The 251,407-nt window shown below is 37.4% G+C and overlaps 1 protein-coding gene, 1 long non-coding RNA gene, 1 other non-coding gene and 1 pseudogene across 9 annotated transcripts; 2 read left to right on the top strand and 2 right to left on the bottom strand.

Annotated features, from left to right (window-relative positions):
• Window positions 1–26,701: 26,701 nt before the first annotated feature.
• Window positions 26,702–41,385, bottom strand: LOC132428596 (uncharacterized). The gene is made up of 3 exons (XR_009520158.1): window positions 41,365–41,385; window positions 27,521–27,620; window positions 26,702–27,225 (listed from the first exon to the last, which is right to left on the bottom strand). It is a non-coding gene; the product is annotated as an uncharacterized lncRNA (long non-coding RNA).
• Window positions 41,386–63,163: 21,778 nt separating this feature from the next.
• On the bottom strand, window positions 63,164–224,754 carry COBLL1 (cordon-bleu WH2 repeat protein like 1). Of its 7 annotated transcripts, none has more exons than XM_060016660.1 (16): window positions 224,653–224,754; window positions 223,869–223,983; window positions 126,813–127,001; window positions 113,031–113,232; window positions 110,886–111,114; window positions 110,047–110,085; window positions 105,095–105,192; window positions 104,747–104,983; window positions 85,808–85,961; window positions 85,286–85,360; window positions 83,999–84,118; window positions 78,898–79,132; window positions 77,776–77,870; window positions 72,328–73,907; window positions 70,273–70,449; window positions 63,164–64,351 (listed from the first exon to the last, which is right to left on the bottom strand). In XM_060016660.1, exons 1-16 carry the CDS (start codon window positions 224,660–224,662, stop codon window positions 64,265–64,267), a joined length of 3,642 nt encoding a protein of 1,213 aa, XP_059872643.1. In that variant the 5' UTR covers window positions 224,663–224,754; the 3' UTR covers window positions 63,164–64,264. The 7 variants fall into 7 exon arrangements, with proteins under 7 accessions (XP_059872643.1, XP_059872644.1, XP_059872645.1 ...); XM_060016661.1 differs by having other exon boundaries at window positions 72,328–73,904; XM_060016665.1 differs by lacking the exon at window positions 224,653–224,754 and adding an exon at window positions 163,455–163,505 and having other exon boundaries at window positions 63,165–64,351; window positions 223,869–223,912.
• Window positions 138,687–139,780, top strand: LOC132428149 (hypoxanthine-guanine phosphoribosyltransferase pseudogene; annotated as a pseudogene).
• LOC132428800 (small nucleolar RNA SNORA42/SNORA80 family) lies at window positions 170,863–170,994 on the top strand. Its single transcript, XR_009520196.1, has one exon. It is a non-coding gene; the product is annotated as a small nucleolar RNA SNORA42/SNORA80 family (small nucleolar RNA).
• Window positions 224,755–251,407: the final 26,653 nt, after the last annotated feature.

Genomic DNA, 251,407 nt, shown 5'->3' with positions numbered 1-251,407 from the left:
TTATCTTCTGTTAAGTGGCCCTTTGCCATGAATGGCCATTTTGAATAATCTTTGTGCCTAATTAAAAATGAAACTTCTAGGAGCAATAATTGACTTAATATGCAAAGCTACCTTCACTTCTTATTAATGTATTCATTTATCTCTTACCAGAGCCTTCAAATGCTCAACCTGATTCATGTAAAATTTTTGGCATGCTTATAAGTTCCTATAATGCTCCAGTTAAGTCCCATTACTAAAAATGTTTCAGCAAATTTGTAATATTCCTGCCTGTGTTGCTCTTGCTTTGCAGAAAGAAATTTGGGGCTGCAAAACTACCAGTCTGACACTTTTATGTGCTACATTCCATACAGTATCATTTTTTTTTAATTTTTATTTATTTTATTATTTATTTGGTTGAGCTGGGTCTTAGTTGCAGCAAGCCAGCTCCTTAGTTGCAGCACATGAGCTCCTTAGTTGTGGCATGCAAACTGTTAGTTGCTGCATGCATGTGGGATCTAGTTCCCTGACCAGGAATCGAACCCAGGCCCCCTGCATTGGGAGCGTGGAGTCTTAACCACTGCACCACAAGGGAAGTCCCACAATATCATTTTTTTAAGTGGAAAAGAAAACCACAACAATACTCCAGGGAGCATACTTTTTTTTCCAGTCCTGGAAGCATGACGTTTAGTGAGTGCCTACCAGCACACCTGTGCGTGCCTGCCTTCATTAGATCAAAAATATGCATGCTCTCAAACTCCTGAGCTCCAGATGGCTCACAGAGATTCTGCCAACTTTTTCTATGAACGTATAAAGTATTTTATATTTCGATTTTTATTACTTTCAGTGGCTCAGTATAGTTCCCTTGTCATTAATTTTTTTAAAAATATAAACAAATTAGGTATCTCTTATTTAAATAGCAATGCCAGCAAAGTGAAAGACTAGCCTCTGAATGAATGTCTTAAGCGAATACCAAGATTAGATTTTTAAAGGGGGGAAGGAAGGAAGGAAGGAAGGAGGGAGGGAGGGAGGGAGAAGGGAAGGAGGGAAAGAAGGAAGAAAGGGCAAAAAGATTGAGATAGTGGCAAGATAAAGTAGAAATGAAAATTCACTTCAGGAGCATTTTACAGGAATTGAAATCTCACGTAGTGGTTTTTAAACCAGCAGTGCACTGTGGGTTTAGACCTAATGAAATCTGACAGTATACCCTGAAGAAAGGCTGATATACTCTTCTTTCCCTAAAGATTCTTTTTGCTCATGTTCTAGAGAACTTGGATTTTCCAAGAAAATCAGAATATACCTGTGACATTCAAATGCTTGTGTAAGAAAGCTCAGTGTCACTATTATAGTCCATTTATAGCAGGTATACAGATCCCAAAGCCTGCATTCTCTGTATGAGCACTACCCATGGTTGTAGCTTATTTTCCTTTCCTTATGTTCAGCATTGACTTTGACTTCCTTCTGTATATTTTGGTTATTGCTGTTATATTTATTGTTATCTTGCTGTGTGTGTGCTAGCCACCTCAAATACCAATAGTTTTTGGAATGAACCTGGTGATGGGTAGATAGATAAATAATAATAATAATAATTAACAGTTTATTATGATTACTATGCACTCCACAGTTTGGTGAGGGGCTAAAAGGCCTGCAGAATGGGTATAGACAAACCTCAGAAAAATGTTTTTTTGTTAAGGCTGTTTTGACTCTATATTTTCCATTTTATCATGCCCAGCCAATATGTCTTGGGGATCTCTCTTTTAACAGACACTCAAATATCAGAGGGATACAGGGAAGCTAGAGATAAGATTTCAACCTCCCTTCTGGTGCCAACCTAGTACTACTTAAGTCTCATGCCTTCTAAAGCCTACTTCAATGTCCTCTTCCAATCACCAAAGATCTCTCTCATGAGCGGGTTTACCCAATGTGCAGATGATGCCTAGATTATATGTATGCCCTTTGTTTAAGGATAAGATGGGTCATTCATTCCTTTCTTAAGTATTGATGCAGAGCATATTATCTGTTGGGTATGGTGTTCTAATAGAAAGCCAAACCAGGCCTTGTATCAGCCTTCAAGAAATTGAGATAATATATTACCAAACACATAATTTTATAGGAGTACAATAATGACTTTTTTTGGCTTGAGACTGAAATCTAATCTTTGACCCTGAGCTGCTATTTTGCCTAATGGCAGATACTCAGTTGAGTTCATCCTTTTTTATCCAGTGATTTCTCTTTGCCTTGTCCTCACATTCATAAGTTCTGCTCAGAATTTAGTTCAGAGTTCTATCCACTTCTCTCAGCATAACCCCCAGCTTCACCATAAGATAATATTTTTGCAGAGATCTATGGCGAGCATTTTCATCCCTACCTTTAAGATCCATAGGAATATTTGGGAACCTTTTCTGCAAATTCTTTAGGAAATGAGGAAGGTAGGAGAGGTGTATTGTTTTGTAGCCTCTCTTGGACTTGATATGCCAGGTGTCATCTCTTAATACACATGTATTAAGAAAGAAAGTCCATCTTCCTGTTTTAGAGATTGGCCCATCTGGCCATCAGAACCCAAGTCCATGAAATATTTGAATCTTTTCCCCTTCTCATTCTGATTCCATAGCTAACTGGTTAGACCACGTTGAGGGGTCAGTTTGTTTGACAGTTACATATTCAGTATAAATAAGAAATTGTTTATTCTGGTTTCACATATCAGTGTTAAGCAAGTATCATATGCATTAATCTAATCAATTCCAGGTCATTTCTGAGTCTGAAAAGTAGAGGACTAGACTCTGGGCTGAGGTGAATTCAGACTATTAGCTCTGTGAAGGCGAGACTGTGTTTATCTTCATCATCACCCTTTATTTTAAAGTGCCTAGTTCTTAGTTGGTATTTGATATATCTTTTATACATATATTAATTAATTAATTAATGTATTTTTTTTGGCTGTGTTGGGTCTTTGTTGCTGCGCGTGGGCTTTCGCTAGTTGCCGCGCGTGGGGGCTACTCTTCGTTGCGGTGCGCAGGCTTCTCTTGTTGCAGAGCATGGGCTCTAGGCGCACAGGCTTCAGTAGTTGTGGCTCGGGGGCTCTAGAGCGCAGGCTCAGTAGTTGTGGTGCACGGAATTAGTTGCTCCGCGGCATGTGGGATCTTCCCGGACCAGGGCTCGAACCCGTTCCCCTGCATTGGCAGGCGGATTCTTAACCACGGAGCCACCAGGGAAATCCCAAGTATTTGATATATCTTAATGAAGAAAAAATTTACCTTCTTAGGCTTACTGGTAGCCAGCTACTCAACTGGACTCCTTCTGGTGACATCAATCATACCACACAGGATTTCTTTTGAACTTCTTGCTAAGTTGTATTATTCTCATTTTATATATATGTTAAAACCAAGACTTAGTTAGATGACTTTCCTGTTGTCACAAAGCTAACAGAATGACTTTGGAACCTAGATGTAGAGAATTCCAAAACCCATACCCTTTCCATTGCATCATGGTGCCTGTAGGAACAAATCAACAGAGATCCCAGCTAGCTAGAGTTATCAGGTAAAGCATCTTGGAAAATATTTAATTTGAACTAGGTTTTGAAGGTTGTGCAGCAGCACAACATCAGCCAAGGTGAAAGGGCAAGGTATTGCATGTTATATTGAGAAAATATTAAGCAATAAAGTTCAACTTAAGTGTATAAGCTGTAAGTTATATGATCATGGACAATGAACCTAGAAAGGTAGAACAGATCATTAAATTCTTGAATGGCAGACTGAGGAATTTGAACATTCTTTTATAAGTAAATAGGAAGCAAACACAGGTTTTTAAAGAAGATATGAAACACAATTAAACACACAAACACAATCATCAATTAGAATGATGATTCAAGTTGACATGTTGCTCAGAAGTAAGGAGACTAGTTAAGATGTTATTGAAAATAGTGCAAGTAATGATAGTAAGGATGGAACAGTAAGGGAGAAGGCAAATAATTTAAAGAGCTTCGAGTCTCAAGGCAACATGGGTAGGGGAATGAAGCACTAACAGAAACAGAGGAGTTAAATTGATGATGTAGGAAGATCATGCTTTTAGTTTTGTAGACATTAAGTTTGTACTGCTTGTAGTATATCCAAATGTAGATGACCAGCAGGAAGTTGGGATATGAGACTATAGCTTGAAAATTTTCTGCTGGAGTCACCTTTTTGGGATTCTTCTGCCGGGAGGCAATAATTGAAATCATGGGGTAAATGAGATTATCAGAGGCAAGGGTCTGAAAAGCAAAAAGTAAAAACTTGAACAAACCTCAGGCAGGAACATTTAGGGGACAGAAGGAGGAAGAAGAAGCCTCAAAGTAGACAGAGAAGGTGCGGTCAAAGAGGTAGGTAGTTATTACTTCCCTCAGGAGGTTATTTCTGCTAGTTTCAAGACTGAGAACTACTGTCTTAGTTTAATGATAGAAAATGATGGAAATAGCTAGGAGGAAGTAAGTTGGTAAATATGGATTAGACCAAGGCAAATTTGATGAGCTGAATAGAATTTTTTTTTGCGGCCATTTACTTTTAAAGTTTTTTTTTTACAATGCTACTTCAAAACTGGCTTATTTTCCCAGGCATTCCCTCCCCACCACCACCATTTTGAATAAAAGTAATAGGCAATACTAATGGATAAAGGATTCCTGGTAAATTCTTAAAACATTCAGGAATATTCTTCTAAGCCAAGTTTTCGACTTGATTTAAATATGAATTGAATTACTAGCAATTGATGTTATAGTCGGCTTTGAATTGAAAATAGTCAATTAATTGAATGACTTTATCCCAGCTATTAATGTACTCTTTTCTATTTCTAATATTTTGTCTCTGAAATACTAATCCCTGTTTGCCCTCTGGTTTCCAATCTTTGGTAAGTTAGATAATGTCATTTTACTTTTTTAAAAATTCCAACTTGACATAAGTAACATTTGCTTCTCTAACCTTTAATAATGCTGAAGCCACAGAAATACTGTTCTATATTTAGATTTTTGGGGGGGGTTGATAAACACACAGCATATTTCTATTGTATAAGTATGTGATACTCGTACAGAAAGCAGACAAAATGTGAAAAAATAACTATTGCTCAAGATCAAAATTTGTTTGCTCAGTCTTTTTTTTTGAAGTATACTTGATTTACAATATTACACTAGTTTCATGTGTACAACATAGTGACTCTATATTTTTATAGATTATATACCATACAAAGTTATTATAAAGTATTGATTATATTCCCTGTGTTTGCTCAGTCATAATAAGAATATGCATATTTCATAGCTTTCTGAATATTTTTTGCTGATGTAAGCTTTTTCTTTCTGAATAATGAACAGAGGCTTTGGAAAATTGCTTTTTAATCGGAGAAAGGAGTTTTTTCTTCAATTAATCTCTATTATTAATTTCAGCTGATATGAGAAACCCCAAAAAGAATCCTAGTAAATGCACGGACTGTTTAGAAATTGTCAGTAATCTCTATATTTATTTGTTATTGTTACTTTTAAAGAACATTTTGATTGGCAAAAATTACAAAAAGGAACTGATGTCATAGTAAATATGTTAGGAGAAGACAACTAGAATAAAAAATTTTTTAAAGATGAGAAACACCCAATGGCAATTTTACAGAATGTTCTTCAAAGACAAATAATCCATTATAGTGCAAGATGAAAACATCAAATATATTTATTTCTTGCCTAAGAAAAAGTAGAAAAGAAATTCAGCTGTACTAATCATTAATATAGATATTGACACTGGCACCTCACTTGCTGTATGTATCAGGAGGTCATGGATCATACAATGAGGGCAAGGTACATGGAAAGCACACTGACAGCCAGCACTGCTCCACCACTCCTGGGTTCCCTTTCAGCATTTTGCCATGGATTGCAATTTCCTTGTCCCACCAAGTGAATTTGAAAATGTATTATTTTAAGTATTACAACCTTTAAATACTTTGTAATGAGAAAGACAGTGACCACAAAATTGTGTACTACAAAGACATTCACTAGTTATCTTGTTGAAGTACTTGAAGTGGTGGTTGAAATAAAAATTGAGTCATACATTTTTCTTTTACAAATTAGATAAGTGCTTCAAAGTTGCTGCACTTTTCTGCACTGGTAGGTGGGTCTCAACAGAATGCTACCTTGTAGATATTTTTTTGAAAAAAGACATGTTTTCATCCAGCGCATCAAAATAAAGTGGGTGTTTTAACAATGAGTGATTAGTAATTGTTTTTGAAACTCATTGATATAGAGAAAATATTTTTGAAAATATATGATTTTGCTTCATTTTAACAGCAGATGTAAATATGCCAACTATAAATACTCTCATGACTGCTCTTTATTTTAAAAAATAATTTTACAATCTGTTTAACAATCTTCTGAAGATTTCAGTGGATCTTGCTAAAAGTGTAACAATGCAACAACTTCTGATTAGGTGTCAGAAACAAGTGGCTTTTACTCAAGAAGACACCAAGTTGCTGAATTTCAAAAACTGTTTGTGTAATTGGTAGATGGAATTGAAAAATGGGTATCATGATTTCCTAAGTATTTCCCTTGATGTACTCATTTCATTGGAATATAACATTTTTTGTAAGTATCTTCTTCAGTTTTGTTAGCCTTTAAAACCAAGTTTAAAAAGTTGAACCTTTAACTTGACTTTCATATTACTAAATGTTAAAATAAAACTTTCATAGAATTTCAGCATGTTCAATTATATGGTTTTCATTAAAAATAATTATCAATAACTTTAAGAGCAAAGATTTTATGTATCATTAGTAACTTGAAAATTATTTAAACATTATTTCACCTTTAATCTAGACTTTAAAATCTTCTATTTATATACTTATAACTATATGTTATATTTCATACAATATAACAGTACAGTAGTAGATAATATATATATTATAAATAAATGTACACCTATGGGATATACAAAATTTTTTCACTGTTACGGGTTTACTATTCAAAGAGTTTAGAGTCTATTAAATGATTAAACTAGAATGAACAAAATAAAATGTTTTTCTGTGCAAACAATAATTGTATTGAAGACTAAACAGTACGTTGGTATTTATTATCACATAAGCACCAACAAGGGCTGCATTGGACCCTAGACACTTTGCCTTCATGGGCCTCTTCTTCCATAAAAATATTTTAAATTATATTTTATGACTGCATTGGCATAAAAATAAATATATTAATATTACTTGTATTCTCTAAGGTAAAAGTTCATTTATTTCTTCTGATTTTTAAAATATATTGAAACATTTTTATGTTTTAAATAGAGTATTGTGGGCCTTAGGCACTGCGCCACATGGATAAGTTGGCCCTGGCACCAACACCATAAGAGATGAAATGCAGCTTCTCACATTCAGATTTTTGTGCCATAACTAGTACACCATTTGTTGCAGAATAACCACACATGAGGACCAAGTATACTTTGTAAGGAAAGACTCATGCAAAACACAGGGTATGTGTTTTCTCCAAATAATCAGTCAAAGACATTAAGTCTTTCTGTTTGAAAGATGATGGAGTCCTTGGAACAGCAGCTAGGACAAGAGAAAGGAGAGAACACGGACCTGAAACTACAACGTAGGAGCAGGTGGAATATGTTCAGGTACTACCAGCATCAGTAAAACAGTAGTGAGGGGTCCGATCTTTAATTAAACTAAAGCCCAACTCTTCCCCATGGCCTACAGGTCTGACCCATCCGCTTCATTCCTGTGTCCTTCACCAGGCTCCTATCACACTGGCCTGCCTTCTGTTCCTCAGACAAAAACATACTAAGCTCAGTGCAGCCTAAAGGGCTTTGCTGGGACACTCTTCCCCCACATTAAGGCAGCGCAGCTCCCCTGTGTCATTTAGGCCTCTGCTTACATGTCACCTCTCCAGACAGTCTTTCTTCGTCAACACTTCCCTCACTCTATTACAACACCCTGTTTTATTTTCTTCATAGCATCAATCACTGTCTGAATCTGTCTTTATCATTAATTCATTTATTGATTGTCTATCACCCCAAATGGAACATAAGCACCATGGTTGCAGAGGGTGTCTGTCTTGTTCACCTGTAGCTCCTCAGTGTGTGGAACAGTACCTGGCATATAAGAGATACTTTTCAAATGAATAAACTGAGGTCAATGTAACAGCTACTTCAATCCTTCCTTCCTCTGCTTCTACTCAAACCCCTCAGTTCATGGCTCTGTCTACCGTGTGACCTTTCCTTTTTAGGAATGTGAAATCTAGCTCAACACCTGGTTTAACATAATATACCTGAAAACTACTTTCATAACAGGATACAGGATATTACAGTACAACTAGGCAGCTGAGAAAAACCTGCCCAAACATCTTAAATATTTATTACTATTTATTGGTGCTAATACACTTCACATGAGTATGTATCACAACATTATTAACTAACTGACACTCCATTGTTACATAAAACATCTTTGTGCTGTATCCATAACTTAGATGACAGTTTGGGTAGTAAAATGAAATAGCACATACAGTATAGCCACAGATCATGTATCTACTTCCCAAAAGTGGAGATGACAGCGGAGAATGCAATGTCTAATGTTTAACATGGGAACAGTATCATTTTCAGGGCCTCTTTCGCTAGCCACCAGAGCTATTCCAAAGCAGGAAAGTTTTTGAAGTGCTTTATCGCCTGCTTTCATTTTCTGTGAGGCAGTTATCCTACTGCCCACTGTCCAATGGTCACTAATTGTTAATACTCAGCTTTAAACGACTGCGGAGGATGATGTTCAAGCCCTCCACACACCCCTAGACACTAATTCTGACTTCTGTCACAAGTCCTTCTGTTGGAACCTCTTCAATTTTCTATCATTCTTCCTCAAACTGCATTACCCAACCATCTCCACATGCACTTACAAACCAATCAAGCAAGAAGTATTTATTTACTGCTGATGGTGTGCTCAGTACTGTACCAGAGCTTTGAGGAGGTGGAGGTGAACTGTAAAAGACCATTCCTGTTCTTGAGAACCCATAGTTCGGATAAGAGACAAAATTACTAGCCATACAAAGTATTGATGAATGTTAACTAAACTTATCATGGTGATCATTTTGCAATATGTACATATATTGTGTTGTACACCTGACACTAATATAATGTTATATTTCAATTATATCTCAATTTTTTTAAAAGGTAAAATAAAAGCAAATCAATAATTTTTTTAAAAGCATTGAATCTTAGAGGACAGAATACAATTACAGGAAGCGGACCTAGAGCCCATTCTCCAAGTAAGAGAAAAGAGCATTTCAGGCAAATGGATAAAGGCATAAAGAAAGCATGAATATGGCTTGTTTGTGGACTCTGAGGAGACGATGAAAATGGAGTCTATGCTGGAAAAAAAAAGTGGGAAATGCGGTTAGTTAGCAAATGAGAACATATCATCAAGACGTTGAATGCTAGGCAGGAGCATTTAGATTTGTTTGAGTGGAAAACTTGGAATTATATTTACTCTCATCTTTCTCCCCATGTCCCAGATTTGTAGAGAAAATAAAAGACTTCTTTTTGTTGAATAATGCCTTCCTGGAAGTCTTCTATTTGTAGTAATGACAGTCAAACCCTCTGAAGGTATGTTAAGAATAGTTGCCGAAACCTCAAGCTGGGATTTTTAGCATTTATATGTTTTTTCATAAGGTTCTTTTGCTATTTTTGACCTTAAATAATTTGGTTTGGAAGAATGAAAGAAATGATCTTTAACGAGAGGTGACTTTTTTCTGACAGCGAATGGATTTTTCATTTCAGCTGGTCTTAGGGCATAGTGACTTTCTCAACTATCATAAGCTGCTTTTGGTTTGTCTCAGAACCTGGAATAAGAATATATTACATGCAGCTGGGAAATTCATGCCCTAAATTTTAAATTTTTTTTAATTTAAAGCTTATTTCTATCACCCTGTGCTCTATATTATTGTCAAAGGAGAGAAGAAAATTTGTGGAGCATGTATTATGGACCAGTGTATTAGTCAGGATAGACTAAGATCCAGGACAGGTAAAAGAACCAGAGTCTGGTGGACATTAGTAAGGTCTGCCAGGACCAGGCATCAGTCCAGTGTGCTTCATAAGTTTTATTTAATCTTCACAAAAGCTTTAAGGAGTAATATTATCTTCATTTTTGCACATGAAGAAACCAAAGTGGTGTGGTGATGTAGAAAGACGTTTGGGTAAGAGATCCTGGGTTGGGATCTCAGTTCTGTTACATACTTAGTTGTGAGACAAATCAGCTGATATGTCACTCCTATACAATTAAATTGTGCACATCACAACTGGATGATTTTCCTGATCTCTCATTGGTTTTAGGTGCCCCTCCTCTGTCTTCCCATAGCAATCTGTGCTACTTTCCCATCATCACCATTATTGTATTATAACTATTGTGATAATGGTAAGTTTCTTAAGGAAAGAGCTGTTCTTATTCATAGTTTTATCCCTTGTACCTAGTCTGATATCTGGTACCTGGTAAGCGTTTAATATTTACTGAGGGAATCAATTCAAATACTTAACTTTCTAGTCATCTATTTGGCTGAAACATCAGATGAAAATAGAGATGCTGATAATGGTATGAAATAACTTGCCATATTCCAGAAAAGCATAGCCAAAAATATGTATTTTTACAAGTTCCTAGGGTTTTGTATCTGTAAGAAAATCACTTGATATTACAGAGTGGCAAATTATATATAAAACTCACAGTGCGTTTATTTACTATTCTATTAGGTTCCTAGGGCTGTTGTAACAAAGCAACACAAATTATGTGGCTTAATACAACAGAAATTTACTATCTTGTGCTTCTGGAGGCTAGAAGTCAACAAGATTGGTTCCTCTGAGGGCTGTGAGGGAAAATCTGTCCCATGCCTCCCATCCTGGCTTCTGGTGACAACCAGCAATCCTTGCTTTTCCTTGGTTTGTAGATGCATCATTACAATAACTGCCTTCTTCATATGACCTTTTCCCTGTGTATTTCTCCCGTCTCTTTTTTTTTTTTTCTTTTTTTCATTGAGGAATAGTTGTTTTACAATGTTGTGTTAGTTTCTACTGTACAGCGAAGTGGAGTTCCGTGTGCTATACAGCAGCTTCTTATTAGTTATCTACTTTATACATATTAGTGTATATATGTCAGTCCCAATCTCCCAATTCATCCCACCACCACCCCCCACCCCCCACTGCTTTCCCACTTGGTGTCCATGCATTTGTTCTCCACATCTGTGTCTCTATTTCTGCCTAGCAAACCGGTTCATCCGTACCATTTTTCTAGGTTGCACATGTATGCGTTAATATACAATATTTGTTTTTCTCTTTCTGACTTACTCTCTATGACAGTCTCTAGGTCCATCCACGTCTCTACAAATGACCAAATTTCGTTCCTTTTTATGGCTGAGTAATATTCCATTGTATATATATACCACATCATCTTTATCTATTCATTTGTCAATGGGCATTTAGGTTGCTTCCATGACCTGGCTATTGTAAATAGTGCTGCAATGAACATTGGGGTGCATGTATCTTTTTGAATTATGGTTTTCTCTGGGTATATGCCCAGTAGTGGGATTGCTGGGTCATATGGTAATTCTATTTTTAGTTTCTTAAGGAAACTCCAAACTGTTCTCCATAGTGGCTGTATCAGTTTATATTCCCACCACAGTGCAAGAGAGTTCCCTTTTCTCCACACCCTCTCCAGCATTTTTTGTTTGTAGATTTTCTGATGATGCCCATTCTAACTGGTGTGAGGTGATACCTCATTGTAGTTTTGATCTGCATTTCTCTAATAATTAGTGATATTGAGCATCTTTTCATGTGCCTCTTGGTCATCTGTATGTCTTCTTTGGAAAAATGTCTATTTAGGTCTTCTGCCCATTTTTGGATTGGGTTGTTTTTTTGATATTGAGCTGCATGAGCAGCTCATATATTTATGAGCAGTTTATATATTTATGAGCAGTTTATATATTTTGGAGATTAATCCTTTGTCAGTCAATTGCAAATATTTTCTCCTATTCTGAGGGTTGTCTTTTCATCTTGTTTATGGTTTCCTTTGCTGTGCAAAAGCTTTTAAGTTTCATGAGGTCCAATTTGTTTATTTTTGTTTTTATCTCTATTACTCTAGGAGGTGGATCAAAAAAGATCTTGCTGTGATTTATGTCATAGAGTGTTCTGCCTATGTTTTCCTCTAAGAGTTTTAAAGTGTCCAGTCTTACATTTAGGTCTTTAATCCATTTTGAGTTTATTTTTCTGTATGCTGTTAGGGAGTGTTCTAATTTCATTCTTTTACATGTAGCTGTCCAGTTTTCCCAGCACCACTTATTGAAGAGACTGTCTTTTCTCCATTGTATATCCTTGCCTCCTTTGTCATAGATTAGTTGACCATAGGTGCGTGGGTTTATCTCTGGGCTTTCTATCTTGTTCCTTTGATCTATATTTCTGTTTTTGTGCCAGTACCATAGTGTCTTGATTACTGTAGCTTTGTAGTATAGTCTGAAGTCAAGGAGTTTGATTCCTCCAGCTCTGTTTTTTTTCCCTCAAGACTGCTTTGGCTATTCGGGGTCTTTTGTATCTCCATACAAATTTTAAGATTTTTTGTTCTAGGTCTGTAAAAAATGCCATTGGTAATTTGATAGGGTTTGCATTGAATCTGTAGATTGCTTTGGGTAGTATAGTCGTTTTCACAGTATTGATTCTTCCAATCCAAGAACATGGTATATCTCTCCATCTGTTTGTGTCATCTTTGATTTCTTTCATTGGTGTCCCATACTTCTCTGAGTACAGGTCTTTTACCTCCTTTAGGTAGGTTTATTCCTAAGTATTTTATTCTTCTTGTTGCAATGGTTAATGGGATTGTTTCCTTAATTTCTCTTTCTGATCTTTTGTTTTTAGTGTATAGGAATGCAAGAGATTTCTGTGCATTAATTTTGTATCCCTCAACTTTACCAAATTCATTGATTAGCTCTAGTAGTTTTCTGGTGGCATCTTTAGGATTATCTATGTATAGTATCATGTCATCTGCAAACAGTGACAGTTTTACTTCTTCTTTTCCAATTTGGATTCCTTTTATTTCCTTTCATTCTCTGATTGCCATGGCTAGGACTTCCAAAACTATGTTGAATAATAGTGGCAAGAGTGGACATCCTTTTCTTGTTCCTGATCTTAGAGGACATGCTTTCAGTTTTTCACCATTGAGAATGATGTTTGCTGTGGGTTTGTTGTATATGGCCTTTATTATGTTGAGGTAGGTTCCCTCTATGCCCACTTTCTGGAGAGTTTTTATCATAAATTGGTGTTGAATTTTGTCAAAAGCTTTTTCTGCATCTATTGAGATGATCATATGGTTTTTGTTCTTCAGTTTGTTAATATGATGTATCACACTGATTGGTTTGTGTATATTGAAGAATCCTTGCATCCCTGGGATAAATCCCACTGATCATGGTGTATGATCCTTTTAATGTGTTGTTGGATTCTGTTTGCTAGTATTTTGTTGAGGACTTTTACCTCTGTGTTCATCAGTGTTATTGGTCTGTAATTTTCTTTTTTTGTAGTATCTTTGTCTGGTTTTGGTATCAGGGTGATGGTGGCCTCATAGAATGAGTTTGGGTGTGTTCCTTCCTCTGCAATTTTTTGGAAGAGTTTGAGAAGGATGGGTGTTAGCTCTTCTCTAAATGTTTGGTAGAATTCACCTGTGAAGCCTTCTGGTCCTAGACTTTTTTTTTTTTGGCAAAGAAAAGTTTATTAAAGCACACTTAAAGTCTCAGAGGGAGAGCGCGCTGTTTCTGCGAAGTGAAACCAGCCCTGGTCCTAGACTTTTGTTTGTTGGAAGATTTTTAATCCAGTTTCAACTTCATTACTTGTGATTGGTCTGTTCATATTTTCTATTTCTTCCTGGTTTGGTCTTGGAAGGTTATACCTTTCTAAGAATTTGTCCATTTCTTCCAGGTTGTCTATTTTATTGGCATAGATTTGCTTGTAGTAGTCTCTTAGGATGCTTTGTATTTCTGCAATGTCCATTGTAACTTCTCTGTTTTCATTTCTAATTTTATTGACTTGAGTTCTCTCCCTCTTTTTCTTGAAGAGTCTAGCTAAAGGTTTATCAATTTTGTTTATCTTCTCAAAGAACCAGCTTTTAGTTTTATTGATCTTTGTATTGTTTTGTTTCATTTTCATATATTTTTGCCCTGATCTTTATGATTTCTTTCCTTCTACTAACTTTGGGTTTTGTTTGTTCTTCTTTCTTTAGTTCCTTTATGTGTAAGGTTAGATTGTTTATTTGAGATTTTTCTTGTTTCTTAAGGTAGGATTGTATTGCTATAAGCTTTCCTCTTAGAACTGCTTTTGCTGCATCCCATAGGTTTTGGATCATTGTGTTTTTGTTGTCATTTGTCTCTAGGTATTTTTTGATTTCCTCTTTGATTTCTTCAGTGATCTCTTGGTTATTTAGTAGCGTATTGTTTAGCCTCCATGTGTTTGTATTTTTTACGTTTATTTTCCCCTGTAATTTATTTCTAATCTTATAGCATTGTGGTCAGAAAAGATCCCTGATATGATTTCAATTTTCTTAAATTTACCAAGGCTTGATTTGTGACTGAAGATGTGGTCTATCCTGCAGAATGTTCTGTATGCACTTGAGAAGAAAGTGTAATCTGCTGTTTTTGGATGGAATGTCCTAAAAATATCAATTAAATCTATCTGGTCTACTGTGTCATTTAAAGCTTGTGTTTCCTTATTAATTTTCTGTCTGGATGATCTGTCCATTGGTGTAAGTGAGGTGTTAAAGTCCCCCACTATTATTGTGTTACTGTCGATTTCCTCTTTTATAGCTGTTAGCATTTGCCTTATGTATTGAGGTGCTCCTATGTTGGGTGCATATATATTTATAATTGTTATATCTTCTTCTTGGATTGATCCCTTGATCATTATGTAATGTCCTTCTTTGTCTCTTGTAACATTCTTTATTTTAAAGTCTATTTTATCTGATGTGGATATTGCTACTCCAGCTTTCTTTTGATTTCCATTTGCATGGAATATCTTTTTCCATACCCTCACTTTCAGTCTCTATGTATCCCTAGGTCTGAAGTGGGTCTCTTGGAGACAGCATGTATATGGCTCTTGTTTTTGTATCTATTCAGCAAGCCTGTGTCTTTTGTTTGGAGCATTTAATCCATTCACATTTAAAGTAATTATTGATATGTATGTTCCTATTACCATTTTCTTAATTGTTTTGGGTTTGTTTTCATAGGTCCTTTTCTTTTCTTGTGTTTGCCACTTAGAGAAGTTCCTTTAGCATTTGTTGTAGAGCTGGTTTAGTGGTGCTGAATTCTCTTAGCTTTTGCTTGTCTGTAAAGCTTTTGATTTCTCTGTCAAATCTGAATGAGATCCTTGCCAGGTAGACTAATCTTGGTTGTATGTTCTTTCCTTTCAGCACTTTAAACATATCATGCCACTCCCTCTGGCTTGTAGAATTTCTGCTGAGAAATCAGCTGTTAACCTTACGTGAGTTCCCTTGTATGTTATTTGTTGTTTTTCCCTTGCTGCTTTTAATAATTTTTCTTTGTCTTTAATTTTTGTCAATTTGATTACTATGTGTCTTGGATTGTTTCTCCTGGGGTTTATCCTGCCTGGGACTCTCTGCACTTCCTGGACTTGGGTGACTATTTCCTTTCCTATGTTAAGGAAGTTTTCGACTATAATCTCTTCAAATATTTTCCCGGGTCCTTCCTCTCTCTCCTCTCCTTCTGAGACCCCTATAATGCAAATGTTGGTGCATTTAATGTTGTCCTAGAGGTCTCTTAGGCTGTCTTCATTTTTTTTCATTCTTCTTTCTTTTTTCTGTTCTGCAGCAGTGACTTCCACCATTCTGTCTTCCAGGTCACTTATCCGTTCTTCTGCCTCAGTTATTCTGCTATTGATTCCTTCTAGTGTATTTTTCATTTCAGTTATTGTATTGTTCATCTCTGTTTGTTTGTTCTTTAATTCTTCTAGGTCTTTGTTAAACATTTCTTGCATCTTCTCGATCCTTGCCTCCATTCTTTTTCTGAACTCCTGGATCATCTTCACTATCGTTATTCTCAATTCTTTCTCTGGACGGTTGCCTATCTCCACTTCATTTAGTTGTTTTTCTGGGGTTTTATCTTGTTCCTTCATCTGGTACATAGTCCTCTGCCTTTTAATTTTGTCTATCTTTCTGTGAATGTGGTTTTCATTCTGCAGGCTGCAGGATTGTAGTTCTTCTTCCCCCCCTTCTCTTCTTATAAGGACAGCAGTCATACAGCATTAGGGTTCACCCTAATGACCTTATCTTAACTGATTACATCTGTATAGACCCTATTTTGAAATAAGGTCACATCCACAGGCACTGGAGTGAAGAATTCAACATATCTTTTTAGTTGACAGATCAAACCATAACAACTATGAATAGTATTTTTTTAAATATTTGAGCCAATATCAATAAGGTCTGTAGACTTCAAATAAAAATCTAGATTTCTACTTCTCTTGAAAAATTTAAAGATCTTGAAAGAGAAAACTAGGTTTTGAAGGTTGTGCAGCAACACAATATTGGCAAAGGTGAAGGGGAAAGATATTTCATGCTATACTGGGGAAATATTAAGTAATAAATTTCAACTTTAGTATATAAGCTATGTTATAGGACTACCGAAGATAATTTACTCAGGACAGATTATTTCAGAATGACTTATTTTAAAAGTCTGAAGTATAATCAGATAAAGGCCATGAGAAATAAAAAGGTAATGTCAAAGGAGAAAATAAAGTCAATAATCACTTTTCAACAAAAACAGCTGAAACGATGCAGCAACAATTAAGAGGAAGAGACACAGACAATGAATTGTATTATATGACCCACCCATGGGCAAGATAAAAAAATGTTGTATTCAGAAAAAAAAAATAATACTATTAAAAGTCATAATAGTCAACTTCTAAGGATACACAAAGAGAATTTATAAGTGAGAAAAGAAAATCCCTAAAGGGACTCCTGAGATGAGTGTACAATGTTAATTCGTTCTCAAAGATGTTTTATTTATTGCTAAATAGAAAGTAGTAACTCTGTGCATCATTCAAGGACAATGGATTTAAGAAAAGGGAGCAACAGTGGATCTTTACAGCTAAATGGACATGAATTTCTGTCTCCCAATCATTAAATTTTATGTGTTCAAAACTCACTTCATCTTCACTTTTCACTTCCCCCACCAAATCCAAACCTGCTTCTTCTGTTAAATTCCTGAGTTAAAAATAACCCTGTTTTTCAGTCACCTGATGCAAACATCCCTGCAAACATCCCTGCATGCCTCATCCTTTACCCTCAACCACATTCAATCAGAAATCTGGTCCTGTTATTTTTTACCTCATAAATGTATTGGGAGAAATCTGTTTCATTTTCATCCTCACTATCCCCACCTTCATGAGGCCCTCTTCACCACACCCCATTTTCAAAACTGAGCTGTGAATAATCAGATGAAAGAATTAAGGTAATTTAGGTCCTCATCATCCCCCACGTGGACTATTGCACTTCCTGGAAATTGGTCTCCCTGCCACACTCCTCCACCAATTTGCTATCGTTTCTTCCACACCCACGTCATAGCCATTCACACTTCTGTGTCCTTTATAAAATATTCCCTCTACTCATATGCATATAATGCCTCCCTTTTCAGTGGAGCCTTCCTGGTTGAGTTAGTTTCCTTTCTTCTGTGCTCCTTTAGCATCTCTCTGTTTATATCCCAATGAACTTGCTCCTCAAACTGTGGTCCATTGGTCCACAGTCTCTGTGCCTGGGAACCTGTGAAAAATATAGAATCTCAGGCTCTACCCCAGACCTACTGAATCACAGTCTGCATTTTAAGGAAATCCACTGGTGATTCTTATGCACATAAATGTTTGGGATGTGTGACTAGAGATGATATTATCAGAGATCTGGATCTCTGTCTTTTACACTGAACTCTGAGCTACTCTAGATGAGAACCATGTATTTTATTTCTGAATCCCCTAACCAAGTGTCAGTATATGCTGAGCGCTTACAGTATGTAAATGAGTGAAAGAGAAAATGAAAACAGGTGGTTCAGTGGTCACCCGAGTATTAGTGGCAAAACCAGGACTCCCCAGGCATGTACCTATCAGAGACTTTCTACCACCCATGCTGTGCCACTTACAACATGTCTTTCTTTTCCATATCTAAACCTCAGAGATGTTGAATGACACACAGTCACAAGGCTATTTTAAGTGGCAAAGAGGGCACTAGAATACAAGGTTTTGTCTTGACACTTAGTTGAGGATCTTTCCACTGTGTCATTTGGCCTCTCTGTGTCAGAAGAACAAGTGAAAAACATATTAATTGAACTTCTGTTCTCACAATTCAAGTTTCAAAGAGCATCTGTCATGATGAATAAAAATATATTTGTATTTCCCCAGTGTGCTTCAACTCAGTCAGTCCTGGGTTACAGTCCAGTAAGCCAAGCTCAGTGAACATATAGATCTCAAAGTTAAAGGAGAAACCCTAACTGAAAAACAAAAAGAAGTAAGAAATAATTATAAATAGAAACATAATTGGCCAATTTGATTTTTTCTATCTGGTTCAGTAATTTACAGCTTGTAACATTAAGTGTATTTTTATAGTACATTTTTAAAGTGCTTGATATATAATGATTAGAAACTTTCACTTAAGACATATTTATATGCCGAATGCCACATTTACTTATGTATTTCCAGTGTGCTTGAATATTTTGGGAAGGAAACAAATAGGACTTTTATATAATTGCCCCCAATACGCTTTGCTTTGTTTCACTTTTGAAGTAACAACTGTATTATGCAATCCTATTCACTCATGAAGGCAGCAAATATTTATTATAGGTGCATTATGTGCCAGGCATGGTCATAGGCTCTGCCCTCAGAAAATTCTGCCTCCAAGAATCTTATGGATAAATGGGGAGAAAGCCAAAGAAGCAAGCAGTTACAGTGAATTTTTAGGAAGGCAGGTGAATACACAGGGCATCTAGGCAGAAAGAGCAGCTGGTCCAGGCATGGGAGACCAGAAAAGTCTTTGCAAAGATGACCATGAAGCTATGTTCTAAAAAAGAATAGAATTTAATTAGGCAAATTACGCAAGATGGGACTTTCCAGATAGAGCAGCTACATGTGCAAAGACCCTAATCCAAGAGAAAGAATGGAAGGTTCAAAATAGCTGCAAGTAGTTCAATATAGCTCAAGCAGAGCTTAGCTGGTGCAAAGGAGGGAATGGAGTGGAGAGTGAAGAGGGTTAATGCTGGACAGAAAAGCAAGGGCAAGATTGTGAGGGGTGCTGAATACCCTACAAAGGAATTTGGATGCCATTCTCAATAATAAGAGTAACACGTAATGCATTTCTGCAAGTTTCAATTACAGAAATGTGGACTCCTCATTGTTCTAAACTTATCTCACTTTGTCTTTGGAACTGGTATATGCTCTAGGTACTGTTACTACTCCTGATTTTATATTGATAGATAATGAAAGTGTGGCAAGGAAACGTAAAAGTATATTAGCAAACTTGTGCAGCTGGGTGTTAATTGGAGCTGGGCTTTTAAAAGTGATGGGAAGGGGCATGAGGTAATTTTTGTTTTGTAAAGATCATTCTGGCTCCAGAGTAAAGAGAGAATTTGTGAAGATATTTCAGTAATCCAAGTGAAATAAGACAAAGACCTGAACTAAGTTGAGGCAACAGGGAGGAAAGAAATAGATGCGTAGAGAGATGTTTCAGGGGCTAGGACAGGACTTAGTGTTGGGTCGTTAAGGTGTGAGGCCAAGTATGTGACCAGATGGACTTCTCCAAACAGGCGTGAGTACCGGATTTTAGGATGTACACAACCAAATATGCATTTTCCATGACCATATTTTTCATTAAAATGACTAAAATAAACATCAACTAATCTCTAATTGATGACACATAATTTGAATAGTGACATACTTTAAATGAATAAATTGAAAGACCTAGGTTTCACTTTATAAAAAGTATGTAATCTAACTACGGTGTCGCTTCATTCTTATCTTATGTTGTTTAGAGTACAGCTCTCTCTCTCTCTTCTTTTCCTGCCATTCTAATTCCTCTGCAGAAGAACCTCATCTGTGACTATTCTCCCAATGCTGGTAGGAACTCAAAATTCAGGTTGTTCCCTGCAAGTTTCAATCTATCTTTGATAGATGACTCAGATTCCAGGTTGTGAATATCTTCCTTGATCCCATTCCTCTTTCTACCTTGTCTCTAGTTTTCCTACTTCGTGTGCCAGTTTCTACACTTGGGCTTTTCACCATGCAATGCCTGCCATTCACATACATTTGAACCTTGGCCTCTCTAGCTAAGGATCCATATTACCAGCTGCCAAGCCAATGTTATCAGCTCATTAACTTGTTCATACTTAGTGATCTTTTCTCTTCTGCTCTGAGGGTTTTTTGTGTTTTTTTGTAATATTGATAATGTCATGAGAAAACAAACATTTTTCAGACACTATGTTGTTTATGAATCTTACCCATAATCTGTATTAAAATGTCAACTAATTAGTATTCTTTAGTTTTGACCAGTGGCCTAGTCCATTTCTAAAAAGACACCTTTGAACTTTTAGAACTTTTGTCACTTATTCTCGTGATGTGCCTGTCCTTTTTCCCTGGATGTATGGCCAACTTTGAACTCTCCTTCAATATCACATCTTCACCTCCTTATCATTAAAACAATTATCCTTGTGTGTTTCTATTTCAGGTCTTCACCCAGCTCTTAATCCTGCCTGTACTTTTGGTTCTGGTCTTCCATATTCTGACCAGTTCCACAAGGGCCAGTGTTCAGGGCCAATGTTATTAATAGCTATTAATCCCCATTTTAGATTACATCATTATTAAAATAGCCAAAATTATCATAGTACATCAGCATATTTTAAACTTATTCTATCAGTAAAGAGAAATCTATCAGTAAAAAAAAATTTATATTAATAAGACAGAGGAATACTTATTGCATTTATGAAAACCTAAAAACATACAAAATGACAACTTTCATCAGGACAAGGATAAAGAAGAAGCTAATATATTCTTTGTTATTAATTATCTCAATAATTGTTATCAATTATTATAAATTAGAAGAATATAGCAAATCAGTGCACGTTTTGAAGAATACAGGATCAAGGGTAAAATGGTTGACCGATAGTAAAAAGAAAAGATAGTGGATTTAGAAAACACTGTAAATTCAGAAAGGGTAACAAAGAAGATGAAAATTCCTAGCAGAGATTAAAAGCAAAAGGAAATATACTAATTAAAATGCCACTATCTTTGTATCTTTATCATTAACTTTTTTTTTTTAATTTTTGGCTGTGTTGGGTTTTTGTTGCTGCACACGGGCTTTCTCTAGTTGCGACGAGTGGGGGCTACTCTTTGTTGCGGTGCGTGGGCTTCTTATTGCAGTGGCTTCTCTTGTTGCAGAGCACGGGCTCTAGGTGCGCGGGCTCAGTAGTTGTGGCACACGGGCTTAGTTGCTCCACAGCATGTGGGATCTTCCCAGACCAGGGATAGAACCTGTGTACCCTGCATTGGCAGGCAGATTCTTATCCACTGCACCACCAGGGAAGCCCTTTATCATTAACATTTAAAAAATCATTTCATTGGGAGATTTTTGTTATTCACCTATGTCTGATTTCGCTGTTTATTGCAGGGGTTAGCAAACTACAGCCGGAGGGCCCACAAGCTAAGAATGCTTTTCACATTTTTAAATGGTTGAAGAAAATCAAAAGAATAATATTATTTTGTGATACGTAAAAATTAAATTCAAAATTCAGTGTCTGTAAAGCTTTATGGGAACACAGTCGCACTATTTGTATGCTTTTGCATTGCAGTGGCAGAGTTGAGGAGCTGCAGCAGAGACCATATGTCCAGGAAAGCCTAAAATATTTACTATCTGACCCTTTACAGAAAAGTTTGCCAACCCCTGATTTTGCAACTAAAATAAGTTTCATCTTACTTGACAAGACCTTTTAACTAACATTATTTTGTAAGTATTCATTCCCCAAAGCACTAGATGCCTGATAATTGTATAATATATAAATATGTAAGTGAATAAAACAACTCACTTCCTATACAGATTATCAGGTCAATTACCAGTCTATATAAAAACGGTGACTTTTTTGGCATATGTGACAGTTGAACAGTCTGTAAAACTTATCTAAAATATTCTATTGTTTGCTTATTAATTCCTGGATGCTTCTCTGGAAAGTTCTTTTTAAGGGACACAATAAGGTTGGTTTGGATATAGGAAATAGGAAATAAAATAGGAAATAAAAATCCTCAGAAATCCTAAAAAGAAACAGAGAATAGTGGCAAATGAATAAAGGGGTCTACATAAAAAGACTGTCATTTTTATAGCACATAAGAATGTCACTTCAGCAATAAATGTGACCCCTAAAAATGACATGTATTTTTGGAACAAGTTTACCATGTTTGGTTGAACTTGACGCCAGTATGTAAAGGCCACTGAAACAGTCCCTTCAGCAAATCTATTGTATTTACATAGGTCATCAATGTACTCTGTCACTTCATTTAACCTTTTAAAAAATACCAGAGATTTTGTTTTTGTTTACATATACTTGGGAATTGACAACTATACAGTATATACATCAAAGGTCAACACAGTTTCATGTATAAAAAGTTAACACAAAGCAAGCTATGTCTATATTAACCAACAGACTTTATTAAAGTTTAGGAAGAATATTTTTGCTAAACTGAATTTGAGACACTAATAAAATAAATTAACAAAATTATAGGAATATAATAGGAATGAAGAGGAGGTTTAAAAACTCATAATCCAAGGGCTTCCCTCGTGGCGCAGTGGTTGAGAATCTGCCTGCTAATGCAGGGGACACGGGTTCGAGCCCTCGTCTGGGAGGATCCCACATACCGCGGAGCGACTGGGCCCGTGAGCCACAACTACTGAGCCTGTGCGTCTGGAGCCTGTGCTCCGAAACAAGAGAGGCCGCGATAGTGAGAGGCCCGCACACCGCAATGAAGAGTGGCCCCCGCTTGCCACAACTAGAGAAAGCCCTCGCACAGAAACGAAGACCCAACACAGCAAAAATAAATTAATTAATTAATAAACTCCTACCCCCAACATCTAAAAAAACAAAAAACAAAAAAACGCTCTGAGTACAGAAAGAGCTTTAGGAAAAAAACCCCTCATAATCCAAGAAGGCGTTATGTATTCTATAATTTCTGTGCTTAGTGTATTTATTTATTTTAAAAATATATCTGTTCAGCCTGCATCCATCACAAGCAGAGTAGTGTGGCTAAGCCCATGGGCTGTGGTAAGAAAAGACCTGAGTTCAAACGTCAGCCCATCTCTAACTAACAGGATGTACTTAGGCAATGTAACTTTTTTTTGTACCTCAATTTTTCTCCCTAAAAATAGATGTAATAATATGCCCATGTCGTAAAGTTAACTAACACAAATGTTAGTTCACTGTCATGATCATTTTATGCCAGGCCCTGTGTGAAGAATTTTAACACAGTACAAGTGTGAACATTTACTCTCTTCTTGATTTTTCTATCAGCTCATGAAGTAGATCATTATTACTGGTCTCTTCAGCTGTGATTTTTTTTTTTTTTGGTAATGTTGGTGAGAAAATGAAAATGTTCCAAACAACACTGTGTCACTTGTGAAATTTACCCATCATCTGTTCGTATTAAATCTTCAACTAACCAGTAATCTTTGGTTACATCTATGTGATAAAATATAACAGCGATTGTCTGACATAATATGGGGATTTAATATAGCTGGTTGGAAGGCAACTTCTGAATGCATATTCCTGCTGTGCGAGCTTCCCTGTAGCCAGGGAGCCAGCGCCACAGCAAGATTGAGGGAGCCAGTCTGACTGTAAGCTTCACAGAATAAGATCCTGTTTTGACCTGGTGCTGGCTTGAGGAGACTGGAGCACACCCAGTGGTCACATCCAGGACCTCACTAGGAATTTCCCTTACACAGACATGACTCAAGTCGGGTAAATAAAACCAAAAGTCCCCAAGTATGGGAACTTCATGTTGCTAGATAAGCAGCCATTTCTGAATGCCTATTCCAATTGTCTGATTTTTCTGTCATAACCCTGTTTGGAACTTTGGATCTATCCTATGGTATAGCAAACTGCAGAATTTTGGCCAGTCATATTTTTGTCCAAAGTGCAAACATGCTTCTCTGAATTTACAAAACATTGCTCTGTTGTGAGGGATGGACTCTGGGAGCCACCACGAGTTAAGTCTTCAAAGATTTGGTCTTGGTTCAGTACAGGCTGCCAAAAGATGGATGAAGGGGGATTCCCTATAAGCTTGAGAGATTCCCTAATAGAATCACTGTGAAAGGGGAAGCCAGACAGTCCGGAGTGTCATCATCTTTTCCTCCGAAGCATATCTGTGATCTTCCCCAAAGAGGATAGAAAAGATTCCGTGTTGTCTTGAAAAGGTTGAATCATCCTCAGAGGTGACGTCTAGGCCGCTGAAGGAATGACTCAGATGAGAGAATTCAATGGGAAGCACCCAAATTTCCTCATGGAGAACCTTGGAACCAAGTCTCTCATGAAAAGATTTCTATACCAAGAACCCACACTCTTTTGGGAAGGATGTTTCTTGAATTTGCTGTTTTCCAGGCTATAGGCTATCTCCAGACGATGAAACTGTGTTGGAGTTCAGAAAACAACATGAGACCGTGTAAAAAAAAATTTTTTTTAATCCCCAAATTTCTGCACACACAATGGAAAATTGGATGCATAACCATTAAATTTCACCAAGCTTTGTTCAATAATCTTTCATTATATACACACATTAAAACAATCCATTTGTAACTTCAAAAAAATTAGCCAACTTGGTTTACTAAGAGTTTTCTTAATATTATAAAGCTAGTGCAGTGGGTACTGCCAAGTCCTAGTAGGCATATGGCTCCACCACGTGGATGAGCCTCTGCAAAGAACACTGACAATCATTTTTAAAAAGAAGTTAGTTCTAATGAAAATCAGAGATCAGAGGCCAAGCCCTCTTATTATAGATGAGAAAAAAGAACTCGAGAGGTTAAATGATTTACCCAGTTACACAGCAACATTAAGGCTAGAAGCTTGGGGCTCCTTTTATTAAAGTAGTTGCTTGAACTAATTAAGTCTTACTGTTAATTCATCCATTCATTCATTTTAATTATTAAATAATAATTATTATTAAATAATCAGATTAAGCATGTTCAATAGGTATATGCTTTATTTTTGCCTGCCCATAATCTAAGCCCCGTTTTTATTTGGTAGGATTCCTGTTGTGTAAGTGTGGTGAGGCAGAGTCCCACTTCCCTCTGGGGAACTAGAAGAAGCATTCATCCCCTCTTCTCACCCCAAGAGCTAAAAAGCAGACATGTCATTAAGTTTGGCCAGCAGGAAGCTCTATATGGGAATGTTGGATCTGTAGAAAGTGACAAAATCAGGGGTAGTTAGGGGTTGTTCTGGAGGTGATTGAACAGTTAAGTCAGTCACAGCGGTGGTAGGTCTTCATGTTAGCAGCAGCAGCCAGGATCCAGTGCGGGCACTGTTAGTGGAGATGTTCTCTCCAGGCTGATCCTGAGATATGAGCTTAGCTACATTCTCTGCTTCCCAGTCTCTAATTCAGGGCCCTTTTCTGAGCTTGGTTCTTTAGCCCTCTTATGGACTGTCTGAGCCAACCTTTTTTCTTCCAGTGAAGTCCTTTTCTGCTTAGTAGGATCAGAGTCAGTTTCTGCTGTGCAACCAGGACCCCGATTTAAACAGAAATTGTTACTAGTAGTGAGTTGCAGCACAGAATCTTGGTGAAATTGGCAGGATCCAGGGCTTTTATCTGGCTTTGTTGAGGGTGAAGGAATTTAAAATTCTAGGCATTTTAGAGATAGAATTTAGATCTGCCTTATTCTACTATGAAAAAGTGAAACTGCTAATTAACTTATTTCCTGTGGTCACTGGGAGTGAAATACTATCACCCTGTGGCTGTCATGCTATGTGGTTGCCAAGAGAGGCCACATGTAATTACTTCAGTCACCAGTCCTCGTCCTCGAGTCAGCCCAGTGTAGGTACCAGATATGTGAGTGAAGGAGCTTTCAGATGCTTCCAGCCCATAGTCATTGAGTCATCCCCAGACTCAAGACTTCCTAGCTGAGGCAGCAGACATCACAGAGCAAGGGAAAGCCATCCCCAGTGTTCCACCTGAATTCCTTACCTACAGAATCCATGATCATAATAGAATGATTGTTTTAAGCCACTAAATTGTAGGTTAATTTTATATGCAGTAAAGATAATCAGAACAAGAACCTATACCAACTCAGTGGCTAATGAACTAGCTGGACAGCCAGACAGTTGGGAAGAGTAGGGTTGGAGATTATGGAGGGAGTTTGGGGAAAGGGTATGTTGAACAGATAAGGTGACCCACTCAGTAAATATAGGTTAACCTCCTTTCTCAGCAATGCCAGCGGATTCATGAACCAAATGTTTATCATAGAGGGAATGAAGATTATCTGCAGTTACAACAACATGGAGTTCTCATCAGTGGCCATCCGGCTACCGTGAACACTCCATTTTCTAGTATCAGTAACTGATCATGGGCTTCTAAAAAGCATTATACCTAGAGAGACCGAAGAACAATTTGATATCAAGTTGTCTACAGGGAATACCTATCATCTTTATGGGATGGGGAGAAGTGAGCAGCAGTTTTTCCTTATTGCAGTAGGTATTTATTCTGAATTTGTTTTTGCTTTCCCTGATCATTCTTCTCTGTCATTATACCATCTGTAGATTAATTGGTTGCCTTATGCAAGGCGATGGTACCCCACACTAAATAGATTCAGTTTAAAGGAACTCATTTTTTTTTAAAGAAATAAGGAAGGCAATGGGTTAATATTCAAGGGATTCATTGATACTACTGCATACCCCATTACTAGAAGGAACTAGTCACTGAGTCAGATAAGCTTAACAGAGAGTCAACAGCGTGGGCGGTTGATGTGTTTTCTTGCAGGATACGGTTTACATTTTGAACAAACGATTGCCACATGGAGTTTTTTTTCCACTTGGTCAGAATATCCAAGTCTAGAATTGTAGGGTTTAAAACTGGAATGGAGGTTCTCAGGATTACATTTACTAACTCACTTGCCAACTGTTTGTTTTCTATCCTTTTGATTTTGGCTTCTGATGGAATAGTAACATGAAGGTTGGAATTCCATTGAATTGGAAGCTAAGGCTGCACCTGATCAGTTTGGGTTCTTCATGCCCTATGGAAGCAGGCAAAAACAAAAAGTAGAGAGAAAAGATTATTACTGTTGTTGCTGTGTTACTATGTTTGTCAGTTCCACTTAAGGGAAAGTAGACTTACTGCCACAGTTGTGGGTGGAAGAAAATGTCAGTGTACTGCAACCTGATTTAAGCAAGGCTACCAGGGGCTCAGATCCCTCACCATATTGGGTAAAGAATCATTGAGATTCAAACTGAAGGCAAGGAAAGTGGAGTGGAGGAAGGGAGTCACAAAATCCAGTTAAGGCCTCAGCTGAAGAACCCATGGTTGATTACCTTTGCTGTATCATGTTGCTTTGTTGGTGCTGCTGTTTGTTTGTTTGCAGCCAAGAATTCTGATTGGTACAGTCTCCAGATTTGCCGTTGACTCATTTTTCTGGAAAATGACAGAAAAATCATAGTCCAATTTAAGTTTATAACTATTAGAATAATATAAACTTACATCAATTTTAATTATATTACTTTAATTATAGTTCTAGGAAGAATTATTATATTTCAAGTAAACAGGTGTATAAAAATTTCAAAATAGAATTTATTCAATTTAAACATTTATTTGATTTAAACATTTCAGGTAATGAAGGGTAGTGACATGGGAAATTATTAATTTTTAGTATCATAGTATTTTTTATGATTAAAAATATTTATTTCTCAGCTTCATATAAAATCTTTTCTGTATTAACTATAATAATGACATTTCAACTAGTCTCCACCATGAAAATGAGCTCCTTTCTTAAATATTCTTTTCTTTAAATATTTTTAAAATTAATTTTTGGCTTCGTTGGGTCTTCATTGCTGCACGCAGGCTTTTTCTAGTTGTGGCGAGCAGGGGCTGCTCTTCGTTGAGGTACGCAGGCCTCTCATTGCAGTGGCTTCTCTTGTTACAGAGCACAGGCTCTAGGCATGCGGGCTTCAGTATTTTTGGCATGCGGGTTCAGTAGTTGTGGCTCACAGGCTCTAGAGTGCAGGCTCAGTAGTTGTGGCACACGGGCTTAGTTGCTCCGCGGCATGTAGGATCTTCCTGGACCAGGGCTCAAACTCGTGTCCCCTGCATTGTCAGGCAGATTCTTAACCATTGCACCACAGGGAAGTCCCTTAAATATTCTTAATAATAAAGTAATTGAGTATGAAATAGAGTATCACTACTTTAGTATATTAAATTAAGTAGCTTATTACTGGGGAAAAGAGTGTCAAATTTTTAATTCTAAGCATTTTTCATTACTGAAGAGACTATAGCTCACCATGATCTTTAGTATATTAAAATAACATAGATATTTTGAGTTTTAAAAAATGATAACCAAGCTATGGGATGGAAATAAGCATTTTATGAATGCTAAAATTATTTGCTACCAGAAAGGAAAATAAATTCCTGAAGGATACAAGCTTAGGATCATACAAAGAAAATAATGATTTGGGGTTGTTGGAGTCTTTCAAAATAAATTGGTAGTTATGTAAGAATATTATTTCAGTGTTTACAGAGTAATTTATCACAGAAAAATGTTCAATTAAGATCCCAGAATGATTTACCACAGACATTTTAGGCATATCCAAACATTTCCACATAAATTAAACATGATGTAATTGAGTGTTACATTAGCAATGCACCAGTGTTGATTCATGTGGAAATCCCAGACGTTTCACTGATTACTATCCTTTCACTGTGTATTAATGTAGATGTCATAGGTATTTTCATGAGGATCATGTGGTAAATCAACTTTAATGTACTATTTTAAAGATTGAAGCAGTTTTCAAGGTGTCATAGTCTATTTATGCAGATTTATATACTGTTTAGAATTTAATTTGCAAATAAGTACTATTAGGATTACTTCAAGTAAAACCATGTATTTAAATAAGTCATTTACCCATGCTAACTCTTTGTGTTTACTAACACGTGACTTATTGTCTGTTAAAAAGTGATGCTTTTTTATGGCTATTCATTTTGGATATTTTAGCATAAACATAACTAAAGCAGTAGGCTATTGCGTAATTCTGGTCTTTTGGGTTTCCTAATGATCACACAAATTATTTGGCCCCTCTTTACTTATTTATATCTAGATGTTCACCCAAAACAATTTAGGGTAGCTTATTGAGAGTTTTTTTCACATGTAAAATTTTTTTAACTTTTTAATTAATATGTGTTTTTAAACAAAGTAAATGAAAACTAAGAATGGAAAAGTTAGATGGAGCCAGGAGTGAGGTTAATATCTAAAAAGCAGGCACTTGCGAGTGATGAACAGCAAATTTGGCTCCAAGCTCTCCAGCAGCCAGATGTTCCTTAAATAGCTTGGGGCCGTCTTTACACAGAAGCCAAAACCAGTGTGAATGACCTTGAGGCTGCTCAGCCTAGCTTAGTACGGTATAAGGAGATTACAAGTGGACCATGCTTTACACAATAGATTTGTTACCGAGAAACTGTGCAGAAAGGGAAATTTTGTACATGGAATCATGTTATAAATATACTCGTGGAGGGATCATAAATGGTTCCTTTTAAAGAAAACCGACAAATGACTCCTTGTGTAATGTGGAACTAATACACTTAGTTCTCTTATGAGTTTAGGAATTTTAATATTGGATTTTCTGAAGAGTCAGTGTGTAATATCATAAGGCTATCCTCTCATCTCAGTATCATGGTAGTAGAAATATTTAATGTATGCCCTGAATTTTTCAGGGAATGGGTTTAGTCTATGTGTAAAACCCTCTAACTTCTGTTTTGTTGTGTTTTGTTGTATTTACCATGTTTCATTGCTTTTGTTCAATTTTCTGAGTGCATATGGCAACCTACAATTTAAATTCCTTTGTGCAATACACATATATTTGAAAATATAAACACACACATCTATAGTCATATTCAGAGATAACCCTAACATTCACCAGTTATTGTCTACCATGGTAAACTCTAGATATTGAACCAGGTATCACTTAAAATATCTTCATTTTTTTTTAAGTTTTGCTTTTAGTAAAATGGATAATCTTTTATGATCTTTGAAATAAAAACAATCAATTAGAGACTTTACTCCTAAAAGGAGCCTTAAAAAGTATCAGTTTCCTATTTTGCAGGTGAAGAGCACAGGATGCGAAGAGGATACAGTCTTGCTGCCTGTTGTATCCTAGGGCCCCACATTGAGCCTAATACATAGTAGCTTCTCGGTGAGTATTGTTAAGTGAAGGTGAAGGATTTGCATATTATTTCATAATGACACTGCTCAAGTGTCACCTATCATGGTTAAATTAAGCCTCAGAAGTACCCTTACACGTTACTTGTGAAAACAGAGAAACATGACTTACATGTCACCTACGAAAACAGAGAAACAGAAAATGTAACAGTGTTACATTCCCATTTGGAGAAGCGTAAGTTTTTGTAACGATATCTGGTATTTTTAAATGCTAAAAGAACTAAGTTAAGAAAAGAGTCAAATTAGAGTTTTTGCCTATAATAAAAACTTCATAACAAAATGAAAAGTCCAATTTCTACTTATATTTATTAAGTTGAAAAGTGCTTTAGGGCAATGATCCACTTGAACTGAAAATGTTTCAATATGGATAACACAGAAAATAAATCACTGGCAACACAAAATGATGATATAATCACTGCAAACAGACTAAGCAGCAGATACCTGGCTAGTTTACTCCACACAAATGAAAAATAGAAATACTATTCAACCATATGACAAACTATGTACACTAAGTGACCAAAACTATTTTAAAAACAGATGAAAAAGTATGGTTAATTTCCCCACAAGGCATTTATTTATACTGTATAAATATAAAGAAATTTAAAGCATTGACTCTGTTTACAACAGAATTTGAATAAAAGACAGGAATAATTAGAAGATGTTCTTAATGACGCAAAACCATTAACTTTTAGTTCTTCTGAGAAATTATTTAACCACAACCATAAACTTAGCCATAACCACTTAACCATAAAAGTGCTGTTTAAGAGCTGGAGTCAAGTTAACCTTCATTTATATCCACTACTGAAAATGCAATTATAGCTAGTCAGCCAGGGAATCTTTAAAAGAAACACAAAACAGGGTGAGAGTAGAAGTGCACTAGTGAATTAACTGTAAATAACATATAGAAATAAAGGGTAAAATAATTATATAAAGATGGAAGGTAAAGAAAAAAAAGTACTAAAAAGTATTGAAAAGGGGGCCTTAAAGCCCTATGATGATCAAGGAAAGAAATTTGTAAGAGGAAGGAGGAGAGGAGCAATATAAATGTCTGCTATATTTGAAGGAAGAAAAGGAAGAGAGGGAGGGAGGGAGGGAGGGAGGAAGGAAGGAAGAGAGGGAGGGAAGGAGGGAGGAAGGGAGGAAGGGAGGAAGGAAGGAAGAGAGGGAGGGAGGAAGGGAGGGAGGAAGGAAGAGAGGGAGGGAGGGAGAGAGGGAGGAAGGAAGAGAGGGAGGGAGGGAGGGATAGAGGGAGGGAGGAAGGAAGAGAGGGAGGGAGGGAGGGATAGAGGGAGGGAGGAAGGAAGGAAGAGAGGGAGGGAGGGAGGGAGGAAGAGAGGGAGGAAGGGAGGAAGAGAGGGAGGGAGGGAGAGAGGAAGGAGGCAAGAGAGAGGGAGGGAGGGAGGGAGGAAGGAAGGAAGAGAGGGAAGAAAGGAGGAAGGGAGGAAGAGAGGGAGGGAGGGAGAGAGGAAGGAGGCAAGAGAGAGGGAGGGAGGGAGGGAGGAAGGAAGAAAGAGAGGGAGGGAGGAAGGGAGGGAGGAAGGAAGGAAGAGAGGGAGGAAGGGAGGGAGGGAGAGAGGAAGGAAGGAAGAGAGGGAGGAAGAGAGGAAGGGAGGGAGGGAGGGAGAGAGGACGGAAGGAAGAGAGGGAAGAAGGGAGGGAGGAAGGGAAGAAGGGAGGGAGGAAGGGAGGAAGGGAGGGAGGGAGGGAGGAAGGAAGGAAGAGAGGGAGGAAGGGAGGGAGGGAGGAAGGAAGGAAGAGAGGGAGGGAGGGAGGAACGAAGCAAGGGAGGGAGGGAGGAAGGAAGGAAGAAAGGGAGGGAGGAAGGAAAGAAGAAAGAAAGGGAGGGAGGGAGGGAGGGAGGAAGGAAAGGAAAGGAGGGGAGAAGAGTATGATCTCTTGAAGTGAAATCTTATTGCAAATTGAAGACCCTACTCCAGAAGTTTGTTCTTAGTCTCTTTTCTCACCAGAGTGGCTATTTCAGAGATGTAAACTCTAAACATGGCAGCTCTCCTTAAAGGCAAATGGCAAGGAGTTTCGTTTTTGATGTATTTGTTTGGTTGGTTTCTGACACTGGGGGTGGGAAAAGGAAAATCTACCTGCTCTTCTAATGACAAAGAAAACTCTTCATCCATTTATTTATCTTATTTGTCAGTTCTTTTGCCTATCTCAAGCAATATTTAAAGAAATTTAAGAAGAAAAAAATCACCTAGTCCTTATTCCTATTTTAATTCCATTATTCAACATTACCTTCTAGTTTATTCACATCACATAGTATAATCAAAGTAAACAGATCATCTAGTGCCCTACTTTTTAACGTCTTGTTTTTCTATATTATACAGTTCATGATTATAATTACTTCAGGGAACAAAATATTCCATGGATGTTTTACTTATCTATTTGTCTCTTGTTGAACAATCAGTATGTTCCTTAGGTTTTATTTATAATTAACGCTATATTTGACTTCTCTCTCCATTTATGTTTTTTTTCTTTATAATTATTACCTTAGAATAAATTCGCAGGAATAGGGGGAACTGTGCCAAATATTATGAATATTTATAGTGCGCTTCGTAAATGTTGCCAAATTGTTCTCTAAAAGGAATATACAAATTTACGCTTCCATCAGCAATATCTGAACATATCAGTTTTCCCCAAAAGTTGACAGCAATTTCCCTTTATCATTTGACCACACCCATGCTTTGGGATGTTTCTCTCACTATCCAAAAGGGATGAGTAGATGAGCTTGGAAAGCATGGAACTTTTCATTTAACTCAGTTTGGAATGACTGAAGGATCTTGTTTTCATTCAATAGCCACATCCACTCAATGAAATATTATGCAGGAATAAATAAGGATAAACACAAATGCTACACAGTAACATAAAAAACACATTCTGGAATTCAGTTCAAAGGAAAAGGAAGACTTAAAGGGTTTGGCTTGTCCACTTATGTTTCCAAACCCACACCATCTGAGAGACGGCTGTGTATACTCAGCCTTGTTTCATGCCAAAGACTTTCTTGCAACACACTCTGTTTCCAAGGGTAACACGAATCTATTTTTCCAAGAACACTGCTTGCTGCCTAACCATTTCTAGCTACCTACAAAGTTCAGAAGAAATGGATCGAATATGAGGCCCTGTAATGTTGCTGGATGGGCATAATAAGCCACTTGGGAACATTCTTTCTGAAAGAATAGGGCATCTAATTCTTTCCCTGGTATTTATCTCTGTGGTCCTTTTCTAATTAATTGCATTTAAATTGTTAAAATTTAAGTGCTTTTTAGAATGTTTGACTTAAACTGTACTATTTGCAAAAATACCTGCTCAATATTAAACTCTTCTGTATTTGTTTATGTATGGTCAGGCCTTTCAAGATGGCTGTTCTCTTGCTCACTGATCAACTAGGCCCTGCTTCAACTAGGCCCTGATCAACTAGGCCCTGCTTCAACTAGGCCCTGATCAACTAGGCCCAGCTTCCCTCACATGACTCTCCAATCCTGTTAATTATAGGGCCTAATTAACTGCCTACCTGCTTGCACCATGCCCCAACTGCCGGTGCCCCTAGTAACTGAGCCAACCTGACGTCAATTCCCCTTCTAGATTGTGGCCTCCTCCTGGCTCCCCCCACCCGGGCCCCTCCTCCCGCCCTTGCTCCCGCCTCCAGGTAGCAAAGATGGCTGGCGTTTCCTGCTCAGTGTTTGCCGCGCACAGAACGCAGTGAGGTGTCGCTCCAGGACCTTGCTTCAGGCAGGTAAGATCCCCTCTCCAGTAAACCATTGGTGTCTCTGTCGCTGACTACGAACTTTTTCTTCCGTCTTGAGGCTGGCCGAGTGAGTACAAGGCTTGCAGCCTAACAATTAGTGAGCCAGCCAGGTGGCCGAGGAAACTCCCGTGAGCGCTGAGATGCCGGGAAATCAGGACGGGGAACAGAAAGTTGCGGGGTTAAGGTGGCTGGTCTCTAGCTTGTGGAGCCCCGTGGCAGCTGTTTACCGTGAGAGATGTCTTTCTCTCCCATTATGCTGATGAAATCCTGTTAACCTCAGAGCCTCTTTCCAGTTGAAAAGTAGCAGCCCCATGCTTGTGACTCATCTGAGTGCCCAGGGATGGCTGGTGAATACAGACAAAATGCAAGAACCTGGATTATCAGGTACCTGGCTGTTAGCTAGTTGGGTACGATGAGCATATCCCTGAGCCACCAGCCCTAAGCAAGACACAGGCTTTAGGGATGTTAACTCAGGGACAGGCTTGTGAATTGGACATGGCCAGTTACTCGGAAGTGTTTGTTAGGGGCCTGTGACAATAGCAAACTAATAAGAGTGCCCTTGGGCCTCAGGTCCCAGCCATGGAAGGGGACGGAACAATGATGTAGTGTGATGGAACACCAGCTAAATGCAGTCTACGATGCGCTACAACAGGTAAAAGACATTACAAGAGGTCTAGCCTAGTCGTGTAGCAACCCCAAAACCATTATTTGGGATCTAGAACAGCTGTGCATGCTATAAGACCCCCCCCCCCGCCCCCTCCGCCATGGACATTGATAAGAACCAAGGGATCCACCTTCCTGGCCATGAAGTTCAGGAATGGGCCAGTAAAAATGACATCCACTGGCATTTCCACCTGCCTTACAACCCCACTGCTGCCAGGCTACTTAAAACAACCATTAAGGTGGGAGCAAACATCCCAGTGCTTACACCACGTTAACCCAGAGGCAGCTGATCCAACACAATCCGAGTTCGACTGTTGACTACCAAAGGACTGAAGGCCCACTGCCAGTTATTGGCCAGGACCCTAACTTGCTTTTGCCCTTGCCACAGGATCTAGACCCAGAGGAACACCTTATAAAATGGGCCTGGGACTGGCAGGTAAGGCCCTGGTGGTTTGGGTTTACCACCCCGTGGTGAATAGGACTAGAAAGGGACTTAACAGAGCTCACCTGTCTCCTGCCGCGCCCCACCTAGGACTACTAGAGTAGTTAATCCGGGCTCCTTACTGGAGAAAGCCACAATTATATTAACCATGTGGCCTGTTATGCCGCTTCTTTATTATTTAGCACCGGCTATGGGCAGTGAGGATGGACAGGTGGGATCCTGCAGGCCAGGATGAAAACCGCAGGTAGAGACGGTATTATCTCAGAAGGCTGTTACTGCTTGTATTTTGCTTAGTGGTCATGATTTTCCCTGTATTGTGCCTGTTAAATGTCTTATATTTTGTCCTTAGTCTGAGTGGAGGGAATCTGTTTGCGGACTGGGTGACTGTGGTGGCGTCACTGTGCAGTGAGTTTGTTGGGTTGCTGTAGCTAGAGGAGTAAATCATCCTCCTTTGGACTTCCATGAAAAATTGACCTGATAAGCACATGGCCCCCAAAGATTGTCCCTCTCTTGGACTCTTGATTTTCTTTAGCTGCAGTTGTCTATTCGGTATGCGGGGTATTTGATTGTAGTGTACCTCTACCTACCTGACCCCAGGCATATCAGGGAAGAGGGGTGGACCCAGATGGTAAGGGTCGTGTAGGGGTGGAATGCATGGAGGCCATTCAAGATGGCTGTTATCTCTGTACGTCCCCTGCTCAACCAGGCCCTGTTTCTCTCACATGACTATCCAGTCCTCTTAATTGTAGGGCCTAATTAACAGCCTGCGTGCTTGCCCCATGCTCCAGGTGCTAGTCTCCCTGGTAACTGAACCAACCTGACATCAATTCCCCCTATAAACGGTAGCCTCCTTTCCCCCTGAGTAGTGAAGACTGTTGCCATGTCCCTCCCACCGTCTGCACACGGTGACGTGTATGACCTTGGATAAGATGGATAAGATCCCCCTGTCCACTAAACCGTTGATGTCTCTGTCGCTGACTCTGGGCTCTTTCTGAAGTCTTAAGGCTGGGTAAGTACAGGGCTTGCAGCCCAGCAGTTTACAAGAATGGACTCTGGAACTAGATTGATTGCATTCAAACCCCAGCTTTGTCACTTAGCTGTGAGACTTTGCATATTATTGATACTTAACCCGTCTTTGGCTCAGTTTACTCATCTGTAAAGTTAAGATAGTAATACCACCTGTTTCAGGACTGTTGTGAGGATTAAATCAGTTATAATATCCTAGTGTCTGGAATCACATAGTAAAGCATTCAATAAATTGTCTCTGAGGTTGTTGCATGAGAAACCTTTCTGTACTGTACTGGCTCCAAGAGCTCAAGACAAAACAGCTTGCTAGTGACCTTCATTTCCTCTCCTTGAATTGTCATTTTTCCATTTTAAATAATACCCAACAAAGAATAATCACAATGGCTGACATGACTGAATGCTTATTATGTACCATACACAGTACTGAGTGCTGCATGTGCATTATTTCACAAGTCATCACAATAACTCTATGAAGTTGATACCAGTTTTCAGATGCAGTGACAGATGCTTCAAGAAACTAATGCCCAACACCAACTAACTAGGAAGTGGCAGAACTTGAACTTAAAAGCAGTCCTGCTTGTCAGAATATGTGCAGGAAAAGAGAAAATGTACTCAAGTATCAGTGGTTTCTGGATCATAAAATTGGAGTGGTGATTTAAAATGTCTCTATAGCTATCTGTTATGTAATAAGAACATATTTCTCTGACAATAAGGCATTATTTAAATGTATTTCAAACCCTGTAGATATTAGCATTTCTACTTCACAATGAATAATAGTTCCTCTTATTGCTCACTCCTGTGAACTAAAAAGTAGTCTATCTTTGAATCAGTCTTTTTATCCTTTGCACAAAGCAGTTCTATTACGACTTTCTAAAAATGAATATAGTGTTTTAGAATCTGAATTCCAAATACTTGCTCTTAGCACAAACGTAACATGCATAGATTTTTTAAAAATCAAGTTAAAATCTAGCATCGCATTTAACTTGGCATCGTAAGGTCTCCTTGCTCTTACCCTTTATGTCCCTAAGGGAAATCCCCTGATAAGTTAGCATGGGGATCAGCAATAGACGACAGGCCAAATGGAAGCAGAAGCACAGCCTGGTGACAGAGGAGGCAGGTGTGTCCCACACTCAATCACCCTGTCTCGGAACTTTTACGGAATGGGGAAGAGGAAAGAAAGGCAGCATGTAGCAGATCAGATTCATGGTTAGTGGTCAACTAACAGTTGTGCTACTGCCTGCCAGGTCCTAGGTGCTTTTACCAATATTTTCCCATTTAATATTCCAAGATCAGCGTGAAATAGGTATTAGTAGTTCTTCTTACAGGTAAGGGCAATAAGCCTCAGATGGAGCAGCTTAACCATGCAGATGATAGGTAGCAGACAAGGGATTTGAACCCTGATCCACAAATGGCCTACACTTGTCGTTATATAACGCCACCAACCCATTCATGATTCCTAATGCCCAGAGGCATAAGAGGCGGTAATCTTATAGAAGCATTATATGTAAGAACGTAACCATAAATTGGAATGCTGTAACAAAATTAGTAAATAAAGAAGTATGGGGCTATTTGCACACCAGTCTGTACTTCCTTTGCCTTTTTATGTAAGAACCTATTCCTTGATTAAATGTTTTAGCTCAGATAGTGTTTGCTAAACCTATGATTCTTGCTATGGAGTGCAAGGCAAAATTTTATTTAGTAATGTATGATAAATAGTAGATCTGATTTATAATAAACAAATACTTGGACCCATAATATTACTGTAACTAGAACCAGAGTCCACAGATGTGCTAATTATTCCCTCCTCTGAGGTCTCTGGGAGGATGATAACCAAGTCTGTGACCCATCTCTAAGGCTCTCATCATCTTCCACATTTCTGTCAGTTTATTATTCTATATATCTGTCAACAGGGAGATTAAACAGAAGAAGAGTGTGGACTTATATTGCTTTCAGAACTTTATGAGGATAAGGACATTTTAGACAATGAAATGTTACCGAAGCGTGTTTTGAAGATTTTATTTTCCAAGAGGCTGAGCTGTCATTTGCCTGGAATGGTTCAGGACAGTTCTGCCTGGAGGCAGGACTATGGACTCATTAACCTTCTAGCCCTGCAACTCTGTCAGTCTCGATTCTCTCCACGGTTTCAATCAGATACAGCTGCCTCTAGCATCATTCTGGTTGGTTCAGTGTGGCTCTGTGCTCTTGCAGTTTTCCATATGGCAGGGGAAAAAAAAGCATCTTCAACATGTGTAGCTGTGCATGAAGCAGTGTGCATGGTGGAACTTTCCTTACTGAAAGGCTCAGCATAAAATATATTGATAGATGAGCACATTGGTATATAGAAGAGCACCGTGTGCCAAATATAGAAGATTCTTATTTCTCTTTGCGTATAGATGAATACACAGCTGCGGTGCTCTCAGGAGGCCTAGGAGTCAACTTGGTCCAAAGGAATGACTGTGCTATTTTTGCACTTTCCCTCACATTATTTCTCAAGGCTTGAGGGAATTTAAATGTGACTTACTTGGCAATGACAAGTCTCTGTCCCCTCGGTACCTCCCAAATGAGATCATTTACACAAGTCACCTCACCATAGCTCATTCTATCTCTTCATAGAGAAACAGTATCACTTAGGTGGAATCTAGATTTCAAGAAAGGATGGGTTTTTCCCCCTTAAAAATGACTACTTTAAAATGTTAAATTCATAGTACTTCTGTAATTTATTAAAATATATGTTCTCTGGAAGAGGCAAGGGTCATGTCATAGAACCTTAGCATTACTAATGAAGGAATTGAGGCTCTGAGAAATGACTTGGATAAGATCTCCCGGTAAGTTGGGAGCATCACCAGGACAAGAACCCAGCTCTCTGGTGTCCCGGTCCAGAATGCAACCCTTACTGCTTTCCTCAACACTCCTGAATGAAACTGATTTGAACAAAACCAATAAAATCTCTCCTTAGTTAAATATTACTGTACTTTTATCATGAAGTAGAGTTTTGAAACAAGCAAATGTATTTACTAGTACACATATGTTATTTCTTATGATTCTTAAAGAATTTTATTTATGAAACAATGAAATTCACCTATTCCCTTGGAAAAATCTATTCAAATGGAGACAGGTAATAATCATTACAACGAATTTGAATTTGGAGAAAGTGTCTGTTCGAAGTCCTTCTCTATAGAAGGAATAATTAAAGGCCTTGGAAGAGGTGGTGACTTGATTAGAGCCATAGTACTTTAGAGAGTGGGCACTTAACGAGGGTTTTAAAAATCAATTAACTCATTTATAGACATTTCTAAGTCTGTAAGCCACTTTACAAATACTGTGAAAGATTTCTGTACCTCCTAATGTATTTGTGTGTGTTTCTGGCAGAATATGTTTAAATGGAAATCAAGACAGGTTTAAGCAAATTTAACCTAAATGATCCACATTTTCTTGATGTCTCTTTAGAATTGGAGGGAATTCTACAATAGTTGTATCAGGATTGAAGTTTGGTCATTGTCATTATCATGCTATCAATACAGTTGGCTATAACTATTTTCTTACATTTGTAGGGAGGTGGATCAGTATTTCTAATGAGAGAGAAGAAAAATTTAAATGACCTGTTTCTCACCTAGTCAAGATTTTAAAAAGCAATTTACTGAATTGGTCATTCATTCTTTCAACAAATACTTACATCGCATGCTTAATATGACAGGTAGTATAGAAGAATGAGGACTCAGTGTCAGAGTACCTGGGTTTATGTTCTGGTTTTCTATTTACTAGATATGATCTTGGGTACTTTGTTCCTCAGTTTCTTCATTTGTAAGAATGGATGTAATAATACCTGTTGTTGTAGATTAAATGATTAATATCAGTAAAGCATTTAGAAGAGCGAATGGTAAGGGCAAAATGTTAACTGCTGCTGTTATTATGTATTATGGACTGTGCATGGAGGATAAACTAGGTATGGTTTTTCCCTCATGGAGAACAAAAGTTAGTAATGGGAAAATAATAAATAATTGGATAAGTAACTTTTAAGGGAAGTATAATGTGAATAATATCACATGGATATAACATCTCTCTAAATGTTCATGTGTCACTTTCTTCTATTGCAACCAAGAGAAACCACACTTCACTTTGCTATTCCACACACTCCCTGGTGACTGAGTCTCAAAATCTTTGATATTTTTATGGTAAATCGTACCCTTTCAAGCGAGTAGCAAATGGAATTTCACATTAGGACCATTGTGTTGGGCAGACATCCTCGGAATAATTTATTTTTCTACTTCTCTTTTCTTTATGACCACTTAAAGTTTCAAGAAAGCAATCTTGATTTCCAAATGGTTCACTGCATTTCTTAAGGCATAAATCTCTGTGATGCTCCAGAGACCTTTGTCCTAGTAAAGGCAAATTCTTCTGGGAGGAAATGAAAAGACCAACTGCCAGTGTTTGTTGAGGACAAGCCCAGTTGTTCCTCCCATTCTGCAGCAGATGGCATGGACAGCCTGAGTGCCAAAGAGGAAACGCACAACCCCATTCACCCAACCATCTTTGTCTCACTCCACAACTCCACGTCCTAATTACAGTCACTTCTTTTTCTGCTTGTACTCTCAGCCTTCTAGGAGTGAGCTGATTTGGATAACCTGCAACAATATTAACCAGATATCCCTAAATACACCTGGCATTTTGCCCCCACTGAGACATGTGAGGCAGATTTTAAATTCATATTTAAATGAAGGTCAGCTTGCTTCACAGACAGCTCATCTAGATAAGGGTTTAAAAAAGAAAAAGTTGTCAAAGATTCTGCAAGAAGTCAGGCTTTTGTTCAGCTTTTTTTCTTAAAGAATAAAACGATTCTCATAGTAGGATTCCCCAAATCAAGCCTGGACACAGTCAAAAGTCCTAGGATTACTAAAAATGATTTACTTGATCTTTGGCACTTGCATTAAATGTCTTATTTTTAGACAAGGTTTTTGAAGTCTCCTCTAAAATACAGGGTCATCAAAATATTTTACTGCTCTTTTTCTTCTTGCCACAAAATGGGTATTCTTTAAGATTGGTAAATAGGAGAATTTAGACTCACCCTTTAAGTTGGAAGACACAGATGACATAAGCACAGGTCGCCTGCTAGGAGGGAAGGTGCAGAACTGCCATGGTTATACAGTGAAGTGTTGAAGCATTTCTGCCCGTGGTACTTGAGTGCACTAAAAATAGGCAACCCTGAACTATATTGCAGTTGAAGGACAAGATAAAAATAGGAAATAAACTTGAAAATAATTGTATAAATAGAGTACTGGGATTAACAACTCAACCCACAGGATTGAATTCGCTAATAAGATTTATTATTTTTATTGAATGTAGGAAATAGGATACCATTTAAATATTTAAGAGAAATGTTGGTTATGAAATTGTGTTCAGGATTTAAGAATGATTGACATTCAAGCAGTGACAACTTATCATTTGGAATAAGGTTTCTTTCAGTTTTTCAGCTGAGAAGTCCCTGTATATCTTTTAATGGTACCCCTCCCATATAGAAACAAAAATACAAAAAAAAAAACCACCCAAATTTGGATAATATGCATCAGCTAGATAGACATAACTGATTGAACGGATGCAGCTAGAACCCAGCGGTGGTTTTGCGGTGTCCCAGCTTTACTCTTGAATTTAATTCCCAGTAAATAGGACTGGGAGAAGCCCAAGAAATGGAGGCATTCAGTTTATTTAGCATAAGTTTAGCCACTGTGGAGACAGCATCAAACAATTTAAAATTCTTCATATCTCCTTAAAAGACTGTATTTAAAATTCAGGCTTCAAAACCTGGAAAATTAACTCTTGGCCTCCTACTTCAGTCCTCTCTTGTTTTGGCCTTCTGTATTTCCACAAAGAATACTATCAATACTTATCCCTGTTTCTCTTCCTTCTGATGCCACTGCCATGACTCCAGGACCAGAATGCCATCAGTTCACAAAGGATCCTTCTGAATTTCTGCTTTTGCCCACTTCTGGCAAATTAACTTAAATGTATAGTTATTTCACTTTTCTGCTCAAAAACTTCAGAAGATTAGAGGATAAATATGAAACTCTTATCCTGGAATTCCAGGCTTCCTAAACCTGCTTTTATGTTTTAACATTAATCAATTATACATTTTTATTTAGCCAATTTATTAATTTTAACCTCTTAATCCACCATCTAATTCATAACATAGGATGATATTACCAATAACCTACCAATGTCCTCCTTGCCTACCCTAATCTTACCCTTTTCCTCCCTCTTAGAGGTAACCACAGTCTTAAATTTGTTTTTGTCATGCCTCACTTTTAAAAAGTTTTAGCACATATAAATAATCTTCAGTTTTATAAAAAGGTTATCATGCTTTCTATGGCTTGCTTCAAAAATTTTTCCTCAACTTTTGGTTACTGAGACTCATCTGTGTTGCTGCATGTGTTACGGTTAATTTTCACTTTTGTATGATATTAGCTTGTAAATATATCACAATTGGCTTTGAGCCCTTCCCCCGCTTGGTTTTTGGCTTTTTGCTATTACCAAACTGTGCCAAGTCTGTTGCAAACATTCTTGAACATGTCTCCTGGAAAGCATTCCTGCTTTGGTTTCTCTTGGGTATGTGCCTAAGAGTGAAACTGTTAAATTTTAGATGGTACCAGTGAGGGTCCTGGCAGGAACAAGGTCAAATTGTATAACTGAGGAAAGTTAAATAAAGGAACTATTACGGACTAATGAAGCACATTAGCACTAGCAAGGGCAGGGAGCCATAAGCATCCCCATCTCTGAAGAGGCAGGGAGAGGGAGGAATTACTGGAACCTGAAGAGGGCAGCTACAGCTGTAGGAGAGTATTACCCAACAGAGCTCTAGCTTTTAGTAGAACTCAGCCAATCAACAGCCTGGCACAGAGGGAGCTGATCTCACTAAAAACCCTGACCTCACACTCAGCCCTTCTCTCCATTGTTTTGCCGGGGTCTTTCATTAGTTCAACCCAACCCAACCAGAATGCCAGGGAACCCACTGATTAAAGTCTCTAAAGATCAGCTTCCAAAAACACAGAGCAAAGTGGGGAAAGCTAGAGACTGCATCTAGAGAGGTAAAAAGATACATGCAAATGTTAAATATTATGTAATTCCATCGTTTTTTTTCCCCCAAAGTGTGTGTACCAATTTCTACTCCCACCAGAGTATACAAGAGATTCTGTTGGTCCATATTCTCTCTTTAGTATTATTAAACTTCTGAATTTTTATCCGTAGGTTCAAATGATATCTCCTTGTGGTCATGATTTGCATTCCTTCAATTGCTGATGAAGCTGAGCTATTCTTCATGTTTATTAGCTGTCTGGCTAATTAATTAACATTAACTCTTCCGTAAAATTCCCATTCAAGTGTTGCAGAACTTAAGTTTATTCTAAAATTTATATAGAAAAGCAAAGAGCCAAAAATAGCCAAGATATTTCTGAAGGAGAAGAAAAAGGAGTGACTTCCTTTCAATATATAAAGGCTTCTTATAAAGCTGATGTAATGAAGACAGTGTGTTTTTGGTGCAGGAATATACATTTTGACCAATGGAACAGAAAAAATAGACCCAAAATAGACTTATTAATTTAGGAAACTTCAGAAATGGTGGAGATGGTATATTAGGTCATTGGGGGGAAAGTATGGTTATTTAGCAAATAGAGTTGCAAAAAATTGACTCTTCATATAGAGGGCAAAAGGAGAAATAGATTACTATCTCACACCATACAAAAAAATCAACTTCAAATGCATTCAGACCTTAAATTTAAGAAATGAAACTTTAAATTTTTCAAAATAAAATATCAGTGAATACCCCATTCTGACCTCAAGAGAGGGAAGGATTTCTTAAATATGATACAGAAAAGCTTAACTATAAAAGCAAATATTGATATACTCAATTACTTAACAAGAACTTTTCATTAAAAACACAAAGAATAGGAAACAACAAGCTACAGACATGAAGAGATTTTCAGTGTATGTAACCACCAATGGGCTAGTATCAAAAATATATAAAGAACTCGCAAAAATCAAAAATAAAATGACAAATGACCTGGTAGAAAATCAGGCAACTTAATTTTCTAGTATAGTTTTCTTTATGACCATGTTTCATGAACTCTCATTAGTTTATAATTCTTAGAGGATAAGAATTGTGTCTTAGTTGTCTTTGTTTCCTTATCACCCAGTACAGTGCCTGGTGGAAGGAAAATCATCAACATATACATGCTCATTGAGTAAAGGAACAAACTTGCCACTCTAGAATAATGTACACTCTGTTAACAAAACTCACCATAAGCCCACCACCCTCAGAGTCTTTGCTCCTCTTCTCGGTGTAAACATTGTTCCTCCTGAAACACCATTGGTACGAATTATGTCAGAGAATGTTTTGCCTATGATTTCTTCTAGGGGTTTTATGGTGTCATGTCTTAGGTTTAAATCTTTAAGCCATCTTGAGTTTATTTTGTGCATGGTGTGAGGTATGTTCTAACTTCATTGCTTTACATGCAGCTGTCCAACTTTCTCAGCACCACTTGATGAAGAGTCTTTTTCCCATTTTATATTCTTGCCTCCATTGTCAAAGATTAATTGACCATAGATGTGTGGGTTTATTTCTGGGCTCTCGATTCTGTTCCATTGATCCATACGTCTGTTTTTGTGCCAATATCACACTGTTTTGATTACTGTAACATTGTAGTATTGTCTGAAGTCTGGGAGGATTATGCCTCCTGCTTTGTTCTTTCTCCTCAGGATTGCTTTGGCAGTTCTGGGTCTTTAATGGTTCCACATAAATTTTAGGATTATTTGTTCTAGTTCTGTGAAAAATGTCATGGGTAATTTGATAGAGATCACGTTAAATCTCCTTTGGGTACTATTGCCATTTTGACAATATTCTTCCAATCCAAGAGCATGGGATATGTTTTCATTTCTTTGAATCATCTTTAATTTCCTTTATTAATATTTTCTAGTTCTCAGCATATAAGTCTTTCATCTCCTTGGTTAGGTTTATTCCTAAGGTTTGGGGGGTTTTTTTGGTGTAATTTTAAAAAGTTTTTTTTACATTCCCTTTCTGTTATTTCATTGTTAGTGTAAAGAAATGAAACTGATTTCTAATATGTTAATCTTGTATCCTGCTACCTTGCTGAATTCATTTATCACTTCTAGTAATTTTTGTGTGGAGTCTTTAGCATTTTCTATATATAGTATTATGTCATCTGCATATAATGACAGTTTTACCTCTTCTCTTCCAATTTGGATACCTTTTATTCCTTTTTCTTGTCTGATTGCTGTGGCTAAGACTTCCAATACTATGTTGAATAGAAGAATTGAGAGTGGGAATCCTTGTCTAGTTCCATATTTTTGTGGGAAGGCTTTCAGCTTTTCACTTGAGTATTATATTGCCTGTGGGTTTGTCATAAATAGCTTTTATTACGTTGAAATATATTCCCTCTATACCCACTTTGGTAACAGTTTTTATCATGAATGATGTTGAATTTTGTCAAATGCTTTTTCTGCATCTGTTGAGATGATCATGTGGTTTTTGTCTTTTCTTTTGTTGACGTGGTGTATCACATCGATTGATTTTGTGTATGTTGAACCATCCTTGTGAACTTGGGGTAAATCCCACTTGGTCATGGTGTATGATCTTTCTTATGTGTTGTTGGATTTGGCTTGCCAATATTTTGTTGAGAATTTTTACATCTATATTCATCAGAGATATTGGCCTGTAATTTTCTTTTTTTGGTGGTATCTTTGTCTGGCTTTGGTATCAGGGTGATGGTGGCTTTATGGAATGGCTTTGGGAGTGTTCCCTCCTCTTCAATCTTTCGGAGGAGTTTGAAAAGGATTGGTAAAATTTCTTCTTTGTATGTTTGGTAGAATTCACCTGTGAAGCCATCTGGTCCTGGACTTTTGTTTGTAGGGAGATTTTTTTGGTTTTTTGGTTTTTTGGTTTTTTTTACAGATTCTACTTCACTTCTGGTGATAGGTCTGTTCAAATTATCTATTTCTTCTTGATTCAGTTTTGGTGGGCTTTATGTTTCTAGAAATTTGTCCATTTCTTCTAGGTTGTCAAATTTGTTGGCATACAATTGTTCGTAGTATTCTCTTATGGTTTTTTGTATTTCTGTGGTATCAGTTGATATTTCTCCTTTTTCATTTCTTATTTTGCTTATGTGGGTTCTCTCTCTTTTCTTCTTGGTGAGCCTGGTGACTTGGTTTGTCAGTTGTGTTTACCCTTTCAAAGAACCAGCTCTTTGTTTTACTGATTTTTTTTCTATTTTTTTATCACTATTTTGTTTATTTCCTCTTTGATCTTTATTTCTTTCTTTCTGCTGATTTTAGGTTTTGTTTGGTCCTCTTTTTCTAATTCTTTTAGGTGGTAGGTTAGGTTGTTTATTTGAGATTTTTCTTGTTTTTTGAGGAAGGCCTGTATCACTATGAACTTCCTTCTCAGAACTGTTTTTGCTGCATTCCATAGATTTTGTTTGGTTGTGTTTTCATTGTTATTTGTCTCAAGATATTTTTTAATTTCCTTTTTGATTTCCTTGTTGACCCATTAGTTTTTTTAGTAGAATGTTTTTTCATTTCCATGTAATCATTTTTTTTTCTCATTTCTTTTTCTTTGGTTGATTTCTAGTTTCATGCTCTTGTGGTCAAGAGAAGATGCTTGAAATAATTTTTATACTCTTGAATTTGTTGAGGTTTGCTTTATGCCCTAGTATGTGGTCAGACCTAGAGAATGTTCCAAGTGCACTGTGAAAAGAATGTGTCTTCTGGATTTTTTGGTTGTAATGTCCTGAAAATAACAATTAAGTCTAACTGTTCTATTGTATCATTTAGAATCTCTGTTGCCTTAATGATTTTCTGTCTAGAAGATCTGTCCATTGATGTGAGTGGGGTGTAAAATCTCCTACTATGATTGTATTCCTGTCAGTTTCTCCCTTTATGTCTGTTAGTATTTGTTTTATGTATTTGGGTGCTCCTATATTGGGTGCATATACATTGATGAGCATAAAATCCTCTTCTTGTACTGATCCTTTTATCATTATATAGTGTCCTTCTTTATCTTTCTTTATGGCCTTTGTTGTAAAGTCTATGTTGTCTGATATGAGTATTGTGACCCCTGCTTCCTTGTCATTTCCATTTGCATGAAATATGTTTTTCCATACCCTCACTTTCAATCTTTGTGTGTCCTTTGCCCTAAAGTGGGTCTCTTATAGGCAGCATATTGTAGGCTCTTGTTTTTTTATCTAGTCTGCCACTCTATGTCTTCTGATTGAAGCATTTAGTCTGTTGACATTTAAGGTAATTATTGATAAATATGTATTTATTTCCATTTGAACCTTGTTTTCCAGTTGATTCTGTTTCATCTTTGTTACTTTTTCTTTTGTTTTTCTTTTTGTGGTTTGATGATTGACTTTTATGCTTGTGTTCTCTTGTTTTTTGTGAATCTATTGTATGTGTTTGATTTGTGGTTACACTGTTTTTCAAGTATGTTAACCCCTTCCTATGTCTGCTTGCTTTAGACTGATAGTCATATAGGCTCAAACACATTCTTTAAAAAAAAAAATCAACATTTTCTTACTCTCTTCCCCCACATTTTATGATTTTGATGTCCTTTTACATCTTTATTCTTTTGCTTGTGTTTGTTGCTTCACAAATAATTTTTTTTCTTTTTGTATTTGATCTGTATTTGATCTTTTGATCTGCTTATTTACGTGATTTACTTTCCAGTTGTGATAGTCTCTTTCCTATATCTTTTTGCTTCTTTTCTATTTAGAGGAGACCTTTCAATATTTCTTTTAGGATAGGTTTACTATTGCAGTATTCTTTTAGTTTTTGCTTGTCTGAGAAATTCTTTCTCTCTCCTTCTATTCTAAATGATAATTTGCTGGGTACAGTATTCTAGGTTGCAGATGTTTCCCTTTCAAGGCTTTGAATATATTTTGCCACTCCCTTCTGGCCTGAAATGTTTCTGTAGAGAAATCAGCTGATAGCCTTATGGGGGTTCCCTTGTAATTAACTCTTTGTTTTTCTTTTGCTGCCTTTAGAATCCTCTTTATTTTTAACTTTGGCATTTTGATTATGTCTTGGTGTAGGTCTGTTTGGGTTCATCTTGTTTGGCACCCTCTGTGCTTCCTGTATCTAGATATCTGTTTCCTTCTTTAGGTTTGGGAAGTTTTCAGCCATAATTTCTTCAAATACATTTTCAATCCCCTTTTCTCTTTCTTCTCCTTCCGGAATTCCTGTTAGGCATAGATTGGCTGCTTTATATTATCCTACAGTTCTCTTATATTGCTTTCATTTTTTTTCAGTTGGCTTTCTGTCTGCTGTTCTGATTGGGTAATTTCCATTATTCTTGTGTTTCAGTTCACTTATTCGTTCTGCATTATTCATTCTGCTATTCATTGCCTTTAGCTCAGCTTTCATCTTGGCAAACGAATTTCCTAATTTTTTTTGGCTCCTCATAGTTTCTAATTCCTTTTTACAGTAATCTGCATTTCTGTCAATAGCCTTTCTTAATTTCTTCAGTATTTTCATTACCTCCTTTTTGAACTCTGTATCTATTAGACTGAAGAAGTCTGTTTCATTGTTCCTTCGGTAGAATTCTCTTGGTCTTTTAACTGGGAGTGGTTCCTCTGATTCTTCATTTTACTTATATTTCTCTTACTCTGTGAGTTTAGGAGAAACAATTATCTACTGTAGTCTTGGAAGGCTATTTATATGCAGGAGCGTCCCTGTGTAGCTTGTGTGGGTTTAATATTTTTGGTGAGGGCTGTGTTTTAGTTTGGATGCCTTCCACATCTTTCTTCAGCATGTGCTGTTATCCCCTTGAAGGGCATGTACTGATGCAGTGGCCCACGTGCACTCCCAGGGCCTGTGCTTGTGGAGGCAGCGGCTGGCACCTGCTCATGGGTCTCTCAGCAGCAGTGGTGGCCCGCACCCGCCTCTAGAGCCCACGATGGCAGTGGCGGCTTGCAACTGCCCCTGGAGCTCATGTAGGTGGTGTCCTGTTGCCTGAGAGCACACACACAGGGAAAGAGGCACCTGTAGGTCCCACCCCTCTCCTCACTTGCCCACCAACAATGGTGCCTTGCCTCTCTGGCAGGCCCAGGCTTCTTCGCGTACATCCTCAGTTGTAGTTGCAACACACTCCAGCCCCTTCAGGCTGTCTCCACGCGGCCAACCCCAGTCCTCTCTCTGGGTCTGACCTCTGAAGCCCAAGCTTCCTCACCCAGCCCCTGCCCATACCAGCAGATGCACATCTCAGGCTGGGGAGTGCAGGGTGCCTGTACCAACTGTCTGTGTATGTCTCTCTCTGTTTTGCGTTCCACAAACCAGTTGCTGCACTCCCACCCCAACCCACCATCCCGGCTGATCTCCCTGACAGTGAGGGGACTTCCAAAGTGTGGGAACATTTTTCCTTTCACAGCTCCCTCCCAGGGGTGTATGTCCCCTCCCGATTCCTTTCTCTCTTTTTTTTTTTTTCTTTTTCCTTTTGTCCTACCTGACTATGTGGAAATCTTCTTGCACTTTCAGTAGTCTGAGGTCTTCTGCCAGGATTCAGTAGATGTTCTGTGAGAATCCTTTCAAATGTAGATTTTTTTGTTTCTTTGTTTGTGTGTTTGTTTTGCGGTACGCAGGCCTCTCACTGTTGTGGCCTCTCCTGTTGCGGAGCACAGGCTCTGGACGCGCAGGCTCAGCGGCATGGCTCACAGGCCCAGCTGCTCCGCAGCACGTGGGATCTTCCCGGACCGGGGCATGAACCCATGTCCCCTGCATCAGCAGCCGGACTCTCAACCACTGCGCCACCAGGGAAGCCCTGTAGATATATTTTTGATGTATTTGTGGGAGGAGGTGTGCTCCATGTCCTACTCCTCTACCATCTTCATCACTTTCCCTTTTAAATTTTATTTTTCTTATTTCTGTCCTTCCTGTTACAAATAATGATGAGTTCAGTCAGATCTTGAAGTGTATGTTTTTTAGTTGAGACCTAGCAATAAAACCCTTCGAGAAACTTTGCCAACAGCAAGTTGCTTTTGCCAAATTAATACTTGCATCACAACATCCCCCCTGACTTGCCTAAAATTCTTCATTGGTAGAAGGGAAACAAATGACCATAAATTAAATCTCTCCCTCCCCACACGTGTATAGTGCAGCTGGTCACTATAATAGGAGTGTCTTAATAACTTATTTCCCAACTATATTATGAATAATTTTAAACATGCAGGGAAGTTTAAAAAATCATGTGTAATTATAACCCACATACCTCCTACCTAGATTTAGCAATTGTTATAATAGTTATCATAAAAATGATACTGAGGTTAATGAGGACATTAGCAGAATTTCTTTGTTTAGTTTTTTTATTGAGTAAAAGATTCTTTAAATTCTATAGTGCTTTTAAGCAATTTTCAAAACAGTTTTTCAAAACAATTTTCAAAAGTATCACACACATGATTTCATATAATCCCATAATAACCCTTTTTCCCTCTATTGCCCTTCCCCCCTTCTCTCTCCCCATGGGTAAACACTAGTTTGTTCTCTATATCTGTGAGTCTGTTTCTTTTTTGTTATATTCACTAGGTTGTTGTATTTTTTAGATTCCACATATAAGTGATATCATACACTATTTGTCTTTCTCTGTCTGACTTATTTCACTTAACATATCCATGTTGCTACAAATGGCAAAATTTTATTCTTTTTTATGGATGAGTAATATTCCATTTTATATATATACACCACATCTTCTTTATCCATCATCAGTTGATGGATACAGGTTTTCTCCATGTCTCGGCAATTGTAAATACTGCTGTAAATGTTAACATGAACATCAGGGTGCATGTATCTTTTCAAATTAGTGTTTTTGTTTTTTTGGATACATACCAAGTAGTGAAATTACTGGATCATATGCTAGTTCTGTTTTTAGTTTTTTGAGAAACCTCCATACTGTTTTCCACAGTGGCTGCACAGATGTACATTCCCACCAACAGTGTACGAGTGTTCTCTTTTCTTTTTTCTTTTTACTTTAAGTTTTATTTTATGTTAGAGTATAGTTGATTTATAATATTGTGTTAGTTTCAGGTGTACAGCAAAGTGATTCAGTTATATATGTACATATATCCATTCTTTTCCAGATTCTTTTCCCATGTAGGTTATTACAGAATACTGAATAGAGTTCCCTGTGCTATACAGTATGTCCTTGTTGATTATCTGTATTATATATAGTAGTGTGTATATGTTCCAAACTCCTAATGTATCACTCCCCCACCTTTCCCCTTTGGTAACTATAAGTTTGTTTTCAAAGTCTGTGTGTCTGTTTCTTTTTTATAAATAAGTTCATTTGTTTCATTTTTTTAGATTCCACGTATAAGTGGTATCATATGATATTTGTATTTCTCTGACTTACTTCACTTACTGTGATAATCTCTGGATCCATTCATGTTGCTGCAAATGGCATTATTTCGTTCTTTTTTATGGCTGAGTAATATTCCATTGTATATATGTACCACATTTTCTTTATCTCTTCCTCTGTTGATGAACATTTATATTGTTTCCATGTTTTGGCTATTGTAAATAGTGCTTCAGTGAACATTGAGGTGCATGTTATCTTTTTGAATTATGGTTTTCTCTAGATATATGCCCAGGAGTGGGATTGCTGGATTATATGGTAGTTCTATTTGTAGTTTTTCAAGGAACCTCCATACTGTTCTCCATAGTGGCTGTAACAAGTTACATTCCCACCAACAGTGTAGGAAGACTCCCTTTTCTCCACACCCTCTCCAGCATTTATTGTCTGTAGACTTTTTAATGATGGCCATTCTGACCGGTGTGAGGTGATACCTCATTGTAGTTTTGATTTGCATTTCTCTAATAATTAGTGATGTTGAGCATCTTTTATGGGCCTCTTGGCCTTCTGTATGGCTTCTTTGGAGAAATGCCCATTTTTTGATTGGTTTGTTTGTTTTTCTGATATTGAGCTGCAGGAACTGTTTGTGTATTTTGGAGATTAATCCCTTGTTTGTCACTTCATTTGCAGATATTTTCTCCCATTCTGTGGATTGTCCTTTTGTTTTATTTATGGTTTCCTTTGCTGTGCAAAAGCTTTTAAGTTTAATTAGGTCCTATTTTTTATTATTTTTATTTTCATTAATCTAGGAGGTGGACATTGCTACAACTTATGTCAAAGAGTGTTCTGCCTATGTTTTCCTCTTAGAGTTTTATAGTATCCCGTCTTACATTTAGGTCTTTAATCCATTTTGAGTTTAATTTGTGTATGGTGTTAGGGAGTGTTCTAGTTTCAGTCTTTTACATGTAGCTGTCCAGTTTTCCCAGCACCACTTATTGAAGAGACTGTCTTTTCTCCATTGTATATTCTTGCCTCCTTTGTCATAGATTAACTGACCATAAGTTTGTGAGTTTATTTCTGGACTCTCTATTCTGTTTCATTAATCTATGTGTCCGTTTTTGTGCCAGTACCATACTATTTTGATTACTGACTTTGTAATACAGTGTGAAGTCAGAGTGTGTGGTTCCTCCAACTCTGTTCTTCTTTCTCAAGATTATTTTGGTTATTCAGGGTCTTTCATATTTCCACACAAATTTTAAAGTTATTTGTTCCAGTTCTGTGGAAAATGTCATTGGTATTTTGATAGGGATTGCTCTGAATCTAGATTGCCTTGGTTAGTATATTAATTTTAACAGTGTTGATTCTTCCAGTCCAGGAACATGTTATGTCTTTCCATCTGTTTGTGTTGTCTTCAGTTTTTTCATCAGTGTCATAGTTTTCTGAGGACAGGTCTTTTGCCTCCGTAGGTATTTTATTCTTTTTCATGCAATGGTAAGTGGGATTGTTTCTTCAGTTTCCCTTTCTCCTAGTTCATTGTTAATGCATAGAAATTCAACAGATTTCTGTATATTTATGTTTTATCCTGCAACTTTACTGAATTAGTTGATGAGCTCCAATAGTTTTCTGGTAGAGTCTTTAGGATTTTCTATGTATAGTATCATATGATCCACAAACAGTGACAGTTTTACTTTTTCCTTTCCAAGTTGGATTCCTCTTATTTCTTTTTCTTCTCTAATTGGTGCAGAACTTCCTAAAATATGTTGAATAAAAGTGGCAAGAGTGGGCATCCTTCTCTTGTTCCTGATCTTAGAGGAAATGCTTTCAGCTTTTAACTGTTGAGTATGATGTTAACTGTGTGTTTGTGACATATGGCCTTTATTATGTTGAGGTGTGTTCCCTCCAGGCCCACTTCCTGGAAAGTTTTATCCTAAGTGTGTGTTAAATTTTATCAGAAGCTTTTTCTGCATCTGTTGATATGATCATATGGTTTTTATTCTTTAGTTTGTTAATGTGATATATCACATTGATTGATTTATGGGTATTGAAAAATCCTTGCATACCTGGGATAGATCCCACTTGATCATGGGGTATGATCCTTTTAATGTATTGTTGGGTTCAGTTTGCTAGTATTTTGTTGAGGATTTTTGCAGGTATGTTCATCAGTGATACTGGCCTGTAATTTTTTTGTGTGTGATATCTTTGTCATGTTTTGGTATCAGGGTGATGCTGGTCTCATAGAATAAGTTCAGAAGTGTTCCTTCTGCAATTTTTGGAACAATTTGAGAAGGATAGGTGTTATCTCTTCTCTAAATGTTTGGTAGAATTCACCTATGAATCCATCTGGCCCTGGACTTTTGTTTGTTGGGAGTTTTTAAATTACTGATTCATTTTCATTACTGGTAATTGATCTGTTCATATTTTCTATTTCTTTCTGGTTCAGTCTTGAGAGATCATACCTTTCTAAGAATTTGTCCATTTCTTCTAGGTTTTTCATTTTATTGGCATATAGTTGTTCATAGTAGTCTCTTATGATCCTTTGTATTTCTGTGGTGTCAGTTGTAAGTTCTTTATTATTTCTAATTTTATTGATTTGAGCCCTCTCCCTTTTCTTCTTGATAAGTCTGGCTAAAGATTTATTAATTTTATTTTTTCAGAGAACCAGCTTTTATTTTCATTGATCTTTTCTATTGTTTTTTATTCTCTCACTTATTTCTGCTCTGACCTTTATGATTCTTTCCTTCTACTAACTTTGGGTTTTGTTTGTTCTTCTTTCTCTAGTTGCTTTAGGTGTATGGTTAGATTGTCTATTTGAAATTTTTCTTGTTTCCTGAGGTAAGCTTGTATCACTATTAACTTCCCTCTTAGAAGTGTTTTTGCTACATCGCATAGGTTTTGGATCTTTGTGTTTTCGTATTCATTTGCCTATAGGTTTTTTTTTTTTTTTTTGGCTGTGCTGTGTCTTCGTTGCTGCGCGCGGGTTTTTTTGGCTGTGCTGTGTCTTCGTTGCTGCGTGCGGGCTTTTCTCTAGTTGCAGTGAGCAGGGTCTACTCTTCGTTGCGGTGCACAGGCTTCTCATTGCAGTGGCTTCTCTTGTTGTGGAGCACAGGCTCTAGGCACATGGGCTTCAGTAGTTGTAGTTTGTGGGCTCTAGAGCGCAGGCTCAGTAGTTGTGGTGCATGGGCTTAGTTGCTCTGCAGCATATGGGATCTTCCCAGACCAGGGATCAAATCTGTGTCCCCTGCATTGGCAAGCGGATTCTTATTCACTGTGCCACCAGGGAAGCCCCTGTCTATAGGTATATTTTATCAATAATTTCCTCTTAGATTTCTTCAGTGCTCCATTGGTGGTTTAGTAGCATACTGTTTAGCCTCCACGTGTTTGTGGTGGGTTTTGGGGGTTTTTTTGCAGTTTTTTTCTTGTAGTTGATTTCTAATCTCATAATATTGTGGTCGGAAAAGATGCTTGATAAAATTTCACTTTTTTTACCGAGGCTTGTTTTGCGGCCTCAGTGATCTATCCTGAAGAACGTTCCATGTGCACTTTAAAAGAATGTGTATTCCAGTTTCAGATGGAGTGCTCTAAATTAAGTCCATCTGGTCTAATGTATCATTTAAGGCCAGTGTTTCCTTATTGGTGTTCTGTCTGGATGATCTGTCCATTGGTGTAAGTGGCATGTTAAGATCCCCCACCATTATTGTATTACTGTCAGTTTATCCTTCTATGTCAGTTAATATGTGCTTTTATAAATTTACTTACTCCTATGTTGGGTGCATATATATTGAGTTGGCCAAAAAGTTCATTTGGGTTTTTCCGTAAGATGTTATGGAAAAACCTGAACGAACTTCCTGGCCAACCCAATATTTCCAATTGTTATATCTTCCTCTTGGATTTATCCCTTGATCATTATGTAGTGTCCTTCTTTGTCTCTTGTAACAGTCTTATTTTAAAGTCTGTTTTTTCTGATATAAGTATTACTCTGGATTTCTTTTGATTTCTGTTTGCATGGAATACCTTTTTCCATCCCCTCGCTTTCAGTTTGTGTGCATCTCTAGATCAAGTATCTTGTAGGCAGCATATATACTGGGTCTAGTTTTTGTATGCATCAGCCATTCTATGTCTTTTGGTTGGAGTATTTCATCCATTTACATTTAAGGTAATTATCAATATGTATGTTCTTATTACCATTTTTTAAATTGCTTTGGATTTGTTTTTGTAGGTCTTTTTTCCCCCTTTCTTCTTCTTTTTGTTCTGTTCTCTGTGATTTGATGACTATCTTTAGTGGTATGTTTGAACTGCCTTTTCTTTTTTGTATGTATATCTATTATAGATTTTTGGTTTGTAGTTACCATGGGGTTTTTGTACAGCAGTCTATATATATACTTGATTGTTTTAAGTTGTTGATCTGTTAATTTTAAATACATTTTTAAAATTTTGCACTTGTATTCTCCTCTCCTCATGATTACTGTTTTTGGTATCATATTTTACATCTAATTATTTTGTGTATCCCTTAACTGCTTATTGTGGATATACAAAATCTTACTGCTTTTTTCTTTTACCCTCCGTACTAACCTTGTGTGTGGATGATTTCCTACTTTTACTGTAGGTTTTCCTTTACTGGTTAAAATTTTCATTTTCTAATTTTCTTGTTTCTAGTTGTGGCCTTTTCTTTTATGCCTAAAGGAGTTCCTTTAACATTTGTTATAAAGCTGGTTTAGTGGTGCTGAACTCTTTTAGCTTTTGTCTGTGTGTAAAGCTTTTGATTTCTCCATCAAATCTGAAGGAGAACCTTGCTGGGTAGAGTATTCTTGGTTGTAGCTTTTTCCCTTTCATTGCTTTAAGTATATTGTGCCAGTCCCTTCTGGCCTGTAGAGTTGATGCTGATAAATCAACTGATAGCCTTATGGGAGTTCTCTTGTAAGTTATTTGTTGCTTTTTCCTTGTTGCTTAATATTCTTTAACTTTTGTCATTTTCATTACAGTGTCTTCGTGTATTCCTCTTTGGGTTAATCCCGTATGGGAGTCTCTGTGCTTCCTGGACTTGGGTGACTGTTTCCTTTCCCAGGTTAGGGAAGTTTTCAGCTATTATGTCTTCAAATATGTTCTCTATGTCCTTTTCTCTCTCTCTTCTCCTTCTGGGACCTCTATAATGCAAATATTCCTGCACTTGATGTTGTCCCAGGGGTCTTTTAAACTGTCCTCACTTTTCATTTTCTTTTCTTTTCTTTTTACTGTTCGGTGGTAGCGATTTCCACAACTCCATTTTCCAGCTCACTGACCCGTTCCTCTGTATCATTTAGTCTACTGTGGATTCCTTCTAGTGTATTTTTCATTGCAGTTGCTATATTTTTTCATCTGTTTGGTTGTTCCTTATATTTTCTCTTTGTTGAAAACTTCTAACTTCTTGCTCTGTGGATCCGTTCTTCATCGAAGTTCTTTGATCATCTTTGCGATCATTACTCTGAACTCTTTTTCGGGTAGATTGCCTATCTCCACTTCACTTAGTTCTTCTTCTGCAGTGTTATCTTGTTCCTTTGTCTGGAACATGTTCCTCTGCTGCCCCATTTTGTCTAAGTTGCTATTTGGATATTTATGTATGTGGAAGGTTATTACATTTCTCGACATTGGAGAAGTGGCCCTCTGTAGGAGACATCCTGTGTGTCCCAGCAGCACACTCCCCTCTCATCACCCAAGCTATATGCTCTAGGGGTTCCCCCTAAGAGGGCTGCGTGGTTCCTTCTTTTGTGGTGGTCTGATTATGTGGGTGGTCTGGTAGGCTTGGTTGGCCTGTAGCCCAGTTGGTTGCCAGTTCCTGCCCTGTGCAGATGCTGCTGGCTGCTAGTTAGTGGGGCCAAGTCATGAGACAGTTTGCTGCAGAACCCTAGGGGACCCCAGGCTAGTGCTGACTAGCTGGTTGGTGGAGTCAGGGTTCAGAAGACTCCAGGGCTGTTGCCTGCCCACTGTAGGGTGAAGCCAGATCATGGGGTTAGTGCTGGACTACTGGCTGGCAGAGCCAGGTCCTAGAATCTGGCTGCAGGGCCCAGGGATCCCAGAGCTGGTGTGTTAGATCATTGGTGGGGGAACAGAGGAACCAGTTCTTGACACAATTAGATATGGGGTCTGGGGTGTCCTGAAGCTTATGTTGGCCTGCTAGTGGGCAGTGCTGGGACCCAGCTGGTCCCTGGGTAGGGGCTGGCCTGCTATAGGCTGGCTGGGTCTGCAGGCCACAGGATTACGGTTTTCTTATGTCTGGTTTCTGCCCCCTGGTTGGTGAGGCTGGTCTAGAGGCTAGTGCATGCTCCCTGGAGGGCAGGGCCAGCACCTGCCCACTGCTGGGTGGAGTTGGTTTTTGGTCCTCTGGTGGGCAGGACCATGTCTAGAGGGATGTCTAGAGGTGACTTGGGCTCAAGAAGTCTTTAGGCAGCCTGTCTGCTGATGGGCAGAGTTGTGGCCTTGCCCAGTTAGTTGTCTGGCCTGAGGTGTCCCAGCCTATAGGATGTTGGGTGGGGTCAGGTCTTGGTGCTAATGAACTAGAGGGAGGGTTCCAAGATGGTCCCAAGATGGTCCCTAGCAGCAGTGTCCAAACTCCCAAATATGGCTCCTGTCTATGTCCCCAGGGTGATCCATAGCCACCCCCACCTCTCCAGGACACTCTCCAAGACCAGCAGGTAGGTCTGGCCCAGGCGCCTATCGAATTACTGCTTTTGCCCTGGGTCCCAGTGCACGTGAGATTTTGTCAGCACCCTTTAAAAATGAAGTCTCTTTTTCCCCCAGTCCTCTGGGGCTTCCAAAATTAAGCCCTGCTAGCCTTCAAAGGCAAATGCAATGGGGGCTTGTCTTCCCAGTGCAGGATGCCCAGGCTGGGGAGCCTGGTGTAGGGCTCAGAACTCTCATCCCTGTGGGAGAATCTCTGCAATATAATTATTCTCCAGCTTGTGGGTCACCCACCCAGGGGTATGGGACTCTATTGTATTGTGATTCTGCTCCTCCTGCCTGTCTTGCCTTCTTTATGTCTTTAATTACATAAGGTCTTTCCTGGTAGGTTCTGGTTTTTTTAATTCATGGTTATTCTGCAAATAGTTATGATTTTGGTGTGCTTGTGAGAAGAGGTGAGCTTAGTGTCTTTCTACTCTGCCATCTTGGCCAATCTCTAGCAGAATTTCTTGAGTATATTATTTCTTGATGACTTGAAGGTATCTAAAACCCACCAACAGAAGTCATCCACAGGGTTTCTTCACTGTGAACTCTTCCATGAACCTTTTCCTATTCATTACATGAGGTTTTCTCTGATGGTGAACTATCAAAGAGAACAAAGGTTCCACTCTTTTCTGTAATGCCACTTTCTGGTTTCTTGATGTACCTGGGCCTGCTCTCTCCTCTTTTTTCCCCCACATGTTGGATGCTTCTTCTTGCTTCATTTCCTCCTTCCAGATTTTCCTGAAATAGTAGGATTGCCAGATTTGGCAAAGAAAAATATAGGATGTCCAGTTAAATTTAAATTTCAGATCAATGATTATTTCTTTAGTGTATACATACGTACATATATATATATATATATATATCCCAAATATTCCATGGGACATACCTACACTAAAAAGTAATTCATTGTTTATCTTTGAAATTCAAATTTAGCTGGGAAATCTGTATTTTATCTGGCAACTCTACGAAATAGACAAGTCCAAAGAGCTTTTAAGGGGGCTGTGGATCTCTTTGATATTTGGGCTCTCGTGTTCCCAGTTCTGAACATAAAACGAGAGAGGAGAAAGGGAAAGAAGATATTTCTGCACCACAAATAATAAAGGGATTATTACGTTAGAATTTTTTTTTTTTTTGAGATAGCTGGGAGCTAGACAGAGAATCTGAGGTGTATTTGTGTTGGATTTAGTAAATAGTCTGTGGAACTATGGGGGAAATAGGGTATGTGGATCTGAACCAATTGAATGAATTTATAATTTGGGTTAGAGTCATATGTATATGAGTTTAAGAGGGTGTATTGCATCTGTTGCCACATTAATGCTGTATAACAATCAACCATGAAACCTCAGGGGCATTGCTAGTGGGTAAGCATTGATTGCTCTTACACCAGGGTCAGCTTCGGTTGGCTATTTGGCCCTGCTGATCTTGACTGAACTTGCTCATGTCTAGGGATCTGATTGTTAAATGCTCTAGGCTGACCTCAGTTGGGAGCCCTGCTCCATGCATCTCTCGTCCTTTTTTAAGGACCATTCAGCCATCCCAGAGATGTCTTTCTCACAGCAGCATTTCAGGCACAGGGAGAGCAAGCAAAAACATGCAAACTTTGAGATCTAGTCTCAGAATTGGCACTGTGTCATTTCATCTCATTCTGTTAGTCACAAAACCTGTTCCTGTGGGTGGGGAAATGGGTTCTGTTTCTTTAGTGAGAGGAAATGCAAAGTCATGTGGAAAAAGGTGTGGATGCAGGTAAGGTAAAGAATCGGGGCCATCACTATCATCTACCACAAGGCGTGGGTAGGAACATAATAAGTTGGTAGGTAAAGAAATTTCTTGGTTTGAAAACTATAAGGTTGGAATTGTAGCACTTTTTCTTCAAGATGAGTAATCTGCAGGACTTCCAGATGAATTTCTCCAGTTTGTGACGCAGAAATGCCAACAGTGCTATACAGATTACCAGAATGTTTCACAATTTCTCTTGAAATACCTGTCAGAAAAGTTCTTTTGAGAGAGCGCATGGTGGCATTTTTTCTTGTCATAAACAAAATACATCTACCCATATGAAGAGTCTGAGGTGTTAAGGATGAAAACTTGCAGGAAAGTGGTAACATTTAAGAGAAAAGCAAGACAGACTGAAGATCCAGAACAAGTAGGTTACTATTTAAGTGTCCCTTGAAATCTAGCACCATTTTCTCCATCATTTGCAAAGTTTGGCCAGGCAAAAGAGCAAACTAGAAATCAGATGTGGGATTCTGCCACTTGTCTGGTTGTGTGACCTTTGTAAAGTAGCAATTTCTTTGCATACTTTTTTGTTCCACATGTGGATCAAATAATACAAAAGTTCTGTGTAAACTCTAAAACACCAAATTAGCTATTTTTATATGAAAAATAATCTAAAAAACCCATTCTATCCATGGAAATCTTCACTGTGACCCCCGATTGCAAGTTCCCTTTTCTTTCAAGTCATTTATCAAAGTCAATGGATAGTAAAAACTAGTGAGTTTGATTCTTAGCTCTTTTGTGTTTTTGTCTCTACTGGTAGTGGGTAGGAAAAGAACTGGCACTAGACAATAATTGTATCAATTGGGATTCTTTAAGTTTCAAGTACAAGCAACATTAGGTCTCAGGAAAATGACTGGTCTCATTCAAGGACTTGGGTCAAGTAGCAGAGTGTGGATTCTGTTATCTCAGGCCAAGTTCTGTGAAAAATGCCAGTGGTAGTTTGTTAGGGATTGCATTGAATCTGTAGATTGTTTTGGGTAGTATAGTCATTTTCACAAGATCTGGTCTTAAAATGAGAGGGAAGGTCACTCTTCAGAAGGATGGGAAGTATATTAGATAAATAATGCCTGTTCGCTAATAGTAGTATTAAAAATAGGTAGCTTTGTAAAATGAATTGTGCCAAACACTTTTAAAATTCATTTAATCCTCACAACCATCACCATAAGTATGTTAATTCAATTTTTCAAAGGTGAAAATGAGGTACAGATAAAATAATTTGCCCAAGATCCCATGACTTGTAAGTGGCAGACCTATGATTTGAAGCCAAGTATCTTGACTCTAGGCATAACTGTGTACCACAAGAATGAAATTAATAATAGGAGAACAACAAACTGAAACATGATAAGGTTGATCTTTATGTGCAAGAAGGAACATTGCTGGTGCAAAGGCAAGTTGCTAAATAGTATTAAAGTGTGACTTTTTTTAATCTTAAAAACAACAGTAACAACAAATCTGCAAAAATACAAAAGCCGAAAACAAACCTATAAATATGTATTGGATATAAATACATCTATATAGGGATTAATATCAAAACATTAACATTGGTTATCTCTGAAAAGGGGATTGGGATGCTGGAGACAGAAAAGAGGGTAATTTCAAACCCTATAATTTACATAGAATCTGGATAATTTAAAAATAGGTATCATAAAGAAATAACTTGATGGGGGAAAAAAGGAAAAGCAAAATGCCTAGATGCCAAAAATTAAATATGAAAATTGAAAGTTGGTTCTAAATCATTCCTGTATCTTCATTTTGCTGTCACTTAAGAATATGACTAGTTTTCCTATCCTTTCCCAATTGGGTAGAGAGTGTAGCACATGCTTTTCTCCTAAAGTAATGTGGACAAGGCAACTTTTTCAGATTGTATGTGTACTAATGGTTCATATATATATCCCCCTAAGTCCTGTGTGATCTTTAAAAAAAATAACTACAAACTATTTCAAGTTTGCTAAAACCTGGAGTAAAACTTGTTTTCAAACACAATTGATGCTTCCTATAAATCTCCCCAATCCGATCTTCATTTCTTGATTCCCACCAGCAAACCTGTGTATTTTATTTTTTCTATATTTATAGCCATAATACATAGTATCACTTTGCATATTTTATTATTTTATATAAGCATCATAAAATAAGCATTGTTCCATTGTTTTCTTCCTTATTATTTTTGAGATGTATCCATGTGATATGCATAACTCTATTTGTTCATTTTGACTGTTGTACAAAAGTCTATTATATGAATATACTATCAATGTTTAGCGCTGGTTAGGACTCCTTTCTGCTGTTTATATACAAGGCTGCCATGAACATTTTTACCTCTCCTTAATCACACACATAAGTACTTCTTTAAGGTAACATGATAAGAGATCTTTAATTTTACTAGATATTGCAAATTTGATGGTTGTGCCAGGGTATTTTCCCACCACAGTAAAAGAGTTCCCATTGTTTCACTGCCCTTGACAACACTTGCTATTTTGAAACTTACATTTTTACTAATTTGATGGGTGTGATGTGGTACACTTCCTCGTGTTCTTGTGTTTCCTTGATTATTACTGAAGAGTATTTTTTTCCATATGTTTGTTAGCCTTTCAGATTTCCTCTTGTAAGAAAATACCCTTTGTTTTTTCAGTGTGTGCATATTTCTATTCAGTAGTCTTTTCATGAGTCTTAGAAATGTTTACATTTTATAAATTAACGCTTATATATATTAAAAACTTCTCGTGGCTTATTTTTTCATTTTTATAGTACTTAATGTACATATAAGTTTTAAATTTTAATATTTGTAAATGTATATCTTTTATGACTGTGCCTTTGTCTTATTTAAGTAATTTTCCTATGCTGAGGTCTGAAAAATGTTGAATATATTCATCTAAGTTTTAAAATACTGCTCTTAAAAGCTGTCTTTAACTCAAATATATTTGTTTATGGTTTGAGTTAGGAATCCAAATGTATTGTTTTCCAAGTGGATAATCAAACACAGTTTTTCAAAAAGTCACTCCTTTCCCTATTGGTTTATAATGACATAACTTAGGTTTCCATACATGAGGGTCTCTTCAAGTCTGATTCAAGGAAATAGCAGCAATATTTAACTTAATGTGTACTTGCCATGTGTCAAGAACTCTGCTAAGCATGTTATGCATTTTGGAGTTAGAATACATGGGCTCATACACACCAGGGAGCCCTGATAAATGGTCGGTCTTACTATATTACTTATTTGTTTACTGGCTGATGGAGATGTGTTCATCAGGTGAAGTGCACAGATGTGCTGATTGACACAAACTGCATTTTAAAAAGAATCCCAAATATATAACTTGCTTTTATTAAACAGGGGAAAAAGCAACACATTTTCCAAAGAGGCAGATATCCCAGTAGCTTTAGTAAAAACCAACATAACATCAGTTTGTTTGACAAGGCTTTTAGAATAAGTGAGCAGTTAAATTTTTAAAGTAGGAATTGAACATCAACAAGCTCTAGACTCCAGAACAGTTACAAGCCAACAAATTAGACATTGTTTTGCTTAACAATTTTAGCTTTAATGTAAATATATATTACTATTTAGAATATTAGCATCTGAACTACATAATTACTATCACTTTAATTAAAGCCAGGATTTCTGAAACCTTAACGTTTATGTTTAGAGGATGGGGTACCCACCCCATAACATGTTATATCCATCAATGGAATATTTATTATGGGCTTTAATATAACATAAACATTTCCAATTAAACTGTAACATTGAGGCAGCAAATGTCAGATCTATCTTTGCCTAGTTATTTATGTGTCATACAAATATAAGTCTATGAATCTTAATTTATCCCTTTGTCTAAGTCACGATTGCAGAGAATGTGTCAATAAGTGAAATCAACAAAAGGTGACTATTTCTCATTTGAGAAAAATGAAAGTCATTAACACCTTGTCTTAAAGTTCTAAAGCAGCATATTCAGTTCTTAAGGCAAAAAAGGCCAAAGATATTATTATAAATTATAAATTCTGGTAATTCTTCTTTTGGCATTAAAAGCCACAGCACAAGTTCTTATGCTTTAATAGATAATATATTAGTGTACATCTGAACATACATTTGCTAACATTCTCCATCAGTATGAAGTCGTTCTGTGCAATAGAGCTGGTGAAGTGCCGCATGGCAGGGCAAAACTTAATGGCCATCCTGGGCATCAAGGGACATGGAGCAGCTGAATCTTGACCTTCCATTCACAGATACTGTATTTGATGGAACTGCAACCTAAGAGAAAGAAACACACTTTGCACCCATCAATTTAAAATGGGACAGCTGTCTAATTTTCAATTTTCAACAATTACCACATTTTAACTTCTACTTAATTGTAAATGCTAACATTTAGTATTTATTATTCAATAAATTTCAAATAATCAAGAATAAATGTTCAATCTGCCATGAAATTAAAAATGAGTTATTTCCACAACAAACAAGTAAAATAATCCGTTAACACACCTTAGTCTTTACAAAACTACCAAATCAACTCAAAGGACAAGAGCATAAGCAGACTGCAGGCCAAGTTGTTATTAAAGCGCATTTTTAGCTAGATTAATTCTGGCTCCCCCAAAGTACCTTGGAGAATGTAGAAAAATAAAGCAAATTCCACAAAGCAATGAATTCTATAATTTTCATATTGATGATATATATTAACTTGAAATTATTCTCCCAGGTACCCCTCATTTATAAGAAAAACTAGCTTTGGTTTTTAAAATGCCTTCATTTGAAGGGCTAAAAAAGTCAAACCTATGACTGTTTTGCCAAAACAAATGCAGAATGAAAAGGAGTTTATTCACTAGGGAATAAACTCCTAAGTTCCAAAATTCTATGGCAAAGTTTCCTATTTATAAACTGTAAGGGAATAAAACACACTAAAACAAAATTTCCTAAATAGCTTGAAATTCCAACGGTACTTACAGGAATGTAGAAGAAAGTTATCTGGATTCTGAATAGTAGGTATAATATTTTGAAATATTACATATAAAATATGACATTTTAAGAAAAATAGTTCATCTCTTGATTGTAATTTGACCAGTTCAGCTTTATAACCAAACATTATCCTCTTTTCATAAGAAGAGAACTGAAGTACAAAAGGCCACAGATTCTGCCTAGCAACAGAGTAAGTTAGTGAAAAGGAAAATAAAGTTGGCAAATTTAGGTTGGCTTTGGTTTCCTGGTGCTTCATTTCTTGCCTTTTACTAAACAAAGATAGATCATCTAAACTAATCAATTTTCTTGACTGTCTTACGAACACAGGATGGAGTAGAGTGGTTGACACCATCCACCTGAAATGAAATAGCTAAGCAGAAAAGTTGCCACCAAGGGAAGGAGCACTTACTTATCTGCACCCTATTCAGTACTCATGTGGGGCTACTTTCCAAGTACAGCCAACAAACAGACAGGTAATGCAGGTAATGGCTTTTTGTTATGTAATCTTGGTCTGAAAATTCTCTCTGTGTGTGAGGGGTTATTTTTGTAATTCTTGCCAAAATTGCAGTTCTCATACTCTTTGTAAAGTAAAAGAGAAAATTTGGTTTAAGCATTTAAAAAAACATACTAATGGTTCTAAATGTCTACAAGTAAAAGATGTTAATTGTAACATCATTTATAGAGTGAAAAACTAGAATCCAGTTAAATGTCTACCAGTAAGGAGCAAATAAGCTATGGTTCATTCATACAGTCAAATACTATGTTGTCTTTTTTTTTTTTTTGGCCGCGCCACACAACATGTGGGATCTTAGTTCCCTGACCAGGGATTGAACCTGGGCCCTTGGCAGTGAGAGCTCAGAGTCCTGACCACTGGACCACCAGGGAATTACAAATACTACATAGTCTTAAAAGAACAGCATAGATATGTATGTAACAAAAGGGAAAGCTTCAAGAGATAGATATATATTTAACAGTGTTTTACAGAGGATTCCATTTTTGTTAGAAAAAAATAAATGTTTATATATGACAAAAGTGGTCTGAAAGGTTACACTGTACTCTATCCAGAGCAGTTACTCTGGGGGGAAATGGTATTTTGTTATTTAAAAATTTGTTTACTTAAACTTCAAACATGAGAAGATATCATTAGAATACTATTCTATGAATTTTTAGGTCAGAGACCTTGTCTATTTTAATGCCACTTCATACCTACTTCACACTCATAGTTATTTTAGTGCCTGGTCAGTGTAACTCGATGACTATTTCTTAGATGAAATATGGTAACTTTTTACAAACATTTATGAAGTATAAAAGTATTGCTTGAAGTTTTTGAACAGTGACCACAGGACACTAGTAATAAAGATATCTTTAAAAAGTAACTTTAAGAATTTACTGATGTAAGCATCTACTAGTTGACTGTCTACCCTTGAAGTTCAAGAAATTTTCAGGAATATTCACATAGCTTTCTTACTGTGAAACCATCATTCATTTTTACTTTTAAAATACATGGAAAGAGGGCTTTCCTGGTGGCGCAGTGGTTGAGAGTCCGCCTGCCAATGCAGGGGACACGGGTTCGTGCCCCGGTCCGGGAAGATCCCACATGCCGCGGAGCGGCTGGGCCCGTGAGCCATGGCCGCTGAGCCTGCGCGTCCGGAGCCTGTGCTCCGCGACGGGAGAGGCCACAGCAGTGAGAGGGCCCGCGTACAGCAAAAAAAAAAAAAAAAAAATACATGGAAAGAGCTGCCAACCTGAAACACTTGGACTGTTCAAATTCAAACCAAGGAAATATGAATAAAAAGCAGACTAATTAAACAAAATAAGCCAGGAAGATCCTGGGTGACTTACCCAGGTTTTCTCTTCCCTCCAGATTTCTATCTAGCTAACGATAAGTTTTATTTTCTGAGGAAACACTTACTACCAAGCACTAAATATCATTCATCAGTTTATTTTCAGACTTTTATATTTACAAACCTATATTCTCCTTATAATAGTGTAATAACCTTAGTAAGTCGAGGCACCAACAAGAACCAAAAGCAGCCAAAGTTCTTGTGTCAACACAAGTCAATAATAATAGATGACTTAATCTCTTATTCTCTGAAAACAATTTGCTGTCATACATACATCTTAACATCAAACACATTTTATAAAATACTGTGCTAGATTTATTAATGCTTTATATGAAGACAAGACAAATCGCTTTGACTATATGTGGGTTGACTTGGGGGTAAGGCATGGGAAAAAAGCCTTAAGAAACATGAAAATTCACGACTACATTTACACTAGGGCAATCAACTAGATAATTGTTCTAATGTGAACCAACTACTTAATGAAGGTTAATTGCTCAAGTATGAACAAGAGCCATAAGGCAGGTTGGTACCTGGAGTAAAAGTGAACATTTGGGTGCCAAAACACGGAGCCAACTTTCTGATGAACAATCTAAACCCACTGTCAAAATCACTGGAGATTTTATTTGGCACTATAACTGTTGTTCTATAAAAGAAATGTTAGCATGTAAAACAAACCAGAAGAAATGTTCAGAACAGGACAGAAATATGGGACTTAAGCAAAGATCACAAGAAATTAGAGCCTTCTTGTGTCTATTTTTACCACCTTCTGCAATTTTTTGAAATATAATACATGTACAGAGGAGTGCACTGAACAGCCCAATGAAAACAAACACAGTCATATATGTAGCCCACCACTCAGGTCAAGAGAATACTCCCTACTCCAGCTCCCTACTGATCTTGTTTTTATTTAAAATTTTGACTTTATCATGGATTTTTGCATTAATTTGTATATTTTTAAATATTGCATTAAGATAATATTTATCTTGATTAATTTTTTTAGTTCCCTCTTAAATTGTGTGCCCGTCTTGCTCTAATACACCCCCAACAGCACTTCTTCTTCCCCTCTGGAAGTAACCCTATTGTGATTTTTGTAATTACTTCCTCACTTTTAAAAATAATTGCCACCTATGCACGCATCACTGAATAATATAATTTAGTTTTGCATGCTGTCAACTTTACATATCTTTTTATGTCTCTATCTACATTGTTCTGTTGTGTGTATTTTATCCAATTTATTGCCATGCTTTGAATCTACCACTAGTCTACCATTTTTGGATATTAAGGTTATATGTATTTGGAGCTATTACAAACAATGTTCTTCTGAGTCTTGGTATATAAAAACACATTTTTAGCATATATAAGTAGAAGTGAAGGTGCTGATCATGGAGTGTAGATATCATGAACTCTACCAGACCCTGTGTCTTTCTTCAGAGGGAAGAAAAAGGATTATGTAAGGAATTTTCATTAAACAGAGTTTAGGAGCTGACACTATAGGGAGTCAGAGCTGTCAGTAACCTCCTACTGAGAGAGAGAATTTAGACTCAATAGAACCTAAAGTAATGAGTTATAAACAGGATACAATTATAGGATCATCATTTAGGGCCTGCTTTCCGTGTTGATTCACATCCAGCTCATTCTGGAAGCAATGAGAATTTTATACGTGAAGAGACTGCCAAATCGGAGCCCATGAGATACCAAGTATACAGCTGCCTGCCTGTAAAATTCTGTTGGCCTAGAAGGCATTTCCAACTTAATGCACTGTTTTCTGCAATTAGTTTACTGAAACTGATTAATATATCCACTGACTTAGTACAAAGGCACTGCGGTTATTTTCTGTTCTCCCATGAGCCTGAGGTACCACTGTTTCTCAGTTCCAGGCTATGAACACCCAGAAGGCAGAGGCTTCGTTTTATTCAATTTTGTATCCCCAGTATCTGTACAATGTTTGGTATTTTTCTGCTTTAAAAAAATATTTATCAAATTTATTGAATTGAGAACTTTGAAATTCATCCTTAATTTACAAGATTAGAAACAGAATTAGAAATAGAATTATTTTCATAAATAAGAATGTACAGTTTATTTACAGGGACATATTCCCGACCCCACAAAATATAGATGTCATGACCTGTGAAATACCAATTTCAATGTTCCTTTTGGTTTCTTTTGTTTTTTTTTGCTGCCTGGCACCTTAATTTAAACTCTACAAATAATCTACAAAATTCAAACCTTCTCCCCTGAATTATTCCTTCATGTTTCCTTCACTTCTGACAGCACACAATATTTTGCCTTGTCACCATGTGTGCCCAGATGGGAGCGCCAAGTCCTGTGTGGGAACGGCCGTCACCCAGGGCTCCAATGAAACCCATCCAGGAAGCTGGCTGACACAGGCAAAGCTGGCTGTGTAGACATGCGAGGATGCCTCCCCCTTTTTCTATCTTTGCAGCATTCCTGTTCCTTGGCAGATTTCGTTTTTGTTGAGTTCAGTGTTTTGCTCAACAAGTCTCTTACTCTTCTCTAAATAGCTTCTAAAATGATTAGAGAAGGAATTCACAAAATGAAATGCCTAGGGAGTCAGTGAAATAATGAGTACTTGTCTTGTCTTGGGTGTTGAGGAACTTGCAACCAAGATGACTAAGGGAAGAACAAGAAAGACATTTAGGGAAACTACAGCCTCTGGGAGGTCCAAGTGAGGATGCCAGGCTCAAGGCTGCACCACATCCTCTTTCAGCGGATGAAGGCAACAAAGGGAGGAAACTCATCTGCACATAATTCCCTGTGATGCTTTTTGGTGTTTGCCCAAGAAGGGGGCACACCTCCTTGCTCTCCTACATCCAGGAGAAGCTAGACTCTGGCAGGGCATTATTAAGATTGGAATTTCTGCATTAGGTCTCATCTAAATTCTCTAGATTTTCCCTACATTATTTTGGTTTAGCCTATAAAACTCCTCCCCCCGCCCAACCACCCAATCCCACGTATGGTAGTAACTGATTGCTGTAGGAGCGATGACTGAAAACTTGCAGGCTTCTACAACAGTGCAGCTTTTCTGGAATAAAGGAGGGACTTTCTTTCCAAAAGACTCTTTCTTGCTGTGCTAACACAATTTTTTTAAAATAAGAGTCCAAGGCACTTTCTATATATAGATATATAATAATGAGCAAAACTAGTGTTCTGCACCTGGCCCATGTTTTGGAAAACAGACCTGACATATTTTTAAGTACTCTCTCAGCTTATACTTCAAAAATGACCCCTGACATAAAAGAGTAACTTCTGGCATCTTCCCTATTCAGACTTAAAAGCCAGAAAACAATTTCCCCTAAGTATGAGTTTGACAATGTTGAAAATAAACCCACTGTCACCCATCTGATAAAGAAAACTTACCCTTTTCAACTTGGCAGCAGCCTCTCCAGAACGAATTGCAGTCAGCAGACTCTGTCGGATCTGTTCTGGGTCAGAGCTTTGGAATGTTGAAGAACTCTGTCTCTTAAGGGTGAATGATGGGCCGTCAGTCAGAGATGGCGTTTGGGGATTCTGTTCATTATGTGCAGAGTTATTTTCCTATAAAAATAAATGTGAAATATTTATATGAATACCACGTGAAGAATGGGCCATTATGCAAAACATTTTCATCATCAGTAGCTCTTTAAGAACCACCATTTGCCTCACTGGTGTTTTAGACTCAGCTCTGTTTCCTCATCCACTGAGTTATCTCTGCTGCCAGAGCTCAGCTGGAAGATGAGGGCATTACTTTCCCTCATCTTGAACTCAGGAGGCTAAGGAAGGAAAGTGATACCTCTTTTTGTTTCACAAATGCAGTGGTAATTTTACTGTCCTTGAGTAAATAGAATAATGCCGATTTCTCCAGTGGAGTTGGCTAGAAGAGCCAAAGTAATAATAAAAATTCCACAGACAAAAAAAAAAAAAAAAAATTTTCATAGTTCCAATATATTAGTGTTGTAAAATTATTTTTGATGGTACAAATGGACAAATGTTGGTAATTTCATACTTGTTGAACCTAATGTATCTTCTAATAAAGGAATATTAGTGACTAACAGCTTATTTTGTGTTTCTGGAAGTCACAGGGGCTAACTGATGACCATGTTTTCTTTATTTTTCTCATGAGACTAAAAATAAATATTAGAAATTTCCAAATTTAAGAATCAAAAATTTAATTAAACTTCTTAGGAAGGAATATTTAGTAACTGATTTAACTGGCAACTGTATTCAAACAATCTTAAAAATGTCTTTTTCAAACTGCCAGATGAGTATCTTTATAAAAGATGAGCTAAACAGAACTCAGGCAATGGCTCAAAAACTGTATTATATAAATCAAGCTTCTGTTGTTTAGAAATGGTATTCCATTCTAAGAAAAAAACTCAGGCTTTATTCGCAAGTAAAGAATTAATCTCTGCATCATATATCTCTTCCTGATATTATATCAAAGTAATAAACATAAATGTGAAAATATATGAAGAAATATTTTTCAAGGTAAATATTGCTTTAAAATTATGGAAAACTCTTTACTTGGCAATATGGTTAATGTTCTGTTACTCTGGGAGTGTTTGAAAAAATAGTATAAAATGCTTCTGGAACAGTCATACAAATATGAAAGTATTCTTTAAACACTATCAGAGTAAAAGTACACAATGTATTTTTTAAAAATTGCATGGGGATTATCATAATTCATACTGTGAATTTCTTCCTGACTATACTACTTGAATCTAGCAAATTATATCATTAGTTGATCAAACATGAAGTCAACAAATCCCTTTTTTGTACACCATTAAGGTTAGATGGTGGTTAAGTGATATTTTGCTCAACATACGTATAACTGGAAAGTTGACACTGAATTAACAAAATGGGAAATTAAGAAAATTACCTATTTAAACTCTGGTTTTAATTTAAATTACATATAACAATGTTTGGTAAGCTCAGGTTGAGTGTATATGATAGAAAATACAGAGCTGAGAGATGTTTGGTTATTTTATCTAGTCTTTGATACTGCTTATGTTTTTATGTAATTAAAACTTTTGCCATTATGGAGAATTGGAAAAGAAAATAAAGTCAACCAGACCATCCAGAAAAGTTATAAACAAATTGAGATAAGCAAAACACAGAAAACTAGAGAGTCAGAACTATAAACTATTATACTATACAAATGTAGGAGCAAAGAAGCTTTAAATTTAAATATTTCCTAATGATACAATTATATAAGGATGATCTTATAGTAATATCTGATCAAGTTATATGAATTATAATAACTCTGAGAATAAATAATCAGATTCTGTGAATTACTACTCTTTTCTTCCTACAGTAGCTTGATAGTAGATTATGAATTCAGAGTTAAGTAACACACAAACAAACCGACATGCTTTGTTAACCCCGTTGAAACCATGTTGTATAAGAATCCCTTACTTTTAAAAAGGTTACATTTACCTTATCTTTCACACCTGGTTGTGGGATGTCCACAAACGTATTTACGGAAGGAATCTTCCCTCCCTCTGTGTCAGTTGGAGCTCGGGCAGATGCACCTCTGACCTCCTCACTGCGTGACCCTGTACGACCTTTGCTGAAAGACTGTGACCGTTTCACCACAGCGAGGGCAAACGGTGAAGGAGCAGAGCTGGAATATGGTCGAGGGGCACCAAAAGTTTTCAGAGTCTTCAGGTTAAGTGTTGCTAACTGACTCTTGGGAAGAGGAACAGGTTTGGGGGCTACGGGAGGGGGAGAGGTTTCAGCAGGCTTCTGACTGCTGTCATCATCAGTGTTTTGAATGTGTGGCTGTGGAGGAGAGTGAGTTGTTTTACTTAAGGGAGAAGGAGCTGGCTCCGGAGGAGGTATTGTATCCCTTTCCACCTCTTTCTTTATTAGTTCCTTTGGAGTAGGATTAGGGGCAGCTTGAACACTCTTGGCAGCTGCAGATGTCACATAATGACCTGAAACTCTTTTTTGCATCTGCAAGAAAAAAGAACTTGGTTTGGAGTGGGGATTTGAAACACGAGATTTAAGTTTTGACTCCAAAATACTGTTTATATCTTCCAAATTTGGCACAAAAGGAGCTGTGCCAGTGTCTCTCGTCATTTTGGGAGTAGGTTTCAGAGGATTTGACATTGTGCTGTGGGTAAGACTCTCCTCACTTTGCACCTGATGCTCTGTTCTCAGGGTAGGCTTTGGTTTCAGGTCTCCTTCTGGCTCCTTTGGGCTTTCAGAAATAACAGGATCTTCTGTTTGGATTGCAGTTACTTTCACATTCTCATGAGTGTCCTTTTCTCCTAAAGTATTTATCTCCTGATCATTTTTATACCCTATGGTTTCCGATTCCCAATCTTTCAATATTTCTAGGGATCTGGGAGGCACTATTTTGTAAGTAGTCATCCCAATTTTGGGTATGTACTCTCTTGTAATTTCATTTGAAGGTTTTGGCTTGGGATTATAGTCTTGTCTGTAAAATGGATAATTCTTTATATAAGAAGCTGTTGGATTTTTATCAGTCCCATCTACAGGAGGCAAAAGATCATCATTACCATGTGCACAAATTGGATCTTTTATGGTGAGTTGCTCTTCTGTATACGTAATTAGGCGGCCCTGACTCCCAAATTCTCTTGAGGTATCTAAAGAATCTTGTGGGCTTAAAGATGAGTGGTGAGTTGATTTGTTGTTACTTGAAGTTTGCACACTTTCATCAACTTTGACATCAGACAAATTATGATCTTGGTGATTCCCATCAAAACTGTCACAGGAAGGGATTGTCTGAATTGCTGCATCTTGCATTTTTGTCTTTTCTGCACTAGGTTGAATCAGTTTTTGATCTGGTGCTGATGAAGCAGCAAGATGATTTTCCTTGTAACTTCTAGCAGTATCAGTTGTATATGCCTGATCGTTTGATAGTCTGTCAACTTCCACGTCCACATTGTTACTTTTGGCAACACCTGCTACATTGATTTCTGTTCTCCTCATTCCATTTTTCATACTGTCTTCTGTGTTTGTTGGAATGACAATTATTTCATTTTGATCTACTGAGAGAAAAAATATCATAAAGTATATGAAAAAAATAGAAAACCTCAAGTTTTCAATGCCTGCCTCCCCCAAACTGAAACAGATTGATTTGAATTCTATAGATAATTTTCAGCTACCAATTATACAAAAATTATACAGGTAGTGGCATACAGAGAAAACAGCATGGGCTTTGATATCATAGAGACCTGAATCTGGAATCAGCTTGACTAATTACAACCTGTATGGCCACATCATATTACTTACCCTCTTTGAGCCTCAGTTTGCTCAGATGTAAAAAAAAAAAAAACATGTATTATATATATCATTTATGTAACATGTTTATTAGGATAGTGTATTGCCCAAAACAAGTACTCATAGAAGATAGCTATGATTTTTCTTTTAAATAAAGACTATATTTCAGTCATTGTTAAGAATCACAAAAGACATTGACAAATTTAAAAAATGTTTTTATTCTGTAATTTTTTTTCCATTTTGATTCTCTCTGTCTTTTCTATAATCCCTAGTATATTTACATTTTATACCTAACATTAAAAGGGAAACAATCCCAGCAAATGCTATCAGTTTTAATTAAGGAAGACAACAAAACCTTACCTTTAAGAGTTGAAGTAAAAACAGAACCTAAGTTGATTGTCTTATTAATTAGGTGTCCTTGCTAAATACTTTTAGAGGACTTTGTTTTCAGTCAAAATATGGGTGATTTCAACTACATAAAAACAATCATGTGGGGTTTGATTTTTCTCTGTGAGAAAAAATAACTATTTTTCTCATGTCTGAATCCAGGTAGAGAAAACAACTTCCCTCTCCCCAGCACTACCTTTCCTCTTAATTTTAATTCAGACCTCCTGAAAACAAAAATCATTTTCCAGTGTCTAGGTTAACAAAGCAACAGTTGCCAGCCAACAACATGATGGCAAAGAGTTGGAATGAGGCATCTGGAAGAAAACACAGGCTTATGAATGTGTACCACGTGTCTTGTACTAAGCCAAGTGATTTATATACTGTGCTCCTCCAGTCAAATGCCACGAAGAGTCATTTCTTCTGAATAACCAGCTAGCCCTCATCTTCAAAATCCTCAGTGGCCTCTCCTTTCAGATATGATTGTTTGCACAGCACAAGTGAAATGTGAGCCTTGGAAGTCAAATTGTGAAAGGATGTCAAGTATTTCTCTATAGTTTTATAATCACTCACTTTCATCTATAAGATAAAGTTCACTGCCTAAAATATATCATGAGCTATTTAAAATGGGTCCTCTGTGAAAAAAGAAAAAAAGAAAAGAGAAAAGAAAAAAGAAAGATATGCATGCATGCATGCAAAAAAAAAAATCATGTTGCCAGGTAAATTTGGATACAGTTTTTTTTTAAATCCTTATATTTTTAAACCCTGCCTAACTGCACAATTATTTGATCATGGTGGTTATATTTTCTATTATGTTGCAAGGTTCCTATATTACATATATAATTTAAAAATGGAATTTTTATTCTTCCCACATAAAATGCAACTAGTTATTCGAATACATATTGTCCATTCAAGTGATTTCTTTTCTCAGTGACTAATAATTATTAACTTTTGTGATTTATAAAATTAAGGACATGTGATTAGGAACCACAGAAGAGACACATCTCTGCCTGTGTTCTTATTTACTTGGTTCTTAAGTGTTTTTAATATCTATATGAAAAGTGGTACTCTCAATGCTGATATGAGCACAAAAGAATTTAAGAAATGGTCCTGGCACCAGAAAATGAGCCTAAATGTATTTCCTTTTCTCTTTCTAATTTTTCATTTTCCACTGAATATAGGTATATCCCAGTTGCAGAATGGAAACATTTTCCAAAAGAAGGTAAATCAACATAAAAATATATTTTAAATTAAATCCCCTCTAACAAACCCTAATTTACTGGTTTTAGAACTCTAAGTTTCTATTTTTCACATTTTCTGTGGGTTACACCTACTTCACCATTATCTAACTGAATTTCTCATCAAAATTCCACAATTTCAAAATTTTCAATGATTGTCAGGCCTGGAAACCTAGAATCACTCCTGAATTCATTAGCTGGTCCATCCTCCTACATATTGATGATACTGCCAATGAAATGTCAATGAATGGACAGGCCATTTTTCAAGAATGCCCAGTAGAGTGAGAAGGTATATTTTGTACTATACTGTACTTCCCCCTACTCAACACTGACACCAACATCAACAACCTGATGAAAGGATGATTTAGATAAGTATACAGGGTAGGTTAAAAAAAAAAGAGAAAAGGAGAATAAAACTAGTTTAAGGATAACAAATTATTTTAAAAATCACCTAGAGTTGACAAGGATCATTGTAAATCAAGTGCAAATCAAAATAAAGGTATTACGGAAATGTACTTGTGACCCTAGCACTAATATGATGCCAAAATCTTAGCAAAAATGATTTGACTATGATTTTTAAAAGAAGTAAACAGCTTTTAAATCATGATTTCTCAATAGAAATGCTTTTGCCGTCATAGCGTATGTTATAAAAAACTGAGTCAAGAAGAAAAAAGGGGGAAATCATATACAAGTTGTACACTTGTATCTCAGGATGGTATTGACCATGAGGAAAATGAGTCAGAGACATATATATTCAAATTAACCAACACATACCACAAATATAAAATGACATATCTATATCTATCCATCTGTCCATCTTGTTTGTGACATTGGGATAATCCATGTTTTATATATATATATATATATATATATATATATCTCCCTATGTTTTCTATGAATCTTAACCTAGTTTTATATATTAACATAATAGATTGGACTATGAGAATAAGCACTTTCTTCATACCCCCTTAAAATTCCCTGGTGGCGCAGTGGGCAGATCCCACATGCCGCGGAGTGGCTGGGCCCGTGAGCCATGGCCGCTGAGCCTGCGCGTCTGTAGCCTGTGCTCCACAACGGGAGAGGCCACAGCAGTGAGAGGCCCGCGTACCGCAAAAAGAAGAAAAAAAAAAAACAACCATTGTGTATTCCTTGCATCTTCTATTTGTATAGTATCATTTTTCTGAAATTCAATCCTAAATATATATTTTAACCATATCTCAGTATTCTATAAGGAATTCAAACAAAGTAGCAGATATAATTTCTATGATCAAAGACTGTCCAATCCAATTGAGTAGTCGAGAACAGAAAACTACATGGCTTCTAGTAATCAAGTAACAGAATAAGTAAAGTGGCAGGATTTGGATAATAGTTGAATGACTGAAGATAGGTGGAAAATTATTTTCCAGGCAAAGATAAAAATGAGCATAGGCCTAATGATAGAACTGAGTGAAATATATCATGAGAAAGAGAATAAACTGTCTTGACTGGGGGGCGGGGAGTGGGAAATACTGGTAAGCACTATTACATAATTAGATGGTTTGGGCCTGAAAAATCAAGCAGACCAGTTTCACCTTAGGTATAGCAACCCGACTATGAACTAAAACAGGCTTGGGTTAGGGAGTCAGTAGAAGGAAAAAAGAGAAGTAGATCATAAGTATACACAGAGTATACATCTTTAAGATCCAAGATCTAGGTGAGATAACCTCTAAGATTTAACAACAACAACATTAGAACACATGGTAGGTAGAAGCACATTTTGGAATCAACACGTATTGAACACATACTGCCTGAGTTCAAATTTGAGGTTCACCACTTACTAACTGTGGGACCTCAGGTGAGTTACATAATGTCTTTGTGGCTTTATTATCCGTAAGATGGGACTAAAGTAATAATACCCATAAATGAGTTAATATACAAGATTAAATGAGTTAATATATATAAAGTGTTTAAGAAAGGTCCTTGGCACATAGCAAGTGCTATGAAAGTGTTGGCTATTAGTGTTTATAGAACTCACCATTCTCCTGGTTTGGGCCCGGTGACCTCAGGTTTCTTACACTGTCAACCACCCTCGCTTTGTTGCTTGAATTACACACCATAATGTGTGGTCCTCTGTAAAATATGATATTGTATGTTATATATTGATACTATTGAAACACACACACACATACACGATGATAAAACAGGCAATAATTTCCAAAGACAGATGGACTGGAATAATCATCTTTTTCTGCCAAATACTAGAAATTTAATAGCAAAGAAAGAATACAACTGAGGGGAAATGCTGCTATGAAACATTAGCTTTCATATGGTGACCCTGTTACAAAGAAAGATGTAAGAAGCTTGGTAAAATGGACACTTTCCCCAAGACAGTGTCTTTTTGTTATTATCAATTATTATCTTTTAAAGAAAAAGGAACTAAATGAAATGTACTCTCATAGACATTTTCCTTGCATCTGGCAAGGTTACCTTGTGGCAAGTCAGTATGTGAACTGACTTCATTGGGGGGTTTATTGGTGATACAAGAGATTAATTTGGAGACAATCCCATGCAAATTATAATAAAACTTTGATAAAATGGTTTATTTTGCCTACTTGATTTCATCTTTATTCATAGTGTGGCATTTCTAACAGAATGTAAGTATACTTTGCTATAACTTTCGATTCCTAGGACCAAGGGGAAGGTAGGTGCATTCTCTGCTTCATAAAGTTGACTATAAAAATAATATTAGTGATTTAACGTCATATTCTAAGAGGCAGAATTGTTTTATATAGCAGTTAGTAAAAATTCTTCAGGAGCATTTGGTGAAAACTGAAAATTAAATATTCCATTTAGGCCAAATAGGTAATAGGCAAAACAAACGCAACACAAACAAAAATGCTAATCTTCATACAAAATAACTACGTTATGGTTGGTCTGCCACAGGGATACCAGAACTGTTGGATTTGATTTTATTTAAAAACAATCACATGTAAATTGATACTTTATGAATAAACATTTTTTAAATGGTTGTAAAAGGGATAAAGTATAAGCTAAAGAAATGACTCTACTTGTGTTTAAAATATCAGTTCTACATTTCAGAAGACTAGTATCAATTAAACAAACCACCACCACCACGTCTGGCATACAGACTACTTACTGTCCATCTGTGTTTCCAGTTCCTTGTTTTTCTTCTTTGGAGTTTTGTGAGGACTCTCCAGTATCACTGCCAAGGGCTGAGTCAGGATCACTTTTCAGTGTATTTATTATATCAGTAGATACAGTAGGAATGTCTTGCGACTTCAGAGAAGTATTTTCAGCCTCATCTTTAGGCACTTCACTCAGTTCTTGCTTTTCATCTACCTCTTCAAGGCTGTAATCAGAGCTTATTCCAGCTACAAAGAAATGAAGATATAATCCTAAATATTAATTTGCCTCATTCATCCTGGGCAATCCTGGCAAGGAAGGAATTTTTAAAATAATAATTAGTTGGACTCTTTTAAATTCTGATTCAAAGCTAATAGTAAAATACTTTTCTAATGGTGAATAATTATGTTAACATATAATCAGATTATCTCAGACATACATTTCTAAAAATAATATGCTGTCTCTCTCAGTTTTATTCATGGTAGAAAAGAAGAGGTTATTTAAGCTCATAAACTTCAAGTTATATATTTCATTTAAGAATGTATCTTTCAATTTAAATGATTTTTACCTTGATGCAATGGCTTTAAATGTAAACAAAAAGAACACGAGATTTTTATTTTTAGATTGGCTCCAAGTGTACTTATAAAGTTTGACTCAGTAATTATCAGTACTATGATAGAGAATTATCTGAGCATCTTTTAAAAATACTGATGCTCACCTCTAATCCACATCTGTTAAATCAATCTCTGAAGGGAGGGACCAAGAATTTTTTTAAGGTTCTTTCAGGTGATTCTAGTGTGCAACCAAGGTGAGAAGCCATTTACTTAGATGCTTAATATAATTTTTAATATACAAATAGAATAAGTATTATGCAATGAAAATTAATTTTAACTCCTACTCAGTTTGATTCTCAGAGGCAACTTCCCTTAACAGTTTTTTTCCTCTATATTATCAGAAGGTATAATGAGCATATACCGTTTAAGCAGATATACATACATTTCCTTCTTTCTCTCAATTCTTGGTTTATTTAATATAAATGGAAGCATAATATACCTGATGTTTTTCACTAACTTCTTTTTCCTCCACTTAACTATGTCTTAAAGGTCTTCCCATATCAGTATGTGTGTGTGTATGACTCTCTTCAATAGCTGTGGTTAATATTTCATTGAATGAAATTGTTTTATTATAATTTCTTAGCACTAACACCAAATGGCCAACAGGGTAAAAGAGGAGACATCCTAAGCAACTGGTGTCCACACTAGCTGTGAAAGTAAATTTAAACCAAAGAATGAGGTTCTGGATCTTTGCTTATTTTAATACAATTCAGGGCTTCCCTGGTGGTGCAGTGGTTAAGAATCCGCCTGCCAGTGCAGAGGACATGGGTTTGAGCCCTGGTCCGGGAAGATCCCACGTGCCGCGGAGCAACTAAGCCCGTGTGCCACCACTACTGAGCCTGTGCTCTAGAGCCCGTGAGCCACAAATACTGAGCCCACGTGCTACAACTACTGAAGCCCACGCACTTGGCTCCACAACAAGAGAAGCCGCCGCAATGAGAAGCCCATGCACCACAATGAAGAGTAGCCCCCACTCGCTGCAACTAGAGAAAAGCCCGCGCGCAGCAACGAAGACCCAACGCAGCCAAAAATAAATAAATAAATAATAAATTTATAAAAATAGATAAATATAATTCAACATTTCCACTTACATAACAGCAGCTGAACAAAGTTTAATTTTACCACAATAGAAGGGTAAAAAGGGTAGTATAGCACTGGATGATAGTAATCAGCACATCTACAAAGTTTAACAAAAAAGTTTAACGTATTTGAAGAATATGTGAAATACTTAAAATGTATTTCTTTAATTGTATCTTTAAGCATATAGACAGAAAAGTATGCTATTTGTGCTTTTTAATAAATACGGGGAATTTTAATGACATTTTTATTGTAAATTAAAAAACAGATTACTTAGAAAAAACATTAAAGAATTTGACTTTAAGGGCTCCCTGGTGGCACAGTGGTTAAGAATCCACCTGCCAATGCCAGGGACATGGGTTTGAGCCCTGGTCTGGGAAGATCCCACATGCCGCAGAGCAACTAAGCCCATGTGCTGCAACTACTGAGCCTGCACTCGAGCCCACGTGCCACAACTACTGAGCCCACGTACCTAGAGCCTGTGCTCCACGACAAGAGACGCCGCTGCAATGAGAAGCCCAAACGCCACAACGAAGAGTAGCCCCCGCTCGACGCAACTAAAGAAAGCCCATGTGCAGCAACGAAGACCCAACGTAGCCAAAAATAATTAATTTATTAAAAAAAAGAATTTGACTTTAAGTAAATTTATATATAAAAATATATGTAGGGCTTCCCTGGTGGCGCAGTGGTTGAGAGTCCGCCTGCCGATGCAGGGGACACGGGTTCGTGCCCCGGTCCAGGAAGATCCCACATGCCGCGGAGCGGCTGGACCCGTGAGCCATGGCCGCTGAGCTTGCACGTCCGGAGCCTGTGCTCCACAACGGGAGAGGCCACAACAGTGAGAGGCCCGCGTACCGCCAAAAAAAAAAAAAAAAAAAAAATGTATATATATGTATATATGTGTATATATATATATATATATATATACTTATATATATAAATCATGCTTTATCATGACATGAAATAGTTATTTTGATGCCAATGTACAATATTATGCCTTTACAATAGCATATTACATCTATACAGTAAGCGTATATTTACATAATTTGAAAACTGTGTATCAAGGAAAAATGAAAGGCCATTATGGTTTAGATGCAAGTATGTTTTATAGATGGCTCCTTGGTATATATTAAGCTCTTTTGGAAATTATATTAACTGAGGTAACATTTAGCAAATTATTGATCTTTCTCCCTATTTCTCTCTTTACCATCACATGTGTTTTATATAGATACACAACTTTTCTTTAAAAAGTCAAGGTCTTCAACTTTCTTTAAGTATGAGTTCCTCACTGAGAAACTGGTCTCAAAGTATGAAGAATGAGTCACATGTTTCAGAAATCTTTTCAAATTATTTTTTCTGGGGTTTTATAACTTAGTAGTTATAAGCATCATACAGGTTTTCTTAAATATATATATTTGAACTGCATTCCTGTCATTAAAAGTCTTAGAAAAGGCTGTGATTCTTTTTAAAACTTCTAACCAAGAGCACTTTCACACTTTGTTGTTTGACTAGTACAGATTTTTTCCAAGCTTTAAAAAATATTAAATCAAGTTTGTTTTGTATGTGTTAACAGACTTATACTATGGCCAAATTTTAGAACTACAGCAATAACAACAAAACGAAGTGGGGGCTGTGAACAGTGAATAATTTTCACAAATGTTAGATCACAACTATCATATTTCAGCTTCACATGTTCTAAGGGAAGAGAATTCACTTTCAAAGAACAGAGTATCCAAAACTTTAGTGTAGCTGTAAGATATAACAACTTCCACAATATGTTTAGAAAATTATAAAAAATCATTTGAAATTGTAATTGTTGAAATTTCTTTTACACTTACTTAGCTTTCTAATATAATTTGAATATATTTATCTTAATATTTTCAGTCCTTCTAAAGATTTGCAAAATTGACTGAAACAAAAAATAAAATTATTTTAAATTCACAAAATATAATATGTGTAAAAGAAATTTAAATAATTAAACTTAGTTTGTAGCATCTTATAAGTTATTAAAGCTTAAAATTTCACTAAGCCTTTTGGGACATCTTGTGTATTTTTCCTGGAGATGGTCAAAGGGCAGAATTGTTTGACAGATACTACTCTTTGCTAAAACAGAATTGTATTAGATTAAATCTATTCTGGTGAACTTTTTAAAAAAAATTTCATTTATTCAAAAAAGTGTTCACTGTGTCAGACAGACACTGCTGTAATTTCCGACAGAGTTGTTTTCTCTTTCATTTTTAAAAACTGAGGTAGAATTTCAGTAAGATTCATCATTTTTGGAATACATTTTGGAATGTCCAGTTTTGACATCAATCTATCTATCTTTCTGTGACCACCACCACAATCAAGATGTAGAACAATTCCATCAGCTTCCAAAATCCCCCAGGCTCCTTAGTAATCAACTCCTCTCTCTAACCCCAGCCCCTGGCAGCAATTATCCCTATAGTTATGCCTTTGCAAGAATGTCATATAAATGAAATCATACAGCATCTAGCCATTTAAGTCTAGCTTCCTTCATTTAACAGTGTATTTAAGATTTAGCCATGTTGTTGCATGTATTACTTATTTGTTCCTTCTTTTGGTTAGGTTGTAGTACTCCAACATACGGACAAACTATACTTATCCATTCCTCAGTTTAGGGACATTGGGTTGTTTCCCATTTTTGACAATTACATAAATTCTATAATAATTCACGTGCAGGTTTTTGTATGCACATTCGTTTTCACTTTTCTTGAGAAGTCTTAGGAGTGGGATTTCTGGGTCATATAGAAAATGAATCCTTATTTTTACTTAAAAAAAAAAAACAACCTGCTAAAGTATTTCCCAAACTGGCCACACAATTTTTCATTCCTTTAACGCGTATATGATAGTATACTGATTTTAAACAACTGGTTTGAGGTGATAAGGGCTTTTTCTGAGTCACTGAAAAATTGAGTAAAATTATTTATGATAGAATTCAAATATTACCTAACTATGAAGTTTTGCCATATGGTAACAAAAAAATTTCAATCACTTAAAAATCCCAACCAAAAGCAATACTATAGAAAATAAGCCATGCCTAGATAACAACAACAGAGTAGTTCAATAAAGAAAAAATATATATGTATTCTTTTATATTTATATAGTTATATGTTGAAAATAATAAAGTTCAAACAGTTTTGCCAAAAAGCAGAAAGCTAAATAGAAGAGAAGCTGAAATCCTTCAGAGCCACTGATTTTATCATCTTACATGTTGCCATATTCATTCACTATGTGATTAGGGAAAACATCAAACTCCAAGAATTTCAAGTGACAAGGCAGAAACTACTATTTTTTTTATGAGACATTTTTACACAAGGAATCAACAAGTAACCAAATCTAAATGTGATGACATCTCAATCTGTCTTAAACAAAGCAGCAGGCAGGAAAGGCCAGGTCACCTACATGGCAGAGATGCGGCAGCTACCTCGGGCGTTCCAGGGCACTCCGAGAGAGGGGCTTCGGCCGGCAGCTGGGGCACAGCGCACTGTTCGTGAGCGGGGAGCCCAGAGCCAAGGGAGGATTCTGCCAAAGAAGTAAAATCTGTGGAAATGGCACTTAGAAAACAGAATTAAGCAAGCAGAGACCAAGAAGCATTTCACAAGAAATTAGATATGTTAACTCACAATTAACCATGCATTAAACAAGAAGAGGTAAAAGGGGAAAAAAAGGAAGAAAAACAGCTATCAAGCAAAGTTTGAATAGCAGCCACTTTTCTCTAATATTTCCGAAATCTTCTCATTTCATTTACATAGTTCGATATTATTTAATAAATTTCCTTTGTGAAACAGAATGGTATCATTGATATTATTCTGGGTAAGACTTGAGAAAAATCATTACTAGTTACCTAATGATAGTGTTTTTAATCACAGAGGAAAGGAGAATTCTATATCAAAATCTTAAATTCCTAAATATCACCTAAGGATTAAAAGATTCAGGAGCATTTGGGTGCTTCTGAGTCTTTCTGTATTTGTGAATGTGAATTATAAAAATGACGTAGTTATATTAAGCAATTTTTATACCTATCAAATTATTTCCGTGCTAAAGTACTGACATAGTAATATTCTATTTTTGATTAAACATTATTAGTCTGTCATATTCATTTACACCTAACTTTAAGCCTAACGATTAAGAAATTTTATCATACTTACAGCTACTAAATAGCTATTATTAAAAATATTAAGGAACAGTATTAGATTTTTACTGAAACTTCACTTATTTGGAGAGAATCCAAAATAAAACTATATAATAGAAAATATTTCATAATAAATTTTTACCATCAGATTAGGACAATATGAATTCACACCTACAACAGTTGCATAAAGAATGATGCTTAACACCTTCATGTAAGTTTTCTTTTGAACACACCAAGGTACATTCCTAACTAAGATGTGTCATTCCCCTTGGGGAGAAGATTAATAAATGGCAACCTGACATTGCATAAGGAAAAGCAGGAGACCTAGTAGGAAAAGCACTCAAGGTACCATCGCAGAACTAAAATTTTGATTTCTGTGTTTCACGCTCTGAACTCAGGGAGGGGAATATTTTTCATTTCATACTATATAATGTGGGAAATGAAGACAAAGCATCTGTATCTCCTTCATATACAGAGCATTACAACTAGATTCATTCCTCAACTGTCCTGGAAGTTCTTTCTCAGTGGTTACATGATGTGGAACAGAGGTGTCAGACCTGGGCTGGACAGGCCCTCAGAAGAGTTTGCTTCTAAAACACTGTCTGTAGGAATTGCAGGTACCAACTGCAGGGCTAGAAGACAGAAGAAACACAACTTCTGAGCAAGTCACATTCACCAATGAAACAATTCCTTAGTACCTTAACTTAAGTCATTTTTATATAATTCAGAAAAAGATAGCCCTAACCTTATTAGAAGCCACTGTACTTGTCTAGCTGTGATACAGCTAAAATCTATTTTGATTCCCAGTCCTACATGTAGTCAATCCTGGAAAGGCAGTATCTTTCTGAATAGACTCACAAATTATAACATGCTCATTTTAGGATAATGGAGCTGTACAGTTTTAAATTTATGCAGATTTTTCAAAGGTAGTGAGAATAATCAGGGACTATCTAAGCACTACTATTAAGTTTAAGTACTAATATTATTTAATAAAAAGATGTGATTTGTAACCTATATCATTTCTATTGTCTATATTAAAGAAAACACAACACTAATGTTAATGGGAAAAGTAACATTACCAGTCACGTGACTATTTTCATCACTTTGTTGCAGGGCTGTTTTGGAGGGTGGGGAAGGTGCTTTTCGCTTTGTCCTTTTCAAAGATGAATTCCCACCGGATGTGATACCGAGCTGCAGAGAGCCTGTCCTCACTCTGCCTGCTCCAGAGGAACGCTATGGAAAACAAAGTGACCAAATAGAATCTCTATTCAGAAATGAACAGCAAACTTCAGGAAGACACTGACGTTTACATCAAACACATCATATGCCAATATGGAACATAATGGTCAGTCATTCAAAAAGCATTTACGGAGTATCTGCCACGTGTCAGAGACGGATATGTAAAGAAAAGTATAATGTGATGCTTCTCAGTAAGGTTAGGCTAGAATGGGAGGCCGGCATGTACACAACTAATGAAAATGTAGAACACTCATAGGGAACGCAGTTAAAAAGTAGCTTTCAAAGGAAAATCTAGAGAAAATACTGGATGTAAAGTAAGAAGTGAAAAAGGGAAGAATATCTGTACATTAAGACTGGCTTGATTAATCTTTCTTTTTGGCACAACACATCAATGACAAACATTTCAAAAATCTATATGTCTACCAAAGGCGAGGTCATTTGAGGTCCTCGACTCTATACACAGCTAATGCTCACACTCCCAGCATGTGACTGTCCGCAGGCTGGCCGGTTCCTCCTGGCCCATTGCCACGTCATCTTGCTCTTTCCCCTTACAACAAACCTGCTTAAAAGTGTTATTCATAGTTTTTTTCCTCCAATTTCTCATCTCCCACTTGAACCCCTCCAATCAGATTTTTCTCAACCTTTGATCCATTAAAACTATTCCTATCTGTGAGATAATAGAAAATATATAATGGTCTTTGCCCACATTCCTGGCACAGAGCTCCTAAAACCCTTGAACTTTCCTAAGTGACAAGAACACTAGTAGCATCTCTTGTTCTAATATTGGTCTTGGGCCCCAGTTCCTGACACAGAGCTCCTGAAACTTTGTAATTTCCTGGATGATAGGAGTACCTTTTGTTGTAATGAGGCAACTCTGGATGGGCTCCTGGATGAGGGCTTGCCATGGGAAAGTCATGATTAGAAGCCTGGAATTTTCAGCCCTGCCCTCATTCTCTTGAGAAGGGAGAAGGGTTGAAAATGGAGTTAATGACTGATCATGCCTATGTGATGAGGCTGCCGTAAAATCACAAAAGTATGGAGTTCAGAGAGCTTCCAGGTCAGTGCACACGTGGAGGTGCTGGGAGAGTGGCATACCTGGACAGGTAGTGCAACCCCATGCCCCTCCCCACATACCTTGCCCTATACATCTCTTCCATCTAGATGTTCATCTATATACTTTATCATATCCCTTAGGAAACTGGTAAATGTAAGCAAGTGTTTCCCTGAATTCTGTGAGCCATTCTAGCAAATTAATCAAACCTGAGGAGGGAGTCGAAGGAACCTCTGATGTATAGCCAGTTGGTCAGAAGTATAGGTAACAACCTGGACTTGTGGTTGGCATCTGAAGTCCAAGAAGGGGGTCACTGGAATCTCTAATCAATAGCTGGTTGGTCAGGAGCAGAGGTGATAACTTGGGCTTGTGACTGGTGCCTGTAGTGTGTGTAGGAAAGGGAGGGCCGTCTTGTGGGACTGAGCCCTTATCCTGTGGAATCTGATGTTGTCTCTAGGTAGATGGTGTCAGAATTTAGCTGAATGCTGGTATCTAAAAATTGCCTGGCGGTGTGGGGAAAACCTCCACACGTTTGTTGAACAGAAGTGAAATGTTTTGTGTGAGTAGCAAAGGAGACTCACAGGGAAGAAACACACAGTAGGAAAGAACTGGGTTTTTCCCTACATGGGTAGAAAACTGAGTTTTTCCTTTACACTATCAAAGTCATCAATGACCTCCCTCATGACTAAATCAGTGGTTACTTCTTAGAACTCACTTGTTTGACATATTAGCAGCATTAAACAGTTGACCACCCTCTAAAATCTTCTTTTTCTTATACCCAGAATACTATTTCCTTACTCTGTAAAGATCTGAACTCTGTTTTCTGTGTTGGTTCCTTTTCATCTAGTCCTTGGACATATTCTCTTTAGAATCTATACTCATTCTTGGTAATGTCTGCTATCTCTGGGTTTTATGTATTATTTATATGTTGATGATTTCCAAATTATGTCTCCATCCTGGACCTCTGTCTGATCTTCATCTAATGTTGAAGCCCATTTCAAACTCAGCATATCTAAAACTAAGATCCTGCTAATCCTCCTTTCATCTCCCCCATTAAAAATAACCCTGTTCTCACAGTCTTCCCTGTTTCAATAAAAACAGCAAGTCATTATTCCATTTGTTCATGCCAGAAACTTTGGAGTCACCCTCCCATGTCCCCTCTCTCTCACACTCCATATCAAGTCCATCCTATTGGCTCATCCAGCTCAACTGCTACCACAGAGCGAGCCATTACTAAGACCCTTCTAATTGGATTGCTTCTTCCACATTGCTTCCTTAGAGTCCTTCCTCAATATAGCAGCAAAGGATCCTGTTAAAATAAAAATCAGGTGAAGGCACTTTGTTCAATACCCACTAAGAATTTCCCAATTGCTACAGAAAAGCTAAAGTCCTTGTAATGAGTTCTAAGGCCATTGGCAACCTGGCCCCTAGATCTCTCTGACCACCTCCTTCTCCAGGTGTGGAGCAGAGTGAGCCACACTGGCCTTCACACTGCTCCTCAAATGTGCCAGGAGTGTCCCCACCTCAGAGTGGTTGCCCTTGCTGTCCCTGTCCCTGGAATGCTCTTCCGATAATGTCTTACCCCATCATCTTCTTCAGGTCGTTTCTCAAATGTCACCTTTTCAGTGAGCTCCTCCTTGACTTCCCCCCGCCCCCGCTGCCTCAACAATTCCTATCTGTCTTCCCAGCTTGATCTTATGATCAGCATTTAATCACTCTCTAACATACCACAGAGTTGGCCTCTCTACCTTGTTTATTGTTGCTTCCACCAGGTTTGACTCTAAGGGCAAGGATATTTTTTCCTCCTATTTTGCTCACTTCCGTGTCTCCAGAACAAAGTCTGTCTCATAGAAGTTTCTCAATAGATTCGTGTTGAGTGAATGAAAGAAATGAACCAAATTCTGCCTTCCTCATTTGCAAATAAAAGGCCTTGATAAACTTGGACTAGGAGAGTATGTAAAGCTTGGGCCATTCCAATCTTAAGAGACAATGTAAGTACAACTAAGGGAAGTGGCCTAGTTCATAAGATGTTTATCAGTCATTATGTCTTGCTATATACCACAAAAAGTTAGCAAATTTACTATTTTGTAATGTTATAATATTTCTGCCAGAGAAGAAAGGAAGCCTGCTCTCACAGAGAAAAGTTTGAGTTAGCTGTCATCACTGCCAGTTCTGTTAGGGACAAAAGCGGAAGGCAGCTCATCTCACACGGGCAGAAGCAGAGTCAGGTCCATATGGCAGGCACTTGGTGGAACACACCTCTCACTAAAGTTAACTCATGTTAACAAGGGGGTCAGACAGGGTGGCACCAGGCTGACCTTATCGGTAATCAGAACATTAAACTTCTTCCATTACCAGTTGGTAAACAGCTGCAGCCACCAATCTCCTCTCCTCTCATTGCCCTGGTCCCTCCTACAGAACTCTTCAGACGTCTCCATAATCCAGCATGAAAAGAGTCAAAGCCTGCCACCCAAACCCAGATTTTGATTCAGAGTCACTGAAGCCAATTTTGATTAAATCAGAGGGTCACCCCCCCCAACCCCGTGGGTGGGCCCTCAACTGCTGCTTGGACCTCTGAAATAATTAGGAGAAGGGCCCTCGGTGACAAAGAGCTGAGAAAGAAACGTAGTGATAGATCAGCAATATTTAAATATCGTTTTGAATAGGACATAAAGTTTAAATTAAAATCTTCTTATTGATGATATGTCTCTGTGTTCGGAAACCTTCACTTGCTGTCTTATAAAAGTAAGAAATTTAGGGATTGTTAGGGAGACGGCCAAACATTCTCCTAAAACAATATGACACTTCATTTTTTAAAATATTGATCTAAAACATCAAAAGCAGTAGAACACGTCATTTTATTTCTTGATGAGTTTACTTCTGTCAAGCCCTATTCAAGCATGCCTCATTCCTATCACAGACCTAGTTTCATCAGTAGGTGAACAATAAGTAATTGGTGAATGCATGAAGTCATGGCAGCATTTGATTTTCCTTCTAATTCCACGCTGAAAACGTGTTTCTTATGTTTGGACCGATTGCTTTCATGTAGTCTGATAACAACCCGTGTTCCCCTTTAGGTCAGGTTCCCAGCCACTGTCAGTTATTGGTCTGTTACCTGATAAAAGCAGTCACAACATGAATTTCTCAGACAGTAGTATCTGTTTAGGAGTTAGAGCTCTTAAATTCTGGTTATAATATAGTAAAGCAAATAGCACAGAGATAAAAAAAAAGGGAGGAATGTATATACAGAGGCTCACAAATTTATATGGACCTAATAACTCAAAGACAGAATAAAATTAAACTCATATATTTCATTTATCACCCTAGAGGTCTTAAAATAAGCTAACTTTTTTTTTTGTACAGGATATTTATATTTCTATGGATAAAGAATTTAAAATTTGTCCAAATACACATATTTCAGTGTTACAAATGCTAAAACAGTTCTAATAGCATTTGTGAAGACAGTTGAGGGAATGCACGTTAGATGGGCAAAGCCATGAACGTCTCGGGGGAGCACATGCTTTATAACCTTATTCCGTAAGATTTACCCCCTTCCTCTATTGTACGGGCATGTCATGAAAGCAAATGGACTTATGTTTCCAGACCAGCAACTGGATCATAGGGACTGAGAACGAAGACCTTTGAAGAGAACATGATTGTCACTGCATGTGACCAGGTCAACTTATGTTACCTGCATCACTAGATTCAATGCTATAATCAATGGTAAGAGCTTACTAGCTTGGTGACAAAAATGTAAATTTAACAACTTAGAAAAGAATTTCAATCAGCTAAGCAGCAGCCAAAAGAAAATCAAACTTGGGAGTTATTTTGTGTTAACTAAAACATTGCTAATAAGACTAAAATGGAAGAACCCCAGGATCCTATGTCTACGGAAAACATCCTTCTCTTGGGTAAAAGCCTGCAAGAAAGAAGGGGCATTTGAGGTAGAAGATCTAGGTGTTCCTAAATAGATTGTAGCCAAGAAAACTGGCGTGTACCGTGGGATATGTGTAGAATATACGGATCCAGCACACAAGCTTGCTAAGAAGTAGACGTACTAAACTACTGCAGTTATTTAAGTAAACACGTCATGAGCTCCCATATAAAATGTTGAAAGAAAGAAGGGCAAGGAAGGCCACCACGCATTCTGAAGCCCCGTTTTGTTCTGTGCACTTCAGGAATATGCTCCTTAATAGGCTCCCAATAGCTCTACTCTTGCATTTCTCAGGATTGAGCTACCCAGGATTTTGAGTGTGACTTTGTCTAATTGGCGAGAAGCTTACAGAGGGTTTGCAAGTTGGAAGGCAGCCAGTGTAATGGTTACCAAACACATGAGCTTTGGAGTCGATGCCAGGGCTTGAACGGGGAACGTGGCATTTACTGTCCCTGCAACCTTCTGCCTCCTTCTCCACAAACTGGGAAAACAGTACCTGCTTCCTGGGGGCTGGGTGCTCACGTGAAATGACCTGTGTCAGGCACTTAGTGCTGCACCTAGTATACAGTACATGCTCCATAAGTAGTAGCTAATGTTATTACATGAAATTTGTCTATTTTCAAGTATGTGAAAGTGTAAAAAAATAAGCAAATGATAGTAGTAGTGTAGAGGTTAGAGTAAAAAGTGTGGATAAAAGGAGGTACTTAGGGCTTCCCTGGTGGCGCAGTGGTTGAGAGTCCACTTGTCGATGCAGGGGACACAGGTTTGTGCCCCGGTCCGGGAAGATCCCACGTGCCGCAGAGCGGCTGGGCCTGTGAGCCATGGCCGCTGAGCCTGCGCGTCCGGAGCCTGTGCTCCGCAACGGGAGAGGCCACAACAGTGAGAGGCCCGCGTACCGCAAAAAAAAAAAAAAAGAGGTACTTATTCTAAGACTGTACTTTCATTAGTGATGGCAGTGGTGGGAGTCCTGTTAGGGTGAGTCTCAGTTATAATCAACCTTAAACAACTTAGGAACTTGTGCTTAGACCACTGCACAAGCTAAATCCACTGTGTGTAAAACTCCACCTTTAAGTCACCTCAGGCAGCTTCACCATACCTTAAAGGAGTTTAATAAAAGCTAAATATTTAACACCAGTTTGTTAATTCTTAGTGAGGGGTACAGGGAAGTGAATTATAGTATATAAATCTGAAATATTTCATACATTTAATGTGAACAATTAAAACGAAAGAAATGCTTAGAACTGTCTTTAGCTTTTACCACCTAGCCAAGGTACATTTCCTTTGGTCAAATTATGACTGAAAATTTTTAAAAGGAGTTGATATCAAATTATATTTAAGTCCAAAGGATTTACAACGCAAGAAAACAGACAGGTTTCTTCTTACTATGGGAAAAGCACTTTGGTTAATAATTAGAGCTATTCAATTATTTACTTTAGTTAGAGTCACTAAGTCTGCCTACCTTCAGCAAAAACTGCACCTCTAACAGGAATGTACATCACTGAATTTTACAGTCTGTGAAAAGAAAAATACTGCACAGAGAAACAGAATTCACTAATGAAAATGGCAAGGTCAAGTTGAAAGCCATGCCAGATAGTTAATCCTTCATAATTCACATCCAGATCAGAATTCACTGGTTCAAAATGGAACTAAATTTAGCTGAAGAACATAGAATTGAATGGTATTCAATAGATTTACTTAGTACTAGCTCTGTACTTGTCATTAGATCACTTATTAATCACAGTTGAATTATAAGATGTGGGTCACTGAAATCAATATATTCTGATTAAGAGTGAAGAATACAAATAGGAAAATAATAAAAAGAAGATTGAATCAAAGGATGGAAATACAGTGGCCCAACTTCAATCAATGACATCGTTAAATGTTTCTTTTTTTGTTTTGGCTGCGTTGGGTCTTTGTTGCTGCAGGCAGGCTTTCTCTAGTGGTAAGCAGGGGCTATTCTTTGTTGTGGTGCGTGGGCTTATTGCGGTGGCTTCTCTTGTTGTGGAGCGTGGGCTGTAGGAGCGCAGGCTTCAGTAGTTGTGGCACTCGGGCTCAGTAGTTGTGGCTCCCAGGCTCTAGAGCACAGATTCAGTAGGTTTGGCCCACAGGCTTAGCTGCTCTGCGGCATGTGGGATCTTCCCGGACTAGGGATCAAACCCATGTCCCCTGCATTGGCCGGCAGATTCTTAACCACTGCACCACCAGGGAAGTCCTGTTAAATGTTTCTATTAGAAGCTTTTGGATTCTAGTTTGTTTATAATACGATTTCCCGTGTGAGGAGGAGTTGGATTAAAGAGAGCTTAAGCAATTTCATAAAATTGTCTTAAAACTCATATAACATTCTTTTCTTTTTAAGGGACAGACTCCCATTATCTTTCTCCAATGCAGACATTCTCAATAAATGCTATAAAATATTATAAAATACCTTATAATTGACATTAGGGTTTCCTAATTTACTATGAATTAGTCATTAGTATCCTAATGACTGAACTTTTTCACATAACTGAAGGTCAAGCTTTAACTCTTCACTCTTGATAGAAGAATTCTAAAATAATTTTATAACTTAAACAACAAATCAATTTTCTTAAACGTCAAAACATATAATTATTATACCATAGTGAATGTAATATAGAAGTATAAGATATTCTACTGAATTTCAAAATAGGCAAAGCTCTGAAGGTAAGTTTTTCTTACTACAGTGAAATCAGTTTTATTATTAATTTGATCATAAAATTAGCACAATCTCCTATGAGATGCAAACAGTGCATACAATGATGAGGAAAGAAAGAAAAGAAAAATTACTGTAAATCTCAGCTAATACAGGTCACCTCATAGAAGTTTTGGTGTCCAGTCTTTTACCTTATACCTGTATACACACACACACACACACAAATGCATGTGTTGTGACTTGTATTGGATGAAAGCATACATGCCAGTTTCTTTCTTTCTTTTTAATGTTTTTTTCACGCAACATGTTATCTTTTGGTGGGTCCAGAGCAAGTTTATTTTGCTGCCTTGAATCTCCTTGTTCTACACCATTTTGCCCCTTGGACAGCACTTCCTCCAGACTCCTAAAGATCTAGGACTTACATATTCTATTTTCTTATTCTGTCTATAAACCTGTTTTAATATCCTTCATTTATAGCACTGAAAGTCTTGCTTAGGTCAACTTAGATTTTAAAAAGTCATCAGTGAAGGGGTGTAAGAAGTAGGGGTTACATTCCAGGTACCAGATGATTGTAATTAGAGAAAGAAGAAATAGGGCAGCAGTATCAGAGCCTGGAGCTCTTAAATCCACACTATGTAAGCAGGCAACTGTTCTGCCAATTTTCAGGGTGTTTATCAATCTGCTGAAATAAATTCTACGAGAGGAAGCAATGAGATTAGAGCTGGATTCACTTACAGGTATCTAAATAACCACCACCACTCTTCACTTGTGACTTTTTGAGTTACTAACAAAAAATTAAATCTCTTCAGAGGATTCTGAGTGGCTGCACTTGCCTCTAGGTTTCTCTCAAAATCATCTAGTTTTAAACTCACGATTAGTCAATGATAACATCTGTGTTCTCTGGTTAACAAATTCATTAACCTGAGCGTATCTTCCTCACATTTTCTGTCTTCAACATCTTCTAAGTGATGCCCAAAACACCTGTACTGACTTTGGTGTTACAGTTAGGAGTTCAGGAAGAAAGATCTCAGTTAGTCAATGTTTCATTTTGCTATTGTTCTTTAGGGTTCAAAAATCTTTAGAGGAGTAATACCAAGACTAGATACCACTGTCTGTTAACACTGATCAAACCAAAGGTCCCTGCAGCAGAGCACTTTCACCTGTTAAAGGCCAATTTTAAATGACAACAACAACTTTTATTAAAAAAAAAAAGATTTTATAATACCAGAGTTGAAAAGAGTTCTGGAAATTTAATTACAAAACGTTATTCTACAGAGGAGAAACCCAAACCATAAAGAAGTTCAATGGCTTGTTCTTCAAGGTAGAAGATGAAGAAGACAAAAGATGACCAAAAGCAAAGAAGAACAGGCGTATTACAGATCCAAGACTCTCTCTCAAACCAGACTAGGGTTTCTTCTGCCACAATATAATTCTTTCCAGCCCTTCTCCACGCATATCAGAATAAAACCAAAACACGAATTTTACAACCTTTGTTACACCTATCTTTGCAAGCGTTTTACATTCTCTCCCTGAGGCAATCTGCTTTCATTTCATCAACCCTCCAATACTTTGAGAAACCGTGTAACCAAGTCTTATTAGTGGCAATCCCTTATAACGTTTTTTAAATGCCCAAAGATGAGGGCCTGAGTAGTATATCTTGAATGAAAAAAGACAAAATGAACCAGGAAAAAGCAGAGATCAGGATCAAGTTAAAAAGAGGATGGTGGGGCTTCCCTGGTGGCACAGTGGTTGAGAATCTGCCTGCTAATGCAGGGGACACGGGTTCGAGCCCTGGTCTGAGAGGATCCCACATGCCACAGAGCAACTAGGCCCGTGAGCCACAACTACTGAGCCTGCGTGTCTGGATCCTGTGCTCCGCAACAAGAGAGGCTGCGATAGTGAGAGGCCCGCGCACCGCGATGAAGAGTGGCCCCTGCTTGCCACAACTAGAGAAAGCCCTCACACAGAAACGAACACCCAACACAGCAAAAATAAATAAATTAATTAATAAACTCCTACCCCCAACATCATCTTTAAAAAAAAAAAAAAGAGGATGGTGGTGGGTTTCCCTGGTGGTGCAGTGGTTAAGAATCTGCCTGCCAATGCAGGGGACATGGGTTCAAGCCCTGGTCCGGGAAGATCCCACATGCCGCAGAGCAACTAGGCCTGTGCACCACAACTATTGAGCCTGCTCTCTAAAGCCCGTGCGCCACAACTACTGAAGCCTGCGTGCCTAGAGCCCATGCTCCGCAACAAAGACAAGGCACCGCAATGGGAAGCCCGCGTAACCATGGTTCTCTGCGGTCATAGTGATCAAACAGAGGGGTGTCTAGGAGCAGGGCAGGAGGATACTCAACATCTATAGGTAACTGATTTAGGGCCTCAATGAGAGTAAAGGAGAAATCAAGGGAACAAGCTGGGGCCAACTCAGTTCATCCCAGAAAGAGAGTGAAGGCTGTATGGCAGGCATTATCCAAGTGACCTCACCATTTTATCACTGTGGCTCCAGGAAAGGGGCCAGCTTCTTTCCACCCTGACCTCTGTTAACATGCTGGTTACCAGAGAAAGGCATGTCTTTGAAACCATGAGGTCCCAAATGTCACAGTGGTAGAAAGGCTAAGTAAAATTCATACTATGAGAACTTGTAAAGGAAAACCCTAACACTGATTATTTTCAATGATATTTTATTAACTCAGTATACGTATTTCAGAGAGGAAAGCTAGATAAGGAAGATAAATCCACACAAATTCCACAAATGACCTATTGTTCTTTGAATAGTACTGTTCTTTAAAATTTAGCAACTTTATAATGAGCATAGCTCTTTACGTTTAGGTCAGAGGTAAAGCTGGCAGAAACCTAAACAGTAATTGTTCAGAGGATTTTCGTGAGCATTAAATGAGCAACGTGGTTGAGCCGTGTCTGAAATATTAGTAAGTGATATATAAGCATTAGTCATTACTTCTGCTCTTGTGTGATTATGACCCTCTGAAAATCTGATGAAAACTACAATACAAAGTATGTCTTATATCTGGGGAAGCCTTAAAAGAGGAAGAATATTAAATATTATACTGCGCTGGTGCATTTCTCTACTGAATGAAACAAGTCATATTTTTGGAAGTACAGACAGCTGTATCCCGTATATCAAGCTGAAAATGCCATGACAACCACTGTTCCTAGGCAATTGGAGAATTATGTGTGTGGTCCACTTTCTATATAATATAAGTGGAGAGTGGAGGTAAAAAAAAAAAAAAAACCAAATGTTATGAGATAACCTGGAGAAAAAAACTAAAAAGGGGTATATTTCTTAAAAATTATAAATGCTCTATTACAACAACCTTAATGACTGCATAAAATGACTAGATTAAACTCATTAAGTGAAGCTAAGACCAAATAGACTTGCACATTTCAAAATCATATAACAATCTATCATTTTATCTGCTTGTAAAGCATGATAAACATTAAAAGATGAAATTGGGTAAAAGATGAAAAATGTCAAATATTTTTAAAGAAACAAATCAGCTGTTAAAAAACTAACACTCTAAGTATTAAATTTCACTTGCATAAGAGTATATGGCAAAGAATTTCAATTTCTCAACATTTGAGTGTTTGCAGCAGAATACAAAATGAGAGCAAGTGAAATGCCCAATCAAGAGCATTCCTTATTGTGTTCCCAGCCGAAAGCCAATATCCTAAAGAAAACGAGGTGCCATGCTAGTAGCCCGGGAAAAACAATTCACTGTTGTGTACTCAGATAACCAAGCAGCAAAGCCATACCAAATATGAAAAAATGAAGAATTCTCCAAAAGGTTCTGTGAATTCAATGGGTCAAGATTACCTACAGCTTCTGTCCAACTCTTCTTCCTCTTCTTCAAATGTAAAATAGGCATAAAAGGTTAATTTGTCAATAATACTAGGACATCCTTTGGCCACTGATTTCATTTAATGTGCTCTTCACAGATACTTGGTCAGCAGACACGGGACGGAAACTGCATTTCTGAACTTAGTTTCAATCCCAGAATTCTAAGTCACTTTTAATTTAAGTCAATGCCACTGCATTTCTGACTTCTGTCATGTATGAAGTAAATGACAACCTTATGTTAATAACTATATGCATTTTATGCAGTAATACATGTGATCTAGTCCATGTAAATGACAGCATGAGCCAGCTCTTACATATGTTGTTGTGCAAATGGCATTTCACATCTTCAGGCAGAATCATGTTCACAAAGTGCTTAAAGAGTACCAGGAAAAACTGCCAGAAATTTTCTAATTGGAGGGTTTTCTCTTCCAAATGAACATTTCCATAGAAGACAATGTATTTCACCTTTACAAAGAAAATGACACGAGACCTGAAACCATGTGAAAAGCGTACACGGAGATTCAGGGACATGCAAAGGACACTGTAGCAATGACAGTAAGCTATGTAGTCTTTAAAATATATTCTTTAGGTGGATAGAAGTTTAGATGCAGAAATGTTCCCCAAAAAGGTTAAGATAAATTATCTTACTAACTGGGATCATCACTGAATCCTCTTTGGAAACTGCACAATCGGTTGCCAAAATTAGCTCAGAAAATCAACAGCCTTTTGTGTGAATATTTTCAGTTGATGCTCCAAAATCACTATCCGAATACCTTAATTTGCCAGTATTGAGAAATGCCTTAGAGGAAAGAGGCAAATTATTAAATACAGACAGCCAAAAAGCATAAAATAGATGTGGTTGATAATATTTTTTCCAAGCTACAGATAGACTGACTTATCTGTAAGCCTAAGGCAAATATAATATCAATGATTACTTAAAAGAAAATTAAGATAAAAGCTCAAAATGAATAAAACTGTGCTAATTATAAATCACTTTGTTATGCATTACTATTATTTATCTCTCTAGCTCTGTTTTCAGGCACTTCACCCACAAGAGATAAGCATTTGCTATTTCTAATATAATGTAACTATTTCCAATATTTTCTTTCTGCTTTATTCAAAGGACTCTTTGGGGGGAAAAAAAAAATTGGAAAAATCAAAATGCGGTAGTTCTGTTAAACAGCGCACCCTTGTGGTTTATCTTACCACCTAAACAATAAAAATTACAGGATAAAGATATATCCAAAATTCTTCATGGACTTGGAAATGATTTTGCCGTGGTTTTTTCCAGTAATTTTTTTCCCAGCTTGGCATTACTTTTAATCAGTAAAAATAGTGCCTTTTTAAAATTTCAAATTCAAAATGAAATTGTTAAAATAGATATAAAATGTCTATAGTGATAACGACTCTTTGATTTTAAATTTAAAAGAAGCAAACAGTAAAATAAGTAAAATTCATCTATAAACTTATGTTTTGCTGAGTTTCCTGAATATTTTCATCTAACACTATAAAAAATTTCAATTCGGGGCTCAATTTTATTTATATGCCTTATGTAATGCACACTACCTTTTAGTTATTAGTCCTTAAGCTTTCAATACAACCTTGCCAAAATTCTGGCTTTTTTGTAAAAGCTTAAGAAGAATATTGCCAAGAATTACTTGGGCCAATTACTATAAAAGTAAATGTAAGCAATTTTTAAGTTATCCAAGTACTTCTGAAAATTTACCAGATCTACACATGAAATACTAAAATTTTATTGGACAGACATTCTCATTGTATATATCAATACTATACCTGACTGTGTGAAAGCTGTGGTTAAAAGTTTACTTATCAATTCTCTTGAACACCTACTATGTTACAGAATTTCTCTGTGAAACACAATTCCCACCCTCTGGTTTGGAAGAAAAAAAAGGGGGGAAATTTAACCATGCTATAAGCTTTAAACAATAAAATAACCTTAATGTTTATGTTTAGAGGATGGGGTACCCACCCCATAACATGTTATATCCATCAATGGAATATTTATTATGCAGCTTTTAAAAAGGGAAGCCCTTTATGTCCTGATAAGGATATCAAAAATATATCATTCAGTATCAAAAAGTGAGGTATAACATAATGCATGTAACATGTGACCATCTGAGAAAAAAATCATATGTAGGTTGAATATTGGCTGGAGTATATATAGATTATGTCTGGAAGAATATACAAGAAACTGTTAGTGGTTGCCTCTGGGCATAAGAATTTGCTAGCGGCAGGGTAGGAAAGGAGAATTTTCACTGTATTTTCCTTTTTATCTTTAGAAATATATATCATATGAATATACTATCTGCACATACACATAAATTAAAACAAAATAAAAAGGCACAAGAGAGACAAATTCAGAGAAAGTACGATCACTCCATCTGATAAGGCGCTAATATCCAAAATATATAAAGAACTCACACAACTCAATAGCCAAAAAAAAAAAAAATGCAATTAAAAAATGGGCAGAGGAACTGAATAAATATTTTTCCAAAGAAGATTTACAAATGGTCAATAGGTACATGAAATGGTGTTTAACATCAGTAATCATCAGGGAAGCACAAATCAAAATTACATTAAGATACCACCTCATACCTGTTAGAATGGCTGTCATCAAGAATATAAGAGCTACGAAAAAAAAAAAGAATATAAGAGCTTCGTGCTGGCAGAATGTGGAGAAAAGGGGATCCCTGTGCACTCTTGGTGGGGATGTAAATTTGTGCAGCCACTATGGAAAACAGTATGGAGGTCCATCAAATAATTAAAAATAGAGCTACCACATGATCCAGGAATTGCACTTCTGGGTATGTATCCAAAGGAAATAAAAATAGGATACTGAAAAGATACCTGCACTCCCATGTTTACTGAACCATTATTCACAATAGCGAAGATATAGAAACAACCAAAGTGTCCATGTATGGATGAATGGACAAAGAAGATGTGATATGTTAAAAAATAAATATATGTGATACACACGTGTGCACACACTCACACACAGAGGAATATTACATCCATGAGAAAGAAGGAAATCCTGCCCTTTGTGACAACATGGATGGAACTTGAAGGCATTACACTAAATGAAATAAGCCAGACAAAGAATGGCAAATACTGCATGGTATCACTTATATGTGGAATCTAAAAAAATCAAACTCATAGAAACAGAGAGTAGAAAAGGTGGCCTGGGGCTAGGCGGTAGGGGAAATAGCAATTGGTAAAAGAGGACAAACTTTCAGCTATAAGATGAATAAGGTCTGAGGATCTAATGTAAAACATAGTGACTATAGTTGACAACATTGTATTATATAATTGAAATTCGCTAAGAGAGTAGAACTTTAATATTCTTAACAAAAAAAAAAAGATAATATGTGAAGTGATGGATATGTTAATTAAATAGATAGTGGGAATTTTTTCACAATGTATTTCAAATTACCACAATGTGTACTTTAAATAGCTTACAATTTTATTTGTCAATTATATGTCAATACAGCTAGAAAGAAAGAGAGAAAGGGAGGGGAGGAGGGAGGGAGAGAGCGAGGGGAGGAGGGAGGGAGAGAGGGAGGGAGAGGGGAAGGAAGGGGGGAAGGAAGGGGGGAAGGAAGGAAGGAAGGAAGGAAGGAAGAAAGAAAGGAAGGAAAGAAGGAAAGGAGGGAGGGAGGGAGGAAAGCACAGCTCTCCATACCCACCAAATTGTTATGCTGGTAGAGGACCTTGAATGCCTAGAAAATAACAGCCAGCTATGCAAAGTTTCTGAACTGGGAAGTGACAATTATGAAATATAAATGTGGCAGCTTGCCACATTCTTTGTTTTCTGACGACAAGAAGGGGCAAGACAAGTTAAGTCCTGACCTTCTCCTTACCCTCCTGGTCCTGGATTTCCCTGAGGCATGTTTTTAGCAGAGGGAATGGAAGAAAGGGACAAGGAGATATTGTGAAGGGAGGCTGAATGAAGGGTTGGTCACTAATTGGATGTGAAAAGAAAAATAAAGAACATCAAAGATGATCTTGAGCTTTTCAATCTGAGAGTGAGGTTGATTTTAAATACGTGGATTTCCAGGTAGTGATGAGTCAATAAGCAACCGTGAGTTCAAACTGCAAGTGGAACAATATTGGGGCTGGAATACAAAGCTGACGTATTCATTTCATAGGGCTGCTGTAACAAATCGCCATGATTGGGCAACTTCAAACAACAGAAGTTTATTCTACCATAGTTCTGGAAGCTAGTAGCCTGAAATCAAGGTGTCAGCAGGGCCATAGCCCTCAGAAGGCACTGGGGGAGAATCCTTCCTTGCCTCCTCCAGCTTCTGGTGGCTCCTGGCATTCTTTGGCTTGTGGCAGCACTACTGCAGTCTCCGTCTCTGTCATCACATGGCCTACCCCTTTGTGTCTTTGTGCCCATGTCTCCCCTCTTATACCAACACCAGTCATTGGATTTGAGCCCAACTTAAGTCCAGGATTATCTCATCTCTAGATCCTTGACTTGGATGTATCTTTGGGGGGGACACTATTCAAAACACTACAACAAGAAACTCAACAAAGAATAGATGTTTTCTCTGAAAGAGTAAATAGAGGCTAATACCGTGGATTCAGGTACCTCCAAATTCAGAAAATGGGTAAAGGAAGTGGTGGCCAAAAAAAAAATAGAAGAGAGCTGAGATATAAGAAGAGAATTAGGACCAAGGAAGAGAGAAAGGACTTCCCTGGTGGTCCACTGGTTAAGACTCCATGCTTCTACTGTAGGTTCGATCCCTGGTCAGGGAACTAAGATCCCATATGCCACATGGCACAGGCCCCCCCTGCACCAAAAAAAAAAAAAAAAAAAAAAAAAGGAAGAAAGAAAAATCAAGACCGACGGGTGATCTATTCCATCAAATATGGCAAAGAACTTAAGAAAATAAGTGCTGGGATGCCCGGGAAGGGAAGAATTCGTATGAGCATACACATGTACATGTACACATACCCACAAACACACAATCACAAACAGAACCACAGCTTGTTAAGAATTTTTGTAATGAATAAATTTTAAAAAGTGGTTCTTCAGCTGCACTAGGGAAAAACAAATAATTCCAGGGTCCTACTAAATAATACATCAAAGAACTATCCACATGTCCAGATCAAAGGAAAAAATAACTAGAAAATTATATAAAGATGTCTAGTTTGCCAAAGGCAACATACTAAAAAAAAAAAAAATCAGTCCTTAACACGGGGGCATCAACTGGTCATAGAGCAGAGAGTGGGAATCAAAAGAAATGGCTTTTGTCGAGGTCACCAGTAGCATGGCCTAGAATTTTAAGAAGCTGACTGTTAGAAAGACAACGTAGACCTCTTCAGGCTCCCAACATAAAGGACATTTACTGGAATAGATTGGATGAAGTCATCTGGAATAAAGGTTTGTGAGCAGAGGCTAAGATGTATTTCTATATAAAGAAGAAGACAGACTTTGGTAACCACTCATGAGTATGATAAGTTATACTCTTACAGTACAGTTTTATGGTAATTAAAAATATAAAACAATCCTGAAAGTGCTACCTTTTAAATGATTCACTATGAAGAAATGCAAACTAGTTATGGCCACAAAATGAGGTCTCTGGGACCCTGACTTGGTCCCTGCCTCTCTCCTCACTCAAGCTCTGTTTCTTGCGCATGCCCAGACTTGCCACAGCCCTGACATTCACCGCATCTTTCCACGGGATTCCTCTTGCCTGACTACGGCACTCCCACATGCTTTTTAAGGCTGAATCCAACTACCAAGCAGTTACCCTGAAAAATTCTGTAGTAAATGATTCTATCATTTGAAAAAATAACTATCCTCCTGATGGGCAAGGTGAGATTTTATACCACAACCATTAGACAAGAGACCCTTACAGAAATAAGAAGACAGTTTAATAGACGATTTTCCAAATAACTACCGAGTTCCAACATTTTTTATGCTCATTTCTATCTAATCCAGTTGCTGCTTTCTAAAGACACATATGAGAGCTTATCAATTACAATTAAAAACTATAGTTAAAATTTTTCTAAGGTTAAGGAAGTAGAGAAATGTTTATTAGTTGGTTGAGAAGTGTTCATTTACTTGAGCATTGAATTTACTAAGCTTCCAAGGGGGAAATAAAACCCTTCAACTAGATACAAGAAAACTTCTCGGTTTCTCAAATACCTCAAAATAAAATTTGCTCTCACAGTTACTTAAATCATTTGATTACAAGCAACAAAATGTATGGTCTTATGTTCAATCACATTTACTTAAAACTTCGCTTGTAATTCACCTGAATAAAGCAAGGAATGTACAGACTTCATAGGCATGAAAACTTGTTCGCAAATGGATTTCTACAAAACAGCATGCTGCAGGAAAATTTGGGATTAAAGAGAGCAATAGTGAGATGTTTAAGAAAAAGGTACACCTAGAACAGTGCCTTGAACATAAAAGTATATGATAGTAACTACAATATATGCTATATAAAGACTCTTTTTTATTATAGAGTATTTATGTATCAGGCAGACACAAGGATTTCTCCCCTGAGAATCTCAGAGTCTGGTCAAGACCTGACTATATCTAGTTAGAAACCCACGAATGCAACATAAAAATCTGTTGCTGTTTAAAAAAAAAAAAGTGTTCAAAAATATGTATTTCAGGCTTCCCTGGTGGCGCAGTGGTTGAGAGTCCGCCTGCCGATGCAGGGGACACAGGTTCGTGCCCCGGTCCGGGAAGATCCCACATTCCGCGGAGCGGCTGGGCCCGTGAGCCATGGCCGCTGAGCCTGCGCGTCCGGAGCCTGTGCTCCGCAGCGGGAGAGGCCACAACAGTGAGAGGCCCGCGTACAGACAAAAAAAAAAAAGAAAAAAAAAAGTATTTCCATTCCTAATACATGCATCATGCAAGAACCTCCAGTTGGGCCTTAATAAACCACGGCTTTAAGGTTTATGGATGATTTATTTGCTTGTATATAAAAGCTACTTAAAACTGACATATTTATTCTTTACTGCATTGCAGAACTCTACATATAGAATCTCTTCACAGTACCAATGTTATCAGTAACTAGTTATTCATCTTATTACAGATTAGTAACTGTTATTGTTAGCAGCCTATGTGGGAAAGGACAAGTTAGTTAAGAGGAAAAATAAAAAACTAAAAATAAAAAACAAAACAAATTTACTAAAAATTTTACAAAACAAATTTACTAAAAAAAAAATTTACAAAACAAATTTACTAAAAAAAACTAAAAATGAAAAACAAAACAAATTTACGTACCTCCTCTGTTTCATGCAGACTTGTGGATTTCACCACACAAGAAGCTGGCCTCTCCTGGATGTGAGCAAGGTCCTGCGGGGCTCTCTGAGATCCTGGCATTGGAGGCAGTGGAGCACGCCTCTTCTTGGGTGCATCCGACGGCAGGGTGTTTGAAATATACTGTTTGGTCATGGTATTGCTCCTTGTAAAAGCTGAACGATGCTTACTTACTAGAGGAGTTGCAGGGGCACTGGCGGTCTAATAAAGAATGAAAAAGCAAAATCTACAGGTAATTCCAAGACGAAAAGCACGTGCACTTAAAAACAGAGTAGAAGAATCTTACAAAATGCTACATAAGAAAATACGTACTTGCTCCCGCTTTTTCTTACTGCGTTGAAAAAGGCTGAAAAACCCTTTATTTTCTTTATCCTTCATAAGGTCTAGGTTTTGTGATATTTGGCAGGTCTCTAAAATAGAAGAAAAGCACCTTACTTTTGCTTGAGGGGTTATATGTTCACCTCTGAGGTGAACTATCCCTCAATTACTTTCCCTTGATAACTTTATCTAATGATAAAAGCTACTAATTATGCTCTACTATGAACCACGCACTCTGCTCAGCACCTCATATTTTAATTAATTCTCAAAGCAACAAGCAAATTTAGTATTATTGTTCCTGTTCCACAGCAGAGGAAACTGAAGCGACTCAAGAGTCTGTGTTTTATCCATAACTACCAACATTTCAGAAGTAAAAAGGACACTTCGAATTAAATGAGATATGAAGTTGCTATCATACAGTTTGTCCCTTTGTTGATTTTGAGTTATATATTTTGTCTCAGAGCTAAACTATTCTGAAATATTTAATTCTCCAAAACATGATTCATTATAATTACTCAGCACTCTGTTAAATGTTTTAAAAACTTTATTTCTTTAATACAGTGGTTCTGAACTGGTGGTGATTTTGCGCGCACACACACGCACATCCCGCCAAAGACGTTTAACAAAACCTAGGGACAATTTCGGTTGTCACAACTGGGGGAAGGGTGAAGAGAACGTGCTACTGGCATATACTGGGTACAGGCTAGTGATACTGCTAAACAAACTACAATGCACAAGACAGCCCCCCGGAACAAAGAATTATCTGGCCCAAAATGTCAGTAGTGCCGAAATTAAACCACAATTTAAGCAGAATGGCAAACGTCAAACCTCAAAGTTGTATAGGTAATATTTCATTTTCTAAAAAGTGTTTCCTAATGTCAACTGAAAGGGCCAAAAACAATGACAAACCCAGTAGTGCTGAGTCACCCTTGCCCAGAGTGTCTCTAAATACCATTTCCCACTAAAAGGGACCATCTCAGGAGCCAACGTGATATGGTTTCTCCTGGCCAAAGTCAGGACAATTTGGGCATCATAAGAATATCTCAATAAATTAAAGCATAGCACATATGTTTAATTTCATGAATTCATAATGATACTAAAAATAACCCTGATTCTCACTGTCCATTGTTTTAAAAATTGATTAAGGGAAAGAATCACACTTTTATCCTCTCTTTTCTGAATGAACTCTATCTAGGTAGACAAATAGCTGACACAGGGAAATCTTCTTTTTTAGAAATATCTCAACTGATAATTAAAGGAATATTTGTAACAGATTATATTTATTTTCTAACTCCTAATTAACCAAGACATTGGCACTGATGTTCTCAGCAGCACTATTCACAATATCCAAAAGATGCAAACATCTTAAATGTCCATCAACAGATGAACGGATAAAGAAGATGTGGTACATATATACAATGGAATACTACTCGACCGTAAAAAGAATGGAACAATGCCATTTGCAGCAACATGGATGGACCTAGAGATTATAATACTAAGTGAAGTAAGTGAGGAAGAGAGAGACAAATACCATATGATATCACTTATATGTGGAATCTAAAATATGACACAAATGAATCCACCTATGAAACAGAAGCAGCCTCACAGACATAGAGAACAGACTTGTGGTTGCTAAGATGGGGGTGGGGAGGGGGAGGGATGGACTGGGAGTTTGGAGTCAGTAGATGCAAACTATTATATATAAAATGGATAAACAACAAGGTCCTACTGTATAGCACAGGGAACTATATTTAATATCTTGTGATAAACCATAATGGAAAAGAATATAAAAAAGAATGTATGTATATGTATAACTGAATCACTTTGCTGTACAGCAGATATTAACACAACATTGTAAATCAACTACAGTTAAAAAAAAAGACATAAGCAAAGATTATTGATGGCTAACATCAAAAAAAGATAACTTGTTATTACAGGTCTGTTAATGGAAATACACAATACCATCCATGAAATATTCTTACCAAAAATATCTCACCCAAATCTGATCAAGTCTCTAAATTTAACAATCAATTTACAGGAAGCAGAGGATAAAGAAACATGTTAAGTGGCACCACAGGATGCAATCAGCAAAATTCTGAATGTGGGAAACACCATAAGACAAATGACCTGGTTTCTTCAACAGATAAGTTGCAAATTTTAAAGAGAGAGAGACACACAGGAGTAGGGATTTATAAATTTTGAAAAGATTTCTCCTATGAAACACATATGGGTTTTATGGTAAACCACAGTATAATTTCAGTGACACTGGAGACAAAGTACTATATATTGACACTTGTGGGATATATCTGTAGCAGAACTTACAGCTCAATGTAAAGTCTCAAATACATAGCCCTTTCTTAGGAGTAAATGTATAGTCTTTTTATTTAAAGGAAATGTTTAAAAAATTAAATAAATTATGACAAAGTAGGAGTTACTCCATGGAAGCAAACATAGTTAACACCAATAAATACATTAATGCAATTTTCCTCAATAAGACACTAAAGGAGAACTATATTTCACAGATTAAAACTTCATAAATCTTACGCTTCAAATATTAAATAAGCACTATGCATGCTATACAATGCGGACAATGCTAACAATTAATAGTAATAGACATGTGGACAGCACTTTGTGGTTAAAGATTTTTTCACAAGCCTAACTCACTCTTTAGAACAATCCTATGAGGTAGGTGTCACAAGTTATTCTGATTTCTTTTTATAAGTTAGGGAATGTAAAGAATTGGAAGTAGATGGTACTATCTCATTACACATCTGAGGCCTTAGTGATGGTGACTAGAAAGTCTGAATAACTTGCACCAAGAAAAACAGACATTAAATAGTAGAACTGAATCCAGTATCCATTTAAAGATGATGTGTACTACCTCTGACTTTTTTTTTTTTAAGAAATGCTACTATTTCATTTTAAGATAGACTCCTCCACTAACTGAATGTAGATATACAATTAAATTTAGTTGGAACAGTAAACAGAAAGTTCACATGGTGGTGCAGTACAATAACTATAACCAGAGTACTCATGTAGTTATTTTTGGTAAAGCAATTTCCAGGCATCTGGGCATCCTCTACTCTGGTTAACTCCTAAGTCTTCACCTAAAGCTCACTTTCAGGGATCACTACAAGTCAGAGTTAAACACTAAGACAAGGAGTTGAGCTTACTTAGAAAAGCAACTCAAATACTGTAGTTTCCTATTTCCCAAAGAGAGGCTGTAAATAATTGCACACAAAGTTCTAAGCCTTCTGATAATATCGGACAAAATAAGGAGGCAGGAGCATTTACAACATTTGGATTGACCCTGTAGATTTTGACACTGTAAAAGGAGCTTTTTTTACATTTTCCTGTTACAGTCTCTTAAGATTATGTTCACAACATTTAATACTCTGCATAAACCACATACTTTCTTTTAGCTGGAGGGATATTAGAAATCAATGCATTCAACACCTTCAAACTGAGACCAACAAGATTATGGAATTTGCTTTCGGTTATGTATGTAGAGACTGGCAAAGTTAGAAGCAAAAGCCAAGTACAAGTAACAGAATGCTGTTGCTGGAAGAACCAGAGGACACTTTTTCCTACCTCTAGATTATTATAGAAGTGGAAGTTGAGATCCACACAAATAAAGCATTTGCCCTATCAGTTTGCCAATGAGCTTGAAAGCTAATGTAGTGTCAGAATTAACATGCCTATCTTCTGATTATTAGCCGGTATATACTTTACAAACATAAGAATTTTCAACTCCTTTGATTAGGCTAGTCTTCATGACAGCCGCTAAAAATAATCACACTATTACTGATGTGGGCTTAATTCTTGGAATTGCGAGGCTCATTGTGTTATAAAAAAAATTGGAAGTGGTAAAGAAAGAAGATTCCAATAATCCAATAATGTATAATGTGTACACTTTATTGTTTTTTTTAGTAGGGGGTAATTATTATAGTAATCAATTATCTGAGCCTATCCATTTTAATGGGGAAACAGATTTCCAGACTTTATTATTAATGGCTAATTTTTAATAAAGCTTTCCTCTATGAAAGTAATACATTTCCATTAAAAAATTCTATAATATAAAGAAAAGAAGGATATATATAAAATAGACCTACTGTATAGCACAGGGAACTCTACTCAATACTCTGTAATGACCTATATGGGAAAAGAATCTAAAAAAGAGTGGATATATGTATAACTGATTCACTTTGTTGTATACCTGAAACTAACACAACCTTGTAAATCCAAAATTTTTTTTAATAAACTTTAAAAAAAATAAAGGAAAGGAGGATGAAAAAAATTCACCCATAGCCCTACCACCTAAAGGTATCAACTCTTAATTTTTTTTTGTATTTCTTTTCAGAAATTTCATGTAAAAGCTTTTTTTAAAACATACTGTATTAAACATTTAAAAAGCTTTAAAAGCTGATTTTAGCATAAGCACTTTCCATGTTATTACAAAATATTCACAAACAATTTAACGGTTGCAAACATTTCCTATGATGAATATACCCTTATAATTCTGAATAACTGTTTCAAAAGAAATAATCTGAAACTCTTCCATGGAACCACCAAGTTATCAGTATATGTACACAATAAAGATCGTAGCAACATCACTTTCTGTCTGAGAGTCAAGAGTATGTTGTTATTCTTAAGATGATATTAATTTTCAAACAATTATTGAAATGTAATTACTGAAATTAAATTCAGAAATCAAGGTAGGGGGCTTTAAACTATTTTTCAGGAAATAAAACCCAAAGACGTTCTAAATTAAAATCTTTTACAGAATGTACATATTAGTAATGATAAGAAAACAGGTAAAATTAGCAGCTTGTTTTCAATTTACCCAATAGAAATAGAGATTTCATATTATAATCTTGTTTTCAATTTACCCAATAGAAATAGAGATTTTATATTATAATCTGTTGCTACTGATTCATGTGTCTTACCTTGGAAAGATGACTTACTGAAGGCAGTAACAGAAGTGGCTACAGAAGGAGGGGGTAAAAGAGGGTAAATTGGCTGAAAAGATAATGTTTGTTCAAGTATAAAACATCACTGAGTTGAAATAGTCATTTATGGATTATTTAAAGCCACAATCTCAGGATAAAGTTTGAAGTTCTCTATACACAGCGGATGTAAGTAATCATTCTTCACTAAACTTTTATTTCTCCTAATAAAACAGATTTGTGTTGAATAAACTTTCATTTACCTATCAGACATCATAGAAACCAACATTATCTAAAATCTCCAAATTTTAACACATTATTTCTATAGATTTACACTCTAAGCTATTCCTATTTAGAAGATTTTTGTAAGTAGACTGATTCATTTTATAAGCCAGTTGATTTTGGGTGCTGAACTTAGAAAAAAAATTGTCAAGAAACTCCCAAATTTGAAAGATAATTAAGACTCAGACAAATCCATGGTGAGTCTATTGTAATTCACACTCCTTTAGAACAACGACTTTACATGTAAACTTTAATTTTCTGTTTAAATCTTAAAACCACAAAGAATTAAGTTAAATTACAGCCCAAATATTCATAGGTAGGTGGAAAGGTGTAAGATGTGGATGACAGCTAAGAAAGACGTGTTTTTATTCCAATTTGAATAACTGAACTCAAGTTAAATTTTACTACATTTAGGTTTCTCTTCTTATTCCCAGTGACATGTATTGACTTTACTACCGGATCCATTAACGTGCCATTATGAACTTGAGAACACTTACACATAAACACAAAACATGCACATATATGCACCAAATGAATAACATGAAAAGTCTACTTACCTCTGCTGACATCCATGGCATATAATTCTCTTAGTCCCAGCTCATTAAGAGATTTTGTCAAGTCGAGGGACTCCTGAGACTGATAGTCCTTCAATAATAGTGTATGTAATGGATCAAACTCACATTTGCTGCATATAACAGGGGCAAGTTCTTCAAGTGGTGCATGTGGGCTAACTCTCACTATCGTCTTCTGCGTTTTCTTAAAATTGATCACTACTCTCACAGTTTTCTGAAACACAGATTAAAGCCAGAGTTATACCATGATTTACTGAAACAAACTTTCTACAATGACATCTAGAACAATGAGATAATCTACAATTATATAGTGGTATGATAAACAGTGTTTTTCTACTTTGTTGTAAAATTTTCTTTTTGATTAATGTTACTTCCTAAATCCAAACCAGATTCTTAGAAATAGTTTGCTTATTAAGTAATATAGATTAAATTCATAACTCTTGTAAAGTATTAAGTAGATTTAAATCCAAAAAGAAACATAAAAGCCTCATATCTAGTCCTACAGATGTTTTTGCTTTATTCCATATAATATTTACTTTATAATTAGTAAACAGGGCTTCCCTGGTGGCGCAGTGGTTGAGAGTCCGCCTGCCGATGGAGAGGACACGGGTTCGTGCCCCGGTCCGGGAAGATCCCACATGCCGCGGAGCGGCTGGGCCCGTGAGCCATGGCCGCTGAGCCTGCGCGTCCGGAGCCTGTGCTCCGCAACGGGAGAGGCCAAAACAGTGAGAGGCCCACGAACCCCCCCCCCAAAAAAAACAACCAAAAAAACAAAATTAGCAAACATACATAATAATAGAATTATATATGTTTTATTCTATTTTTTTTAGTTGAGAAATATTTATCTTTCTAATGGTCAGTTGTCTCAATGAAAAAAACAGGAATATTTTAATTAAGACATTAACATTTTTGAACTTCTCTTATTTGAGGTAAGATAAACGAGTTAATCCATTATAAAGAGCTTAACACAGTGTCTGGCACATGGTAAATTATCAATAAGTAAACATTAACTATTGTGACTACCTATTGTTGTTGTCACTATTATTATTACTACTTTGGTTAATTTTAATATATTAGTAAAGAATATTATAATAGTCCTCATTTAAATATTTAATACTGCTAATTCAAAATTATTGAGAAGATTTTAAGCATCTCCACATTTTAATGTAACTGAATTAAATTCTATATGTAAATGGAATTTAGAAACGTGACCATCTTAAGTGAAACCTACAGATTGCAGATCTTCAAAGTTTAACATGTATTCATAAAACTAAAATACCATATATAGTCCCATGTTATAGCATAAATAATACTATTTCCATTTAGATAAGTAGCATGTATATCTTGCTAGAAAATAGCCCAATATCCTGGTGAATATTTAATATTCATATTTTATAGAAAGCAAATGTTTTAGTATTGTCCAAAAAAGTTAATTTTTTTGAAGAAAATATGAGAATGTATTACTCAAGTCATATGTAAATGAACTAATTTAATATGTAAACCTTCATATATTTTGTGAAGTTAAAAATGGTTAATATCATTCCTAATGAAAGAATATTTCTAGAAACCCATAAACTTCTACCCCTGTTGCTTACAGAAAAAGAACAATTTTATAAATAAAGGAGAACTGATGATATTAGAATCACTGTGGTTAAAAATTTTTGCTTAAAATTCATACATCACAGAAAACTGAGCCATCATGTAGCTCAAATTAACAATAATTTAAATAAATTACAACTACGGCTTACCAAGTACAGAGAAGCCAAAAAATTATTTTAATAAATTCTTAAAGGAATTTGTATTAAAAGAGTATAAAACCTTTTTTTAATATAAACTTTTTAAAAGAGTACCTTAAAATATAGTCATAATTGTCAGATTCTGATACTATCATATAGGTCACTTTAGAGCATCTAAAATCTGAAGTATTCCCCAAATTCTAGTTAATCCAAGGATAAACAACTAAGTGAATTGTAAACAAAGTGGCCCAGGAAAACACAATAGCCACATTTACATCGAATTTGACCAGGAAAGGCAATTTTATTTCATTTGCAATGAGCTGCAGATAATGACTAAAAAAATCAACTTAGTATTTTAGCTGTAAGACACCAAAATTTACAGTGAAAATCTTACCTCTGGTATTATAGGTATAGGTTTTTTCTTATCCAAAATTTTTGGCTTTAAAATTACTTTTTCTACCTCCAACATTCCTATTGGTGTGTTTGGCTTAAATTTAATGGGGTTCTTTTCAGCTGACAGCAGATCAATTGTGTGACTTGATGGATTTAAGTGATACTGTGCACAGAGGAATATCAACAAGTCCATCATAGGTTTACTGTAAAACAAGAGTAATGCTGATCATAGAACAATTTCATTAACTGTTACATTTATTGTTTCAAGCATTTTTCCTAGGGCCTCTTGTCCTCAGTAGATAAAACAAGGCTGCAAAATACTATTTGTGAAAGCAGCTTAAAAATCTAACTACAAGATATTTAAGCAGACAAAATTATAATAGTTTAAAACTTCTGAATAGTATTCAAGAGAGCTTGGATCCTTGTGTTGGTTTAAAAATTCTGTATATTTTATCTGCCAACTTGTCTTCATATCATAGATTTCAGTAGAAGGAAAAGCCCTTCCTTATCCGATGCTTCTTTACAATGTCATTTGGAATATGAGCAATCTTTAGCTTATAAACTGGTTCTCATAAGCATAAAGTATTCTCACCCTTTGGGCTTTAGAAAGCATAGAAAGAATCTACACGAGGAAGCCCACAAATCCTAAAGAAGAGTGTCATACAGATTTCTTAATTCATTCAAACAGCATTTAATATTTTCTAGGCACTGGAGACACGGTACAACTGTTATGGCATACCTTCTCTCATAGATCTAATACTCTGCTAGATGGACTAGACCAAATGTCAGCAAACCACAGTCTGCAGGTCAAAGTGGGCCCACAGCCTGTTTTTTGTAAATAAAGGTTTACTGGCACACAGCTGTGCTCATTTGTTTACATAATATCTAGGGCTACTTTTGTGTTACAACGGCAGATTTGAGTAGATGTGACTGAAACTTTACGGCCCACAAAACCTAATATTTTTACTATCTGGGTCTTGACAGAAAAAGTTTATGGACTCTTGTGCTAGACAATGAAAAAATAACCAAGTAAATGTATGAGATAATTTTCAATAGTGATTAAGTGTTAAACACTAATGGTAATACATAACCTATCTCTATAGGGAATTGTTAATCCAACCTGAGATTCAGAGACACTTCTTAATTTTTTGCTTCCCTTTCCACAGACTCCAACTGTTGACACAGACTTTTGTTTCCATTCACAGCATCAACAGAACAGTGTGGTCTCCAATTCTTTTTCTTTTCTTTTTTTTTTTTTAACATCTTTATTGTAGTATAATTGCTTTACAATGGGGTGTTAGTTTCTGCTCCAATTCTTTCTTAACTGTCAGCCTTTAAGGAAAGCACGCCAAAAAATCTTTTGTATTATGTGCTTTCCTCAAACATCTGGAGATCCTAAGCTATTAGATTGTATTTAAGACGGAGGCACTAAAACACTGTGTAAAAGTCCTATTTTCATGAACTGAGGTATATAGGTTGATGGGCTTCATTTGAGGGTAATCAGGCGGCCAGCTATTTTTTTTTTCCAATGGGAGGTATAACTATCAATAAAAAATAATTCTCCAATTTCTTGAGTAGATATATGAACCCAGCTACCAGTTTTTTAGAAAGTTGACAGGGAAATGAGGCTAAAAATCTCACTGTTCAGCATGCTATTTTTAATTTAGTAATCTGTTTTCATATGCACCTCATTCGCAGTCTCCTAAGTGGAACTCCCAGGTAGATAGCCTCTCTGGTTCAACATTCAGACAGGCAGTGTCCTGCTGGGGAAGGATTAGTTGTCTGGCACTGTGTGGTCTTGAGGTCAAACACTTTATATAGATTTTCAAACCATCCCCTGGATTCAGACCCTACCTCACCCTCACCTTCTACGGTCGTTGCCCATTCTTAAGCCATTCCAGTTGATTTGGGAAAAAGAGGTATATTTCATAATAGTACACTCACCTCCCTTCTCTCTCCCACATACAAGTTGTACCCATTATACGTATACCAAGAAAAATAAATAAATAAAAGACTAAGTCCCTCAGTAAAAAAAATGTTCTCTGGAATATGTTTCAATACCCAAAATACATTTCCCATATCTTTATTAAATGCTTGCACAGTAATATTTAGGAGTTTTATGTCCTTCTCTTGAGCTATCTAGTATGTTCATACATAAATTTTCTATAATTTCCCAAATTTTGGCTTTGGATAGTACATATTTAATTTCATTGAGAGAAAAACTAGCATAATGGTATTGTTGAAGTTCATTTTTTCGTAACATAGTACTCTATGATAGCAATTTGATTCCCCGTACCGATTCTAGATTTGGAAAATGGTACTTCTTTCCCTGATAGTAAATAAACTTAAGAAGGATTAGGTAATGCCTAGAAAAATACAATATAATTACAAATACAGTTAAGCTGGAAGAGGAGAGAATTTTCACTGCCAACTAAATGGAGAGCTGTCCACTGTGGTCTACGAGTAAATGGTGCTACGTTCAGATTATATTTCTCTTTCTCTCTATATATAAATGTGCCAACTAATTCATGGAAAAAGTCTAAACTTTACACTTCAAACATCTTTTACTTTCTTAAATGTACAGTTCTTTAGAGTCTCTGCCGGAAATATACACTAAAAGTTAACAAGACAAAAATAGTGATTAGTTTAAAGTTTTGTTTTGTTAATCCCTATTTTTGTGCTACAATTTTTTCATCCCTTTATGTACAAACATATAAACCTTTAAGGAAAAAGATACTTAAAAAATTTTTAAAGATAATAACAATTTGACACCCTTATTTAAACCTTCTGATATGCCTTAATGAATTACTGTATTTCTATCTGTGATATATAAATTTTCTAATTTAATAAAGGTGATGGATAATGGGCCAAGAATATTATAATTATGGCCTATTCCTTTAGTCAATATGGTCATCTACAATCTTTGCACACTATAGTATATATAGTATACTATACTTTTTTTGTAGCCAAAACGTTGCATGCTGACTAGAACCTTTGAACTCACTGCCTAAATGTCTTCTAATAAACGACTCTTGGAAAGGCAAGTAAAAGTTACAGATCTTCTTTATAACCTTATTCTCTCATTCTATAATTACAGGTTCAACTTTTTATTCAATAATTCCAGAAGCCAATTTTGTCTGGAAAATATTCCTATTCCCAGGCAGATAAATGCAAAAGACCAGAAAGTTCTCTAACAGACAAAAATACAGATGGGGACTTAATACTGCCTATGATAATGATATTTCAAATTTCTGGGGAAAGAACTGAACGTTCAGTAACTGGTATTGGGAAAAATCTGATGTTAAAAAAAGCTATGTATCTACCTTATTCCTTACACTAAAGTAAGCCCAAGTGGACCAGCTATATAAATATGAGAATATAATTCTGGGCAGGGGGAAGTGGGGGAACCAAAAAGAAATCCATCTTCATGTAGTTTATGTTCTAGAGCAGGGCTGTCCAACAGAACTTTCTGCAATGATAGAAATGCTCTGTATCTGTCCTGTCCAATACTGTGGCCACTCACTGCATGTAGCTACTGAGCATCTGAAATACATTGAGCTAGTGGACTAACAAACTGAATTTTTCATTTCACTTAAATTTAAATAGTTTAAACACACATGTGGTGAGTGGCCACTGTATTGGACAGAGTAGCTCTAGTGCACTGATTCTCCAGTGTGATTCACAAATCAGCAGCATCAGTGTTGCTGGGAACTTGTTAGAATTGCAAATTCTCAAGCCCCAGTCCAGATCATTGAATCGGAGACTCTGGGGTTGAGGCACGGGAATACGTGCTTTGACAAGCACTCCAGCTGATTCTGACACATACTATAGTTTTCAAACCAGTGATCTGGAGAGAAGAGGATAAAGAAACAGTAAATTATATAGTATACCAGATAATGATAAATGCCATGATGAAAGTAAGATAAGGAAGGAGATTAGAAAATGTCCTAACTGAAAAAATGACATTGGAAAAGAGACCTGAATGGAATGGGATACTGGGGAAAGAGTGTTCCAGGCATAGTTGACAAGTGCAAAGGCCCTGAGGCAGCAGTGTGCTCCACATGTTTAAAGAAAAACAGAAACCAGCCTGCTGGGGTAAAAACAGTAGACATGATATTAGAGTGATTTTCTTATAGATCTGGAAGGCCTGGTGAAGACTTGGGATTTTATGAAGTGAGGTAGAAAACCACAAAAGGGTTCTGAGCAGTGATGGGATCTATTTTACATTTTTAAAGGATAATATTCTGATTGCTGTATTCACAGTAGCCTGAGGTTACAAAGCTATTGCAAAAATTTAGGTGAGAGAAGCTGATAGCTTAGACTAGTCAGGTTCCAGATATATTTCATAAGGAGGTGATAGGATTAAATCGAATGCGGGAAGAAAAGGGTAAGATGACACAAGAGACAGAAGAGGAGCCAGCCAATGGGAAGAGGCCAGGATTGCAGGGACACTACCAAGTGGCAGCGTTGCTAAAAGGACTCCATAGAAGGCCTAAAATGCTCATTTAAGTTATTTGGTATGTGATATACTTACTAACCTCTCCCCGGTGACCCGCAAACCATCGCTATCGTCCTGGTAGCTTTGAGAGGGGTTAAATCAAGGAGAGAAAGGACATTTCAAAAAGTGGAGACTGGAAAATAAGAATCCAAAAAAAGGATATAAAGTCCAAGCCAGAGGTGGCGCCAAGAACATAAACCCTTGGGAATTGACAATAATATTATAAAGGGTATTTATGGAACAGGGGTTCAGGCCAATCTTTCAGAGACCTCAAAGAGCAGAATGACCTAAAGATGTTATCTGGGTTCCATTTATACCTAGATGTGAACTCCTCTCTAGCAGGACCACCTCTTAGCAGACTTTCTTCCCAGGACCTAATACAATGTAGGTCAGGGTCATTGAATGTGAATTTATAGGAACCAATGATTATTTATCTCTTAGGTAATTTTGCTTAAACATCCACGAGTTCAAACACATAGCAGATAATATGCATTTGAGATTTCTGTTCAGTGTCTGATGCATGAAAAGATGAAATTGTTGAAAGGAGATTCACATGCTTTAAAAAAAACCCACATAGGTGAGAAAACTGTTTTGCTTTTTGTTTTTTAATTAACAAACTTGACTAGTAGCACTGTTGTGTCTAAAGCCAGTATATCTTTACACAGAAGTGGGATATAAGCATTAAGTTGGGCTAAGACCTTATCCGAAAACAGCCTCAGACCAGTTCAACTGCTTGAAACATTTAATTGAAAGCTCAGCATTTGGCACCCAAAGCACAGAAGAGATGACCCTGACCTAGCGGATTCTGAGGGTGGGAATTACCGACTGGCTCTACCATAAAGGAGCTGTAACACTATAAAGGCAGGACATTAACTTTTAAGCAGGCCCTGCATGCAATGGGGCTGCTTTGGGATATTAACTAGTCACAAAGTGCTCCCACAGAACACGAAACCATCTCTTGAGTGTAGTTTAGAATTATCCACCTGAATGCCAAGTTACTTCTACCAAAAACAGCAATTTTGGTTTGAGGATAATTATCCTAAGCTGATGCACCTAACAGCAGTTGGCAAAAAGCTTTAAGCACGTGATCACCACAGGAAGGATGCTTGTTCTCCTGTTTGCTGAGGTAGGAGCATATGCCAGCAGTCTACCTGAAGCCCGAGCCGGATAATTAAAAGTTGAAAAGGATTGGCTGAATTTGTTCATTACTTCCTCATTCAAATAAGAAACAGTCTTTTCTTCCTCTATACTACCACATTACTTTCAATTTTGGTTTATTATTTAAGAGTCTGCTTTGCATTATTTACAGATTTTTTTCTCTTATGACTGCCTAGAGGGCCGATTTAAAAAAAAAAAAAAACTCTTTAGAAACTCTTCTTTGAAATGGAAGAAATCCCTATGAGATTTCCCACTCCTTATAGAAACAAACGATCCCTTGCATTAACTTCATACCTATTATCTCATTTGAGCTCACAACCACCACAAAAGCTACTCCCACTTTACGAATGAAAAAACTGTCGTTAGAGAAGTTACATAAACAGATTATGAGAAGCATAAATAGAATTAGGGTGCAGTCAGGATCAAAATGTCCTGACTCCTAATCCAGCCACATTTTAGCCTCATGATGCCATGAATCAGGAATCAGGAGAGGGTGGATGGTTTGCAACAGGCTATCTGCTATCTGCTGCAGTTTTACTTCATAGATTGATGGCATCACAAAATTACCCCCTAAAATCCTCCAGTGACCCTTCCTGCATTCATGACACATATTAAGGGTAATCTTGTCCTAGTTTTACTACTTGCTAGATAAGACAAGACTTCCCATTTTTGTGTTTTTAAGATCCACTTGGATATCAAAAATGAAAGTCATGATTCGCCAAAGAGCTTTCAGATCAGCTCCAACAACTATGTAGGTGAATTTCCAAACCCTAGAGGTGCTTAAACAAAGTCACTTACCAATAGGGTTGCAATGAAATTTATCATCCAATCTGGACACCTGAGATCGAAAGAGGGGCACTATTAGTAATTACTCTGGGATAATAGGTACAAACAGGGACTGTCATAGGAAAACGAAGATGATGATGATAAGTCTTTTTTATGACTAGGTGGATTTCAAGCATCTGATAAGGGGTTGAACCCGAATGAGTAAGATTCTGCCTTAGTATGATTCTTTAAATCTACCCCAGTATCTAATAAGGTATTTTACCCATTCTCGATACATGCTCAAAACTGAGTTGAGTTGAATTGGTTCCAGCTGTCCCTTACAAAGGCATACCAACAACCCAATTAAACTTACCAATAACAGTATAGGAACTTTTAAAACATTCTCCATTGTTACTGATGTTTATTTATCTTAAGCTAACCCACCTCCTTTAGTAATGAGTTCAGGAATGAAGCTAACCCACCTAATTCGGAATGAGTTCAGGAATGCTAACTATGCTTGTGTGCATGAGATGAAGTGGATCAGGGAGATAAAACAAATAAACCTAATCTCAAAGTTGAGAGTGCTTACTGAATTATGCAATAGGAAACATTTTGAAGAAAGTAACACACAATTTAAATTTGAAGACAATAATAGATCACGGTAGTATTCAATTGATAAAAGGTCATATCAAATACTAAAAACAGATATTTCTCAAAGCCAAAAAAAAAAGTTGAAATTCTCCACTTTAAACTCTCCTTGATCATTTATTTTGGATATCATATTTGAATCTAATTATAAACAATTACCTTTATAAAAACTGTGATTTAGGAACATACCTATTAAACATACATACATACCCCTTATAAAAAGAGAAATACCACAAATATATCTCACTGCAACTGGGACAACTCAAATATGGGCAAAGGATAAGATAAAATGTTACTGACATGAAAGTTAGAAATTATTAACAGAAAAAAAAGGCAAGTTACAAGATAGCATGTACAGTATGATGTCATATTGGCAAAAGAGGAAAAGGTTCCTATATAGGTATATGTGTAGATATACAATTGTGAGTGTGTGTGGTGTATGTCTATGTATATGTCTGTGTGAGTAAAAGGTTATATACCACAATGTTAGTAACTGTAATCTTTCTCCTTAATAATGACATGGTGTTTTAAGTATTTTTTCTGGCTTATCTGTCTTTTCCTACTTTCTGTAAGGCCCAACCATTGCATTTATAGTCATAAAAAATTAAAAGTAAAATTAGAAGGGTCATTGTTATAAGGTGTAGATGCCAGGGAAGGAAAGGGATGAGGGTGGCCCTCCTAGGACTTGGAGGGCATTTGTTAGTATTCTGTCACTGTTTCTCAAACCAGGAGAGCGATCAGCCAACAGAGGCTTACGTGCTGCCTGGCTCAGGGCAGTGGGGGAGTGCCAAAGCCTGGAGTACAGGATTCCAACTAGGTAGAAACTCAGGCAGGACTGTTACACTTAAATAACTTAACAGCTAAAATTCCAACTTTTATTTTAAGCAGGTACAATTGAAAAAGTATCTAAACCAAAATTGAAAGCATCCTTATGGAGTTCAATGTGATTATGCCATGCAACCGATTTTTAGCAGTATGTTTTTGAAATCTATTACCCTATTATATGATGTATTCATCACACATCTGTCATTTGACATTTTTCAATAAATATAAGAATGATACGAAATTCTGAAACTCTTCTGCGATCCATACTGTTCGTTGTATTACTGGTTTTTTTTTTTTTTTTGGAGAGGGGTGAGTTAAAATTGACCCACATTGATCCAGTAATTTCTTGTTGTTTCTCATAGTCTACTTTTTTCCAATAGGTGGCACTGTAGTCCATGTAAAACTCTCCCGAGCTAGTTCTCTGACCCACCCAGTGCCCTTCAAAACTCTGGTCTTAAAGGCCAGAGATGTGAGGTGACTTGCTTGACATCACATAGCAAGTTATGTAATAAACCGTAGAGCCTGAGATTTCTAACTTCAAGTTCTATGCTTTCTTTGTGTTTTTATTCCTGGTATTCTAAGATTTGCTCATATCAAAGCAAATTCATATTTATGGTATTCAGGTCATAAAATATCGTAAGTAACAGGAGAGAGAGGATGCTAATATACCCATAGAATGCTCTCCCTATAGGCTAATAAAGAGGGTTAATATCAATCTTTTATCAAATTCCCAAATGAAAACTGCTTTTAAAGTGTCCCCAGAGAAAGAAGAAAAAGGAAAAATACTTATTCAGTGAGAATGACACCTGACTATAAGGTAAGGACCTACAGTGATGTACAAACATACCTACATACTTCCTTTTTCTCTGTAGTGTCTATGCCAGTTTAGCCTATAAACTCATTTTCATTAAAAATTAACTTTTCCCAAGTACTGGTAGACACTACCACTTATGCTATTGCATAGTGTGGTACTTTCTGAGGAGCACAGCCCCTAGGCAGCTTGCCTCTAACGGTACTATTCTTTAATGCTCACTTTTAATAAGGCACAGAGCTGCTTTGCCTGGTGAAAAAAGTTGTTTACTTGACCAGCACACAGATACAAACACACACACACACACACACACACACACACACACAGAGATATACACATATACCTGTACTTCTTCCTTCAATCCAATCATTCGTAATAACAGGACACACAGAAATGCCCAAGAGTTTTCAGGCTGCCACTCAGCCATCTTCAATGTAAGTCAAGGATCACAAAGGCAAGATAACAGACATCGGGTGACTTTTGGTCACTAAAGAGGCGATATCACCAAGCTCTGGTACCAAAAGATTGGTAAGCCTGCAGAAGGCTCCTAACCTGATTCAGGATAACAAGTTTTTAGTTTGCCCCTGGGCATAAAGTCTATTACCACCTCCAATCTTATTGTGTTCCTTAATCCGAACAAGCTCTTTGGTGAAAAATCAATGTACAAACAAGTGCATTCTTCTGAAAATAATGCTGTGTGTTACATTCTTGAAAATGAAAACATTCTGAGCATATCTCTGCATGAATTGTATAAGAAGAGAGGGGAGGGCTTCCCTGGTGGCGCAGTGGTTGAGAGTCTGCCTGCCAATGCAGGGGACACGGGTTCGAGCTCTGGTCCGGGAAGATCCCACATGCCGCGGAGCAACTGGGCCCGTGAGCCACAACTACTGAGCCTGCGCGTCTGGAGCCTGTGCTCCGCAGCAAGAGTGGCCGTGACAGTGAGAGGCCCGTGCACGGCGATGAAGAGTGGCCCTCACTTGCCACAACTAGAGAAAGCCCTCGCACAGAAACGAAGACCCAACACAGCCAAAAATAAATAAATAAATTTTAAAAAAAAAAAAAAAAAAGAAGAGAGGGGATCTTTTTAAAAATCTTTCCCAAGAATACATTTTGAGAAGCAAAACTTTTCTGAACAGTTAAATGAAGCATATGATAAGTTTCTAAATATTTATTTCAGGCTCATATTGATATTATTCTCCAAAGGAGATATATATATAATACTATCAAAATAAATATAAGATACAAAGAATATTTAGACAAATTAAGAAGAGATGGTCTCAAAAAATTAAATTAGAGATCCTTCACAGTAACATATGGAACTCTGATTTAGCTAAGAAAACCTTATGCCCTTAAACTTATTTAAAATGATTCTTCTGTAGTCCCCCACTAAATTCCTGTATCATTTTGTTGAAAATTTTCCTATTCCATTTATGGTAACAAAGCCCAGAAGAAATTTAAGTTATCTATGGGTCTTCACATAGGTAGCTAACATTTTTCAGAAATAGAATAAATTTTTCTATTTGTACATTTTTGTTTTTGTTGTTATTGTTAAACGTTGGTTTTTGTTTTTGTTTTTTTAAATAACGGGGCAGCATTTGCTGCAACCTTCAAGATACCCCAAATCACACTCTTAAGATATCCTGAACCGCCTTCTGAAATATCTGGAATCACTCCTGAGATATCCAGAATCACACTCCTGAAATATTCCGAATCACACAACCACTTGTGATTATAAACATTTAATATTAAAAAAAAATTAGTCATAGTGTCTACAACTTGAGTCATTCCTGAGTGATAAACTATTAGGAACAAAGTCTCAAAATCAAATCCCCTAGTAAAAACACTGATATAAAACAAATTCTACTCTCAGAAAAGTTTTTCAGCATCAAAATTTTAAGTTTTGTTTAAATTTTTCAAACAAAATTTAAAAAGCAATCAGAATTGGGGGCATTCTTGCCTTACTCTCTACCTGAGGAAATATATTTAAGAGATTCTGGGAAAGCTACTGGGACCCATCCAAATGCCTCTTCAAGACACACCATTTAAGTTGCTACCTCCATCAACATATAAGATTTAGGGAGACAATATGCTGAATTTACTAAACGGTAAATACTACATTGCAAGAAACTGTAAAAAAAAAAAAGAAAAAGAAAGAAAGAAAAAAGTAACTGTGCTAAGCACCAAGAAGAAAAGTCATGATACCTGCATGGATCTTATGGTTTATTTAAGAAGATAAGATACACATATAAATTATAGCATAGGACAAGGTATGATTGTCCTATCAATGGTATAAAGTGTCAGAAGAGTTTGGAAGTCAGAGGTAATAGTTCATTCTGGGGAGATCAGGGAGCCTTTAAGTCAAAACTGTCACTTGAGCTACATTAACTGGATAAAATGTGGCTGGTAAGGTACTCAAGATGGAATGGCTTTCCAAAAAAAGTGTGGAGGTGGAAAAAGTAGAGTATCTGTAGAATCAAAGAGTCATACGGCTGAAGCTTAAGCTATTTAAAGGAGAGTAGTGAAGGGAAAGACTGCTTAACTCCAGAGGAAAAGAGAAGAAGGTGGCCCAGTGTCCAGGCTTGTTAGCTTGGACTTCCTTACTTTGTTGAATTGCCATCCCTACAGTCTTTTATCAAAGCGAGTGCCACAAACAGAGGGATGTTTTAGTCAGATTAACCTGAGGGTGGGGAATGAAAGGAGAGCGCCCAGGGTTAAGGAAAACAGTTCTCAGAAGAGAATGGTGGAAGTCACTATGTGCCAGGCACTGATAAGTATTTCATTTAATCCCAACAACAATTCAGTTATAAAACATTTTTTATAGATAAGAAAACTGAAGCAATTCAACAACAGTTGGTGGCCCAGAAACAAAAAGCTGACTGATGGAAAATTACTCCAGTTTAGGAACCTGGAAGGCAAACATGCTGGAAGGTCAAAAGGATGGGGAAAATCTAGGGTCCTTGTAAGTACAAATGTGGTAGAAATGACTGATGCAGAATCCAGGTCAAATATGAAGAAAAATGCAGCAACAGGAAGAGAAATCATCAATTAGACTTCATAAGGAGGATGAAGAACAAATCCAATTAAGAAAGAGAAAGTGGATAAGCTAGACTCAAAAAAGTTGTGTCAAAGAGAGGACCTAAGATCTCAGTATTGGATCAGCTTCAAAGTGGTAAGATACCACGGTCCAGGTGGACAGGGGATGTACACTATGGATGTATTTTCCCAGAGTCAAGGAAACAGAAGAAAAGTTAGCTCAGGGTAGCATGTGGAAAAGTTTAAAGTAATTATGATGGGTGACAGGATAGAGGGGAAACCCGTGATTCTAATACTGAAGTCCCTGAGGTTTAAAAACAAACAAACAAACAAAAGAACCCAGAAGGCTGATAGTAGAGAAGATGGCAATATAAACAGATGACTGGTATATTCAAGATGAAATTTTGAGGAGTATTGATAATGAAACCATCGTTACCTGTCAGCATCAGTGAAGAACAAGGAAAAAATACTGACTTTTAAAAAAAATTACCTTGAATTCAGGGAACATAAGAGGAATTGCCTTTATTACCCCAGCCACATCCATTACCATTATTACTTTAAAACCAGGGTAATGGTGTGATTTCAAGGATTGAAGATGATGCGATGGCCACTGTGTCTAACTTACAAGATGCCTTCCTCCCTCAGAAGAGGCAAAACCCACTTGCATCTAAGGTGGACACCCACCAAGGTCAGTCACAGGGTTCTCAACCTCCTAAATATGGTTCAATGGGTCATCTCCAAAACTACTTCCAATACCAAATAAATGGCAAAGTGCAACTGACTTAAATTTAATGAGAATTTAATACACAATACTATGTATTGTTTGCTAATGCTGAACTTTTTTATTTTCATGAACTTTCAATAATTCATAAAGTTGTACATAATCTTAAGAATAAATCTCAAGATTAAGGTTATCTTGAATAAATTTCATCTAGGTAAAACCACATTGCAAAAATGCAGTACTCAATATGTTGCCTGCTTATTCTTTCGTTCTACACACACATATATACATACACATACACATGCAATACTAAGGTCAAAATAGCTTAAATTTCTAAATCAGGACTCTGGATAACAAACGGGTAGTTGAAGGTGAAAGGTGGAACAAGACCCAGTGTACAACTTATGTAACTTTCCACTTCAAAATGAAATGGAAAATTACACTTGGCTTTATTCCATTTTTCCAATTTTTATTCAGGTATTAAAAATATCAGTCTCCTGGGCTTCCCTGGTGGCGCAGTGGTTGAGAGTCCGCCTGCCGATGCAGGGGACACGGGTTCGTGCCCCGGTCCGGGAAGAACCCACATGCCACGGAGCGGCTGGCCCCTGAGCCATGGCCGCTGGGCCTGCACGTCCGGAGCCTGTGCTCCGCAACGGGAGAGGCCACAAGAGTGAGAGGCCCGCGTACCGGGCAGGGGGGGGAAAAAAAAAAATCAGTCTCCTAAATCACATATTCCCTTCTCGCTGGATTAATGTTTAATTCTATGTTTCTATTAAATTTATCCACATTTTAAATAACTTTATTAAATCATTCAATGATGTGAAAAATCCTGCTAGTTTTACAGATTTATCTGTTTTGATAAATAAAAGAGTATTACCTTTTAAGAGTAGTTAATAACTTCTGCAAAGTCAAATTTGGAGAAGCGGCTTAAAAGAGAAAGAATAATTTGGAAGGGAAGGGAAAGAGTTTTCTTATGGGTCCCTGGCTTGCTTTGTAAGTTTGAATTAGAAAATCAATAAAACTGATGACTGTTCCTCTGGAAAAGGCTATTAAAAAAAAAATTTTTTTTAAATGACTAACAAAATATAAAATAGTTCCAAATTCCAAGAGTCACTTCACTGGGATTGTGGAATTCATAGATTTGATATTTAAAGCATTGTTATAAAAATTTTAATACCTTTTAGCATTTACTTTTTTAATAGATAAGTAAACTGAGTGATGAAAAAAGTATCTGCCAAAGAAAAAAATCAAGAAGTCTACAACAGAGGGTTTCAATTACAGAAGAAGAAAGGGAAGTCCTGGTATTTCCTTCACTCCATCGTACCTGCCATGAACAGTAGTAGATTTGATAATATCCCCAGGTAGAACGACCAAGAGTTCAATATCTTTATCTATCGTGTTTTCTTTCTGTTCCATGATAAAAGCAGAAGATTCTACAGAATCATCAACTGAAGAGGCATCAAGGTATTTGGTCTCAGCTGGAGGAAGCGGTGCCTTGGCTTTTGGTTTTCTCCTAAAACAAAAACAAAACAGAGAATAAAATATACATATTTTAAAAATAATTTGCTAATAGGATCTCATTTAATAAAAACACAAAATGTGTGTATGTATGTTTTTCATACCTAGGGAAAAAAAAATGCACTAAAATGTTAACTGTTAGCTTACTAGGGATGATGGAATTAAGTAAACTTTTTTCCTGCCTTTTAAAAATCAGCATATTTGTTTGTTTTCAACAATATGCTTGCATTACTTGGCAGTACAAAGAAACATGGTAACAAAAGAGATCTGAGGGCTTCCCTGGTGGCGCAGTGGTTGAGAGTCCGCCTGCCGATGCAGGGGACACGGGTTCGTGCCCTGGTCCGGAAAGATCCCACATGCTGCGGAGCGGCTGGGCCCGTGAGCCATGGCCGCTGAGCCTGCGCGTCCAGAGCCTGTGCTCCGCAACGGGAGAGGCCACAACAGTGAGAGGCCCACATACTGGAAAAAAAAAAAAAAAAGAGATCTGATATCGGCCTTCATTAAATTCAATTAATGTGTGTTCACTACAGCGAAGCAAAAGTACTGCATTTTCTTTGGTGGAACAAATTATAAAAATTCTTACTGTCCTAGGATGGAAATCAGTATCTCATTTCCACACCTCCTAATACCTCTTACCTTTGTGCCTCTCATTCTATTTGTTTCCAATCTAGTGTATTCTGCCTCTCTAACCAGATTAAACTCTACCTATGCTTCAAAATCTAGCTGAAAACACCCTCCTACCACCCCCCTATATCAAGTGTCTCTCTATAAGGCACATACAACAGATTCCACAAATGTAACATTTTTCCCATTTTTTTTCTCCTGGGTACCAGTTTCATCTCTCTGCCTACATTTATTACTCCCTGTAAGAAAGAAGCATGCTGTATTTCCCACCGTGCTTAGCAATGAACAGTGAACTGTGATTGGTTATTTGATAAAGTATATTTCTATTTCAATAAAAAATGTTACAAATAATTTTTCTAATAAATATGTTTCAGTGTCACTTACTAGGACAACCCCTTAACTGATTTATAACAGAAACAGTAGTAGACATTCTACACATGGCCAATTCAATGCTTTGATGATTCCTAGGCAAAAATAAAAACCATGCAAAATAAAAGGCCTTCTTTGTAAGTAAATACGTAACATCCAGCCATTAAGTATTTTCAAAATTTAAGGTCTTACAAATCCAAGCACGTTTGTGCACTCGGCATCATGAAAAAACAGAAACAAGGTTCCTACATTAATTTTCTAAAATAATAGGCCTTTAATTTTTAGGAGTATAACTGCAAAGTTATATTACACTTTAGAAAATATTTCTTTTACAATAGTGACAAAAATGAATTTTTAGAAGTGTTTCAATAAATATAACAAGTTTATAAAATCTATATGAAGAAAAACGTTATCCAATTTCCAAATGTTTTTAATCTGCCCAAATCAACTACTCATCTATTCAACAAACATTTATCCTGTAACAGACAACCATGTAGCAGATTCAGCTAAACACTGGGGATGTAAAGACAGTAAGACCCAGTTCTCCTTCCCCAAAAGGACTGAAAGATATATACAAAATTAGAATAAATTTTGATGATTGTTCTGATACAGGTACAGCTGCAGATGGTACAGCTGCAGCTCATAGGAAGAGAAACTTTCCTAGGAATCCAGAAATGTTTGACAAGATGGGAAACATGAGTTGGGTTTGGGGGAATGAATAGAAACTCACAGGAAAAGACAAGAAATAATTGATATTTTAGGCAAAGGAAAGCAAATCAAGCCATGAAAGAAAGTGGTACTTCTCAGAATTGAAGAGTTTGGTAAAATTCCACAGAAAAGTCAAAGGAGAAGAGAAATCAGTGAATCTATGAAAAAGCTTTTATAAATTAAGAGAATTCAGCAAGGTGGCTTGGCACAAAATGATACATGCCGGCATCAATAGCCTATGTAACCATAAGCAAAACCTAGTCAAAGTATAATGAAAGAAAACACTTCTTTTACAGTAGCAACCAAAATAAATTTTAAAAAATTATTACAATAAATACAACAAGAATTTTGCAAAATGTATATGAAGAAAATCTTAAATGCCAAATAGTCAGCTTGGATCTCCTCTCCCTTAGGCTCCAGATTTATAAATGCAATGCCTACTTGACATCTGGACTAAGATGACTAACTGGAATCTCCAGCTAAACTTCCAATTCCTCTTCCCATCTCCTCCAAACCAAATGTTTTCCTCTCCAAGTCTTCCCATCTCAGTAAATCTCAATTCTTTTTTTTTTTTTTTTTTTTTTTTTTTTGCGGTACACGGGCCTCTCACTGTTGTGGTCTCTCCCGTTGCGGAGCACAGGCTCCGGACGCGCAGGCTCAGCGGCCATGGCTCACGGGCCCAGCCGCTCCGCGGCAATGTGGGATCCTCCCGGACCGGGGCACGAACCCGTGTCCCCTGCATCGGCAGGCGGACTCTCAACCACTGCGCCACCAGCGAAGCCCTAGTAAATCTCAATTCTTTCAGGTGCTTGGGCCAAAAATCTCCTCTCTCACACACATACAATCCAATCCCTTGACAAACTCTGCCAGCTCTATATTATAAATAGACCCAGAATCCATCAACAACCTTGATTACCAAACACCTCTGTTCAAGCTGCTAAGTGGTCTTCCTGCTCCCAACCTTGTCACTTTACACTTTATTCTCAACATAGCAGCTGGAGTGATGCTCTTAAAATGTTAAGTTTGATCACAGAACTTCCTTTCCCACCCTCCGACGGCTTCCGACCTCAGCCAAAATAAGATCTGGAGTTTGATAATCTGTCGTCCCTTACTTCTAGCCTCTCCAAGCTCCCCTGTCCCACTTTCGCCCTAGGCTCACTGCACTCCGATCCTATGACTCTTGCCTTTTCCTTGAACACACTTAGGACAATTCCTACTCAGGTTCCTCTGCAGAGTCTGTTCCTGACCTTAAGATTAACACCTCTACTTCTCTGCCTTACTTTTGTCTGAGGGCTTGTCAGGGCAACTAACATACTTTTTTATCCTGTCTCCTTCCATTAGAGTAATTAATCCCATGAGTATAGGTTCTTGTCTCCACCGCCTGGTGTCACACATACTTGCTAACGTATAAAATCTCTAGAATAATGTCTGCCACATGGTAGGCACTCATATTTACTGAATGAATGCATTCAGTGAATACTTCCCACAAAGATGAGGTACGTAAGCACGTAACTGGGAAGGAAAAAAGGTCTTACCACCAAGGTACTCAGAATTAGCTGTGTCAGGTTTTAGAAACTGATTATGTTTTATTTTTAAGAAGATGAGTGTTGAAAACTATACACTGGACTTACTAGCAAGGAATAACTGGGAACCTTAGGGCTTTAGAAGAGTTTCACAAGGAAGGTCAGAAGACAAGCCCAGCCACCATGCGCAGGTAGGTAAAGCATCAAGAACAACCTTGCCCACAAAATGGACTTGGCTTTCAAGAGAAGTGGTACCATAGAAGGTCTGATAGGCACCTCCTGCTGCTACCATCACCTCCTCATCTCCTGCTTTCATCACTGAAGGCACCTTTCCATCTCCAAGTTTTGCTCCCCCGAGTCACCGTTTGAATGCCCTTCCCATTCTCTCTGCCTTTACCTATATTACCTATCCTTCGAGGTTCATATTGAATCACAATTCCTTGGTACATTATCCCTGTCTATTGCACACCGCAATGAACTCTAACAGTTTTAATGTGCTTATATGTATGACTGTCTTATTTCCTAAGGTACTTTGAGTCTTATGATGAAAATCCATCTTATAAGTTTATTTATTTATTTATTTATGGCTGCATTTGGGTCTTCGTTGCTGTGCGCGGGCTTTCTCTAGTTGTGGCGAGTGGGGGCTACTCTTCATTGCACGCAGGCTTCTCACTGTGGTGGCTTCCCTTGTTGCGGAGCACAGGCTCTAGGCACACGGGCCTAGAGTAGTTGTGGCACACGGGCTCAGTAGTTGTGGTTCGTGGGCTCTAGAGCTCAGGCTCAGTAGTTGTGGCGCACGGGCTTAGTTGCTCCGCGGCATGTGGGATCTTCCCGGACCAGGGCTCAAACCCGTGTCCCCTGCATTGGCAAGCGGGTTCTTAACCACTGTGCCACTAGGGAAGCCCCAAAAACCCATCTTAAATTACTAAAGGTAAACCAACTTAAAAAAAAGGAAAGCAGAACAAAGCATTTGCTGAAATATTACTTACATGGAACTTCTATTAAGAACATCTTAGTGTTCTCTATTATTATAATAAAGCATTTGTCACCTTTGGTCCTGAAAATTGGAAAGCATATTGGGAATCAAACCAAGATCCTTCCACAGTGAATTAGAAATCCAACAGGGAAGATGCAATATGTAAGTAATTAAACAACATATACAAAGCAAAAAAACGAAGTGTCATAAAACAGATGGGTAACCTTGAAGACTCAGAGCAATGAGAGCAAGCTAAAATGAGCTCTTTGGGGATGGGAAGGCAGGTATTAAGGTAACTTCAAAGAAAAAAGGGACTCAGTTCTTGAAAGAATAGTAGTATTCAGGAGGAAGAGCCTGTAGGATCATTTATATGTTGGTTCCCGACTGCGATCCATTTACATTAAATTCAGGGATGTGTCTATCCAGTCAAAGTTTGCTCACTACATGGTATAGTCTAGTGAAAAGAATACCAGGCAGAGGCCTGGATTTGGCCTGAATCCTAAGTAGATTTAAGACTTTGTTAACTTACTTGATCTCTTACTCACCAGCAAAAGCTTTAAAATACCTTTTACCTACTCACATCTCTCCCAATTTTTTACATTTCTTAGTTGAGATGCTTGGAAACGATAACAAAATTAAATTAAATGTCCCCCAAAGCCAAAAGTACAGTGAAAATAATCAAAGCTTTTAACATAATCTAAGCATAGGAAATTCTGGTAAAGCAGAGTAATACATCAACATGCAATAACAACTGTAGTTTACGGCTTAGACGAACGCTAGTTTTCATTAATATATTAAAAATGCAGTAACTGCCATTGAAGTCCCCCCACCCTTTTAAATGGGAATGATGTTTGGGCCAGTTTCCTGCTCAAGGGATTTCCACATAAGCTCCTCAGAGGCCACTACCTTCAACAGTTACAGCAACAAATTTTACACAAGGGTGGTGGAGAGAAGGTTATACGGAAAAGATATTTGAGATAGAAAACTTTTCTGTGTCAACACAAAAATTCACTAATCAAGCCCTAAAAATAACAAGCCACAGTAAATTATCATTTAGGTAAAGCGTTGTTTTATTCATGAAAATTATCTCAATATTATATTCAACGTTCATAACGAAAATTAAGGTACGATTTCCACGTTATGCAATAACTGATCTTTAAAATAGCCAAACTTAATTTTAACAGAGAATTCAAATTACCATTTGAATGGTATCCTGCTACCACTACTGATTGATTTTTTTATCACTTGATCTGCAAAGCACTTCAAAATCATGTGTCCACTGTAATCATCACTCCATCCCTGTCAATATTAATATCCTTAAAATAAATGAAAAGGAATAAAAGAGACGCTCAGCAAAACAACAGAAATCTACTCAAATACCTCTACTTTGTTTGAAAGAAAAAAATCTTTCAATTGTATGTGAGATATATCAATACTTGCATCCTTAATAAGCTACAAGTCCAATGGGCTCTCATCTGTTTGCTTTATTTATATAGTATCCTCATAGATTCAGAGAAATACTATACAAAAATACAGCTTTGATATTAAAGACAAAATAAAAGAATGGAATTATAAGTCTTAAAACAATAAGTTTTTAAAGTATCACATTCTAATGACCAAAAAGAAATTTAACAGCCACCCTCTCTCAGTACAGAGGGCTATCAAACATTAGATGCATCATGGTAAGTGTTGACAAGACAGTCCTTCGAAGTACAGTATCTGGCAATGTTTTGATGGTTCCTACCTTACGCATTTCAAGTATAAAGTGGAGATCAGTTCTTCAAAACAATTTCTTAGTGTGTCTCTCCGGGTTTAATGAGACAAGAGATTATATTAAACAAAAATCTGTCCCAATGGTGGGCATAACATTGTGCTATGTGCTTGAGGGAATGCAATTAAGAACAAAAGGTCCCTTTTCTTGATGAGCCTTATATTTAATCAAAGTAAATATATCTAAGTGGCTTTAAAAGATAAGCAGTGACAAAAGGCAACAAGGGGAGTCCCAAGGCATTATATGACTCTTAACAGACATTTCTCTTGTCAAGGTCACCAATCATCTATGTGTGTTCAAATCTAATAGATAATTATATATCTCATCTCACATTGAGTAAGCGCCTAAATTCCAATAAGGACACACTTCACAGCTGCTCAAGCCCTCTGCTTGGGATTCTCTTCCCTTGGCTTTGTGTGACAATACAACCTACTGTTTTCCTCCTTCTTTACTGCCACTCCTCAGTCTCAACGCCCTTATCTCTTTGTCTGATTTCTAAGTGTCGAGGCCACCCCAGGGCTCCTTGTCTGCCCCCTTCTCTTCTCTTCTACAATCCTCAGGCCCAAGTAATTTCATGAAATTCCATGGCTTTAAATACCATCTGCAAGTTGATAACTCTCAAATTCACATCTCCAACCCTGACCTGTTTATTGAGTTCTGACTTATATGCCCAATAATCTCATGGTCTTTGCCATTTGAATGTCCCATAGGTATCTCAGAATCAAAACTCTTGTGTCTCCTCTCTACCCCCAATTCTCATCCAAGCGTCCCCCCAGTCCCCCCCCCCAACCCTGGGAATGGCTCCACAGTAACCACCTTGTTAACTCAAGCAAAAATTCTAGGCATATTTTAATTCCTCTCTATGCCTATCTCCTATTTCCAATTCATTTTCAAGTCTTGTGGGCTTTTCGCTCTAAAACACATCCTGAACCTGTATACTTTTCACCAGTTCCTCTGCTACCACCCTGGCAATTAAGCTATCAGCTCTTGATTGGACTGTTCCAACAGCCTCCTGACTTGTCTCCCCGCTTGCGGCTCTTGTCCCTTAAAATGTATTATTCTCTGCAGTAGTCAAGAGTGATCTTTTTTTTTTTTAATATATTTATTTTTACTTATTTATTTTTGGCTGCACTGGGTCTTCAGTGCTGCACGTGGATTTTCTCTAGTTGTGACAACCGGGGGCTACTCTTCATTGTGGTCACGGGCTTCTCACTGCGGTGGCTTCTCTTGGTGCAGAGCACGGGCTCTAGGCATGCAGGCTCTAGTAGTTGTGGCGCATGGGCTCAGCAGTTGTGATTCACGGGCTCTAGAGCGCAGGCTCAGAAGTTGTGGCGCACGGGCTTAGTTGCTCCGCGGCACGTAGGATCTTCCTGGAGCAGGGCTTGAACCCGTGTCTCCTGCACTGGCAGGCAGATTCTTAACCACTGAGCCACCAGGGAAGCCCAAGAGTGATCTTTTAAATATGTAAATCAGACCACGTCACATCTCTGACCCTTCACTGGTCTCCCAACACATCGAGAATAAAACCAAATTCCTGTTCTTGGTTTGCAAAGCCCTAGATGAGCCAGCCTGGTGGTTCTCAAAGTGTGATTTCAGAGCACCACCTGGGACCTTGTTAGAAATGCAAATTCTCAGGCCCTATCCCGGACCTAAATAATAAGAAACACAGAGGGTAAAGCCCTGCAATGCACCTTCAACAAAATTCTCCAAGAGCTTCTGATGCATGCTAACGTCTAAGAAATCACTGAGCCAGCCCCTGCCAACCTCCCTTCTATTTACACAGTTGCAACTCCCTATATAATTCACACTGGCCTTCCTTCCCTTCCTTCACATCTGAGGGACTTGCAGAGCTGCTCCCTCTGCCCCAACTGTTTTCACCACAGAATTTCAAACTGCCTGCTCCTTCAGCTCATCCAGACAGCAGATCAAATGTGTCCTCCTTGTATAGTGGTTCTCCGACCACTGAAAAGGGGGGGCCAACACCTAGCCCCACCCATCTCAGCCGACGCTTCACCCAGTGGTGCTCAAATTTGGCTACACAATGGACTCACCTGAGGACTTTCATAAAATGCTGAGGTTCAGGCCCCACACCCGGAAATTCTGATTTACTGGCTATGGGAATTTTAAAATCTCCCCAAGCAATTCTAAAGTGCAGCCAAGTTTGAGAACCACTAGTCTAGTACAACGCCTGACAGATAGTAGGTATTCAATGAGAGTTAATGATTTACTTTCCTAAGAACTCTGTAATGTCTGAAACACTGCCAGAAGGTTGCTACTTAGGTCAATCAAGTTCGTGTAAATTCAGAAAGTTCTCAGAATCGCTCAATGTAACAATCTTAAAAGTAGTCCCACAGTATAATAATAACTTTTCCAAATTTAAATTCCCATTATATATATTTTTTTACATCCCAACTTAGCTTTATATGGTTAGCATTTTTACAAACATCGCATTGCTTCTTTTTTTAAATTTTATTTATCTCTTTATAAGCAGGTTCTTATTAATCTATTTTATACATATTAGTGTGTATATGTCAACCCGAATCTCCCAATTCATCCCACCCCGCCCCCCGCTTCCCCCCCTTGTTGTCCATACGTTTGTTCTCTACATCTCTGTCTCTATTTCTGCCTTGCAAACCAGTTCAACTGTACCATTTTTCTAGATTCCACATATATGTGTTAATATACGATATCTGTTTCTCTCTTTCTGACTTACTTCACTCTGTATGACAGTCTCTAGGTCCATCAACATTTCTAAAAATGACCCAATTGCGTTCCTTTTTATGGCAGAGTAATATTCCATTAAATATATGTACCATTTCTTCTTTATTCATTCATCTTTTGATGGGCATTTATGTTGCTTCCATGACCTGGCTACTGTAAATAGTGCTGCAATGAACATTGGGGTGCATGTGTCTTTTTGAATTATGGCTTTCTCTGGGTATATGCCCAGTAGTGGGATTACTGGGCCATATTTTTAGTTTTTTAAGGAATCTCCGTACTGTTCTCCATAGTGGCTGTATCAATTTACATTCCCACCAACAGTGCAAGAGGGTTCACTTTTCTCCACACCCTCTCCAGCATTTGTTGTTTGTAGATTTTCTGATAATGCCCATTCTAACTGGTGTGAGGTGGTACCTCATTGTAGTTTTGATCTGCATTTCTCTAATAATTAGTGATGTTGAGCATCTTTTCATGTGCTTCTTGGTCATCTGTATGTCTTCTTTGGAGAAATGTCTGTTTAGATCTTCTGCCCATTTTTTGATTGGGTTGTTTGTTTTTTTACTATTGAGCTGCATGAGCTATTTATATATTTTGGAGATTAATCCTTTGTCCGTTGATTTGTTTGCAAATATCTTCTCCCATTCTGAGGGTGGTCTTTTTGTCTTGTTTATAATCTCCTTTGCTGTGCAAAAGCTTTCAAGTTTCATTAGGTCCCATTTGTTTATTTTTGTTTTTATTTCCATTACTCTAGGAAGTGGGTCAAAAAAGATCTTGTTGTGATTTATGTCCAAGAGTGTTCTTCGTATGTTTTCCTCTAAGAGTTTTATAGTGTCCAGTCTTATATTTAGGTCTCTAATCCATTTTGAGTTTATTTTTGTGTATGGTGTTAGGGAGTGTTCTAATCTCATATTTTTACATGTACCTGTCCAGTTTTCCCAGCACCACTTATTGAAGAGGCTGTCTTTTCTCCATTGTATATCCTTGCTTCCTTTGTCATAGATTATTTGACTATAGGTGCATGGGTTTGTCTCCGGACTTTCTATCCTGTTCCATGGAACTATATGTCTATTTTTGTGCCAGTACCATATTGTCTTGATTACTGGAGCTTTGTAGTAGAGTCTGAAGTCAGGGAGTCTGATTCCTCTAGCTCCGTTTTTTTCCCTCAAGACTGCTTTGGCTACTCAGGGTCTCTTGGGTCTCCACACAAATTTTAAGATTTTTTGTTCTAGTTCTGTAAAAAATGCTACTGGTAATTAGATAGGGATTGCATTGAATCTGTAGATTGCTTTGGATAGTATAGTCATTTTCACAATATTGATTCTTCCAATACAAGAACATGGTATATGTCTCCATCTGTTTGTGTCATCTTTGATTTCTTTCATCAGTGTCTTATAGTTTTCTGCATACAGGTCTTTTGTCTCCTTAGGTAGGTTTATTCCTAGGTATTTTATTCTTTTTGTTGCAACGGAGAATGGGATTGTTTTCTTAATTTCTTTCTGATCTTTTGCTGTTAGTGTATAGGAATGCAAGAGATTTCAGTGCATGAATTTTGTATCCTGCAACTTTACCAAATTCATTGATTAGCTCTAATAGTTTTCTGGTGGCATCTTTAGGATTATCTGTGTAAAATATCATGTCACCTGCAAACAGTAACAGTTTTACTTCTTCTTCTCCAATTTTGATTCCTTTTATTTCTTTTTCTTCTCTGATTGCCGTGGCTAGGACTTCCAAAACTATGTTAAGTAATAGTGGTGAGAGTGGACATCCTTGTCCTCTTCCTGATCTTAGAGGAAATACTTTCAGTTTTTCACCTTTGAGAATGATGTTGGCTGTGGGTTTGTCATATATGGCCTTTATTATGTCGAGGTAGGTTCCCTCTATGCCCACTTTCTGGAGTTTTTATCATAAATGGGTGCTGAACTTTGTCAGAAGCTTTTTCTGCATCTATTGAGATGATCACATGAGTTTTATTCTTCAATTTGTTAATATTGTGTATCACATTTGGATTCTGCTTGCTAGTATTTTGTTGAGGATTTTTGCATCTATATTCATCACTGATATTGATCTGTAATTTTCTTTTTTTGCAATATCTTTGTCTAGTTTTGGTATCAGGGTGATGGTGGCCTCGTAGAATGAGTTTGGAAGTGTTCCTTCCTCCGCAATTTTTTGGAAGAGTTTGAGAAGGATGGGTGTTAGCCCTTCTCTAAATGTTTGATAGAATTCACCTGTGAAGCCATCTGGTCCTGGACTTTTGTTTTTTGGAAGATTTTTAATCACAGTTTCAATTTCATTACTTGTGATTGGTCTGTTCATATTTTCTATTTCTTCCTGGTTCAGTCTTGGAATGTTATACCTTTCTAAGCATTTGTCCATTTCTTCTAGGTTGTCCAATTTATTGGCATAGAGTTTCTTGTAGTAGTCTCTTACGATGTTTTCTATTTCTGTGGTGTCCTTTGTAACTTCTCCTTTTTCATTTCTAATTTTATTGATTTGAGTCCTCTCTCTTTTTCTTGATGAATCTGGCTAATGGTTTATCAATTTTGATTATCTTCTCAAAGAACCAGCTTTTAGTTTTATTGATCTTTGCTATTGTTTTGTTTCTATTTCATTTATTTCTGCTCTGATCTTCATGATTTCTTTCCTTCTACTAACTTTGGGTTTTGTTCGTCTTTCTCTTGTTCCTTTAGGTGTAAGGTTAGATTGTTTGAGATTTTTCTTATTTCTTGAGGTAGGCTTGTATTGCTATAAACTTCCCTCTTAGAACTGCTTTTGCTGCATTCCATAGGTTTTGGATCGTCATGTTTTCATTGTCATTTGTCTCCAGGTATTTTTTGATTTCCTCTTTGATTTCTTCAGTGATCTCTTGGTTATATAGTAACTTACTGTTTAGCCTCCATGTGTTTATGTTTTTTACCGGTTTTCCCCTGTAATTGATTTCTAATCTCACAGCATTGTGGTTGGAAAAGATGCCTGATAGGATTTCAATTTTCATAAATATACCAAGGCTTGATTTGTGACCCAAGATGTGATCTATCCTGGGCTTTCCCATGTGGTGCCGCCTCCTGCTTGGCCCTGCTGTTGGCTTCCTCCTCCCCAGTCTTCCCTCAGCCCGCACACCAGCCAGCTCTGTTATGGTGACCCACAGCCCCAGCATCATGATTAGTGATGATGAACCAGGTTATGACCTAGATTTATTTTGTATACCTAATCATTATGCTGAGGACTTGGAAAAGGTGTTTATTCCTCATGGACTAATTATGGACAGGACCAAATGGCTGGCTCAAGATGTGATGAAAGAGATGGGAGGCCATCACATCGTGGCCCTCTGTGTGCTCAAGGGGGGCTATAAATTCTTTGCTGACCTGCTGGATTACATCAAAGCACTAAACAGAAATAGTGATAGATCTATACCTGTGACTGTAGATTTTATCAGACTGAAGAGCTATTGTAATGACCAGTCAACAGGTGACATAGAAGTAATTGGTGAAGATGATCTCTCAACTTTCACTGGAAAGAATGTCTTGATTGTTGAAGATATAATTGACACTGGCAAAACAGTGCAAACCTTGCTTTCCTTGGTCAAGCAGCATAATCCAAAGCTGGTCAAGGTTGCAAGCTGGCTGGTGAAAAGGACCCCTCAAAGTGTTGGATATAAACCAGACTTTGCTGGATTTGAAATTCCAGACAAGTTTGTTGTAGGATATGCCCTTGACTGTAATGAATACTTCAGGGATCTGAATCATGTTTGTGTCATTAGCAAAACTGGAAAAGCAAAATACAAAGCCTAAGATGAGAGTTCAAGTTGAGTTTGGAAATATCTGTAGTCCCATTGAAATCACCAGGAAAATGATCAGATGTTCTAGTTCTGTGGCCAGCTACTTAGTAGAGCTTATTGCATGTATCTTCTAAGAATTTTATCCGTTTTGCATTTTAGAAAGGCCAGTTGCTGCATTCCTGAACTCTTTATTTGCACTAGGAGCCTGTAGACTATCAGTTCCCTTTGGGTGGATTGTTGTTTGACGTGTGAATGAAAAATCTCTTAAACCACACCACTACTGAATGAAAATATTGAAATTGTACCTGTAAGAAACATTGACAGAGAAGAACATATTAGTTTTTTAACTGGTATTTTAATTTTTATATATTCAGGAAAGAACAGAAGTGACTGAATATTGTTAATTAAACCACTGTGTGTTTAGAAAAGAAGCAGTCAGTTTCATGTCAGTGACAGCATTGAGAGGTATCCTTATGTTGGATAAACCATATGTCCTGGAGTTATTTTAGTAGGTTTCAGTAGTATTAACTGCATTTTCCCACTTGTTCAGATTATTTCTGGCAAATCTTTGTCAACAGTTCCTTTTAAATACAGGTAAATAAGTTCTAAAAACCTACCACTTTTTGAAGTCTTCAATGTAAAAATGCTTAAATAAAGGCTGTCTCTTTATTTATTTTTTTTTAAATTAATTAAGTTATTTATTTTTGGCTGTGTTGGGTCTCCGTTTCTGTGAGAGGGCTTTCTCTAGTTGCGGCGAGCAGAGGCCACTCTTCATCGCGGTGCGCGGGCCTCTCACTGTCGTGGCCTCTCTTGCTGCGTAGCACAAGCTCCAGACGCACAGGCTCAGCAGTTGTGGCTCACGGGCCCAGTTGCTCCGCGGCATGTGGGATCCTCCCAGACCAGGGCTCGAACCCGTGTCCCCTGCATTGGCAGGCAGGTTCTCAACCACTGAGCCACCAGGGAAGCCCAAGGCTGTCTCTTTAAAAGATAAAAAAGAAAGATGTGATCTCTCCTGGAGACTGTTCCATGTGCATTTGAGAAGAAAGTGTAATCTGCTGTTTTTGGATGGAATGTCCTATAAATATCAATTAAATCTATCTGGTCTATTGTGTCATTTAAAGCTTGTGTTTCCTTATTAATTTTCTGTCTGGATGATCTGTCCATTGGTGTGAGGTGTTAAAGTCCCCCACTGTTATTGTGTTACTGTCAATTTCCTCTTTTAGAGCTGTTAGCATTTGCCTTATGTATTGAGGTGCTCCTATATTAGGTGCATATATATTTATAATTGTTATTTCTTCTTCCTGAATTGATCACTTGATCATTATGTAGTGTCCTTCTTTGTCTCTTGTAACGTTCTTTATTTTAAAGTCTATTTTATCTGATATGAGTATTGCTACTCCAGCTTTCTTTTGATTTCCATTTTCATGGAATATCTTTTTCCATCTCCTCAATTTCAGTCTATATGTGTCCCAAGGTCTGAAGTGGGTCTCTTGTAGACAGCATATATAGCAGTCTTGTTTTTGTATACATTCAACCAGCCTGTGTCTTTTGGTTGGAGCATTTAATCCATTCATGTTTACGGTAATTATCGATACATATGTTCCTATTACCATTTTCTTAATTGTTTTGGGTTTGTTTTTGTAGGTCCTTTTCTTCTCTTGTGTTTCCCACTTAGAGAATTTCCTTTAGCATTTGTTGTAGAGCTGGTTTGGTGGTGCTGAATTCTCTTAGCCTTTGCTTGTCTGTAAAGCTTTTGATTTCTCCATCAAATCTGAATGAGATCCTTGCCAGGTAGAATAATCTTGGTTGTAGATTCTTCCCTTTCATCACTTTAAATATATCATGCCACTCCCTTCTGGCTTATAAAATTTCTGCTGAGAAATCAGTTGTTAATGTTATGGGAGTTCCCTTGTATGTTATTTGTCGTTTTTCCCTTGCTAGTTTTAATAATTTTTCTTTGTCTTTAATTTCTGTCAATTTGATTACTACGTGTCTCGGCATGTTTCTCCTTGGGTTTATCCTGCCTGGGACTGTCTGTGCTTCCTGGACTTGGGTGGCTATTTCCTTTCCCATGTTAGGGAAGTTTTCAACTATAATCTCTTCAAATATTTTCTCGGGTTCTTTCTCTCTCTGTCTTCTCTTTCTGGGACCCCTATAATGCGAATGTTGGTGTGCTTAATGTTGTCCCAGAGGTCTCTTAGGCTGTCTTCATTTCTTTTCATTCTTTTTTCTGTTCCACGGCAGTAAATTCCACCATTCTGTCTTCCAGGTCACTTATCCATTCTTCTGCCTCAGTTATTCTGCTATTGATTCTTTCTAGTGTATTTTTCATTTCAGTTATTGTATTGTTCATCTCTGAACAATTAATTCTTCTAGGTCTTTGTTAAACATTTCTTGCATCTTCTCGATCTTTGCCTCCATTCTTTTTCCAAGGTCCTGGATCATCTCCACTATCATTATTCTGAATTCTTTTTCTGGAAGGTTGCAAATCTCCACTTCATTTAGTTGTTTTTCTGTGGTTTTATCTTGTTCCTTCATCTGCTACATAGCCTTCTGCCTTTTCATTTTGTCTGTTTTTCTGTGAATGTAGTTTTTGTTCCACAGGCTGCAGGATTGTAGGTCTTCTTGCTTTTGCTGTCTGTCCTCTGGTGGATGAGGTTATCTAAGAGGCTTGTGCAAGTTTCCTGATGGGATGGACTGGTGGTGGGTAGAGCTGGGTGTTGCTCTGGTGCCCAGAGCTCAGTAAAACTTTAATCTGCTTGTCTGCTGATGGGTGGGCCTGACTTCTCTCCCTATTGGTTGTTTGGCCTGAGGCGACCCAGCACTGGAGGCTACAGGCTCTTTGGTGGGGCTAATGGCGGACTCTGGGAGGGCTCACGCCAAGGAATACTTCCCAGAACTTCTGCTGCCAGTGTCCTTGTCCCCAGCTCCCACCTCTGCAGGAGACCTTCCAACACTAACAGGTAGGCCTGGTTCAGTCTCCTATGGGGTCACTGCTCCTTCCCCTGGGTCCCGATGCACACACTACTTTGTGCGTGCCCTCCAAGAATAGAGTCTCTGTTTCCCTCAGTCCTGTCAAAGTCCTGCAAACTAATCCCACTAGCCTTCAAGTGATGATTCTCTGGGAACTCCTCCTCCCATTGCCAGACCCGCAGGTTGGGAAGCCTGATGTGGGGCTCAGAACCTTCACTCCAGTGGGTGAACTTCTGTGGTATAATTGTTCTCCAGTTTGTGAGTCACCCACTCAGAGGTTATGGGATTTGATTTTACTGTGATTGCGCCCCTCCTACAGTCTCATTGCAGTCTCTTTGTCTTTGGATGTAGGGTATCTTTTTTGGTGAGTTCCAGTGTCTTCCTGTGGATGATGGTTCAGCAGTTAGCTGTGATTCTGGTGCTCTCACAAGAGGGAGTGAGCGCATGTCCTTCTATTCCGCCATCTTGAGCCACCCCATTATATTTTTGCTTCCTTTTCTCTAAGAAGGAAGGTCCTTATGGAAGGAAGGAAAACATAAATTTCTCTTGATATTTTTCACTGAGTTACAATTTATACACAGAAAAATGTACAAATATAAGTGAATACATTTTCACATATATATACACACTCGAGGAAACCCCACACAAAGATATAGAGTAGGAAAGTGTATCTATACATTTAAAATTAAATATTAAATTTCTCATATCTGTCCCATAAATGTTGCTGCAATTTCAGCTTGTCTCAGGGTTTTCCTAAATATCTTATGTGGGATGTTTATTTTATGCACAGTTAAGAAAGTCAAACATCAACAAGAAGAGAGATGAGAAAAGCCTTCAGTAGAAAAGGGCGTATCAAGGAGGAGATAAAAACTTCATCAAAACAAATAAGCAAAGTTGAAAAACAGGCTTGAAAGCAATGTAAACAATGAGTCACAAGACAGTCAACCATATTATTGGGCACCCACTGTGTTCTCAGTGCTATAGAAAGAATCTGGGTAGATTAAAGAAATACCACATGAGGTCCTCTAATACCAGTAGCTTAAAAATGAAATAAGTCCAAGCAAACAATTTCAAAGATATCCTAAATGGACCCTACAAAAACTAACTTAACTGAATGCCTATCTAGTTCCAGGAACTGTGCAAGTGTTTTACATAGATAATCCCCTAACAAGTGTTATCCTTTTTTAAAAAAATTAGTATCTTATTAAATTCTTAAACATTTATAGAGATTAGCAAGTAATTTTTCTCCAAAACAAACTGGAACTTCAAAACCATGACCCAGTGCTCACTTGATGCCCCATTCACTCTGTGCATAGGCTTCTGCTCAGTAGGTAATACATGTCAGTAGCAACTGGGCTCAGCATCATCTACTGAAAGCTTCCTTTGAACTTCATATTTGTTGCCTTGCAGGCAATGTACTGATATATGGAAGAGTTAGTGCCGTTTATGGAAGTTAGTCTGAAAAGGTAAATAAAAAATGTGCTTGACACTACAATTTAAAAATTCAAAAATGATTAAAAAAACATGGGGAGAGAGGACTATGCCAAACTTTTTGGGCTTCTTTTTTCTTTGTCATATAAAAATTAAGTATAAAAAGCCCTATAAAGTTATATTTCCACTTTTTCAAAAGAGGTTAAATACTTATGAAATTTAAGATGAAAAAATCATCCACAATAGACTTGTTTTACTTATTATGTTCTCTGAAACAACAGAATAGTAAATGTAAAAAAAGAAATTTTCTTCTCTAAAAGGAAGTTAAAATGTTCTTAGTTTGCAACCTAGATGTCCTTCAGTAGGCCAATGGACAAATAAACTATGGTATGTTCAGACAATGGAATATTATCCCATTATTTCCATTTTTTCCACTAAAAAAGAAATGAGCTGCTGTCATTAAAAAACATGGAGGAGTCTTAATTTCATATTACTAAATGCAAAGAGCCAGTCTGAAAAGGCTGCATATTGTATAATTCCAACTATATTACATTCTGGAAAAGGCAAAAATATGGAGACAATAAAAAAGACGAGTGGTTGCCAGGAGTTGTGGGGAGAGATGAACAGAGATGAACAGAGCATTTTTAGAGCAGTGAAAATACCCTACATGATACTATAAAGATGAATACATGTCATTATGTTTTTGTCAAAACCTGTAGAATGTACATCAAGAGTGATTACTAATGTGAACTATAGACTTCGGGTGATTATGATGTGTCAGTGTAGGTTCAGCTGTGACAACTGTACCACTCTGGTGAGGAATACTGACAATGGGGGAGGCTGTGCATGTGTGGGGACAGGGGTCTATGGGAAACCTGTATCTTCTGCTGAGTTCTAATGTGAACCTAAAACTGCTCTACAAACACTGACTTTAAAAAAAAAAAAAGTTCTTAGTTGGAATGTTTTTTCAATTTTCAAAAGCACGCTAGGTAAGGAACTGAAATGTGGATGTTATAATTGTTAAAATATATGCACATATGCATGTTAAACAGTGGGAATGTATATGTCAGCCAAGCAAGCACACTGGTAGATTAACCAACCATAAAATGAAAGCAGAAGTTGCTTTCAAGTCACAATCTCAATAATCTACTCTCAAATATGTACTTTGGTAAATACTAAACAGCATTTAGTCATCAGTCTCTGTTAAAGTTTTAAATCCATGTTGAGGAGTAGTGTGTGTTGGCATAAACCGTATTCAAAGGCATAACATTCACTGCATACTGATAAAGAAAAGTCCTTGGAATGGATTTTCCAAGTTAAGTTTCCCAGCTACAAGTTTTGTCAAACACTGGCTAGAAAAACTACTTGGAAATAGTGTCTCACAGTTTAGAAATATTAAAAGCTAAAGTAGCACCTTATACAAAAATTAACCTAAAGTTGATCTAAATGTAGAACATAAAATTATAAAATGTTTAGATCAAAATGTAGGAGAAAATCCTTGGGACTAAGGCTTAGGCAAACGAATCTCAGACATGACATCAAAGACACAATCCATAAGATTTTTAAAATATCAAGAAACTAAACTTCATCAAAAAGTAAAATTTTTGCTTTGTGAAAGACCCAGTTATGAACCTAAAAAGACAAGCCACAGACTGGGAGAAAATATTTGTAAGTCACATAGCCAACAAAAAGACTTATATCCAGAATATAGACAGAGCTCTCGAAACGTGATAGTAAGAAAACAAAGAATCCAATCATAAAATGGGCAAAGGTTTGAACACTTTACCAAAGAGGATGTGAGAAAGAGGCACATGAAAAGATTCTCAACATTATTATCCATTTAGGGAAATGCAAATTAAAGCTATGATGAAATACCACTATGCACCTAAATTAAAACTACTGAAACTATCAAGTACAGACAAGAATGTGGAGAAACTAGATCTCTCATAGGTGACTTGAACAAGGTGAGTGCAAAATGGCACAGCCACTTCGGGAAATGGTTTGGCAGCGTAATATGAAGCTACAAACTCATACCATATGACCCAGCAATCTATTCCTAGGCATTTACATGAGAGAAACAAAAACTTAGTTTGCATAAAACCTGTATGTCAATGTTTATTGCAGCTCTCCTCATAACATACCCAAACAGGGAACGGCCCAAATGTACTCCAACGTGAGAATGAATAAACAAACTGTGATACATCCATACAATGGAATACTACTCAGCAATAAAAAAGCAAGCCTTGATACACTCAACATCTTGGATAATCTCAAGGGCATTATGCTGAGTGAAAAAGCCAGTCTCAAAAGGTTACATACCGTATGGTTCTATTTATGTGAGTCCCAAAGTGACAGACTTACGGTCATAGAAAACAGATCACTGGCTGCCAGGATTGGAGGCAAGGTGTAACTATTAAGAGTAACATAAGGGGGCTTCCCTGGTGGTGCAGTGGTTAAGAACCTGCCTGCCAATGCAGGGGACACGGGTTCGAGCCCTGGTCCCGGAAGATCCCACATGCCATGGAGCAACTAAGCCCATGCGTCACAACTACTGAGCCTGCGCTCCAGAGCCCGTGAGCCACAACTACTGAGCCCGCGTGCCACAACTACTGAAGCCCTCGCGCCTAGAGCCCATGCTCCGCATCAAGAAAAGCCACTGCAATGAGAAGCCCATGCACCACAACGAAGAGGAGCCCCCGCTCGCCGCAACTAGAGAAAGCCCACGCGCAGCAGTGAAGACCCAACACAGCCAAAAATAAAATAAATAAATTTATTTTTTTTAAAAAAAAGAGTAACGTGAGGGAGTTCCTTTATGGTGATGCAACAGTTCTGTATTCTGATTGTGGAATGTCATGCGAATCTACACATGTAATAAAATTTCATAGAATTATAAATCAAGACAAATTTTTAAAAATAATAAAGAATGCATGTAAAAGCTGATGAAATCTAAATAAGGTCTGTACCTAACTTAACAGTATTGTACCAAAGTCACTTCCCTGGTTTTGATAATGTACTATGGTTATGTAAGACATTATTATTGGGGAAAGCTTGGAGGAAGGCACAGGGAAACCTCTGCACTATTTCTGCAATTTCTTCCAAGTCAAACTATTTAAAAGTAAAACACAATAAAAATATTTCTAAGGTAGTGATTCTCAAAATTCAGTGAGCATTAGAATCAGCTACGGAACTTGTTTCTAATACAGATCTGCTTGGGTGGCCCCATGTTGTACCTTTTTAAATAGAATCTGCATATGGGGTCCAGGTGATATAAACTAGTGGTCCAGCACATTACAGTTTGAGACCCACTGGACTAAAATAAAGGCAAAGGTATTAGAATGATGATCTCCACAATGATCTCCACCAATGATTTCCATCAATATGTATTGTTCTATTTAATGGCTAATAATAAAGAAGTCCTACCTACACAGAACCTCATTCACAGACTATCTTACTGAGCCAAGAGGTTCTCATTTATAGACTCAGTGAAAGACATACAAATGATCTATTTTAAAAACACAAATACCATTATTCATAACACAAATCTGTTATATCAATACAGAAGTGAAAATGCTGATATTTTAAAAAAACATGTTATTAAAACAAAGGCAGGTAGGGAAAACATATTCTCAATAAGAAAAAGGTCACATTTTTAAATGTCTATAAAAGGTCCTTACCTATGCTTCCAGGTAAAATCACTACTGTTGGCAAACTACACACACATATATAAGCATTAAGGCATTTGATCTAAAATTTCTTTTGTTGGAAAATAAAGCAGTAAAAGATCAACCTAGACATTACTTCATATACAACAAAATAAGAATTAAAACCCAAGAATTCTGCCAAGACTTCCTTCAATTATTCCCTCACTAAGTGGCACAACTTTCAAACCCCGGACCCATGGTTTTTGCTTTTACGTTGGGGGGGGGGGGTTCTTTGTGCCAACCACCTGTTAGGCCCCTTTCACCTTTCCTCAGGGAGAATGATTCACAGTTTCCCACTGTCTTCCATCCATCTTATTACCAGGAGAAATGTAGCAATATAACAGAATAAATCAAGTCTTAGAACACCTAAGGCTGCTAATTTCTGAAAGACTGCTGATTTCTATCTTAAACAGTTGCTACAGGCTCCTAAATGCTAGCTTACTTGCTCTCAGCTCTGTGGAAAATTAATTCTTTTGGATGAAGAATTAGTCATTTTCTGATTATGCTCAAATAGTTCAACTGTTTAATAATTACCAAACATAATAATTAGCAAAATCTAGAATGTGGATAGTCTACAATTCAGTTTCTCTAACAAATTGAAAATGTGGGGAAAAAGATGGGGGCGGGGGTAAGAACTGATATAGAATGAGAGATTTAAGTGACAAAACCACCAAAGTAATGTGTGAAACTCAATCCAATTTGGACAAAGAGACTGTTAGAGAAATTTAAATAAAAACTGGGTGTTGGATGACATGCAAAAGGAACTATTAATTCTGTTAGGTACAATAATGGCACAGAAGATATATTTAAAAACAAAAGTCCTTATTACTTCTTCCACTCTACTATTCCTAGTAAGTGCTTCAGGTACGCAAAGATCATCATTTTTCTTTCTAATATCTTTGCCCTCACTCTAACCCATCTCAAGCCCTAGGCAATCACTAACCAACTTTCTGTCTCTATATAGTTGCCTTTTTGGATACTTCATATAAATGGAATCATACAATATGTGTCCTTTTGTGTCTGACTTCTTTCACTGACTATAATTCTTTTGAGGTTCATTCATGTTGTACCATGTATCTGTACTTTGTTACTTCTTGTTACCCAACAGAATTCCATTGTATGAATATACAACATTTTACTTCTCCATTCACCAATTGATGGACATTGGGTTGTTTCTACTTTTTGGCTATTGTAAATAATGCTGCTATGAACATTTACAGGCAAGTCTATACACACCCCTTCTTGGTACATCATTCATGTGAAGACTTCACAACAAAACCAATATAGCCTCTCCCTAGTACTCAGTGTAACAATTCCTCCCAATTCCCACCAGGCACAAGAAAATAGTTTAAAGCCATGATTCCTCAAAGTTATTTGAAGTCACTGGCATTTAAAATGATCACATATTCAGGAAAGACCAATAGATATTCAAGAATTATAAGCCACATGTAGACTGTACCAAACAGAGCTTCAGACACAAATTGATTATCCAAGAAACATTTTGATTATAATTAAAACAGCTCAAGGACCATAAGATTCTGCTTTTCCATTAAGCCATTCTTCTTTCAACTACAGGTCAATGGGTTAGTATAAATATTAAATATACAATAAATATAATGAATAATATAATTAAATATATTTAAGACAAGATACAAAGTAACAATCATTGAATAGACTAACATATCTAACAAAGGAAGAGGTAGTTGGTGTAATGGAAACACAGCATAACTGCATTTAACTTATATACTAGCTTCCTACCTAAACCCAGAAAAGATAAGATTCCCCCATAAGTATCGCTTATACAACAAAGTGTAGTTCCAAACTGTACTTTTAAACTCACACATAAAACTGCATAAATGTATTCTGTATTTTTCTTATATATTTAAAATTTTCACTTGGAGAAAAAAAATCTATCGAGTTTTTAAATATATAAATAGAATAGATATTAATGTTATCTTACAGAAAACAGTTTGAGAATAGATATTTAGGAAAATGATAAAAAAGGAATGCAAATATAACAAAAATCCTTTAACATTTCTAATCAGTAGGTTACTTTAAAAACCACTTAAAGTGGGAAATCAAAGTTCAAGTAAACCTTAGTCATTTTAACTTAAAATACACAGATAAATTATTCATTGATGTCGAGTGAAATGTTTGTATTTGCAGCTGTGCCCACTGACTAAATTTTCACCTTGTACTTCTTGTATAATTAGCACATAAAGGCTTGCCTTCCGCTTCTAACTTTTTTAAGTAAGCCAAGGATTTCAAGACACCTGCAAGCAATTCGAATGCAAATTCCTTGATTTTAGCATTTTATTTCATTCTTTCAGTTGTCTCATTCACATATAATTCAATAGTACCTTTTGTTTGGAGGGGCAGGGTAGCTGGCTCACCAGATTCTTTCTGAAGTATTTAACTTCGCTTTTATAGGACAACTCTCTTAATGAATTCAAATCATGTGTTTATAACATTCAGGTTAATTACATTATTACAATAAGTAACTGGAAAAACAGGCCTTAACAGGTTAGGAAACAGTCAAAACAAGTTTTTGATAAAACAGAACACGAGGCATGTACAGGCAATCTAGAAAGTAGCTTAGTGCTTTGGGGGTTCATGGTGCCAGGACAGCCATTCGGCATGTTTTACTAAGGGAATCGAAATCTTACCTGACCCAGTGACTGAGCTGACTAAAATTGAAGAGCTTCTACAGTATTACTAGACATAAGATTCCTGGAAAACTCTGATCCATTCAGTGACAAATCTTTTAAGAAACTGTGACCCAAAACTCAATTTAGTTAGTTCATCCAAACACCTGCAGTCCAAGCAAAAATCACACCAGCTGTCTCTTAATTTCCGCTGAATTTTATAAGACAGATAGTAAAAAATTAGAACACTATGGGTCAGATCAAACATGTCAGAAATGGTACTAATTTTTCTCTCAATAGAATAATAATCTAAACAGTAGTGAGATATAAACACATAAGTATAACTCTCCAGAAACTATCATTTTTAACCTTCTGTAGAAATAATCCCTTTGATCCAAGGAAGAATTACCTAAAACAATTTATTTCTCTTTCCACCCCTGCTTTCTTATTGAAGTGTAGTTGACCCACAGTGCTTCAGGTGTACAGCAAAGTGACTCAGCCATACACACCACACACAGGTCATTCTTCAGATTCCCCTCCACTACAGGCCACCACAAGACACTGAATATTGTTCTCTGTGCTACACAGCAGGTCCCTGCAGTCCATCTATTTTATACAGAGCAGTATGTATCTGTTAATCCCAAATTCCCAATTTATCCCTCCCCCAGAAACAATTCATTCCTATTAATTAAATGCTTTCATGACTATTTTCAATCCCCAAGTAAATAAAATAATTTAGTAAAGGGAAGTAAAAAATCTATTAAAAATCTTATTTGTGCCATCATAACTAAAAAATCACAACGAAACTGAAAACCAAATAATATTTATTGACAAAGAATACTGACAGAGATAAAGATCTCTGTGAAAGAGCTGGCCTTCCTATTTCCTTAATCATCTTTAGGTATTTCTTTATTTACTGCAAGCACATAATGGTATACTAAGCAAAGAGATCCCAGTTTACATACTCTATACTTTTCATACAATGACAGTAATGTTCCAATGGCTTACTTTAAATGGTCACAATTCTGACTAGTGATTAGTTCAGATTAGTGAATTCTGATTAGTGAATGAAAGGTCACTGAGTCCAGGCACTTTTACTCTCTGGTTTAGTGCTATATCCTGAAGGATCTAGAATATTTTGGGCACAAAGAAGGTGCTTAATAAAATATTGTTGAATGAATGAATTCTCTCTTTCAGATAGATACACACACACACACACATAGAGTCAGGTCCTCAAATGTTTTCCCAATTAAAAAAAAAAACCTTATTTCTTAGAAACACACTAGGATAGGACATTTGATATATTTGGTATGAAATGACAGTTTCCTTTCACCATTTGACCCTGATTCTCAGAAAACAAGGAAAACTTGTACAAGGACTAAATTATTCCCAATCGTACTAAAATCTGATTGTCTTTAAAGCAATGTATAAAAATAATCTAACAGGGCTTCCATGGTGGCGCAGTGGTTGAGAGTCCGCCTGCCAATGGAGGGGACACGGGTTCGTGCCCCAGTTCGGGAAGATCCCACATGCCGCGGAGCGGCTGGGCCTGTGAGCCATGGCCGCTGAGCCTGCGCGTCCGGAGCCTGTGCTCCACAACCAGAGAGGCCACGACAGTGAGAGGCCCGCGTACCACCAAAAAAAAAAAATCAAACAACCACTAGGATTCCTAACATCTATAGCCCTTTAAAACAGTTTTCTCTTCCTCCTCCTGTCTAACATAAAGTCATTTACCTTTTACTAATATTTTCTTACATTGTTAGTCAACTCTTCCAAAGAAATTATTTTATATATATTCTCCTGCAATCATCGGCAAGTAAGAATGTACTTTATATCTCAGTTTGTGAAAAAGGTGAAATTATAGATTAATTAAAATGAGCTCCCTTAATGGAGTAATCATACAGAGTTAAAGGTTATGATACATGAGAAAGAACTCTGCACCAGGAGGTAAAGAAACACTAGTTTCCCACACACACACTCTCATACAACAAGCATTTATTCAGCACCTACACTAGCTTTGGGTACAGAAAAAAATACATCAGTTCCTGTACTCAAAAAATTAATAGTTTATTATTGTCCCATTTTACTCAACTACACATAAAACGTCCCAAATGTTACCTTGTTCTTCCTTTCTCGTTAGGTGTCTTTAGTTTGATCAATCAATGAGCACTGGTAAAGCACCCATTAATAACATCAACAGTGCAATCTATTAAGATACAATGGGCGGGAAGCTATGTATGCATTACGGTTAATTCTTAACAACAACCTTGTGAGTAGCTGTTATCTGTATTTTACAGCATGAGGAACAAATCCCCAAGAGGAGAATTGACTTGTCCTCAGTCACAGTGAGTGAACTGCAGATCTAAGTTTAACCCAGGGTAGTTCATTTCCAAGCCCATCTCCTTTCTCCCATGCCATTCTGTTGCTCAGTCTCCTACTGTGTGCATCCAGCTCTGATGAAACAACAATCGGAGATCTTAAAGTTCTATTTGGAGTGACAGATTGGAAAGAAAAAAACCAACATTGTGTGAACCTATCCAATAAATACAATTTATTGTTACTTTCTTGGGGACAACATCTGAAAGAAGCACTGACTCACCTGAAGAAAACCATGAGACGTGTATGCTAAAGACTAATTCATCAGAACCATGCCTTTGTGCTGGATAAAACCACAGTCCTTTCAAATAAAGGAAATCACCCACATTCTAAAAAGTAAATTTTGTGTCATCTGCCTGATTTAAGCAACCCAGAATACTATTCCAGGCCCTCAAAACTACCATATGTTTCATTTCCACAGAAAGGTAGCTAATGTAGTGTAGAAATACTGTAAAATCCATTGCAACTCTTCCTCCTGAGAAACAACAGAAGGAAATGACAAAGAAATATACAGTAGTCTCATTTATATAAACTTTCCCTGAGGAAATAGGTGGAACTAGAAACAAAGGCATATATAACATGCCAAGTACTGGTGGTCAATACAGCACAAAGTCTTAGCAAACATTTTGTTCAAAAATAGCTTTTAGAATATCAAAGCCATTAACAACTTTTTTTTAACACAAGCATTCTGGTATAATAGGTGTGGTCCTGTTATTATAAATGCCAAGATAAAAGAGCTAAAATAATAACAACACATTCACTTTTTGATCCTAAAATAAAAACTAATTGGATATATTTATTGCAGTGATCTCACAAAAAGACCATTACATTCTCCTTTTTGTCCCCCAAATTTCTTAAGCACCATTCCCATGTTATTTTTACATTTAAGAAAACTATAAAAGTAAAAAAAAATAAAAACTAGAAAAGATAAAGAATGTTATTTATATTTTATCTCAAAAGCAAAACGACATCCTTTTTCTATTTCTCTTTGATAGACTATTGCATATTTTCATGAATTAGATGAGATCTCTTTTAATGTATTGATATCTGCCCTTCAAGAAATGACAGGTAACTTTGACGAACAACCTTTTTTCCAGTTCACTATGAAAACTGGTAAATCATCTTTATGTGATTCCACAAGAGTAATTCTCAAACAAAAAAACCAAGAAACCCTCAATCAAATGTAACCAGTCATCAATTTAATACTCCATCCAATTTTTTTGTTTGTTTAAACAACAGTTTTACATTGTTTTCCAAACAGTTTCTCTTTGGGGGGGGGGAAAAGAAGAGCTTCGGTAGGTACATTTTTTACAAAGTGAAAACTGTTAACAAACAAGTTACCCTGACAAATAGAATTACCAGGGACTTTCCATATGACTTGAGAGTTCAATGACATAATTAACAATAGGCTGAATTTCAAAAAAAAAAAAAGGAAAGGGGGGAAAAGAGAGTCATTACCAGGGACAGCACTGTGGGAAGGTTGAAACTGTGGGGTTTAGAAAAAATGAGTTTCTAGTTGTACATCTCCATATATATATATATAGACTAACCACTGCAATCTGTCTTTGTACAAATAACTCTCCTCTTTCTTTTGACAAGGTTAATGAGTGATAAGAAGGCATCCACACAATCCATTTAAAGTCATAACTATATAACTCCAAGATTCTGCAGAAAATACCCAAATTTAATTCTAAAGATTAATGCATAATCATTTCAAACATGAACATGGAATATAATTATGCTCTTAATGTTGAATGTATAATGACTTTGTGTTAAATAATTCTATTACTCACCTTAGTTTTTCCTATTCCATCTGATTCAGTAATTTGCTTTCTAAAGAACATATGCTTAGTGGGAGTAAACAAGACACTGGAGAAGTACATTCTCCTCTTCCTTATTAATGGCATCATTAAATCTGCTTATTTATAGACTCAACTATCTGACCTCATGGCCTACATGGATAAATGGATTTGTTCAGTTTTTAATCCTCAGTGTGTGTTTAGCAGCAGTTAACCAGAGGGAGATAATAACAATAACAAACAAGGGAGATAAAATATGATATTGCATTTTTTGTTATTTTGACTTATGTGAACCTTAAGTATGATAAGGTTTCTTTGTGAGTGAAATTGGAAAAATATAAATCTCATGTATTTATTTCCATGGGAAAACTAAATTTGAATTATGCAAGTCAGATTTCTACAAGGTATTTAGAAACATAGCCCTTGTTAAAAAAAAAAATATATATATATATAAACACTTTGATTCTATCACACAAATTATTTTCCAGATTTAAGATATATTTTATAATAGCAAGTTGATTTATAATTTGAAACATGTAAAATCTTTCCTAGGTACAAATAATTGTTACTTCTTCTCTACTCTCTAAGGTGTTTATAATCTTATCATTTCTAAGAAGACTTCTTTAAATATTAAACATCTATGTTATAAGTAATACTTTTATGCACTGTTGGTGGAAAGGTAAATTGGTGCAGCCACTATGGAAAACAGTATGGATCTTCCTCAGAAAATTCAAAACAGAACTACCATATGATCTAGCATACGACTTCCGGGTATATATCCAAAGGAAATAAAAAGAGGATATCAAAGAAATATCTGCACTTGCATGTTCATTTAAACATTATTCACAATAGCTAAGATATGGAAACAACCTAAATGTCTATCAATGGATGAATGGATAAAGAAGATGTGACACAGATAGATAGATATAGATATATTTATAGATATAACCTATTACATATATATAACAGAATACAGTTCAGCTAGGAGAAAAAGGGAAATCCTGTCATTTGTGGCTACATGACTGGACCTTGAGGGCATTATGCTAAGTGAAATAAATCAGACAGAGAAAGACAAATACTGTATGATACCATTTACATGTGGAATCTAAAACAGCTGAACTCAGAGAAACAGACACTAAATGGTGTTAACCATGGCTAAGGAGTAGAGAAAATAGGAGATGTTGGTCAAAGAGTACAAACTTCCAGTTATAAGATGAATAAGTTCTGGAAATCTAACGTACAACATGGTGACTATAGCCAATAATAATCTATCACATACTTGAAAGGTTTTAAGAGAGTAGATCTTAAATGTTCTCACCATAAAGAAAAGAAATGATAATGGTGTTAGTTAAAGCTACGGTGGTAATCGTTTTGCAATAAATAAGGGTATCAAATCAACATGCTGTACACCTTAAACTTACACAATGTTATATGTCAATTATATCTCAATAAAGCAAGAAAAAAAATAGTTTCCACCACAAGACAATGCTAGCTCACATTTTTCATCTTATTTTTTTAAGTCACCAAATCTCCGCAGATATTCTACCCCCAAATTTTATCATATACAAAAAGACTCATTTTCACATTTCATCTAAGATTATATAATGCCAGGCTCTATTTAAGGGATGAGGTTAGTATGGCCCTTATTTTATTTTTATTTTTTTCACATCTTTATCGGGGTTAGTATGGCCTTTAAAAAGAGAATAAATATTTTCAAAGGAAAATATTAGACCATTTTTAAAAGCAGATGATTAGAAAATGTGAAATTATTTTAAAAGTTTTACAAATCATATTTTCAAATTTTTACAAAAGAAGTACAGTACTCTAAGTGAAGTGATGAGTCAAGCCGTGTTCTTTGGTTAGTTAAGCAAGCAAGGTTATATGTAATCAAGGACCAGCTAAGTCAGAATTTCCACTAGCAACTTTCTTATTCCCATTACATGCTGACAGAGTTAATATTACATTCAGGGTCTGCTCTAAGAGTAATGTGTTAACCATTGGGTTTTTTGCGTGCATTTTTTTTTAATTCAGGTAAATTTTACTAAATGCTGTTTTTACTCACTACCTAAAGGGGTGTTAATACAGAGAGGTCCCATGCCAGGACGGTATAAGGGAAAGAGCCCAAATCTAGGGATCAAAATGCTTCATTCTAGTTTGAATTTCTCTGTTAAGTAACTTCACACCTCTGAATCTCAGCTTTCTTGTTTACTGATGTTGAATGAAGAAAACATCCAAAGTCTGCTTTACAGGGTTCTTGTGAGTATTAAAAAAGAAAGTGATTAGTACTTTGTAAAAGTGAAAACCCTAGATAAGTATAATTATCATACTGCTTACTGAAATGTTCATGACAATTTGAAGAAATTTTACCACATCTTAAAGCTCGAAAGTTATCAAGAACAGAAATGAACAGCAGTAATTAATTTTATATATACATGGAGTTTAATGAATTATTATATAATTTTTTTCTTCTCAAACAAGCATAAGTCACATCATTGCCCATACATTTAAATGTGTCAAGGAAAAGAAATCAGGTAATTTAGTCTCCAAAACATCAATTCAAAAACCCAAAAAATCTTCAGCCTTTTCTATAAAAATTCTGATGGTTCTCACACACGTTAAAAATTTTTGAGTAATAATAGTTCAAAGGAAAATATTAGACCATTTTTAAAAGCAGATGATTAGAAAATGTGAAATTACTATAAAAGTTTTACAAATCATATATACTTACAATTCTTTCAGAAAGTCTCTATGAAACAGTACTGCTCCTTTGACTACTTACACTTCGAGAATGTTAAACCGACTTTCCTGTCCTGTTACTGACTCTTCTGTTTATCATGTGTGTTAAGTGCCAGGCACTCCTTACCTCTGGCAAATATGTAAAAGAAGGAATTCACTGGTCTTACAAAATCATTCCGGGAATGATCGTGTAACATTTTCACAGGTCCTTTTTCTGAAGAGAATGTGTTTTGCACGGTAGTTTTAAAAGTAACTCCTTACCAAGCAATTTTAAAACCGGAGAACTCAATGTTTTTGTCTCCTTTATAAAGTTATAAATACTTGCAGATTCTCAACATAGGCAATTTTTTTAAAAATTTAAGCAACAACTTACTAGATAATTTAATCATTAGATGGTAGTGTTAAGAAACACATCCATATAATAGTAATGAAAAAATTATTTGTAGATAGTGTGAAGAAATCAGATTCAAGAAAAGATCAGTCATTTAATTTTGTAAAAAGGAAAAAGAAACAGGTAAATTCCCTGCAGATGCTCCAGTTGGTTCAAGACAAGCACCATTTTCTACATGGAAACCCCGATACAGTCAATGGAAGCTGATACTTGAGTTACACGGCTTCACCCCACTAATCCAGAACGATATGAGCCCTGATGTGAATCAAGTGTAATCTGAAAGGGTTAGTTTTATAGTCAGTCCTTTTTTAAATCAAAGTTCATCTTTGCAACAATTCAGATCTTTCTAGGATATTCAAAATCAAATACATATTATTCAAATAAAAACAAAAGAAACTTTGATCCAAAATTACATGTCCCATTATTTTCACTAATAGAAGCATTATTTTCACTAATAGAAGCATTAGTTCTTCTTCCATATGTGCAATATTGAATCTCACGCAGCTGTAGCCTAAAATAAAACTGAGAACTTCCACTGGGAAGTTCTGGGACTTCCTTTCGGGTTTTGATGAGACTCAGTGTTCTGAGTCTCTAGATATTTTTCGCCAACATCCCTGGCCACAACAAAACCTCTTTAAAAGAGTAACTGTAGTTTCCATCTCTATTTTCTTACCTTGTATCCACTCAGAAGTCCACACCCATCTGGCTGCCACCCCCTAACCCCACTAAGATAAGGCTGTCCTATGCTTTTATCATCACGAGTGATGCTCGTTATTTTGGTGGATATTGAAGAAGAGGCCTCTTCTCCATTCTTATCTCCCTTGACTTCTTCGTAGTATTCTAAACATCTGATACCGTCAGTCCTGAAATCTTTGCCTGGAAGCAGATTCCTACATGTCATACATTCCACTTTGCCAAGACAGTCCCGATTTGCCTTTGCTGTCCCAGCTTTAGTATTTAAAATCCAAATCCCACTCCACCCTCCTTTCACTCTCAAAGGTGTCCCCGGCTGCACAATTGCATGGTCACCCTACCTGGGTACTGCTACCCATTTTCTTTACATCTCCCAGTCGCTATCTAATTAGGCATCCTAAACTTGACAATGCCAAAAGTGAAATCTTTGTCTCTCCTCCCTGAGTCTTTCCCATCTCAATAAACAGCCCCACTCAAGCCAAAAACCTAAGAATTAAACTCGAGTCCTCTCTTTCCCTCATTGCCCACATTTAGTCCGAAATAGATGCTGCATCCATATACTCAATCTCCACTACAACCATCCCAGGTCCACCCACCACCCCCTCCCACCGGCAACGCCACTACAGTCTCCCTGCCTCTGCGCTCACGCCACAATCCAATCTCTTCCAAAAACTTCCACAGTGATCATTTTAAAACATAAACTATCAATTCATTCCCTGTTTTAAATCCTCCAAAGGCTTCCTACGGCTCTAAGAATGAATCCCAAAAGCCTCATCCTTGAATGAAGCCCAACAAGACTGGCCCTCTCAGGCCCTTACAGCGCTTTCATAGCCCCCTGTGCCCCAGCAGGCTTGGCTTTCTTGTAGGCCTATTATCCATAAGCCTTCCCAGTCTTAACAGCCTTGCCTTTGCTGTTCCCAAGACCTGGGATGCTTTTCCCTTTGAACTTTCCTCATCACTGAGATCTCAGCTTGTTGTAGACTTTCAAGGATCTCATCTACAGTAGCAAAGCAGTTGCTGTCACATCACCCTATTTTAATTCTCTTCAAAACACATATCACTGTTATTTTTCTTTGTATGTTTTGTTGGTCTGGCTGTCCCCCGCAAAGCCAGCTCCCTTCAGAATCTAAATTCTGACAAGAGATACCTTGTCAGTCTTTTCACTGCAGGACATCTCCCAGCCTCCCACAGACACTCAGGCCCAGGCAGGGCTGTGTCCTCAGAGCAGGAGGGTCCCCTGCGAGCACCTCTGCCAACAAGGCCCTTCAGCTCCTGCAACAGAGACCGTACACACCAGGGCTCCTCCACCAGTCACTGTCCCAGTAATTCAGTCTAGGAGGAAAGAAGAAGAGTTTTGGGGATTGAGCTCCACTAGTTTAGATGCAAAACTAAAAGCAAAGTAAGAGATGTGCAGGTGGGAAATGTGGGTCAGGCCTCCATCTGTGGAAAGTTCTCCTGTTGTACTGCTCCTGAGGTGTGAGGGCTGTTGAGAACAAAGCTTGCCTCATGCACTTTTCATATTTTATGGGGTAAAGTTATGATAACTTTTATTCCTTTTTTAGTTTAGGTACATATTTACAGCATCACTCCCCTGTCCTACAATCCAAGCAAAGTGCTACTTTTGCTAAATGTGGGGCAGTCTATCAAGATAGAGCTGACCACCTAGGCTGATTCCCAGCCTAGTCACTAAGTGGCTGTGTGATCCAGGACAAGTTACTTATCCTCACTCTATCTTAGGTCCTCATCTGTGAAATGGGGTGGTAGTAATGTGTACTCAGGAGTAATATAGAGAAAGTCCTCAGCACAGTGCCTGCAGCACTGAAATGGCAAACACTTATTGAGCTTTCTAATGCCCCAAAGAGAACATAAGCAGACCTTTGTAGTAAACAATTTAGAAAGTAATTCTATTCAATTCCCCCTTTAAAAAAGAGGTAAATCAGTTTAAAATTTTTTTAATTTATAAGTTAGTAGTCAATTTAAACTTAAAGATACACACACACACACATATATATATATATATATATATTTTTTTTTTTTTAAGGGATTCTGAGTGAGTCACATGGAAAAGTTTTGAGATTTTTCATGAGGGCTTTTCCTAGACCAACTTTTTTAGTGTGGCTTCCTCTTGGAAAATAATTAATAATTAAACATTAGTTGAAGAATTAAATATTATTTTCCTTGACTGCCAGGATACTGGGTTATGAGCTCTACAAAGACATCATCACCACAAAGTATGGACAGGAGCTGCAGGACTCCTATTTATTTAGCAACCACTCCACTTTTGTGTATTTTCAGCTTTGTGCCTGATTTAGAAACCTAAATACTGTTTGCCCTGGGCGGTGCTGCCAGTGTCTCCGCCAGGCCAAGTGGAAATCCAAAGGCAGGGTAAGCAAAGACATAGTGGAGATGTTGTGTTTTCAAGAAGATACGTTGTCACCTTGTGAGGTCTCTGGGCAAGGGGTAAATATAATTTCCAGTTCATAATGTGTTCTTCCACTTCGTCAAACTCTAGAACAGACACCCTTTAAGAATACCTTGCCTGTGATGTGCATATTTTCCCCTTGGTGTTTCTTTCATCTTGGGAGAATTTTAAATACACATACACCCCTCCAGAATTTCACCAGCGGTGAGTAGTAATATGTTCTCCTCTGTAATATTCTGAACTGCACAATGTTGCATTTTAATTGCAAAAGTAATTTTCACGACTTTAAAATCAGAAACATGAAAACAAGATTCAACACCTTATACGTAGATCACAATGAATAATGCATAGAAAATAGCCATTTACCTACTTTGTGTTAAATGATTAGACTTTTTTTTAATCAGAAAGTCTTATTTTTTAGGTGCCTCATATCTATATGACAAAAACATCACAATAACGGCCCATGTCCAAAGAAAAAAAGTATGTGGATACTTAAGGAGAGGGGTTGGAACAGTTTTGTGAAAGGGTGCTGAAAATAAAGTTGCTCCTAATGAGTTGTACAAATGTTGGACTAACATTTTAATTTTTAGATAAAGAATGCTTTGACATCATCATGGGGCTAAGGACTGGCTCACATCCACTGGACACTTACTGCACAGCAGGTTCTTTGTACAATGCTCCTCAGGCCCCGTTTCACTCTCCTCACAACAACCCACAAACAGGCACTCTGCCTGTTTGCAAGATACTTAAGGATAAGAACTACTTAGAGAGTCTTGTCAATGAAGTAGTACAACTGAGGGGCAAGATTTGAACCCAAGCAGTCTGACTCTAGACCTATGCTCTTGCCCGCTAAATTTAAAGTCAAATTTAATTCCAAATGTGCTCCAAATTAAATCTTCCCACCTGATTTTGTTTCAAAGGGCTTCACTGTGAAAGAGTGTATCTATAAGCACTCTGTGCTCAAAACGTTTTTTTTTTTTAGAAGGCATAAAGGAACTACACGCACAGAGAAAACCAATAAAACAGATACTTTTCAACAGATATCAAGAGCATAACTAGGTATTCAAATGTCACTACTGCTTTTTAAGGAAAAAGTAAAAATGCTTTTCTAAATAAATTGATAATATCATGTATTATCAATGCATATAATTTTTAAACCTGAACAAACTCATATATTATTTTATAATGGTATTTTTTCTTTAGCCTCAGAGAAGACTATACAGTAGAGAAAAAGGGAATTTTTATCCTTGTAATTTACGACATTTTTTCATTTAGATGATACTTTTAATTCATCTGTTACTCTGCATTGCCTTTTACTTTTTTTTTTTTTTTTTTTTTTTTTTTTTGCGGTACGCGGGCCTCTCACTGCTGTGGCCTCTCCCACTACGGAGCACAGGCTCCAGTCACGCAGGCCCAGTGTCCATGGCTCACGGGCCCAGCCACTCCGCAGCATGTGGGATCTTCCCGGACCGGGGCACGAACTCGTGTCCCCTGCATCGGCAGGCGGACTCTCAACCACTGCGCCACCAGGGAAGCCCTGCATTGCCTTTTACTTTTATGTTTTACAGTTTTAGATTTCCACAGATTACAAAAGTGTGAATAACCTTGATGGCTAGCACAGTTATAGCCGTTCATTCTCAGTATTATAAAAGTTTAAGAAAATACCTGACCTACTTATTTCCAATTCTGTGAGGTTGTTTTACTCCATTAATAGAATTACTTATGTTTTAATATTAAAGAAAATTTCTAAAATAGAGCTGCTTATCCTTAAATAAACTCTCTATGATGGTTAATGTTTTTTGGGTTTTGGTGTTTTTTGGTTTTGTGGGGTTTTTTGGCTGTGCCGCATGGCTTGTGGGATCTTAGTTCCCCGACCAGGGATCAAACCCGCGCCCTCGGCAATGAAAGTATGGAGTCCTAACCACTGGACCACCAGGGAATTCCCGTTAATATATTTTTTTAAAAAATACTCACCTGATCAGAAAATCAGTCTAACAAACTGAAAAGTTTTATTATACCACTATATAAACTGAGCAATAAGGATCAAACCAGAGTACTTCCATTATTTTGCAAGCTATGACATCGAAGTATATACATCAAAAACCAAACAGAAAACAGATTAGTGGTTGCCGGGAGCTGGGGAGGGAGGATGTGGAGTGACTGCTTAATGGGTATGGGTTTCCTTTTGGGGGTGATGATGAATGTTCTGGAACTGGATAGTTGTGGTTGCACACCACTGTACATGTATTAAATGCTACTACATTATACAGATTAAAATAGTTAAAATGGTAAATTTTATGTTATGTGTATTCTATCACAATTAAAAAAAACAGCCAGATATTTTAAGACTGCTATTAACATAACAAGTAGATTTCTGATGAAAGATTTACACCTCATAACAGCAATTAGGATATAAAGGTAACATGTCTATTAATATACCACTTAATCATAATGTTTAACAAAAGTTGAACATATTAGAATGTTTGAAATAGTAAGAAAATCTATTGCAAGTATAAGTTTTATCTCCTAGAAAATTATAACTTCCCAAAGAAAATTATATATAAAATAAAATGGCTAGGTTTAAAATGTTATCGATAGTTGGGCTTCCCTGGTGGCACAGTGGTTGAGAATCTGCCTGCCAATGCAGGGGACACGGGTTCGATCCCTGGTCCGGGAAGATCCCACAAGCCACGGAGCAACTAAGCTTGTGCACCACAACTACTGAGCCTGTGCTCTAGAACCCGCACTCCGCAACAAGAGAAGCCACCGCAATGAGAAGCCCGTGCACCGCAATGAAGAGTAGCCCCCACTCACCCCAACTAGAGAAAGCCGGCACACAGTAACGAAGACCCAATGCAGCCAAAACTAAAGTAAATAAAATAAATAAATTTGTTTTAAAAAAGTTATCAATAGTTCAGTAAACTGTCACTTTCCAACATTTTTTTCTTATATTATACAAAGGTAAGATTAGTATGTGAGTATGACGACTATGTATTTTTGGACTTCCACAGCAATAATCCAACAATAGATGCCAACATTCCACAGGTCTCTCAGAAAGGCAGGGTGCATACCTCTCAGGTTGTGGGCCATGGCCCTGAAAAAGGCCATCCAGTTAATCAGTGTCAGAAACACGTGCCCTGGCTGGGCTGGCCAGAACCAAACACTAAAATCTCTTCCTCCATCTCAGACATTCCAAACACATCAAAGATTAAGAGATAATGGCATCAGACATTCTAATCTTGCAGCAAGAGGTAAGAATGAAGTTCAAACCATCAAACACTACTGATGGGAGTGGATACTGTTACACTCTTTCTAGGCGCCAAACTAGGCCATGAAGAAGAGAAGCAGCAGGTCCAAGTGGACCACTGTAACCTTCTCAGGATTCTTTTCTCTCCTCAACTCATGATGGTTTCTCTCATTTCATAGTGTTCACAGCACTGATCTCTAATTTCATTCATATTAATTTTATGGACTGACTAAAATGCTAAAGTTTCATTTATGTGTGTTTTATATTCCCAAATACACTTTAAGACCCTTGAAGAAGGGAGTGCTATCCCCACAGGCACAGATGCAGAAGCCACACCATAAACACTTGACAATACTTATAATCCTAGATTGTCTTACTGTTCTATTTTCAGGTCTGTATTTTGTATCTCTAACTAAATTTTAAGTTCCATTCTTTCAAAATAATTCATAGATATCTCTTTAGTCCTCCCAAGTTCCTTACACACTGCTAAAGCATATAGAAGGTGTTCACATATATAATTATTTTGCATGGCTGCTTCCATGAATTCCTTTGGTGATGTGTGCACATCCATTGTCCAAAGCACTCCTTCTAAAAGGCCAGTTCTTTTTTTTTTTTTTTTGCCACATCGTGCAGCATGCAGGATCTTAGTTCCCTGACCAGGGATGGAACTCATACCCCCTGCAGTGGAAGTGTGGGGTCTTAACCACTGGACCGCCAGGGAAGTCCCTAACAAGCCAGTTCTAATGTTAATCCCTCTGAGAAGACATCCCTAACCCATCCCCCTTCCTCCCAGTGGAACATTCTAGCCCCCTGCCCTGTGTTCACTAAGCCCTTAGCAGAGGCCATTCACAAGTAATCAGAGTGCAAAAGCTCTATATGATACTTACGAAGCATTTATCTGTTTCCCATCCTACACTGTGGATTCCTTTAGGGCAGGAAATTTGTCGTTTTCATTTTTCAATTTCATTGGTACCAGAAGGGTCAATAAATGATTTTTAAAATGATGAATATAAAAAGTAAACGGATATAAAAATAAGGGTATTTAGACATTCATGAGAAAACTTCTAGAGACCCTCATGAATGAATTGAAGCAGTCAAAGATTTAGAGTTGGGTTTTTTTGTTTGTGTTTTTGTTTGTTTTGTTTTCTTAAAGGAAAAAAAACAATAGCTCTTTATGATGAAACAGGGAGAGCCACAACTTCCAGCAGGGGAAGTTACATCAAATGTTTTCCTGTGTGCTAGGAGATCCAAAAGTGAGAGGCAATGCAATTGCTAGTAGTTGCTATGGTAGCAAAAATAAACCTTGTACAGAATTTCCAGTCATCGTTTAACTATGCCATCTACTCGCTGGGGTGTTTTCAGTGGTGTTTGAGCCCAAGAAAAGAAAAATAACATCTGAGGCTTATTCTCCAGGAAGAAAATAGGAAGCTGATATATGGGCAACAGCTGAGGTCTTCCTCAATTAAAACATAGCTAGAGGGGCTTCCCTGGTGGCGCAGTGGTTGAGAGTCCGCCTGCCGATGCAAGGCACACGGGTTCGTGCCCCAATCCGGGAAGATCCCACATGCCACGGAGCGGCTGGGCCCGTAAGCCATGGCCGCTGAGCCTGCGCGTCCGGAGCCTGTGCTCCGCGATGGGAGAGGCCGCGGCGGTGAGAGGCCCATGTACCGCAAAAAAAAACAATAATAAAAAATAAATAAAAACATAGCTAGAGGAAATCCTAACCCCCTCTCCCCAAAAGGCGGACTTTTTACACCAGCCATGTATAAAATAGGAAGCTAATGGTAATAAAGGGACTGAAATGAAGCAGTGACATTTAAAAGATAATACATCTAACTTTTCAGATGAATATTATGTCTTAAGTTCAATTTACAGTTTTCCTAAGTATAAAAATAATTCTAGTTAACAAAGTTGTCCTTGCTGCATGGAGAAATAAATCAAGAGTATTTGAACACATGGGCTTCCCTGGTGGTGCAGTGGTTAAGAATCCACCTACCAATGCAGGGAGCACGGGTTTGAGCCGCGGTCCGGGAAAGATACTACATGCCGCGGAGCAACTAAGCCGCTGTGCCACAACTACTGAGCCTGCGCTCTACAGCCCGTGAGCCACAGCTACTGAGCCCGAGTGCCACACTACTGAAGCCCGTGCGCCTAGAGCCTGTGCTCTGCAACAAGAGAAGCCACCTAATGAGAAGCCCACGCACCGCAACAAAGAGTAGCTCCCGCTCGCCGCAACTAGAAAAAGCCCGCGCGCAGCAACAAAGACCCAAGGCAGCCAAAAATAAAAATAAATAAATTAAAAAAAAAAAAAAAACTTTCCCTAGACCCATATGAGGCTTCTGGAGAAAGTAAACCCCACAAAATTGCTCTATTATTGATTTCAGATGTTCCTCTCTTGTGATTTAGTCTTAATTTCTGTAACAAAATCTGAAATAAACTATTAGAATTTGAAAGTGTAAGAAGCCCTTTTGTTATAGGGAATAAAAATAACAGCCACCGTAATAGACTCTTGTCAGTTGCTTCCTCAATATCTATTTCGTACTTCTTGTACAGTTTAGCAGTTCTGGTGACTAGGGAAGATTGATTTCCATAAGCTAGCCACATAAGTGGGCCCTAATGGCCTAAAATAAGCGGCAAAAATCTCACAACCTTACTACTGTGATTGACAATAATTCAAGCCCAAACCAATTGGAGGCTGGCATTACTCTGGTCATAGGAATTGCTATGAAGACCATGGCTTAAAGCTGACCCAGAGTGAAGCCCAGGAGTCTTTTTTGACAATCAGGGGAAGAGAGACTTTCTTCCCCAAGAAAGATTGATGTGCAGACGTGACATTTGGAACTACTGCATCTATTGAACTATCGTGCATCAGAAGGCCTGGATTCAAATCAACTTGGCATCTTCTTCTTCTTCTTTTTTTCTTTTTTTTTTAAATGTAGAAAAAGATGATAACAGTAACTTCCATGGAGGTTCAGAAAATTACATGAGATATATGCAGAGAATCTGCCACCAGGTTATCCAGGCCCACTTTCTCCCTCCAGTAGCACCCACTAGCTGGAGGACTGAAAAGGGGGATATTATAATTTCGGCTGATTCAGGTTTACAGTTGGTGGCATGTTGAGCCAAAGTTTGTCTAGGGAGAAAAGAAAACTTGAAACTGAGCTGGCTGTTGAAGGCAGTTTAAATGACTGACCTGGGAGGTTAGAGAGAACAAAGAAATAAATGCATAAGAAGCCAGATAACTAAAAACATATAAGAAGAGATGTAAAGAGTAGTAGAATGGGTTTAGTAGGAAAGAGAGGATAAGACTCTGTAGAGGACTTCCCTGGTGGCGCAGTAGTTAAGAATCCGCCTGTCGGGCTTCCCTGGTGGCGCAGTGGTTAAGAATCCGCCTGCCGGGCTTCCCTGGCGGCGCAGTGGTTGAGAGTCCGCCTGCTGATGCAGGAGACGCGGGTTCGTGCCCCGGTGTGGGAAGATCCCACATGCCGCGGAGCGGCTGGGCCTGTGAGCCATGGCTGCGAAGCCTGCGTGTCCAGAGCCTGTGCTCCGCAGCGGTAGAGGCCACGACAGTGAGGGGCCCACGTACCGCAAAAAAAAAAAAAAAAAAAAAAGAATCCACCTGCCAATGCAGGGGACACGGGTTCGAGCCCTGGTCCAGGAAGATCCCACATGCCGTGGAGCAACTAAGCCCGTGTGCCACAGCTACCGAGCCTGAGCTCTAGAGCCCGCAAGCCACAACTACTGAGCCTGCGAGCCACAACTACTGAAGCCCACGCACCTAGAGCCCATGCTCCACAACAACAGAGAAGCCACTGCAGTGAGAGGCCCACACACCACAACGAAGGGTAGCCCCCGCTCACCACAACTAGAGAAAGCTCGTTCGCAGCAATGAAGACCCAATGCAGCCAAAAATAAATAAACAAATGAATAAAAATTTAAAAAGAAAAAAAAGAATCTGTAGAGTGAGTGAAATTTCTGATTTTATCATTTCAGAGGTATGCTAATTCCAGTAGCAACAAGGGAGATAGCTGGCAGGACCACAAGAGAGGGGGCTTTTGTTTTTGTTTTTAAAATTAAAAAAAAAAACACACACACAAAACATTAAGATAGAATACTCCATCTTAATAGAGACCATGATGACAGTTTAGAGCGACTGAGAAAAAACTGGCAGGGGAAGGGCAGCTATTTTTCTGTTAACTTATAAACTGGTATCTTATTATTTTACTAACTAAGCATAAAAACTTTTAAGAAGATAAGTAAAGAAAAAAGATGGAAAGACTACACAAGGAAGTCCAGAAAAGAAAACATGGTTTACATGGCCAAGAGTGTTTGGCCAGACAGTATCAATCTCCAAAGTAGTGAGAATTGGTATCAATCTCTAAGGCAGTAAGATTCTTGATTTTTTATATCCCCTCTGGCAAGAGTACAGAATATAAAGCAAAAACAGGGCACAGGGAAAAACTAGTATTGGTATTACCTCTGTGCTTAGGAGAATGACTATCTTCCAAAGGAAACACAATGTTCTTGAAGGGCATGAATAACGTGGACAAGCAGAGGGAGGTGTGTAATGTGTTTATCCCTGAGTAGAGAGGTTCAGAGGGTACAGCTGAATACTTAGCCAATCCCTTAATTCTCAAAAGTCTCTATATTTTTAGCATTGTATTATTTCTATTCAGATTTCAGAATAGGTGAGAAGATTAATTTAATTACTACTTAAATATCTACCTGAAAACCTATAATCAGCAAGCCTATTTCTCACATCAAAATCTAGATTGTAATTGCAGATATTCTCTCTGCAATTACCCCTTTTACAGGACGTTTTCCAAAATAAGTAATAATTGAGTGTAACTGGATAATGCTCAGCTAAGATTACTACTTACTTTCCTGCCCTTAAGTTGATGGACGTTTTATACATATTGGGCCAATTACATAACCATGAACACTTCCAAAACAGCCAGCTGGTTTTTTTAGCTTACCAGTTGTGCTTTTTTTTCTTTTTTTTTCTTATACTCAAATGCATTGAGAGGAAACAGATGAAGGTGATAAAAATACAAATATCAAGATAAAAATATGAATACAAATTCTCTATAATTAAACATGAACCAAAGACTCCTTCCTCAATTTTTTCTCTTAGCTTAGAAACTGGTATCTTATATTTGCTCACTAAGCATAAAAACTTTTAAGAAGATCAGTAAAGAAAAAACTGGAAAGACTACACAAGGAACTCCAGAAAAGGAAACATGGTTTACATAACACAGCAACGGTCACTGAGGGAAAGTTCTGGAGGACACTACTTCTCTCTAGAAGCCAATTCAGCTTTTGACAGTTTTAGGCACCTGAACTAAAAACAATGCCAAAAGACACAATTTTAGCTTAGAAATAACTTCCTTCCTTTCCACACTTTTGCATAACTTGAACTATTGCCTTATAATGTGCTCTCCAAAAGATAACTCCCATCAGAAATCTCCAGGAAAATCCACATCTAAATTACTTTCCATCCAGAAATAAGGTATATATAAATACAGAAGTTTATATTGTACACACACACTTTATTCTCTGCAGCTTACCTTTGAAAAAGTACTCTGCTGAATACTCTCCCAGAGTTATATCACTAACTACTTTTTTCCGGTACTTTGGGATGAAGAACTAGAGTTTAGCTCTAGCATCCCTTGCTCCATTTGCTATAATATCCAACCTCCTAAAAATGTTTTTTAAAAAAGTATAACTGCACATATTAATCAAATATTTATTTTAAAAGTATTTATTCACCAAAAACTTCCCGAATGGCATGGTTAAAAAAAAATCTTTGTGGTTACCAGAGGCAGGGGTGGGGAGGGGCAGAATAAAGGTGGTCAAAAGGTACAAACTTCCAGTTATACGATAAAAAGGTACTAGGGATGTGATGTACAGTATGATCAGTATAATTAAGACTGCTCTATGTTATATATGAAAGTTGAGATCAAATCCCAAGTGTTCTCACCACAAGGAAAAAAATGTTTTTTAAATGAGATTACTGGATGCTCACTAAACTTACAGTGCTCATCATTTCGTGATGTATGTGAGTCAAATCATTACGCTGTACACCTTAAACTTATAAAGTGCTACATGTCAACTGTATCTCAAAAAAACTGGAAGGAAAAAAAATGAACACTCATCCTAACAGCAAACAGATTATATCTAGAAGCTGCTAACATATCATGATGGCAGTTTCTCAGAAATTAAATTATTGTTAGAAAAAAAAAAAATCTTGTCAACTATATATGTACTCCCTCAAAACACTGGAAAAATTGGAAAATCTTCCACAGGACATAGGACCAGAAAGGCCCAAGGTGATATTTTAATGAGGGTCAGAGGTGAGGAAGGTCAGGAAATGTGGTCATGGAAAACAAAGCCAGGTCTCCTCCATCGCCATGATTCTTTTTTAATGGTATTAATGGTAGGATGGACATAGTGGACTGGAGCTCAACCTCCATACCAATGTCCTTCCTGTGTACCTTCCTGTATGACAGAGGCCAAAACCCTACACGTTTCTTTTTCCAGGCTCCCTTGCAACCATGGGTCTACAAATTAGATATGCAGGCACGAGATTAGGAAGAAGAAAGTGAGCTAAGCAAGGTTGTGAGACGCTGGGTTTTGCTGCCACGCACTCCTTTGTCCAGTAACTAATCTCATGGGTATAAAAAAGCAAAGCATGGATGGGACACTTTTTTTCTTTCTGCATCACAGTGATACTCTAAGGGCAGCTTCTCCACCTTCCTGACTGTAGCAGAAGCAGCAGTGCCCCTGCCAGGCCAGATAAAAGGCGTTAACACACCTAACAGCCTAGCCTAGGTCCTGCTGCTCTTAACTGCCAACACTTTTATCAATATCATTCCCTTCTTTTCTATTTAAAACAGCTAGGTTTTCTTTTATGTTCTGAAACTGAAAACTGATACTACACATTTGTATTAAGATATTTAAAAAGATAAGTGCTATGCATGGGTTTGGATTTATGGCAGGCCCATCCCCCTGGGCCTCACATAGTGTCCCATGCTGGAGCAAACTGGCTCAGAACCATTGCCCGGCTTCTGCCTGTAGGCTGCAGGCACTGAAGCGGGTTGCACAGTGGGGAAAAAATATATATAAGTGCTCAATTATTTTATTTTGTTAATCCAAATCCTCCTTTGATAAACGCATAAGAGAGGCTACCTTAAATAAGGAGTAGATCCACTTCCCAAACCAATTTCCCATTTGCTCCTGAAAGAAGAGTTAGGGTCTTGGTTATCTCATAACTGAAAATGGTCAGCTTTTTACAAAGCATTATGACTAAGAAACATATAACACAAGTTAATACCTAGGGCCTCAGGCTCCTTTACTCACTATGTGACCTTGGGCCTCAGTTTCCTCAATGTTCAAAGAGCTCAGTACCAACCACACAGAAACACTGCTAAACACTATGTATTAAAATTGCATATGTAAAGTAACTTAACAAGCACTAGATGCCATAAGGGGGGGAAAAATTCCATTTTCAAGTCACTTAAAAGTTCTTTTGGCTCAATAAGACTTCTAGGAATACTTAAAGTTTTGAAACATCCTTTTTTTTTTTTTTTTTTACTAATGCTGTGTATATGGAGACAACACTTTTAAGCACATACTCTTTATCTGTGAAGATCCTACCCTTCAAAAACTCCTGCCCGAAAATCAGTATTGGGGAAGATTAAGTGACCTACTGCTGCCCCACCCCAGGGTTAATCCCTTCCATGGCCTACAATACTCCAGACCTCTCCTTGGAGTGGACATTCCATGGGAAGACACACCCTGTAGTTCCCACCCATAAACATTCTTACCACGAAACTCCACTGAATTTCCAATCAGGGATCACTACTCAGCCTAGGGTAAAAAGAATCACCACCTTTATCTTGTGCCCCTTAATTCCAAAAGCAGTCCAGAGATAACATGCTCCTAGACGCGCCCCCCACCCCAGCAGCAAAGGGCAGAAACTCTTAAATTTACCCTTGTGAGCCAGACCTACCCCCAAGTAGATTATGATTCAGGTCTCTGAAATACCCAGTATATCCCTTTCTGGGGTGACTTGCACACTATTTATATTGTAGAAATAAACGGAAAATTTTTTTCAGCTGGAAGAAAACCCTGATACATGATAGTGGTTTATAAAAGAAAGGTTTTGGCCTTTTCTTTAAAATATAAAACTAAGAAAGAAGGGATTTATACCATCTTAGATTTCCAGCACTATCAAAACTGAATCTTTTACAAATGTGATATATTTTAGCTAACAAGACTTAATTTCAAGTATTTTTGCATGTAATTTTGACATACATTTTATTTTGCCAGAAAATTCTAGAGGAAAACAAATGAGAGACTTTTATGATAATGTTTTACCCTAATTAATCTTTGTTTTTGCATGGATCCTTACGACTCAAATCACTAGTGACCAGGAAACATGCTGTACTTTGAAAGATTTTTGTTTTTATAGCTTCCATGTTAAGTTCTACGTGAAATTCCCTTCCAATATTAATGGGTGTACATGTGATGAGAAATAAAAAGGAAAAAAGAATCCTAGTATTTCATAGAATAAGAAAGACATTTGTACGAGAAACCATTCAGCAATTCAAAACCAAGTACAGTGCCTATTTATAGCAGGCTGAGGTTAGTACCATTTTACTCATCAGAAAAATCAATAAGACCGTAAGTATTTTCCTTTATAAAGCACGAAGTATGAACATCATTAGGGTCATTCATTATAAAGGCAGTTTTCAATTACAAATTAAAGATTTGTGTGTGTGTGTTTTAAAATTCATATTATGAAAAGTTTTACATGATAGTTAAACAATTTTACATAAGTTATTTAATTACTCAATCATAGTTAGGCCCCCCAAATCATATGGTTTTCTATTTATAATCACCAGGTCACATATACTTAGAAGAGGAAGAATGAATTTGAAGGAAGTAACAGCAGAACTCTTTGTTAAGCAAAAGAATTGTCTGCCTTTTTAAGGTGCCAACTGCTTAAAAGGAAAAATCCAAACCTCAAAACTGAAGTTGAGCCACAGCCTTGTCATCTGTATCCTGGCAATAGCGGTACCTAAATCATTCCATAGATGTAAGATAAAAGAAAATTGCACTCATCTAAATGCTACGTATGAAGAGTAGAAGGAATGTCTTCGAGTTTGAGAGGCATCTTACACCTGGGGGCAGTCTTGGTAAGAATTTCCAGAAGTATACAGATACCAGTTCATTTCAGGTGATTTGGGGGAGGGCATGGGGTGAGGTGGGTAGGGAAGACAAAAATCAGGTGAGGGAAATGCAGACGTCCTTAAAAATCGTACAATGCCATACTTAGAATTCTGACATTTCAGTGACCCTTTACTTCAGGCACAGTGATGACCCAGCAAATTTCATACCATTTGGCAAATCCCATTGTTCAGTCAGGGGCACACCCCTGAACAATGCAGTCAGAGACGAAGGGAGGAGAAAGAATAGGACTAAGTGGGGCTCAGTACATACACGGCACAGGTACTTAAACTGCCCAGGAATCACAAGGGAACTTCATCTCCCTACACAAAGTGTGATGGTTCAAATACATCCCCTTGCACCCCACCCCTTTCTCCACCCTCCCTGCCTTGGGTTGCTCTAGTGTTTTCTTCTTAAGTCAATACCATTTATACATAAAAGCAAAAGACATTGTTAAACTCACAAATCCTTTCCCCACCCAACGAGTACTAGTATTTAAGACCTGGTATTGTTCAGAAAAGCCAAGAATATGAATTTTTGAGCCTCCTAAGTCAATGCCAACAGCAAGAGCCAATACAAACAAAAGTGAATTGTGAGAAATACTTATCACAGTTACCAGTCTTCACTAAGCCCACTTCCTTCTAGGACTCTTCTCATCTTCATCTCTAGGGAAAAGTTGCTTCCACATATCAAGTAATCAAATATGTTTATTTTGAAAGGGAAACTACCCTAGATGCTTCTTTTAAAGTTACTCCTTTATAACAGCATGCTAAAAGGAGAACTTTAATTTTTTTTTTAAAGTGACACAGTACTTTGAAGCACTCACAAGGCTAAAAGGATACACACCGAAAAGTCTTCAACAGGAGAGGAATATTATGCATATTATACACATACACAGAGAGAAAGAGAAAAAGAGGCAGACGGAGACAGAGAGAAGAAATTATAATAGAAAAAGGATATTTTTTACTTCTGATAAAAAATATGCAATTCCCTCAGGGTTTAGCAAATTAAAGTGAATTGAATGCCACTTAAATTTCTTCATGGTATTTTACTACTCATCATTTCCATTGACTCACTGTATTTTATTAAACTTACCATGCAAATACCTTCCAAACCCTTCTTGTACCTGGAGTGGATAAATTGCCCAATTACCACCTCCCAGTTAAATTAACTCTCTCTAGGTTTGCACTCTAAGAAAATTGAGGCTGAGCTTGTGCCTCCTGATGTGACATGTTATGAAATATATGATGCCATCTACAGTATATTCTAGTCAAACACCATTTAACTTCAGTCCATGTTGCCTAGATCTAACTGTTCCATATAGAGGGATTTAAGAACAAGCTAACACCACCACAAGGAAACAACAGAAAAATCCAGAAAATGCAATATTTTGTAGGACAAATGGCCTGGTCCTTTCAAAAGTCAGCGTCATGACTTGGGAAGTTTACAGGACATAACCAGATGCACAGCAAAGCCCCAGAGTAGATCCTAATTAGAACAAAGTACTTATAAATGTGTTAGAGCCAACTGAGCCAATGTGAGAATGGACTGGGTATTACATAAAATGAAAATCTATTGACATGGAAAGGTGAAGAGCATTAACAGAGCAAAAGAAAAAAAAAAAAAGCAGTTGATAAACCAGCATGAACAGCATTTCATTTGGGTAAAACAAATGTGTGTGGGCATAAACAGATCTTGAATTCTACACCTTGAAGGGTAAATAAAGATAATCTCTGGGTAACAGAATGTCACTTTACCTTACTTTTGCTTATTAATATCTTCTAGCTTTCTAGAATGGATATTTCTAATAAAGTAATATTAACATAAACTTATTATAATTAATAAAAACCTTAAAAAGAGGTTGGGTGTCTGCCCAGGTAACCAATCTCATAAAATTTTACGGTGTGTGATGACAGATGGAGTGGCTGGCCTTCCAAAGAGAAGAGAAGGTGTTTAGTTAATAAAACTGTCTGACGGAAAAAAAATTAATTGAAATCCTTTCACATCTAGAATTGCCCATAAACGTTCTAAAAGTCAATGCTATTCACAAGGCTAGAAGGAAAATGAGGCATTGCTTCTAGGAATTTTGCTGATGTCATCAGTCACAGGTAAAATATCAATGTAACTGAAAGTCCTTTCATGTGCAGGCATTACCAAGCTAGGCAATGCTGGGTCCCTGCGGGCTGAAATCTGCCAGACAAGCTGGGAGAGGGGGTGATAAGAGGTATCAGAGAGGGAAAGATGGACCCGCAAACTTCTACCCTTAAACTACAGCCCGAAACACCCTCTACGAACAAGACAACCACGATTAACTTGAGACCAGCTGATGCAAACTAAACAGCTTCCTGAAGATTTAAGGGATGTTATGATCAAAGTTCAGCAAGTCTTTCATATACCATTGGTATGATTTCAGTTGTCGTAAGTTTTATAATTCATTCCTTCAGAAGATAGGAAATTGCATGCAAGGCCAAATGAGTACCCAAGTTCACATTCTGCATAATTTCTAGATTTGATATGTTGGCATAACCCCTCACAACAGATGCTGTGTCAGTTAACAGTTTACTGTCTCTCAGTTCCAAATGCTTCAATGCAGGCCTTGAGCTAAACAACGGAATTCCTTTACGCATCCCTCCTTTAAAGTAGGCATGATGTTAAGCTTTCGTATGGAGGGCACTGGGACATTGAAGAGGAAAGGGCTTCCTGGAATTCCTGGCCTGGGCTGGGGTGGGGGTGGGGGTTGGGGGAGTCCACAGGGAGAGACATCTGGTAGACCCTGCCCCAGCCAGGGGCACAGAACATCATCCCCCATGATCTTGCTGCCTCTTCCTGCAGCAAATTCTTATCAGTCTAAAACCTTCATGAGCTCACCTGAGAGACAAAAATGTCCAAATAAATCCTCGGTGGAATCTTTCTGATCCCGGAGTTTATGCTCTTTCATTTCATCATGACCATCTTCCCCTTCCTCCCTTCGGATGTCTATCCTTCATCAAAATGAAGCATTTTGTCAGCTTGTGTTTTCAAGACACTCTGATTATATTTTTTTGAACTAAGATACATTTTTCTTCCAAGAAAAACGGGAGGAAATATGGAGGACACTGTGCCCACTTTTGAAAAAGCCAGTGAGTACCTTCTTCCTCTAAGAAAGAAGTGACCTTTTTGTTTGTTTGTTTTTGTTTTTTGCGGTGCGCGGGCCTCTCACTGTTGTGGCCTCTCCCGTTGCGGAGCACAGGCTCCGGACGCGCAGGCTCAGCGGCCATGGCCCACGGGCCCAGCCGCTCCGCGGCATGTGGGATCTTCCCGGACCGGGGCACGAACACGTGTTCCCTGCATCGGCAGGCAGACTCTCAACGACTGCGCCACCAGGGAAGCCCGTGACCTCTCTTTTGTTACCTTTTTCGCCAAGCAAGAGGTCTTCTAACAGATACAAATGTTACTAAATAGTTTCAATTTCCGGGGAAACCAGATTGAAACTGAAACTACATAATTTTACTACTAAATGATTATGCCTGGCTACAGAATTATTAAAATTTACATTGAAAGGATCAGTTATTACTGGAGATAAGGTCAGAAATCTATGGTTATATTGGCTTGTGCTTAGTATACCTAAAGCAAACTTTAAACACGGAAGTGGTCAATAAATTTAAAAGAAAATGTATTTGCCCTAATTTCAAGACAAAAATTGTCAAGGCTCTCACTACTGAATTTCTGAGTGGATAAATCAGCAGTGAATAAAAAAACAAAATCTGAGACTCCTAGGCAAATTAAGGAAGTTTATTCCCTCTTTAAAATACCCGCCTCTACATCTCATCATCATTTGTATAAAATTTTTAAATGTGTAACAGATTTCCCACAATTTGTTTCATACACAGATTTGTTTTTTAAATAGCAATTCTCCAATCTTCTCTACAGTTTGCCAAGGCTGGCAGCAGAATCAGTCTTAAATAGCTCAAACATAATTTTTCATGACTTCTCTTCTTTAAGGAAAATTGTCATAAATGTTACTCTGACATCACATATTCAACTCCAATTACTCAAACCAAAAATTATTATTTTCCTTTAATAAATACTTTAAGACTATAAATAGGAGTTGGGCATTCAGAGTTAAGAAAAGAGTTGTACTGTAATTTTCCTGACAGGGAGTAGACAAGGGAGAAATGTTACAAGATCTCAACACATATGTGGATTGCCTGATAATAACAAACAAAATTTTTTTAAATAAATTTCTATCCTTTTTAAAAAATTTATTTTATTTAGTTTTGGCTGCATTGGGTCTTCATTGCTGCACGCGGGCTTTCTCTAGTTGTAGTGAGCGGGAGCTACTCTTAGTTATGGTGTGCGGCCTTCTCATTGCGATGGCTTCTCTTGTTGCAGAGCACGGGCTCTAGGAGCACAGGCTTCAGTAGTTGTGGCACTTGGGCTTAGTTGCTCCGCGGCATGTGGGATCTTCCCGGCCAGGGCTCGAACCCGTGTCCCCTGCACTGGCAGGTGGATTCTTAACCACTGTGCCACCAGGGAAGCCCAACAAACAAAATTTGATATGTGATTAGAAAGACTTAGTTACAGTCACTGCAAAAGAGATTGTTCTTGGTTCTAGGTGCAGGAAAGATGAGGTAAGCACACACTACCCTGTCTCTCGAATAGAATACAGATATAAAGCTTAGATGGAATGCATGAAGCAACAATTTGAGGACCCAGAGTAAACTGGAGCAAGTAGACTGAAGAAGACCAAAATTCAAAGTACCACTGAACTGGTGATGAATTAACCATTTTTTTCCCTTCAGTATACCCCAGCCAGGACTCAAGGCAGCCCAAAACTCAGAAGCAGACAACAGATGCAAAGAGAAGCCCAGTAGTTCAGAGTCAAGGAGCAGGAAAGTGGTCTCTTAATGCACAGAAATAAAAAGTGAAATATCTTTTAAAATTTCCTTTCATAGAGAAAAACAAATACCGTATGCTAACACATATATATGAAATCTAAAAAAAAAAAAGGTCATGAAGAACCTACGGGCAAGACGGGAATAAAGTAAAGACACAGACCTACTAGAGAATGGACTTGAGGATATGGGGAGGGGGAAGGGTAAGCTGTAAGAAAGTGAGAGTGGCATGGACATATATACACTACCAAACGTAAAATAGATAGCTAGTGGGAAGCAGCTGCATAGCACAGGGAGATCAGCTTGGTGCTTTGTGACCACCTAGAGGGGTGGGATAGGGAGGGTGGGAGGGAGGGAGACGCAAGAGGAAAGAAATATGGGCATATATGTATATGTATAACTGATTCAGTTTGTTATAAAGCAGAAACTAACACACCATTGTAAAGCAATTATACTCCAATAAAGTTGTTAAAAAAAAATTTCCTCTCATAAAAATCAAAAATATTTCTACATAATAGTCAAGAAAAAATTTAAAATACCACAAAAATGAACTATGTGGATATAACTTCATCAAAATGTATACAGAATCTATATTCTGAAACCTACATGACACTGATAAAAGAAATCAGAGAAGACCTAACTAAATGGAGAGGCATACAATGTTCATGGATTAGAAGACTCAACACAGTAAAAAGGTCCATTCTTCCCAAATTGATCCATATATTTAACACAATTCCAGTCCAAACTCCAGCAGATTGGCAATATACACTAATATGTATAAAATGGATAACTAATAAGAACCTGCTATATAAGAAAATAAATAAAATTCAAAAAAAAAACCTCCAGCAGAATTTTTGCAGCTATAGACAAGCTGATTGTAAAATACATAGTAAGGCAAAGGACTGAGAATAGAAACAATTTGAAAAAGAAGAGAAAGCTAGAGAACCCACACTACTCGATTTCAATCTTACTATAAAGCTAATCAAAACAGTGTGGTATTGACAAATGGATAGACACATAGATTAACAAAACACAATAGAGAGCCTAGAAAGAAAGTCACACAAATATAAAGAACTTATTTTTGACATAGGTTAAAATTCAATAGACAGAGGATAGTCTTTTCAACAAATGATGTTTGAATAATTGGACATATGTACGCTAAAAAACAAACAAACAAAACACTCTATACCTTTAACAAAACTTAACTCAGGGTAAATAATAGCTCTAATTACAAAGGAAAGCTGTAAGGCTTACAAAACACACAAAACATACACAGGAGAATATCTTCATGATCTGGGGTTAGGCAACAACTTCTTAGATAAGACACCAAGGAACAATCCATAAAAGAAAAAAATTGACAAATTGGACCTTATTGAAATAAGAAACTTTTGACCTATAAAATACACCCTTAAGAGAATGAAAGGACAAACTATAGTCAGGGAGAAAATATCTGCAACTCATATTAGACAAAGAATTTATATCCAGAATATATAAATAACTGAATATTCAACAATAAGAAAACAAATAAGCCTGTTTAAAAAATCAACAAAGGGCTTAAACAGACAGCTCACTAAAGAGGATCAACAAAAGGCAAATAAGTACACCAGAAGGTCTACCAACACCTAGCACCACTAGGGAAATGTAGATTAAAAACAAAATGAGGGCTTCCCTGGTGGCACAGTGGTTGAGAGTCCGCCTGCCGATGCAGGGGACACGGGTTTGTGTCCCGGTCCGGGAAGATCCCACATGCCACGGAGCGGCTGGGCCAGTGAGCCATGGCTGCTGAGCCTGTGTGTCCGGAGCCTGTGCTCCACAACGGGAGAGGCCACAACAGTGAGAGGCCCACATATTGCAAAAAAAAAAAAAAAAAAAAAATGAGATCACTACACACCTATTAGAATGGCTAAAATAGATATGGATAATACCAAGTGTTGATGAGGATGCAGAGCAAACAAAACTGATGCATTGTTGGTAGAATGCAAAATGGTAGAGTCACTCTGGAAAATGGTTTGGAAGTTTCTCATGAAGTTAAACACACACTTACCGCATGACCCAGCGATCACTTTCTTAGACACAGAGAAATGAAAACTTAGTGCTTACACAAAAACCTGTACGTGAATGTTCTACTCATAATGACTCATAACTGGAAGCAACCCAAATGGCATTCAATGGGTGAATGGATAAACACACTGTAGTACATCCATACTATGTAATACTACACTAAGTAATAAAAAAAGAACTACTGATACACATAGTGAATGAATCTCAAAGGCAGTATGTTAAGTGAAAGCAGATGGTCTCAAAAGTTTATGATTCCATTTTTATGACATTCTTAAAAAGTCAAACTATAGCGAAAGACAGATCAGTGGTCACCAAGGGTCAGTGATGGGGGAGGATGTAACTACAAAGAAGAGTTTCTCTGGAAGGACAGAACTGTTCTGTGTCCTGACTGTGGCAGAGTTTTCATGAATCTGTGCATAAGCCAAAATTCCTGGAACTGTACACCCAATTAATGTGAAGTTTACCTATGTTAATCAAAAAAAATGTTAGAGAATGGACATTTATTTCCAGACGGCCACATAATTTTTGACTTATTCCTTTCTCCATGCCATTTTAAAGTAAAAATATCCATGACAGGAGAAGGAAATTGCACAATAACACATTTATTTCCATTATCTGTGAACACGCAATACATTTCTAACAAAAAAATGGGCTCTAGAGGCTGAAGGGAGATCGGGCTACAGTATAAACTCCCACAGACACTGCTAGTCATCTGAACCACATTTTGTTTCTTGAGCATTCAAAAGGAAAAATAAAAAGAACATAATAATAATGTATTTTCCTGATTCTTTGTAGTTACACTTGGAGTAAGTGTGAAAGTTCATTTGAGCTTAGAATCTAGCAATACAGAGTTTAGCAACTAAATAACAGGAGATTAACATTCACAAATGGATGCCATTAACCATCCAATCAGAAAAGAAAAGCGTATCTGTGGGGAAATTAAAGTTAAGAATCGAAAAAAAAAAAAGTAAAAGACTTGTATTTTTGTAGACCTCACAGTGCTCAGCACAGTACCTGGCATGTGAGGAACACTCATCATAATTCCATAAAGTATCATCTAATAAAAAGGAATATCCAACATAAATCCCACAGACCAAACATGTACCTCTACATCGAAGGCTAAGCTCTAACAATTCACGCATGCAAACATGTGGGAGCATCTGCCAGTAGTAAACGTGGGGGCTGGGAATGATTTAAATGTGGAAAGACTGAGTTCACTTGGGTCAGCACAGCAGGAAAAGGCAAGGGATGGGGGTTATTGAAGTCAAGGGGAGGGTGTATGCTCAGCTTCCTCTGCACCATTCACCCGACAACACTGACTTACTTTCCAAGTAAGGTCCGTTAGATGACATGAGGGAGGGCGTTAGAGCATGAATATGTTCAGGGATGTAGGCTATGGGAAACTTGCAACAAATCAAAGTAAAATTCTGAAATAGTTTTAATACTAACAGGTTTCATTCTCGAAATACCAGTATTTTGATATATAAGTATTTTGAAAAGTCTCTACAATTCTCTTGAGAAACATCCAGTTACATTTACCATCAACAAGTTGGGAATAACATTTAAAAATCAAACTCAAACTTAAGAGAGTCAGGAAGGAAAGGAGAAAGGGAAGCAAACAGAGAAATGATTAAGGGAAGATATGATAGATGTTGTCCAAAATCAAACAATAATCAGACAATATAATAGTGCTAAATGATCCATCCCTTTCTGAAGAACAGAAATCGCCACTTCAATCAATGACTAAAGGTTGCAATATTGTAGGGAGGGGGATTCGTTCCCCATGATAAACTTTATCTTGAAGAAGGGAGGAAAGGGCTTCCCTGGTGGCGCAGTGGTTGAGAGCCCGCCTGCCGATGCAGGGGACACGGGTTCGTGCCCAGGTCCGGGAAGATCCCACGTGCCGCGGAACGGCTGGGCCCGTGAGCCATGGCCGCTGAGCCTGCGTGTCCGGAGCCTGTGCTCCGCAACGGGAGAGGCCACAACAGTTAGAGGCCCGCGTACCGCAAAAAAAAAAAAAAAAAAAAAAAAAAAAGAAGAAGGGAGTTAGGGTAATATCCAAAGGATCAGGAGACATGCACCATGATCACTAAAACTGAAAAGTAATCGCATGGAAAGCGATCCCCAAACAATTAAAAAACTATCGCCACGCCTCCCCACCCCACATACTACTGGGATCCTGACCTCTACTAATATTTAGTTTTATGAGCAAACAGATTTCTAACTGAGGCAGCAGAAACTCAACTCCACAGTCCAAGTGTCCTCAACGAATGGAATTAAAGAAGCTCCTACTGCTGCAAGTTTCTGCCAAGAGCTCCAAGAAGCACCAGGCACAAAAACACAGGATCTTAAGTTAGGCCCCACTTCCATACCCAAGAGTGCTTTCCTGAAAAGATCAAGGTATGGAAAAGGGGTTTGGAAAAGAGGGAGAAACGTCCACCTCTTTGTCCATTTGTCTGTCCCTCTTTGTAGAACCCAGAAAATAACCTGCCCTCCAAAACCCCATACTTAAATTGCAATATGAAAGGTAATAACCACATGAGGCTGGCAAGGTGGCCCCCAGCTCAGCGAGCGCAACCTCTCTTCCCACAGCATGACTCCAACACCACACACAGAGTCTCTGACCCACAAACTGAGTGTTGTCCTCAGTGCCTATCCACGTTTTAAATACCAATAAAAATTAACTTCTGTTTCTTTTAAAATTACATATTAACAATGTTCTAATACTTTCTTTCTCACACCAGTGAGTCATTTCCTACTCCCCCCTCCTCCAGAGATTCCACTGATTTGGAAGATGATGATGCACTAAAATGGCTAAGAGGCAAAGATGCAGATTTTTCCATATTAAATTTTTTAATAAAGACTTTTATAAAGAACAATTTTAGGTTTATAGAAATATTGATCAGACAGGTCAAAGAGTTCTCATATATGCTGTGCCCCTCCCCTCTCCCATATTCCCATTATTTACATCTTGCATTAGTGTGGTACAGTTGTTACAACTGATGAACCAATACTGATAATTATTAATTAAAGTCTGTAGTTTACTTTAGGGTTCACTCTTTGTGTTGTACAGTTCAATGGGTTTCAAAAAATTTAATGACATGTTTCCATCATTACTACATCATACAGAATAGTTTCACTGCCCTGAAAATCCCATGTTCCACTTATTCATTCCTTTTTCCCCCATCCCTGACATCTAGCAACTGATTTTTTTTTTTCTGTCTCCATTGTTTTGCCTTCTTCAGAATGTTGTGTAGTTGGAATAATACAGTGTGTATTTTCAGGCTGGCTTCTCTCACTTAGCAATTTACATTTAAGTTTTCTCCATGTCTGTTCATGGCTTGATAACTCATTTATTTTCATCCTTGAATAAAGTTTCATTGTATGGGTATACCAGTTTGTTTATCCATTCACCTGTTGAAAGAAATCTTGTTTGCTTCCAAGTTTTGGCATTTATGAATAAAGCTGATACGAACAATCAATGTGAATGTTTTTGTGTAGATATAAGGTTTCAATTCATTTTGAAACTTATATATACCAAGGAGTGTGATGACTGGATTGTATAGTTAAGAATGTTTCGTTTTGTAAGAAACTACCCACCTGTCTTCCAAAGTGGCTGTACTATTTTGCATTCCCACCAGCAATGAATGAGAGTTCCTATTGCTCTATATCCTTGCCAGCATTTGGTGCTGTCAGTGTTTTGAATTTTAATGGTTCTAACCGGTGTATGTATATTAACTTGCACATCCAGACAACTTTCTAAACCTTTTCATTGGTTTTAAATGTTTTCCCTTGATTATCTTAGGTGTTAGATAGCTTACTTACCAAAGGCGGGGGGGTGGAGAAAGAAAAAAGGGAGGGGGAAAAAAGTACACTCCTTTGAAATTTGTATACCTCTCATTGCCATATCTGATTTAATGGCACTATCTAGAACTTTCAGGGAAAAAGTTGATGATGTATATAGTATTGATGACGACAGGCATCTTTGACTCATTCTTGATTTCAGTGATAAAGCTAATATTTCATCATTAACATTAACATTTTCTATTAGCTTAACATACATATTGTTTAATCTATATCCCTCCATTTCTAGGTTTCTAAGTTTTTAATTTTACATCATCTTTTGAGAAGAGCTATTCAGTGGGGGAAGGGCCAGAGTCAATGCTTTATCTCTTTAGAGGACATAATTATATATAACTATATACATCTATAAAGCAGAAGTTATAAAGGCACACACTTCACTTCCATAAAGAATATTATTCTGTCTGAGCTGTCCAATTATACTATCTAATCTTTCCCAATATTTATTTTCTTTCAAGGTTTTCACCATATTAGTATAATATTAATGTTTTATTTATATATTTTACTCAATTTAACTTCTTTTATTTTAAGCAATAACATATCAAACTCATGAACTGATAGGTATTATTTTCTAATATAGAATAAAAATGACCATTAAAAGGAAAAAATCACATCCTCTCAAAAACAGTTTGTTACAGTATGGAGAAGTACTGATAGACCAGGCACCTTTCCGGTCAGGAGCCCTCTTACTGACCTTCGTCCCCCTAGATTCTAACACAGTGGCTGGTCCTGAGCATGAGCTCAGTAAACATTCACAGGATGAATGGACAACCATGAGGTCAAGGACATTCACTGGCTCAGAAGGATGTGCACCTCTTGCCTTGGAGTTATTTTAGCATGAGAGAGAAGATAAAACTGGGAGACAAGGCAAGGGAGATGACCTCCAAGAAGTCTAAGATAAGCACTTCAGTTTGTAAGGAGAAATAAGAGTGAGTTCCCAGGGATGGGTAATGACCAGCTAACTTTTGCACCACAAAACTGAGTTTGACACGGAGGTCTGCCACTTATAAACTATGCAAACTTGAACATGATTTTCCCTTGATTTATTGGTGTGAGATATAGCTTTATACTAGTAAGCCATTTTTGAATTCCGATAATAATCATACTTAGTGACAGATAAATTTATCTTATTAAATATTATTTTATTTTGCATCTTTACAGCTATACTCATAAGAGAGGTTTCTTTCATTCTGTGGGATTTCTTTGTAAAATGTTAGTCGAGATGTGTTCACTACATAAAAATAAACTCAGAAACTTCATAGTTTTTTCTATGCTCTGTAAATCTTTAAAGACTGTTATCTCTTCCTTAAAAGACCAAATAAGCTTGCCTCCCTGACTAACCCCAGAGCCTTTTGGAGGATAGCCCTCTGATAACATTTTTCATATTTTTCTCTACAACAGTTTGATTCAACAGCTCTAATTCTTGATTAAAAATTTACATATTTTCTAGATAGTCATCCATTTCACCTGGAATTTCTAACCTACCACCATATCTATTATATGTAACTTTAAAACTCTTGGAATCTATTATAACATTTTTGTTCTTTTCATTAAATTTGCAGGAGAGCTGTGTCACCCTCCCCCCCCACACACAAAAACCTACATAGTTTTTCAATTCTGTGTTTCTTAAATCATTAATTCCTACTTATTTATGCATTTACTTCCTCCTGCTTTCATTTGTTCTGTTTTAGCATCATGAGTTAAAGTTCTTACTTCATGTTCTCACATTTTCCAGTTTAATAATGAAAATACAGTATGAAAATACATATGTGTTTGCTTCTGAATATAGCTTACTATTATATTAGCATTGTTTTCTTAATAGTCTATAGCTGTTATTTTGATTTCTTCTTTGTTACCCTAAGAGCTTAGGAGAATTTTATTATTATTTCCATGTGGTTAAGCGGTCTTTGAGCTTTAAATAATATCTTTAGGTTGAAGAATGTCTCTGTACAGCTCATACTTATGGAAATAAACTAGGTTTTCCTTCTGGCCCAGTCTATAATTAGTTTTACAACCTTCTTAAATGTAAAAAGCACATTTTATAATACCTTAGTTTGATGCCTTATGGTCTCTCTTAACTTAGTAAATATTATTTTCGATGCTCTATGCTTCCTGGATTACATAACACTTTAGGGGCTTACCAATATGGATGGGTCCTCATAGTAAGGTCTGCAGAGTCCTTGAATCTAGTTCTAATAGTTTTTCTGCCTCTTTCTTTCAGTCATCACAACTTGCTGTCAGTGTGTCACACTTGTAGCAGTCTATCGCCACAATTCTAAATCACTACTTCTAGCATCTGCCTTTGCTTTTGAAATCAAATAGTACCATCTGCCCTTTGAGGAAAATGCCCGACCTTCGTGACATGCTTTAGTTACTCTGACCTTATGTTATTTACTTACTTCCTTGTTCTCAGTTTAGTTTTCCAAAGTACAGTGTAAGTTTAACCAATATTTAAAGATTAGTATAATACTTTAAAGTATTTATGTACTTTATTGTTAAGGATTTTTAAAGTACTTAAATACATTGAAACAATAAAATACTACCCACTATTTTTTTTTAATTTGTGTTAAGTATAGAGTACAAAAGTCCACAGGATTTTTAAAGTGTAGTGTTTTCTATATCACCGCCTTTGAAAGAGACTATCACTAAGTGAAACTGTTTCAACCAGAAATAGTTGGTTTGTTTGAAAGAGACTATCACTAAGTGAAATTGTTTCAACCAGAAATAGTTGGTTTGTTGCCCCGCTCATATAGTCTCAAAAAGAAAGAACAATGTTTCTTTTTATAGCTAAACAATGTGGTACTTTCTACAATGTTCACTAAATAGTCTCAATGTACCTACTTTAGAGAACAGCACTACACCATACTTATAATTCTTTAGTCATCAGACTACATCATCCTCAAAAAATAATACATTAAGTAGCTCATATTCTCATCTTGTCTAAAACAGTGTTTTGTTGACATAGTGAATAAATTCCATCATTTCAATTGGATCTGAATAAAATTTACACTTGATGAATTTCAAGAAAAGAACCTTCAGCAATCTCCTCCCACATTCCTATAGAAACCACCAAGTTGAAAGATATATGCAGTTTATGTATTTTAATATTCTGGTAGGTATGTTTAATAACATTCATATAAACCATGTGGTATAAAAACCCATGTACAAAGGAAATAAATATTTACTATTAAATAACAAATCTGATGATGAATTATTCCTACATTATATAATAAAATTTCCCTAGACAGCAAAATTCTTGCTCCTGAGAAGGTCAGGCTGGGGATCCCTATTCTTCACCCGTATGATCAGAAGATTAATATAAAACTAATTTTGTGGTCTAAAATTTTTGTGGTCTAAAATTCTAATTAATATAAAACTAATTTTGTGGTCTAAAATTAATATAAAACTAATTTTGTGGTCTAAAATTCCAAAGTAAATGTAAAATACTTTAAAATTACAGAATTGTTCTTTCAAAAATTAATAGCCAATTCTCAGAGTATTGAGAAATGACAAGATGACATTTGACCTCTAAGTTATCAATTACTAAGGACTTTATCAATTAGTAAATTTCATATTTGGGGCTTTAAAGAACATAAATAGTGGCAAAACAAACTTGTAACTCTTTCATTCAGAGATCTGTCACTTATTATCAACTTTATACAGTAATGTACTGATGTATTTATAATAGAGAAGACACAGCATATTCCTAGATTGTTATATGATTGAACTTCAATGATATATACAATTTTTTAAGTATCTGAACAACTCATCCAATTAAAGACTATCATAATCATTCTCATTAAATATAACACAAAATTATTTATTACTTTTGAAATGCCTCGAGTCAGCATCTTCTAGAACTATGAGTTGCTCTGATCATGATATACAAACTTTAAAACATAGGTACCTTTACACACTTCAGCTCAAAATTTCATGCAATAAATATATTCACATGACATTCATATCATACATAATTCTAGCAACATTCAGTTAAACTCTCTAGTAAACAATGTTAACAAAAAAGTTGAGTCTTTAAAATAAATGCCAAATATTTCATTAAAAATCATCTATCTCGGGCTTCCCTGGTGGCACAGTGGTTGAGAGTCCGCCTGCCGAAGCGGGGGACACGGGTTCGTGCCCCGGTGCGGGAAGATCCCACATGCCACGGAGCGGCTGGGCCCGTGAGCCATGGCCGCTGAGCGTGCGCGTCCGGAGCCTGTGCTCCGCAACGGGAGAGGCCACAACAGTGAGAGGCACGAGTACCGCCAAAAAAAAAAAAATCATCTATCTCATTTTACTTTGAGATGTTCAGAAAATTTTAGTTATCTCAGAAAAAGTAAAATAATCAAATTCATATCCCTAGATATAGCTTCCCATGTACAAAAGATAAAAATATGGTTGGATATGGAAAATGAATTACTCATTTTTATAGATTTCAACATAAATCTATGTCACCTTCTAATCAGAAGTTTTTTGTTACCTATACTTCTAATGAAAATAAACATATTTTTGGATGCTTGCCTATGGAATATTTTCCTTTTCTGATATTTGAAATGGATTCGATTCGAGATCTTCTTTCTGAAGAGATCTGAAAATTGAATTTGGGGTGGGGAGCAGTTAATGTTCCAAAAACGTAAGAATGTCATATATCATATTTCCAGAGCAAATATTTATCAGGAAAATTTGTTTTTAAAAAAGCTTGATTTCTAAAACTCCAAGTTATATCATCTAAAAGCAATTATGTAAAGAAGCATGTGCCATATAAGAGTTAAATAATGACACAGCAATGCAACTAAATATGATGTAGATATTAAAATTTTGATGAAGACTGTAGCAATATAGATTTATGACTGTCATAAAAATACAGAATCTAGAATTTTAAAGCAATTAAAGGAAACACCTAAAATCAAAATATTTGACTTTTTGGATGGTAACATTGAAGTTAATTTTTTATTGTTATCTATGCCATGAACAGATTTTAAAAATTAATAATTCTCCAAATCACCAAAGCTCAAAATTCTTATTGTTGAATTTTATTCAGGTCCCTAAATGGAATTCAGATATCAGCGATGTGGTGCACAGTGGGAGCTTTAAAAAAATAAAACTATCCTAAACAAAAGTTATTTGAAAAGAAATATAAAGAAAAATAAAGAAATATGTGAAAAGCATATACCAATTAAGTAAAATATAAAAGCATTCAATATATTGCTTATAATTATATAAGTATAAAAATTAGATCAGAAATACACACACCATTATGTGGTATTGGTCACTTCTAGAAGGTGACTAGAACAGGAGTGGTGGTTAAAGGGGATTTTAGCTTTATCTGTAATGTCTTCTGTCTTAAAAAAAGATGATAAAATTTAAAAATGCTAAATGATTTCTGGGTGGTGAAAATTTGAATATGTTTTGTAACTTCTAAAGTTCATCTGTGCTTAACTATTCAAAACAAAATACAGAGAGCAAAACAACATAAAATCCTTTAAACATTTGAACAGTATTATGTTAAAGTCACTTATTGAATCCGGAAGCTGCCATGACTTGAGGAAGGAATTACCAAGTGTATATTTCATGTCAATGTCAAACTCATGGACTTTCCTGTCATACCACAACATTTACCTGCCGGGACCACAGATTTTCACAAGATGATAGAGACACTTAGAAGTCTCAAGAGTTATCAACCATACATTTTGGGACAACACGTTTAATTTCATACAAAGGAAGAAAGTGTGGAGAAAGGAGAATAATATTTTTTCAATTCTAAAAAAGAGAAGCAAATATGTCAAATTTTTATGCAAGTATTCATTAGTTGTAACAATTCTCTGAAGTTGGTATCATCATCATCCCATTTCTCAGATGAGCGAAAAATGAGACAGGGAATGCAAATAACTTCCAGAGTCACAGGTTTATAAGCACAGAACGAGAATGCAAACAACCCATCTGTCTGACCACCAAGCCAATACGTTTGCTACCACACCAACCTCCTGTTAGATCAAAACATCTCTCCCAGGGGTATTATGAAAAGATCTTCAAACTAGCAGATAGAAACCCAGTGCCTGGCTTCAGCTTTGCTCCCAAAGAGCTCTATGACCCTAAACTAATCATTGTGTACCTTAATTTCCTCACACATAAAAATGTGTAATGGTCGACATAAAACCCTATGTTGTCAATTCTAATCCACACTTTTTTTCACCTTTTAACCAGTGTGAACTGTAGTTGTGTCTTATACTAATTGGCATCTTAAACTTGCTGTTGGCCAGGTGACAGTCATGATGCAGGAACGTCCACATGTGGTTCCAGGTAGCCATGCTGCCATCAACCCCAGGGAATTATGTGCACTGCTGCGGTTGCACATTTGGTACTGCCAAACAAGCAAAACAACAGGAGGAAAAGAAACTACCAAAGCTCTTGGAGAAGATGAAGATATTTGAAAGTAACAAACAGCTGATGAGACCAATGACTTAATGCATCCAACAAGACTAACATACAGTCTTCAAGCATCAATTTGTGAGAAAGTTCCTACTGACTTTGAACAGAAATGCTTAACTTCCAGTGACAGTATACTCAACTGAGGAAAAAACAAAACCTAGAGTTAGTCAAATAAGAAAATGGTAGCTGTGGGGACTTCCCTGGTGGCACAGTGGTTAAGACTCCCCGCTCCCAAGGTGGGGGGGCCTGGGTTCAATCCCTTGTCAGGGAACTAGATCCCACATGCATGCCACAACTAAGAGTTCACATGCCGCAACCAAGGAGCCCGCCTGCCTCAACTAAGACCCGGCACAACCAAATAAATAAATAAATATTTTTAAAAAAAAAAAAGAAAGAAAGAAAAAGAAAATGGTAGCCAAAACTTATGTAACAGACAATAATCAACTTGAAAGAAAATCCCAGGAGCAACAGTAGAACATATTTCCAGAAGTGCCGTATCATCTTCCATGCTCTTGATTGCAGAGGACAAGACTGAGTAAAATAATAGTCACTGACAAATCTGAGTCCAAAAGAAGAATCAGACTCAGAATATGAATAACTTTAAGAAAAAAATGTTTAATTCTTTTGTTTATATGTTCCTTTTTATGATTGCACAAAAATAATATAATTAAATGTGTCAAATTTAAAATCCCTTTCAACTTCAGTAAATATAAAAACTAAGTAGTAATACATTGTGTAAGGAATTTTTCTATATTTCAGGTTTGATGGTGGTTGGGATGGTGTGTTATGACTGCCTTTGTTTGTCAAAACTTGCAGCACTAAACATTAAACTAAGTAAATTTTACCATACGTAAATTATGCCTCAATAAAAAAAATTTAAGAACAGTGTACGAGTTTAATTAGCAGTGTTTTTCTTTTAGTGGTACATAAAATAATGGTGAATCTAAAATCTGATGGCACCTTAGATTCAATGAAATACAATATATCTAAAGAATGACTATTAGAGGGCTAGAATCCATCATGTGTGACCACTGTCTATATCAGGTTAGACTTTTCCTACCTCAATGCAAATATGTGCACCAGTTTCTCTCTCAGTTTCCTTGCCTCTGTGATGACTGGTTTTAAAAAGATATTCTGAAAAAAATATATATATATATTCTAGAAAAAAATCAAAGTAATGTTTTTTAAAAATCCTTATCTGAAAGACATTAAGGATGAAATCAACCAGAGGTAACTTTAAAAAATGGCACAGACAAAAAGCAAGTCCAGGTTTCTGTCATCAAGTTAAGGCTAAGAATAAATCAAGAATCTGAACAAAAATTCAGGAAAAACTTTCTACAAAAGTTCAGGGAAAAAACAGGTTTCATTTATATCCTCCAAGTCAACCTCTAGACATCTACTCACAACTATTAATATAAATTTATAATCCTCTGTGGTAGCATTTTTGTAAGACATCACAACTATCTAGAGGTATTTTGAGACTTATTTTCACCAGCATCCAGCACCACAAATGAAAGAGAATAAAACCATTATAATCTCTGACACTCGTTGTATTATATAAGAAACTAGATCAGTAATCAAGAACACCAAATGCCTTTATGGTGAATGCCTGTTTTACAGACAAAATTTAAATCATTATGCATGTATAATTTTTTTTCATATCACTATGCTACAAAAATGTATTTTAATTGAATTTTAAAAATGAATTAACTGGCCTACTGTGTGCTAGGCATTTGTGATTTATGTAGGGAAGTAAGTAAGGCATACTTGTCCCTGTATTCCTAAAGTTTTGTAATCTACTTAGTTCACATCTACTATTTATTTATATTCTAGAATAAAATATTAATGATAAATTTCATTTACACAGGAAAAAAACCTTCATGAAAAGGGGAACACGGGCTTCCCTGGTGGCGCAGTGGTTGAGAGTCCGCCTGCCGATGCAGGGGACACCGGTTCGTGCCCTGGTCCAGGAAGATCCCACATGCTGTGCCTGCGCGTCCGGAGCCTGTGCTCCGCAACGGCAGAGGCCACAACAGTGAGAGGTCCGCATACCGTTAAAAAAAAAAAAAAGAAAAGGGGGGGAATACGTTTGTAATACTAGAGAAGCCTAGGTAGACTAGTGGTTAAGTGAATGTGAGCAGGTCCACACTGCTGCTCCCACCACCTTCTAGGTCTTCAGCCTTGACAAGGTCTCACCTTTCTCTTCCTGAATTCCTCCAGCTGTTAAACAAGCATCTTAGCACTCATCTGTGAGATGCTACAAAAATAAAATATATGTTAAACTCTTGGTGCAATGCCTGGCTTATAGTAAGTAAGCACTTGATAACTGTTTGCTGGGTTCTATGTTCAAAAAAGTAGGCCCCTGATTTATTTTAATATAGGATGGACTTTATTTTTTTTTAAAGTCATTAAATTTTATTACGCAATTGCAACCCACTGAGTAACGAGATAGTCTTTTGTATTTTCCCCATAAATATGGCATAACCCAATAAAGTTCATTTATGCAAACTCAAATAAATTAGGGCTTGACTATTCACCTCACCAAAAATTTCACACTGATTCCTTTAAGTAACAACTTCTTTCAGTACATATAAGACCAAAAATTAAATTTCCAAAAAAAAAAAATTTTTTTAACTTTTCCAGAATTATATTTTAGAAAGTGACATATGCTTCTAGTTATGATTCATATAGGTATATTGTCAAATAGATTGATGTACATGGAAACATTAAATTAATACAGTATTACACATTTTCACTGTAGTCAGTTGGTACTTTAAATCTAGTTTTTCAGCACAGCTAAACGCAACAATACCTAAAGAAAATCCACACTGTCATATGACATCCTTGTTTAATCAACAACAAAGATTTTGTAGTCATGCATTTACTCTAACCACTGTATAAACAACCATGTAACCTTCAAAAGACCTCATGGGGGTAACCAAATGTTACGAAATTATAAAGTCAAACTGGGCACTCAAAAAGCTTATCTGTGAGGAAAGATTTTATCTAGAATCACCGTTGTTTAGTTCAGCTTAAGAGATAAAAACAGCATTATTCCCATTATATAACTGACTCCCATCATCCAAATGGAACATCGAGGGTGTGTTATTGCAGAGTTGGTAGCCCTTTCAAGTACCAACAGGTAGTAAAAGTCATCAGGTAATTATTAAATGAAAGCATTTCCACCCCTCTTAAAATAAGAAGTGGGCAACAAAGTAGCAAACTAAACACAGGACTTCCAATTTCGGGTCCAGTGTTTACTTTCCACCCTCAACTGAACTTACTAGGCTGCTGGAACTCCTCAAGTTGTTTGCAAGAAAACTGCAAGCTACAAAATTCAGTACTATCTTTTTTATACAGTTTCATGATTGTTTTGAGTCATTTTTTGGAAAAGTGAAAGAGAAAAAGGAATGGGAACTAAGATTTTAGGGTCCTACTACCATGTGCTTTACACACACATGAAAATGTGTTTTAATCTCCATTTTATGAGCAAGGGAACAGAGGCTCTGAGAGGTTAAGTAACTTGCCCAAGGTTACCCAATAAGAAAATGGCACATCTTCAATTCAGACCCAAGTCCATGTGACAAAGTCAGAACAGGTAGACGGAAAGTTTTTTTTGTTTTTCTTTTTTTTTTCTTTTTTTTTTTTTTTTTGCGGTACGCGGGCCTCTCACTGCTGTGGCCTCCCCCGCTGCGGAGCACAGGATCCGGACGCGCAGGCTCAGCGGCCATGGCTCACGGGCCCAGCCACTCCGCGGCATATGTGGGATCCTCCCGGACCGGGGCACGAACACGCGTCCCTGCATTGGCAGGCGGACTCTCAACCACTGCGCCACCAGGGAAGCCCCGGAAAGTTATTTTTTAAGAAGGTTTGGGAAAGTAATCTCTAAAGAAAGTCTTTCACATGATACATACTAAAATCACATATACTTTGAATAGATGGATCAAAGCAATAAGGTACCAAGCATGATCTTGGAGAAGGTGCTTTCTCTCTCATTGTCTCAAGTTTTGTTTTGTTTTTTCACCTGATAAATAAGGACAAAGACAGTAGTATCTCTCACACAATGTTGTTTAAAAGACAAATACTCTAATATATTTAACATTCTTAACATAAGACCCAGCATCTAATAAGGTCTTAATAAATGTTGGTCAATTTTTGTACATTACTCTTGCTGTCATGTATAAAATTAAAGAGTCTTTACTCTCTGCTAGGTCATCAATTGTGAGGTCTCTGAAGAAGTCACTGGGTCTGTCCTATTCTCTGTCTTGAAAGAGGATCGAGTAAGTGCTCAACAGTCTTTGAATAAATAAATCTAATAATTTCCCATTCACTTTTATCTCAATGCATAATTATTGATTTAAACGCCTTGATTCAAACGTTCTCTGAGGGCAAATGATCCTTCATAGGAAGTCCTAGTTGCTTAAAAAGAAAAAACACAAACAAACCCAGAACCTCCATACATCATGTAAAGAAAAACTAGGCAGACATACATGCAAAAAAACGCCTCAATTCACAGCTTTTTCTTCTCCATTTGAAAGTAATCACCCCGAACTCTAGAAAAATATATAAATTCTCATCATCTTCTGAAGTCTTCTACCACCCTCTAACAGGATCTTATTACCAGTCCTCTAATCATACAGCAAGGAAAGAAGAGCTAAAAATCAATATTTTGATGTCTGTCCACTCGACTCTATATAGATGTTTTTGAATATTTACATTTTTAACCTGTTGTCTTTATAATTCTATCAGATAGGTTACTTTACCTGTTGACACCTTAAGCATCTACAAGTTGATAAGCACTAGTCTGGGGAAGGGCACACACTGAAATCACTTCTTCCACTGCCAGCTTATCTCAAAGGTGAACTAGATTGGATCTCTGCAGCAGGAAGGTGGGGTCAGAAATGTGTACTTTTCAAATGTTCAGGTAAGGGACAGCACAGTGATGAAGAACATAGGCTTTGGAATCAGACAGACCTGACATGAAAACCTGGTTCCATCCCTTCCTTAATCTCAGTTAAGAAAACTGTATGAGCCTCAGTATCCTTCTGTGTAAAAAGGGATGAAACATGAACTTCACAGGGTTGTTGGGAGGACTAGGGGAGCCAGTGTATATGCAAGTGCTGCCACAGTACTTGGTTTTAATAATATCAATGACCTATTTTCAAGCAACTTTCAAAGAAAGCATTACAATCACCTTAATTAGTTAAAGGTCCATGGGGAGTGTTCCTTCCCAAGCCATTCCTTTTACAGCCTCAAGCATTCACCCAGATTCCTCTATCTGACATGTATAAGAAGGAGAAAAGGCAAAGAACAGGCTAGAAGATAACAGCAACTATTGGAAAAACACAAATTCTTCCACCACATCCCTCTTTGCAAAAAAGTTTCTTAAACCAGCAAAATCCTAATGTGGACAAAGCAATAATTGAAAACTCACTGTGAATAAAATAATGTGAGCCAGTGCTACTGTGAATAAAAAGATGAATAAATCCAGGGGCTTCCCTGGTGGCGCAGTGGTTGAGAGTCCGCCTGCCGATGCAGGGGACACGGGTTCGTGCCCCGGTCCGGGAGGATCCCACATGCCGCGGAGCGGCTGGGCCCGTGAGCCATGGCCGCTGAGCCTGTGCGTCCGGAGCCTGTGCTCTACAATGGGAGAGGCCACAACAGTGAGAGGCCCGCGTACCGCAAAAAAAAAAAAAAAAAAAGATGAATAAATCTTGCTCTTAAGAAGCTTACAACTTAGTAAGAAACAAGTTATAAATAAAACAAAACTAAAAGACAGACAGTAGTACATGCTCTGACAGAGTTAGTCAAAGTACCATGAAAGCAAAAGGGAAAAAGAAATATATCTGGTTCAAGGATCTATACAAGCTTCAAGGAGAAGGTGGAATTTGCAACTGGGCCTTGAAAAAATGCGTGGATTCCTCTGGGCAGTGAGATGGGCCAGTAGAATTCCACACTGGAAAACACTAGACAAAAGCAAGGAGGCTGAAACTTCCCAGTATTCAGGGGATGCCATAGTCTGTCTCTCAGGTCTGAAAAGAATGTGAATAGAAAGAGATTACGGGAGACAAAGCCAGAAAGGAAAGTTGGGACCAGGCATCCGTGCATTCCCAGTGCCTACTACAGTCTGGCCTTTACTGTTCAGGCAGCAAAGACCTTTTTGGGGAGAGCAAGGGAGCTTGATAAGAACCAACTCATGATTTGGAAATATTCCTATAATTACATTAAATCCTAAAAAATAAAAACTCAGAGCAAGAAGGGGCTATCAAAATAGCCCAGGCTTAAAGGAGGACATCAAGAAATGGAAATTAAAAAGGACATTATAAGAGTCCATAAGATTCAGCAATTTCTAATCCTTATAAGGTAGAAATACATTTCTTCCACTCAGGATAAAAGTTAATAGTGGGGGCTTTCCTGGTGGTGCAGTGGTTGAGAGTCCACCTGCCGATGCAGGGGACATAGGTTCGTGCCCCGGTCCGGGAAGATCCCACATGCCGCGGAGCAGCTAGGCCCGTGAGCCATGGCCGCTGAGCCTGCACGTTCGGAGTCTGTGCTCCACAATGGGAGAGGCCACAACAGTGAGAGGCCCGCGTACCGCAAAAAAAAAAGTTAATAGTGGGCTAAGTGGAGCTGGGACAAAAGAGGCTGACCAGCATGTCAGAGCAAAAGTCAAAATAATCCCCCAAAGTTGCTAGCCATAGGTTCAGTATTGGTTATAAGGGGTGTCTATACTATAATAAAGGGGTATCAGTTGGTAGATGAAACAGAATAGCCAAGGTCTCAAGGCACTTTTGGTACGTGTAGAAGTCAGTCTGGGGATGTGGTCAAGGTTCTTGGTGGGTCTCTCTGGTTCACGGCAGGCTCACAGCTAGTTACTGAGGCCACAGAAATCCAGACCGCAAGAGGAAAAGACTAGCTAGCCAGGGAGTCAGGGCCCAGTCAAATGGCCTGTAGTTCAAGGCAGGACTCTAGTGAGGCATAAGAAACATCCAAAGGCTCAGTGGGGAAGCCCTGGGTATATGGATGTTGACAGCACACTTAACAGTGGAGCTTGAGGTAGCAGGAATAATTCTAGACCACACCCACGGGTGGAAGAGGCTTTGTCTGAATTAACTAATCAACTTTTGAACCCACAAGTTGAAAGTCTTTAATACTGAGAAAGGCCGAATAGGACCCAAACTAAGATTGCTGTATGAACATGAACTTGTAACACAAATGTTTTTCTGAACTCCTAACCTAAATTCCTTATGTGATATGAGTGTAATGGTATAGATTACCAAAACAGAAAAAGAAAAAGATTAAGACCTAGTACCCACTGAGATAAAATACATTTATCCAAAAACAAGACAAAGTATTAAAACAGAAAGTCTTTCAGTCCATCATAACCTTAGGAGAACTTGCACACCTGGGCCCAGCTTTGCCTGTAGCCTCACCTGTCCCTGCCCAGCCCATATGCTCTATTCACAATGGACTACACCACATTCTCCAATATTCAGGGCATTCTGGTGTTCGTATGCATCCATTTACAGTATCCATCTTCCTTTTCTGGCTTGGCAACTTGCATGCATCCTTTAAGTCACCTCCAATGTAAGAACTCTGGTACCATCAACCAGAACTAATCATTGGGTGATTTCTTACAGCATTTTCTACTGGAGTAGGATCTACTTGTCTTTCAAGATCAGCTCAAGAGTTATCTCTTCCAGGAAGCCTCAGGTCTCTCACAGCCATCCGCGTGTGCCTTATTCCTAGCCTTGCCACCAATAGTATCACATCAATTGGCTGTTTCTACCATCCAATTATGAATCATTCATAAGCTATATCTAAATTCTAATCACTATTTTATGTCCACCACCTAGCTGTTTCTGGCATAAAGTAATTCTTTCATATGTTGAATAAATTAACATTTTTTCCATTTTCCGAATAACTGATAAGGTTTCATGTATTTATTTACTTTTGTATCATATTAACCTTTACTCTTTGAATGAAGATATTAATCCTTATTTCACTTGTATATTCTAGTTATCCTTCCATCAATCTCTTAGAAATTTGCTACAATAGATTTTTTAAAACTAGAGAAATATGACAGAAGTTTTTATTTCATTTAATGTAACAGTTGAACTGTACTAATTTAATCCTACACATATTGTTAAGGTGGAATTCAGGGATGTCAATAATAGTAGGCTATTGTGTCTGCCCACTTAAAGGGCACCAACCCTGCATAAGACTGAAAGTGTTTATCCTCCCCGCCCCACACCAGGAATTTTTATGCCCTTGCTGGCATCACCCATTATCTAGAACCCATCAAAACCAGCAACACCCCCTGCTTTCCAGACCTTTGCCTCCATTCCCCAAGACACCACCACAACTATCTAACACATATTGTGCACTAGAAAGCAATCTGATAACAATAATAGCTACTCAGCATCTATACCCTTTGCTTATGGATACATGTAATTCTCAAAGCAGCCCATATTACAGATGAGGATATGTAGACTTAAATATGTAAGTAATTTACTCAAAATTTCACTGGAGTAAAGGGCTAAAGTAGGAATTTATATTACAGTTGACCCTTGAACAACATGGGGGCGGGGGCACTGACCCTCCACAAAGTTGAAAATGTGAGTATAACTTTACAGCCGGCTCTCTGTAGCCTGGGTTCTGCAGCCATAGATTCAACCAGCAAGGATCCCGTGTTACTATAGTATCTACTTAATGAAAAATAACCACGTAAGTGGACCCACGCAGTTCAAACATGTGTTATTCAAGGGTCAACTGTATGACTCCAACACTATGCTTTATCCATTACAGGGTTCTCAACCTTTCCCTTCAGCTAGAATCACTGGGAGGGCTTATTAAAACAGACTGCTGGGCTCCACCCTCAGACTTTCTGATTAAGTAGGTCTGAGAATCCACATCTATCAGGTTTCCAGTTTACTGACACTGCTGATCGGGGACCACACTTTGAAAACCACTGCACTATACCATAATGATAAAGTTGATCGGGGACCACACTTTGAAAACCACTACACTATACCATAATGATAAAGTTAAGTTACTTAATTGTAGACATCTCGTTAATTCAGTAGCCCTCAAGATGATTTGCTCTTGACAGAGGGCACCTAAGAAGGCATACCTTCCCAACAATAAAATCTGCTGTTAACAAAGAGGTGAGACATCAGGGGAAGAAAACAGTGCTGGGGACATGTTCCCAAATGAGAAATTCAATATAGTAACAATACCAAGTCCCTAAAAATTTGTATGGAAACTAAATGCAAGTAATCAATTCTCATTCCCAATTCTAAATTCAACATGGAAAAACAAATGCCTGAGAGCAGCCAGGAGAATTTCTAAAAAGAAAACTGACCATTATGACTTACCATACCAGATCATTTAAACATACTAAAGAGACACTTAACACATTTAAGTAGAACATTTTAGGTTGACAGAAAGGCAGGAAAATCAACAGAGCTGAATAGAAAGCGCATTAACAAACACAGAAATAAAAATAAATTTAATATATAATAAAGGTGCCATTTCACATCAGTGGGAAAAGGAAAAGATCACTTGTTCAACAGATAATGTTGAGACAATTACTTCTTAAATTTAGACCCTATTTCATATGACAAAAGAATAAACTTCAGTTTGTTTCTGTCAAACATTTAATCTATCATACATTTAAGGGAATATTTTAAAGACATAATGCATTTCTAAGCAAGTACATGCATTTCTGAGTAAGACAAAACACATGAACTGTCTCTCAAATCATAAGAAACTAGAATGCTAAAAATGCTTCTATAAACAAAGCTGCATGATAAGTGATAAAACTGGGGAAATATTTAGAACATAAGAAATAAAAGGTCAATACTTTTTCCATATGAAGAGCAAAATACATATTAAGAGAAAGATAAATATAGAAAAGTAAATGAGATAAAGGGTATGAAGTAGATTTTTAAGAGAAAAATGAATGAAAATTAAACATTTTAAGAATTCCTCAATCACCACAAACGATCTAAGAAATACAAATTTATAATAATCATAATCATTTTCCCCTATTAGACTGGAAATCATTTTCCCCTACTAAATCAAACTGAAAAATGGAAAAAAAAAAAGAGTGAAGGCTCAGTGGTATCAGGAAGTATGCCAAATTGTCAACCACAAAGTGAATATTAAGTAGAGAAGGAAACAACTGCTCAGAAACTTGATATGTGTCTACTGTTTATAATCTTGAGGCCAGGTTTCCACTGACTCTCATTTAAAGTGTGCCCTTGACTCTAAAACATGAAGGATTTCTAAAGGTTTTTGTTTAGTTATTTCAGAAGGGGGGGTGGTGGAAAGGAACAGCTAGTTTTGTCCCTTGATTTTTTTTGTTTATTAAAGTATAGTTGATTTACAATATTGTTAGTTTCAGGTGTACAACATAGTGATTCAATATCTTTATAGATTATACTCCATTTAAGTTGACTAGTTTTTTTTTTAACTTCATGAATTCTTTCTCTTTTTGGAATAGTTTAGTGCAAAGAGTAAGATGCTGTTGTTTTCATAAAATATGTAAGTACCGTCAGGAAACTCAGTGACGCTTGACAAATCTTTAAGAATGCCTGCTTCTCTGGAATCGCAAACTAGTAATGTGTGACTAGTGTTCATACCATTCAAATAACAGCCAGTTTCAATAAGAATGCTTGCTTTTTTTTTTTTTTTTTTTTGCGGTACGCGGGCCTCTCACTGCTGTGGCCCCTCCCGCCGCGGAGCACAGGCTCCGGACGCGCAGGCCCAGCGGCCACGGCTCAAGGGCCCGCTCCGCGGCATGCGGGGTCTCCCCAGACCAGGGCACGAACCACTGCGCCACCAGGGAAGCCCAGAATGCCTGCATTTTTAAGAAAACACACCAGGTCAAAATGTGAACACACTATAGTGTGCTATCCTCTTCCATGATCATCCCTTCTTTCTTCATGACCTTCATGACCTAGAAAATTGGGTTCTCACCAATTTTCTACAGTTTATGACCAGTGGTAACCTGGTTGTGATACCTTAATGAGAAAAAAATGCAGCTGTTCACTTTATGACCAAAGTAATAATCTGCCTTCCTTCAGAAATGGCATTTGACAATTTTTAACTGAATGAGTATCCATGTGGAAATGAAACTGGCAGGACACGAAGATAGCACCAACAATCCCGATGAAAAAGAACACCTTCATGCAGATGTCACCTCATGCTCCACACCCAAAAGAATCTGTGCTGTCAAGAGAACTAACCTCATCAAGAATTTAGGAAGGAAACGCATAACCCATTCAACCAAATCACTTCATTTAAAGACATGTATCATCAACAAACAATTCATAAGTGGTTCCCATCTTACATATCATTTTTAATGTAAAGGGATTATTTATAGTTTACAGATGTGGAAAGTATGTGACCACCATATAAGAGGTTCCCAGCCTGTATTCTGCTCCTGCAGCTTCCTGAAAAAAGGATGAAACCTGAGCAGTGGATATGGAAGGTCCAAAATAAAAATCTAGTCTTCTTATACATGAGAGAACCGTCTTGGAGTCTCAAAGATAAGCTCTTTTCCTTAGGAAACACTGTCAACAATAAAGCCCAGTGAAAGAATATATTTGGTTAGTTGGTTATTTTCTTTCTTAGAGGAAAAAGGAATAAAGGTTTACAATATACACATTGTGTGCTCACTATCTCCACATCTTACCAGGTAGAGGCTTTTCTAATGATTGTAACGAGCCAGAAAACCTGTTTACAGAGAATCGCATTCCATGAACTAATGAATTACAAGATAGCATGATATGTATTGGGGAAACGATGATCCTTAACCAAATATCAAATACTAATTTACTTATTAGAAACCAAGAGTCAGAAGCTTAAACCAATCTTGTGAACTTTTCATGTGGCTGATGTTCAAAAACTTTAATAATTTAGCTACAGAGATTTAATTGTGAAATTTAAATCATAGTCAATGAGTTTTATTACTCTGTCAATATTTCATGATTCCACATATGAATACTTCCAGTTAATCCCAGGCTTGAACCTATGAGATAGGTATCTTCATTTGCAGATAGAAAGAAGAAAAAAAGAAAGAAAACAGATGCAAAGAGGTGAGATAATTTGTCCAAAATTTCCTAACTGTTCAGTGGCTGAGCCAGGGTACAATAACAGGTCTCCCTGAAATGCCAAGACTATTCCCAGTGCTTCTTGACTGTCACTTCACATAGATAAGTCACAAGTTTAAGGCTACAAAGGTGGCTGCTGGAGTCCGGTCAGATGAAGAATAACCTCTATGTTGCCTGATGTCATACTGGCAGCTCTGCCCCTGTGCCTGCTGAGCTAGGGGCCCTGGGAGCCCCAGGAAGGGAAGGAACAGGCCACAGCCAACCACCTCTTGCTGCCATAGCAACGATCCTCAGGCCTCCTGGGCTGTTGGATATTCCCTTTAGGAATTTTCCCTTTGGCACCTCACTGGACCTTGCGATCCACTGCCCCAGTGCGGGCAGCATTCTCCAGTCTTGCCATCAACAATCCCAGGCTGAGAAAGACAGTTTTGATACTCAGTTCTGACTAAGAAAAGTCAATGCTAACAACTTCCCAGAGTTCGGTGAGAAGAACTAATCTCAGGGAGAAATTTCATGGAGGTAGGGAGAGGGCACATACACACTTACAAGTTCTATATTCAAGAAAAGGTTCATCTGAGGAACCAGACATAATGTTAACCAAGGCAAAAAAAAGTATTTGAAATTGCACAGTAACTGGCATTTCAGAGATTTGGACTTCCCTTATTTTAAAACAGAGAGAGTATTGTTTACACTGCCTTGGAGGTTGTTCAAAGATGTGTATTTTTAATAAGATTGAATCACATTTTCATTCCAGCCAAAGTAATTCTATTCCATGAATATAACTTCCATGTACTGCACATTTTCAATACAATTAGCTGCCAATGCCCAGCCCAATACCTGACACATAGTTAGCCTTCAATAAGTATCTGTTGAATGGAAAAAAAAAAAAAATCAGTGAACTGTTGATTCTTTCAGGGAGATTTCTTGTATTGTTGTTGTTAAAATGGGTTATCTATTAAGAAGCTTCAAACCCAAACCTCCCCAATTAATCCAAGTTTAAAACTACCCTTCTCAAAATCCAAGGGGTGGATTTTCGAAACTGGGGACCCAGTTTCGTCACCCCTCAGTGGAGCCTGAGACTCCCAGCCCTCTCACCCTCCTTGACCCAGCAAAGATTAATACCCCGAACTCCCCATGTGTCCTCCCCAGTACTGCTGGGAGGAGACCAAGCCTAGCCTGGGGACCACACAGGCTTCATAGGAAGCAATGCATTCTTCCAAACCAAGTGGATAATTACAGAGACACCTAACTTCCCAGCCCATTCTAATAACTGACTACTCCTATTTTCCCCCTAAGCATGTCCTTTCCTTGGCATGTCTCTCTCGGATGGCAAGTCACAGGGCCATCCCACACAGATTTCTCTGAAACTTGTAATGGCTTTCACAGTTTCAAGCTGAGCTGGTTTCCTCACTACTGAATACTTTGCAGTCTTTCAGTTCCGGAATCACATTTACTCAAATCTGAAACTCATACCCTATCAAGGTTAATGATTTCATTGGAAATGTTTAACAACAGATGAAAGATCTAAAAAAAAAGCAAACACACACACAGACCCATATATGGTTTGTTATACAACTATTTCAAAAGGCATTTTTAAAAGAGTTTTAAATAAATGAAATAACCTATAATACAATCCTGGAGAAAAGAAATATAAAAATAGCATTTGTAGTTAAAAGTCTAAATGCTTATTTAAAAGTCTAGAAGGATGCATTCTATCTAAACTATATCTGAAAGTACACTGGTTTCAAGATGCAAATACTGATACATATTTATTTATACATATTTATCAGTATTCTTCTGATAAATAAATTTGGAAAATATTGCTTTCCATATTTCCATTTTGGAAGCCCATTACACATATTAGCATATTAAAGTTTCCAAGAAGACCTTTAGGGAAGAAAACAGTTTAATTTTGTTTAAACCCAGACTTTCCCAAAATTATTTGACTATATAAGTTGTTTTTACAGAAAACATTAACTTGTGTCTTATTCAGAAAGCACCTTGGGAAATGCTAAAATATAAATCATGTTAACAGTGGTTATCTCCAGGTGGCCTAGATAATGATTATTTTTCTTTACATATATTCCTATTGCTTTCAAACATTCTGTGATAAGCACGTCATTTAAATAATCAGAATAAAATAAAATAAAATACAAAAAAAAATGTTTAGTCCCACTTTACGTCACTCCTACTATTAGTTATTATTTTGGCTTTGCCACCCCTGGCAGTTCTGGGGAGGGAGGGGAGAGAGAGGAGGTAGGAAGCAGAATGCAAAGTAGCTGTGAAATCAATGCGTCCCACTCTCAGAACTGCCACTGCATAGCCATGTGACCCTGGACAGGACGCTCAGCTTCCTCTTTTGCACAACCTGGATAACAACTACATCAACTTTATAGAATGGTTGTTGACTGTTAAATGCAGTAGCACGTGTCATGCATTTAACACAGAACCTGGTGAGTAGTCAGTGTTCCATTAATGCTTATTGGTTGTATGACCACAGTCACTCAAGCCATCATCCACTGTTCCTAAACAACTGTGATGCTGATCCTTTTAATTAGTAGAAATTTGAATGAATTTACAAAGCCTCTGAAGCAACTCAGACTCCATATGATTTTACATGCTATCTTGTAAAACACATTATTTAGAAGTTAATTTACAAGGAACTCGTTATTGCTCAAGAAACTTTCCAGGTGCAGTCTCTGCGTGGGTATAATTTATTCTGCCTGAAATTTTTCATTAAACTTACAAAGGAAAAGTGGATCTTAATTATGTTAAGAAATTTTGAATTAGTCTTTCCTCTTTGACATTAAAACTCACCTCCAAGAATATAGAAAATATTCCTATATTACGTAAAAAAGCAAATCCAGGAAAACAAGTAAATAAGGCTAATTTAACTGTATTTTCTCTACTACAGGCTTTCAGTCAAGGGTGTGCTGGGTTAATTTTCAGACTATGCCATCATGCTGCCACCAGAACCTCAAGAGGTACAATTTTACACTAGCTGGACAAATGTGCCCACCCACCTCCTCTGTACCAAAGGATACAGTCACAGCATCCCTAAGGATGAAGGAGTCAGCAATTGGAGAGTCCTCTTCTCTTATCAATAACTAAAGTTAGTTTCTAGATTGCCACTTCATTCTACAGCATTTGTGGTAAAGAATAATGGCTCAATTTCTTGTTTATAGGAGGTGAAAGATCTTATTTTAATCTATGTGTAAAAAAAAGTTCTCTTCAGTATATGACAGCCTATGATTAGAATGGTGTCTCATGTCCCAACTCCCTCTTTTAAATAATGATGTTCTTGTGTATGATATTACAATTGAAAATTTTCAGTCACTGCATATCAGTCCTAACAAAATCAAAGAAATGCAGTTAGAGTTACTCTAATCTTATATCAGAGAAAAGTGAAATATTAAAAGGTAAGGCAATTCCCATAATAGTGAAGCGAGGAAACAGAATTACAATCACCTTGGTAGCATATTCCAAATCTCAGAAGGGGCATTTTTCTCCTTCAAAAGGGAGTGTGATTTTCATTAAGATTAGTACCCATTTTGTATTCAACGTTCCAAGAACAACTTCGCTGCATCTGGCATGGGGACCTTCACAGGGGACTCAGGAAGAAAACCAACCCCATCACCCACTTCCTGGGAGAGGAAAATAAGAACAGGGTCCACCTCCTCACTCCATGTTTTCCAATTAGTATAATAATGATGCCAGCATTACAAAAGGTTGTTTCCAACAAAGTAGGTAATATTTAAAATTAAAAAAAAAAAAAAAAGAAATGCCTGGCATGCGCTGGTGTTACTTCCATACTTTCATTCTGTGCTATCATCTTCTTCCACCAGGGAGAAAACTGAGGGCCAGTGAAAGGAAAGAAAGTGCCTAAGCCAGTGAGTGGCAGAGCAGAGATTCGGTTTTCCATTCCAGGTCTTCTGCTTCCAACTCCCTTCTACAACAGCTGCCTGTCAAGTGCTTATTCTGACTTCTGACTGGACTAGTTTTATTTGAAACCAAAACCAAATGCTGTTAAATGCCAGAGAGCCAAAATAAATGTTAAATGTACTGGTTCGCTGCATCAGACAACAGTAAGGTAGGCTGCTGAGTTAAATGGAGAGTATCAGAGTCGCTTAAAATGCTTTATGGAATGCTCTATCACCTGCCCATGCATTAAATGATCACTTTTTAGAGTTTTTTTTCAGATGAATTCTGGTTTAGGATTTCATCCTATTTTGGAACAGTGTAAAATGCCAACTTGTTGCCAAAAGCATTCTTAGAAAAAAAAAATGGATGAACTTGTTTTCCACTATGATATTCACAGTTTTGGACCCATTTTGAAGTGTAACTCTCAAAAACACTGGGAGAAGGAGTACTCATACTGATTTTTCTTTCCTAGGTGCCTATTTGATGATGTAATTTCTTCCATTCATGATACCTCTAAATTCTCAGCCTCTTCGTTCATGAGCTGGAAGAATACACCCTGTATTTTTTTATCTTACTCTTCAGCTATTACTGTTCACGTCAAAAGGCTAATTTCTTCTACCGATAGAAGAACTGAATCAAAATAGCAAGGCTCTTGACAATTTAGATTTCAGTGTGTTGACACAAATAAGGAAAATTCTTATGTACTAATTAATCATATAATTAATGATTAATTGCTTTACTCCCAAAACCTGTAACTTATTCTATAAATCAAATGTCACTCAGCTATCATTATTCAAATAGGACTATTTAGGCTGCAAATAATAATACAGCACTTATGTCCTGTTATTCAATTCTACACACGAAGGCCAAAGTTTTTCTTTGCTGGAAGTTTGAGATGGAAGTGTCATTACTCAGAATTTTCACTTGAACTACTAAAAAAACACATATTTCTTTCATAAATACTACTGCAGGGATTAATGCTGAAAGAGAATCTCAAACCAAGAATAGAGTTTTATAGCAGAATACTGAGAGATTTACAAAAGCACTTTTAAGGGTGTAGCCATTTGATGGGGTCTTAGCAATAATTCATTGATTGATGGCTGTAAAAATGAATGTTAACTAGACTGTACACCTGTAACTTACATAATATTGTACATCAACTATATTTCAATTAAAAATATCATTGGAGGATTTCAAATAAAAGATGAATGTTAAGTACTCAGTTTTTGTGTAACTAAGCTTATACCACTCTAGTAGACAAATAATTTGCTGGTCTACATTCCCAACACTGACCTCTTGTTCAGGGTCTCACAAATAATTCAAATAATACCCATCCATCCAATAACTGATCATTATGTGTCTAGGTATGTTCATGCATTAAACCCAGCAGTACACCCAAGAACAATATTTAAGAATATGGTTTCACAAAGGAAACCATCTCCAAGACAAAAAGACAACCTACTGAATGGGAGAAAATATTTGCCAATGATATGACCAATAAGAGGTTAATATCCCACATGTATAAACAGTTCACACAACTCAACATCAAAAAAAAAAAAAAACCCAAACAACACAATTTAAAAAATGGGCGGGAGACTTGAATAGACATTTTTCCAAAAAAGACATACAGATGGTCAACAGGCACATGAAAAGATGCTCAACATCATTAATCATCAGAGAAATGCAAATCAAAGCTGCAATGAGCTATCACCTCACACCTGCCAGAATGGCTATCATCAAAAAGACCATGAATAACAAACGTTTGTGAGGATGTGGAGAAAAGGGAACCCTTGTACACTGTTGGTGGGAATATAAATTGATGCAGCCACTGTGTAAAATAGTATGAAGTGTCCTTAAAACACTAAAAATAGAACTACCATATGATCCAGCACTTCCACTCCTGGGTATGTAACAGAAGAAAATGAAAACATTAATTTGAAAAGATATATGCACCCCAATGTTCATAGAAGCGTTATTTACAATTGCTAAGATATGGAAGCAACCCAAGTGTCCATCAACAGATGAATGGATAAAGATGTGGTGTATATTTATATGTATATATACACATACACACACACATACACACACACACACACACAATGGAATATTAGCCATTAAAAAAATGAAATTTTGCTATTTGCAAGAACATGGATGGACTTAGAAGCTACTATGCTTAGTGAAATAAGTCATATGGAGAAAGACAAATACTGTATGATATCACTTATGTGGAATCTAAAAAATAAAACTAGTGAATATAACAAAAAAAAAACAGACTCACAGATATAGAGAATAAACTAGTAGTTACCAGTGTGGAGAAGGAAGAGGGGGAGAGACAAGATAGGGGTAGGGGATTAAGAGGTACAAACTACTAAGCATAAAATAAATAAGGATATGTTGTACAGCACAGGGAATATAGCCAATATTTTATAATAACTATAAATGGAGTATAACCTTTAAAAATTGTGAATCACTAAGTTGTACACCTGAAACATATGATATTGTAAATCAACTATACCTCAATTTTTTAAAAAGGTTAAAAAAAAGGAAAAAAAGAGGCAAACCAAGAGGAAAAGGAAATGGATAAAGTGCTATGTTTTATGTCACATATAAGAATAATAGCATCCGCAAGGAACTCTACTGTCCAATATTTTCAGTAAGATTGAAATAATGTCGCAGTACATGATTAGTTAATAATTTATCTTCAGTCATTTAGTGATCATCAAGTGCGTGCTAAGAACCACATGGAATTAAGAAGTGGGGGGGGCGGGGGAGAGAGAGAGAGAGAGAGATGAGGTTAACTCCAAGTTACTCAACCAGAAGTGAATCTTTATGCCCATGAAAACACATGTACAAAATTGTTCATAGCAGCTTTGATCCTAAGAGCTAAAAACTGTAAAAGGCCTGAATGTCTATAAATATTATAATAAAAAATATACTTATATAATGGAATATTACACAGCAGTGAAAAAGAATGAACTACTGTTAACTTTTAAAAAATGGATGAATCTCACAAGTATAATGCTGAACAAAGGAAACTAGACATAAAAGAACGATTTGATTCCATTTATATGAAGTTTAAGTATAAGAACAACTAATCTATTGTGATGGAGGTCACAATAGTGATTACCTTTGGGAAGTACTGCTGAAGAGAGAGCAAGAGGGAGGACTCTAAGCTGCTAGAAGTATTCCATATTTTGATCTGATTGGTGATTACATGTTTACATATGTATTAATACAAATTCATTGAGCTGTTTGATTTCTGTACTTTATGGTATCCAATTTTTTTAGTCCTATAAAATTTTTAAAAAATAATATGATCTCCACTTTTTAGGGTTTCACAATCTAGTTAATTTGATCAAACATATCGGGAATGAGTATTAGTACAATAGATTGTACACTGCTTAAAGGATACTAAAATGCCCACGCACATATGGTCACCTTCTCTTTGATAAAGGAGACAGGAATGTACAGTGGAGAAAGGACAGCCTCTTCAATAAGTGGTGCTGGGAAAATTGGACAGGTACATGTGAAAGTATGAGATTAGATCACTCCCTAACACCATACACAAAAATAAGCTCAAAATGGATTAAAGACCTAAATGTAAGGCCAGAAACTATCAAACTCTTAGAGGAAAACCTAGGCAGAACACTCTATGACATAAATCACAGCAAGATCCTTTTTGACCCACCTCCTAGAGAAATGGAAACAAAAACAAAAATAAACAAATGGGACCTAATGAAACTTCAAAGCTTTTGCACAGCAAAGGAAACCATAAACAAGACCAAAAGACAACCCTCAGAATGGGAGAAAATATTTGCAAATGAAGCAACTGACAAAGGATTAATCTCCAAACTTTACAAGCAGCTCATGCCGCTCAATAACAAAAAAACAAACAACCCAATCCAAAAATGGGCAGAAGACATAAACAGACATTTCTCCAAAGAAGATATACAGACTGCCAACAAACACATGAAAGAATGCTCAACATCATTAATCATTAGAGAAATGCAAATCAAAACTACAATGAGATATCATCTCACACCAGTCAGAATGGCCATCATCAAAAAATCTAAAAACAATAAATGCTAGTGAGGGTGTGGAGAAAAGCGAACCCTCTTGCACTGCTGGTGGGAATGTGAATTGGTACAGCCACTATGAAGAACAGTATGGAGGTTCCTTAAAACACTACAAATAGAACTACCATATGACCCAGCAATCCCACTACTGGGCATATACCCTGAGAAAACCATAATTCAAAAAGAGTCATGTACCAAAAAGTTCATTGCAGCTCTATTTACAATAGCCCGGAGATGGAAACAACCTAAGTGTCCATCATCGGCTGAATGGATAAAGAAGATGTGGCACATATATACAATGGAATATTACTCAGCCATAAAAAGAAACGAAATTGAGCTATTTGTAATGAGGTGGATAGACCTAGAGTCTGTCATACAGAGTGAAGTAAGTCAGAAAGATAAAGACAAATACCGTATGCTAACACATATATACGGAATTTAAAAAAAAAAAATGTCATGAAGAACCTAGGGGTAAGACAGGAATAAAGACACAGACCTACTAGAGAATGGACTTGAGGATATGGGGAGGGGGAAGGGTAAGCTGTGACAAAGCGAGAGAGAGGCATGGACATATATACACTACCAAACGTAAGGTAGATAGCTAGTGGGAAGCAGCCGCATAGCACAGGGAGATCAGCTAGGTGGTTTGTGACCACCTAGAGGGGTGGGATAGGGAGGGTGGGAGGGAGGGAGACGCAAGAGGGAAGAGATATGGGAACATATGTATATGTCTAACTGATTCAGTTTGTTATAAAGCAGAAACTAACACACCACTGTAAAGCAATTATACTCCAATAAAAAAAAAGAAAAAGGATACTAAAATGATCACTTAATAACAGCAAAGGGGAAGGAGAGGGAGAAATAAATCCAAGTATCCATCAATAAGGGACTGGTTATATAAATTATGTTCATCCCTACAAAGACGTAATACACAGCTATGAGGGAAAAATAGAGCCCATTATGTAGTAAAATGGAATAAAAACCAAGTTATATTATTAAGGGAGAAACAAGGTACAAAGTACCACCAACTGTGTATAAAAGAGTAAGAAGCAATATGCATCCACACACCCATTTGCTCCTGACTGTAAGGAGATACTCTGTCCAGTGGAGTAGCCACCAGCCACATGAGGCTTCTCAGCACTGGAGATGTGGCTGATGTGACTCAGAAAATAAAATTTAAATTTTACACAATTTATTTAAATTTCAAATCTGACAGTGGAAAATATTTTTGCTGGTAAAGACAACTTCATTGTTTTGTAGAATTATAAGCATGTTAACCACTGCATCATATATCATATAAATTGAATTTTTTTTCTTTTTTTTTTTTTTTTGCGGTACGCGGGCTTCTCACTGTTGTGGCCTCTCCCGTTGCGGAGCACAGGCTCCGGACGCGCAGGCTCAGCGGCCATGGCTCACGGGCCCAGCCGCTCCGCCGCATGTGGGATCTTCCCGGACCTGGGCACGAACCCGTGTCCCCTGCGTCGGCAGGCGGACTCTCAACCACTGCGCCATCAGGGAAGCCCTTAAATTGAATTTTTAAATCTAGCTCCTAGAAAATTTAAAATTACATTTGTGGCTCACATTATATTTCCATTAGACAGCACTGGTACAGGGTATCCTATAAGGATTTGTAAGGACCGTAACATTTGATTGCCTCTGGGGAGAAAACCTGGCGAATAGAAAGCAAGGGGTATAGGGGGGAGATCTCTCACTATTTTGTCATTTTTCTCTTTTGAATTCTGTGCCATTTGAATATATTGCCTATTAGAAAAATAATGAATAAAATGATGTGACCTATAAAGAGAATAATTGTCATTGGCATAACTATCAATTCACTTTGGATGGAATCTCTCCCCTCAAAAAACATACGTGGTACTTTTGAAGAGGTTATTATACAGTTTGGGGCACAAAATGCTTTCTAATAACCTAAGATCACAGAAGTGCTTCACAAACTAATGGTACCAGAGTTACCAACTGAACATAAGAGATAAAGACTTCAAACCTCAAACTGCTAGTTTAGTGCCAGCACAGTCCAGCAATTTTGCACCACTGCCTCTTCTTCTGCAATCAGAGACTGTTCGTTCTGCTTTTCATTTTTCCATCATTGAATATATTTTGCCTGTTTTCCTGTTCCTTTCTTCACCTACATCCCCAAATAATAAAATTGTAATTATCTCTACATTTCCATTTAACTCAGCATGCATCTACTTGGCTAACCAAAGAAGGAAAAATGCCAGGAAAATTCTCCCCTTCACACCCATGAAATTTCATTTTTTTCCATAAAACAATAGTGTAAAAACATAAGCAGATCACAAAGGGCTCAAGGAAAGGGAGTAATGAGTATTATATACACAACTGAGATACACTTAATGTATTTAAATATAAAATTAAAAAATCCAAATTGCATACAAGATATTACCATTTCTCCCAAATTTTCCCATTTTATTTTAAAAATAAACACTTTGAACATTTTTTCTGCATTGACATAGCCAATTTTAGAACTTTAAATGCATATGGCAATGAAAACTGTCTCGTTAGCAGTGTTCATTTTAAGCTGGTTGGTTCTCTAGGATTCAAGGAAGAAAAAAACCTCCATTCTCAACTCCTAAAGGCTCCCCTCCTTTTCTCACATGCTCTCCTTCCACTTCCACAAGAATGTCTGACACAGGGCTGCATTGGTGAGTATCATTCTGAGGAAATGCTCCCAGGGTCACAGAGATAATGTGTGCAACGCTCAGGCCCTGAGACAGGCCCTCACCAGTCACACAAATCACGTGCCGGAATGAACAATGATCACCAAAAACAGGGGCTTTGACTAGGTTTGAGAGCATGGCATTCTAGATAACCTTTAACTAGTAAAACAAAATGGCTAAGTGCCAGAATTTTAAAAAATTGTTTATTAAAAAAAAATTGTTTCTTGACCGGAAATCTTATGATATCCCCTGTGAAGAACGGTAAGGGGTAAACATGTCGACAATGAAATTAAATAGCTACCACTGTACTACTCCCTGCCTCCTACACTGTGTGGGCCTTCAGCCATAGCCCATCACTTCTGAGTGCTCCAAGGCTGCTCCTTTAAAACCAATGGTACTTGGTATATTTTTGTGTTCAAACCATTACAATTATCTGTGGAGTTCCAGAAACTTGGTCGCTACCTTGCCTAGGTTTTACAGTGATACAAGGAAACTGGGAATACCCCAAATCCATGATATTCAAATATCCAGTACTGCCAACTTCAACTTTTGATGTGCTTAATACCTGGAAGAATACGAAAATGATAGCAAAATTCATTCAACACCTTCAGGTAACTTTTAGAACTGCCACTAAATCGAGCTTGCATAATCTGCTTAGTGACTGAATTATGAGTTAACTTAGTAACTATGAGTCACACAAAAATAAAAGTCCCAGAGTGTTGCACACCAAATATATATATATATATATGTATATATATATGTATATATACATATGAAATGCTGAATTTGATTAGGAAACTCTAAAAATGCCTGTAAGTGTGTACATTCTGGGCTATACCACTTATAAGCACTAAATTAGTTGGAAACACATTCCTAGGCTTCACAAAGTTACCACCACAAATTTCGGGACTACATTTTCTTAGCATCATCTAAGAGTGAATTTCCTATGTATTTCTACATACATACAGGATCACAAACAGATGAACAGATGATATGAACTACTCTTAGACATTACTCCTTTCAGACCAGACTGTATTTCAAAAATAATATATGGTAAACTAGAGTAAATTACAGGTTGGAATAGGTTCTAGATACAAAATTTGTCTTATTTAAATGTAAGGGAAAAATCAGTATTATTTCCCCTTTCAGATCACTAGTGTTAAATATTTTTTATTGAAACGAAGTCACACCTAACTTTCCTAGGTGGGGGGAAGTTCATAGGTAATAAACTAACACAGTTAAACTTATCCTCTTTTAGAGGAAGAAAAACTGAAGAAAGAAGACTGGTAGCCTAGGATCACAACCCAAAGTGTAAAAATTAGTTTCTTTCCACATGCCAACATTCTTTGCCACTTTCAGCTTTGCTCTCCTGAAGCAGAGCAAAAACAATTTTTGCTTTAAATTGAAGCATCTAATTGCTCTCTGGGAATGGGCACCTTATGTAGAAACAAAAGATAGGAAGAAATCACTCTCATAACCTGGTAGGACACTTCCCTCAGTAGTTTTGCCGCCAATGACTAACCGAATCATGAACACCTGAGAATAATGAAACTGCCTCAGACCACGAAACACAGATGCTGTCCTGTAAGACAGGGGCCCTGTCTCTTTCCTAATTCTCCTAGAGCAGGGATACCTGACTATCAGGCATAAAAAGAAGAGACAAAGAAAGGGTTGCTCCTCTCTCTGCCACTTCTACTTTGTGTATAACATGCATCCACTTTAGCACAAAGAAGATAAATCAATTCAATGGCTCTTATAATTATCTTGACTGTGGACTCAATTGGTCTAGAAACTACAGCACATCCATCAGACATGGGAATGGCAAGGTGGCAGCCACTTTCAGATTTAGCAACTCAATTTCCTGTCCTTCCAGCACAACTGAACGGATACATGACTGTAGCAGCTGTTAAAACTGGCTATTCCCCTTGGGTTTATCTAATACTCTTCACTTCCGTTTTTCCAGGGACAACAGCATGTGTGAATGTGCATGTAATAGCAGGTGTGCAGGTTAGAGAGACGAAAGTCCTCAAGGACTGGTGATAAATGGCCCACCTAGATTTGAGCATCTTAACTCTATTTCCTTACAAATATATATTGGTGTAAGAACAGATGCTGCAATGGTAGGCTCAAAAGTGAAATGGGGGCTTCCCTGGTGGCACAGCGGTTAAGAATCCGCCTGCCAATGCAGGAGACACGGGTTCGAGCCCTGGTGGGGGAAGATCCCACATGCCGCGGGGCAACTAAGCCCGTGCACCGCAACTGCTGAGCCTGCGCTCTAGAGCCTGTGAGCCACAACTACTGAAGACCACGTGCCTAGAGCCCGAGCTCTGCAACAAGAGAAGCCACCGCAATGAGAAGCCCGCGCACCGCAGCGAAGAGTGGCCCCCGCTCGCCGCAACTAGAGAAAGCTGCGTGCAGCAACAAACACCCAACACAGCCAAAAAAAGAAATAATAATAAAAAAATTAAAAAGTGAAATGGTGTATTTAATTTTTAAAAATACAATAACATGTTGGGCTTCCCTGGTGGCGCAGTGGTTGAGAGTCCGCCTGCCGATGCAAGGGACACGGGTTCGTGCCCCAGTCCAGGAAGATCCTACATGCCGCGGAGCGGCTGGGCCCATGAGCCATTGCTGCTGAGCCTGCGCGTCCGGAGCCTGTGGTCCGCAGCCTGTGCTCCACAGCGGGAGAGGCCACAACACTGAGAGGCCCGCGTACCGCAAAAAACAAAAACAAAAAAAAAACATGCACACAAAGTAGTTTTAATCTCTCAAATTAATTACAATGAGAAACAATGCACTTTTTCCAATATATTATCATTTAAAAAACATATTCTGATTCCTTTGGCATTCAACCCTATTTAAAATCAAGCTACAGCCCACACAAGAAAATCAGAATCATTATTTTAAAAGCACAACCACATTTTGGACCCAAACTATTGTATCTCAGGTTCTTTTTCAACCCCACTTCAGAGGCTTGCCTTTGAACCACTTTGGTTATTTTGCAAAATCAAATCCCACCAAATATGGATGGCATTTTCACTCTTTTAATTCCATCCAAAGTAATTTTCTACAAGCCTGAGGCAATTACAAAGGAAAACCTCTGTCCTATTAACCCATACTCTCTTTTATAAAGTGATTATTTATATTATCTCTAAAGTTCTGCTTTCAATGGAGGAGGGCATTCAATATGAAGGGAACAAGAGTACCTAAAGGAAATGAAAATGAGGCATTCAGAGGTCATTCTTTTTTTTTTTTTAAAAGAAGATGTTGGGGGTAGGAGTTTATTAATTAATTTATTTATTTTTGCTGTGTTGTGTCTTCGTTTCTGTGCGAGGGCTTTCTCTAGTTGTGGCAAGTGGAGGCCACTGTTCATCACGGTGCGCGGGCCTCTCACTATGGCGGCCTCTCTTGTTGCGGAGCACAGGCTCCAGACGCGCAGGCTCAGTAGTTGTGGCTCACGGGCCTAGTTGCTCTGCGGCATGTGGGATCCTCCCAGACCAGGGCTCAAACCCGTGTCCCCTGCATTAGCAGACAGATTCTCAACCACTGCGCCACCAGGGAAGCCCCAGAGGTCATTCTTCTTCCTGCTCACCTAGCACCTCCATCCTCACTACCTCACAACCACAAACCTGAAAGTTCTGATGGGGCTACATTTTTTTCCTAGAGAGTAGAGGTTAAGAAAACAACTCAGTTCTGTAGTGTACTGTGCTTCCCACCAAATTCCTGAAGGCCTGCCTCTGAACTGTAAGCCTGAGCTGAGCTATACAGCATGAAAAGGCACAGATATAATCAGGATATTGCCCAATACAGGGCACCACACATACAGGAAACCCAAATATCTTCATTTATTCCCTATGAAACTTGGAAATTATGAACTTTGTAAAGATGTATAACTATTTAAAATATGGTAAAAGTTACAAATAAGCTTTCTATGTGTTGAGCTTAAACTACTTCTCTTGCCATTGCATTCTTTGCTGTCGTAATGAGATGACCATCTCAATTAAAGCACTTTCTTTGTCAAACTACTCCACAATTCAACTACGCAGGTTTTTTTAATGTACAAAGTCAATAAATAGTTTTAACTTACTTAAATTTATAAACAGCAATGTGAACTTAAAGTATACGGGGGACAAAAACAAGCTCACTCTAGCATTTTTCTAAAGACTAGTCAGTCTTTGAGAGTCTTTTCTAAGGGATTCATTCCTCAGATATGAAGTTTGTATGCAAAACTGAAGACATTTGGCCCTTTATAAATAGTCATGGGAAACTTCTTTCTCCCATACTTTTAGTTTGTTTTTACTGTAACAGATGGGAAAAAAATTTAGCAAAGTCATAAAAAAAAAGGTCTTCTAATAACTGTCACCCTAATGTTAGAGCACTAAAAGCTTAAGGATATGAAATATCTTTAAGAGCAACAACAAAAACTCTTGCTGAAAATTATAAAGACAGTTTGCTTAACTCATCAAATAGGTATAGGCTGAAAAAAACTAGATAGAAATTCCTTCTACCTTTGGTCCAGCTTCTCCTAGGCACATTTAGTTCTAAACACCTTAATCATATAATGACCAAATGACCAAAAATGACCTCAGTCATTTTTCATGAAAGTGTCTCCAGCACAAGCTTAGAACTTCTCTTTAAAATATATTCTGGGGGGTTCCCTGGTGGCACAGTGGTTGAGAGTCCGCCTGCCGATGCAGGGGACACGGGTTCGTGCCCTGGTCTGGGAAGATCCCACATGCCGCGGAGCGGCTGGGCCCGTGAGCCATGGCCTCTGAGCCTGCGCATCTGGAGCCTGTGCTCCGCAACGGGAGAGGCCACAACAGTGAGAGGTCCGCGTACCGTAAAAAATAAATAAATAAATAAATAAAATATATTCTGATATCAAATCAATGTTAAAATTCTACACGGCTTGCCAACAAGCCAAGCCTAAGTCTTCACCTGGGGAATAAAAAACGACCACTAATCAGCATTCTGCAAAATCTCTTGCTATAAGAAATATCTTGCTTTATGCAAACAAAATATCATTTTGTTCTAATTTATATTGAAGTTCAATACTTATATGCCCCACCCCCTGCAGTAAATAGATTTTGAGTTAAATAATCACTACTTCATTTACGAATTTCCTAAGTTGTCCCATGGGATCAGCAAACTTGTATATGGACAGAGGGCAAATATTTTTAGCTTACAGGCCATAATATCTCTGCCTGGACTACTCAACTATAATATGAAAGCAGCCATAAACAATATGCAAATGAGTGGGTATGGCTGTGTGCCAATAAAACCCTTTACAAAGACAGGTAGAGGATAAGGGGTTAATATCCAGAATATGAAGAAAATTCCTAAAACTCAACAACCAAAAAAAGCAAACCCAATTGAAACATAGGGAAAGGACTTGAATGGACATTTCTCAAAAGAAGATATATAAATGGCCAATAAGCACATGATCTGATGCTCAACATCACTAATCATTAGGGAAATGCAAATCAAAACTACAATGAGATACCACCTCACACATATTAGGATGGCTGCGGTCAAAAAAAATAAAATAACAAGTGTTGGCACAGATGTGGAGAAACCAGAAGCCTTGTGCACTGTTTTGGGGAATGTAAAATGGTACAGCTGCTATGGAAAACAGTATGGCAGTCCTCAAAAAAATTAAAAATAGGATGACCATATGATCCAGCAATTCTACTTCAAAAGAATTGAAAGCAGGGTCCCAAAGAGATATGTGAACACCCATGTTCCTAGCAGCATTATTCACAACAGCTCAAATACAGGAAGCAACCTGTGTCCATTAACAGATAAATGGATAAGCAAAATGTGGAATGCTACTCAGCCTCAAAGAGGAAGTAAATTCTGATATATGATACAACATGGATGAACTTTGTGGATATTATAATAAATGAAATAATCCAGTCACAAAAAGACAAACACTGTTTGATTCCACTTATATGAGGTAACCAGAGTGGTCAAAAATCATACAGATCAAAAGTAGAACAGTGGATGCCCGGGGCTGGAGGGAAAGGAGAATGGGGAGTTAGTGTTCAATGAGTACAGAGTTTCAGTTACACAAGATGAAAAGAGTTCTGGAGACGGATGGTGATGACAGTTGCACAACAATGTTAATGTACTTAATACCACTGAACTATACACTTAAAAATGGTTAGCATGTTAAATTTTATGTAAATTATACCACAATTTAAAAAATTGGAGAAAAGAATAAAAGACAAACAGGTAGAGGGTCCATTTCAACCTTCTGGACATAGTTTGCTCAGCCTAAGTTTGCCGACCAATGAGCTAGGATACTGCATTTTAAGTCCTAAGCATATCCATAATATGCTTTTAAAGTTAATACCAAAGTACCACTTCTACACTAACAGCACCTTCCCTCCTTTTTCTTCCTGCATAGTTACAGATAGTTTTTTAAAATAAAGCTCTTAAGATCAGAATTTCTAGGCAATCTCCCAGTGCCTAGAAAAACGTGTTTTATATAAAATAAGGGCTCACAAGTTTTGACTAATTAATTACATAAGAGCAGTTGTCTCAGTAACATAAAGCTTGGCATTTATTATTATATAAATACAATTGGCACTTCAATAATAAGGTTAGGTGATAATGTTATTAAATTATCCTCTAACACATTCAAAGGACATTAGACTTTGAACAGAATATCTAGCACTGTCTTAATAAACAATTTCATTTTTCTTATTTGGTCAAAAATCCTACTTTTGAAATTAAGCTATAATAAATTTAATAGCTGCCTAAGAGCAAAAATAAGTACAGCTATGTCATAATGTCATCTGACAAAATGGCTGTCAGTTTACTATGTTAAATTAAATCAACCTAAACACATGAAAATGTTAATTATGACTTTAAAGAAATAATTAAGTTCCTTTTAAATGCTAGGCATTGGGGTTTTTTTATATGCATTTGATTTTGTAGGAGTTTTTTTTAATACACTATAAATATAATTTTAAGAAGAATCAAGACAATGCATCTATAAAGCCTCTTTAAATAATCCATTCAGTATAATCCATGGTAGCAAACATCCTGGGTAACAGGCCTAGTGATGAAGAGCACAGGTTTGGGTATCAGACCTTGTTTCTATTATTCTTGCATCCCTTAGTGTTGTATGGCCTTGAGTGTGTTAATTAAGCTCTCTGAGCCTCAGTTCCAAAATCATAAAATGGAGTTAACATACTTCCTCAAAAAGGAGTAAAAAAAAAAAAAAATTTTTTTAAACAGTACCGTAGAGCACCTAAATGGAATCTTTCAAAAGGCAAAATAAAGCTGAAAGTTAGTCTTGAGTTTCCTAAAAATGTTAAATAGCAGCCTCCATTCCATTTTTGGCTTCATCTCCTTCTCAGCTGGTGATACCGACTTAATCAATGGTTCTCAGATCTGGCTGCATATGAGAATCCCCTAGCAGCATTTTAAAATTCTCCATGCCCTTGTCCCCTACCAGGCCAATTAAAATTAGAATAGGTAGGAGTGTGAGAGCATTGGTATTTGTTTTAAAAGATACTCAGGTGATTATGTTAAAACCTCAGCTAAGGCATTCAACTTCTAAGTAGCCAGTAAATGTTAGCTAACAAGAACTCAGTTTATACAATCAGTACAACTTTAGAACCAATAATGTATCCAAATAAAAGCTTAAGAAAGCAGCTGCTAAATCATTTCTTAATTTTTACTATGCCTTCAATTAACTCCATAGTTACAATTCTGCAAAATTATAAAGAAATAGGCTTTTATACCTGAACCATGCCTGATAATTTGTTTCAGAATCAAAACACTAAGGTGCCTCAAAGCAAGGTCAACTACACTTTTGACATTAAAATTTCAAAGAGTTAAAAATATACATCTCGGGACTTCCCTGATGGCTCAGTGGTTAAGAATCCACCTGCCAATGCAGGGGACACGTTTGATCCCTGGTCGGGAAGACCCCACATGCCCCGGAGCAACTAAGCCCATGTGCCACAACTACTGAAGCCCGCACGCCCTAGATCCCATGCTCTGCAACGAGAAGCCACCGCAATGAGAAGCCCGTGCACCTCAATGAACAGGAGCCCCATTTCGCCGCAACTAGAGAAAGCCTGCGCGAAGCAACGAAGACCCAACGCGGCCAAAAAAAAAAAAATTCTACCATTAAAAAAATATATGTGTGCGTGTGTTTTGGCAAGTAAAAACACCAGCACTAGTAGTTCTAAAGATAATGTACTCAGCTGAAATTTATCATATTGTGGTCTGGAAAAGATTAAAAGCAATTAGTGCAATGAACTCGGCAACTAACATCCTGGGTTTTCCTTCAGGTTTTGCCACTAATTTGCTCTGGGCCTTCTGTAAAAATCACTGTGTCTGTGCTTCAGATTCTCATTTGTAAAATAAGGAGTTGCACTAAATTTCTTTAAAATGACATGTGACAAGGATGTAAAACTTGGAAAATTACATACAGACGGGTTCTTTAGAGCAGTAATATCCAAGGATAAGGTCTAAAGTAGGCCTCATAGGCTATTAATGAGTCATGATTTAATTAGTTTTATAGTAAAGAATTTACTTTCCAAACCTAACATTTTATTATAACATATTGATTGGGACTGCTCCCTGCCACCTCCCAAAACCTTATATCTAGGATAATTCTTGTTTCCCACAATTAAAACCTTTTTAATGTTCTGGGGTTTTGAGAAAAAGAACAACAGTAATGTTGAATAATGAATATTCAACAAATATAATAGGCACTTGGGATATGCCAAAGGGACAAGACAGACAAGTGAAAGAAGACAAAGTAGAGAAGTAATTTTTTATGTTTATACCTTTCAGATATTGTTAACGTCTCTGAATAATGCAAAGTAAAATGATACGGGGGGGTTATTTCAGATAAGATGTTGAAGCATTTTTCCACGTCTCTCCTTAAATTTGGAGAGGGAAGAGCAAATTTCTAAAAAGTATTTTCCTCATATTTGAGAAATTAGATAAAGCAGTTTTGTACATTCTTTTGAAGCAAAGAATTTCGGTTTAACCTTTAAATCCTCAAAAGTAAAATCCAAAGCGTCTTACTATAGTTGTGCTTATCACTAGAAAGCTCTTTCCGTTTCCTTCATGTCAGAGCCATCTGTTCTCACCTATTTTACTCACAAGTATTATATGATTTCTAAACACTCAAGTGTATTCGTGTATTTTGTGTATGTGCATATGCTGGGTTCTTTTTCTTTTCTTTTCAAATAGTACCTAATCTAATCCATTTTTAAATCCACCAGTCTAATACTATCTTATTTGGGGGTACCTGAGTACATTTCAGTATTCCTGCAGCTCCATTTAGAGGTCCATGCTTTTATAATTAATATCTTCCTGCCAATGTATTTCTTTCCTCATACATCCTAATGTGATAATATATGAAAGAATATATGATAATATCTAAGTAATGAAAAAACTGGGGAAAGAATAGAAACGGAAGTCAACAGAAATATGGCTATTTGCAGAGGGGAGAAGATAACTAACTGGAACAAAATGAAAGAATTAATTCATACACTACGTGTTTCCTCTACGTAAGCATTATACTAAATATCTTTTATATTAGTCATGTTGCTTTGAGACTTTTCCATGTTTCCTCTAGACATCTGCCAATGTTCGCATGGTCTCTGATGAATAAACATGCTGTGACTTGCTTCTAAGGAAACGTGTGTCATGTTCCAGGGGAAAATGACTTCTCTACTCTCAAATCAGGAAGATTGTACAAATCTCATTCATTAGTTACAAAGTCGGTTTTTCCTTAACGTTTCTTTTCTGAAATGTTCATATTCTCTTGAGTGCATTTCTGTGCTTGGATTAACTATCAGAAAAGAAACTGAGTTGGGGGAACACTTGTAGGAAAAAGTTACACTTCACCAAAGGGTTTTCCCACTTCAGGAGCTCAACTAGCGCCCCTGTTAAGCCTTCACTGTTTACCAAGACGAAGGTTATTTTCAGGTTCTTCCCATCTCTTGCAGAACTACCTGTTCTCATTACTATTTACCCAAACGCTTAGCAAGGTGATTATTAGCATATCTGGCAGGAAGACGTGCTCCATTTAATATTAACTCACCATGTGACAGCCCCTTCCACTCCAATCTCACCTAAACATGTGAGGATACGAAGAAAGTAATCGTGTGTTGGCGGTCTGACTCTGCACTAGGCTTTGGCACTAGCAATTGGCCACAGACAATCAGAGGCGCGCACCCGGCCGTGTCCCGGAACTGTCATGCGGGCTGACAGCTGGCACACGTTCCTGTCGCCCTCCACCCTCTCGCAGAAAGCCCCTTCCTTACATTCACCTTGACACTCCACCTGCTGGGCCTCATCCACCGGCCAAGAAAACTGTTTTCCCTTTCCCAGGAGCTCACTAACAGGTATCGTCCCGCCGCTCGCCCAGAGCCCCAACAAGGGGCCCTTTGTTACCATTTTTGCTCCCGGACTCCTTACCCAATTCCTGGCATTCAGCTGCCCTTGAGCAACTCAGAGCAGCCCCGGTAGGAAAGCAATCAAAAACTACCCGAGCCCCCATCCCGGGCGGCCTCCTAGGAGGCCGGGAGGAAGCAGCCTCGTCGTCCGCGTGTTCTGCAGCGGGTGAATCTGGCCGCCGGCGGGGTGGCGACCTGCCAGCCAGGTGACCGGGTGGAGGCCCGGCTGCCCTCGCCCTCGCCCTCCCCAGTGAGCGTCGGTGGAGTGGCGCTCGAGGCTTACCCTGCGGGGGTCGCCGGCGGGAGCGCCGCCGGGACGTCCTGCGCGCGCTGGTCTCGGCCGTCCATCGCCCTGCGGGGCGCTGCGCGGGCTCCGGCTCCTAGGCGGCGCGTCACTGCTGGAGTGGGAGAGGCCGGCGGGTCAGGGCGGGACGCACGCTTTCCCGAGGCCTGAACGGGGCTGGCCGCGCGTCAAGAGCCCGCCCGAGCCGTCCCTAGCCCTGGACCAACCCGCCCGCCTTCCGGGTGCTCTTCCACCTGCGGGCCCGGCTCCCAGCCCGCGGGCAGCGCCGCCGGAGGGTCTACCGGCTGCCGGCAGCCGCGGCGGCTGGAGGCGGCGCTGCAGCCCCCGCCCCGTGGGGTTACTGGGTAGCCATTTGGCGCCTCTTGGGGAGGGAGCGGAGCTACCCAGGCTGGAAGGAGGAGGAGCGGGGCGAGGGGCGAGGCGCACAGGCACAGCCGCCAAGGCGGCAGCGCGATCCCGAGCTTCTCAAACAAAACGCCCTGGGAAAACTTTTCGCAAAGAAAAGTTGGGAGGGCTCCTTTCTCTTTTCCCACCCAGGGCTCCTACTTTCTTTTCAAAAGGAAACAGTGGCTGCCTGTTCTCTCCCGCGGCTTCCTCTCCCACTCTTCCCTCCCCCGGCCCGCGCGCTCGCATTCGGCTCTCAAGCCGGGACTGGGAGGAAGGGGAAAGCGGCAGCCTCTCCGCGAGCTCAGCCCAGCGCCTACCCTACCCCGCGGGCGGGTGCCGGGCGCGATGGAGCCTCTCCCCGGGCCGGCTGACTCACCCTGCCCCATTTCCCTCCCCGGAGCCCGGGAGCTCGCAGCTGTCTCCGCCGGACCTCCACCCAGAAGTGGCGACGGGGCTCGGCGGCATCGGAGCGAGACAGGCAGCGAGCCGGAGAGAGAAACGGGGCGGGGGTGGGCGAGTGGTAATTTCCTTCCCCCGGGGCTTCGGGGCTTTGGGGTCTAGCTGGGGAAGCCGAACGGAAAGGAGGCTCCCGCGCAGCGTGTTCCCATTCCCACCGCTAGGGCGTCGCTTCGGGAAGCCCGGCGCTCCCCAGCCGTACAGGTGGGGAGGAAGGGAGGGTACCTGCCCTGCGAGGAGCGGAGAGGAGGACCCGGGCTCCGCGGAAGTGCCGGGAGAAACTGGCGGAACAGGGCCTGCAGCTTGCCCTCCCTGCAGTCTGACTTTCCCCGTCCAGGGTGCTTCCCCTCCCCCAACCTGACCTCTAAGGTTGCTATTCTGCTAAAAGCACACCTGTGACACTGTGATCTTTCTAATTGGTGGCAGGTTTAAGGTTGCCCTGTCTTCAGACGTATATGTCTGTCTTTCTTTCTTTGTTTTAAGCCTGTAACAGCTGTGACCGGACAATATTATGTCTGATGACAATCTGTAAACTAGGAATCGAATGATAGGTTTTATACACCTCTTGAAAGTTTTACGGGAAGAAAGGAATCCCTTAGACAACCGTGTACTTGTTTATACATTTTAGTTCCCACGTGCATGCTCTTTACGTGATTCTTTACACCTGACAAACAGGTATATTTGCATACCTTTATGTTATTATACGTGCCAATTGTTGTAAGGTGCAAGCCATTTTTGACGGGTCTAAAAGCTTGCGTTCAGAAAAAATAACGTGAAATTAATTAAGAAATTAACTTTACGGTTTAAAAATTAAAATATTTCAATAAACTGTAGTAGAGAGGTTAAGTGAAAGAGCGTCCTAAAAGAGGCTCTACTGTGGTATTAGCATCATGTAACACATCTGTGTTAGCCCCTTCAACCAGTTGATAGAATAATATTTGGTAGGTGGTAAAAATTAAATTGTTACTTAGGACCAATGCTTGACTAAATGCTCTTTAAGGTATATATCCATTGTAACAACCAAAAAGATTGCTGAAACGAAGTAACATACTAAATACTTAGTAATATGCCGTTTGTCTCTTATGGACAGACATCAGTATTTATTCCTTCCTGTGCATAATATATGCCTTTCAGTGTATCTCTACATATGAAAAGAAAAAACAAGTAGCTTATTTGGATTACAATATCAGAACCATATATGAAAAAGTTGCTTTTTAATATTTTACTTAATATTAATCAAATCAGTTCATTTAAATCCATCTGGATTTTAGTCTAAACACAGTTTAAACAATTTCATGAATCAGTTATGCCTCTGAATGACTAGCTTTTACAGTTGCTCACACAGACAATAATGTAAACATTGAGTAATAGTGAAACTACTTAAAGTCTGTAGCTTTCAATCACCAGATGAAAATTAAACTTTAGTTTCAGCCTTAATTTATGGCATGCTAGTAATTTTATTAACTCCATTAGTCTAATCTGACCATAAAACCCTAGCATAACATTTCATAACTGCTGAAGGCTTTTGGAGTGTTTACCCATTTTTTTCTGTCCTCTTTCTGGTTTTAGGTGTAGGGGAGGATTATACTCTCCACCCCACTGAAATTAGGTATCATGATGTAAATTTGCTTTAGTAAGTAAATGTGAGCAGACATGAAATGTTTCATTTCCTGGTAGAATCACTTAAGGGCCAGTGCTGGATTTTCTATGCTCTCTTCCCTTGCTGCTGCAATCATGGAAGTTTATATTAAGATGGAGGTGGCACAGGACTGAAGGATCCTGGCATGCTGTACAATCCTGAGCACAGCTGTCCTGGAGAGCCCAGAACCTACAACAGAATCTGCATAAAGCAAGAAATAAACTTGTGTTGGGGTAAGCTTCTAAAATATTGCAGTGATTTGTTGTCCAGCATTACTTAGCCTACCTTAGATATAATTATATTTGACAACTTTCAGAATCCCTAATAGGCTAGGCTTGATGTTCTCATACGGAAGACACTAAACTATCCCCCCTGTAGTCTGCTGGTTACATAGTTCATTAGCAAAGTTAATGTAATCAAAGTTGCTATAAATCTTTGTACGTGATAGTGGAAAACTATCCCCCCCGCCGACATCCGTCCTTCCCTCTCCTTGTGATGACCTATTGCAAAATTGTCCAAGTTTCCAAGATGCTGCTCAATTTCTCTCTATTCGGAAATCTCCCTTGCCCACTCCATCAAATCATTTTTAATTCATGTGCTTAAGTGTTATATCCTCTGGAAGACTTTCTGGACTGCACATGGAGAATTAGCCCTTCCCTTTCTTAGCCCCCTTTAGATTCTGCCAGGTGGGACCAGGCCCCATGTCACTTTGTTTCAGTTACTCATTTACACAAGCAAAGAGTTGGAGTGCTTAAGGGGCCACATTTTATCCTTTGTGTCCTGCAAGGACAGCGCAGAATACAGGAAGCTCTCCGCATATATATGTGGAATGAATTACGGAGTAAGGGAATCCTTAAGGATTCCACTCCTAGGGTACTTGTAAGAGGTGAGTGGGACCTCAAGTCGCAGAAAGACTTTTCAATTCAGAGGGACCAGTAGACCATTGTAAACAGAACAGATAAAAGTTGAGTTTGTTCTAGTAGGGAGAGAAGACTTATTTTCCACAAGGTAACCTGATGGAGTTAGTTTCAAAATCACTACTGTCTATAAAGTAAAAATATAAATTACACTTTTCATGGCTCTATGTTTGGATTTATAATTGTATTATCAAGTTATACCTTTTATTTTTATAATCAAACATTCTAGAGATTAAAAGTACAGAAATAGTGCTTTCTGGTCAATTTCAATGAGCTTTAAACTCATCAGATTTTATACTTTGAAACTTGGACAATCATTGAACTTTTTTTCATAACAGACTTTTCAAGTAGATTATATATTTATGAATTAAATTTTATTTCAATAAAGGGAATATTTATTGAATGTCTGCAATACGAAGCATTGTGCTAGGGAAACAAAAGATGGCAAAGATATTGCCTCTGCCCTGGAGGGGCTCACAGACCACTGGGATCATCAGTAATATTTTTGTGGCACTCAACCAAATGAAAGTTAAAGGAAACTGGTCAATAACCTGTAGGAGTCTCTACTTCTCTCCCAAAGGATAAAGTTAAATGTATTTTCAGTCCTACTTATCAAAAGAAGAAATGCCTGAGTTTAATATGCTATGTCTCTTATAAATGGCACTATATTTCTATATCATCATATACATTTCTAGGCAAAGACTCTCTTATTAACATGCATACTTTCCAGGATAAAGGTAAGGCCTGGAGAAACGTGCACAGGCATGCAGATGTGTAAAATATTTAGTACAATGGGCATGCAGGAGGGCCAAGTTTTCAGTGCCCATCCAAGTTCTAAGCTGCAGATTCAGATGTGTCAGCACCAAGTTGCCTAAAACCCACTTTCTCCTTCCCTCTTTTTTTTTTTTTTTTTTTGCGGTACGCGGGCCTCTCACTGTTGTGGCCTCTCCCGTTGCAGAGCACAGGCTCCGGACGTGCAGGCTAAGCGGCCATGGCTCACGGGCCCAGCCACTCCGCGGCATGTGGGATCTTCCCAGACCGGGCCACAAACCCGTGTCCCCTGCATCGGCAGGCGGGCTCTCAACCACTGCGCCAGCAGGGAAGCCCTCCTTCCCTCTTTAAGATGTCCTTTTGTCAAAGTGAATTTCTATTACTAGATTATGTAATCTGTTAGTGGTTGGCAGTAAATTTCTTACTCATTGGAAGAGGATAAGCCTTTTTATGTCATTAAAGTATCAGTGCCGTTAAAAATACCCTCGTGATTTAAAATTTAAACACCATTCAAATAATGGATATTTCCTCTCTTTAAAAAAAAAGGCTAAGGAGGAAAAATCAATTCAAATATGTATCTATTTGACATAAGACAATTAACAAACTCTTGGTGTTCAGCATTTTAATATTGTCCATTAAATTATAACTGTAACTGGGAACTACGTCTCTCCTTTTATAAGTCTTGAGCTTGGTAAACTTAATTGCTTGTCAGTTTCCATGTATCAAAATGTACAATTTTGAGCCAGGCAGCCACTGACTCTGGCTTTCCAGGCATAAAATCTAACAAGTCTCAGCACATTTCCTTCTGGCAAGGCTTGCCACCCCCTCGCCTGCCTTTTCTCTTGGGAGGCTGAGCATGTGTGTGATTAACTAAGTACCACAGTGGTTAAGAGCTCAGCCTCTGGAGCCAGGCAGATTTGAGTTCACATCCCTGGCTTGGCTACTTAGTATCTGTGTGACATGAGGAGAGTTTCTGTTCCTGGTAAAGAAAAAAACACCAGTGCAGATAAAATCAGTGTCCAGGGAGGGTAATGGAGATCCTTTTCTTAAGAATGTTACAAATGGGAGCCACCTGTGTCTTGGTTAAGGCTCCGTTTATGAAGCAGAATTCTTCCTGCTCCAAGCTGAGAGTTCTGGCTTTTTGTGCTTTTGATGATCTTGATCACGTGACTCAACTAGGGCATCTTCAACTTCCTTATCACTATAACGAGTCTATAAATATTCCATGGTCTTTGAGCTCTTTTTGTCTTTATGCTGAGTAATCAAGTTCACTGTGTCAAAAACTATTGAATTTTTATATGTGGATGATTAATAACAAGACTTCACATTGTAACACCTGAAAAACGCTTTCCTTTACTGACTCTACCTTGAGCCTTTCAGGAGCTTGCAGAGTCAGTCCTATCCCTACTTTACAGTTCTGAGAACTGAAGCAAGTGACTTGCCCGAAGCTGCAATACTAGTGAAGTAGCAAAACTAGGATCAAAAATTACTTCTTCTGGTTTCTATTTTTAAATTTTTTAGTGACACTAAAGCTACCTTGCTGCAAGGATAGCACTTAAAAAAAAAAAATGTTATACCACAGCAAATTAATGTTATTATGTAAACAACATGTTGAACATCTTTTCCCATCTCTGAACTCTAGGTCAGCTTTGAAGGTACTGGCTACCTAAACCTGCCTTGTCCCAAAGGACCCATTTTAGTCTGGGGAGACTTTGAGGTTGTGGATGTTTCCAGTTTCATCCAAGGAATATGAAGTTCTGGGACGAAAACACAAAAATTCAAGGATGATCAGAAATTCAGATGCATTCTGGAGTGAGCTACGCTTGACCAAACAAAGAACAAAGTTGCTATAAAATCTAGTTATTAATAATCCATGTTCTCCTGTCGGATCACAGAACCACTCAAGACACTCTGAAAACTGTACAAAACGGGACTAAGTTGAAATAGATCCCTCCGTGTTCTTATCAAAAGCCATCCTGTGAAAGATTTTCAGCTAAATTAATTATACTATGTATTTTCCTCCACTTACAAGAAAAAAAAATCTATCTGGGAGCATGAAAGGCAGCCAGACAAGGAAAATAAATCACAAAATGTATATTTAGGATACTGATATTATGATAGAAAACACTCACTACCAAAGTCCATCTCGTGTATAGAGATTATCACACATATCAGGTATGTTTTTTTAAATTTCTTTGAACATTAATTATTGGCTATTTTAGCTATTTCACCCTGGTGACTGAAATAGAAGTGGAAAGATGATAGGAAAGCAGAAAAGGATGGAGTTATAAACTGTATGTATGTGAGTGTGTCAACTTTGAGTCTTTTTTTTAAGCTTATTTAGTAAATGGAAAAAATACCTATTTCATTAACAGACTTAGCAGAATGTCTAGCATATAGAGGGCACGCAGAAGCAGCTCTAGCCATACTAGTCTAAGTCTGCAATTTAAAAAGGTACTAGAAGGAGCTTTGCAAATCACTGTTGACTGAAATAAAAAATTTTCTCCTGGGCTTATAGTATTATCAGACATCACAAGACAAGTAGGTAGAAGATAAGACTACTTGAATAAAGTGATTTTCTTATTCGGTATGTTTTTATATGATGACATATTTACAGGGATAATAATATATATTTTCTAGATCTTTACAATTTTTTGTTGTAATAAATAAAGTGGATGACTTTGGTCAGAAAGGAACAAATATTCTCATACAGAGATCTAGGAATGTTCTAAGTAAAAAAAGAGTTATTTTTGGAATGAAAAAACGTAAAAGTGGGTTAAGATATTCTTTCTGAGGATGCTAATGTACAAATCATTTTTAACATCTTAATTCTCTGATACATAGGAACTATTTATTATAATCAGTGGCCTTTTCTTTGGAATATTACTAAAACATAGTTTTACATCTGGCAAATGTAAGTCTACTTTTCTCTCTATATATTTTGATTTAAATTAAGTGTTGCCTCAATAGCTCTGGGCATGATTCTTACGCATGTTATAAATTTTGCAATCTGTTAATGCATAGAACAAGATGAGCTATTGCTAACACTACTATTTCAACACCTAAGAGCTTCCTTCCAATTCTTTCTGAAATATCTCACCTTTTTTTTTTTTTTCCCTAACGTTAGAGGAGGTTAAGGAATTTACAAGTTGGTAGAACATGGTAATGGTAGTTTTGGAATACGATCCTTCCATTTAAACTTTAAAGTCAAGTCAATTCAGTGAAGCTAGTAATTTTATAATTATCATAGTTTTATTAGTGGGAGTTCATAATCCCATATCTGAAGAAAAATTTAGAAAATAATTTTGTAATTTTTAGCTTGTCCGTCAGTAAGATGGTGATAAATTAGTATGATATTCTATGTTACAAGGTTTGAATTATGAATAAATATTTTTTAAAAGTCTAACTGTAATAGATAGGGATCATACAATGTTAAATCTGAGAAAGACTTTAGAGATTGTCCACTCAAGCCACCCATTACATTTATTAGAAAACTGAGACATAAATAGGGCTGTCAGATTTTGCAGGATGCCCAGTTAAATTTGAATTTCAGATAAACAATAGATAATTTTTGGCATAAGTATGTCCTATGCAATATTTAATTATACTAAATAATTATTTGTTGTCCATTTGAAATTCCAATTTAACTGGGTATCCTGTGTTTTATCCAGCAACCGTACCCACAGAAGTGTCATAATTCTTTTCTTTTTTTTCTTTTTTTTGGCCATGCCACACAGCATTCAGGATCTTAGTTCCCGGACCAGGGATTAAACCTGTGCCCCGTGCAGTGGAGTCCTAACCACTGGACCACCAGGGAATTCTATAATTCTTTTCAAAGGGTATACAGTTAACTATACACTGATGAAGGATTAGAATCTGAACAATTAAGGGGTTTACAGAAAACTCTTACAAAGGATTAAGTTCTATAGTAGAATGTTTTAGAAAAGCAAAATAACCTTATGTCATAACCATAATTTTATAGGAAACTGAAAACAATCGAATCATTTAAAATGGAAACCTTCTAATCTATTGACTCTATCAAGTTCTAAATTGCTTTATTCTCTTAGAATTTGAAAAGTGCTTACATTTAAAAATCAGAGTTTCTTTTTTTTAATTTTCCCTAAGACAAGAGTAGCTCAACTGGTCCTCACTGTTAACCAGAACTGAATACCACTTATTCCTCTAAGCATGCTTTCTGAATTTGTCTAGTCAATGATTAAAGTAAATTTTAAGTGTCATGAAAGTTATGAAAAACTAAGAATTAGAATAATTTAGTATCTTATAGCTCTAGTCTGATCTAAACTTGACGTTTTAGATTGTTATCCCTTATTTTATAATATATTTTTATCATCACAAGCTACCTTTATTCATTTTTGCGGGTAATTTATAACAAATCCAAGACTTAAATAGCACTGACATGCTGTATATTAACCAGCGTCAGCTACAGAGAGGTAGACAGGAGTGTCGCATGGGGGCTTCCTGGAAACTGAGGCAGGACTCTTGAGTTGCCTTATGTAGTGAGGGCATGTGCCCCAAAGTTCTTACTTAGGCTTCTCCATTTCTCCTTGAGTAAATTTATCCTTTTCATATAGATCTCTAATCATCTCACATAAGTTTTCAAAATTATCAACATAAAGTTGATAATATCCTATTTGTTTAGTCTTGAAAAAAACTGTAGTTAAGTTGCATTTTTTTCATTCCAGATGTGTTTATTTGTCTTCCCTCTTTTATTCTTGTTAATCTTGACAGAGGTATGTCAGTTTTATAAGACTTCTAAAATAATCAACTTTTGGCTTTGTTGATCCCCATTGCATATTTACTTCCAATTTTTTTTTTCCAAAATTTTTAAATGTAATGCATGGCTCTGTGAAGTGGTTCCTGGGAAAAGGTCAAATTGGGGTTAGAAGTCACTTTATCAGGCATGTTATAGAGATGATACCTGCCCTGAGTGGGAAGTTGGACCAATGTTTTAGATACCCTCCAAATGTAAGAATCTTTGTTTTTGAGAGCTGTGTTATTTAGCAAGAGTAGCAGTTGTAGCTAACTCCAAATTATAATTCTTTTAAATAAAAGTATTCCTTAGAAATATGAAATAAGAAAACATGGTAAAAAAATAAAAGATTTTATAGAGAACAAACTAGTGGTTACTGGTGGGGAGAGGGGGGAGGGGCAGGGGCAATATAAGAGTAGGGGAGTAAGAGGTAAAAACTATTATGTATAAAATAAGCTACAAGAATATATTGTAGAACATGGGGAATATAGCCAGTATTTTATAATAACTCTAAATGGAGTATAATCTTTAAAAATTGTGAATCACTATATTGTACACCTGTAATTACATAATATTGTACAGCAACTATACTTAAAAAAATAATAAATAAAAATAACAGGTCCTAAAATTCTACAAAAGATTTTATTAAGAATGCACACTACAACACATGGTACCTTTTAGCAAGCCATAAAGAAAGAAAATCTCGTGCTAATATTATAATAATAATACATTTGATATTTGTTATACTTATTTATAAGGTGGTAAAGAGCTCTATATAGTTTAAAGATATAATTAATTCTTGCAACATGCTTATAAGGCAAAGAGAAGGCATAATTATTCTTGTTTTAAAGATGAAAAAATGCAGCTCAAGTTTATTGTAGGATTACCTTGCGGCCACAGAAATTAGTGGAAGAGTAGTGCTTCAGTCTCCACATTTCAGTAAAGAACACAGAACATTAATGTATCTTAATACCAGGAACTATTTTTAAATTACTTGTGGAATATAACATTCTTTTCAGTTATTTTAACATTAGATTAAGGTTATTGTAATTAATAATAATAATATTAGAATCATTGTAAAAATGATAAAATAGAGTAAAAAATGGATTGGAATGTCTTTCAAATTTCTTTTATAAAAGTAATCAGTCATCGGACTCCCCTGGTGGAGCAGTGGTTAAGAATCCGCCTGCTGGGCTTCCCTGGTGGCGCAGTGGTTGAGAGTCCGCCTGCCGATGCAGGCGACACGGGTTCGTGGCCCAGTCTGGGAAGATCCCGCATGCCGCGGAGCGGCTGGGCCCGTGAGCCATGGCCGCTGAGCCTGCGCGTCCAGAGCCTGTGCTCCGCAATGGAAGAGACCACAATAGTGAGAGGCCCGCGTAACGCAAAAAAAAAAAAAAATTGAATCCGCCTGCCAATGCAGGGCACACAGGTCCGCTCCCTGGTCCGGGAAGATCCCACATGCCAGCCCATGAGCCACAACTACTGAGCCTGTGCTCTACAGCCTGCAAGCCACAACTACTGAGCCCTCGTACCACAACTACTGAAGCCCGTGTGCCCAAAGCCAGTGCTCTGCAACAAGAGAAGCCACTGCAATGAGAAGCATATGCACCGCAACAAAGAGTAGCCCCTGCTCGCTGCAGCTAGAGAAAGTCCGCGCACAGCAATGAAGACCCAACGCAGCCAAAAATAAATAAATACATAAATTTATTTTTTAAAAACAAGTAATCAGTCATACCAGGATGGCATTATCCAAAAGTACTATTTTATAATAAAAGTATAATATACAGATACAGTGTTTTAAACCTTAAAATAGATCTCAAAATCAACTAGATATTTTCAAATCCTTGAAGAAAGGATTCTTCTTTAGAAAAGAATTCATCAAAATGCTGTTCACTTTTGTCATATAGTCTACATAAGTAGATAGCACATTTAGATGAACAATATTTTTCTATAATTATTTTAACTCGTTTACTAAAGCTATCTTTATCGGGTAAAAGCTCCTAGGAGATGATATTAAGTATATAGTACTTCTGGGGGATTTGGTTACTAAATGTGGATAGATTGAGAAGCTGTTAAAACAACAGCTGTATAGTGAATGGGAATATTTGCAGAGTCTGGTAATTATTTTTTTGTTATTTATAATATATACTTATTTAGTATTATAAATTTTGTTTATACATTTCATGTTATTTATACCTTTAAGTATTATAGTAGTAGTATACATTTACTATTTAGCATTATACATTTACTGTTTACTTACATTTATTTATACTTATTTATTTACATTTACTATTTAGGTATTTAATAAAACTATATTAATGAAAATTAATATCCAGACCTAAACAAAATATACTATGTGGTATTTGATAAAAGCCTACTATAGTGATTTACATCAATAAATAATATCAAGATTCACATATAATCTTGACAAAAATCCTAAAGGATTTCCTTTAGTCTTATCCCCATTTTGACTCTCCAAGAGGTTAAGATTCCATGCCCAAACTCCCAGTTTAAGGGGCAGAGCCAATATTTAAATATAAATTCAAAATGTTTAATTTATCATTGGCTGCTAATTATGTTAATAAAATCCTGCTCAAAGCAGAGGTTAAAGAAGTATATAGATAAAGCAAAATTATGGAGTTCAATAATTGTGACATTTCTAGGATCTGATCTTTATTAATGGCAGAGAATTTTTTACTGGCTGAGCTGCATAATCATTTGTTTTACATGTTACAAATATTGATTCCTAGCCTTCTGATCCTCTCCCACCCTGCCCTTCCAGCCCAACTATAAAATATACCTCAAAATATGAGAACCTTTGAGGTGAGCCAGTAATAAAAAAGAAAAAAAAAAAACACCTTTTGTTGCCCTTCATTTGTCTCTACTGAGACAAGAATCAGGGGGTATATTGAGTACTTGTGAGATTCCTAACTATACATAGAAATTCTTAAGGATGTCAGTATCCCCAGTGCTTAGCCCAGAGTTTGGTGTGCATCAGGTCCATCATACATTTACTGAATTGATAAAGTGAAAAAATAATAATAATAAAACCAGGTTCCTGCCTTCTAGCAGCTTGCTCCCTTTCCTGGGTGTGGATACACATATACACATGAAGCCACAGCAGTACACAAATATATCCCTGTATGCAAACAGGTGACTCAGAAAGCAAGTGCTTCAGAAGTTCTGAGTTGGAAGAAACCTGTGGAAGGCTTTGTTAAAGAGAGAAACTGGATAGATGTAAATTTGGATAGATAAAATATAGATGCAAAAGTATTCCTCACTGTGGAAGCAGCTTGGCCTCATGTGTGGCAACTGGAATAAACTCCCAATTTGAGGGACTTCCCTGGCGGTCCAGCAGTTAAGACTCCGTGCTTCTAATGCAGGTGGGTGCGGGTTCGATGCCTGGTCGGGGAAATAAGATCCCACATGCCGCGCGGAGTGGCAAAAAAAAACACCTCTCAATTTGAGAGACAATATGGATCCCATCTAGAAGGGCATTTGCTGTTAGAAAACTAAAGAACAGAGAACAGAGTGTTGTCAAAACTAAGAACTCTGAATTCAATGGTAGGTTGTGTATATCACATAAAAGGCCAGCTTCCTTTGATAAATGATAATTTTAAAAATGTGTAATTGAGCGAATATTCAGGAGACAGTCTGAAGAGTTTTATACATAACCAAGAGAGGACAAAGGGAAATTGCTGGCTTCCCAAAGAAGGCTTTTGGGGAGACAGTAAAATGATGTTGTCCTTTTTATCTGTGTCCACTAATGTTTAGAAGTGGTGAGACAAAATTCAAATTTTTGTCATCTCTAATGAGTTTTCATTGCTATGAAAGTCTTGGTTGAAATGAAAAGAAAGTACTCTTTTTTTTTTTTTTTTTGCGATACGCGGGCCTCTAGCTGTTGTGGCCTCTCCCGTTGCGGAGCATAGGCTCCGGACGCGCAGGCTCAGCGGCCATGGCTCACAAGCCCAGCCGCTCTGCGGCATGTGGGAACTTCGCGGACCAGGGCACGAACCCGTGTCTCCTGCATCGGTAGGCGGACTCTCAACCAATGCGCTACCAGGGAAGCCCAGAAAGTACTTTTTAAAGTGCCTTAAAATAGAAATTGATGTGCTCCATAGTGTTTTTGAACCTCACACTCTCTGGGTCTTTCCTCATCTCAATGTCTCTGCGAGTGATAACATTTGCCGTTTTATTTCTCATCTCTGGATCGCCATTGACCGCTACCTAAGCGAACTACTCCATAAGATGACCCTCAGAAGGCACAAATTCACATTTTCTTTACCACAAGATATTAAAAACTAGCCATGTAGACTCTGCAAAGATTTTCTCTCTTGAAATTGAAATGAACTTGAGGTTAAGACAGGCATCAGCCTGCCTATATTAGTTTCTGACTCAGGTTATACAATGATTCCCAGGGGGAAAAGTTTAAGGAAAGAAAGCAAACCCATTTTCACAAAAATCTTTACTTCTTGGCTAGCACTGTCTTATATTTGAAAACCTGGAAAAAATAATGGAGAATTTTCACTTAAGACATTTCCATTTAACTAATTTTGTAAGTCACAGCTGTGATTCTATTAAAGAACACAGACTTGTCCTCCTTGGCCAGCTCTGTGCTCAAGAATTGTGGCTGCCCTCAGAGAACTCTGGTTCGGCACTTGAAAGAGTTGCTTGTAGAAACACACAGCTCTGATGCAACCCTGAACAATACGAATGCATAATGAATTGTAATAGATAGTGCCAGCCAGCACTGGGGAGGACAGAACTCTAAAAAGATTATTTAAATCTTCCAAGTTGGCTTCTTTGCAGTCACTTTTTAATCAGTCTTTTGGATTTCTTCAAACAAACAATCTCAAGTAGTGTATCTTCTACAGAGACGCCAAGAAAACAATAGCAACTAATTACCATATATTTGACTTACCAGATTCCAGACACTGTATTAAGCGCTTAGTAGACATTATTTAAGAGTCTTAAAAACACAGTGTGGTTAATATTATTACCTTCTTTTTACTGATGAGAAAATTCATAATTATCATTGCAAAAAAGCACTTCACAGTATTATAGTATAATAAGGACGAGCCCCTAGTATCTTTTTCACAAATGTAATGTGGGTAGCACAGCACTATAATAGGCTCTTATGAGATGATGCTATTGATTTTCTATATAAATAGTAATATTGACTCAGAGCATTTCACATCCAAGAGAAGAAGGCCATGGCCCATGACAGACAAATAAAGGACAGGTCCTTCACTAGTCTTTTTCATCTCTGTCTCACACTCATTCAAATGTATTTTTATCAAATATCCATGATTGCCTTTACATAAGATATTTAAATAAAGGAAGCATTTTCAAAAAAAATGGAAATGAATGACATTTGTTCTTTTCCACCTTCTTTTTAAATTAAATATGTAATTGAACTTTTATTGTGTAATTCTGGGCTTAGAGCCCTCAGGTAAATTTCTAGCTGTCTAATTTTTACTGGACATACCCCACACTTTTACCGTAGGGTAAGTTTAAAGATTGTCAAAGAAAAATATCTGAGAGGTCTCTATTTGCATTGATTTATTACTCAAACTGTTGATCTTTATTAGAGAAAGGCGTAGTCTTTTCAAACTACCATGTAAGATAGGGGTTTATTGGACTTCTATTACCAAGATTTGTCTCTTTCATTCACTGGTCTCAATACTGGACCCGTACAATTATAGGAAATTATGTCCTTTTATTTTGTAGTTATATTCATAGATTTCTCCCTAACACAAACAAAAAGCCATGTAGATACCTTCTTTTTTAGTTGTAAGTTTTATTTTTCTTTTAATTGTTATTTTCATTAACGAAATGAGTAATATTAATCATTCTTCTCGTTAAAAAAAGTAACATTCACTCAAGAAAAAAATGCATAAACGACTATACTTGTACAATCATTTTATAAACATATGAGACAGGAGTTTTCCTTCTTTGAGAGAGATTATAATAACTTTTCTCTACGTTGTACTGCAGCACATGAGGTATTTATCTACTATCTACTTTAGAGAACAAAGTTGTATAACTATTGTTTTATATTTACTGTTGTATACTTAGTAAATGAGCAAAAGTGTCTAGCTCCCAAGATTAGTCATAAAACTAAGAATAAAATTAAGTTAGTGATAAATTCAGGTAGACGCTTCTGACTAAAGTTTAATACCCTGTACTTCTGCCAACTGAAATATTTCCCTCCACCAAAAGATTCTTGCTGGATGCAGGGTCCACGTTAAAATGGATCACAGTCATGCCACTGCTGATTTGTACCTGCCAATTTATGATTACTGGTATTTAACATAATTACGAATAATCATGATTCAGAATATGAAAAGTCACGCAAGGAAAATAGTGGCCAATTGTGATATGTAACCAAGACAACCAGTCTTGTTTGCCTTCTGGTTATAAAAATGTTTACTCCATAAATGACTCTCATACAACCAAAAGCTAACCCTTGGATAACGTTAACTGTAGTTTGGGATAATACTCTCCCCATCACAATTATCAACATTGTTTAGTTATTAACTTACTTCTTGCGGGAATAAAACTGGAGATTCCATTCGGCCAAAACCAGGCAACTAACTTATACCATATATGTTTATGATATATTTACATATAGACTACATATGGCATATAAGCATATACCTGCAACTTTTAGGTCCTTTATCCTGGTTTAAACTCAATTTTTAATTCTATCTTGTAACAACAAGAACAACAAACAGCATGAGAAGGTGACTTACAGTCGGATAACTGCTATCTCTTAGGACTGGTGACTATGTAACTGTGCTGTTACATATAAAGATGAAGTAATCAACAAACAATGAAGCAAAAACAGTCACTGGAAAATTATCTTTCAGATTAGATGGCTTAAAGCTCCTTGTGTATCTCAGGATCTTTGTAATGTTAATTATTGCACATTTATATAAAAATAGGTATAAAATATGCTGCAGCTTGCTTTTTGAGCACATGCCTCATATGCCCAGATCTTAAGCTTTCTTCCACTGAGTTGACAAACACAACACCTAGCATTAAGGCTAAGCCAACAGGATAAGAGATCCTTGAAGAAATAGGCTGTGACTAAATTGAAGTGCTTGCAGGGAGGAAGGGCAAGTAGAAAATAGCTTTTCCAGTCTAAGGGAATGGGTAAGAAAAACTGACAGAGCCAGAGGGGACAAGGTCAGATCTGTGCGTCCTCACCTCCCCTCGTCAAAGGTGGAAAGTCCAGAAAAAGGAATGTATTAGAAACACTCAGATAAGTGTAAGATAACCTGGGAACACAAAAGTGTGTGGCCTGGGGCTTCCCTGGTGGCGCAGTGGTTGGGAGTCCGCCTGCCAATGCAGGGGTCACGGGTTTGAGCCCTGGGGAAGATCCCGCATGCCGCAGAGCAACTAGCCCCGTGAGCCACAATTACTGAGCCTGCGCGTCTGGAGCCTGTGCTCCGCAACAAGAGAGGCCGCAGTAGTGAGAGGCCCGCGCACCACGATGAGGAGTGGCCCCCACTTGCCACAACTAGAGAAAGCCCTCGCACAGAAACGAAGACCCAACACAGCAAAAATAAATAAATAAATAAGGCAAAATTCCTAAAAAAAGTGTGTGGCCTGCATCCTGAGGCCTCTGGTAGGAGCCAGCTTGTTGACATACAAATATGGTGCAATGGTGAAAAGGATGGGTGAAGAGGATTGGTGAGGTAAGTAAGATCAACACGGCACTCCTGTCATGCCCTCTTCCTTGGCTAGGAGCTCTTAGAAGGTGTTGAGAGATCCAGGGGGCTGATATAGGCTGGCCTGGAGCCTGGACCGAGCGCTAGTGTGTGAGGATGCCTCCAATGCAATAAGCATCCCGTTGCATCATAGTGGTAACAAGCACAGGAATCATTCTGACCCAGTAGGATCCAGAAGACTGCACATGTATGGATCACTGGCACCACTATCCCTTTCCTTCACAAGTTCGCATAAGCCCCTACATGCCCAGAAGCCACACTGTAGAGACAGAAGTCTAAAAAGCTGAACATTTACTTGAAAGAGACTGAATCATTTAAAGTGATACATGGGGCAGCATGGTGACTTCATCACCTCTTGCCGTGCCGCTCACAGGTGGGAGCTCATGAGGATTAGAATGACTCAGCCATCCTTGTACTGAGCACACAGAAGCATCGAATAGAATACGCTTATTCTTCACAGGGCACTAAAAGGGATGATCAGCCACTGCTTGCTTCAGTCTGGAGAGAGAAAAGAAAAGAGTGAGGACGTTGGTACCCAACCTTCTGATTCTGTGTAGTTGTTTCCACGCTCACCCTCTTTTAACTGTCCTCTTTCAACTTGACATGGTTTGGCTGACTGTAAATTAGCAGAGGTTTGGCTGACGAAGCAAGGGTGGCTGTCTTTGATGTCTTTGGTTGTTAAAGTTTTTTTAGTTAAGAAACAGTCCAGCAGCTGCTGGCTTCTTACCAAAAAACCAAACCACAAAACCAAATGCCATTTTTCAACAACTTACGAATCATTCCTTTTACCTTTTCATTCTAACCTCTGTCTGAAGCTAGTTTTTCTTCTCTTATATTGCTTTTCCCTTTAAAAAAAAATATGGCACCTATAAAAACTTGCCTGGGTAAAAGGAGAGAGGGAGATGTATTACAATTAGTTCTAATTAACCAGGACCTTTCTTGCAGAAAAATCGGTAAAGAAATAGATGATATGTACAATACTATAATCCATTAAGACTTAATTGATATTTATAGACCAGTAGACCCAACAAATGCAGAATACACATTTCAAGTGCATGTGGTATATTCACCAGTATAAAGCATTTGCTGAGCTATGAAGCAAACCTCAGTATATTTAAAAGATTTGCAATCATACAGAGTATAGTCTCTAACTGCAATGAAGTCAAACTAGAAATTAGTGACAAGATATTGAGAGAAAATCTTAAGTACTTGGAAATGAACACACTTCCAAATAGTTCAAAGGTGAAAAATCACTAGGGAAATTAGAAAATGATTCAAACTTTATGTTAATGAAAATACGTCATATGAATATTTGTTGAATGCTGCTAACATAGTGCTTATGGGAAATTAACATTGTTACCTACTGTTGCATAACTAAGGGTGACTACCATCAGGTTTTTCAAAGGTTAGCCACTTTCTCTAATTTAGAGAAAAATGTCAGTGGAAATGTAGGCAAATCTTGAGAATGTACCTAATGTGCGTGTAAAAGGGATTTTTAAAGTAAACACTAGGATCAAATGTGTTGTAACAACATTTGGGGATACATTTTCTCCAGTGTTTATGTATCTCTGAAATGTTGCTGTAAATCAATGAAAAATGTGGTATTATACCCAGATGTTTGTTTTTGGTGAGCATTTAATGGAATTCATTAATGCATAAAGCAAAGTTAAATTTACGATATACAGATGAAAAAACTTACCTATTTATATAGCACCTAGTTTACTGATATTGTTTGGTAGAAACATCCCCATAGAGCTAGTGCTTTTTACATTCTAAATATTCACAGCACAAATTGAAACAGTGAAAGTATTGTGCAGATGGAAATTCATTTGTTTAGACACTGGACTGAACTGAAGGGGAAACTAGATAGGTTTTTCTGGGTGTAATAATTAGTAAATGTCAGTAATTTTTATAAATACACAGTGGCTTTTTAGGGCTTTTAGGGTACCTAGGATGTTTTTCTTTGTGCTTTCTGATATATGAGTTCACAGATTATTAGTATCATTTGTTAAGCAGAGAGGGGATTTGGACATGTGCACAGTGCTTTTTATGCAGCTTCATTAGCTAAATTACAGCCAGAATGTCCTTTTTCAATATTTAACATTGATATTTTCCTCCTCTATAAACCCAGGTCAAACCTTACCTCTTTCAGGCAGCCTTCATTAAAATCCACTCCTGATTCCCAAACATAGGAGCTCTTACCTTCCTGTTAGCTGCCTAGTCTCTTAGTTTATTATGGGTAGTCCTGTCTTTATTTGTACTTCCCATATTCCTTTCTGATATATATGTCCTTGATGTGAGGCACTCAAAATACCTATCATGGTGATTTGTACTTAGTAAGTGCTAACAATACTTGTGAATAAATAACAAATAAAATAATATGTATGACTAACCTTTACTGACTTTTCCCTATAAGAAAAAGATCCAAGGAATGGAGGTAACAGACTTCCTACAGTTTGTTCTTATCAACCCTAAAGAGAGGTTGAGTTTTGCGGCTGCAGTGTTCCATGAGAGCATCCTCTGACCCCATGATTCCTTGATGCCTGCTTGAGAAGTACGCTTAGAGTTCAACTAATACATACGTGGTATAGTGGAGGGCTCACCAAAATGCAAGGAAGAATGGTTTTCACATTTTTAAATAATTGAAAAATATCAAAAGAAAACTAGTACTGTGTGATGTGTGAAAATTATATATAATTAAGATTTTGATGTCCTTAAAGGGTTTTTGGAACAGATCCACACTTACTTGTTTGATATTGTTTATGGCTGCGTTCATGGGAAACGAAGTCAAATAGTTGCTATAACAGAAACTGTATGATTCACAAAGCCAAAAATATCCACTATCTGGCTCTTTTCAGAAAAGTTTGCCAAGCCCTGGTATAGTGAATTATCATGTCAAGATAGCCCATCAAGTTTTCTCTTTAACATTTATATTGTGTGAATCTGATAAAAACAAATCTCATAGGCAGAATGGTTTGGAATATACTTTTCTGGGGAAAGACAGTGAACATATCCAATGCTGCATGTATTTTACAAGGCTATAGATTCTACCTCGCATGGATCACTTTGTTTCATGACCTCTGACTTCACAGTGAATTTTGGATAGCAGTCATAAAAATACAGGATATAAAACTGTAGGTGGATTTGTGTAATTTCATCAGTACTGTTTGAGTATTAATTTACTGTTGACTATGCTGAGAGTAATTAATAAACAAAGATGAAAGCAAAGATGACATATTTTGAAGCACCTCTTACTTTGTAAGCTCTCAATAAATAAGAGCAATTCAACCATTTTAAAAGCCCTCAAAAATAATACAACAGTATTTGTTCTACCCTAATGTAGGGCATTTTGTGCTCTGTGGATGATGTGGAGGGATAATACAATTGTGAATTAAAAATGGGAGACAGACGAGAAGAGAACGAGGACTACAAAATAGGAGTTTGAGGGGCAACATTTTTTCCTTTTAACAACAAAGAAGCAGAAATTGTTATTACTTGGTTGGCTTTTCAAAATAAAATAATGATTTGGGGTGATTGTAATAGTAAGAACTCAAAGAAAATGGAGTGTAGCTAAACCTTTAACAGCATTTTTTCTTTTGAAGTCTTTTGTGGGGTTGCAGAAAAGAGGCTGGAGGAGGGAAGCTGTGAATTGGGAAGGAGGTTGATGTTCAAACCCAGCATCTTCCATGAGGTTAAGAAAGGTTTAAGAACAATGTGAAACATTTAAAAATCGCTCACACTAATATTTTTTAATGAGTTCGACTACTCTGAAAATATCATTTAGATAAGGATAGATAAGGAGTACTGAGTGTGAAATTATGAAATAGCAATTTATTTGTAACACTTGGAATTGTCAATGCCCACACTGTCCATAATATATTCCTTCTCTTAGGAGAAACATTGATCAAATCCATCTGAGATCGTTATAAATTACACCCCAATAAAGGATTTTACTCTTTTTTATTCAGATGTTGTTAGTTATTATAATAAATTATCTTGAAGCATTCAGTCATATCAACATGTGGCTTCTCCTTTCCTCTCTTCCTTCTTTGAAGGCCTTCTCTAAACTATAGGCTAGAACAAAGGAAAGTCTCAGAACCTTGTGAAAAGGATTATGTGGTCGGCAGAATCCTAAAATGCTACCTTTCCCAATCAACCCTCAAGTTTTCCCTCTTAATCCTCAGGACTATGAATGTGATGAGCTATTAGGTCTGTGATTATGTTATGTTACACGACAAACGGGACTTTACAGAGGTAATTAAGGATAGTAATCAGTTGACCTACAATAGGGAGACTATCTAGTTTGGTCTAACTGGATCACAGGTGCTCTTTAAAAGCAGAAAGTTTTCTCCAGCTGATAGAAGAAAGGAAAGCCAGGAATAGTTGAAGTGTGAGAAGGATTCAACTCACTGTTGCTGCTTTGAAGATGGAGAGGACTAGGTGAAAGGAAATACAGAGAGCCTTCAAGAGCAGAGGCTGGCTGGCTGTCAGCCAACAAGACCTCTGACCTACAGTTGCACAGAACTACATTCTGTCAACAATCTAAATGAGTTTGGAAATGGGATTCTTCTCCAATGCTTCCAGTTAAGAGCAAGTTCCAGCCAAAACCTTGATCTCAGAATTATGAGATCCTGAGCATTGAACCAAATTGAGTCCACCAGGACTCGACCTACAGAATGGTAAGATAACAAGTGGAAGGTTTAAGCTGCTATGTTTGTGCTAATTTATTATACAGCAATAGAAAATGAATACAGATTGTACATGTACTCTTAACTGTTGATATTTCAAGATATAGACTTATGGGTGTAGGATATGGACCTTAAACGGTCACCACTTAGACAACTGTCAGATGGTACTAAAAGACTCAGGATTTTCAATACTCTTTTTAGTTCTGAAGAGGACAACTGCATGAAAGCAGACTGTGACCTAATATCTAAGATTCAAATAGGAGGGAAATCTTATTGTTATTATTTTTAGTGTTCTTTCTTTCTGACTGAGCATATGACGAAACCTTTTTTCTTTGTCTCGATCTCTCCCTAGTTCTTAATTTAGCAGACTATGCTTTTGCAAGTTGAAATAAAACATTCTTTAAATGGTAAATTCTCCCTAAGGCTTTGGAATTCAGGAACACACACTTTCCTGAGTCTTTTAGCGTTTATTATGGGAATGATTGCTAATTGTACTAGTTCAATAAAAATCTGTTCTTATTTTTACCAGGACATAATTGGATAAATTGATTGTGCAACCCAGACAATACCTGGAAGTGTCATATATGAGAGTAAATCTCATTTCTCCAGGTCTGACAAGCCCACAAGGAAAGAACAAAGGTGAAACCAATACCCATAAAACAATCCCAGAAGATTGGTCTGATATGCATTCTAGAGTTTACAGGCTGTAAATAATGTCACTCCGTGGTAGGCCAAAGATCCCACTGTATTTTAGGGACCTTGAGGAGAGATGAATTTACCCAAATTTATAGCTCTTACAGGTGCACTTTGTTGAGATGAATTTCTTGGTTTTGCTTTCTTAGTCTCAAATAAAATAGTCAATATGAACAATGTAAAAACTATATCTGGAATAATATTAATAGATATATTATTCCAGATAATATAATCTGAAAATACAATCTGAGATTCTTTATGAAATTTTTACAAAAATTAATTTTCTGACCTGAGTAATTTTTCAATGCTATTTGGCTCTAGATTAGCTGACCACAGCAAGCAGACTTATCTAGTTAATTAACACCTTCTGCTATACCCACATGTCAAGACAAAATGAGACCAGCCTCCTTTTGTTTCCAGGAATAATCTTTGGGAATTACTTGTTTTGTGTTTTTTTGTTTGTATATTTGTGAGTTCAAGTGGATTGGAAAATATTTTGTGCCCACTAAAAAGAATAAGTTTTTAAGATCCTGCATGGTAAGTTTTGGTATTTCTGCCCCTGGAACCAGATTTAACATTTTGTTTTCTTGATTAATGAGCTAAATAAATCTTTTCCACATGTTTATTGTGTACAGAAAAATGTTGCCTGCCATTCTAGTAAAAAATCAATATTGCCCACTGCAGCCACCCCCTGATGGTGAGCCCTGGGAGGCGAATTCAGGATGGAGGAAAACAGAATACTGTTCCTAGAGGGTTAAGATGCATACCTAAGGAATAATTTCAATGAGCGCAGACTCTTTCTTCTTCCCATACATAGAAAAGCACTAAAATCATTAACTTGAGATGTTTGTCTTTTGTGATTAGCAGTAATCTTTTGGTGTTTGACTACATGGGTTTTTGTTTGTTTGTTTTGTTTCACTTTTGTTTTTGTTTTTCCCAGCAAAAGCTCCTATATATCCTACCTCTTCCCTTACCTCTTTGGAGCAATTCCTCAGAGCTCTCTGAAAGGCTGTCTCCCAGGCTATCGTCCTCAATAATGTCCCCTAATAAAACTTAACTTGCAAATTTTAGGTGGTGCATTTTTCTTGAGTTAACTTTGTATTGCAGTCATGTTTTCAACTTCTTGAAAATGATACGTTATCAAAAATATAATTTAATCCACTTCAGTTTGCACGCTTAACTTTTTATAATCTAAGTTTGATTGATAATTTTTAACTTTGAGATTTTACTACAACATAAAGATTGTTTAACTTTTCTTTTAAAACCATTAGCTTTTAAAATTTTAAAGGAAACATGCTATAATTTGATGCTTAACTTGCTCTTGGTCTTGGAAATTTCTATAATGTTAAATGAGAGGAAAAGATTATATTTCTCTAAATCAACTGGTTAATTTAGGTTATCACTCTGTTTCAACATAAAAATCACCAGATCTATTTCTTGCTAATTTGTCATTGTCTTACTTGTCTTAAATTTACAACAGTATTTTCCAACCAGTGAATTCATCGATAGCTTTGACATCAACATTCCCTTAGTCAATTTTACACTGAAGAAACCTGAGAGAGCATGCTTTTTGAGTATAATATGCTACTTGCTTAGGAGCAACTGAAATTGGGTGAGAGCTGGTACTAAAGAAGAGCAAATATCAATGGCTGAGTGTAGAATGTGGTCAGTAGGAGCAATAGGTAGTGATATTAGTGAAAAGAAATTTATTTTTAAATTATTTTTCATGGGAAAAAGGAGCTAATTATTTTTAGTAAATTGCACATGGAAAAAGAACATGAAATATGTATATATTTTGCTTTCCCTTTGGATTTCTTATAGAATGTCTTTAATTTTTATGTGCACAATGAAACCAGTTACAGTATTTTAAACGACTTGAACGTGGATCAAATTATATTTTGTCAAATAATATTGAAATTATTCTTGCCTGCCTTATTCTGGAGAGAGATTTTATAAGATGGATAGAATAGTTGATCTTGGTTAGTCAATAAGTCTTCGTGACCATCAATTTTCCCCAGTAAGTCTTAGACACCAATCTATAATTTAAGTAATTACTATGGTATTAGCTTAATTGCTCAGGCAGGAAACTCTTTCTAACCAGTTACTGACAAACAAAAAACAACAACAGGATATAACTCATTTTCATTTCAAAAATAGCAATTAAATTCAGCAAATGACAGGTTAAATTTCTTTATTACATGATCAATGCAAAAGCTGAGATCCTGTTACCGATGGCATTGAACTAGTCTTTCCCAGATGAACATAGAATTAAAAGAAGAAACTGCCATTAAATAAAAACAAGATATTTTACATCGTTTTCCAAGAAAATATTTTAATTCATAAATATTACATGTATTAAGGGATAACCTGGGAATTCCCTGGTAGTCCAATGGTTAGGACTTGGCGCTTTCACTGCCATGGGCCCAGGTTCGATCCCTGGTCCGGGAACTAAGATCCCACAAGCTGCGTGGAATGGCCAGAAAAAATAAAATAGAAGAGATATCCTGATTTGTACTTTTTACCTGCAGTCACAGGACTGTATATTTGGTTGGTGTTCCATTTGGAAACAATTTAGGATATCAGTTCCTAAGCTGGGTGTTGGTTGGCCACACGAAGAATATACAGGAAAGTATATGCTGAATTTCACTGAAACCATAGAAGAAGAAAGTAGACTAAACTATGTGTATAGTTTTTATACATATATATTTTTATATTTGATACACTCCAGATCATGTTGAAAGCCAACATTTACGTAATTATAAAAGCTTATTTTTCTTGTCTACATAACTTTTCTCAGAAGTGTAGACCCTAAGACCCTGGACGGAGCTGAAATTCTATCCTGTCCCTATAATGATCCGTGTGAAGTCACATGTGAAGAATTGATTAATTAGGTTGGTTTCAGATCAACCACAGTATTTTATTTTTTTTATTTTTATTTTTTGCGGTACGCAGGCCTCTCACTGTTGTGGCCTCTCCCATTGCGGAGCATAGGCTCAGCAGCCATGGCTCACGGGCCAGCCGCTCCGCGGCATGTGGGATCTTCCTAGACTGGGGCACGAACCCGTGTCCCCTGCATCGGCAGGCGGACCCTCAACTACTGCGCCACCGGGAAGCCCGACCACAGTATTTTAATTCCTGGTTAGGGATGATGTATCTGCTTTAGTTGTAGGGTAAAAAATTCATTATTATACAGATGTGCAAAAAAAAAAGTGTGGGCTTTTATTTATCTATAACTGATAAGCATTCTTGGACGCTTTACACAAAGTATCCCAAGGGATAGATCACACAGTCAACCAGAGTGGTGGCCAACTTCCTGCATCCATTAATTGATTCTTCCACCATTCTTTTATTCCACCCAACCCCTACCTCCCACCCCACTGCCCCCTCCCGTCTCTAAATCCTATCCACTGAGATCATACTCCTAAATTAACCACTTATGCTTAATTAACCATTGGTCACAGGCTTTGCTTTAAGGAGAATTCAAGTGAAGAATTTTTTTTTTTTCCTATCTTCTACCACTTCAGCTGTCCAAAAGGAGTTGTTATATCCCAAGCATCCAGAAGACTTCCTGGCATCTGACAGGTTCTCAACAAATATGTGTTGAAATGAACTGAATATAATTTGGTTCTCTAATTTCTAAGTCAGGTATGGAGTAGGAATTTGGAACTTCAATGCCAAAACACAACTATCAAAATGATACATAACCTCATAGGTCATTGAACTACGCCATACGGGAGTTCAAACAGGAATAAAATAAAGAGTAGGGTTAAAGAGTTTGCATTCAGGAGGCATACTGCTTGGGTTGTGTATCACTTTGCTGCATGTATAAACTTGGAAAGTTCTTGAACTTCTCTGTGCTGCAATTTCTTCATTGTAAAAAGGGGATAATAGTAATCTCTAATTCAAAGAGATGTGAGGAGCAAATGAGTTAACGTATATAGAACATACATGGCATATAGTAATATGTTTGAATATATAGAACATACATGTTTACCATTATTATTTTTGTTATTGTTATTATTAATTTCCACCACACATATTATGGAGACCCAGCACCAAATTAAAACAAGTGGACATTGCCAGATTTTAAAGAAATCTAGCCAAAACCAACCATTTTCTTATATCTCACTTTTTTGGTTCCAATTAATATTTACTCTAATAAACATTTAAACAATATAGAAATATATAAAGTTCCATGATATATTCCATTGCCACAGCCCAGCTGGTTTCATTTTATTCAAGCATAAGTTCATTTGTTTGCTAATAATATCAGCCCAATTTATAAATGAATTAACCAATTCATGACAGATACTAAAATTTCATCATATACTACCTTATACTTGGGCCCCAATGCCAGATGCAGACAACAGCAACGTATTTTGCTACTCTGAAGCTTATGGACACATCAAACTAATTTTCAGGATCCTGAAATTTCATCATTTGTGAAGTGGAGATTGCCATGCCTACCCCACCATGTTTGGGGGAGAATCAGATGTCACAGTGTTCATGAAGGGGCCTAGCACAGCCTCTGGCATGTAGTTGAAGATCAATAGCACTAACTGAAATCAGTGCTCATTGGAATAACACTAACTGGAATCTCATCCCTATCCCCACTTCTCTGAGTTTGGTGCTATAATTTTTCTTAAGAATTCAAACACAAATTTTAGCCCTACACATGTCTCATTAGTACCTGGCAACTGGAACACTTTCATGAAAATAAATGTTCTGGAGATGTGTATTAGAGATTGACACTTTCATGAAAATAAATGTTCTGGAGATGTATGTTAGAGATGGAAACCTTTTCATTAGCCATAACAGCACCAGTTACAGAGTTATTTCAGCTGCATTCAGTTTGTAATTTAATTTAGTAGGTCATAATGAGAATTACTAAAAGCAACCAAACCTGCATTCTTTGAATTCTTTTAACTTGGCATTATGTGCTGAGCAAATGGGCTTATTAAGCAAGCTGCTTGTAAGGCATGATACCTTGGTTCATACACTAACCTGTGATTTACAAAGTTTAAACTTATAAGACATAAGTGCTGAGTGTTATTTTTAAGATAATAAAGATAAGGTAATGAATGGAACATTAAACTTTGTGTTAAAAAATTAATCTCTAACTGGATGACCTTGACTTAACACTTCTTTACTTTTTAAGTCTATAAAATATTTGGTTATGGCAAAGTAGAAGGAGATTATAGTAGGAGATATCTTCTCCTATTTCCTTCACTGGTATTTATGCCCAAAAACTCTACAAGGAAGGTTCTATATACATTCAAGACATTGTTCCTTTAGCAGTTGGGAACCTCAGAGTGAGATTCAAAGACTAGGAGAGTACTTCCATGAATCTGGAGGAGGAAAGAAGACTGCTTAGTTTTATTGCAGACGGCTGCCAACTTCAGGATGTGCCAAAGTCTTTTTCTATTATAAGGTGACTTATGAAAATCATATAATACCCAG

This window comes from Delphinus delphis, chromosome 7 (genome assembly GCF_949987515.2).
Source record: "Delphinus delphis chromosome 7, mDelDel1.2, whole genome shotgun sequence".
In the NCBI taxonomy this organism is placed as follows: Eukaryota; Metazoa; Chordata; class Mammalia; order Artiodactyla; family Delphinidae; genus Delphinus; species Delphinus delphis.
This window is presented reverse-complemented; position numbering and strand designations above follow the sequence as displayed.

Excerpts from the sequence above, each read along its gene's own strand:
- COBLL1 (XM_060016660.1), bottom strand. Across the intron at positions 113,233-126,812 it reads TCTACTACTGTTCATGGCAG|TAAACCTATGATGGACTTGT; the intron begins GTACGATGGAGT and ends CTTGTTTTACAG. Across the intron at positions 84,119-85,285 it reads TGAGGGCCTGTCCAGCCCAG|AATCCTCCCTTGGCTCTGGG; the intron begins GTCTGACACCTC and ends CTTCTTTGGCAG.